Source organism: Dreissena polymorpha, chromosome 11, assembly GCF_020536995.1.
Source record: "Dreissena polymorpha isolate Duluth1 chromosome 11, UMN_Dpol_1.0, whole genome shotgun sequence".
NCBI lineage: Eukaryota > Metazoa > Mollusca > Bivalvia > Myida > Dreissenidae > Dreissena > Dreissena polymorpha.
The window spans coordinates 39,108,343-39,396,700 of record NC_068365.1 but is presented as its reverse complement, the minus strand read 5'-3'; the positions used below and the strand labels follow the sequence as shown (position 1 = coordinate 39,396,700).

General features: G+C 37.3%; 6 protein-coding genes, 4 long non-coding RNA genes and 10 other non-coding genes across 23 annotated transcripts in view; 14 read left to right on the top strand and 6 right to left on the bottom strand.

Annotated features, from left to right (window-relative positions):
- Nucleotides 1-14,418: 14,418 nt before the first annotated feature.
- LOC127851581 (uncharacterized) lies at nucleotides 14,419-30,670 on the top strand. Its single transcript, XR_008035829.1, has 3 exons — nucleotides 14,419-14,748; nucleotides 18,705-18,789; nucleotides 30,039-30,670. It is a non-coding gene; the product is annotated as an uncharacterized LOC127851581 (long non-coding RNA).
- Nucleotides 30,671-63,926: 33,256 nt separating this feature from the next.
- On the bottom strand, nucleotides 63,927-73,626 carry LOC127851294 (mitochondrial import inner membrane translocase subunit Tim13-like). The gene is made up of 3 exons (XM_052384995.1): nucleotides 73,480-73,626; nucleotides 67,702-67,770; nucleotides 63,927-64,086 (listed from the first exon to the last, which is right to left on the bottom strand). The coding sequence occupies exons 1-3, from the start codon at nucleotides 73,588-73,590 to the stop codon at nucleotides 63,991-63,993; spliced, it is 276 nt and encodes a 91-aa protein (XP_052240955.1). The 5' UTR covers nucleotides 73,591-73,626; the 3' UTR covers nucleotides 63,927-63,990.
- Nucleotides 73,627-73,874: 248 nt separating this feature from the next.
- Nucleotides 73,875-185,134, top strand: LOC127850105 (protein dopey-1-like). Its single transcript, XM_052382879.1, has 31 exons — nucleotides 73,875-73,982; nucleotides 82,629-82,813; nucleotides 83,361-83,713; nucleotides 86,622-86,811; nucleotides 87,984-88,159; nucleotides 88,924-89,584; nucleotides 91,302-91,526; nucleotides 98,325-98,871; nucleotides 104,799-104,922; nucleotides 105,889-106,000; nucleotides 107,204-107,356; nucleotides 108,753-108,856; nucleotides 112,938-113,090; nucleotides 113,802-115,595; nucleotides 130,612-130,816; nucleotides 131,113-131,283; nucleotides 132,912-133,040; nucleotides 133,875-134,012; nucleotides 135,158-135,318; nucleotides 135,799-136,010; nucleotides 136,936-137,036; nucleotides 140,177-140,286; nucleotides 143,394-143,605; nucleotides 145,396-145,548; nucleotides 147,037-147,173; nucleotides 164,260-164,315; nucleotides 165,871-165,903; nucleotides 177,671-177,835; nucleotides 181,399-181,657; nucleotides 182,299-183,851; nucleotides 183,948-185,134. Exons 2-30 carry the CDS (start codon nucleotides 82,661-82,663, stop codon nucleotides 182,701-182,703), a joined length of 7,392 nt encoding a protein of 2,463 aa, XP_052238839.1. The 5' UTR covers nucleotides 73,875-73,982; nucleotides 82,629-82,660; the 3' UTR covers nucleotides 182,704-183,851; nucleotides 183,948-185,134.
- On the bottom strand, nucleotides 122,100-123,503 carry LOC127850106 (uncharacterized). Its single transcript, XR_008035059.1, has 2 exons — nucleotides 123,347-123,503; nucleotides 122,100-122,727 (listed from the first exon to the last, which is right to left on the bottom strand). It is a non-coding gene; the product is annotated as an uncharacterized LOC127850106 (long non-coding RNA).
- On the bottom strand, nucleotides 141,305-143,218 carry LOC127850107 (uncharacterized). 4 transcript variants are annotated; one of them, XR_008035060.1, is made up of 5 exons: nucleotides 143,137-143,210; nucleotides 142,528-142,594; nucleotides 141,840-141,973; nucleotides 141,433-141,499; nucleotides 141,305-141,365 (listed from the first exon to the last, which is right to left on the bottom strand). It is a non-coding gene; the product is annotated as an uncharacterized LOC127850107 (long non-coding RNA). The 4 variants fall into 4 exon arrangements; XR_008035062.1 differs by lacking the exon at nucleotides 142,528-142,594 and having other exon boundaries at nucleotides 143,137-143,218; XR_008035063.1 differs by lacking the exon at nucleotides 141,433-141,499.
- LOC127850104 (uncharacterized) lies at nucleotides 155,994-158,772 on the top strand. The gene is made up of 3 exons (XM_052382878.1): nucleotides 155,994-156,189; nucleotides 157,247-157,391; nucleotides 157,850-158,772. The coding sequence occupies exons 1-3, from the start codon at nucleotides 156,072-156,074 to the stop codon at nucleotides 157,995-157,997; spliced, it is 411 nt and encodes a 136-aa protein (XP_052238838.1). The 5' UTR covers nucleotides 155,994-156,071; the 3' UTR covers nucleotides 157,998-158,772.
- A 414-nt stretch (nucleotides 185,135-185,548) lies between the features above and the next one.
- LOC127850533 (uncharacterized) lies at nucleotides 185,549-187,381 on the bottom strand. Its single transcript, XR_008035340.1, has 2 exons — nucleotides 186,932-187,381; nucleotides 185,549-186,586 (listed from the first exon to the last, which is right to left on the bottom strand). It is a non-coding gene; the product is annotated as an uncharacterized LOC127850533 (long non-coding RNA).
- Nucleotides 187,382-188,504: 1,123 nt separating this feature from the next.
- On the top strand, nucleotides 188,505-198,007 carry LOC127850531 (uncharacterized). The gene is made up of 5 exons (XM_052383640.1): nucleotides 188,505-188,793; nucleotides 194,979-195,130; nucleotides 195,903-196,123; nucleotides 196,814-196,925; nucleotides 197,286-198,007. Exons 1-5 carry the CDS (start codon nucleotides 188,606-188,608, stop codon nucleotides 197,501-197,503), a joined length of 891 nt encoding a protein of 296 aa, XP_052239600.1. The 5' UTR covers nucleotides 188,505-188,605; the 3' UTR covers nucleotides 197,504-198,007.
- Nucleotides 198,008-198,138: 131 nt separating this feature from the next.
- On the bottom strand, nucleotides 198,139-224,893 carry LOC127849773 (E3 UFM1-protein ligase 1 homolog). Its single transcript, XM_052382525.1, has 22 exons — nucleotides 224,812-224,893; nucleotides 222,870-223,054; nucleotides 220,558-220,703; nucleotides 218,636-218,762; nucleotides 217,929-218,043; nucleotides 217,234-217,364; nucleotides 216,260-216,318; nucleotides 215,451-215,597; nucleotides 214,931-215,106; nucleotides 214,181-214,351; nucleotides 212,059-212,200; nucleotides 210,173-210,428; nucleotides 209,551-209,711; nucleotides 206,109-206,239; nucleotides 205,799-205,972; nucleotides 205,303-205,476; nucleotides 203,877-204,050; nucleotides 203,261-203,341; nucleotides 202,821-202,912; nucleotides 201,456-201,661; nucleotides 200,624-200,719; nucleotides 198,139-198,938 (listed from the first exon to the last, which is right to left on the bottom strand). The coding sequence occupies exons 2-22, from the start codon at nucleotides 222,998-223,000 to the stop codon at nucleotides 198,778-198,780; spliced, it is 3,051 nt and encodes a 1,016-aa protein (XP_052238485.1). The 5' UTR covers nucleotides 223,001-223,054; nucleotides 224,812-224,893; the 3' UTR covers nucleotides 198,139-198,777.
- Nucleotides 224,894-224,982: 89 nt separating this feature from the next.
- Trnas-cga (transfer RNA serine (anticodon CGA)) lies at nucleotides 224,983-225,064 on the top strand. The gene has a single exon. It is a non-coding gene; the product is annotated as a tRNA-Ser (tRNA).
- A 4,936-nt stretch (nucleotides 225,065-230,000) lies between these two features.
- Nucleotides 230,001-230,084, top strand: Trnal-cag (transfer RNA leucine (anticodon CAG)). Its single transcript has one exon. It is a non-coding gene; the product is annotated as a tRNA-Leu (tRNA).
- Nucleotides 230,085-236,252: 6,168 nt separating this feature from the next.
- Nucleotides 236,253-236,336, top strand: Trnal-cag (transfer RNA leucine (anticodon CAG)). The gene has a single exon. It is a non-coding gene; the product is annotated as a tRNA-Leu (tRNA).
- Nucleotides 236,337-237,897: 1,561 nt separating this feature from the next.
- Nucleotides 237,898-237,979, top strand: Trnas-cga (transfer RNA serine (anticodon CGA)). Its single transcript has one exon. It is a non-coding gene; the product is annotated as a tRNA-Ser (tRNA).
- A 10,770-nt stretch (nucleotides 237,980-248,749) lies between these two features.
- On the top strand, nucleotides 248,750-248,831 carry Trnas-cga (transfer RNA serine (anticodon CGA)). Its single transcript has one exon. It is a non-coding gene; the product is annotated as a tRNA-Ser (tRNA).
- Nucleotides 248,832-253,934: 5,103 nt separating this feature from the next.
- Nucleotides 253,935-254,018, top strand: Trnal-cag (transfer RNA leucine (anticodon CAG)). The gene has a single exon. It is a non-coding gene; the product is annotated as a tRNA-Leu (tRNA).
- Nucleotides 254,019-254,542: 524 nt separating this feature from the next.
- Trnas-cga (transfer RNA serine (anticodon CGA)) lies at nucleotides 254,543-254,624 on the top strand. The gene has a single exon. It is a non-coding gene; the product is annotated as a tRNA-Ser (tRNA).
- A 1,744-nt stretch (nucleotides 254,625-256,368) lies between these two features.
- On the top strand, nucleotides 256,369-256,452 carry Trnal-cag (transfer RNA leucine (anticodon CAG)). Its single transcript has one exon. It is a non-coding gene; the product is annotated as a tRNA-Leu (tRNA).
- Nucleotides 256,453-256,982: 530 nt separating this feature from the next.
- On the top strand, nucleotides 256,983-257,064 carry Trnas-cga (transfer RNA serine (anticodon CGA)). Its single transcript has one exon. It is a non-coding gene; the product is annotated as a tRNA-Ser (tRNA).
- Nucleotides 257,065-257,403: 339 nt separating this feature from the next.
- Trnal-cag (transfer RNA leucine (anticodon CAG)) lies at nucleotides 257,404-257,487 on the top strand. The gene has a single exon. It is a non-coding gene; the product is annotated as a tRNA-Leu (tRNA).
- A 23,114-nt stretch (nucleotides 257,488-280,601) lies between these two features.
- Nucleotides 280,602-288,358, bottom strand: part of LOC127851361 (uncharacterized) — a 12,469-nt gene continuing 4,712 nt past the window's right edge. The window contains exons 4-5 of the mRNA XM_052385095.1: nucleotides 287,607-288,340; nucleotides 280,602-283,204 (exon numbers count right to left, since the gene is read on the bottom strand). Coding sequence (XP_052241055.1) covers nucleotides 282,051-283,148 — 1,098 coding nt within the window. The 5' untranslated portion in view covers nucleotides 283,149-283,204; nucleotides 287,607-288,340 and the 3' untranslated portion in view covers nucleotides 280,602-282,050. The remainder of the gene's footprint in view (nucleotides 283,205-287,606; nucleotides 288,341-288,358) is intronic.

Here is a 288,358-nt window from a genome sequence, read left to right as displayed (position 1 = left end):
CTGATGTCTCAGGTTAATGCAGTGATTTTTCCACCAGATTCTCACCAAGGTGATCCCGGTTGATTTCACCACAATTGAATATATGTCAGTACACAAATAAATTATACAGCAGGTAATGACAATCGATAAATGTCTTAGTTTTGATTTAATTGTTCGCACAAATTTGGACACTCTTTGTGTCTGAGATATGTTGGGTTAAATGACCTTTACAACAAAACATACATCTCTGAATCTGCGATACATTACAGTTAAAGTTTAACACATGTAAAATACCAGTATTCAGATCTGAAAATATCCTTAAAAACTCGTATGGTATGAAATACATATATCTTGTGACGTATTTTCATTTTAAATCTTGAATTTGATGACTACTTGAATTTAATGACGACAAGTCGGACATGCAGTTAAATATTTTAATACGTCTATCGTGTGACATAATTTCATTTAAACTCTAGATTGTAACGACATTAGTCTGACGCGTGCGGCGTTATTTTGTTTAACAGTAAAACAAAAATTAAGTAGACTATCAAAAAAATACAAAAAGTGTACTTGTAAATAAAAACTCCTTCATTCCGTATAAAGATTGTACGTTACAGCAGAGCTCCAGATAACTTTTCTGAGTAATTTGGTTAATACCCACTACTTTTGAGTTCAATTGGGTATTTTCATATTCAATTGGGTACAAAAAAGTCGGTACCCACTACCGGGTACTTTAATTGACAATTGGGTACCTTTGTTTTAAAATTGGGTATGTTCATTGTCTTAAATTCTCACCTGCTTACCTGAATAAGCTGGTTGTAGTTCCACTCTTAATTGATTAGTTTCAGAGATTTTGTGTAATTATGTAGATGTATCCATAATATACAGTCTTGATTTAAAAAAAAAGTTCAACGATTTTTTCCACCAGTTTTCTTACACTGTAAGCACTGACAGCGATTGCCTCCGACATAATATCGTCAAGAATTAGTTTCACTATATTTTCCGCTTCTGATTTTGTGTTGCCTGCGGTTAAATATCTTAAAATTGAGTTTCTTTGTTCCTAGGATACGATGTTTCCATTTTTAAGGCCTCACGGTTTCGACATTTTCACAACAATAACACGTAGTCACAAAGACACTTTTTTCCGTACATATTATTGTGCTGAAGGTTATACTGAAAGCACTTGGACAAAGCGGAAAGAATCCGGGTATTTCTGACCAGGGTATTTCCGGGACAAATTTACTCGTTATGCAAAGGAAAAATATGATATGCGTAATCGGCAATTTCAATTGGGTTTCGGAACGCATGGTTTTATTTTTCTACGCGTAATCGGCAATTTTACATTGGGTATTTACACAAATGCGCACCTTATCTGTAGCTCTGTTACAGTAATCTGTGAAACAAAGTCATTAAAATAAAAACAAAAAAATATGTTTGACCACAACGGTGGCTAATAATGTTTACGAAAAATACAAACAATATAGATTTATCTATTACATAACATGTTAGAATTTTATCATGCATTTATAATCACTCATAAAGAGATTTCAATAAACAGTTGCATGCATAGACAGTTTTTTTAAGCCAGTGTCTTTTGAATTCAGAAAATAATCAAGATAAACCATAAAATTGGGAAAAATAGATAGTAAACCATAAAATTGAGAAAAATGAGGCATTATTAATATGATTATAAATAACAGAATTACAATAATATTGTTTAAAAGTGCATGATTGAGTGCATTTTAAAATTTATATTATAAAATGCTGCTTGAATTTCTTTTTACCTTTCATATGTAAAAAAAGAAATATTATCTGCTAATGCAAAATATGCGTAAGCTGGTTTATGGTCTTTTCGTAGCAAAAGAGAAGAAAATAAGTGCATTAAATAAATGAATTCATATTTTTGTATCTGGAATAGTTGTACTTTAAATAGATCCTCCACCCTTTTATGGCCAAATAAGGGCTAAATTGCTTTCCGACTTGAAATGAAAAGGCATATTGGTTGATTGTGTAGCGTTTATGTGCAAAATTTGAGAGCCAATCGATAAAGCTTGTTGATGCCAAAACAGGTAATAATAATAATTTATTATCAGGTACATGTACACAAGCAAATAAGTATATTTAACCCTTTCAGTGCGGGAACCGAATTTTAAAGGCCTTTGAAAACAGTTTGGATCCAGATGAGACCCAACAGAACGTGGCGTCTCATCAGGATCCAAACTGTTTGCTATTCTGATAGTATACTTTGAAAAAAAAATGAAGAAAATGCTGATTTTAGAAATTCAGCAGACGACATTTTAGCAGACGACAAATTTCCCAGCATGCAAAGGGTTATTAAGATGCTTAAGGTGTGGAAGACTCATAATCAGGTTTGGTGTCCCTCAAACCCTAAGCGTCTTGTAATTCCTTATGCAGTTTGTATAGATAGTGCCGCATCCTGACACGTAGAGCTTGTGCTTTGTTGGCAGCGTTAGTTGGCTGTTAACAGGTTCATTGTGGTTATCTCCAACATCAGTCTGTCCGTCTGTCCTAGCCACTATCTCCTACACCATAAGCACTAGAACCTTGAAACTTAAACACATGGTAGCTATGAGCATTATGTGCGACCCTGCACTATTTGGAATTTTGATCTGACCCCTGGGTCAAAAGTTAAAGGGGATGGGGTGGAGACGGGTCAGAGATTTTCACTCATTTTTAGCTCGACTAATATATATGAAATATATATAATGGAGCTATCCTGATCACGTCGGCTTTACCGTTAGCGTGCACATGTAAAAGTTTGTGTACTACCCCAAATATTTTCTTTGTCCTTTAACAAATTACTTTTATATTTTGCATACATGTACTTCTTTACCAACATGACCCTTATCTATGAACAAGAGCAGACAACTGTATCTAGCATTTTGACAGGATTATTGCCCCTTTTATACTAAGAATATGCATACACTGTCACTCCAATATAACGCGGATGACGGGGTCCAAGCCACGCAACAGCGTTATAAACGGAAAGCGTTATAAGTTTTGAGCTAATTTATTTAAGGGGCTATAAAAACAGGTAAAGTATAGCCTATAATATAGGTCTTGTGTATCTTCATGCTGTGTTGTCAACCGCAAATACATGCATGTAAACCGAATCGAGCGATAACAGTATAACTACCGCTTTTCTAATGTGCACATTTATCCGATAATCCAATATAATTACATCACTTAGGAAAAAATAATGTTTAACATTTATGACAAGAAATATGTTTACGAACTTCGTAAACAAATTCATATGCCTACGCCATTTTTCAGAAAAATTAGTACAGTGCATTATGGGACACAGCTTTCATTGGACGAGCGAATTTAAATTTAGATTGAATGCAATACGATACATGTACAAAGAAATGTTTTATTGCGTCATACGCAGCATGTAAAAAACGTGCTTTCCGTGGACTTTCTGATAACTGGCAAAAATTTAAGTGCATCTCTGTTAACTATTACACTGCGTTAGCATGTAAATAAATCGTTTTTTAACCAGGTTTTCCAAAGGAAAAAAATGGTTATTAGATTGGCGAGTATGGGCGGGCTGGCGGAACAAGCTTGTCCGGGCCATAACTATGTCGTTCATTGTCAGATTTTATAATCATTTGGCACATTTGTTCACCATCATTGGACGGTATGTCGCGCGAAATAATTACGTCGATATCTCCAAGGTCAAGGTCACACTTTGAGTTCAAAGGTCAAAAATGGCCATAAATGAGCTTGTCCTGGCCATAACTATGTCATTCATTGTGAGATTTTAAAATCATTTGGCACATTTGTTCACCATCATGGGACGGTGTGTCGCACGAAAGAATCACGTCAATATCTCCAATGTCAAGGTCGCCACGACTAAAAATAGATTTTTTTAAAAAACAAACTTATAAAGGGGGTTAATTTTGTTTGTTCATTTAAAAAGTTCAGTTTGACTTTTCTCCCTTTATCAGATTTTTTTTTCACAATGAAAACCTGGTTTTGTGACAATTTGTCCCTTGTTAAATGTATTTTTCGTATACGTACTGAAACATTAAACACACACAAAGATAACTTTATTTATCAAGCATGTGTAGCATATAATAAACAATAACACACTTACACAGCCATATTTTATACCAACGAAATACAATACACGATAAATACGGAACATAAACAGGTAATAGTTTTAAATAACTTTAATTTGATAATTATTCCGCTTGCACTTGCCTTATTGAAATTAGCGCATCGAACCGCTCTGATAGGGAATACATGTAATAAACACCGACTCGCTTGTTTTCACACCTTTATTGACATTACACAACAGATTAACACCAATTAGCTGTCGAGTGTCGTTTAACCTCTAATCGATTAAAATCAGTTAAACGGGCGGATAAAGCAATCAAGCTGTGATCGCCAGCTTCTTTGAATTTATGAAAATACATGAAGTTGCATAACATGGATTTGAATCAGAAATGGAAGGTTGGAGAAAAAAAGGGATCCAAGGATCCCCCGCGTTATATTGGACACAGCGTTATAACGGACCGCACTATATTGGAGTTAAAGTGTATTATTGATAAATCTATGTTAAAGTTTGCATACCACCTCAAATATTTTCTATGTCCTTTGACATATTGCTTTCATATTTTGCATACTTCATAACCAACATGATCCCAATCTATAAACAAGAGCAGACAACTGTATCAAGCATTTTGACAGAATTATTGCTCTTTTATACTTAGAATATGCATATTTTTGATAAATCTATGTTAAAGTTTGCATACCACCTCCAATATTTTCTATGTCCTTTGACATATTGCTTTCATATTTTGCATACTTCTTTACCAACATGATCCCAATCTATAAACAAGAGCAGAAAACTGTATCAAGCATTTGACAGAATTATTGCCCCTTTTATACTTAGATAATTGAACATTTTGCTTAAATTTCCATAACTTCTTTATATATGATCACATTTGATTCATACTTTGACAAAACAACACTTACCTGACATACCACAATGCACTGCACCCAAACTATCCCCCATGCCCCACCCAAGAGTTCCCCCCCCCAATTTTATTTTTATAATTATTTTTGAAACTTCATCTTTTAAATTACCACCAACCCACATAAACCACCCCTCTCCATGATGGCTTACATTAACCTGTCAAGCACTCGAAATCTCTTAAGACAATAGTTACGGTCAATCTCAACCATGCATGGCCGCATTACCAAACCTGGGGCGCCCCCTGGGTCAAACATGCGGCGTGGGAATACACGTCGGCCTCTGCCGCACCATTCTTCACTAATTGACTTCAAATTAATACTAAAGATTTCTTATGACAACACAGTGTCTCGACCATCCATGTTCACATTACCCACCCCAGGGCCCCGCCCACTTTGGTGGTAAAGATCCCAAGCTATTTCAGCATAATTAAAATCCAAGCCATTTTTGTGGTCAAGACCCGAGCTTTCTCACCATAATTAAAATCCAAGCCAGTTTGGTGGCAGAGACCCCGAGCTATTTCAGCATAATTAAAATCCAAGTCAGGTTAGTGGTCAAGATCCTGAACTATTTCGGTATAATTAAAATCCAAGCCAGTTTGGTGGTCAATTTTTGTGGTAAAGACCCCGAGCTTTCTAACCATAATTAAAATCCAAGCCAGTTTGGTGGCGGATACCCCGAGCTATTTCAGCATAATAAAAATCCAAGTCAGTTTGGTGGTCAAGATCCTGAACTATTTCGGTATAATTAAAATCCAGGCCAGTTTGGTGGTCAAGACCCCAAGCTCTTTCAGCATAATTAAAATCCTAGCCAGTTTCGTGGGGGAGACCTTGAGCTATTTCAGCATATTTAAAATCCAAGTCAGTTTAGTGGTCAAGATCCTGAACTATTTCGGTAAAATTAAAATCAAGGCCAGTTTGGTGGTCAAGAACCCGAGCTTTTTCACCATAATTAAAATCCTAGCCAGTTTCATGGCCGAGACCTCAAGCTATTTCCGCATATTTAAAATCCAAGCCAGTTTGGTGGTGAAGATCCTGAACTATTTTGGCATAATTAAAATCCAAGCCAGTTTGATGGTCAAGATCCTTAGCTATTTCAGCATAATTAAAATGCAAGCCAGTTTGGTGGTCAAGAACCCGAACTATGAGCATAATTCAAATCCAAGCCAGTTTGGTGGTAAAGATCCCGAGCTTTTTCAGCATAATTAAAATCCCAGCCAGTTTGGTGGTCAAGATCCTGAGCTATTTCAGCATAATTGAATTCTAAGCCAGTTTGGTGGTCATGACCCTGAGTTATTTCAGCATAATTAAAATCCAAGCCGTTTTGGTGGTCAAGACCCCAAGCTATTTTAGCATATATTTTTTCGGCATAATTTTTTCTTACCCAATTGTTTTCGTACACACATTTTTTTGTACCCATTTTTTTCTGTTTTTTGACTGAATAATGCCCCCTTTTATAGTTAGAAAATTGAAAATTTGGTTAAGTTTTGTGTTCAGGTCTACTCTTATCCTATTTGTGTTAAGGTCTACTCTTATCCTAAAGTATCAAAGCTATATCGTCTACTTAATGTTATAAGTCATGTAACTGACATTTTTAAACATTTTATTTCTTTCCCATTTTTGTTTTTTTATTAAGGCGACATACATCAACTGTTTAATAATAATTATTAAGTCTACCTTTTTGGTAAAAATAATGTTTTTTTAACCAAATTTTCAAAATGGACATTACGGACACATGTCATTTGCTGAATGTAAAAAGTAGCATAACTGATATTTAGTTAAATTTTCAGGAGAAGGAAAAAACTGCTTTATTGAAATAAAATAGGGATACTAACAGAGTAAAACAAACACATGGGATATTTTCAGATTTGAATACTGGTATTTTACGCATCTTTAGGCAGTTCTGTGTACCAAGGATAAATACAATACTTAAACATTCATGTACAATGCACAATACTAAAAACCTGAATTATAACTGTAATGTATTTCAGATTCGGAGATGTCTGTGTTGTTTCTAAGGTCATGTGACAAATTAAGTTTATATGTTTATAGGTTTAAAATTGCAAATTGTCCTCTTACTTGCCCTTGTATTTCAAGATAGAATACTTTCCTTCCCAGAGGAAAGAGATCTGGGTTTGAATCCCAGTGGGGGCTTCAGAGGATGATTCATTTTAAGAAAAATAAATATATTTGCTTTACTTTGTCTCTAACTTAACCAAATAACTCTGACAATGCCTTTACAAGTATGCAGTTTTTGATAATTCAATTATGCAAGAAACATGTATAATTTTAGGGTAGACTAAGACAGCAAACTAAGAATGGGCATCCATTTTAGTTTTTTAAGTCAAAACAACAATAAATGCATATAGGAACACATATTTAAATTAAAAATGCAACAATCAGAGGACATAATCAATTAAATAGTAAATGACTACTTTAAATATTTTTGAGCACTGTTTGTTTTTCAGAGATTTGTGAATATGCCGTTTAATGTTCTTCCCATTGAACTAATGCAATATGTGCTATGGAACTGGAATCATATAGTGTTGGAAAGCTGATGTTTCCCGTCCAGAGGGTCCTTGCTTCCTGAAAGCTGAAAATTGTATATGATGTCCCCACTCATTCCATCCCGCGAAACCCTTAAGGTGTCGCAAGTCTAGTATGGAATGAGTGATGTATTGGACGTCATCATTGATGACGTTCAATCGAACGAATGATAAAGGGGGCTAAGTTCCGTTAAGTTGAGGCATATAGTCGCGATTTGAGTCAATTGAAAACTGGCCCAACACGTTTGCTGAAATTTGACATGTATATGAACCAGAATGCGATCTACCTGTTGGCGTTGTCGTCATATCTGGGAAAAAACAACTTTTCGAGTATTTTGTGTTTAAATATTTTGTAATGGAAACCACACGCGCAAAGATAAACATTGTGACGTCACGTCATGAAAGCGCTTAGGCTAGCTTCCATCTTGCTACGAAACAAAGAAACTGACGTTACGCGTTATTAATTCAATATATATACAGTTAGGCGTTAAATCTATAAACAACGACGTAATAATTGTGTTTGAATATCAATACGAAGTACACATACATGTCTTTTGTGTACTCCTATAAATATGAGGTCGATTTACATCGGGGTAGCTTACGTCTAATTATTTGGACTAGTCTTTTGTGCAGATCGTGTGTGGTTGTTTAGATATTCATGACATAAATCTAAGTTATTGTGTGCGACGAGTTGAAGAAAGGTTTACACGGCGAGGCTTTCCGAGACGTGTCGGATAAATGTAAGTACACACTGGTATTAACATGGTTTTCTATTTGTCCGATAATATCTTTAATATACGTGCGTTTTTAATATCCAATGTAATTCAAATTACAAATGCCTGATAACGTTTGGTGAATTCGTTATATCAATATGCATTAACGTCCAAGGGGCATAATTTTATTGGAATGTGCGATTGAATGTGTAATGTTTGGATAATTAGTTGTTAAGCAGTAAAAATGATAAGTAATTAGTTTGCTTTTTTTCATTTTCATTAAAAACATTTTTAACTGTTGTTTTTTTCATTAAAGTAAAACAGTCGAGTCGTCAGTATATCTTGAATTTTACATGTAGATATTGAAATAGAAGTCGGATATTTTATATTTCGGACGTTGCTACGCAAGTTAGTTGTCTACATAATATTATGATTATTTTTTTTCCTGTGCAGTTGTGTCTGCCTGCCCCTGATACTAATAAGTCTTTAACTTAACTAACCCGAGCAATGTCCATGGCCTGTCAAGATAATAAAAATATGTACAGCTGAGCAATATCAATGTCAGACTGATGTCTGGTTAGTGCAGTGATTTGTCAACCAGATTCTCAAATAGGTTATTCCAGTTGATAACACTGCAATTGAATATTTGTCACTACACAAAAAAAATGTATAGCTGGTAATTACAATTGATAAATTTTATTGTTTGAATTAATTTGTTTGCACAGTGATTTTTTTCTGCCCATAAATAGCCTCTTACAGGCCGTTTCACAATGGCAAAAAGTAGCAATTTTTCCCAATCGGACAGTAATTTCCCCCAAAATATGCAAAACTTTTCCAATAAACTTAATATTTGGTTTATTGAGTTTATTATAAAGCAATTTAATTACCCAGCACTTTATTATATAAATTTTAGAAATCATGCATTAATAAATAATTGGTTAACTGTAATTTATAATCATTATCATATTTATAAAGTTTACTTTTTCCCAATTGCAAAAAATGGGTACGAATATTGGGGGTACGAAAAAAATAATGGTATTAAAATTTTGAGTACGAAACAAAATTGGTACGAACAATTTTGCATAATAATTTGTTCAGGGTACTACATCCCCGTACCCCAGTGTGCTTTATGACACGATGTTTGGACAATATCTGATAAAAACGAGATAATCGGATTATGCAGATCGAAGGGGCAATTAAACACCAAAATACAAATTGTTATACGATTTTATGATGCAAACAATCAAATGAAAAATATTGCATTTAATTTCATGTTTATTTAATGTGTGAATGTGTAAGTTTTATCAGACAAATACCGTTATGGTTAAATTTTTTTATATTGTTTATTTGGAATTGATGTTTTTATTGCTTGTTTTCAATCTTATTTGTTTCAGTAAAGTACAACAACGTGTTTGCATGTTAAAAAATAACGTCTAAATATAAACGTTTAAATATAAACAATCACGCTCTATTTCTCCCCATTATGTTTCCTAACCAATAACAATGCAGCAAAACACGCAGATTCGCGTGACGTCACACGTGAACTGGTCTATACCCATTCTATACATAGATGGTGACGTCTCTATGTTATTGTCACCTCTATACTAAGACGCATCACACACCTCCATTTGGAAGCATTTATGACTACCACACAAAGAAGTCAGCGGATGAATGAAGAATTTGATTAAGAAGTAAACATTACTGTTATGATTTAAAATTTAAGTGTTATTTTGTTTAGTCTTATGGTCTTAGGTTAGTATCAATTGAAATTTTCGTCAGGTTTCAACAATTTTGCTCTTTATTCATTTTTGTTTAAACTGTACTTTCACTTTCGCTTGTATAACAACATGGATTGACGAAAGTTTGCATAAAATAGGGTTTTCAAAACCGCTTAAAGAGTTTCAAAAGGAATGTCTGATGCATGTTTTGAATAGACACAATGTCATGGCTATATTGCCGACTGTGTATGGGAAAGTTTGACATTTCAAGTGGCTCCATTTGCATTGAAAGAGAAATTCAAGTTGACTTGTTCAGTTTGTTTAATTTTGACACCCTTAAACAGTATCATGATGGACCAAATGCATTGAGCAAACAAAGAATAAGTGCGTGTTTGCTTGACACGCACTGTCAAAGTGGTCCTCCTCTCTAGACGTTTCACTCCCAGTTTTGGAGTGAACTGTCTACATAATATGAAAATGTATATTTAATATAGAAGATATTTGTAATTATGGGATAAGTAAAGAAATAATTGTACCAACAAATTGCAAGTTGAACTTATTTGGAGCAAATTAACACAAATAATATGCAAGTGGGAAAATATGGATACATGAGTAAAAGCAATAATCTTTGAAGTCCTTTGATGGTTGTTTTTAGGGAAGCCTCGAACAAATTATACCAAATAAATAGATCTAATTATAATTGTTTTTATAAGTGCCTGATAGAAATGTTTATTTCAATAATTGAGATCATTGAAAAATTTAGTAAAAGCACACCTTTAGAAATATAGAAGAAATAATTGAAGGAAAGTACTCATTGGTGTATGCCCAACCAGAAGCAATTCTGAGCACAACAATTGGAAGAGCAATATTGAGTACATTTAAAAGAGATATCATATAACTGTTTCATGCATTGCTGTTGATGAAGCCCACATAATCCTTGAATGGTAACTTTACCAATTTTATACTTATTATACTCTATAATCTAGCTCTTTTGTCATAAAATGGTTTTATTATCCAGCAGGTTTTGTGTTTGAACCTCACAAATTTTCTTAGACCTAAGTCCCATCATATATTCATCATCACAATCATCAGCAGCTGCATCATTGTGTTGTATGAGCAGAATTCAAAACAAATAAAAACACAACCATTACAACTACTACTACTGCTGCTACTACTACTAATTAATTAACTACTACAACAAGAACAACAATAACTACTACTACTACTACTACTACTACTACTACTATTACTTACCACGCATTACCATGTGCAACATAATTTACCTTATTACAAAAAAAAACATGGAATTTGCAAAATGACTGAAGATGCTCTAAAATAAATGCAAATTCGAAACAAAACAACCTAAGCAATACATAATTAGGAGACACTGCATTATTGAAACACTGATACCTAGTTCTGGCTACCATAACTTTAAATGTCGCTTTTTATGATTTTTGACTGGCGCTTCTTTCAAGGCGACTAGTACATGTCTGTCAATACTATATAAACTGTACGCTGAAGTTTCTTTAGCTCAATGTGACACCTTATGTACCAGTCCTTTTATGTACCAAGCCTTTTATGTACCACTTTGAAACTTTATGTACCACCTATATATTATATAGGTGTTATAGTCCATTAATTGGGCTACACAAATTAAAACAATATTAAATGAACATGGTCTGAGTTCAATATGGATTTCTGAGGAAATCATTGACAACTGTTTAACTCTTGTAAGACAAAGGATATATGATCAGTACTTTCAAAAATGGTACTCTGACATAAATAATTCATCCAAACTAACAACTTACGCAAAATTTAAACATACATTTTACCCGTGAAAAATACTTAGATGTAATCAAATAAAATTACCTTAAGCGATCACTGGCTCAATTGCGAACGTCATCACATCAGCTTGCTATAGAAACTGGGCGATATTCAAATACTCCGCAAAGTGAACGGCTTTGCATTTTTTGCAATATGAACGCGATAGAAACGGAATATCACGTTTTGTTAGTTTGCCCAAAATACAAGGATCTCAGAAAAAAATTCTTCAAACCTTATTTTTGCCGATGGCCTACTGTAAATAAATTTACCGCACTTATAAACTCAGAATCAAAAATTGTACTGAATAATTTAGCAAAATTCATATTTTTTGGAAATAAGTCCAGAACACTGCATAGTGATTAAAAAATAAGTATTACAATTGTTAATATCATTTTATACATCATTGTTTGCATATGTACTAACTATGCTCTTGTTAACCATTGTTGTTGATTGTATGTCTTACCCACTGTATATGTGTTCTATATACTGTTTGCTATAAACATTGTATATGTTTTATGCAATAAAGAATATGGTATGGTATGGTATAATTCATAGCAGTACGAATGGGCAATACTTATCTGTGCAAACAACTTTGATGAATTTGACTCGAATGTTGATCTAGTCAAATTTGAGTTAATCAAATATTGTTCCCACTATAACATTGCAAATGCAATTCATTGTACAGTACTGAATCAATTTGTTCTTGCTATCAGAAAAGTTTTAGTAATTTGAAAAAAAAATAAACATGAAAGAAAAGTACCAAACGACTAAGCAAAGCATATTTATTAAATAGTTAAACATACTGTTAATGTATCTTTTTGTTTATACATTTATAAACTATTCTGGTTATGAATACATTTAGTAAATTATATAAAAAATGAGCATAAAAATTTAATGCAAAACATACAATATTATGTTAACAAAAACAAAGCTGTAAAAATCATACCTGTTTTACTTTGAGTTTGATATTGCGATTAGCACATTTAGCATTTTCAGTATCTACTGATCAATAAATATATGAAAGTGCAAAATGCCCATCATGATGATACCATGACGACCTCCTCTAAATGTTCAATCCATCAACTTCCATTTGATTTCATCCCTAAATAATCCTCTCACATATCACATGTATGTTATATTCCTTGCAATGTTCACAGCGTTTATTTTGAATCGATGACGTTCTCAAAATTCAGCAGGACTGCAGGTATTACATTGTAAATATTTATTTATTATTTCGAAGATAACAGTTATTGCAACGTGTTTAGTGAATATTACATCGATAGGCTGGCATGAAAAGTAGCTCCTTTTGAAGCACAAACTGCATCCAAGAATATATCATGGCTGACCCGGTTTGATGAGGCCTGTTTTTGATAATAATTATTAATATTTTTACTTCCGTGTTCATAATGTTTACGGGCGCCATTTATGAATTTGAACAAAATTTCAATTATAATTCTAACTGAGATTTTTTTTTATATTTTGTACATGGAATTTATATTGCTACATTTTTATATTTAACATATAATTTAGCAATATTTTACTTAGTAAGAACTGAGTTACTAAGTTACTGAGTTTTATTTAACTTTTTTTTTTGGTTCTTAACATTACATTATGAATTGCAATAACAGAATACATATAACATATAATTCAACACTTATCTGCTAATGGGCAACACAATAGTGTTTGCTAACACTTCGCCGACAATTGGAATGTGATAGCAATGCTGTAGATCGATCTATTCACACCTATTAAGTAGTTATGTAAAGGCGTAATCAACTATAAAATAATTTCGCCAAACCGGTTTAACAACTACTATTTCTAATCAATTCGCCGAACTGGGGTTTCGCCGAAACCTCCATAATTTGCTGGAAATAGTCCGTTTCCCACAATGCTTAGCGCGCATTTACAGCGTTGACACATTGGGTCTATACCGGGAAAAAGCACGCGCCAGTTTTGGCGCCTGACGTCATCCCGCCGAAATTTTCATTGGCCAATTCATATGTAAACGTCATTGTATTCGCAAAAAAAGCGGTAAACTTTATAAGCCAGACATTGATGGCAAAGCGCGAAAGTAAAATGTCTCGGATATTGGGAAAAAACGCGCGTGTTAGTCAGTTAAATAGTCAATTAGTTAGTTACTTATTTTGTTTAAAGTTCATAAATTTATATTGAAAAGTGTAAGGCAATAATAACTTAAACGGACTAATGTAAGATCTTCCACAAAGTGACCAACGGACTGTCAGATTAGAGGATCTACTAACGGTAAGAAAACATGCAGTTTATTGTCAATATTGACAAAAATCTGCGCAGATTTATTGGCTTTGCGTAATGCCCCTTTTCGCACTGCTTTCAGAAACTTGTGTTTACAATAACACTCGCATATGGAAATATCATGAATATTAGTGACATGAACGCCATCTTCAGTATTTAACATGTTTAATGAACTTTACTCAGGGCAAGAGATAAGGGTCGTTTTTACGATTTGAATTTTACAGAAAACTTTTGAAATGAAAAACACTCGTATAAACAACGATTATGTAAATACAAAACAAATTCTAATCAGTTAATAATCTATCCGCGCGTCCCGCGTCTATCACATATCGAAATATACGCATAGTTTAACAATATTTGTGTCCCAGTGGACGCATTGCTGAAAGGAATCCGTTAACGCATACGTTAATCACGATAGGTACGAACCCTCTTGGTTACGAGTCAAAAGTGTAGTGATGTACGCTAACCGAATAAGGCTTTACAACAAGTCTTTTGATTGGCTCTAGTTGAGCCCGAGCTGTATACGAACCAATTAGAATCAACCTTTTGAATAGAGTGTGTTATGATATTTTCTTGAGTCCCCGGATGATTGCCTGTTTAACTTTTTGTACTTTACAGTCATTAATAATACAGAAATAATGCCCCCGAAAAAGGCCTTGAAGCTAGATCCAAAACAAACAACTGTAAACTTTGATTACGGTAGGTCAACCGCTGGCAGTTCGAATGTTTATTGTTAACAATACGATGCTGTCCGGTAATCTTGCGCAGTTAAGGGTCAATTTGTTTAAAAACATGTTCTTTTATAAATTGACAACATAATATCTAAATTTATTATGGAAATAATAAATTCATGTGCTTATTAACACAAAAATACAGTCAATTGGTGTATAGCGGATTTTAGTGAGTAACGGATAGCTTAAACGTTTTTTGCAAAATACTCTTATTTATGTTAAGATTTATAGTTTTCTATTAATTGAATACAAATAGCCTATCATTGTTAAGTCGATAAATGTTTTTTGTTGATGTGTGTCAATGTTTACAACTGTTTCTTTTTTCGAAAGCAAAACAAGGTCACATTATGTATGCACCGTTTTTGTGACGCCAGAAAAAGTGCAGACGAATGGTTTCTTGAATTTTGCAGATTTTGTTTGGTTAACATAATGTTCATTGCTGTAATATTTTAGTATTATGTGTCCTTTACAAAAGTAAGGATGCTCAGAAACCAAATTGATGCCTACCAGATAAAATGAACATGAAAGCTGCAACTCGGAATTTAGTGAATAACGGACATGTGGTGACCCATATTCAGGAATGTGGGGATTGTCTCAAAATAAATATAAACCCAATTGAAGTTGTCCAATACACATGTAAGCGTGTGACTATGATATTAATAAGTAAAAACATCATTTTTAATGAAAAATAATCAAATTATAACGAAAAATCGATTTTTCTAAAAACATATTTTCCCCAATCAAATCTATATATAGATTCAACTCAAAATGAACCGAATATAGGGTGCATGGCTTTGAACAGCAATTACTTCATCAATTGTGCAGCGATTTCCATTAATTTGGTCTTATTAAACGCAGAAATGAATTTCCTTTCTGGAAATGTACATATATTGCAATTATTTTTAAAAAATGCTGTGTCAAATTTCAAGAAATAACAAGATACACATGTACTAACTCCGATAAAGACCTAAGCGATCCGGTAATGGCTGAATCAGTGTACCATGAAATTCGCGCTGTAAACAAATAATATTTTTTGGAAATTTAAAATCGCTGGCATGTTTCAATAGAAAAGACGTGTGTCTATCTAGGCAGGGCTTAACACTAACTTTTGTTTAAACTAGCCCATTCGGGCTAATGCAGAACCTACTAGCCCTTACCAATCTTTCATGTGCCCTGACCCAAGTATATCAAAACTTTTATATTTATCATTCAACTGGTATTTTCTTGTGCGTAGAGGTGCGCAATTATGATTCAATAATTCTTATTAGCTTGCCTTTCAATTGCTAATGAATTCAATATTCATCTACTTTAGACATCTATTTGTAATCTTCATGCCATTTCGGGAGAAATTTCCTTTTTTTTTCCTCATACTTTCTCTTACTTTCATCCTTCCCTTTTCTTATCTGAAGAAATAACGTGTTACAGTAGTCGTAACAATTGTACAGGGTTAAAGGGGCCTTTTCACAGATTTTGGCATTTTTTAACTTATTCATTAAATGCTTTATATCGATAAATGTCAACATTGGATCGTAAAAGCTCCAGTAAAAAATCAAGAATAAAATTAAAAAAAGGAAAAGAACATTGCCCGGACCAGGTTTCGAACCAGTGACCCCTGGAGTCCTGCCAGAGTCCTGAAGTAAAAACGCTTTAGCCTACTGAGCTATTCCGCCAAGTACACATATCAGACGTATTTTATACCTTATATAAGCAATCTTCGTAGTTTCACAAAATTTAACAACAAAAACAGAACTCTCCAAATTATTCAATCGTTTCGCGTTGCAACGCTTTTTAATTTTTAGGTTTTAAAATCGTCAAAAGATGCATATAATGGCTATATTAGACCATGGTAAATGTTCAGTATTACTGTTTCCTCACAAATATCATAACTATAACGAAAATTTGCAAATCTGAAACAACTTTTTTCAATTTTGTCAATTTACCAAAGCGTGAAAAGATCCCTTTAACTCTCTACTAAAAGCCGGGATCGACCATTAATATTAGTTTTGCTGATTAAATTGCGTAAAAAAAGATTGTCAAAACACTTCTAATCGATCAAACAAATTACAATTATTTTAAATTGATAAATAACTAATAATTTTATAGTAACTTTGTGTTAATGTCAAGTTGCCTTCATCCACCCCGGACGATCCTGGGCGATCCCAGCTTTTAGATTATAACATATTTTTATCGAGAAAACACGTCACTACGAGGAAACCAATCAAAAACCGTATCTAGCGAAATTCCGTTTAAAAATAGGTACTGACGTGTTTTACCAGGAAAACTGCTGGGGATTTTCTAAATTATCGGCCTCTTTTTGATTGCAATCAGGGGGTTCCAAATCTATTTTGAGATACGATCCGTTAGTTGTCTCCGACTTCACTCTGGGATTTAATTGTCATCTGATCGTACTGTATTACATGTAAGATTGTTGCATCTTAGAAAAGCTTATTTAAAATGCAGTTTATTGATATAGAACACATTATTCCTCACAAAATACACACGACCGGTCTGGCATGTTTCTGGGACATTGGCTAGCCCGGACCTAGGTACAGGCAGTGAATGTCGTTCGGACGTGCCTTAGTGTTAAACCCTGCTAGGTTTAATGGTTTAATTACTGAATGCATGGTGTTTACGTTGAAATGAGACTCGAAGTCCTTAGCTATCCGTTATACACCAATCGACTGTATCTGATTAATTCAGTGAAGAACTGTCAGATCTGATTTCAAAACAAACATGACTCAACTCATTTTCAAACTATCACAGTGTCCGGTAATCTTGCGAACTTTCTGTAATGACCTTGTTGCGGCAAAATTGTAGACATATGGTGTCCAATTATTGACACATAAACATTCCAGAAAAAAAAATCAGTTTGTAACACCATTGAAATTAAATGTGGATTTCTAGTGCAGTTTTTGTTCACTACAAATCAACAAATAATATAGTTACTAGTAATAGTGTACAATTAATAAAAAAGTAACGGGTATGCGTGAAATGAATGTTTATGCATAACGAGTTTGATTTTATCCTGATCATGCTTCCATAGTTTAAAGAAAATATCAAAACTAGGCCATTGCGCATGCAGAGATCATACCAAATTGGTTTGACAGAATGGCGGGAAATAACGGACTATGTCGGTTTCATGCCATATATTTTCATGGCCAAAAATACCATAACTGATCGGATATTGTGCAATGGAATGCTAAATTACACATTGGATTTATGAATTCTTAATTTAAAGTATGAAAACGCTAAAGACTGCAGGGAATTAGTGATTCATTTCGAAAGTTTCGTAAGTGGGCCAGTGTTTACGCTGACGCAACCGGTGTTTAAATGTAATGATCAAATTTTATTTTGCTTGGAATACGTACATTTTAAATCCATCTTGCATCACTAAAGAAAACCATTTGTCGTCTGCGAGATTCGCAAATGCAAAGTGCGCAAGATTACCGGACCCGCAAGATTACCGGACTTAACTGTAATAAAGAGTTTGTAAAAACAGTCGGTCCTTCACTCAGTCCTGACTACTCAGTCCTGACTTACACATTTTGTGAAGGACTGACAAAAGATGACAGATTTTCAGTCCGACTGACTGACAAGAAAATCTGATGCAAATGTATCTGTTGTTCATAAATATTCCTTTAAAAGTCATGTACATATGCATCAATATAGCTAAAGATTTAAAAAAAATTCGCTCGCCTCTTCGACTTTTTTTCAAAAAAATCCCTACACCAACAAATCAATTTGGAGTGGCCTAGGTGCAAAGTGAATAAACTCCCTTTTCTTCTTGAGTTTTCAAGTTCTCTTACCTTAAAGTACAAAACATATATTTTCTATAATTCCATATGGTACTATACCTTTGTTTGTGATGAGTGCCATTAAACAGTTCTACATGTAGATATAAACCTATATTTTTTTTCTCAATAGATCCAAAACAATGATGAATAACAACAGAACTGGAAATGCCCGCGGGCGCGGGAGACCAAGAAAACGACAGTTTCACCAGAAAAAGGTAAGAATACTTACCTTAATACTTACTTGACAACAGGGCTTTTTTTCTGATTTGTGTAGCGGCCCTGGCACCCTCACTCTGGAATAAATGAGTTCCTCATTTAAAAAAAGATGTAACCAATTTTTCCTTATTGAAATAAGCAAACACATGTTGTTTTCTGTATGTTATAAGTAGTGTAACTGACATTTCGTTAAATTTTCAGGAGAAGCTCAAATCTGTTTTATTAACAAAATAAATATTTATGAGTGTTTCAATTTTCTTATCAGTGTTATAGTAAAATTTGTAAAACAAAACACAACTACAAATTGAGATAACAAAAACAATACGAAGTTAAGAAAGAAGCAGTTACCATAATTGTATCAATGAAATATTTTGAATGCAAAAAGTAGCATAAGTGCTCTTAATGTATTTCGGAAAATATGCTCTCCTGAAAAATTTACAAAATGTTAGTTACACACAAGTTATTACATTCAGTACACGATATGATTGTCTTCACTTAATATGTAGACTTTTATTCTGAATACTTTAAATATGTGTTGATTGAATTTTTTTTTATGATAATAGAAAATTCAACTATTTTCATTTATTATGCCCCCCTTCGAAGAACAGGGGGTATATTGTTTTGCACATGTCGGTGGGTCCGTCCGTCGGTTCGTCCACCAGATAGTTTCCGGATGATAAATTAAGAACGCTTAGGCCTAGGATCATGAAACTTCAAAGGTAGATTAATCATGACGGGCAGATGACCCCTATTGATTTTCAGATCACTAGGTCAAAGGTCAAGGTCACAGTGACTCTAAAATGGTTTCCGGACGATAACTCAAGAATGCTTAGGCCTAGGATCATGAAACTTCATAGGTACATTGATCATTACCGGCAGATGACCCCTATTGATTTTCAGGTCACTTGGTCAAAGGTCAAGGCCACAGTGAGTGAGTGACTCTAAATAGTAAAACGTTTTCTGGTTGATAACTCAACAATGCTTACGCCTACGATCATGAAACTTCATTGGTACATTGATCATGACTGGCAGATGACCCCTATTGATTTCCAGGTCACTAGGTCAAGGTCACAGTGACTGGACACAGTAAAATGGTTTTCGGACGATAACTCAACAATGCTTATGCCCAGGATCATGAAACTTCATAGGAACATTGATCATGACTGGCAGATGACCCCTGTTAATTTTCAGGTTACTAGTTGTATACCTGCTTTATGTTCCCAAAAAATGCAAGTTTTATCAATCGGTAAAATTTATCTGCACAGAAATAATTACCATATTATGCTACTCACAAGTTTTCCAATTCCATATAACCATACTAGCCGGACTACTTTTAATGAAGTCACTTTGAAAAAAGAAAATTATAAGAGCATTCTTCGTTAATTATGAATGCTTAAACTCATTTTTTATTCCCCCGAAGGAGTGCATAATTATAGTGCACTGTCTGTCGGTCTGCCCTTCCGTCACACTTTTGCGTTTAGATTTTGAAAAATTCTGATAACTTTTATGTCACTTCAGATTTAACATTCACAGTTGGTATGCATGTGTATATGGACAAGGCCTTTCCATACACACACACATTTTGACCTTGACCTTGAACTTAGGGTCTGTGTTTAGCTTTCAAAATCTGGGATAAGGTTTCGAAAAAAAAGTGTTAAATGTTATAAGTCATGTAACCGACATTTTTATACATTTTCACTTTTAAGCTCACCTGATTGCTCAGGTGAGCTTTTGTGATCGGTCTTGATCCGTCGTCCGTCCGTCGTCCATCCACTTTTGATTTTAAACACTAGAGGCCACATTTTTTTGTCCGATCTTCATGAAACTTGGTCACAACATTTGTCCCAATGATGTCTTGATTGAGATAGAAACTGGGTCATGCTGGGTCAAAAACTAGGTCCAGTGATTTTTTTTGCTTTTTTTGTTACAGCCTGTGGCATTTGGATTGGGAAAATTAGCGCAATAAACCATCAAATTGGGGATAATAGCGCGATAAACCATGAAATTGGGAAACATTATAAATATGATTATAAGAACAGAATAAAACTTGCTAAGTTCATGTTTGACAGCATTTTTATATTATAAAGTGTTGCTTTCATGTCTTCTTACGTTTAGTTAATATCCTTCCACATGCATATTAAACTTGCAATAATCTATAGATTCTTCAATATACATGTACCATTATGATTTAATCATAATCTCTTTAAGGGGTGTTGCGGCAGTTTATTTAACCGAGGATATATTTATAGCAACACCGATGCTATTCTCACAACCCAATAGTTTTGTTATCAGAATCATCACAAATTAATGACTGAGTAGGTTCATAATAGGTACTCAGTGGTGCAGTTAACTTTTTTTTCTTTCTTTTATTTCATTCTTGTTTTTTTTTCCTGGAGCTCTTAAGTCCTGTTGTTTACATTAATCAATTAAAAAAAATTTAATCACAAACTTCAAAACATGCCGAAATTTGACAACAAGTCCCTGTTATTGATGATTAAGGTTGAGTTTGATACTGTATGGCAGGGCTCGAATTTAACTTTGTTTCCTACTTGCAAAACATTGCGAGCAGCTTTAATACCAACTCGCAAAAACATTCTCGCAAATTTTGCTGAAAACATAATTTAATTTCAATTTTTTATTCAACAGTTAACTTTGCGTTATCTTTCAGGGGGTTTTTTTACTAAGAAAGTGACGCCGATATTTGGCGTCTTCCCCTACCAGAATTTTTCCCCTCAAAATACAATTTCCCCACCAAAAATATCATTTTTCACCAAAATATAATATTTTCTCTTAAAGAAATGTTTATTTTTCCTTTGGGCATTCGACAATTATCCAAATTGCACCAAGTACAACGACCTCGCTCTCTCTCTCCAGACGAACACAAAAAATCTGGGAATCCCAGTTATTCTAAATATAGCTCTTAAATTACGTCATGTAAACTGGGCAACTAATCGTAATAATAATGTGACTATTTTACTGGATACCGGTCTTGCGCGAGCAGGTTTTTTTTTTAGAAAAATGGGAAGACGCTGGACGCTGGGTAAAAGGGGAAAATCGAGCGCGAAAGAGACATATTTGGGGAAAAAATAAAAACTGTTCATTTCAATGTCTACAACTCGCTTACAGACTTCAGTTTTTTTTTTTAGAAAAAGAGGCATGTCTCTGACCTTTTTGTTCTTAAACACATGAACAAGTATGATATTAAAGTCAAAGTCCTAAATAAAGTTGCAGAGTAGATCTAATAATGGGAAATGTTTTCAACTGGGGCCGGGGAACGATGTCAATATTGTGATTTCAATTTCATGATGAATGGGTTGACGATCTAGATCTGCTACAGTATTGGAAAGGAAAGGTGCGGCAGCTGCCGATTGTCTACTTTCACTTTCACAATAATCCGACAGTATTAATCGATGTTGATTACAGTACCTCCGAATCCTGCTGGGTTTCAACGGTTTTTGATGATTCATTCTTAAAAAATAATTTAACGCAATTAATATTTTCCTAGTCCGAACGTTTTATTTTATTCGTGTATGAACGCCAATTGTGAGAATTTTTTCTGTTTTAACGTTTATATCTTGGCTTTCACATAACCCGGATGAAAATTTGACTGGTTTCCGGTAATTAATTGACGAAACACCCTTCTCGCGCAAGACCGGAATCCAGTAAAATAGTCACATGATTAATACGATTAGTTGCCCAGTTTCCATGACGTAATTTAAGAGCTAAATATACAATCACTGGGATTCCCAGATTTGAGTGTTCGTCGGGAGAGAGAGAGAGAGCGAGATCGTTGTACATGGTACAAATTGGATAAGTGTCGACTTCCCAAAAGAAAAAAACATTTCTTTGAGGGTAAAATATTATATTTTGTTGAAAAATTTTATTTTTGGAGGGGAAATGGTAGTTTTAGGGGAAAAATTCTGATAGGGGAAGACGCCGAATATCGGCGTCACTTTCTTAGTAAAAAAAAACCCTGGCGAGAAGCGTGTTTCGTCAATTAATTACCGGAAACCAGTCGAATTTTCATCCGGGCTATATGCAAGCCAAGATATAAAACGTGAAAACAGAAAAAAATGTCTCACAATTGGCATTCTTACACAAACAAAATAAAACATTCGGACTCGGAAGATACTGAACGCATCGAGGCATTTTTTAAAAGAAAGAATTTATTAAGGGCTTTGACATTAATACGTGTTAAATGTGTTTAAGAACAAAAAAGGACAGAGACAAGCCTCTTTTGATGAGTTATAGACATTGAAATGAACAGTTTTTATTTTTTCCCCTAATATGTCTCTTTCGCACTCTTTTTTCCCCTTTCACCCAGCGTCCAGCGTCTTCCCCTTTCTCTAAAAAAAACCCCAGTCTTTCGTATTGTTATTTCAATCTGTGGGCAAAAAGAAACTTGTTATTTTTCGCTTCCACGCCATGTCTGTTCAAGTTCAATTCATGAACACGTGTGAATTAGTCGACTGTTTAACGTTCTTTGTACCAATACCATCCCGGTATCTGTACTATAAGTATACTATTCTATATATAAGGAGTCTATGTATCGGTACTTGTGTTTCGCCTAATTGCTGTATTGTATGAAATTTGACATAGATGGTAGGGATAGTTGAACAAAAAAATCTCTGTTAAAAGTGCGGTAACCCCCCTTTTTTATTTTTGTTTTATGATAACAATACGTAGATTAACATATTTGAGCAATTTCACAAAAAGTTATTAGATAGAACTTTTTTAAATTCCATTTTTGTGGTTAAAATAGTAAAAAATTGACGTTTTTTGGGGTAACATAAAAATTATAAAATTAAATTTCTTAAAATTTAACTTGTGTTCTCCATCTTTTTGGTAGTTTGTGGTTTAATAAAATGGTATATGATATATCTTAGCTTATATAATGTCTACATGTTGCAAATTTCATAGGTTATTAATCATTTTTATGCAATTAGAGATTTTTCAGTTTTAATGAAAAAGTACATGTTATATAATGGTGAATAAAATCAAAACAAGGCCGGTCACCCTATGTTTTTATTTCATTTTTCATATAATATTAGTATGTATTACTCAAATATAAATTTTCAGCAAAAGTTATTAGATGGAAAAAAATCAGCAAAACTGCAGCAACACCCCTTAAGAGTATGAATTTAATTCAGAATGTTTTTTAAAGTAAAATATGATATGGTGATTATTAACAAATATTAACAAACACGCTTTTGTGTTCTTGCTGTGTTAATGTTGTATTAAATCGAGCTAAAATAAAACATTTCATTTGTTTACCTTTTAATATCTTGCACAATTGACATCCTCACTTCAATGCTATTTCACCAAACTATACAGCGTAACAAACATAATAAAGCAGAATATGCATATGAATCTGAATATACACAGATCCACTAACACATAAATCAAATCATGTTTGTCTCTTTCCATTTTCGAACGGTTCTCGTCTTAAATGCTTTAACTTTGTGAACTCCAATTTCCCAACACAGATTTCGGTGAAGCACATTCACTGTGAACATTTCTAATAAATATTTGTTGTTGTTCATCTAAAACATAGTATTTTGCGTTAATTGACACACACATTAAATTATCTGCTAATAACCATGTGATATCCGCTGTTAATTTTAGTGTTATTTATGATTTTTGCTGCTCGTCGCAAACTTCTCATCTGCTTGCCGCCATTTTGGACGTGTGTAAAAACAGGCGTTAACAATCGGGATACATTGACTATCGTCGGTATCCTTCGCAATATAGAGAGAGATGTGTGGATAGCAACGTAAAATCGTATTCGGCTACATTCGCGAACATTCGTAAGCCAGTTGTCATTCGGCGAAGACTCGACAAGCTCGATCGGCACTCGTTCTACGAAATTAACGCTAGGCCTAAATGACATTGTAATGTTATTGGCTTAATTGGGAAAATTTGGTCATTTTTGGGGAAATTTTGGTCAGATTTTTTGGAAAAAACGCCATTTTTTGCAATTCAGTCCAGAGAATCATGCCACGAAAAGCGCTCATTCAGGCTGGTTAGGGCCAACCATATGTACAGTTAGAGATAATGGCAAGATGCCCTTTACTGTGTGCTGCGGTCAGCATCCCAGTATGATAAGGGTAATTTAGGGGCCATAAAAGTTGATAAAAAGTTGGCTGGTATGCCCAAACTTCACAGAATCTGGGGTACCGTCTGCGTTTCTAGTATTTCACAGCTGCACAGTGTTTTATTTAGTACAAACATAAGAAATTATTATCAGTGCAGATCCAATATCATTTTACTCTGTTGATTTTGAATATTCAAAGAATGTTTTTGATTGCCTCAACACAAATGTGTATTGGATGAAACATTAGCAAACACAGTTTAAACTAATCAAGTACATCCTGTAGGAGCTGTCTGATAAAAGTATACTTATTTTGTAAAAGTTGTTCAAGACGTCATAAGGACTAAATTTGCTAAGTAATATAACTCTTTAAGAGTGTAATTTGTGAGTTGTTTACTTGGCCTGGAAATTATTTCTTAAATAGAATATGCGTAGGATTTATTTTTTTATCAATACATGATAATACCTTTGCATGTGTGTATCACAAAAGATTAACGTAAAGTTGTAGAACCTGAAAAACAATTAAACAGCCGTTCAATGAGCTTTCCGTTGTTCACAAAGTGTTGTATCTTTTGGAGAGTCTAGAACAGATTTAAGCTTAAGCTTAAGTTATAAAAGATTGAGGACAACTTTTACTCTGCTTGCTTGTACATGTTATTGTACTCGTAGTGTTTAGAAATTGTTCAACATGTCACTTAACTTTAAATTTTAAAATTTAATAGATATTAGATTTTATTTTTAAAATCTCGTGCAAACAAAATCAAAGTATCTGCCCTGTGTCGATAATCATCATTTTTGTTCCTTGGCAAAAATTTAGTAAACTCTCATAGATAAGTGTTATTTCAGTGTTATGTTCGAATAAAATATCTTAAAATGTGACATTTTAGTATGGTTAGCGAAACAATGCACACTGTGAGCTTATCACTGCATTGATCTGTGAATAAACTTGTGTGAATTTTTTTTCTTGGATATTTTTTTTTGTTCTGCTTTTATTGGAAACAATACATTTTGAAATTAATAATGTAGCAAAATGTCTCAAATGTCATTACTCTAGTACATATTGTTCTTACATGTACCAATTTTTATGAATTCTAAATTTTGAAATATTCTATGTATTTTAAATATCTTGAAATAATATATTTTACTTATTTTAATCAACTTTTAAATCAGTCTTAACATATATCATGAAAACATACAAAACTGTTTAAAGTTTTATTACAAAAAGAATTATTTCAATACATTGTTAAACAGTTCTTGGAAGCAACTTGAAACCACACCGACACTGTCCAGTTTTATGGCAGTTTTATGGCCCCTAATTACCCTACCATGCTTAGAGACTGACCACAGCAAACATGTGGCGCATTAATAGTAACTGTACATTTGCTTCAGCCAGGCCAGCCTGAATGAGCCCTTTTCGTGGCATCATTCTCTGGACTGAATTGGGAAGCAGCCGAATATCGGCGGTAACTTTGGGCAAAAAAAATCACTGGCCACAAGGTCAAAAAAAGGAAAAACCTTGTAAACACTGTACAAGTCACATTTCATGCCCAATCTTTATGTAACTTTGTCAAAATGTTTGTTTAAATGATATGTTGGTTGAGTCAAAAGTGGTTCTGGTCCTTTGAAAAACATGGCCGCCAGTGGGCGAAGCAGTTTCCCTTATTTGGCTATAGAGAAACCTTGTAAACACTCTAGAAGTCACAATTTTTGCCCAATCATCATGAAAGTTGCTCAAAACATTGGTGTTATTGATATCTCGGAGTTCGAAAATGGTCCAGATCAGTGAAAAAACATGGCCGCCAGTGGGCGGGGAATTTTTATCTTTATGTTTATTGTGAAAACATGTGAACACTCTAGAAGTCACATTTTTGGCCAAATTTTCATGAACTTTGGTCAGAACATTTGTTTCCTTGATACGAGAGTTGAGTGAAAAAAATATTCCGGTCAGTTGAATAACATGGCTGCCGGGGGGGGGGGCAGTTTTCTTATATTTATACAGTAAAAAAACCTTGTGAACACTCTAGAAGTCACATTTTTTGCCCAATCATCATGAAACTTGGTGAAAAGATTGGTTTTATATATATCTCATATGAATTCGCAAATGGTCCCGATCAGTAAAAAAAAAACCTGGCCTCCAGGGGGGGTGGGGCAGTTTTCCTTATGTGACTACAGAGAAACCTTGTGATCGAACACTATAAAAGTCACATATTTCGCCTTATCATCGTTAAATTTAGTCAATACATTGGTTTTATTGATTTGTTGGACAAGTTGGAAAATGTCTCAGATCGGTAAAACACTTTTTAGCTCACCTGATATGGATTGGTCTTTGTCCGCCGTCCGTCCGTCCACATTTGGTTTGTAAACACTCTAGCAGTCACACTTCTCGAGCATTCTTTATGAAAGTTGCTGAAAGATCTCAGTCAAGTTTTATAATGAGCAAAATCACATAATTAATGTTATAATTCAGCGTTTTTTTTCCACCTGTTTGGGAACAGGTCCTGTCCCCTAGAAATTGGGAATTTTTGAGTCGCGAAATCCTTCAAATTGGGAATTTTCGCGTCGTGAAATCTATCAAATTGGGAAATATCAAAAATCATACAAATACATCGACTGAAATCTATTTTATGTAGTAAACAATGCTTTTATACACTATCAATTCTGGGATAGGGTAGATCATAAGTCTGTATAACAAATACCAGTTTATTTAAAAAAAAATTAAGAACTGGTTTTCCAAATAGAATAAATGGGTATTGCCACAATATAAGTGAAAATTGTTTAAAATGGCATAAAGCCCATTTGAAAAATTACTTTGTGTGGCAATATGAGATAACTTGTCTAAATTAAAAGGACCAGCAGATGACCATTGTTATAATGGAAAACAGAAATTGAGGTGCCTAAATTTATGCTTGGCTGATTATCCCCACGCTTTTTGAAAAAAAGGTGGGGATATTGTGGTTATCTCCGCCGTCCGTCCGTCCGTCCGTCTGTCTGTCCGTCCGTCCAGGCCACTATCTCCTTCTACACTAAAAGCACTAGAACCTTGAAACTTACACACATGGTAGCTATGAGCATATGTGCGACCCTGCACTATTTGGAATTTTGATCTGACCCCTGGGTCAAAAGTTATAGCGGTTGGGGTGGGGCCGCGTCAGAAATTATCACTCATTTTTTTAGGTTATTTTACATTTACTTCTTTATTTCTTCACCGATTCACTTCAAATTGATACTGGACCTCTCTTATGACAATATGGTCAATCTCAACCATGCATGGCCCCATTCCCAACCCTGGGGCGTCCCGCCCACATAGGCCACACCCACCAAAAATTTCCATTTACTATAATTTTTTCATTTCTACACGGATTCACTTCAAATTGATACTGAACTTTTGTTATGACATTAGGGTCAATCTCAACTATGCATGGCCCCAATCCCAACCCTGGGGCGCCCGCCCACATAGGCCACACCCACCAAAAAATTCCATTTACAATAATTTTTCATTTCTACACGGATTCACTTCAAATTGATACTGAACTTCTCTTATGACATTAGGGTCAATCTCAACTATGCATGGCCCCATAACCAACCCTGGGGCCCCGCCCACATAGACCACACCCACCCAAAATTGCCTTTACTATAATTTCTTCATTTCTACACCGATTCACTTCAAATTGATATTGAACTTCTCTTATGACAATACAGTCAATCTCAACTATGCATGGCCCCATTACCAACCCTGGGGCGCCCCGCCCACATAGACCACACCCACCCAAAATTGCCTTTTACTATAATTTCTTCATTTCTACACCGATTCACTTCAAATTGATACTGAACCTCTCTTATGACAATACGGTCAATCTCAACTATGCATGGCCCCATTACCAACCCTGGGGCCCCGCCCACATAGACCACACCCACCCAAAATTGCCTTTTACTATAATTTCTTCTTTTCTACACCGATTCACTTCAAATTGATACTGAACTTCTCTTATGACAATACGGTCAATCTCAACTATGCATGGCACAATTACCAACCCTGGGGCGCCCTGCCCACATATGTCACACCCACCCAAAATTGCCTTTTACTATAACTTCTTCATTTCTACACCAATTCACTTCTAATTGATGATGAACTTCTCTTATGACAATACGGTCAATCTCAGCTATAAATGGCCCCATTACCAACCCTGGGGCACACCTAGGTCAAACATTCGGCGTGGGGATACGCGTCGGCCTCTGCCGCGCCATTTCTAGTTTTGTTTTGTTTTTTCTTCAAGTAGTATTTTGAATTGTGACTCATTTCTGGCTATTTATATAAAAACCACGATGCGAGTGTGCAAAATCGTCGGAAGTAGTTGACTTTTTAACCTCGCCGCGAGTATTTGAACAGTAAAACGAGATTTCGGATTTACATATTTGGGTTTGTTTACTACGTAAACACGTCGCTACGAATTAAACCAAAACCCGGAAAAATATTTTGTCAATGTCGGCATTTCGAAATATCTATCATTCTTGTCGGATAAGGGTTTTATTTTGTATATTGAATCTGTATTTAACGACAACGTTCAATAAACAACTGTCACGAACATGTGAAACATTGTTATCGAAGCGTACAAAACAAGGTCAATTTTACTACTATTGCCTTATTTGGTTGACTGTTTCCCCGCCAGCATTCAATAATGCCGCATTATGTATGCCGGCCGGGGAACAGTCAACTTGGTAACTAGGTGGCTCCACCTATCGGAAGTTGCGTCGGCCTCATTCAAAAATGAAAGAGACTTAGTATTAAATGCTGCTAAAATCTGACCTCACGGAGTGCAATTGGAATTATGCATGTGTAACTGTATTTTAACTGTAAAATTATGTATGTGTTCATGAAAATATGTTTGAAATTAACAAAACCAGTTCCATGTATGGCACAATTATTCTTCAACTTCAGTCACACATGTTTGACCTGAAAAAAGTTTTTGATAGCATTTGAAATGTATAGCATTTAATCATTTGTATTATTGAAATGCGTGTAAAAAAAATACTATTAATAAATTATATATCAATAATGCCTAGATCCCAGCATTTTCTTTTGTCCTGAGCTCATCTCTCGTTTGGAGCAGCAAGATAAGAAAATGAAGTCAATAATTTCTGTCATACTTAATATTGCAGGAAGGAAGACCAGATGATGTGATTAAAAAGGATAAGTATATGGTTGCTCAGTCTACCACACAGGAAAGTATAGAAATATCCAATGCTAATACAAATGTTAATGAAACAACAACAAAAATTTTAACTTTAGAAAATTTGCTTTCTCTTGGCCCAATAAATGTTTTGTCTGTCACAACTGAGTTAGGTCTACAGGATTCTGTTGTTGGACCCTGGGAGTATAAAATTGCAAGAAACTGCATCGTAAAGTATACCATTCAAAGCTCAAACATCAGTCAAATAAATCGACTTGATAACTTGTTAACAAGAGGAATACCAACTACTGAAAGATCATCCCTCGCTTTCCGTTGGTATTCATGGATTCGTTTAAAGGCCATTGCAAATCAAAAAAATTTACCAATAAACTCAGTGCTGACGAATGAGGGTCAATTTCTTTCACTTCTACACGAAGTAAATCTTTATTACACTAAATCTTCAAAAGTTTGTAGAGATGAAGGCTTAGAGCCAAATCGTGGACCACAATCCCATGAAGATGCTTGCAATTTAGAGCGCCTTCATTATTATGGAAAGGGCACAATAAAATACTACAGAAAAACAACTTTCTTGCAGCTAGTTGCAAAAAAATATGGAGAAAATGTCAAGGCTGAATATTTGGTAGAACCAACTACACGACTCATAAGTTGCACAGACTATGAGGAAATATTAAAGGACGTTCATTCAGAAATTATCCACAATTATTCAAGACACGAGAAGTTGTTAAAGAACTTTGCTGGGCCTCAATGTAATGAGGATCGTCTTAATAATGAAAGGATCAACTTTGATGTCAAATTTACATCTGCCTCTTCTAAGGCAAAACAGGAACTTAAGACAGACTCGGACTTGCCTTTACAAAAAGTATTAGAACCAACAGAAGCAGACACAAGCGAATTTTACCTTAGAAAATGCCATCTTTGCAGCAAAGTCCGATGGTTAGGAAAGAGAGCAGCTGAAAAGTTTGTCTTGGGCTCATATGTATATGGTAACCTTCATAAACAAGTACAATTCTCCTGCAATCTGCTTCATGGCACTTCATGTGATGAGGAAAATGACATTATTCCTCTTCCATGTTCTGAACAAAGTCCACAACTATGGGTAGCATACAACAGTCTGCACGAGTCAAAACTTACGCCAGTTGCTTTTGTGTTGAAAACAATAAGCGAAGTTAGTGCAGGTGTTGAACATGTTCAGATAATGGCAAAATATGCATGCACGAGTCAAGAATTTGACATAATCAAAGGCAGGGCAGTATACACTCAGTCTCTGCCTTCGGCATGTGTGAAGTTTGTTCAATCTTTGACTACTGGTCGATTTAAGTCTTGTAAAGAAATACCTACTTTCAAAAAAGGAAAGCTTAATATAATGAAACCACGCGAAGCTCTTGTTTGTCAATCATGGTTAGATCATAGCGAGCTGTCATCTGAAGACCCATCTGCTCAGCACACTGTCCTAAATCTAAGTGGAATTCGTGATCTCCATGCAACATATGGTGCCATGAAGATGATCCATTGCTCTCAATGTGGAATGTGTTCACCTGGCTTTGAAGCAGATGCAGCTAATTGTATAAACGTTCCTGAAGCTGGCCAACAGATTCCACTGTCAAACTCTTTTCTTCTGCAAGCTTTAAAGCAGTCTCAGGTCTTAGCAGGGTCTAGTGTCACTCTCGACTCAGCATTTTCAAGTGCTAGAGTTTATAATGATGAAACAGTAACAGGGATATGTACAAATTGTTCAAAATTTTGCAAAATAGATGATGGAATTGTATCATTGCTGCACAAAAAGTCTGCTGCTGAAGAGAGTTCTCAGGGAACCACTGTTGATAGTCAGCAATCTCTTGATGACAAAATTTCAAATATAAACCCTTATGGTCCTGAAAATCTGATGGCTCTTGATGTTTTTCAAGATGAGGCCTCATATCAGCATGCAATTTTCATGGACACTTTATCTCAGGCTGAAAAACTTGTTCTATCACCGATCCATGCTGTAATAGTTATATTGCGTTCTCGCACAAATAATATTCCATTCTCCAGATATGGATCAATATCTTTTGCGATAAAAGAACCAGTCAAAACTAAAGCTCTTCCTTGGCACACTTTTCAAAAGTTGCCATTTGTTATCATGGTCTCTAAGCAAGAAGATGGGAGCATTAATGAAGCTAAAATTAATATGGCAAAGATTGTTCATGCAAAAGAGCTTATGGAGCGTGAAGTGACTTGTCCTGTATATGGTACCAAAAGACCATTTTACAGGTACTGTGATAAGGTTCATACACCTTTTACAGTAGCTGCCATGGAGAATCTAGCAAGTCAGCTATCAAATACAAGCACAGCTGTTTACCCAAATGGTTTGAGAAAAATCAATGTTGAGCTAATCCATGAGCGTGCTTCTAAAAGATTAACTCTTCAGCTGTTCTCTGAATGGATAAACTCTGGTTTTATTATCGGAAGTGGCATAAAAGATGCGATTCTAATTGAAAATCAAAAAGCCACATCCAGCTGCCTTAACATGGAACAAATTGCAAATCTAATATGGAACGATCTAGCAAAGTTCATACTAGAGAATCAAACTAATGACAAACTTAACCATGATAAAAATCCAAATGAAACCATAAAAATAACACTCACTGATGTTGTCTTGTACGGTGTTCAGAGGAAATGGCTCAATCCTAGCACAGATGTTTCAAATGCATCACAAAAATACATTGAACAGGTATTATTACCTGAAGATGAATTGAAAAACCTAACCTACCTATGTTGTGAAGAAGTAGAACTTCTCCTAAGGGAGAGCAGCAATGATGAAGGAGATTCAGGTAGTGTTGCACAGGGTGGAGTTTCTAACTTGTCTGAAAACCCAGAGCAAATTCTCAAGAATGGAATGCAAAACACAGTGTTACAAAGGATCTCAGCACCAGATGTGGACCGCCAGAACCCTGTTGCTGAGGATACACAAGGATACCTACAAATGGCTTTCCCGGATGTCTTCCTCACTGGTGATGCATGTCCACACCAAGAACGTCCTCGTAGCATTAAAAATAAATCAGGCAGCTACAAATTTGCTTACCTGTATTGGGTATGCGCACAAAAACGAGCGATGGTCAATACTGAGCTTCAATTTCTAGTTCATAGCATGATTAAACGAGAACATAGCAAGGGAAAGGCCAAGCTCGCTCTGAAAAGTGATGCCTTTGAAACAACTGGAATACCTGTAAAAGAGGATTTAATGCAAAATGCAGAGCTTCGTGACTGGACCGTATCAGACCTAATGATGTTCAAGTCATCAATACCGGATACAGCTCCATTCTGGAAAAGGTCAAGGGATGATGCAATAGCTGTTCAACGGGATTGGGAAGAAAGTGTTCCTTGGCGAAAAGACAAAATGCCAATGTCAATTATGCTGTTCCAGACTCGTGCTCCACCGTATAACCATCACCCGGCAATTCACAACGTCTGTCCAGGTACAGAGACCCTCTCCATCCAGAGTGACCAAGAATTTTTGGAAGGTCGGCGAAGAAACGTACTACAGTATCCAAGCATCGTATCGTTTATGTGCGCATTGATGGCAGAGCTGGACACAACGTTTTTATCTAGAATTAGATATGATGGTGATGCCTATTTTACACGGTTTGAATGGGGTGCAAATGCCAATCCACATGCTCATAGGCTGTATTTTAGTCGTGAGTTCAGTCAGCACATGGACAGCTTGAAACTAAATATACAAAACTGCCTTCAGAGTGCCAAAGACGAATGTTTAAATACTGGCCAGGATCTCGACAATCCTCTTGTTCAAGACACTATCCGTACTAGGGTACTCGACTGTTGGGATCATGCTAGGAAGGATTACATTGAATATATGCGACCATTCTACACCAACTGGAATGCAGGTTTACTAGCAGATGGTAAAAACAAGACATTTGATTTCATCTATGAAAGGACCTCCGCCATCTGCAGACTGAACATGGCAAGTGTGATAGACAATGCCCTCACAACCGGTGATTTTTCAACATTGGACACAATATATGTGACTGTTGTCAATGGAACATGTCGCCACTTAGGTCATACAGGAATAAACGATCAGCCTTCCAAGACAGATAAATGTGCAGTGGTTAATAAAAAGCAATCGACATGCAAGGAAACAGGGAATAAACAGTCCACAGAGGTTATTACCTGTAAAAGGCGAAAACCGCAACCAATGAATAAAGTACCCACCATTGAGCCTGACAAACACAATAAGAAAATTTTTCAACTTCAGTTTGAATGTAACGACAAATGGTTTAATGGTCATGATCCTTTTGAGATTCTGCATGTTCTTAGCAATGCTGATGACAAAGCTGTTGTGCCAGAGTTTCTCAGAAAACCTCCAGTAATAGAGGTCAGTTGTTGCCAAAATAAAGACAATGGGGTGCAGGACTTAAATCTTGAGTTCTTTTCAGATACTGGTGACTCTGCTACAGAGTATGTTACTAAATATGCCTTTAAAGATGCAATTCCCACTAAAACATCTAACGAAGTGCTCATAACTGCAATGGAGAAGTTGCAAGATGGTGAACCAATAAATCAAGGTGCTGTTAAAAAAATGTACAATAGCCATGCCATTGCTGGAACAACATCTATCTTTCAGGCAACTCACCTCAATCAAAATATCCCACATGTTCTTTCAAATGTTAACATCAAAAGTTGCAGTGTATCTGGTTTGTCTCTGCTGAGAACTGACTATGATAAAAAAGATGGCGAAGACTACATTCTCCCACCTCTCATTAAACAATTTGATGGGCGACATGGCACAACAGCTGTTTTCATCGAATGTGGCAAAGAGTCGCCAAAGCTGAAGGCAGAGATACAATGCAACATGTGTCTACATCAGTTTTGTGACTTGTTTGATGTTAAAGAAATTAAACCCAATGATGGTGCAAGATTCTTACAATTTAAAAGAAGAAGTACTGCAAGAAATGGCAGATTAAATGCATTAAAGCTCATACCTTGCCATGGTATAAGAATGGCAAATCCACGTGGAAAACAATATTGGCACTATTGTAGAACACTCTGCCTTTGGAAGATTCCTTGCCACAAAACTACTGACTTCTCACCAATTGCTGAAGATGCAGAATCTTTAAAGAAAGCTTGGATTGATCTATTCAATCAAACATTTCTTGATGGTAATGGACTTCCACCATGGGCATACAAATTTTGGAAACATCACCATCTTCCTCGAAACAACAACTCTGATTCAGATTCATCCTCAGACGAAGATGTCGAAGAAAACCAGCAAGCTTGTGCAGTAGATGCAACTGATGACACTAATCTTAGCAAAATTAAAAGCAGTGAATACGATTCCGCTTCAAAACCGATAGCACGACCCGGAAATGAACAATTTTATCAAAACCCCGTTGATCGCTTGCGGTCTGCCCCGCAGCAGGGCATAGATTCCAAGCCATGTTTCAGTGATTCTGACGTTTTAGCTAATCCTGAAGGTGTTGATTTTATGCAGAGCTGGCTAGGAGAGAATGTTATACCTTCTACGGCTGAAATACATGCTCATATTTCAAATCTCACAAACACACAAGGAGTTTTGTCAAGTAATTCATTTGAAGCATCTTCATTAAATGATAAACAAAAGATGGCTCATGACATTGTTGTTGATTATGTTAAAATTAGATTAAATTGGGAAAAAAATAAACAAGCACCTCCCCCAAACCCCTTGCGTCTCATTCTAATGGGCAATACAGGTACTGGAAAAATCTGGACACTAAAATGCATCATAAGCAGTGTAATAAGCCTCTTACAATCTAACCCTGATTCAGATGCACAGGTAAGCACTTGGACAGACAGAATCAAACTTGCAGCTCCCACAGGAGCTGCATCAAGTCAGATGTACTTCAAGTCAGAGACTTTGCATCGACTTTTTTGTATACCTGTCCATCTAAATGAAAAAGATTTGCGTCTGGAAGAAACATCTGCCACATATTCCAGACTTTTGCTCAATTTTGACCCCAAAAAATTCTTTCTCCTCATTGTTGATGAGTTTTCCATGCTGTCACGAGAGATGTTTGCCTTTGTAACTGAACGACTGATTCAGTGCAACATTGATCTCGACAATATTGGCATTGTTCTTATTGGGGACCCAGCACAGATTCTTCCGATTGCAGCTGAACCTCTCTGGAGCGCTCGTTCGTACACGCATGAAAACAAAAAATGCAGTTCCCTTTCTATTAATGGTTTGATAAGGTTTAGACAGGTCTTCAAATTTCCACCGTTACAAACAATACCAAACTATGACAAATGGCAATCCTTAACATCGCCTAAAGATCGTCTTTTATCAGATGATATTACTGCTTGTCGGAAAGATCTGATGCTGGGCCAATTTGATGCTGTGTTTTTGACTGAAGTCAAAAGAACAGATGTTGATCCCATTAGTCAATGTTTCACTGGAAAAGTGCTTGTCAATATGAGGTATGGTAAAAAATGCAGGGAAAAAGAAATGCTATTCCTTAGGAAAAACTGTGCAACAGAACGTGATATGAAGATGGACGGGAAGTGGAACAGTGCACATATCATCCATGGGTATCATTTTCATTCAAAAAACCATGAAAATAGGTCAACTGTTGAGTCTGAAAACGCAAAAGCTCTTCTCAGACATCACAAAATAACAGGAAATCCGATAATGCGAATCGACTCAATACATCGTCCAGCAGCAAAAGAAAACAAGCTGAGAGCAATGTCTGCAAAAGAATTTGAAGGTGCCCCACCCAGCTGGCACGCATGCAGGGGAATGAGAGTCATGCTCTTACGTAACATTGCTCCAAGTATAGGTCTCTACAATGGATCATTACATACTTTGGTGGGACCAATATATAACAGGGACAGCATTGTTGCTTCTTTAACTAGTGCAGATTTGAAAACAGGAGAATTACAGGACTGCATTACTACAAAACCAATCGATACATGTGGAAAAGTACAGCAGATTCCCCCAAAGAGTGTATTGCTTTCTGTTGATGATGTTCCTTATTGTAAGGATACTGTTGATGAGTTTCCTTCAGGCGTACACATGACCTGTAAGTTTCAGGGTCCTAGTAACCCACCAGAAATGCCTGATTTTATGGTAATAGAAGCTTCCAATTACTCGGGCCCAAATATTTTAAGATTACCAGGATGCGAAAATTATGTCCCAATTCCTCCTGTTGAAAGTTACAAACAAAAAGCTGGGAAGACAAAGTCAAACATACCCATGATTAGAATCGCCTTGCCACTCGAAGGAGGAGATGCAGCAACAAGTTTTAAAGGACAAGGAGCTAATTTCCCATTGGCTGAAGTTGATCTGGATGGCTGGTTTCATGTGCCTGGCATATTCCTGGTTGCCATTTCTAGGGTTAGAAGTCCCGCCCATCTTCATATACGTACTTTTCCAAATTACATGGACCTTAAAGTACAAAGGCTTAAGGAAAATGTTCTTGATGCACAAGCATTTGAAGAAGCCGTAAAAGTTAAGTCTGAACGCATGTACCGACATGAAAACTGTGGCGACCCATTTTGGACTACTCATTATAATGATTTGGCAGACAGTATCATAGATCAAGCTTTTTCAAAAAGGTTAAGTATCAAAAAGGACAAAGAGGAACTGATTCGCATCGTGCAACTTATGTTTATAGACACCGATACAAATGTTATTATGAGAGTGCTTGAAAAGTTGATCGAAACCCAGGAATATCTGGTAGCTGAAGCAGCACCACACATAAGTCAAGAGGATTATGAAACCTTGACTAATTACCAAAAGAACAAATCTGTTAAACCAAAGGTTTTAAAAAGACAATTTGACGATAAGTTATCTCTCGGAGGCCCATCATGTGACATTAAGAAAAGGAAATTACCAACCCCAAAACAAAAATTGTCACCTCTTGATCTCATACCTAATGAAAATTTGCTGTCCCTAAAAACTCGACCTGATATTTCCAGACAAACATTTAAAGGTTTGCAAAACAGTGGAAATAATGTGTGCTTTTTGAATGCCCCAATTATAGCTCTTTGCCATACCAGAAGTTTTGATGCCTTCTTAAGGGAGTGTCAATACTTGCACCAGCAATGCTCTGGTTACCACCTTCAAAATGAGATTTGTCCTCTTTGTGCACTGAATGAGGTTGTAAATCGTGCCTATCGGCATCACAATTTACCCCTAAGGGATCTCCCTAAAATGCCAATTATAAAACTAACAGAGTCCCTGCTCCCTGGTTGGCGCCTAGGAATAGAACACGATGCGGATGAGTTCCTTGTTAAACTTTTTGACCGTCTTGATCAAACATACGATTGCCAAATTCACAAGGGAACTGTCAAAACTACAAAAACATGTCAAAGTTGCAGTTCCTCAAAAATCAAAGAACAATTCCGATCCCAAAGAATCTTAATCAATCTTGTAGATCTAGAAGAAACACAAATACGTATACAAGAGGGCATTAACAAATGGCTAATGGAACAGAAATTGCTTAATTGTGAACATTGTGGTGAAAAGTTACATGATGTCAAACATGAATTGGTCAGACCGGCCAGTCTCCTGATAATAAATATTCATCGTAGTGCACAAAAGAGAATCTCTCTTGATAATAACATTTTTATTAACAACGAGACCTATGAGTTCAAAGCGTCTGTCAATCATCACCACCAACACTACACTACTGTTGGGTGTGTTGATAATAATCACTATATTTTTTACAGTGATGAGCGTGTTCAATTGTGCCACGGAAATTTAGAGGAAACAGAACAACAAAATTTTTCCATAAATACAGTGAGAACACCACTTGAAGAATGTGCCATTGTTTTAATCTATGAACGACAATTGCATTTATAACTTAAAATTACATCTGGGAAATAAAAGCCATGTCTCTTATGGAACAAATTATATTCAGAAAACATGAGTACATGCATGTATGTAGGCACCTAACATACAACTGCTAGGCACATATAATCAATTTTGTTTACATAAATCTGATATTACAGACAAAATCATGTTCACCATCATATCAGAGATTTACGTATTAAATGCAAAGAGAGCCTGCAACGCAATGGATGAATCATCTTCGTCAAATCTATTTAATCAATAAACAAAAAACAAAATATCTACAAACATGTCAAACAAATGTCCCTCGACATGCGTCATCGGCTTCTTGTCTATTCGCCCTGCTCTGGCTGCATCTGTTGAAAGGCACATAAAATCAACAATTTTTACATAAATCTGAAATTACCATCGTCAAATCTATTTAACAAATAAACAAAAAACAAAATATCTACAAACATGTCAAGCATAAAAAATATAATCCCAATAAAAAGGTTGTCGGAATAAACATAGGAAATTTGTATCAAAACATAAATAGACTACTTGTAACCTGTATCTTGTCGGCCCACTCTGACCCATCAACAATAGCCACGAGAGGTGTCGCCGAGCAGGGCATAGATGACAGGTCCCTCGACATGCGTCATCGGCTTCTTGTCTATTCGCCCTGCTCTGGCTGCATCTGTTGAAAGGCACATAAAATCAACAATTTTTACATAAATCTGATATTACCATTGTCAAATCTATTTAACAAATAAACAAAATACAAAATATCTTCAAACATGTCAAGCAATAACAATCCCAATAAATAGGTTGTCGGAATAAACATAGGAAATTTGTATCAAAACATAAATAAACTACTTATAACCTGTATCTTGTCGGCCCACTCCGACCCATGATTTCAATCTTACTTTACTCTCGATATATGCTGGAAAATGCTGGATAACGGAAAAGCATCTTCATGGGATTGAAGGGTGCTGAGTTACATGAAAGTTTACGTTGTGTGTTATGTAAATATATACATGTTTCATTGGGTTTTTGTGCATGTAAATACTGTAAAATTAATGTTGTTTGTTATGTAAATATACATGATGTTTGATTAGGTTTGTGTTAGCATTGGATATTAATTATTAATATATTATTGCATGTAAAATTGTAAATACTGTTAGATTAATGTTGTTGTGTTTTGTAAATATAATGTTCTTTAGTAATTAGTTTTTATGCTCTCCGAAATAAAATTTCGGCGGAGCATATAGTTGCCAGTTTGTCCCTCCTTCTGTCACACTTTTGTTACAGTTTCTCATAGCACCTTCAAAACTTAACCAATCTCTTTCTTATATTTCCAATATTTCTATGAAAGTTAATAACAAATAATTGTTTTCATCATCAGTATATGTTAATCGAGCGAAACACGAATACATTTATTTATTTTTTCTTATTAATACTTGTAAAACAAATCTTTATTATGTACAACTTCTTTATTAAATTCATGTATGTATGAATATAACAATGTATTATGTGAATTTGGAATAAGACATCAAACTGCAAATGGACATCATTTTGGTGAATTTCTCAAACAAAACTTTTCATTTCATGATCTACATATATTTTTGTAATACATTATCTATAATTTAAGCTGAATTAGAAATTTTCCATGACTTTTTCATTAACAGTGATTGAATTTGTATCATGTAAAGTGTATTTTGAAACCGTGTGCATGCTCGGCATGGACACAGTTTCATTTCATGAGTCTTTTTTTTTAATTAATAAGAAATCCAGTTTTGAAGTAAAATAAATTTTAATGATGCTATTATATATGCAAGTATATGTTTTAATTATAATTTGTAAAACTAGATAAATGCAACATATAACACTGCATATTATGCACTTTTGATAAAACATAATTTATTCCCAAATTGATGTCTTATTCCCAATTCACATAATACAGTGTTATATGATCTTTACGCGATAAATATGATATTTAAATATTCTTATTTGTTCTCACATTGACTTAATGCTTTGTATAACTATTTTGTAAATGACAAAAAACTGTAAAGTTTACGTCAATAAAACAATCGGTGTGTCTGTCTTATTTGGCATGTAGGTACCTTGCATGGACCTCTACCTTATGATGAGGTTTGAGGTCACTGGGGTCAAGGTCACTGAGGCTAATAATAGATTCTAATGTCTCACTTTTGTTACAGTTTCTCATAGCACCTTCAAAACCTAACCGATCTCCTTCATATTTGGCACGTATGTACCTTGCATGGACCTCTACCTTTTGATGAGGTTTGAAGTTACTAGGGTCAAGGTCACTGAGGCTAATAATATATTTTTCTGTCACTCTTTTGTTACAGTTTCTTAACAGATCTCTTTCATATTTGGCATGAAGGTACATTGCATGGACCTCTACCTTATGATGAGGTTTGAGGTCATTGGGGTCAAGGTCATTGAGGCTAATAATAGATTCTTCTGTCACACTTTTGTAACAGTTTCTCATAGCACCTTCAATACTTGACTGATCTCTTTCATATTTGGCATGTAGGTACCTTGCATGGACCTCTACCTTTTGATGAGGTCACTGGGGTCAAGGTCACCAAGGCTAATAATAGTTTTTTTAGGTGGTTATTAACACATAGATTGACAAAGCCCGTCATCGGGGAGCATCCATCAGTTTCACTGATATTCTTGTTTTTAAGGCTTTTGTCAGTTGATTTTCTTAATTTTAAGTAAAATAGCATTTGCAAGCAATATCAGAAATGGAATAATTCTTTGACCGTGAAATAAAATTGTATAACTGAGCAATTGTTAAATTGCTAATAACATTTACAGGGTGCAGCATCAACGGGGTTCAAAATAATGTTGTGGTTACAGTTCCCCAACGGGGCCTATTATTTTGCTGCGACCCTACATCATTATATTCAAAATTAAAAGCCAAAATAAAAAAAATCGCGATAAAATTAAAACTGTACTGGAGGAACGTTTTTTAGCCACGTCAACGTTTTTAACGAAGTGCGATTTTTACGCACGCACCGTAAGCATCATCGGCGAGGCACTTTATGTATTAAATGCATAGAGCGTCTGTGTTGCAATGGAAAAATCATCTTCTTTGTCAATGTTATTTAATGTTTTACGTAAAAAGTAGTGCTGTGCCTCCGAACACAAGTGACACTCGGATTTTTTGTAGTGCTGTGCCTCCGAACACATGTGACACTCGAAAAAAAAATTAAGTGCTGTGCCTCCGAACACACGTGACACTCGGAATTGTTTTATATGTGCTGTGCCTCCGAACACAAGTGACACTCGGATTTTTATAGTGCTGTGTCTCCGAACACAAGTGACACTCGGATTTATAAAATGCTGTGCCTCCGAACACAATTGACACTCGGATTTTTAAACTTTAAATGGCAGGAGAAGCCCGATATAAGCCGAACCTAGCCACAATGAGTCTGGTGGCGCCAGACGATACCCCTGCCACAGAGCAGCTAATACGACTTATAACAAGCTTGGCGAAATTTCCAGTGGGCCGTTCGTGACCGGCAGATTTCCATTTTGTCCAGTAGGTTTAACAAGAATGTCAGTCCTGGCGACCGGCAAAATGTGTAACTAATGCAAACAAATAATATTATTTAAAGTCGAAAATTCGAAGAGCAAACCCCTTACTTCATCATGAAAATGAAATCGCTAATTATTTTGATGTTTGCAATTAGTTTGTTACGTACAATTAGCAAATGCAACTGGTTTCACAACAACTATTTCAAACTCAGTCGCAAAATCGGCAACTGAGTTCTAACAAAACAGATCTTGATAGCTTTGACATATTTTTTAAGTAGATAAGGACATTAAAATATTAATTTCTTTATGAAGGATGGCTTTGAAAACGTTGTTTATTAAATATAAACAATGTTCTAGTGATATCCTTTAGAGCTGTAACGAATACTATAGGTGATAAATACGATACGTATCACGAATACAGGGTGGCGAATACAAATATTTATTCACAAATATGAATTTCAATGAACAAAAGTAATACTGACAACTTGACATGACATTATATAGTATGAAACTCTGAGTCAATTTCATTAATTATCATTGCCGGGATCATTGCATAATGAAAATATGAAATATGACACTTTGAAATAACAAAACACTGACTAGAACTGCTTAAAATTTGAACACAGTTTTGAAAATATAACTTGTACCAATACAATCCTTGAGCAGAACAATTAACAGTCAACAATTGGCCAGCGGGTCTATGATATCATTAGCATTCCTTTTACTCTAGGCTCCATGTTTGTTGATAAGTAGCAAAATCATTGTCGTAAAGATAAACAAAAAAGAAATTCCATCTGCTAATCCTGTTTGTGTATGTTTGAGCATCAAAACACTCGTATTTACCTAAATAAACATTAAACGACCATTCAAACATTTTTCAATTCAATATCGTAAATATTCAACCGGTGCCCGTCATTTTTGTTGCTAATCTCACTGTGTAACATAGTGGGTGGGGTAAACATGATGAAAAACGCTGGAATAAGGCGAAGAACATTTAAATATAGGGGTTTATTGTATGAACATTTATTTGTAAGGTAAGATAAGATGATTTAACTTTCAAACTCGAAACCACATTCTTTGTATTCGTCAAATATTCGTTTCGGGAGGTGGCGGATAACGAATACGATTTGTCCACAGCTGTATTCGAGTAATTCGAATATTGGAATGTATTGTTACAGCCCTAATATCCTTATAACATGCACTTGTCATAGGTCTCCACAAATGTTATCATTTTACATTGTACAAGGTAGTGTCCGTTAACCGCAATTTTATGTTCGATACTTCTTACTTTAGTTTACGTTGTTATAATCCCTAACTTCGAAAGGAGATTGATAAACTGTGTGACACTGAAGAAGATATGGAAATTGAAGAAGATAGTCCGGACTATCAAGACGAATTGATTAACACTGAAAAACTGTTATCTGATTAGGATAAAGCACTGGCAGTGCTTGTTGAGCTAAAATTAAGGGTGTATGTTAATGTACATATTTGTGTTTTTTTTGTCAGTCTGGCTCAATTTTCTCCGGACCGACACATTTTTTGAACCGCTGTCCGGACGACCAGCAGATTTTGTCCAATTTCGCCAAGCCTGTAATGTTATAAGTCGGGGGACTAGGTGCCTGAGCTACTTTCGCTGAGTAAACTTTTTTACCCACATTTTTTTCGTAACCAACATTTTTCCTACCCACTTTTTTTTCGTACCAAAAATGTTTGTATCGTCATTTTTCTTGCCAAAAATTTCTGGTGGAATGAGTGATATATTGGACGTCATCTATTGATGACGTCTAATTGAACAAATGATAATGGCAACTAAAATTCGTTAAGCTCCAGGGTATAGCCGCGATTTGGGTCTCTTGAAAACTGGCCCAACACCTTTGCTGAAATTTGACATGTTTATGTACCAGAACGCGATCTACCTGTTGGCGTATTCGTTATAACTGGGAAAAATCCAGTTTTTGATAAAATGACGAAAAAGTTTTTTTATTGTGCAATCGCTATAAACACGTGGCTTGGCCGGAAGTACATGTAGCGTTAATAGCAACCCCAAGACAATTTACCCCCACGAGAAAATTCACGCGCTAGACAATTCAAAATTGTTTTTCAATAAAAAAAAATTGTACCCAAAATATTTCGTACCCATATTTGGTTCGTACCCATTTTTTTTCGTACCCATTTTGTTTGTTCCCAAATGTTTTTTTAACCCAAATTTGTTCGTAACCATTTTTTTTTTTCGTACCCATTTTTTTCCTACCAAATGTTTTCCGTTCCCTATTTTTGTCATACCCAATTATTTTTTTCGTACACATTTTTTTCTTACCCAAATGTTTTTTGTACCCAAATTTGTTCATACCCAAATTTTTTTCGTACCCAAATTTTTTCGTACACAAAGTTTTTTTCGTACCCATTTTGTTAATACCCAAATTTGTTTAGTACACATATTTTTATTCATACCAATTTGTTCATACCCAAATAGTTTTTCGTACCCTAATTTTTCAGTTCCCTACATTTTTTCGTACTCTTATTTGTTTTCGTAACCAAATTTGTTTTTTTTCCAACCCACATTTTTTTCGTACGCATTTTTTTGTTCGTACACAAATTTGTTCATACCCACATTTTGTTCGTACCCATTTGTTTGTACTCAAATTTTTTTGGTACCCAATTTTTCTTCGTACCTAATTTTTTATTCGTAGCCATTTTTTTCGTAACCAAATAGTTTATCGTACCCTTATTTTGTTCGTACCCTTTTTTTCTTACTCAAATTTGTTTTCGTACCCAAATTTGTTTGTTTTCGTACCTCCATATTTTTTATACGAATTTTTTTTACAAATAACTGTTTTAAATTTGATTGATCTCTCCACTCATTCCATCCCGCGAAACCCTTAAGGTGTCGCAACTCTAGTACCCCAGGAAAAGACCTGTTAGATAAATAACTTGTATGAAATCAGTGTAATATTAAAAACAGCTGTTTGCAAAACATGCATGCCCCCAATACGGGCTGTCAGTTGTAGTGGCAGCCAATGTGTGAATACGTTTTTTGGCACTGTGACCTTGACCTTTGACCTAGTGACCTGAAAATCAAAAGGGGTCATCTGCGAGTCATGATCAATGTACCTATGGAGTTTCATGATCCTAGGCGTAAGCTTTCTTGTGTTATCATCCGGAAACCATTTTACTGTGTCAAGTCACCGTGACCTTTGACCTAGTGACCTGAAAGTCAATAGGGGGTCAACGCGAGCCATGATCAATGTACCTATGAAGTTTCATGATCCTAGGCGTAAGCGTTCTTGAGTTATCATCCGGAAACCATTTTTCTATGTTGAGTCACCTTGACCTTTGACCTAGTGACCTGAAAATCATTAGGGGTCATCTGCGAGTCATGAACTATGCACCTATGAAGTTTCATGATCCTAGGCATAAGCGTTCTTGAGTTATCATCCGGAAACCATTTTACTATTTCGGGTCACCGTGACCTTGACCTTTGACATAGTGACCTGAAAATCAATAGGGGTCATCTGCGAGTCTTGATCAATGTACCTATGAAGTTTCTTGTTCCTAGGCATAAGCGTTCTTGAGTTATCATTCGGAAACCATTTTACTATTCCGGGTCATCGTGACCTTGACCTTTGACCTAGTGACCTGAAATCAATAGGGGTCATCTGCGAGTCATGATCAATGTATCTATGAAGTTTCATGTTCCTAGGCATACGCGTTCTAGAGTTATCATCCGGAAACCATTTTACTATTTCGGGTCACCGTGACATTTGACCTAGTGACCTGAAAATCAATAGGGGTCATCTGCGAGTCATGATCAATGTACCTATGGAGTTTAATGAAGTTTTATGATCGTAGGCATAAACGTTCTTGAGTTATGATCCGGAAACCATTTTACTATTTAGGGTCACCGTGACCTATACCTTTGACCTAGTGACCTCAAAATCAATAGGGGTCATCTGCGAGTCATGATCAATGTAACTATGCTGTTTCATGATCCTAGGCCTAACGTTCTAAAGTTATCATCCGGAAACTATCTGGTGGACGGACGGACCGACATGAGCAAAACAATATACCCCCTCTTTTTCAAAGGGGGGCATAAAAAACACATGTGCTACATAAACATCGTCTCCTAACTCGATGAACCTATTTTAAATATCATGATCGATGCATATGCATGAGACGAAATCTGACAACATGTAAAGGTTTTCTCCCTTTAACAACAAACTATAGAATGAAAATAGTTTAAAGTGTTCGTATATGAGTGAGAAGGCTCAATAACGGAAGATAATGCTGTGACGGGGAAAGTGTCAATGAATTTGGGATTAACAACTTGTAGCCCATGCAAATTACATTTACACCATAGTGCTGTTAATCGCAATGACAAATATGACGTTTAATTAATGAACACATTTGTGTAAGAGGCAATACAATAAAATCAAAATAAATCGAAAACAATACTACAGTTTAAATGTATCGATGTTTTGAGACGTTCCTTTTTAAATTTCGATCTTCAGACCACTCAAGACCGATGGTTAGCATAATTTGTGACAACAGAAACTTCCTGATCGTCAAGAGCAGTTTTTTTATCGCGACGGGGATTTTGGTAAATAATACTTTAGATAGCCGTCTATTAAAGTATGTATGCTTGATGATAAGATGTATCGGCAATTTATATCCTTCTTCAGTAACGAGAAACTTAGATAAAACACCTACGTATTGAATTTTGCGTGCAAGCAGTCACTTGAGATGTTTAAAAAGGTTGGATGGAGGAAGAAAATTAGGTAGTATATTTTCCGTGAAGATGCCTCCTATCAGTCGTTTAATCATGTACATGCTAACAACCTTAGTAAATATTCCAGAAATATCCGCGCGTTTTGCATTCGTTGCAATCACTATGTGACATGTTGCACTATCAAAGAGTACAAATGGGCCCCTTTTTATCCTAAAAGAGAGAACAATCGGTAAATAAAACAGTCTGCATAACAGCAGAAATCATCTTATCTGATAATTTATTAGTAATAAAGTAGCCTGTGTGCATATTTATGTACGTATTACCTTTTTAGTAAATAGAAGCATTCTTATTCGTGTATTGTTAAATGTGGTAGAAATATCGATGTTATAATATTGTCTTATAGATTTTTGTGTACATTGCTGTAATACAAATGTGCTGCTTGATCCTCCAAATATGTAACATAAACACAAAATAAGAATGCATATTATTCCTGTTCCGAAAGTATTGAAATAAATTTTGCATTTTTCAATGTCGTGTTCATGTATTTTACTTCCCTTTACAAACAATACATCTACTAAAGAGGCCGGGCTTGAACGTTTATAAATATTTATTTTGTCATTTACGAAGATTGACAAGATCACATGGTTGTACGTCACAAAATGGTTTTCGAAATAGCCACAAACCGTACCGGTCCTCCTTGAAGAAGTCGTTTGTTCCGTCCCTCAATATAATCGGTGCATGATTTTGACGACCGAGACCGAATTGACATATCCCAAAAGGACCTAGACCGTATTTAATTGCAGCTTTCTTATCTCCGGCTGCGCACTGGGTACCATCTTGAACGAATTTAGAATAGTAAAAGTACCTTTAATAGCTTTGTACTTTCGCGTGCCTGGAACTAAAAAGGTTCTTTGTGGTTTTGTTGTGTTTTAGCTGTCTTTAGTCTAGCGTTTTGGTGAGTTGAAGCCTAAAACTTATCTAAAATGAAAGGGCGCGTAATTCAAAAATGTTAAAGATATTCTTTATTTATATGCTACGAAGCATTTTTGCGTACAAAAATAGTATACATGTTCAGTTTATAACGCATAGAACAAGAAACAAATATTAAATATATTGAATTCAACTTTAATGCTATTGATACAAATGTTTTCAAGTAATGTCACAAATATTGTATCGAAAATTACTTCATGGAGTTTTAGGAGACATCTCAAAATTGTGCTAACCAAAATGTATCCACTAAAATGTTCTTGCATAAATAAAACTATTTCTTCAAATGTCGAATATTTTAGAAATGCAATTAGTGGCAAAACTTTGCTTTAAACCATTTTTTATTTCATGCAACTGATACTTCCCAAAATACAGATTATGTGTTAATTGTGTACTGACCCCTACTCTATCTTGCACAAATACGTCTGCAAGTTACAGGGAACGTGAAGGATTTTATCTTCCGGGTTGCAGCTATGTCCTCGTTTATAATACCCGTAGGTTTATCAAGGTCATAAATGGTCATTTTTATTTTATTTTCTTACGCAGCGAAATGGCAAGTATGAAGAAAAGATGCTGCACACTATTGAATAATCGAAAATGCCGCAACAGAAAGCTGAAACACTAGAATATATGTTTTTAATATATTTATGTTTGAGTCATGAGTCATATTGTATTTGTCGGTTTATATGGACTGTCAAATGAAAATGACGCTCTGGCACTTAACACCTTGAGGCATTCAAAGAGGATCAGATAAATTGAACATCTCATATATGTTCATGTAGTCCTTAATCTTCAGTAGATAGGTTTCTACAGATTTGTAATAAATATTAATGGTTAATCGTGAGACTATATAAATAGTACTTGTTTGTCTGTACCTATGGTTGCATAATAAACACCTATAATGATATCGTGAATATGCTTTATTAATTTAAATGCTCTGTCATTTGATATTATTCAGGTCTGTGCGGTAGCATAAACACGCGCAATGACACAACTTGCTGACACATCCTACTTAGAAGTCAGCGGTTTCTGTTACAGATCAGACCATGACAACCTGATATTTATAGCTCCTGGTTTTTCCCCCATGCAATTATGGAATCAATACTTCGTTGCCCGGAAGCCACTTGCAAGCGATAGCTAGGCGTTGTCTGTTAAAGGCTGAACGTTGTGTTATTCTGATACAGCGTTTTGTTGCGTTTTGTTCGAGTTAAATCCAGTGTTAACTTATTTCTTTGAATACATGTTAACTTCAATCTTTGATTCAATCAAACTGAATAAGACATAGCTTTTATGATTTGATCGTGTTCAATTGTTATCTTTTGTTTAAATGTTCATGTTGTCAGTGAATTTTGTTACATCAGTTGATGATTTTCTATCCTTTTCTATAAACAGTCGGGGATCTTGCCCGATTGGGAAAGTTGGGGAATCCCATTTTGACTTGCCCGATCGGGAAATATTGATTGAAAAATTGCCCGATCAGGCAAGAAAACAACCATTTTGTATATACCTTGGCAAAACGTGTCCGGGCATCACACAACTCATCCAAGGAACAACTTAAATAACTGAATCCAATCTTAAAACAATTATCTTAAATTTGACCGTCACGTTTTTTTTAAATGTCGTTGTATGTCAGATATTCAAGCCCAAAAATGAGCAATTTTTAGCATCTATCAACATTTTACGCACTTGCCTGTTTTGAACACAAACTTGCCAGAAGGAGCAAGTCGTCGAAAATACATTATGTAATCACTTGCCCGTTTTGAATTTGATTTTCCCGAACGAGCAATAGAATGCGCTCCGTTTTCCATGAGGATTGGTGTATAGTGTTCAGGCATGACATAAAACATCCAAGAAACACATTGAACAAATGAATTCAATCTTAAAATAATTATCTTACATTTCACCGTTGCGATTTTCATAAAGCGCCGTTGTTTTTCAGATTTTCAAACTCAAATTTGAACGATTTAAGTATTTATTAACATTGTGTTCACTTTCCCGTTTTGGAATCAAACTTGCCCGAAGGAGCAAGCCATCTAGTATGCACTGTTTGACCAACTTACCCGTTTTGAAATCTACTTTCCTGAACGAGCAAGTTTGTAAGAATATGGCAGAAATCATGGAATATCAAGTGAACATACAAGGTAAGATTTTCTGGTATTTATTATTCATATGTTATAAAATTTTAGCTCAGGGTGTAGTTAACTTGTAGTTGGGTGTGTCCTTTGATATGATCATGGGGGGTGCCTTTCACCGTCATACTCGACCTGAAATTCAGTGACACAGTACTGTTTATAAATTGTTGAATTTCAGATAATGTGACTCTTATAATGTACGTTATATAATGCTTTTATTTACTTATTCGGAATTTCTATTCTATAGCATAGAAAAACTTACGTGTACATTCATTTCTTTGAGAATGTCCTGTTCATCTGACGCTGCGCATATTAGAATATATTTTATTCTATCTGTTAAGCTGGCAGGTGCTGATATCTTGTATTGGACAGGCTGAATGATCCAGGATGTCACCTGTTACAGTTGTAAGTTTGCCGTGCATCTTGGGCGACAACAAATACTCATATTTGCTGAGATGTGTTCTCCAAAGTTTAATTTAATTGTCAAATAATTGGTGGTTCTATCATGCTCATTTGAAGCCTCCAAATGTTCAATAGCTACACCAGTCATCGTTGGAAAAGTGCTTTTTAAGCTGTTGAGTTTGTCAAGGTTTCTGAAAATTTTCAACCATGTATCGAACTTTGGAACTCCGCTTATCCAACTTTTGCTTTGTTTATTTACCACCTCCAGTTTGAAATCAAGATCCTCACCTTTTTGTCCAGTGCCAGAAAAGTCAAAAGCACAATTTGATTCTAAGAGCTCTCTAATTTCTTAAGGTACAAAAAGTAGTCACATGATTCATTAATTGAGATGTATTGGTATTTTGGATGTGGTCTTCCAAAAAAAGAACTGAAAATACCTCTTTGCAGCTCAAAATCAAATCATGACCTTTTGTGCGCAACCCATTTCTATAATTCAATATTGCTTGGCAATAAGTTAAAATCTGTTCATGAGTGTACAAATAATTTTGATTTAAACATCTTTTGCTCCAACTGATATATCCAACAGCTGATGGAACCGTATCATTTTGGATGCATTCTCTGACATACGGTACTTACAACTCCTGCAGTGTTCCGAAGTAAAATATCTTTAACAATTGCCATGTCTTGTGGTTGTCCCTGCATAATTTTGCAGTTTGCAATGCACGTTCACTTTTGAAACCCATCAATTCAGCCAAATTCTTAAGAAGAGGTTCCCAGTTTAATTCAAAGAAACTCTTGACCATATTCATTTCGAAATGCCCTTTACCTATTAAAAGAACAACCCAGTCAAATTCGAATACTACTTGAACACTTTCACTTGCATGTTTCTTAAATTGTGTTCCTTAAATCGTTCATGCCCAATAACAGATTCGCGACACTTCACGCAGAAATAAGTCGCATAAAACAAAGACCCATTTCCGGCTATGTTCTTTGTCTTTTGTTGAATTTATATACCTTTCAACACCTTTTACTACTTTTACTGTGTTTTAATAGTGTAGCCGGTATTGTTTTATTGATTAAGTTCCTTACAGCATTCTTATTTATATCACACATTTTAAGATCATTAATCCTTTAATTAATGCTGCATAATATTATCAATACCTCTTATTTTTTATCAATTTTATGTACATATATATGTTTTGTACAACGCCATTGAATATAATTATATAAATAGACGTTTCATCAAATTAGCAAGTTTCAAGTTTCAACACCTGCTTCTACGCCTACTTTACGTAAGACAAGTTTAACACTATCATACGAATTTGGATTTAATGCCGCTGGGTCTAAGACTCTAAACTGGAAAGTGCTATCGGTTTCATGTGAGACTCGAGAGTCATTTTGTGTTTTTTTCTGAAATAGAAATTCTTTTTCTGTAATGTTTATCTTCTTCTGTGCATGTTCATTTTGAAAAGAAGTGCTTTCCTCTTGTATTGTACGCTTGTTACACTCTCTGATATTCGCATGGCAGTTGTCACATTTAATCTTTGATTTCTTGTACACTGTGGAGCACTTTACACAGGTTATGCTATCTTTGTGTGACATTTCCAACGCAGATTTATCAATGGTATCGGTGAACACTCCATTTTGATATGAAGATTTCTGTTCTGTGTACACGTTTTGTATCACGTCATTCAGTTGTGTTTGAACCGTCATATAATGCAAGTCATACACAGATGAATAAACATCACCTTCGCGATTTCTAATCTCAGCAAGTTTCTCCTTATAATCTGAATACTTAAACCATACCTTTGGGTGCAAACTCTTATCAAATTGAAGTCTGGAATTAAATTCTACAGCACAAAATGATGTGACGATTGACGCATTGACTTTATTATCTGCCTTTATATACCAAGATTTTCCTATTATTTGGTCATTATCAAAGACCACAATACAATTATCTTTAGGAAATGGGAGAGGTATCGAACCATGATTTGTTAGCCAATTGTTGACAGTTTTGTATGCCCCACATGGGTGTACCTTTGAATTCAGGTTTATACACAGTTTACTTTGAGTAGCTTGGTATTGCATCAAATTAAGTACAAACGAATATGGAGTAACCAAATTCGAACACGTCAATTGATAAACATGCTCTATAGCAAGACATTTGTGTAAAGAATTTTGGTTGTTCTTGTCTGACGATATTCCATCCAGAAATGATAGTACCACTTTGTTTCTTTTTCGCAAATAAACATCGGCATTCAAAGAAAGGAGATGGTCTAAATCTCTGTATGAAGATGAAATACAGTTAATGTCATCTGATACAGCTTGTGCCTCGTGTTTTCCCCAATTGAATGCAAGCGTTTCTCTTGCACTGTTCGACATGCCTGTAAAAATAATAGCCCTCTGTAATTAAGATCATTAACAGCTGGGTATTTAAACTTCGAGACATTTATTGGCAGATTATATAATATAATATATAATAATATTATATAATATAATTTTACAAAAATATCATTTGAAACAAAAACCATGTCAATACTTAAACTAGTAAGACAATGGAGCTGGTCCACTCTCTATAGCTGTATAGATACTGGCCATGTGGAAAAATGTTATTGCATGCCTCTTGCGAGGAATGCTACACAATTTTCACGGATCACTAGTAGGAATGCAATAATATTTTCATACATCGCCATTTACTCTCCAGACTGGCGATGTGTGAAAATGTTTTTACATATGCAGTAATATTTTTCCATATCCCCAGTCTAGTATAGAGAGTGTGGCCCAGTGTTTGATTAATAAGGACTTTCCAGAAAACTGTTCCTGACTATGATTACTGTCGCCACTATGTCATAGCAATTGCTGAATTTGTCGCTTATTGATTTCAAAATTAAAACAATTGTGTAACACCAGGACAAACTTGGTAGAAGTTCTATTGATAAACTTTAATTACTTAGTACTAGTAGAAGCAGCCTTACTAATAATACAATTGACATAATGCTACGAATGTCATAATTGTATTGATAAAATATCCATACAGTTGTTAGTAACACTGTTATGACAATTATCCCCGTTTTAACCTATTGGTTTTATACAGAAAATCAACGACGTGACAAAACAACTGCTTCAGTTGCGGTGATAGCTAGCATTCCGGTTATGTTGCTTCAGCAGCCTTTAACCTGATGGGTACAGGTTTGAATCCCACGCGGACCCAAATTCCCTCCCCCCACCCCTATTTCAGGCATAATAGACACGCATTTTTGTAAATTTTGTTGTCATTTCGGTCATAATCTTTCAATCAGAGTAAAACATTAAGTGGCAAATGAAGTTATAAGTTTATATAATCAAATGTTCAACATTCAGAAGTACCCTTGATATTGTTTGAAAGTAATTGACCTCCTTTCAGAAGTAACAAGTGATGTGTTTGTGAAACACTATGTCCCCTTTACAGCGATTTTGACCTATATATTTTACCTTTGACCTTGAAGGATGACCTTGACCTTTCACCACTCAAAATGTGCAGCTCTATGAGATACACTTGCATGCCAAATATCAAGCTGCTATCTTCAATATTGCAAAAGTTATGGCCATTGTTAAAGTTTGTGCAAACCAACAAACCAACAGACAGGGCAAAAACAATATGTCCTTGGACATAAAAAGTAGAAATAACTCAACCTGCTATATCCACACTGCTTTCATTGGATAAATCACTGTCGGTACCACAACATGCATCAACTTGTTAAACTGGTTCATCAGGAGCCCTCTTTCTACCACAATCCGTTCAGGTCTGTTCGACATGCTGTATACATCCCATACAAAACGATGCCTGTATTTTGTTAAGATTTCTATAATGTTTATCACTGTATAATCTGTCCAAAATATCTTAGGATTGAGATTTAATGTGTCGTCTATTTAATACAGCTTCATCACTTTGTAAGTTCCAGTGGTTATGTTGAAATTCAGTTCCACATTTCTTTCTAAATGGTCCCGCCATTTTCCCAGAATGATACAAAAGTTCAATGTCAGTTGCCATAACTTGCTCGTTCAGTAAAGTTATTGTTCAAAAACAGACAAGTCTGATAATTTTATGTATATGAAGACTTGCTCCTTCGGAAAAAAACTGTCGAAAACGGGCAAGTGTAGAAATGTTACAAGTTTCTAAACATGGTTCATTTTTTAGCTATAATATCTGAAAAATAACCATACTTTTAAAAGTAAACAGTTAAATTTCTTATAATTACTAAATAGATTAGATTTAGATATTCAAGATTTTTCTTGAATATGTTTAAGGTGTCAGTTGCCCATAAGCCAAGGCATATGCAAAGGGGGAACATTTTATTGCTCGTTGAGGAAAGTATTTTTGCAAAACGGGAAACTGTCGCAAGTAATAATAGTTTTAATAACACGACTTGCTCCTTCTGGCAAGTTAGTGTCAAAATCGGGAAAGTGTGTAAAATATGAATTAATACTAAAATTTCTCGACTTTGTGTTTGAGTATCTGACAAACAACGGCATATTGAGAGAATCGCAATGGTGAAATGTTAGATAATTGTTCTAAGATTAAATTCATTTATTCAAGTTATTTCTTTGATATGTTCTGTGATGCCCTAAAATCATACGCTAAAGCATAATGAAAAAATGGCGTATTCTCTTGCTCGTTCAGGAAAGTAGATTTCAAAACGGGTAAGTTGGTCAAACAGTGCATACTAGACGGCTTGCTCGTTCGGGAAAGTTTGATTCCAAAACGGGAAAGTGCACAAAATGTTCAAAAATACTTAAATCGTTCAACTTTGAGTTTGAAAATCTGAAAAACAACGGCATTTTAAGAAAATCGCAACGGTGAAATGTAAGATAATCATTTTAAAATTGAATTCATTTGTTCAATGTGTTTCTTGGATGTTTTATGTCATGACTGAACACTATACACCAATCCACATGGAAAACAGAGCGCATTCTATTGCTCGTTCGGGAAATTCAAATTCAAAACGGGCAAGTGATTACAAAATGGAATTATGGAGGTTTCGGCGAAACACCAGTTCGGCGAATTGATTATAAATAGTAGGTGTTAAACCGGTTCGGCGAAATGATTTATAGTTGATCACGCCTTTACATAACTACTTAATAGGTGTGAATAGATCGATGTACGGCATTGCTATCACATCCAAATTGTATATTTTAATTAGCGATATTGTTTCACACTTATTATAAAGAATGCTTGGCTGAAGTGAGGCTGTCAAATTTCAACACCTGAAAACAGCTCACAGTTTGGTATAGATCTAGTGATGAATGTCATATTATGCTGACTTCTATAAATGGTCGACATGGTCACTTATGTTTGTTCTAGCTATCATGGCGAATGAATATCCTTGTATAAAATGCATGAAAAATGTGACTCGGCGTATGCACGCCGTAAGTTATGACGGTTGTGGTCGGTGGCAACATCGTTAATGCGACACCGGTATTACATCTGAGCAGTACCGCTTGATGTCAAGTGGACAACTGACCATGGAGTGGTCTTGTGTGGATTGTAATTTGGACAGTGAGGTTCGTCAATTGTCGTCAACAACAGTGTATGACGAAATACCCCCTGATACAAGTATCCCTAATTCTCCAATCCGGGAACTGTCATAAACACTGTTCGATCTGATGGTGACCCAGACGTAGTAGAACCAGAAGAGGATAGGATGGAAGAAGCGTCAAATAACATAGATGACCGGTCGTTCGATATATCGAACCGAAATATTGAGCGACCACATGTGTCGCTTGATGAATCACTACCCGATCGACCACTTGATGATATCATTCCCAACGCGGTACCAACAACGTACGAAGTAGTGGAAAGTGGCAGTAAGCGTGGTGGTCGACTACTCGTGAGCAGCGACGGCTACACATACAACGCAAGGAAGACACACAGTGGAAGAACGTACTGGACATGAAGTGTGAGAAATAAACAAGTAACATGCTTCGCTGGTGTAAAACAGTTTGGCGACATGTTAACAGCCAGTCTAAATGAACATACACATCCCGCAGATCCAGGGGCATATAAAAAATCTAATATCAGAACAACTGATGCCATCCACGACGAAGATTGTTAAAAGCTATGCTCTCATGTATATTGAATTGTCTGTGTTGTATCATTTGCAAATTGATTGCCTTAGTACATGTGTATGTGTAAATGCATATAAATATTGTGTATTCCAAGTGTTTCGTGTGTTGTCATGTCGTTGCATATATAATGGTGAATTGCATAAGTAAATAAGGTAATTATGACTATTTTTTATGTATAATAACTTGCAAGTAAATTTGTGAATATGAACATGTTGAACAATCGTTAAAAGGTATTTCAATAAAATATTACACTGCACACTGTTTTTCCTTTGTTTTATTCACACTATTTAATACTCATGCATACTGTTTAATTGCTCCTCGTGCGCTGATTTGAGCAATCAACTACAATAGTAATTGATCTGCTGATGGGCAACACAATAGTGTTTGCTAACACTTAGCCGACAATTTGAATGTGATAGCAATGCTGTACATCGATCTATTCACACCTATTAAGTAGTTATGTAAAGGCGTGATCAACCATAAATCAATTCGCCGAACCGGTTTAACACCTACTATTTATAATCAATTCGCCGAACTGGTGTTTCGCCGAAACCTCCAGTAACCACAAAATGTAACCTCGACGACTTTCTCCTTCTGGCAAGTTTTTGTTCAAAACAGGCAAGTGCGTGAAATATTGATAGATGCTAAAAGTTGCTCAACTTTGGGCTTGAATATCTGACGAACAACGACATTTAAAAAAAACGTGACGGTCAAATTTAAGATAATTGTTTTAAGATTGGATTCAGTTATTTGAGTTGTTCCTTGGATGAGTTGTATGATGCCCGGACACGTTTTGCCAAGGTATATACAAAATGGTTGTTTCCTTGCCTGATCGGGCAATTTTTCAATCAATATTTCCCGATCGGACAAGTCAAAAGGGGATTCCCCAACTTTCCCAATCGGGCAAGATCCCCGACTAATAAACATTGGTCAGGTTTTTGCAGCATTTCATTGTTATTTATGTTTTTGCATGGGTTAGTGGTTGTCTATGGTTCAAGTTTTGGCATGTGTTCATGGTTGTCTATGGTTCAAGTTTGAGCGTGAGTTCATGGTTGTTAGTGGTTCAAGTTTCTTGCATGAGTTCATGATTGTTTATGGTTCAAGTTTTGGTATTAGTTCTTGGTTGTCTATGGTTTAAGTTTCTTGCATTAGTTCATGGTTGGCTATGGTTCTTGTTTTGGCAGGAGTTCATGGTTGTCTATGGTTCAAAATTCTTGCAGGAGTTCATGGTTGTCTATGGTTCAAGATTTGGTATGATTTCATAGTTGTTTATGGTTCTTGCAGGAGTTAATGGATGTCTATGGTTCAAGTTTTGGTATAAGTTCATGGTTGTCTATGGTTCAAGTTTTTTGCATCAGTTTATGTTTGTCAATGTTTCCAGTTGTTTGCATGCATGCACAATCAGCTTATGGTTGGTTATTGTTGTCTTAGTGGTTAAAGTTTTTTCACATTAATTATGATTGTACAGTCAAACCTGAATTCAGCGGTCAGTCAAGGGAAATGATCAAAGTGACCGTTGTCCACAGGTGACCGTTGAATTCGAATCACAATTTTATGAAGGTCGGTCAGTTGGTAGTATTACTACGTCGTTACCCCACCCAGTCGTTTGCATACAGTGTAAAACAAATGCTCATTGCATTAACAAAGCATAATAACAGCATTAACTTACGCGTGTACATTGAATAATAGAGAATAATATCTTTAGATTGATTTAATTTCATATTGTTAAATTAAACAATGACTTTATCAACGCTGGTATAATTGTTTACTCATGCATCTCATTCATTCAGTAAATAAAGCTTGTCACGTTCCGTTGACGTCAAGTCCGTAAAAGTCTAAAAAGCAGATTCGGTGTCATAAACAGATAGTACGGTGTAATTGTACCGTTCTAATTCAAAGAAATAGCGGTCATTTAATTTAGCGATAATTACTTTCAACAAGTCATAAACTCTGATATATTTTCTTTTGAAGATTCCCCCACAATTATCCCCGGAAAAGAAATCTCAGCACCTTATAATTTGTTTACTCGCAGCGGGCCGCTTTTATAATATATTAGACAATTACCGCTTTCAGACGCTTTAAACGCAAAATAGACGGACAAATAATGTGCTGTGTTTTTAATTTTCGCGACTCGAGACGACTGACGCGTGACCGTTAATTTCAGGTCAAACATGAATTTCGGAGTGGAATATAGTGGCCGTTGGCCGTTATGGTCAGGTGGCCGTTAAATTCAAGTGTAATATAGTGTTTTTCGTCGGGGGGATTCCAGACTGACCGTTGTCTGCAGGTGACCGGTAAATTCAGGTGGCCGTTAGGTCAGTTTCGACTGTATATGGGTTCAAATTTTTGGCATCAGTTCATGGTTCATTAGTTCATGGTTGACTATAGTTTTTTTGCATTAGTTCACGGTTTACTATGTTTTTTTTAGTTATTGGTTGTTTATGGTTGATGTGTTTTGTGTAATGGTTTACTATTGATTTTTGAAGCATTAGTTGATGATTTTCTCATGTTTTAGGTTTTGTGCAATGGTTGTGATAACTTCTGTTTTAATTAACAATTCTATTGTCTGACCATCAAACTACATAGAATCAGGAATAAACAATAGGAACAAGATGCGTTTGTGAAACAATGTCCCCATATATGACGTTTGACCTTGAAGGATGACCTTGACCTTGACCCTTGACCACTCAAAATGTGCAGCTCCATGAGATACACATGCATTTCAAATATAAAATTGCTAGCTTCAATATTGCAGAAGTGACATTACATGAGCAATTTTGACCCATATATTTGCTCTTGAATGATGACCTTGACCTTGACCTTTCACCACTCAAAATGGGCAGCTCCATGAGATACACATGCATGCCAAATATCAAGTTGCTATCTTCAATATTGCAAAAGTATTCATAAAATAAGCGATTTGGGCCACATATATTTGACCTCTGACCTTTAAGGATGACCTTGACCTTGACCTTTCACCACTCAAATTGTGCAGCTCCATGAGATACACATGCATGCCAAATATCAAGTTGCTATCTTCAATATTTCAAAAGTATTCATAAAATAAGCGATTTTGGCCACATATATTTGACCTCTGACCTTGAAGGATGACCTTGACCTTGACCTTTCACCACTCAAAATGTGCAGCTCCATGAGTTGGCGCAAACCAACCAACCAACAGACCAACCAACAGACAGGGCAAAAAACAATATGTCCCCCACTACTACAGTGGGGGACATAAAAACAATAAAATAACCATTTGATGGTCGTTAAGTATGTATACACAAAGTGTTTATAACTATGTTATTTTAGTAAGTTAAATAATGTAAAGATATGTGGTTAAGATTTGTTGAATAGTTCATAATAATTTAATGTATTCACATTTTTAACTCAGTTTGTCATTGAACAATAAACATAATTATTAGAAAACTTGAAAGCTAACTTTTAATGGATTAGTTGCTAGCGGGAAGTTTAAGTGGTGGTTTACAAATAAGCTCATATAAAACCACAGAATCATTGCCAAATAGTTGCATTATTCAAATAGGAAGTGGTTTTGCTATCAAATACTTCCTAGTCAAATAACATCACTCTGATTTATTATTAAAATCTGGTTAATGAGTAAACATTCATTGAGAATGTATGGGCATGATAAATGAAACGTTGAATCCTCTTTCTTGAAATATTCCTTAAATACATGGAACAAGTATAGCAGCTATATAGTCAACACCAATGAAAACATTTTTAGGATCATGGTTAACCTTCAGCAGATCCCTTCAACATTGACAATTTGACACATGGGAACTTCAAAAGACCTTAAAGAGTGTTCCTTAGACTGAAGGACAGCCAACATCATTGGCTTGGATAATCCAGGAAAATCACGCCCCCATAAAAGATCAGAGATGGTAACAGAACGGTCCCACAACAAGAAACTTAATAGTAGGCACTAGAATCAGGGACATATTGACGAGGATAATAATTTCACAGATATTGAAATCTTAAGAGCAACAGTTGAATTTTGTTGGCTTGAACTTGCTTGGTTAAAATATCTGGTTGGCTTTATTTCTGCTTGAAGGACAAATTTTTTGTTGCTATTTCTCTAATAGATTTCTTTTGTATGGCTCAAATTTGAGAGGGTCATATTTTCTGATGGGTTAAAGTGTTTACTCCGTCCCAGTCAAAATGTTCACACCTCTGTTAGTTTGTTTCACTCCAACTTGCTGTAAGTCGCATGTTGGTATTCATTATCTTTGATTAGTATCACGCCATTATTGATTTCTCAGCTGTGGCAAACTTGTCCTCCACTAAAGTATTGTTAAGTTTTAGTAAAATACAGTAATTTTTTATATAAAAGCTTGTTTTTTTAGAAACAGCATACTCACAATTTGTGCTACAAGGCTATATAAAAACAAGGGCTGTTTGTAAAACATGCATGCCCCCCATTATGGGCTGTCAGTTGTAGTGGCAGCCATTGTGTGAATACTTTTTTTGTCACTGTGACCTTGACCTTATGTAAGTTATCATCCAGAAACCAGAACTATTTCGAGTCACTGTGACCTTGACCTTTGACCTGAAAATCAATAGGCGTCATCTGCCAGTCATGATCAATGTACCTATAAAGTTTCATGATCCTAGGCGTAAGCATTCTTGAGTTATCATCTGGAAACCATTTTACTATTTCGAGTCACTGTGACCTTGACCTTTGACCTTGAGACCTAACAAGAGCTGTCAGAGGACAGCGCGCTCGACTATTCGAGTGCTTGACAGTATAACGTAAGCCATCATGGGTAAATTGTTCATATTTAATAATTTATCAGATGATCTTTCAAAAATAAAAAAAGGAAAACAAAAATTTTTTTGGGGGGGAGGGGGGGTAGGGAAGGTGAGAGGGGTGTGTGGTAGTTTATTAGATGTCTAAAAAAGAAATGGGGGTGGGGGGTAGAGGGGAGTGAGAGGGGGGTAGTATGTGGGGTGTGGTAATTTATTAGATGTTTAAAAAATATAAATATTTTTTTTTTTGGGGGGGGGGGGGTGGTAGGGGGGAGGGGGTGAGAGGGGGGTATAATGTGGGGTGTGGTAATTTATTAGATGTTTAAAAAAATTGGGGGGGGTGGGGTAGGGTAAGGGGGGTAGTGAGAGGGGGGTATAATGTGGGGTGTGGTAATTTATAACTGTTTAAAAAAAAATTGGGGGCAGGGGGGTAGGGGGGTTGGAGGTTGAGAGGGGGGTATAATGTGGGGTGTGGTAATTTATTAGATGTTTAAAAAAAAATTGGGGGGTGAGGTTGGGGGGGGGAGATTCTGGTAGGGGCGTGGGGTATTGTTTGGGTGGAATCCATTGTGGTATTCAGGTAAGTGTTGTTTTGTCAAAGTAATAATAAAATGTGATCATAAATAAAGAAGTTATGGCAATTTAAGCAAAATGTTCAATTATCTAAGTGTAAAAGGGGCCATAATTATTTCAAAATGCTTGATACAGTTGTCTGCTCATGTTTATAGGTTGGGGTCATGTTGGTAAACAAGTATGCAACATATAAAAGCAATATGTCAAAGGATATAGGAAATATTTGGGGTAGTACGCAAACTTTAACATAGATTTATCAAATATATGCATATTTTAAGTATAAAAGGGGCAATAATTATGACATAATGCTTGATAGAGTTGTCTGCTCTTGTTTATAGGTTGGAGTGATGTTAGTAAACAAGTATGCAAAATATAAAAGCAATATGTCAAGGGACAATGAAATAAATAACAAATGATCTCACACTGACATGAACAAATATCCTCTATTTATTAAACATGAAATTTAAACTTATTGCATTTGTTTCCCCTGTATATAAGAAAGATATAATAGTGTATTACCTCCCCTGTCCTGCTTATATTTATATAAATCAACAAAATTAAACATTAACACAATATTTAATATACAAAATATACAAAAAAATCTCATATTCTGATAATATTTTTACTGATCCACTTTATTTTACTCAAATGATGATGTTTCATTTGACTGATAATTATAGATTTAGGATTACAGACCCGTTGCTTCAGTTATATTGTTCAGAGTTTGCCCTGTTGGCCGCATATGCGTTCTTGAGTTATAATCCGAAAACCATTTTACCATTTCGAGTCACCGTGACCTTGACCTTTGACCTAGTGACCTCAAAATCAATAGGGGTCATCTGCTAATCATGATCAATGTTCCTATTAAGTTTCATGATCCTAGGCCCAAGCGTTCTTGAGTTATCATCCGGAAACCACCTGGTGGACGGACCGACCGACATGTGCAAAGCAATATACCCCCTCTTCTTCGAAGAGGGGCATAAAAATACGTAAATGAACATGTTGTTTAATTCACTTAAAAACTTGTTAAAGGCTTTACAAGATTCTTGTCCTTGACATTTATGAAAATTTGTCTTGTTCTCTATCCACTAACTTTTTTGTTCATAATGTTGATGATGATGGTCATCGTAATTATGGTAATGACAACAATGCTGCTGGTGGTGGTAATATTGGTTGTGGTGGTGGTGGCGTTGGTGGTTGTAGCAGTAGTGTAAGCTAATTTGTTTACACAATTATTTAGATATTTCTCGAACAGGCAATGCTAACAGTCGACAAGTTAGAGTAACTGTAATTACACACAATAAGTTTATAATAGAAATGCCATTCAATAATAAAGCAAATACTAGTAACACATTTAGAGACATCACTAGACTATTCATTCAAAACACAAAACAGTCAAATTTAGGCTCTTCCAAATGATGACTGAGTTGCAAGACTTTGTGAAATATTGTTCATGACTTTGAATAAACTTGGGAACATAAACAAATAAACATTTTTGTTGGCTTACTATACTTGTTTTACAAATAAGGGACAGCTTATTCTAATCTTAATACAGCATCAAGTGCAAACATTGCGCTTGTATCTAAAACAAACAAATGGCTTGACTGAAAAATAATAAATCTACCGGTATCTCTCTACAGTATTCTTGTTAAACTTGATTGTCAACCTCATGTCAGATCTGCATAATGCTATTCACTCTGCAAGCAAAGCTGCATTTTGAATGTTTCTTTTGCCTTCCAAGTGTTATCAGTCTATTATTCTATACACCAGTCTCTGTTGCCCTCCCCCCCCCAACCCTAGTTTTAAACAGTCTATGTATACATGTAAGTCTCTGTTCAAGTCTCTATGCCATTCTTTGTTAGACTCCAGCCTCACTCTGCATGCGGGTCAGCAATGAACGCGACACCAGCTCCTCGGCATCAAAGTAGCGATCAGTACAGTTGGCCAGGCATTTCTGAAAAGTAATAATTCATAATGACTTGATACTTAAAGACACATTCTTTAAACAATATCAACGCTATAAATAAAATAAAGATCATTCTTGAATTCTCACCACATACAGTGTTATGTTAAAATATTTACCACAAAATAAATGTCATTGATCTTTAGCCAATATCTCCAAACAATACACAATAAACACAATTCTCCGCCTCATCTATGTTATTGTTTGGTTAGGCACTCTATACACACTCAATACAGATACACGCTTAAGGTAAGTCTTTGACTGGAATGGTTGCAAAATGAGCTACAAACTCAAATTATTATGTTACTTGTATTTAGGTGCAGTGTATAAATATATATGAGCTGTGCTCTGCGAAAAGGGGGTTGAATGCATGTGCGTAAAGTGTCGTCCCTGATTAGCCTGTGCAGTCCGCACAGACAAATCATGGAAGACACTTTCCGCCTAAACTAGATTTCTGCTAAGAATAGACTTTTTCGAAACAAAAATATCATTAAAGCGTAGTGTCGTCCCTGATTAGCCTGTGCGGACTGAACAGGCTAATCTGGTATGACACTTTACGCACATATATTAAACACCGTTTTCACAGAGCACGGCCCATATATATACGAATGCCATTATTTTTATCTCTAATACAAAAACCTGGGAAAGTACTGTGGGAATAGCAATAATCGGAACCTCTAAGTGCTTAAGGGTCATACAAAAAAAATATTTGCAGGTAAATGTCTTTGTCCAAGAAAGTCAACAGCTTTAAAAACATGAAGATTTTGACTTATAAAACAGCTTCGTGTATTTATGAATGAATAACAAGACCCTGAAGACATGCAATGCATGAAGTTTGAAGTGAATGTATGATGTAGTTAAAAACAAGGGACAAAATTGTCACAAAACCAGGTTTTCATTGTGAAAAAAAAATCTGATAAAGGGAGAAAACTCAAACTGAACTTTTGAAATGAACAAACAAAATTAACCCCCTTTGTAAGTTTGTTTTTAAAAAATATATATTTTTAGTCGTAGCGACCTTGACATTGGAGATATTGACGTGATTCTTTCGTGCGACACACCGTCCCATGATGGTGAACAAATGTGCCAAATGATTTAAAAATCTCACAATGAATGACATAGTTATGGCCAGGACAAGCTCATTTATGGCCATTTTTGACCTTTGAACTCAAAGTGTGACCTTTACCTTGGAGATATCGACGTAATTATTTCGCGCGACACACCGTCCAATGATGGTGAACAAATGTGCCAAATGATTTTAAAATCTGACAATGAACGACATAGTTATGGCCCGGACAAGCTTGTTCCGCCCGCCCGCCAGCCAGCCCGCCAGCCAGCCAGCCAGCCCGCCCGCATTCGCCAATCTTATAACCAGTTTTTTCCTTCGGAAAACCTGGTTAATGAATTTGAACCTTAAAGGGGCCGTCCAACAGATTTTGGCATGTATTGAAGCTTGTCATTAAATGCTTTAAATGCTTTATATTTATATATTTAAACATTTGAACTAAAAATCTCCAGTAAAAAAACAAGAATACAATTTAAACATGAGGGCCATGATGGCCCTGAATGGCTCACCTGACTAACCTTGCTACATCAACTTAAATTCTATCAGACACATACATGTATATGCATGAATTGGCGAATCATCGATGTCACCGATATCCACTGTGATCACGGCCAATCGTGGCGAATCACCGCAAAATTGAGGGGAATCAGGGCGAAGATTATCTTGCTCTCGCGCGACGGCGGAGTGACGAATCACTTGAAATCGTGGTGATTTTCCACTCAAAACGCAAACTGTCCGCCTTGACTACGCGAATAAGGCAACAATCAAGGGTCGCGTAGTGTATACAATCCCAAGAAAGATTTCATTAATTAATACATTCTAACAAAATGTCATTAAGATTTCTTGAAAACTGTGACCTCTTGCATCTACACAAGGTTTTACTAGAATTGGCCCGGTGATCTAATTTTTGACCCCAAATTACCCATATACGATCCAAAACAGATATTATCAAGATTAACATTCTGACCATACTTCATTAAGATCAGATGAAAACTATGACCTCTATTGTCTACACAAGGTTTTTCTATGATTTTACCTAGTGACCTAGTTTTTGACCACAGATGACCCAAATACAATCCCAACCCAGATTTTATCAAGATTAATATTCTGGTCAAATTTAATTAAGTTTGGATGAAAACTGTGACCTCTACTGTCTACAAAAGTTTTGTTTTTTTAATTTAACCTAGTGACCTAGTTTTTGACCCTAGATGACCCAAATTCAATCCCAACACAGATTTTAACAAGACAAACATTCTGACAATATTTAATTAAGATCTGATGAAAACTGTGACCTCTAGTTTCTACACAAGGGTTTTCTATGATTTGACCCAGTGACCTAGTTTCTGACCCCAGATGACCCAAATACAATCCCAATCCAGATTTTATCAAGATAAACATTCTGACCAATTTTTTATAAAGATTGGATGAAAACTGTGATCTCTATTGTCTACACAAGTTTGTATTTTATTTGACCTAGTGACCTAGTTTTTAACCCCAGATGACCCATATACAATCCCAACCCAGATTTCATCAAGATAAACATTCTGATCATATTTCATAAAGATTGGGTGAAAACTGTGACCTCTATTGTCTACACAAGGTTTTTTATTATTTGACCTAGTGACCTAGTTTTTGACCCAAGATGACCCAAATACAATCCCAACCCAGATATCATCAAGACAAACATTCTGACCAAATTTCATAAAGATTGGATAAAAAAAATCTGTGACCTCTATTGTCTACACAAGGTTTTTCTATTATTTGACCTAGTGACCTAGTTTTTGACCCCAGATGACCCAAATTCAATCCCAACACAGATTTCATCAATATACATTCTGACCAAATTTCATAAAGATTGGATGAAAACTGTGACCTCTATTGTCTACACAAAGTTTTTCTATTATTTGACCTAGTGACCTAGTTTTTGACCAAGTGACCTAGTTTTTGACCCTAGATGACCCAAATACAATCCCAACCCAGATTTCATCAAGATAAACATTCTGACCAAATTTCATAAAGATTGGATGAAAACTGTGACCTCTATTGTCTACACAAACAAATTGTTGACGGACGCACGCACAAACACACACAACAGACGCCGGACATCACACGGTCACATAAGCTCACCATGTCACTTCGTGACAGGTGAGCTAAAAAAAGGAAAAAAGGTAACCCTCAACAGGGCTCAAACCACTGACCCCTGGATTCCTGGAGTAAAAAGCCTCCCGCCTAGACCACTTGACCATCCACGCTCATATTTAGTGCAGATGTATTCTTTAGCTATATATAAGTAATTCTCGTAGTTTCCCAAACTATCGAATCGCGTCGATACGACGCTTTATCTGTTGGACGGCCCCTTTAACCTGACGTCTGAGCATTTTGCTGCTGCCAACATAAGGTTGAGTTCTTTATTATAGCTCACTGAACAACATAGATGAACAAAAGAAGGATAACTTTCACCACAGCAATGGTCCTTTTTTGTGTGTAACATCATGATGATTTCTGAACAGTTTTGATTATAAATGGAACTGATACAATACCTGTTGGTGGCTGTCTAAGGATGACCCTGGCTTGTTCACACATTTTCTGAAGCATTTGTCTGTTGCCAGCTACAAGGAAAAGAGAACGTAAAAAACTCAGAACAATAATTGAGGAAGACAAATAACCCTGCAATGGTTAAAATCAAGCAGGTGTAAACTGGAGTATTAGTTGTTTGTCCTTAAAACAAATGTGTTTGCTACTTTAATATGATCACATACAATTAAAAAAGGCTTCAAATTGATTCATTCAATCAATAAGTCCAAATAACTCTAAAACTAATAGTGTGACATACAAAAAAAATCTTGCATATTCACAAAGTGTACAAGTATATATGTATCCATTTGCTCAAGTTCAAGGGAACATAACTCTGAAAAGAATATAACGAAGTAATGTAAATAACATCTTTTACTTCAGTATAGCATAAATTACAGATTCATGATGATACACGGATAACTGAGAGACAATTTTACGACCAAATATTGAACATAAACATGATGTTAGTATCCACAATTTTCCCAAGTTCAAGGGCACACAGTCATGCAAAGAATATTGTGACATATATATACAAAATAGTAGCTTACACTTCTACATGTACATAGGGCCAGATAAGATGCGTATTTGCGTAAAATACGCATGAAAAAAAAGAAAATATGCATGACTTAAAATTTTGTTAAGTAAAAACACTCCTGGATTAATTCGGATTACGCATCGTGTGCAATTTCAATGCGTATTAGCGGTTTATAAGTGCATATAAATTCATGTAAACATGACTGGTTCATTTTGTCCACACCGGTAAAAAACGTAGTGACATCACCATTTATGTAAAGAATGTGGTTCCCGCCCTAATTTACTCCTCAGTCAGAATGGTATCATTTCATTTTGGCCCACGATAAAGGCCGATGTTGCAACAACGGGCATCCCCGCTGCATTGTTTGGATTCAAAATACGCCTATGGTAACATTTGACATCACATTCGATAAAACCCAAATCGCCCAACTTCAAGCATATAATTTTTGCTAACAGTTCATCTTTTGTGAAGCATTTTTTTTAAATGGCAGCCGAAATACATGTACACATATAACATACAAGTTTTGTGGGCCAAGCTTAGAAGATTTTGATCATGGCTGTACAGTGTGTGCTAAACAGTAGCTTGACAAATCAAGACAGAAAAAAGAGATTAATGGCTGCTTATAAGCCAAGGCAAAAAAGCAAACAGAAAAACTGTTAAATAAAACAAAAGTGATTGCTTTATTGTGTACAATACTGCTTGTTATAGCGAGTTAACACTACATGTACAATTTATTATTAATTCTGATCCTTTGAACATAAATACTCCTTAAAATTATCGGATTTTGATTTTTACTCATCAATTAAAAATTTCATGAGTGAAATACCCCTTGGCTGAAAAAATTCTCTGGAGCTCTGTACATGTACATAAAAAACAATTATGAAGTTTCATTTTGATAGGCAGAAAACTGAGAGATATTATTACATTGCCACACATTCAAGTACATTATTATTCTAACTGTGCCTCAGTTCAAGGACATAAAACTCTTCAAATAATATCGTAACATACGTAAAAACAAGAGCACCGCATAACGGGTGCCAACACTAGGCTGCGGGTGCAGTTTTTAATAAATGAAAGCTTGTCAGATTATATTTTTTTAGAGGTCACAGTGACCTGGACCTTTGACCTAGTGACCCAAAAATGGGTGTGGCGTGTGGAACTCGTCAAGGTGCATTTATGAAGTTTCAAAGTTGTAGGTGGAAGCACTTTGATTTTAGAGCAAAATGTGCAAGTTTTAGCACGACGCCGGCGGACGACACGATGAGCTGGCTATGACAAAACCTCGGATTTTCTCCGAAAACGCCCAGCTAATAATGTCAAACAATTCTACAGAGAATCAACAAGATATCAATTACGCAGAAAACTGAAAATTTCATGAGTAGGCATTAAGTTCTTCTTGAATGCTCTTAGCTTTTATGAGTATATACGTACAGCTCAGAATTCTTCATAATAAAACCAAATTCCATGTCAAAAAATTAAGTCTCAAGTTTGTATATTAAACCGAATTCAATCAACCTAATATATTGTAACAAACACAATAACTATTCACATCGACATCAATGTGCGTGTTTTTTGTGGATAAATGCTCAAAATAAAAAGTTGATAAAAAAACATAACCAAAATGAAAACCAATGTTTTGAATTGATGATTCAATCAGCTTACAAAGGTTCTGAAGATAGCCTGTGTAGCTTGATTAGCCCTTTGCATGCTGGGAAATTTGTCGTCTGCTAAAATGTCGTCTGCTGAATTTCTCAAATTAGCATTTTCTTAGATTTTTTTTCAAAGAATACTATCAGAATAGCAAACAGTTTGGATCCAGATGAGACGCCACAGAAGTCTGTGGCGTCTCATCTGGATCCAAACTGTTTGCAAAGGCCTTCAAAATTCGGTTCCCGCACTGAAAGAGTTAGACACTAGATCTATTTTGCCAAGGATTCCGGAGATAGCTGATGTATAGATAAGCACATTTTCAAATTCGGAATACTCTGTGTTTTCCATTGCAAAAACGAACACATTATCGTGAACCGTAACTTGGATTAATATCATTATTATACTAGCACACCACATCAAGTACATGTAAGTTGTTTTAATTTAAGATTTATTGAGAAATATATGAGCTGTTTGTGTGTATTTATGGATAAATATTTGAGCTGTTTGTGTGTATTTATGGATAAATATATGAGCTGTTTGTGTGTATTTATGGATAAATATATGAGCTGTTTGTGTGTATTTATGGATAAATATATGAGCTGTTTGTGTGTATTTATGCCACTGTTTGTGTGTATTTATGCCACTGTTTGTGTGTATTTATGCCACTGTTTGTGTGTATTTATGCCACTGTTTGTGTGTATTTATGCCAATGTTGCTCATTTAACCAACTTAAGTGCCAACTGGAATCCAGGTAGCAGAGTTTCCATGAAAAATCATGCTATTGTAGAGTCAATATCTAAGAGATAGACTATTATCCCCCGCCAAAGAGGGAATTGTTTTGGCGTTGTCCGTCCGTCCGTCTTTCCGTCCATCCGGAGCCATATCTTGGAAGTGCTTTGGTGGAATTCATTGAAACTTGGTATGAGTATATATATGGATAAAAGGATGATGCACGCCAAATGGCATAGTACACCATCTGTTAATAACAGAATTATGGCCCTTTGTATCTTGAAAAAATGCTTTTAATGTGTGTCCGGAGCCATATCTTGGAAGTGCTTTGGCTGATTTCATTGAAACTTGATAGGAGTATATAGCCTCTAAAACATATAAGTTTGTGCACCTTAAACTTCAAAGGCATATCTTTCATGAAAAATCATTAGACAATAACTAAACTTGATATGTACTTTATGATTTATCTTTTGTTTAACAAATAACGAGTGAAATATGTTGGTTTTCAGATAATAATACTGGAGTTAAGTACCTTTAAACATTCATGTACATCGTAGTCTGCGTCACACCAAATTACCCTATAAGATCGTGCACTGTTTTTAATGACGTCATACTCATAGCGAGGCCCTGGGATGTGTTTATAATAACCGATAAATGTTTTTGTGAATATGTGTTATAAACTTTATTTGTATTAAATATGTGTTGTTTTAGATGAATTTCATGAATAAATTGTATTGAACAGAATGGTTTAAACAAAACTGGTCTTCATAAAAACGAAATATGAACTGCGACAACTATATTCAGATGTCTAGATAAAGTGTTATTTACTAACAGAAAATAGCTAAATAACATTATATTCACAATGGGGATAAAAAGCTGTCACCCCTTCTAATGATAGTTGTTTTGTGACAAAATCCCAAATGGACACAGTGAGAACATTTATAGAATTAGTCCCAGATCACGATCTTAACGTATAGTCTCGTGTCATCATTTGGAGGTAAACTTTTCCGCATACTTTAATCGTATATATTGTAATGCAAATTACTCATAACAGATACATATACGAGACAGGCCTCCAAGGGAAACTACCCTTACGATCAAAACATTGACAAACATAGCCACGTCTGTCTGGTCAAGGAAATGTGCAGATTTTAAACGTTGTTTAGGCTACTTTTATGGGAACGAGGTCCGAAAAACGGGCAATTTATACCATATTTATTGTTTGTTCCTCATGATTGTTGTCTTATTGGCTGTGGAAATTCTCGGGTTACAAAAGTGAACAGTTTTCGGGCACGTGCGTTCGAATGTTGCTTAGAAGTTTACGTCATAAAAAAGTACATGATCTTATAAGGCTGCACGAAGTTATAGGAATAGAGGATAAATGGATAAGAGGATGAAGCACGCTAAATGGCATTGTACACCATCTGTTCATAACAGAGTTATGGCCCTTTGTATCTTGAAAAAATGCTTTTTTGAGTGTCAAAGATAACACTTTTGTGTCCAGAAGCATATATTGGCAGGGGATATCAATTCAACGAATTTGCTTGTTGGGACAAGAATTAAACCCATTAAAAAATGCCAGATGCGTGTGAAGCTTAACCAAAAGCAAATTCCAAAAGACATACAGTAGATTGGTGTATAACGGATAGCTTAGGACCATGCATTCATTAATTAAACCATTAAACCTAGATAGACACATGTCTTTCCTATTGAAACATATGCCAGCGGTTTTAAATTTCCGAAAAAATATTATTTGTTTACAGCGCGAATTTCATGGTACACTGATTCAGCCATTAACGGATCGCATAGGTCTTTATCGGATTACATGTGCATCGTGTTATGTCTTGAAATTTGACACAGCATTTGTAAAAAAATAATTGCAATATATGTACATATCCAGAAAGGAAATTCATTTCTGCGTTTAATAAGACCAAGTTCATGGAAATCGCTGCACAATTGATGAAGTAATGGCTGTTCAAAGCAATGCACCCTATATTCGGGTCATTTTGAGTTGAATACCGTCTTATATACATGTATATATAGATTTGATAGTGAGAAATATGTTTTCAGAGAAATCGATTTTTCATTATAATTTGATCATTTTTCATTAAAACTGATGTTTTCACAAATATATATCATAGCCACACGCTAACCACATGTGTATTGGACAACTTCAATTGAGTTTATATTTATGGTGAGACAATCCCCACATTCCTGAACATGGATCACCGCATGTCCGTTATTCACTAAATCCCGAGTTGTAGCTTTCATGCTTATTTTATATGGTACGCATCAATTTGGTTTCTGCGTATTCTTACTTTTGTAAAGGACACATAATACTAAAATATAACATCAGTGAACATTATGTTTACCAAACAAAATCTGCAAAATTCAAGAAACCATTCTTCTGCACTTTTCCTGTCGTCACAAAAACGGTGCGTACATAACGTGACCTTGTTTTGCTTTCCAAAAAAGAAACAGTTGTAAACACACGTGAACAATAACATGAATCGACTTAACAATGATAGGCTTTTTGTATTCAATTTATAGAAAACTATAAATCTTAACATAAATAAAATTATTTTGCAAAAAACGTTTAACCTTTCCGTTACTCACTAAAATCCGCTATACACCAATCGACTGTAAATGGTAAACCAGTCTAATAATATAATTCTAAACTTGGTAGAAATTATAAGAATTATAGGTTAGATTATTGCCTTCTTGATAATTCAGAGTTTTGGAAGGTCATAGTAGATTTATTGATTATATATCATACTTCATAGACATAGGGAACAATTATTTTCCAAAAACCCTGATGTTTCCATATTACCTGGAGCTTTTCCATTGCTAACTTCATGTTGATTTCATTCTGCACAGCTCTGAGTTGACTTTCAACGTCTTTATTCTTAAAACCACCTGATGATCCTGATGAAAAGTCCATTTCGACTAACTTGACCTTATCCGTAAACCATGTGAGTTTACACCTGGGGCATGTCTAATATTTTACCGAATTGCATCAGTCGCTGAAAATTGGAACCAAAAAAGACATACTGATTTCTATGTAAATTGCCAGTACATATCGATAAATAAATGAATAAAATCTTAAAATGGAGCAGTTGATTTTATAATAAGCTTGTATGCGCCACTCAATATTTTTATTTTGCTTACAACGATAAATTAATTCGTATATACCGGTGTCGATGTAGTTTTCTACTTGTTATGTGTCAAACTTAAAAATACACATTGCAAAATGTTGTCTAGAAAAATATGTTTTATTGTTTAATTAAATAGTCTATAACATCAAGTGAAATGCGCATATAGTTGCTTCGTCAGGTGACCTTTTTGATTTGTTTGTTCTTGCACTTTAGATCAATTGCAAATATAAATATCACGTCACTGTTTCAGTCAGCTGATTTACTTGATTTTTGTTTTAGTTGTTTTACTTGATTTTTTTCAGTAAGTTTGTGAAACACTTAAAACAGCGATTTTTATTTTTTTAACTTCACTCGTCATTCATAGCAATCATGTGTTATTGTCATATCAATTGGTTTTAGTGCATATTGTTTGTTTTGCTACTTTGTTGGAATGGACATAAGTATTTTGTTTGATAAGGAAGTTTTTTATAGACCAGTTGAGTTGACAAGTGATGTCATGTGCACCTGCAAAGTTTAGACTGTGGCCACTGGTTGGGTATTCATATTAGCGTTCACAATAATTCAATATCATACATTTAATATTATTTTACACATTGATGTCTGCATTAAACATTAGTGTAAAAGAAAAATTCATTTTTAAACTATTATACTGTTGTTGTTAATAGTTTTACTTATAATTAAATACCAACTGAACATGCTGTTTGTTCTCATTATTATGTAGTTTCCAAAAAAAATCTGTACATCTCAGAGGGCCAGATAAGATGGCGTAAAATACGCATGAACAAATGGAAAATACTTATGACTTAAAATTGTGGTAAGTAAAAAAACTCCTGGTTAAGTTCGGATTACGCATTGTGTTCAATTTCAATGCCTATTAGCCATTTATACATGCATATAAATTCATGTAAACATGACTGGTTCCCGTCATTGTGTCCACACTGGTAAAAACGTAGTGACATCACCATCTAAGTATAGAATGTGGTTCCCGACCTGATTTACTCCTCAGTCAGAACGGTATCATTTCATTTTGGCCCACGATAAAGGTCGATGTTGACACAACGGGCCCCCCGCTTCATTGTTGAGAATCGATATACGCTGCTGGTGAAAACATCACATTCAATAAAACCCGAATCGCCCAACTTCAAGCATACATGTATTATGTTTGCTATCAGTTCATCTCTTGTGTTGCACTATGGAAAAACATTTTTCCTTCAAGCACTTTTTAAATGGCAGCCAAAATATACATATAATAAACAAGTTTTACGGATACCACCTGCTTACCATTCAGATTACGTGACTAAGCACATGTTTAACCTGTTTGATATATTGAAATCCGGTTTGCCATCAATGAATCCACTTGAATCATAATCATTACAGAGATGGAACAAGTAGAAAAAAACAAAAGATCCTGGATACATCAATCACCCTTGATAGTGGTGAAGTAATGAGCCTAGGATTCACGCGAGTTGCTCATGAGACTGCAAAAGCCATCAATTAGACTACAAAAAAACACATAAAAGAACTCTCAGAAGTACAGACAGCAGCCGATGCTGATTCTTTTGTGAGGAATTCATTGAACAAACTTGCGTTCAGTATGTCAGATCGTGCAAGCAATGAAAAAGCTGCAGATAGACTTCTTGATGAGTGGCGAGATGAAGTGTTAGAAATGACTACAGAAAGTGACAAAATGAAGGTTAAACATTTCCACTGTATGGCCCATGTTTTGCTTGGGTTTCACAAGTATTCATGTGAAGATGTTAAGAACTTTGAAAACAAAATGGTTGAGTCAGATGGCCCGTTAGGGCGTGACAGTCTGTCCCAGTTCAAGTCATGGAGGAAGACCGGAACAGTCGTCGAGCGTGTGGTCCGCATGGTCTCTGAAACATTTGGACCTGCTGGTGACCACCTTGGCCTGCGTGACAGATGGGAGGCACACTGTAGCAAAAATGGTAATAGGCAGATTTTCTCCCTCTTTTAAGTGTATTTTTTATTTTACCTGAAACAAAAATAAATATTTGAAATACATGAAACAGTGCATTTAATGTATGTCATCAATTAACATTATCTTTACCAATATGGTATAATACTATAAAATATAATGTTGAACATATAATAATTGCAATTTTAAATAATTTACAGATCATTTTAAATGTCAATAAATCTTGTGGAATTTAAATAATTGGAAATTATTCAATAAATTTTTTACTCTTGTTTTGTAAACTTCAGATAAATGTTTATAGGAATGCTTTTATGTTTCAGGCGTGAAGTCTGTGATTGGAAACTACCGTGACAATCGCTTCAACGGACTGTTCCAAACATCCGCAGAAGTTCTGCTACATGCCGACGACATGATATCAGTTTTAAATACTGTGCAGCAGCCTAATAGAAAGCTCATCAGTTAAGGCGGACTTGCAGTGCGAACAAATCAAAACCATGCTTAAGTGTTATGGACTCATTTTTGTCAAGGTGACTGGCCCATACTGGAACCTTGTAACATCAGGGTCAGTACCTTATCTCCTCCTGTACAAGAGTGTTCAGAGCTTGAGGATGTACTTGAGCGACTGCGTCAACAATCCAAAGCTGCTTATAACCGAAAGACAGTGGGCGGCTGAGGATGTCGCCGATATACCTAACGGACACCTCTTCATGAAGAAGTTGTTAAGTGGAGACCTAGAGGACACAGTACTGTTGCTTGATACCATCAGCGTTGTTGCCAGTGGAATGGTTAGGTGTATCGATAAACAGTTGGTTGACTTTTTGCCGGGTGGACAATTTGGTGCCATGCCAAGCGAAGAAGACCTCGACCACACGAAGTTTGCTCACTCTACAAACCTGAGCTGTGAACATCACTTCGGGGACTTGGACAGCTCGCAAAGACGTAGGCCCAATGCGTCCCTGCATCACCATTCATCAGTGCAAATGATCAAACGAAGTCGAGTGAACTTGATGAATTGGTTCGACAAAATGTCCTCAAATGACCGTTCCAGTTTGTTAAAAAATGCTCGGAAAGAAGGGAAGAAACTGCGAGAAGAACACATTTCATGTGAGAAGAATGTTTTAAATGAAATAAATAAAGACATGTCAACTGAAAATCAGAAGAAAGGAAGGAAACGAAAAAACGATATTGCTGAAGAAATTGAAAATGAAGCCGAATTAATCAACATGAATGACGACATTCAATTTGTCAAAAATGAATATGTTGCTGTGGCCTACCAGGACAACTGGAACCTGGGTATAGTTCATCAGGTTTCTGACGATTCAAAAACTCTCACCGTTCACTTTTTAGCGCAAACCAAAAATACAGGACATTACATTTGGCCAACCCGTAAAGATGAACAACAAGTGAACCCTCGGTTCATTTTAAGGCATGGTTTCATGCCAGAATGTAAAAACTCTGGAAGACTTTGGTTTGTTGCAGAACATGCTGACATAACAAAAGCTTACCAAACATTCAGCAAGGTGTTTTTTTAGGTTAGTAAATTGTAGATACATGTATCGCTGGCTGATGTTGCTTTCTTGTAATTAATGTAAATTCTAAATTGTATATAGTTTATATACATATATATATATATATATATAAAGAGAGAGAGAGATAATACAGTTAAAAAGGAATTAACAATTTTCTGTATATTATTCCTGTAAATAACATGTTTTTACTGGTTTTTTATTTGCTACATGTATTTGTTTACTTTGGAATATTGGTATTACTTTGAAATATTGGTAAAATAAAAGTTTTCTGTTCAAATACATGTTTGTTTAATGTCTTTATATATTAACAAGATGTACATGTACACTATCAATGGATTAGGAACCAGTTTGAAAATTACATCAGTCATATGAATAAGTGCTGCAGAGATGCAACGACTGATAATTAAAAAAAAACACGTACATCACACATGGTTTTTTTATGGGAAAAAATAATTTGCACTTAAAGATAGACAAAAATAGACATGAAAAATATAAGGGGCATGTCAATTTACATGTGCATACCAATTTTCATAAAGATATATTGATAAATAATTTTTTTATAACAATTTATATAAAAATATTATCAGCGTCGGTGCTGCGAATTCCTGCAAATTTGGTCTTCTACAGACCAAAAAAGTGGCTAAATTTGGTGAAAATTCCTCAACTTAAAATTCCCATAACTTTGGATCTAGTAGAGATATTTGAAAAATTCAAAGAGTTCTGAGTTTGTTTTAAGGAGCACTTTCATGATGTTATGAATAAACTAACAAATATGGCTTTAAAAAAATCAGCTGGGGATGCTACATAATGTAATGCGTAAACTTGCTGCTTGCTTGTTTTTCATATGACCGTCACGATCTGTTCCGTCCTGACCGGCAGTCTCTGTCCCGAAAGCGCTTTTCTTTTTGTGATGTATTCTGCTGCGTCTGCATGTGTTTGTGTTTTGTTGTCATGTAAATAAAACAAATAGTAATGGCGAGCCAGTTAAAAATGGTCGATTTTTAAAGTCGACAACGTCAGTAGTAACACCAGAAAAAATAGTACGCCCTATTATTGACAGTATATTAACATATGTTATAATAAAATCGGTGCAGATAAAGAAACATGACGGAAATAAGGTCACAGACAACGGCTTTGTACATAAATACTCCTTAAAATTATCGGATTTTGATTTTTACTCATCAATTAAAAATTTCATGAGTGAAATACCCCTCGGCTGAAAAAAATATCTGGAGCTCTGGCACATCTTTAAGACCACACATCTTAGCGACCAGTTTTCTATAACAACAAAAACCATCAAAATTCAAATAACTTCCAGAATAAATTAAAGTTAATGTACCGAAACAAATAAGGATAAAAAATACATTGATTCCATACACACAGCATATAATTTAACTGACTGCTTTAGTAATTGTCTGAGAAAACTAACACTGTAACACATTGAATACATTTTTGTGAGTAATTTAATTGTTTTGATTTGATTGTTTGCATTAATCTTAAATTTGTTTGAGCATTTTTATTCCGGTGTTTAATTGCCTCTTTAATCAGCACAAAGTGATTTGTTTTGATAAGGAAACAATTTGCAAAAATTATAGGTCCCTGTTTTGATCATATTGTCAAAACTAACTAACAACATAGTGTCATAAAACACAGATGGCAAAGTATGGTAACAAACACAATTTATGATACCAACTTTTTTTCTCATTGGGTAGTAGTATTTAGCAAGCATTTAGTTGAGTAATTTCAGGGTTTTTTTTCCATTTTTTGGGAAGATAGCCCATGGCTTTGGAATTGGGAATTTTATTGGCATTTTCATGAAATTGGGAAAATAAATTCATAAGCCTTTTTTTCCACACAAAAAGTCCACTGATTAGGGAAATACTAAATTTGATTTAACTCTTTATAATCATTCAAATTAAAAGAAAAAAAATCATATAATACTTTGTTAGATGTAATTGAGATAAAATACACATAAGACTTCTTTCTAAAAAAAAAAAAAACACTTTTTTTTTTTTTTTTTTTTTTTTGGCAATTGGGAAATTTTTGCCACATTTTGGGAAAAAAGTATACTTTTTGGGATTGGGAACATAGCCGAATTTCGGCTATAAAATGGGGCCAAAAAAAACCCTGAATTTACACCAAAATAATTAACTGTTGCTCAAATAAGGTATGTAACATATTGTAAAAAATAAAAGTCATTTGTCTAAATTAGATGATCAATAACTATACACTGTAAAGATGCTTATCCGTTTAATTCATAAAATTAAAGTATTCAATAATTATGCAATTTACTTCCAAACAGTAACATATTGAGCGGGTACTCGTCAATTAAAACTCTGTTATTACGTGTGAAGTCTATATTACGGCAATGTACAAATGACATCCTAAAAAAAGCACTTAAGTTTGACCCAAGCAGTGATTTTTTTGCCCAAAATTACCACTGATTTTCGGCTTCTTCCCTATCGCAAAATTCCACGTTTTTTTTCCCCAAAATCTGACCAAAACATCCCAAAAAAGCCCAATTTCCAAAAAAAAAAAAATGTTATGCCCCCTTTTCGAAGAAAAGGTGGCATATAGTGATTGGACTGTCCGTCTGTCTTTCCATCACACTTTGCGTTAAGGTTTCAAAAAATGCTCATAACTTCTATGTCCCTAGAGATATAACCTCATATTTGGTATGCATGTGTATATGGACAAGGCCTTTCCATACGCACAAAATTTTTTACCCCTGTGACCTTGACCTTGAACTTAGGGTCCGCATTTAGGTTTCGAAATCTGCGTTTAGGTTTCGAAAAATGCTCATTACTTCTATGTCCCTTGAGATATAACCTTCATATTTGGTATGCATGTGTATATGGACAAGGCCTTTCCATACGCACAAATTTTTTTACCCCTGTTACCTTGAACTTAGGGTCCGCGTTTAGGTTTCGAAATCTGCATTTAGGTTTCGAAAAAATGCTCATAACTTCTATGTCCCTTGAGATATAACCTTCATATTTGGTATGCATGTGTATATGGACAAGGCCTTTCCATACGCACACAATTTTTTACCCCTGTGACCTTGACTTTGAACTTAGGGTCCGCGTTTAGGTTTTGAAATCTGCGTTTAGGTTTCGAAAAATGCTCATAACTTCTATGTCCCTTGAGATATAACCTTCATATTTGGTATGCATGTGTATATGGACAAGGCCTTTCCATGCGCACAAAAATTGTTACCCCTGTGACCTTGACCTTGAAGTTAGGGTCCGCGTTTAGGTTTCGAAATCTGCGTTTAGGTTTCGAAAAATGCTCATAACTTCCATGTCCCTTGAGATATAACCTTCATATTTGGTATGCATGTGTATACGGACAAGGCCTTTCCATATGCGCACAAATTTTGACCCCTGTGACCTTGACCTTGAACTTAAGGTCTGTGTTTAGGTTTCGAAATCTGTGTTTAGGTTTCTAAAAAAAGCTCATAACTTCTATCAAGCGTTTATAGGGGGCATAAGTCATCCTATAGTGACAGCTCTTGTTTTGTTTTGTTTTGTTTTTTTTTAAGGAAGAAGTCTCTTATGACTTAATTATTATTTCTTAACTCTAGATCTCAACTTTATTTTTGAAACATCCTACAAAATATATAACTTTAATTTAGTCCTTTTTGTCATAAATAATTCCCAAATTTGCCACTTTTATCGATAAAAAAATTCCCAATTTGACCAGACTCGTTTTCCCAAAATGGCTAGAAAACACTCTGAACATGCACATAACAATAATATTAATTCTGTTACTTATAATAATATTTATAATGCTTAATTTTTCCCAATTTCATGGTTTATCGCACTATTTTTCCCAATTTCACGGTTTATCGCGCTTATTTTCAAATGGCACAGGCTGTAACAAATAAAAACAAAAAAGATCACTGCCAAGTTTTAACAAAACATAAAAACAATGTCGATTTCTGATACATGTATATAAATGCTATTTATGTATCACTCATACTAACTAGTGAAGAGATTCCAATATACATGTACATGTATACACTATAATTGGCATCAGGCACAGTTTTGTTTTTCAGTTGTACGTATGTTTATATTCATCAATAGTTTCATTTCATGTTACAAAAAATCATCAAATGTAAAAGAAACTGATCATTACATTTAAATACTGTTGTGTAATTTGCTTTTTAATCATTCTTGCTTTTTATAGGGCTCTGTTGTATGGTTGATTGAATACACATTGTACACTTTCAAAACCTCATGAAGAATTAAACACACTAGCAAGTACATATAATTGATCATTATAATTATATAATTTATTATTATCGCCACGCTTTTTGAAAAGCGTGGAGATATTGTGGTTATCTCCGCTGTCCGTCCGTTGGTCCGTCCTGGCCACTATCTCCTACTATACTATAAGCACTACAACCTTGAAACTTACATGTACACACATGGTAGCTATGAGCATATTTGCGACCCTGCACTATTTGGAATTTTGATCTGACCCCTAGGTCAAAAGTTATGGGGGTTGGGGTTGGGCCATGTCAGAGATTTTCACTCATTTTTTATGTTATTTTACATTAACTTTTTCATTTCTACACAGATTTACGTCAAATTGATACTGAACATCACTTATGACAATATGTTGAATCCCAACTATGCATGGCCCCATTACCAACCCTGGGACGCCCCCTGGGTCAAACATGCAGCGTGGGGATACGCGTTGGCATCTGCCGCGCTATTTCAAGTTATTTTTGTAATTTAATTTATTGAAGTCCTTCTTCAAAAAATTTTTACTGCTTATTCATAGCTTTGTTTTGTGAAATTGTCGTTGGGTTTGTCTTCCAAACACCTTTACTCTGATGCCATATATACTAACTCAAATTTTATAAAGATGCAATTAAGTGTATCAATACACAATATTTGTACTAAATATGATATCTTTTCTTAAATATTATTTAGGTGTTATAATGTTTATTTTGTATTTCTTATCGATTTCTTGACTAAACACTTGCCTGTACAATGTTGTACGTTAATGTCACCTGTGCATTTCTAACCAGTCAGTGCGCATCAATTTCAGTTCCACTTTTGCTAAATTTTCAGAGTGCAGTGTATTTACACTTTTCTATGCGTTTACTAATAATTTTCTGTATGATTACACTGGTTTTATTTTGAGTACCTGGAAAGACTATGCGAGGAATTTGGATTGCTTGACAGGCATACTTTCTACACTTTAGATAAAACCACTTCCTGACTATTGACAGGCATACTTTCTACACTTTAGATAGAACCACTTCCTGACCATTGACAGGCATACTTTCTACACTTTAGATAGAACCACTTCCTGACCATTGACAGGCATACTTTTTACACTTTAGATAGTACCACTTCCTCAAGTTCCTGACCAGTCATGAGTGCCCTGTCAATCCTTGCCGAGGAGTGTGAATTACTCAATGACAGCAAGTACCGTTCCTACATCACCCAGGTCGAGAAAGCACTCAAGAGTTTTGACTCGACGAGTGAATGGGCAGATCTGATATCAGCACTTGGAAAACTTAATAAGGTGGGCCCTTTTGTTTGCTAATATACTGTACATTAACATTTACATGGAATATCAGTATTGCTATTTGATACACAGAGTTTAGGTATGACTATTTTCTAATATTTATCATATATTTGTGTAACTTTGATCAGTTGTTTGGCAATCCAGATTAAGAAGTAGCATTGATATAGGGTAAAACGGATAAATTAAAAAATTATATCTACGCAGGCTTTTGTGAAATTGAAATAGGTCTGGTCATTTATTATTTTACAATGAGTATTGTTTCTTAAAATGGTTGTCCATGGACAAAATGTTTGACAACTTCGAGAAATTATTTATTACCTGCTGTAACATCATTTATACCGATTGATAAGCATGTTAAACTCAGAAATGTATTTCTTCATGACAAATAATATGACTGATGTACGGACAAATTGAACTGTAGCTTAATATTTCCATTGGTTATTGCACTTTTTGCTAGCCCATGTGTGGCACTCAGTGATTCCATCGGTTGTTGCAGGTTTTGCTGGTCATGTGTGGTACCCAGTGATTCAATTGTTTACTGCAGGTGTTGCTGGCCCATGTGCGGTACCCTGTGATTCCCAAGCGGGTGACTATAGGCAAGAGACTGGCCCAGTGTCTGCATCCTGCCCTTCCCAGCGGTGTACACATGAAGGCCCTGGAGACGTATGACATCATCTTCAAATGCATAGGCACTGACCGGCTTGCCCAGGACCTGTTCATCTACAGCGCAGGACTGTTCCCGCTGCTCAGTTACTCTGCCATGAATGTGAAGCCGGTGCTGCTCCTGATATATGAGCACCACTTTGTGACGCTGGGGCGCAGGATCAAACCAGGCCTCAATGGACTGCTACTGGGCCTGTTACCAGGTCTCGAGGAAGGCTCAGAGTTCTATGACCAGTAAGTCAAGGTCAAACTATTCCATTTCATTGAACTTTGTTTGACACATTATAATTATGTTATTGATATCATTATGGTGGATTTGAAAAAAAAGAAATCTTATTATGAACATTGTCATGCATTCACCCAGTTATAGTATAAGGCTTAGGGTAAATACTAACATGTGTGAAGGATGAAGTTTTATTTTAAATGTTCTTAGAACATTTATAAGGGAAAGATCTGGGTTTAAAAAATTGTAACAATTCCATAGTATGTTGAACACAAACAAGGGCACTGCATAACGGGTGCCAATGCTCGGCTGCGGGTGCATTTTTAGCTCACCTGATTGCTCAGGTGAGCTTTTGTGACTGGTCTTTGTCCGTAGTATGTCCGTCCGTTCGTTAACATTTGCTCGTAAACACTCTAGAGGCCACATTTCTTGTCCCATCTTCATGAAACTTGGTCAGAAAAAAACTTGGTCAGAAGCTTTGTCCCAATGAAATCTCGGCCTAGTTCAAAACTGGGTTGTGCCGGGTCAAAAACTAGGTCACTAGGTCAAAAAAAAAAGAAAAACCTTGTAAACACTGTAGAAGTCACATTTCATGCTCAATCTTCATGTAACTTTGTCAAAACGTTTGTCTTAATGATATCTTGGTTTAGTTCAAAAGTGGTTCCGATCCGTTGAAAAACATGGCCGCCAGTGGGCGGGACAGTTTTCCTTATTTGGCCATAGAGAAACCTTGAAAACACTCTAGAAGTCACAATTTTTGCCCAATCATCATGAAAGTTAGTCAAAACATTGGTTCATTTGATGTCTCGGACGAGTTCGAAAATGGTCGAGATCGGTGAAAAAACTTGGCCGGCGGGGCATTTTTCTTTATATGTATATAGTGGGAGTTTTCCCCTATGTGGCTACAGAGAAACCTTGTAAACACTCTAGAAGTCACAATGTTTGCCCAATCAACATAAAAATTGGTCAAAACATTGGTTTTATTGATATCTCGGATGAGTGTGAAAATGGTTGGGATGGGTGAAAAAACATGGCCGCCAGTGGGCGGGGCATTTATCTCTATATGTATATAGTGAAAACATGTGAACACAGTAGAAGTCACATTTTTGGCCCAATTTTCATGAAATTTGCTCAGAACATTTGTTTCCTTGATACGAGAGTTGAGTTAAAAAATGGTTCCGGTAAATTGAATAACATGGCTGCTGGGGGGGGGGGCTGTTTTCTCATTATGCCTCCCCCCCCCCCTTTCGAAGAAGAGGGGGTATATTGTTTTGCTCATGTCGGTCCGTCCGCCCACCAGATGGTTTCCGGATGATAACTCAAGAGCGCTTATGCCAAGGATCATGAAACTTCATAGGTACATTGATCATGACTCGCAGATGACCCCTATTGATTTTCAGGTCACTAGGTCAAAGGTCAAGAACATGGTGACCCAAAGCAGTAAAATGGTTTCCGGATGATAACTCAAGAACGCTTATGCCTAGGATCACAAAACTTAATAGAAACATTGGTCATGACTCGCAGATAACCCCTATTGATTTTCAGGTCACTAGGTCAAAGGTCTTGGTCACGATGACCCGAAATAGTAAAATGGTTTCCGGATGATAACTCAAGAACGCTTAGGCTTAGGATCATGAAACTTCAAAGGTACATTGATTATAACTCGTAGATAACCCCTATTGATTTTCAGGTCACTAGGTCAAAGGTCAAGGTTATGATGACCTGAAATAGTAAAATGGTTTCCGGATGATAACTCAAGAACGCTTTGGCCTAGGATCATGAAACTTCCTAGGTACATTGATCATGACTCGTAGATGATCCCTATTGATTTTCAGGTCACTAGGTCAAAGGTCAAGGTCACGGTGACTCGAAATAGTAAAATGGTTTCCAGATGATAACTCAAGAACGCTTATGCCTAGGATCATGAAACTTCATCGGTATATTGATCATGACTCGAAGATGACCCCTATTGATTTTCAGGTCACTAGGTCAAAGGTCAAGGTCACGGTGACCTGAAATAGTAAAATGGTATCTTGATGATAACTCAAGAAAGCTTATGCCTAGGATCATGAAACTTCATAGGTAGAATGATCATGACTCACAGATGACCCCTATAGATTTTTAGGTTACTATGTCAAAGGTCAAGGTCACAGTGACCTGAAATATTAAAATGGTTTCTGGATGATAACTCAAGAACGCTTATGCCTAGATTCATGAAACTTCATAGGTATATTGATCATGACTCGCAGATGACCCCTATTGATTATCGGGTCACTATGTCAAAGGCCAAGGTCACAGTGCCAAAAAACGTATTCACACAATGGCTGTCAAGATCACTGTGACTCAACTTAGAAAAATGGTTTCCGGATGATAACTCAAGAATGCTTACGCCTAGGATCATGAAACTTTGTAGGTACATTGATCATGACTCGCAGATGAAATAATGATGAAACTTGACCAGGATGTTTGTCTGGACAATATCTAGATCAAGTTTGACATTTGGTAAAGATTGAATGAACAGACTCCTCTAAGGTGAGCGAACAAGGGCCATCTTGGCCCTTTTGTATAATAAATGAAAGCTTGTCACAATTTTTTTTTTTTAAGAGGTCACAGTGACCTTGACCTTTGACCTAGTGACCAAAAAATGGGCGTGGCATGTAGAGCTCATCAAGGTGCAGCTACATATGAAGTTTCAAAGTTGAAGGTGGAAGCACTTTGATTTTAGAGCCAATGTTTCAAACCTTGGCACAATGTTAAGGTTTGAGCACGACGCAGACGAAACGACAAGACGACGGACACGACGAGCTGGCTATGACAATACCTCGGGTTTTCTCTGAAAACAGTCGAGCTAATAATTATTTATAAACTAAATCATCAAAAATACCATAAGCATTGTTGAATGATATCTCCTGTTTACAGGACTGATGCCCTGTTGCTAGACTTCTGTGAGTGCACAGATCCCCCATACTTCTACACCTGTCTCTGGGAGTGCGTACACAGCTGTCCGTCCGTCCGTCTGGCGGCCATCACCTTCCTCATGGCCCACTACAACAAGAAGCAGACCATGGAGGACCAGCTGCACATGGTCGGCCTCAACATCAGCCTCATGGTAAGCATCTGAATACTGCTTAAAATATGTATCTTGTTATGAGAAAACTGGGCGTAATGCATGTGCGTAAAGTGTCGCCCCAGATTAGCCTGTACAGTCCGCACAGGCTCATCAGGGACGACACTTTCTGCCTTAATTGGATTTTTGCTAAGAAGAGACTTCATTTTAACGAAAAATGTCAGCAGAAAGTGTCGTCCCTGATTAGCCTGTGTGGAATGCACAGGCTAATCTGGGACCACACTTTACGCACATGCATAATGCCCGGTTTTCTGTCCATAATTGGACAATAAGAAAGTGGAAATTTTGTTCTTGTATGTACAAACTCACACACTATTCATGTAAGAATACAATATTTAATTTTGGTTCTAGTAGCTTTATGCTAGTTTCTTGACTAGTGCTCAATAACTTTATTTTGCCTAGGTTATAACACCATTTTTACTTACAACTATGAAGGTTGTTCTCTTGCTCTGGATTCAACATTTGAGTCAATAAATTACATAACTCAGAGCAATATTTCATTCTGTAAGTTTAAGTGCAAATGTTTTTTATGCCCCCAGTAGGGTGGCATAAAGCAGTTGAACTGTCCGTCCATCAATCTGTCCGTCTGTCTGAAAATTTTAACCTTGCTTATAACTTTTGCAATGTTGAAGATAGCAACTTAATATTTGGCATGCAAGTGTATCTCATGGAGCTGCACATTTGGAGTGTTGAAAGGTCAAGGTCATCCTTAAAGGTAAAAGGTAAAAAAAACAAATCCGAGGGTAGTAACAAGCTTTAAAGGATGATGATTTCTATTTTATATCATTTGGCAGGTACAGATCATTTTCACAAGGGAAGTAAAGGGATATAATAGAAAATAAAAAATTTAAAGCGGCGCAGTAAAGGGCATTGTGTCTCTGACAAACACATCTCTTGTTTTTGTTTGTTATCCATCTTGGAAAGGCAAAGGGATATATAAATTGTAGGCATGATTTCGTTCGTGTGTGCTTTGTTTTTTTTATCAAGCCGGAACTCTGAGTGTTTTTGACAACTTCATGTATTTAGATATTTTAACGCAAGGGCATTACATTATATACAAGCTACCATTGGTTATTATGTCATTAACAAAACGAATACACAAAGAATTATGTAGTTAGATGTGGTTAATACCAAGTATGAATTACCAATTAAAGATTGAGGCGCTGTGCAGTGCAGTACAGGACAGCAGTGTGCTGGTACAGAGAAGTATGCTGGACTTCCTGTTGGTGGCCTTCCCCCTGCACAACCGCCAACTGACCCACGCGGACATGGCGCGTGTTGTCCTGGCCACCATCACTGTACTTCTCAGGAGGGACATGTCCCTCAACAGGTACATGGAGGCTGCATCCTATCTTGATGATGTTTGTTAAACTGAAATGGCATGCTTGTACTACAAAAAATCTTCCTTCTTGATTGAGTGTGTAAAGCAAGAATATTTACAGATTACAAGGTTATGATCTTAGACAAAGAAGTAAATTGTGCAAGACAAAAACAATTTTTTGCAAATGTTCATCATTTTTTTGTTTGGTCATTTGTATACTGAGCTTTGTAGAACATTTCTATTATTCCTGTATGTTTTTGTCTTTATTGAAAATTTGCTAACATGCCATACTCCAAAAATGGGCAATCCCTAAGTAACTGTTACATGAAATCAAGTAAAATTTATTTATTAATTTGTCAATCCATGCTTCATGATGTTATATATTGAGCGTGACAGTTTTATCATACCATTCAAATAAGCTTCCTTATATCCTTCAATTTTGTTTTATAAATACAATATTCAATGGCTGTTCACAACTATCTTTCATTTGTACCCTGTTCTACCAAAACTGGGCTAATGCATGTGGGTAAAGTGATATTCCAGATTAGACTTTGCAGTCCACATAAGCTAATAAGGGACGATGCTTTACGCCTAGACTGGATTTTCATTTAGAAGATACTTCATTTGAAAGAAAAATAATTAATAAAAGTGGAGAGTGTTGTATCTGCTTAGCTGTTGTGGACTGCACAGGCAAATGTAGGACAACACTATGTTCATGTATTTAGCCCAGTTTTCCCATAACGCAGCTCATTTGTTCTGTGTGCATTATTCAGGAGGTTCTATGCCTGGTTGCTGGGCAGCAACACTACGCTGGTGCAAGTTCAGGAAGCAAGATCCAAGGGAGACGTCTCAGAGTCTCCATCAGGCGAGATGACCTACTTTGAGCGGTATTCCCGGGACCTCCTGGTGCAGGCATTGAGACAGCTACTGGTGGAGAAGCCCGGGGGATCTGACACAGTATCTGCTCGCTCAGCCGTCCTAAAACCCTTCAGAATCCTCATCAGCCTGCTGGACAAACCAGAGATCGGTCCAGTAATCCTAGAAAGTGTGCTGCTGTCTATATTCAGATGCTTGTGTAGAGAATATGACATTTCTAAATCAAGCAAAGTCTCTGCTTTTGTAAAACAAGCCTTGAAGAAAGATGACAGCTATTATGAAGAACTCTTGAAAACAGCCAACCTACTGTTTGGAACTTTTGAGCCGTACTTCATCTGGGACTATGCCTCGAGAAAGTTCCAGGAGGCGTGTGCAGGGAGCCATGAGGGGTTTGTGGGGAACCAGGAGGCATGTATAGGGAGCCAGGATGGGTGTGCAGGGAGCCAGAGGTCCCTCAGGAAGATATCCGGTTCCCAGTCCATGTCTGAGCCCCAGGAGTCAGCTGATATAGACGAGCTGTGTACACTGGTGGCCTATCTGCTGGACATCGTATCCCTGGTAACGCATTTTTCTTCAAGTAGATGATGCAAAGCTCTGGCTCTTTAAATTTGTGCAGGTCTTGCATATACTTCTATTGATATGTTAAGGTAATAACAACACACTGCATGTACAAATTGGAATTGTTGAAACCATGTTGAGGGCTTAGCAGTATGATTAGTGACTTTTACTTTGTCTTTGTCTTTTCAGTTCATTTAAGGTTTAAATCTAAAAATTTGATTGTATTTTAAATCTCTCTGATTGACCAATCATATTTGTTAATTGACCTGTTTGCCATGTTGCCATGAGTGAGTGGGTTCACATGTTGTATCCTGTTCTGCCCAGTAACAGTGAGTGGGTTCACATGTTGTATCCTGTTCTGCGCAGTAACAGTAAGTGGGTTCACATGTTGTATCCTGTTCTGCCCAGTAACAGTGAGTGGGTTCACATGTTGTATCCTGTTCTGCCCAGTAACAGTGAGTGGGTTCACATGTTGTATCCTGTTCTGCCCAGTTACAGTGAGTGGGTTCACATGTTGTATCCTGTTCTGCCCAGTTACAGTGAGTGGGTTCACATGCTGTATCCTGTTCTGCCTAGTTACAGTGAGTGGGTTCACATGTTGTATCCTGTTCTGCCCAGTTACAGTGAGTGGGTTCACATGTTGTATCCTGTTCTGCCCAGTTACAGTGAGTCTGTATGAGCCTCATTCTGGGAAAACAGGGCTTAATGCATCTGCATGAAGTGTTGTCCCATATGAGCCTGTGCAGTTAGTGCAGGCAAATCAGGGACAACACTTTCGGTTTTTAAGGAATTTTTGGTTTAAAGAAAAAAATTCAAATCCAGTAAAGGCGGCAAGTGTTGTCCCTGATTAGCATGCTTAGCCTGTATGGACTGCACAGGCTAATCTGTGACGACACTTCAAGCTCATGCATAAAGCCCAGTTTTCCCATAACAATGTCATATGTTTCTCCCACAGGAGACGTTCAGTAAGACCCAGACAGAACACCTGCCCCACCTCCTATGCAGTCTGATCTGTTATATGTCTGTATGTCACTCCCACAGGATGTTATATGTCTGTATGTCTCTCCCACAGGATGTTATATGTCTGCATGTCTCTCACACAGGAGATGTTCAGTGAGACCCAGACAGAACATCTGCCCCACCCCCTGTGCAGTCTGATCTGTTATATGTCTGTATGTCTCTCCCACAGGATGTTATACACATGTATGTCTGTATTTCTCTCCCACAGGATGTTATATGTCTGTATGTCTCTCCCACAGGATGTTATATGCCTGTATGTCTCTCCCACAGGATGTTATATGTCTGTATGTCTCTCCCACAGGATGTTATATGTCTGTATGGCTCTCTCACATGATGTAATATGTCTGTATGTCTCTCCCACAGGAGACGTTCAGTGAGACCCAGACAGTACATCTGTTCCACCTCCTGTATAGTCTGATCTGTTATATGTCTGTATGTCTCTCCCAGGGATGTTATATGTCTGTATGTCTCTCCCACCGGCATGTTATATGTCTGTATGGCTCTCCCACAGGATGTTATATGTCTGTATGTCTCTTCCACAGGATGTTATATGTCTGTATGTCTCTCCCACAGGATGTTATATGTCTGTATGTCTCTTCCACAGGATGTTTTATGTCTGTATGTCTCTCCCACAGGATGTTATATGTCTGTATGGCTCTCCCACAGGATGTTATATGTCTGTATGTCTCTCCCACAGGAGACGTTCAGTGAGACCCAGACAGAGCATCTTCCCCACCTCCTGTGCAGTCTGATCACAAGTCTGACCCGCCACTGCTCCCACCTCCCGGACGCTCACATCCTCCGTATGCTGCGACTCTGCTCTAAGATCCTCTCCAAGGTTCAGCCAACCGTGACGGTGTCAGGGTCACATGACCATTCAGCTGACACGTCATGTGACGCCAGTATGCTAGAGCAGGTGGAGGTACTAACTGTGTAGCTTTATGTGAGCCTCTTTCTATCAAAACTGGGTTTGCACAGGCTAATCAGGGACAACACTTTCCACTAAAACTGGATTTTTGCTATGAAGACACTTTCTTTAAATGCAAAATTACATAAAAGCAAACAGTGTTTTCTCTGATAAGACTGTGCAGACTGCACAGGCTAATCCCAATTTTAAAAGAATGAGGCACATGTTTTCTGTGGCTTGCTTTGTGTTACTTGTTGTGCATTCAGAAAATCAGTGTTAATACTTACAAAGTAATGCAGAGTTTTTAAGAGGGCCTTCATACTGTAAAATCATTGTTATTCTTGGGACTTAAATTGAGTCGTGTTCTGAGAAAACTGGGCATAATACATGTGCATAAAGTATCATCCCAGATTAACCTGTGCAGTCTGCACAGGCAAATTAGGGACGACACTTTCCGCCTAAATTGGATTTTGCAAAGAAGAGACTTCGTATCAACGAAAAATGTCATAAAAGGGGAAAGTGTCGTCCCTGATTAGCCTGTGCGGACTGCACAGGCTAATCTGGGACAACACTTTCCGCAAATGCATTAAGCCCGGTTTTCCCAGAACATGGCCCAATTGTATTTGATTTTCGGGTTGATCAATCTACATTTTTGACACAAACTCATAAAAATAATAACCAATTCAAATTGTATTTTTGCTAAAAAAAATATATAACCATGAATTAACGTGTCCACCAAAGTCTTTTTTTAAATCATTAAATATCATGCCAATGAATAAACATGATTGTACAGTATTTATTTTTATTGATTTTTATGCTGACTCTAGCTCTTTCATTTAAAACAATACTTATCATTATTTAAGTATTTGTAACGTTTTAAAAGATTAGACTTATGATCATATGGTGGAAATTTGTTAAAATTGGAATACTGTTATTAGAAATTAAATACTTCAAATAGACTCAGTTTGTGAACAAACAATAAGCAGATTGTAGCCACTCCATGTCAACTTTGAGTCTGTTTGGTATGTATAATGTGCTCCAATTCATGTGTTATTCAGCTCACATGTGCTTGCCTATCATTATTCTCTGCTTTAATGATTATTCGTATCCATGCAGTGTCGTTTATGTAGCCAGTGTCTGTCTTGAACCAATGTCTGTCTATCAATGTCTGTCTGACTCTTGAATCTGTGTCTGTTTTGATCCAATGCTTGTATTGTGCCAGCGTCTGTAGTCCTGAATGAGTGTCTGTCCTTAACCCATTTATGCCTAGCGTCCTGAAAAAAGGACATTGCAAACAGCGTAGACCCAGATGAGACGCCGCATAATGCGGCGTCTCATCTGGGTCTGCGCTGTTTGCTTGAATGAATTTCTTTGTGGAATATTCTAAATATAGAAATAAATATACTTGACACCCCTAATTTTGGAAATAAATTGATCCAATTTAGAAGGATGGGAGAGTCCACTGGGCATAAATGGGTTAACCAGTATATTGAAAACATTTCATCCCCATAGTGTGTGTCCGTTGTTCTGAACAAATGTCTTTCTGCAGTCTTAAACCACTGTTTGTGTGTAGTCTCAAACCATTGTTTATCCACTGTCGCAAACCAGTGTTTGTGTATACAGTCCAACCCCTCTTAAGCAGCCAGTCAAGGGAAACGACCAAATTGGCTGCTTAAGCGGGGTGGCCTTTTAAGAGGGGGTTGGATCATAGGGAGTCTAGAGTTGATGAGTGCACGGCCAACTGTTCAATTTTTTTATAAACAAAATGGTAAATATGTGTACATGAACTAAACAATGTATAGACTTAAAATAATTTTATTTCTTCCTTTCTAAAGTCAGCTATAAAACAACATTTCCTTTAAAAAAATATTCAATTCGTCTTTCTAATCATCATCAATATCATCCTTATCAGAATCAAGTCAATGAAAAAGAATCATTCTCATGATTCGTTGTTTACAGAATGCGCGTTGTATGGCTCCAATGCACTTAAGATAAGAACAGTTGTGAATCAGTTATGCGTGAATAACTCCAGTGTCACTATAAATCGATAATTTAATTGGTTTATTGCAGTTTTATGTTTTTGTAATACCTACCGCACGAATTGGTCCCGTCAGTGATCTCCTCCACGATAAAATCGTGGCCAGTTACTTAAGAGACTGATAATAGCAACCAGGTGTAATCCTACTGGTAATCGTTTTTTCATGCATAATATTATAAAAACATTTATTTCGCCGAGTAAATGGTTTTATCAAAATTAATATTGAAATCATTGTAAATTTAAAACAAATATAAATGTTTTGTTAAATTCCCAAATGAGAATCATAATTTGTAATCCGAAACACACTCCCGATTGATTTATGTTAACGAGACGTTTACAAATTCTAGCATCAAAAAAGTCCTCATGTATTTCCTTTGTCCCGACAAAAGCGCGAAAATTATGCACCAATGTACAATGTCATGACATACCCATGCGTGCGTGTATTGATTTTTGGATAACAACTTTGTAGCACAGAGAACATGTAGAGCAGTTGATTTCGGTTACAAGTTGCGTTGTTCTTTTTAACTTTTAATTAGCCCATAATTGTCATAAATGCTTGAAATAGTATGATTCAACAGCTACACATAATCAATTATAAATTAAGAATCTCTTTTCCAGTACTAATAGATGATAATCGCATGTGCGGAAACAAAAAGATCAAACGGTCGCATATTGCTTTTAACCCGATAACCCGATAATCTGCTGCTAATTAATTGCAATTTGCAAACTGGCTGTCAAAATGTTTATCACACATCACGCTTCAGTACTGCAGAGCCTAAACAGCAGACTGGAAGTACGTATTGATTTTTTGCGCCGTTGCGTTGGTGCAATTTTGCAAGTGTACATGACTGACTTACTCGCGCGTGACCACTCATGTGGTGGGAATTTAACATTTGGGATGCAAAATTGCTTGCCGCTGGCTTGAGAAACGGGGTTACCGCTAAAAAGGGGTGCATTATATAGTGTTTATCGACGGTCGCGGCACAGACCCGCGGCCTACACAGGGCGACCGGCGATGAGGGGTGACCGGAAGTAGGGGTTGGACTGTAGTCTGAAATGGGGCCCTCTATGCTCTTGATCCAGTGTATGTCTTAAACCTTAAACAAGTCTGTATGTAATGATGCAGTGTCTGTATCTAGTTTTAATGCAGTTTCTGTCTTTGGCCTTAGACCAGTGTTTGTTTATAATCTAACGAGGGTCTGACTCAGTCATAAACAAGTGTCTGCCTGTAGCCTTAAACAAGTGTCTGTCTGTAGCCTTAAACAAGTGTCTGTCTGTAGCCTTTAACAAGTGTCTGTAGCCTTAAACAAGTGTCTGTCTGTAGCCTTAAACAAGTGTCTGTCTGTAGCCTTAAACAAGTGTCTGTAGCCTTAAACAAAAGTCTGTCTGTAGCCTTTAACAAGTGTCTGTAGCCTTAAACAAGTGTCTGTCTGTAGCCTTAAACAAGTGTCTGTCTGTAGCTTTAAACAAGTGTCTGTCTGTAGCCTTAAACATGTGTCTGTCTGTAGCCTTAAACAAGTGTCTGTCTGTAGCCTTAAACAAATGTCTGTCTATAGCCTTAAACATGTGTCTGTCTGTAGCCTTAAACAAGTGTCTGTCTGTAGTCTTAAACAAGTGTCTGTCTGTATTTTTGAACAATTGTCTGTCAGTAGTCTTTATGCAGTGTATGTTTGTTTTCTTTAACAATTGTTTTTGTGTAGTATGTATGCAGTGTCTTTCTGTATTCTTGAAGAATTGTTTTTCTGTAGTTTATGCAGTGTTTTTTTCTGTATTATTGAACAAATATCTGTCTGTAGTATTTATGCAATGTCTGTCTGTAGTTTTTATGCTGTGTCTGTAGTATTTATGCAATGTCTGTCTGTAGTATTTATGCAATGTCTGTCTGTAGTTTTTATGCAATGTCTGTCTGTAGCATTTATGCAATGTCTGTCTGTAGTATTTATGCAATGTCTGTCTGTAGTATTTATGCAATGTCTGTCTGTAGTATTTATGCAATGTCTGTGTCTGTCTGTATTTTTAAGTGTTTCAGTGTAGCCTTTGTTTATACTCTGTAGCTGGTGAACTAGTGTGATAATTGATGTTTGAATATAAGCTGTGTATGTACTATCATTGTATAAATGTTAAGGGATTGATCTACATTTTAATGCCCCCTTTCAAAAAAATGGGGCATATAGTGATTGGACTGTCTGTCCGTCTTTCCTTCACACTTTGCGTTTAGGTTTCGAAAAATGCTCATAACTTCTCATAACTTCTATGTCCCTTGAGATATAACCTTCATATTTGGTATGCATGTGTATATGGACAAGGCCTTTTCATAAGCACAAAAATGTTTACCCCTGTGACCTTGACCTTGAACTTAGGGTCCGCGTTTAGGTTTCAAAACTGCGTTTAGGTTTCAAACAATGCTCATAACTTCTATGTCCCTTGAGATATAACCTTCATATTTGGTATGCATGTGTATATGAACAAGGCCTTTCCATACGCACAAAATTTTTTACCCCTGTGACCTTGACCTTGAACTTACGGTCTGCGTTTAGGTTTCGAAACTGCGTTTAGGTTTCGAAAAATGCTCATAACTTCTATGTCCATTGAGATATAACCTTCATATTTGGTATGCATGTGTATATGGACAAGGCCTTTCCATACGCACAAAAATTTTGACCCCTTTGACCTTGACCTTGAAGTTAGGGTCCACGTTTAGGTTTCGAAATCTGTGTTTAGCTTTTGAAAAATGCTCATAACTTCTATGTCCCTTGAGATATAACCTTCATATTTGATATGCATGTGTATATGGACAAGGCCTTTCCATACGCACACAAATTTTGACCCCTGTGACCTTGACCTTGAACTTAGGGTCCGCGTTTAGGTTTCAAAATCTGCGTTTAGGTTTCGAAAAAAGCTCATAACTTCTATCAAGCGTTTATAGGGGGCATAAGTCATCCTATGGTGACAGCTCTTGTTTTAAATATGGTGTTGTTTTTATCATATTATGTCTACAGTTATGAGTACAACAAAGGAATGTGTTAACATTATACTTTTATGTTAAACAAACATAACACCTTTATTAGTATTGTAAAGTAGTTCTACACCTTAACTCTATATGTAGTATAATACACAACTAAGTCAATCAAAAGGTTGATTTTCTTTAATATAATTTCTATTAATTTTCTATCCAAAGTTATAACAAATGATATTTCAAAGTCTTATACTTATTCTTAAGATTCTACAAAATGATTAAAATTATATAACATAAGAAGCTCATCTAACTTCCTAACACAACTGAACTATCTTGGGGTCAAGCTACGTCTCTATTTAGAAGATACCATCTGTACTGTCCATCTGGCATCTGGCATGGCTCTAAGACATGTATCTGTTCGTCAATAACGTAGCTGAGTTACTTCTATTATTAGAAGGTACACAACGTTCTGGCTATCTAGCCTTTTAGTCTTTCATGTCCAATAATCTCTTAATTGCAATGCTCGGTATTGATTCAACATTGACACCGCTCCAAGGCATTGACTCGTTCATGCATTACGTACAAATTCATACCTCGACGGGTTTTATCATGAAGTTCCATCATGGTATCCACATCTGGATGCCAATCAAAACAACCACCCGCCATCAGTATATTATCTTTCAACTGGATATACTCTCCATGCGCCACGATGTCAGATTTTAATCATAGTGGCCTCATTGTATACTTTTTATGTAAAATATTGCTTATAGTGGGAATTTGTCAATTTCGTGACCCGCTAATAACACTGAATTTTTGTTGTAATAATTTTCCAATGTGTATAATATTTAATATAATAATATTTAATATAATATTTAATTTCTTTTTTTTTGGTAGTTTAATTTGTTATGCATATAATGTTATTTGTTATACATGTACATTTTTATGCCCCCCTTCGAAGAAGAGGGGGTATATTGCTTTGCTCATGTCGGTCGGTCGGTAGGTCGGTCGGTCTGTCCACCAGGTGGTTTTCGGATGATGACTCAAGAACGCTTGGGGCTAGGATCATGAAACTTCATAGGTACATTGATCATGACTCGCAGATGAACCCTATTGATTTTGAGGTCACTAGGTCAAAGGTCAAGGTCACTGTGACCCGAAATAGTAAAATGGTTTTTGAATGATAACTCAAGAACGCATAAGCCTAGGATCATGAAACTGTATGGGTAGATTGATCATGACTCGCAGATGACCCCTATTGGTTTTGAGGTCGATAGGTCAAAGGTCAAGGTCACGGTGACCCGAAATAGTAAAATGATTTTCGGTTGATAACTCAAAAATGCATACGCCTAGGATCATGAAACTTCATGGGTAGATTGATCATGACTCGCAGATGACAACTAGTGATTTAGAGGTCACAAGGTCAAAGGTCAAGGTCACGGTGACCCGAAATAGTAAAATGATTTTCGGTTGATAACCTCAAGAACGCTTTTGCCTAGGATCATGACACTTCATATGTACATTGATTGTGACTCACAGATGACCCCTATTGAAAGGTCAAGGTCACAGTGACAAAAAACGTATTCACACAATGGTTGCCACTACAACGAACAGCCCATATGGGGGGCATGCATGTTTTACAAACAGCCCTTGTTTGTAAAGCGCCTTTGAACACATAATACTGTATTAAAAGGACCCTATATAAATGTGGTATTATTATTATTATTACAGTATATGTCACTTTTACTACAATTTATTGAAAATCAAAGTAATAAAACATATTTCTAACTTGTAATGGTAAAGGCCTTTTGTTTGTTTGTAGTTAAGAGGTTCTCCAGACTCTAAGTGCCCTGTCACAGAGCCTATGTCAGTTGAAGAAGCCTTGAAGCTGAATGAGAAGTTAAAGAAAGAGGAACCCAGACCACCTGACTCCTCTGGCCCAAATGTAGCACAGTCTACACTCATGAAAGAAAGCTTGAAAGCAGGTGAAATAGACTCCACAGAAAGTGAAGATTCTCAAAGCCTTGAACATGAAGCAAGGAATAAGACAGCAGTGACCCGGACACTCTCTAAGCACTTCAGGTCTGTGAACCTCATGCAACAGTGTATAGACTGCTTCCAGGAATTCTTCCACACGCTGGTGAACGTGAAACTGCTTCAGGAGAGGTGCCATGTTCAGTGCTACTTTGCCAGACTGGTTGATGACCCTGACCTAACCCTGACCCCTGATCTCTCCACCTGTGGTCTGATAGCGTTGACAGGGTGTGAGCAGGACCGGGTACAGGCATTCTCCACAGCCTGTCAGCTCTTGGTAGAGTTTGCCAGCTTCCCCATGTACAGCCAGGCTCTGCCTCCAAACTCTGAACCCAGTAAGTGGAAACATTCTATTTTTAAACTCAACTCTGATTAACATTTATAAACTGTGAATTCATTTATATCGGTAAGCATGAAATTTTGTGTTTGTTTTTTAATGGCTATTTCGTTTTTGTTTTTTAATGGCCATTTCGTGTTTGTTTTTATGTCCCCCACTATAGTAGTGGGGGACATATTGTTTTTGCCCTGTCTGTTGGTTCGTCTGTTGGTCTGTTTGCGCCAACTTTAACATTTGCAATAACTTTTGCAATATTGAAGATAGCAACTTGATATTTGGCATGCATATGTATCTCATGGAGCTGCACATTTTGAGTGGTGAAAGGTCAAGGTCATCCTTCAAGGTCAAAGGTCAAATATATGGGTCAAAATCGCTAATTTAATGTACACTTTTGCAGTATTTCAATATTCAAGATAGCAACTTGATATTTGGCATGCATGTGTATCTCATGGAGCTGCACATTTTGAGTGGTGAAAGGTCAAGGTCATCCTTCAAGGTCAGAGGTCAAATATATGTGGCCAAAATTGCTCATTTTATGAGTACTTTTGCAATATTGAAGATAGCAACTTTATATTTGGCATGCATGTGTATCTCATGGAGCTGCACAATTTGGGTGGTGAAAGGTCAAGGTCATTCTTCAAGGTCAGAGGTCAAATATATGTGGCCCAAATCGCTTATTTTATGAATACTTTTTCAATATTGAAGATAGCAACTTGATATTTGGCATGCATGTGTATCTCATGGAGCTGCACATTTTGAGTGGTGAAAGGTCAAGGTCATCCTTCAAGGTCAAATATATGAGTCAAAATTGCTCATGTAATGTCACTTCTGCAATATTGAAGCTAGCAATTTTATATTTGAAATGCATGTGTATCTCATGGAGCTGCACATTTTGAGTGGTGAAAGGTCAAGGTCATCCTTCAAGGTCAAATATATGGGTCAAAATTGCTCATTTAATGTCACTTCTGCAATATTGAAGCTAGCAATTTTATATTTGAAATGCATGTGTATCTCATGGAGCTGCACATTTTGAGTGGTGAAGGGTCAAGGTCATCCTTCAAGGTCAAATGTCATATAGGGAGACATTGTGTTTCACAAACGCATCTTGTTAAATGGCTATTTCGTTTTTGTTTTTAGCTCACCTGAGCACAATGTGGTCATGGTGAGCTTTTGTGATTGCCTTTTGTCTTGTGGATGTCCCGGACGAGTATGAAAATGGTTGTGCTCAGTGAAAAACATGGCCATAAGGGGGTGGGGCAGTTTTCTTTATATGCATTGTAGCGCCTGCCTTGTAATTGTTAACTTTGTTTTTATTCTTACAATAATGATTCTTTAAATTACAATTTTTAATAACTTTTTAATTCATTAGTGATAGTTAATAACTTATAAATTCATTAATGATAGATCAGGTATATTTTCATTGTATGATAATTCTTAAGAAATGGAAACAATGCTTTAAACTCTCTGTAAGTGTGGATGCAGATTGTTTACATCAGTGGTCTGTGCTGCATCTCTTTTGACCAGTGCTTATCTTTACCTAGATACTAAGAATAGCAGTGCTCTCATTTGATTGGATGTTTACTTAGGTTACTAGCAATATATGCCAGCTACACCTCAGAATCAGGGGACTGGCACATTGTTGGCCTTTCCCATAAGAACTCATCACCAGAAACATCTGGGTATACAAGTGAAAGACTAATGTTAGACCCCCTGGCTATAAGTTGAAAGAGTTAGTCCACTAATTGAAATATTGAGGTTAGTGATTGCTAACCTGCCAGACCTGTTAAGTGTAGCAACTGTTAGTTTTATCATGGAGGTGAGTTAAATGTTCTTAGTTGAAATTTCACTAAGTAAAAGTGACTTAGTCTTATTTTTCTCTAAATGAAAATATTGAATTAGTGATTTACTGTGTTTCACTAACTGGGAATGTTAAGTTAGTGGAGTTAGTTTAGTTCTTTTAACTAAGTGTGATTATTAACTAAGTGATAACTAAGGCAAAGTGACTAAGTTTTTTTTTTCTAAGTGAAAATATTGAGTTAGTGATTTAATAAAGAACAGGACTTAGTGAATTTATGCAACAACAAGTTAGTGTTTTTAATAAGTGATGAGTGAACAATGTGAATTTATTAAATGACAAATCTTAGCTAGTCTTTAAATTAAAGTGACTTGGTGTGCTGTGATTAATGCAAGTTATAAGTGATTCATCAAAGCCGAAGAAATGGATTTAAACTGTTTGTTTTCTTTAAGTGTCTTGCATTAGACTTAAGTGAATAATACAAGGAAAGTGAGTTCTTAAGTATTTGTTTAGTGAAAGTGAAGTTTGTGAGTGAATTCAATTATAGTGATCACGGGTGTTTGTTTATCCTAGTGCTTTATACAGGCATTTGCCTCATACTGAACACAAATTGTTGACCAAGTTTAGACATGAAAGTGTATAATTGTTTTTAGAAAACCTTGGTTTAACTATGATTAACTTTTGAAAGATTATGAACTGTATTTCTATATGAATCGTTTGTATTGTTTGCATTATTGCTTAAGTATAAATGATGAATGTTTAGAGAGAATAAAAATAGTTAAGTCACATTGTTGTTGATTTTTCTTGTGCCTCAAGCTAGGCTCAGACGAGCCCCAGTCGCTTTCCTCGTCACAGTATGTGATAAATAAATAATAATTAAAATTATTGACTTCATTTTAATTTGATAGCCAGCATGACGGGTGAAACACTAAAGTATATAGTGAAAACATGTGAACAGTCTTAAAGACACATTTTTTGCCCAATCTTCATGAAATTTTGACACATCTTGGAGCATGAAATTTTGACATATCTTGGAGGAGTTCAAAAATGGTTCAGGTCTGTTAAAAGAACATGATCACCAGGGGGGCCATTTGTTGTTCATTCTTCATGAAACTTGGTTAGAACATTTGGTCCATTGATATCTTGGGCTGCAAAGAACAGGTCATTTCTTTTTATCTCAGGTGAGCTACTTCGGGCCTTTCAGGCACTCTTGTTTAATGGTTATTTTCTTTTTGTTTTTTAATGGCTATTTTGTGTTTGTTTTTTAATGGCTATTTAGTGTTTGTTTTTCTGATTTGGGAAACAAATAAAAAGGAATTTGAGTGGATCATTTTCCGATGTTTTTGTGTTAAATACGTGGATGTGCCAACCAACAAAATCAACAAAAAATAATGCTGCAAGAAAAATCATGATTTTACAGTATAAAGTGAAAGGATCTGATTCATTCAAGATTCAGCTTAATGTGGTTCAACTGAATGTTATATGATTAATTCATTGAGACTTTTGGTTTGAATTCTTTTCCTGAAAGTGAAGATCTTGAACTATCTTGTATTGTATTTTGTATCATGTAACATTGTGTGTTTGTTTGCAATAAGAGAACACAACATATTATAATAGCCAATAACAGCTATTTAATTTGTATCAGCATTCATATCAGCCTTATTCTGGGAAAACTTGTGCATGTGCATAAAGTGTCTTCCCTGATAAGCCTGTGCAGTCCACACAGGCTTATCAGGGACAACAATATCCGCCTCAATTGGATTTTTCCTAAGAAGAGACATCCTTTTAACAAAAAATGCCATAAAAGCGGAAAGTGTTTCCCTGATTAGCTTCTGCAGACTGAACAACAATTTACATACATGTATTAAGCCCCTTTTTCCCAGAGCAAGGCTCATATCTATCACAAGCCCTTGACTTGCCATGTATATTTCAGCCTGTATGCCCAGCTGGGTACCAGACCTGGTTATGTGTGCCTGCCATGTAGAGACTCATATCTATCACAAGCCCTTGACGTGCCATGTATATTTCAGCCTGTATGCCCAGCTGGGTACCAGACCTGGTTATGTGTGCCTGCCATGTAGAGACTCATATCTATCACAAGCCCTTGACGTGCCATGTATATTTCAGCCTGTATGCCCAGCTGGGTACCAGACCTGGTTATGTGTGCCTGCCATGTAGAGACTCATATCTATCACAAGCCCTTGACGTGCCATGTATATTTCAGCCTGTATGCCCAGCTGGGTACAAGACCTGGTTATGTGTACCTGCCATGTAGAGACTCATATCTATCACAAGCCCTTGACTTGCCATGTATATTTCAGCCTGTATGCCCAGCTGGGTACAATATAAAGAAGTGAAACTCCAGCTGCTGGAGCAGTATTGAACTTTCATTTAAAACAATTAGTTGGTCCTTTATTTAAGGCAAGTGACCGATTGCCCAAACAGTACAAAACAGCACAATACAGCACAATACAAACAAACATAAACACAAAATATGAATAAAGCTGGGGTCACCGCCTTGGAACGGTCAATGCAAAGCATTGGGGGTTTAAACCTGGTTATAGAGCGCTCAACCTCACACTTGGCCCAGCAATATTCATAATACATTCAAGTGTAAATAAAACCTGGTTATGTGTACCTGCCATGTAGAGACTCATATCTATCACAAGCCCTTGACTTGCCATGTATTTCAGCCTGTATGCCCAGCTGGGTACAAGACCTGGTTATGTGTACCTGCCATGTAGAGACTCATATCTATCACAAGCCCTTGACTTGCCATGTATTTCAGCCTGTATGCCCAGCTGGGTACAAGACCTGGTATTGTGTGCCTACCATGTAGAGACTCATATCTATCACAAGCCCTTGACTTGCCATGTATATTTCAGCCTGTATGCCCAGCTGGTTACAAGACCTGGTTATGTTTGCCTACCATGTAGAGACTCATATCTATCACAAGCCCTTGACTTGCCATGTATTTCAGCCTGTATGCCCAACTGGGTGCAGGACCTGGTTATGTGTGCCTGCCATGTAGAGACTCATATCTATCACAAGCCCTTGACTTGCCATGTATTTCAGCCTGTATGCCCAGCTGGGTGCAGGACCTGGTTATGTGTGGCTGCCATGTAGAGACTCATATCTATCACAAGCCCTTGACTTGCTATGTATTTCAGCCTGTATGCCCAGCTGGGTACAAGACCTGGTTATGTGTGCCTGCCATGTAGAGACTCATATCTATCACAAGCCCTTGACTTGCCATGTATATTTCAGCCTGTATGCCCAGCTGGTTACAAGACCTGGTTATGTTTGCCTACCATGTAGAGACTCATATCTATCACAAGCCCTTGACTTGCCCTGTATTTCAGCCTGTATGCCCAACTGGGTGCAGGACCTGGTTATGTGTGCCTGCCATGTAGAGACTCATATCTATCACAAGCCCTTGACTTGCCATGTATTTCAGCCTGTATGCCCAGCTGGGTGCAGGACCTGGTTATGTGTGCCTGCCATGTAGAGACTCATATCTATCACAAGCCCTTGACTTGCTATGTATTTCAGCCTGTATGCCCAGCTGGGTACAAGACCTGGTTATGTGTGCCTGCCATGTAGAGACTCATATCTATCACAAGCCCTTGACTTGCCATGTATATTTCAGCCTGTATGCCCAGCTGGGTACAAGACCTGGTTATGTGTACCTGCCATGTAGAGACTCATATCTATCACAAGCCCTTGACTTGCCATGTATATTTCAGCCTGTATGCCCAGCTGGGTACAAGACCTGGTTATGTGTGCCTGCCATGTAGAGACTCATATCTATTACAAGCCCTTGACTTGCCATGTATATTTCAGCTTGTATGCCCAGCTGGGTACAAGACCTGGTTATGTGTGCCTGCCATGTAGAGACTCATATCTATCACAAGCCCTTGACTTGCCATGTATATTTCAGCTTGTATGCCCAGCTGGGTACCAGACCTGGTTATGTGTGCCTGCCATGTAGAGACTCATATCTATCACAAGCCCTTGACTTGCCATGTATTTCAGCCTGTATGCCCAGCTGGGTACAAGACCTGGTTATGTGTGCCTGCCATGTAGAGACTCATCTATCACAAGCCCTTGACTTGCCATGTACATTTCAGCCTGTATGCCCAGCTGGGTGCAGGACCTGGTGGTGTGTGCATGCTATGTGGACAGCTTTCCTGTACAGAGTGCAGCCATCTCCGCACTGCTAGATCTCATCATTCTCAACCAGTCCCTGCAAAGGTATGCTTGTCAGCATGTTCATATACCAAGCCTTGTAATGGGAAAACTGGGCTTATTGCAGTCTGCACAGACTTATCAGACAAAAAACTTTCCGAAACTACCTGTAAACGAAAAATTCCATAAAATTGGAAAGTGACTTCCCTAATAAGCCTGTGTGGACAGCAAATGCTAATCTGGAAAGACACTTTATGCACATGCATAAAGCTTTGTTTTCCTCCAAAAAGGCTGATATTACAACTCCCCTACAGATGAAAGACACACAAATGATCAGGTGCCGGCATATGGCCACCATTCAATGTATTATGGGGTACCAAGGTACTATGATTCAGCTGGCAACATCTTAAGAGCAAACCCCAGTCAAGTATAACGGATTTTAAATAAACCAGTATGTATGCATCATTGACAAACAGTCTGAGAATTTCAATTGACCATTTTGTGATAATATGATTTTGCAGATTAAGCAACATTGTGGGAAAACTGGGCTTAACCCTTTGCATGCTGGGTAATTTGTCGTCTGCTAAAATGTCGTCTGCTGAATTTCTAAAATTAGCATTTTCTTCGATTTTTTTTCAAAGAATACTATCAGAATAGCAAACAGTTTGGATCCAGATGAGACGCCACGTTCTGTGGCGTCTCATCTGGATCCAAACTGTTTGCAAAGGCCTTCACAACTCGGTTCCCGCACTGTAAGGGTTAATGCATGTGCGCAAAATGTTGTCTTAGATTAGCCTGTGACGTCTGCAACAGTCTGATCAGACACAGCACTTTCTCCCTAAACTGGATTTTAAGAAAACATGCAGAAAGACTAGAAGTTTTGTGTCTGATAAGCCTGTGCAAATTGTGTAGGCTAATGTGGGACAACATTTTACGCACATGGCTTAAGCCCAGTTTTCCCAATGCTTCTCAATGTTGTGAACTGTTTGCTGTTTTCATAAACAATGTCATTGTGTGCTTTGTATGCATCAGGCCGCCCTCTAGCTCTGACCTGACCAGGGAGGATGTGATGTCTGTACAGATCCTGCCCACGTTGCACTTCCAGCATCTCACCTTCCTCATTGAGAAAACACACTTCTTCCAGGTATGTATAAAACACACTTCTTCCAGGAAGCTACAAAACACACTTCTTCCAGGTAGGTACAAAACACACTTCTTCCAGGTAGGTACAAAACACACTTCTTCCAGGTAGGTACAAAACACACTTCTTCCAGGTAGGTACAAAACACACTTCTTCCAGGTAGGCACAAAACACACTTCTTTCAACATAATATGCAAAATTATACATTGGCTCTCTTTGTAATTTCATCAAATAATGACTGGGGTCACAACTGTCAACAACTAGGGACTGAAATTATAAATTTCAGCATGTACAGAAAAATAACTTTAAAATATTTTTCTTTAAAAGCTTGAGACGTTTAATTTAAATTTGTGGTATGTAAAATTTTATTGTGGTTCTCTAAAAACTTACTTCACAAAGGGCCCCTGGGGTCAAAACTAGCCGCTCCCAAGTGTACAATTTTTAGCCTGGCTGTTGTCGGAGAAAACCCGAGGTATTGTCATAGCCAGCTCGTTGTCAGCCGTCCGCAGTAGGCGTCGTGCTTAAACCTTAACATTGGCTCTTAAATCAAAGTGCTTCAACCTACAACTTTGAAACTTTATATGTAGATGCACCTTGATGAGTTCTACATGCCACACCCAATTTTGGATCACTAGGTCAAAGGTCATGGTCACTGTGACCTCTAAAAAAATAAAATAAAAAAATTCTGACAAGCTTTCGCAGCCGAGCGTTGGCAACCGTTATGCGGTGCTCTTGTTCATTGTTACAAATTGCTGCATATGACAACAATTTATGGGGGCTATTCATCACTACTGAGAATCAGTTCTAGTATGTGCCTGCATTTCAAATGGTGAAGGGGCATTTCTTTTTTTCCGCTGTCCACATGAGCTTTCCTTATAAAAAATTACATTTCCAGTCCTGATGAGCAGGGACATTGTTGTGCTTGGGACACATTTCTTGATTTATCTCTGAAACTACTTTCATTTTCTCACGTTTTTGAAATTTCCTTGCTGACATTATATACAAATGTTATGCCTCCATTTTGTTATCCGGATCCTGGCATATTTTGGAAAAACCCATCCATTCTCAAGATACAAACAATCATAGTTTTAATGAGATAATTACATTTGATATGTAACAACTTTGTGTGTAGTGTTTTTAGTGTTTTCCACAATCTAGCAAATTCTGGATTATAATGAAAGAACCATAACTATTTTACCATTGCAGACCTCAGCAGAGGTGCTCTGGGGTTACCTAGGTGATGGTACACCTGACTGCCACCAGACTGCAGTGAAACTTCTATACATCCTGCACCAGGTGGCTCCCAGCACATGGGTGTGTGAGGATGTGATTGGGAACCAGCTGTCACACCATGATGAGGTTTGTATGGCTCCCAGCACATGGGTGTGTGAGGATGTAGTAGGGATCCAGCTGTCACACCATGATGAGGTTTGTATGGCTTCCAGCACATGGGTGTGTGAGGATATGATAGGGAACCAGCTGACACACCATGATGAGATTTGTTTGGCTCCCAGCACATTGATGTGTGAGGACATGATAGGTAACCAGCTGTCACATCATGATGAGGTTTGTGGCTAGGTGAACTGAGTTGCGGATGGGAACCAGCATGATGAGGTTTATGTTGATATAATGTACTCTAAATCCTGCTGCAGCTATAACAAGGTCTATCACTGTCTGTCAGTTGCAACATAAAGGTGACTCGGGAAAGGGGGAGGGGTAATTTTAATTATACAACATTCCAAACCAAGTTTTTTTTATATGATACACCATACAGGACTGTTACGTGTGCCTATCAAATCTTAAGCTATTGGTGGTCATTATAAAGGTTTTCAATTATGTTGGAAATCAAGGTAATAAGTTTGAGGTGTGGTTGTGTACAGGCAGGTTGTTGGACGGTTGACAGCCTCTAATTCATAAATATGGTTTGATTGAAAAATGTTGATGACATTTTGAATATTGCAGGCTTGAATGGAGACTTAGCTTTGGATTGTGTTTTTAACAAGTCTGGGGTTAAAGTCAAGGTTACCTTTTATAAAAACAGAAAAATGGTTTTCACTCCATATCTTGGGTTAGGATAGAGGAACAAGTATGGTGCTGACATATATTGTGTAAGTAGTGTTCATGCAGAAATTGAGTGGGTTTGAATTTGGGGCCCATGGGGTCATGGTCTACTTTACACCGCTTGCACTCAATAAATTGAGCGTTTATGGAGGTATTGCACTGAAATTTTAGTTGTTCATAGCCTACATGCAGAGGCAGCATTTGGACTGCAAAATTTAGTCAAGTAAATACATTGGTGAAAGCAAAACCTGGTTTTGTGGCAGAGCCATGTTTCTTGTTCCATATATAATAATTAACCATTTTTCCTGGTTCCCATATATGTAGGTTTCTGAGTCCTTGATGATCAAGTATAAGAAGTTTATCTGTTGTTGAATTATTTTTATTTTCAACAAATGAGCAGTGGTCAGTGAAAACCGGGCCAAATGCATGTACGTAAAGTGTTGGCCCAGATTAGCCCGTGCTGTCTGTCAAGGCTTATCAGGGACAACCCTTTCTGCCTAAACTGGGTTTCACTAATAAAAGACTTACTTTATACAAAAAAAGACAATGAAAGCAGAAAGTTTCGCCCCTACATTTCCTTTATGGACTGCACATGCTAATTTGGGACCACACTTTACGCACATTAATTGTGTAAGTTTTCCCACACCTTTGTTCAAATAATACTGTTTTCTTACTGGATGGTGTCTGTATGTAGGTGGTGCAGATGGAGGCGTTTGGCAGGTTCACCACTCTCTGGCATCTCACCAGGAGCAGCAACACAGATGTGATCCCAGGCAAGCCTCACAGAAACTTTCACAGGTACACAGCTCATATGTGTAGTTCCATGTCAAAGCTTGTGTTTGCAGTTCCATCTTTGTGTTTTTAATCCAGAAATTTGTCTCTAGGTCCATACTCAAGTTATCATGTCTATTATATGGTTATCATGTCTGTGCTAGTGTTATTAGGTTGATACTTGTTTTATCAGGTCCATATTAGTGTTGTCAGGTCCATACTTGTGTTATCAGGTCTATAAGAGTGTTATCAGGTCTATACTTGTGTTATCAGGTCTATACTAGTGTTTTCAGGTCCATACATGTGTTATCAGATCCATACGTGTATTATCAGGTCCATACTAGTGTCAGAAGGTCCATACTTGTGTTATCAGGTCTATATTAGTATTATCAGTTCTATAATAGTGTTATCAGGTCCATACATGTGTTATCAGGTCCATACTTGTGTTATCAGGTCCATGCATGGGTTATCAGGTCCATACTAGTGTTATAAGGTCCAAACTTGTGTTATCAGGTTTATACTAGTGGTATCAGGTCCATATTAGTATTATCAGGTCCATATTAGTGTTATCAGGCCCGTACGAGTGTTATCAATCCCATTCTATTGTTTTCAAGTCAATACTATTATTATCAGATTCTTACAAGTGTTATCAGGCCCTGTCTAGTAATGCCCATTATAATATTATCAGATTCATACTTGTGTTATCATGTTCGTACTAGTGTTATCACATCCATACTAGTGTTAGCAGGTCCATTCTAGTGTTATCAGGTCCATTCTTGTGTTATCATGTTCATACTTAAGTTATCAGGTCCATACTATTGTTATCAAGTCCATACTAGGGTTTTCAGGTCTGTACTAGTGTTATCAGGTCCCTACTTGTGTTATCAAGTCCATACTTGTGTTATCAGATCCATACTTGTGTTATCATGTTCATACTTGTGTTATCAGGTCCATACCAGTGTTAGCAGGTTCATTCTAGTGTTATCAGGTCCATTCTAGTGTTATCATGTTCATACTTGTGTTATCTAGTCCATACTAGTGTTATCAGGTCCATACTAGTGTCATCAAGTCCATACTAGTGTTATCAGGACCCGTGCTCACAAAACAATTTTTGCAATTGAAAATCGATTTTGCTTGTCATTGAAAATGGATTTCCATTGTAATTGATAGACAAAAATGAAAATCGATATCAGTTAAAATCAATTTTCGATTGCAAAAATGTTTTGTGAACATGAGGCCTGGTCTTTATAGTGTTATCAGGTCCATACTAGTATTATCGGGTCCATAAATATATTATCAGGTCCATACTTGTGTTATCAGGTCTGTTCTAGTTTTATCAGGTCCTTGCTAGTGTTATCAGGTCTATACTAGTGTCTTCATGTCCATTCTAGTTTAATAAGGTTCATACATGTACTTGTGTTATCAGGTCCATACTTGTGTTATCAGATCCATACTTGTGTTATCATGTTTATACTAGTGTTATCAGGTCCATACTAGTGTTATCAGGTCTATACTTGTGTTATCAGGTCTGTACTAGTTTATCTGGTCCTTACTAGTGTTATCAGGTCTATATTACTGTATTTAGGTCCATTCTAGTTTAATTAGGTCCATACATGTGTTATCAGGTCTATACCAGGGTTCGACACTTAGGCACGTCCGACAGACATTGTCTGGTAAGATCGGTGGTCGGGCTTGTAAAACTGCGGGCTAGCTTGTCCGACTGGTCGTACATAAATTTAAAAAAAATCTATACTGATTCATATAACTATAAATAACTGCTGTGAAAACCTTTACTTTTAATGTTTAAAATTACTCTTGTATCCGTTATTTACATTAAAACAAAACTAGTATATTTAAATAAACGCGCAGCATTCACATGATTCATCGCTATTTTTAGACGCAAAGGAGAGCTTCCTGCAGAAATTGCTTGTTTCAATTGGTCAAGTTGTCATGAATATTAATGATTTTCTGCAGTGTCGTTAAACTGTAGAGCATGATTTTACGACTTCTATCAAAAATCAGTATCGTCAATGTAAACATTTTTGCGTAGCAGACAAGATAATGTCATTTAAAGAATGGCTTTGTTCAAGTTCGTATTTTTGTCCGACAAATCAGTAAATAAAAAAGAATCCGACGCTTAACTGACACGAAACGTAAATATGAAGAAACACGAAAACGTCAATTTTATCCTAGATGGAAAATCGAGTCAGTTCCCATGGCTTGAATTTGACGAAGAAAAGCAAAAAAGGGTTATTTTATTGTTTTACTCTATGCATAAAAAAATCTGGTGTTCACTGATTATTTACTGATAAATCCTGATTAAACAGTTACATGACACAATTGTGTTTATTTGCTATGTCATTTATGGTCTAGTAGACATCAGGCTCGGGCTAGTACTTTTTAAGAGAAGCTGGTCCGACGGTCTTGCTGTAAAAAAAGTTAATGTCGAACCCTGTATACTAGTGTTATCAGGTCCGTACTTGTGTTATCACGTCCGTACTTGTGTTATCAGGTCCATACTTGTGTTATCAGATCTATACTTGTGTTATCAGGTACATACTAGTGTTATCAGGTCCATACTAGTGTTATCAGGTCTGTACTAGGGTTATTAGGTCTGTACTAGTGTTATCAGGTCCATGTTAGTGTTATCAGGTCTATACAAGTGTTATCAGGTCCATACTAGTGTTATCAGGTCTATACTAGTGTTATCAGGTATATACTAGTGTTATCAGGTCCATACTTGTGTTATCAGGTCTATATTAGCGTTATCAGGTCATATTCGTGATTTGAGGGCCATGATAGTGTTTGGAGGTCAATGTATGTGTTTGCAGGTCCATGTGTGTGTGTGGTAGTCAATATTAGTTTGTTGAAGACTTATGTTTTGTTTCAAGTTAATATTTTAATGTTACAGGTCCATGTTTGTATTACTGGACTGCCTCTCTGATGAGATCAGTGCTCTCTATTACAGGTCCATGTTTGTATTACTTGACTGCCTCTCTGATGAGACCAGTGCTCTCTATTACAGTTCCATGTTTGTATTACTTGACTGCCTCTCTGATGAGACCAGTGCTCTCTATTACAGGTCCATGTTTGTATTACTTGACTGCCTCTCTGATGAGACCAGTGCTCTCTATTACAGGTCCATGTTTGTATTACTTGACTGCCTCTCTGATGAGACCAGTGCTCTCTATTACAGTTCCATGTTTGTATTACTTGACTGCCTCTCTAATGAGACCAGTGCTCTCTATTACAGGTCCATGTTTGTATTACTGGACTGCCTCTCTGATGAGACCAGTGCTCTCTATTACAGGTCCATGTTTGTATTACTTGACTGCCTCTCTGATGAGACCAGTGCTCTCTACTACAGGCCTATGTTTGTATTAATTGACTGCCTCTCTGATGAGACCAGTGCTGTTTATTACAGGCCTATGTTTGTATTACTGGTCTGCCTCTCTGATGAGACCAGTGCTCTCTATTACAGGTCCATGTTTGTATTATTGGACTGCCTCTCTGATGAGACCAGTGCTCTCTATTACAGGCCTATGTTTGTATTACTTGACTGCCTCTCTGATGAGACCAGTGCTCTCTATTACAGGTCCATGTTTGTATTACTGGACTGCCTCTCTGATGAGACCAGTGCTCTCTATTACAGGCCTATGTTTGTATAACTTGACTGCCTCTCTGATGAGACCAGTGCTCTCTATTACAGTTCCATGTTTGTATTACTTGACTGCCTCTCTAATGAGACCAGTGCTCTCTATTACAGGTCCATGTTTGTATGACTTGACTGCCTCTCTGATGAGACCAGTGTTCTCTATTACAGGTCCATGTTTGTATTACTTGACTGCCTCTCTGATGAGACCTGTGCTCTCTATTACAGGTCCATGTTTGTATTACTTGACTGCCTCTCTGATGAGACCAGTGCTCTCTATTACAGGTCTATGTTTGTATTACTTGACTGCCTCTCTGATGAGACCAGTGCTCTCTATTACAGGTCCATGTTTGTATTACTTGACTGCCTCTCTGATGAGACCAGTGCTCTCTATTACAGGTCCATGTTTGTATTACTTGACTGCCTCTCTGATGAGACCAGTGCTCTCTATTACAGGTCCATGTTTGTATTACTTGACTGCCTCTCTGATGAGACCAGTGCTCTCAGGGTGCTGGCCACCACCTGGCTGACCCACGTCATACAGCAGGGCGACCTTGCCCGGGTCATGGAGCCCATCCTGCAGATGTTGCTGCATCCGGACACTTCCAGGTGAGCCATGGGATGTCTTAAAACTGGGCTTAATGCATGCACATACAGTGTCGACCCAGATAAGCCAGACTTAAAACAATACTCATTAAGAAATGAGAATGAAGAGTATCACATTTGGGTGTGTAGACACTGTTTGGATAGACACTGCTTGGATAGACTGGATAGATATTTATAAGAAGCTCAATTTGAGCCTTGTTCTGGAAACACTGAGCTGAATGCATGTGTGTAAAGGGTCATCACAAATAAGCCTGTGCAGTCCACACAGGCTAAACAGAGATGTCACTTTCCCCATACACTGGATTTTCGTTGAGAAGAGATTTTCTTAAAATAAAAAATTCCATAAAAGCAGAAAGTGGCGTCTCTAATTAGCCTGTGTAGACTGCATACCTTATCAGCTCAGAAGCATCGTGAAAATGGCTATATGCAATTAGCATAAAACCTGACCAGGTTGTGAGTACCTCGTATGCTGTTCAGGCTTTATGCTTTTTGCTTCTCATCAGTATCTTAGGGTTGGAAATGAAGCATTTAAAACTTGAATCTAGTAAAATTGGTCTTAAACTAAATATGATTTTTAAGGGACTACAAACGTGTCAACATGGGTATCTGAGAGGTAAAGGGTTAACACATGTTTTGTCTATGATATGGTAAGTGTTGTCATGATTACAGGTTGTCAGTGCAGTATATCAGCATTCACTGTTGTCATGGTTTCAGGGTGTCAGTGCAGCATATCAGCATTCACGAGCCCCGTAGGGTGACCCTGTCAGAGAGCAGGGAGGACGTGGAGGCCAACATCTACGCCATCAGCAACGAGGGGGGCAATGTCATCTACCACGTCAACTCACCAAAACTGTTCACCAAGAAACATCCAGGCACGAGTGGTCACACCCGCTCACACGCCATGACTATCCTTGGAGAGAGAGGAACACTCACTGCATCAGCAAGATCAAAGTCTGAACAGGAGCTTCATTTTGACAAAGTGGATCCCACCAATCTGAGTTTGAGGATCAACCCGTTTGGCTCTGAAAGCTCCATCGACACTGTGGGCTGGGACAGCATGCCTCTGCAGCCTCCATGTGCTGGTGTGCTGAGAGCTAAACGACTGGATAGAGAGACGTGTGTCAAGGAGGGCATACACTTTGTAGGGAATGATGAAGAGACGTCAAATGATGTCAGTGATGGAGAGACAGAGGAATCCAGTGAAAGGTCTGAAAAAGCTGTGGACATTGCTAAAGAAATCATTGAAGACATACTGTTGAATGTAATCAAGCCAGATCCAGTATCTTCATTGTCTGCCAGTGACAAAGGGGAGAGTTCCAGTAAATGGCGACCAGAGCTTAGGAAGGTTTTGCAGAGGGCAGACAGTACTACGTCCAGCAATGTGGGGGATCAGGACCTGCTGAGTCGAGTTCAGAAGCAGAGGGTTGACTCCCCCACCCCCAGTGAAAAGGACATGTCCTTGTACCAGGACATGGAGAGGGACACTACCAACATCCACAGTCTGCATATGCACATGCTGCTGTACACACAGAAATATGACTATGAGCGCACACTGTATGCCCTCTCCACTGTGAAGGCAATGCTGACTGCCTGTCCCCGTCTGATGGTAACCGCCCTGGTCACCACAAACATCAGTTCATTAAAGGCACCTCAACTCGCTAAACTCCAGCTACTGTTGGCCAGGCACCGAAAGTCTGTCTTTGGTAAAGGTTTCTATGGTGACATTCCAGCAGAAGTGATGTTAACCTACAGGAGCAGTATGTTCATTGAAGTGCTGATATCTGTGTGCTTGTTCTTTGTGAGAGGATATTACCCGAACTTAATGGTCAGCAAGTTGACATGTGATGATCTGCTTGGCAATAAACAGGTGCATATCCTTGCCACAGAGACCTTGACCTCCATCTTGTTTCAGGTGGTGATCATCATGAAAGACTCCGGGAAGAACTTTGCCTCCTACATGAGTGACTTGTTTCAGAGATGCAAAGTGCAGAAAGCACTTCTACACTGTGTGTTAGCTGTGATATACAACAGTCGGCAGAAGCAAGATACTGAACAAAATGTGGCTAAATTCACTGAAGACATTGTGCAGTTCAATGAAGAGAATCTGCTCCCAGCTGTGAATGAGACATTCTTGGTCAAGTTACTGGAGCTGCTGTCTGTGATGATATCTCTGGAGGAGCCAATTTATCGTTATCTGGGCCTCAATGATATCAGCCCTTCCAGTTCCGAGTGGGACAGACTGAGGATCAGCTACCAGCCGTCCCTGAAAAACGTCAAGTACACTCTGGGTCAGCCTATCGTCCAGCAGGGCATGTTTGTGTCGGGGGTGTTGAGTGCCCTCAAGCAGGGCCACCTCTGTCACCTGCACCGACACTGGCTCACCATCATCACTGCCTCCCTGCCACACCTGGGCAAGCACCTGCCGGCAATCGTGATCGCTGTTGTCAATCAGCTGTGTCGTAATATTGAGGCACTGGCTGCGTACTACGAGTCTGAAGGACAAGGAAGGTAACCCAACTAGGGGCAGCATTCTTTCTCTTATTGAGCCTTGTTCTGAGAAAACTGGGCTTAATGCATGTGCATAAAGTGTCGTCCTAGATTAGCCTGTGCAGTCCAAACTTTCTGCCTAAACTGCTAAGAAGAGACTTACTTTGAACAAAAAATTCTGTAAAAGCAGAAAGAGTCATCCTTGATTAGCCTTTGCAAACTGCACTGGTTAATCTGGGACAACACTTAACGCACATGTATTATGCCAAGTTTACCTTGAACCATATAAAAGTCATTTAGATATTACAGACACAATCTTTTTATGCTTGTCTTATTTGATTTTATGGTTTCACCATGATATTTTCCTTTTTTCTCTATTAACAAGTCTGTATCATATAACAATATAGCTGGCATTGACTTTGCATCATATGTTGTCAGATCGTGTTAGATTAGGGAGTTCAGGGGGGTAAGGATATTTCATTTATATGTATTTAAGACTGTAATTTTCATGTAGAGCTATTCTAAACTAGCACAACAGTACAAAAATTATGAAAATCGACCAACAACTCTCCGAGTTATGGGATTTTAAGTACGTTGAGGGTACGCATATTTTGGTGACATAAAAAACCTTTTCTTCATTAACACATATGCTTCCATTATGGCACCAACATAGACAAAAACACACATAGTTTATGCTGTATTTGTCCATATTTTACATAAAAACCTATCTAAATATTAAAAAGTTATATACCAAAATGTTTGTCGAGTTCGGCCGCATCAGTTCATTTACCCTAAAATTTAAAAAAAACAAAATGGCGTCCAAGATGGCCGCCAAAATGGCCACCAACGAAAGAATTTTGGTAAAAAAGACGCTATTTGTGCAATCAAATCAATTTTTTTCCTTTAAACAATGATGGATGAACAAGATTTGAATGTTTTAAGTAATGTTTAATGAAATTCAAAGTTTTAAGCAAAAAAAGTCTGAATAGGGAAGATGGCCGCCTTTTTTAAATGGCGGCCATCTTGGATTTTACGAGAATCATGATCTTGTTTGAATATAGCCATGTGACATATCAAATAAAAGGAAATTTTAAAAGGTTTTCAAGTATACTATTCAAAATGACATTGTACCCATAACACTCATTAAAACAGACAGTTTACACACACATTCAACTTTCAACAATATCCCAAAATCACAATGTCGGTATTCTGTACAATATTTTTCAAAGATAAAAATTACAATATATCAAATCACAATAATATTTTTTTTAATCTTTGTCTCATTATATTTTTCTCGCTTTTTTCTCTTTATATTTTTTTATATCAATGGTATTTCATTGTTTTCATGTTTTTTCTTTATATTTTTTTGAATACATTCAGTATTTTTTGTTTACAATTAACACATTCTTTTACATGTATAATCATACTTGTACTGTAGTACAGGAAAATGTTGCTATTAACATCATAATTTTGCATTCATAAACCAAGACTTCCAAATTCTTAAAATAAGTTCACATACTTATGAAATATATAATTTGTCTTAGTAGCAACATTTTACTGTGCTCATTATAGCATAGTATACAACTACTAGTACTACTGCAATATTAGGTCTCCATTTTTTAAATCTACCAACAAGGGAAAAAACCACACTTCCTCATCTGACTCTAAGTATCTAATGTTGTACTCAGTTTTCATAACATCTTCTGTCCTCTCCTTTACTGAATCCACTACACCATCAAACCATTCAGTTCTTGAGGTTACTTTCAGTTTGTGTTTAACTGACTTTCCTACCAGCATATCTGGCTCCTTCAGAAATTTGGAAAGATTATCTTGTGAATTTTTCACAGTAACCTTTTGCCGAGTCTTGGACAATTTTTCAAACACTTCACTTTTCTTCGCATCAATTTCTGTAAGCATATCATTCAAGGGCTTGTACGACAAACCAGACTCTTTTTCAATTTCCTGATCCGCACCAAGGTTAAGTTCTAAAATACACCTGAGATTTTCTTTTAATTCAGTTATTGAATATTTCACTCCTTTGGCGCTTTCCTGAAAAAGCTCTCTTGACCCTCTGCTTTTCAGGACATTCTTGTGAAATTTGATCTGTATCAAGATTGCCTCCTTTACTTTCTTATCCTTTTGATTTTCATTTCTCTCACTTTTTTCAATTTCACTGATTCTTTGGGTCATATTTTCAGCACTCCAAAGTCCACCTGCTTTTGTCAGGTCATTTGTAGCTTTAACTTTTGTGTTGATCTCCTTGGCTTCTTTTGATTCGATTGCTTTCTTCTTATTTTCAAGTTTCTTCTCAATTTCCTGCTGGAGCTTAACTTGTGTTTCCTTGAATTTTTCCTTAACTTTGGGTGCTAGTTCTCTTGCGCCATTTAATATTTCATCTTTTTCATTGTCTGGCAGAGTTGAAATCCACTGAAATGGCCTATTCTTTTGACACATTGTTGTGGTTTCAAGTGTCAGGGCGGACGCAGATGGCTTTGCTCGCAACAGGTTATCTAAAACAGCCATATCCCGCTCGGATATGGTGTTTGTCTTTGGGACATTCTCAGTTGACCTTTTAACCTCTTCAGTGGGGTCCCAATATTTCCCACCGGGTAGCTGTGTTGCACCTTGTCGTTCCAATATGATTAGCATTTCTGCACTGACCAGCTCGACAGCCATCTGAGTCAATGAGTCAAAGACTGAATCCGAAGTTGGTGCAAACAGGGCATCATAGAGCACATCTTTCTTTATTTCCACATTTTGGAAGACTGGTCGTCCCTCCAACACCGCACTCCCATCTTTGGCCCATTGTTCCAATGTTATACGCATTTGGAGCAGATGCTGATTGATATCTAGAATTGAGCCATCCTGTTCAAGGAGTTTCCAAAATGGGCCTGTCACTAGCTTATCTAGCATCCCCATGGCTCTGCATCCTGCTAGATAAACAGGCTCTTGCACATCGAGGTAAACCGACTGTAAGAGCTGGTTTCTGTCCGGCCAGTCTTTCAAGAAGCCTTTGATGTCGTCTTTGTGGTAAAAGACCGCTGCACAGTCATGAAACGCAATGTTAATGCGGTGTCCATGAAAAGTTACAATTTTATTGTTCCTACCGCGGCCCTTCAGATACGTTTCCCAATAACTCGCCACTCCAGCTTTATCGGACCCTCTTCTCGTCAGAGCTTTAGCAGCAGTTCTGGCAAGTCTGTATGTCCCAGAACCACTTTCCTTCTTAAAACTGTAAGGGTTATCACCCTCACAGACGGCTCTCTCCATTAACCCCAACCCCTTTTCAGCCTCAATCCCAAAATTAGCCAACAAATGGAGTCTACATGAAAATTTTCCTGTTCTAAACAATTCTTCCTTTTCCTCTCCTGTCAGGTCCTCAAAGTTCTCCATGACTGCGGGAAATAAGGTGTTTCGCAAAACATCCAAACTATCATTCAATCTTCCATTTGTGGCACACTGGTCAGACATGTAATTCTTGATTGAACAAATGAGTTTAGCTCTCACAGTCTCTGTGGAATTTGGGTCTGTAGTGACGGACTGGACAAGATCATCAACAGTGTCCTGAAACGCATTAAAATAAGTGTCGGCATCTCCTCCACCTACTTGCTTAAGACCTAATGTCATACTGTCCCCAGACTTGAGCGTAACTTGAAAACCTTCATAATGGTTGTGGAACTTGGATGTGGCATCCTGGTGCAGGGTGTGTCCTTTATTGTCAGCGGGATTGAAACCATCTAACATGGCCTGTGCAACATGTCTTGAAGAGACCACCTTTGCCTCTGCACTCAACCAACTGAGCAGGGTCTTTGATGGGAGACGCTGGGGCACTTTACCTGTCAGGGCCCTCATGACTGAAGAAATGACGTCCGGTACTTTGTTTAAACTAACATTTCCCTCATGTATTAACTGCATGCAACACTGGCGGATTTCATTGGTGTACTTCCCATTCTCAAATGTTACTACTTCATTGGAATCACTGATATCAATTATCTGTTGTAGTTCTTTGATCTCCTTCTTGTAATCTGCTATTTCTGTGTCAAAATTGTTTTCTATTGTCTCTTTTTCCATTCGTATTTGATGTTTTTCTGTTTTCAAAGATTCTATCTTTTTACCAAGTCTAGAAATACGTTTCTGTAGGTTAACTTTTTCAAACTTCAACCCTTTCACTTTTTCATTTTCCTCCTCTTCCATCAAAGTATCTTCATGTATTAAAATATGTCCCCACAGACTTTCATTTTCTATCTTAAGACCCTTGTTTTCTTTAGCTAGAAGCTCGTTCTGGGAAGCTAGACTTTCAATTTGACTTGCTTTTCTTTTCAATTTTTTATTAACATTTCGTGGTGTGTACTTAGAAATTTTTTCACGAGCAACAGATAAGTCGTCTGTAAGTTTTAAGATTTGAGCTGTTGCTTCCTCATACTTGTTCTGATATTCAAGTATATGCTTCTCCATTTCAGCTTTACTTTTAACACTGGTGTCAGTCAGTTCTTTATAACCGGTGGCAATACTATTTAAAGAATTAAAAGTTAATTGCAAACGATTGTCTTTGAACTTAATTTCATTTTCTAATTCTGCACGGCTTTCTTCAATTTCAGATATTTTTCTCTTAAGATCCCTATTCTCCCTAACTACTGACTGGGTTGTAGCAATTACTTTTTGCGCAATTTCACCTTGGTCATTATTCAATTCATCAACTTTTAAACTACTCTCTAACTTGCTAACAGGCGGAATAAATTCTTGTTGCAAGAACTCTTCGTGCAATAAGCTAGTTTTAGTTTTGTTTCTTTTTAACATTGCTGATTTCTTAGCCACAAGTCCTATTTTCTTTTTCAGACTTTGGAAATCACAATTGCAGTATGAGGGAAATTCATCAATCAACTTTTTAGCACAAGCTGTATCACTTGATCCCAGTGATGAATGTAGACTAAGTACATGTTTGATAGTTGCTAGTTTACTGGGCCTGGAAACACCTATGTCCATGACTGCATCGTCTGACGGAATACACAGTTCCGCCATAATCGGTAAAATGTAGCCCTGAAAATTGTGAAAAATAAATAAAAAAATTGGGCCTGCATTTGTTCATTTTAATTTAACAATTTCGTTTTAGTTCCAGGTCAAGGTCATCTGAATATTTCCAATGTCATAATGTCAATTTACAGGTTTTGATTTTCGACCCGAAAAACTATATAAAAATTTTTTACATAATAAACACGAACACAATATTTGCTATAGTCTATAGTATTTATATTTATCTATATCAATCAAGTATGGACCCATGACTGCAAAATGTCTGTAATGTCAGAATTAAAATATAATAAAATTCTCTATAAATAATTCTCACCCTGAAAAACTATATCAAATTATTTTACATAATATAATATTGCTTCAAGCCAGATCGGGACTCGAACCCGAGACACTCCCTTGACTCAATAAAAGACATGCCAGAGATGCTCTACCGACTGAGCTATCCGACTTGTATGCAATAGCAATATTATATTTTGTCATTCAGATAAGTTCAATTTCTGACTGAAATTTATTTATAAGAGGTTTTATTTTTTTTAAGTATGACCTTACAAACATATTGTACCTTGACCCAACCAGTACTAAGATTAAATTTTTTTCCGCAAAGAAAGTTTTTGTTTCTATCCAATACGGTTTTATTAAATTGAACACAGGTACCCAGTTTTTCTTTAAAATAAATGGCTTGATGCTTGAAACGGGCCGGTATGATTGATATTTTCTGCAAAATTTAGTCCAGTCCATAAAATGAGAATACATGTATTTACAAACAAACAAAATATTTCTATAGACTAGTTCAACAGGATATGTAACACATGATATTTGTTTTGCTTGAGAAAGTCATGTATTTAATATGCTAAAATAAGATATTTTAAAATAAATGTTAAACAACCCGGGTGTACTTTGTCCAGGGTTTTCCATGGAAATCCATGGAAAATATGAGGCTGGAGTATTCGGACTAAGTTTCCAGCCTTTTCCAGCGTCAATATTTAAAAAAAAAGGGTGGAAAATTGTCCATGGTATGTGGAAATAGCCTGGAATAGTTTCCATGGTTTTCCAGGCTCCCTGGAATAATTACCATGGAACAATTTCCAGGGTTTTCCAGCCAGCATGGAATAAATACCGTCCGAATACTCCATGTAATCTGGAAAACCATGGATTTTTTTCCAGGGTTTTCCAGATTACATGGAGTATTCGGACGGTATTTTTTCCATGCTGGCTGGAAAACCCTGGAAAATGTTCCAGGGTTTTTCTTTGTTTAATATTCCATGGATGCCTGGTATAACATGGAAAATTGTCCAGCGTTTACCATGGTCACTGAATAGAAAAAGAAATTTCTGGTCTAAAAACAGTATTCATGTATTAAATGAATACAATACTCACAGCTTAAATAAATCATAATTTAAGGTTAGATTAAAACAAAACAAAAAATCAACATAATGCCTTAGTTTCTTCGATGTATTATTTTGTTCACAATTCATCAAAATATAACATCAGATTACAAATTGTGTTACATTTATTTAACAAATTATTCAGATCAAACAAGTGTTGTTTAATACATGCTTACAAAGCCTCTAGGTCCATTATCGTAAATCAGGCCCTTACATAACAGAACAGGCGCTACTTTAAAAGTTAAAAAGTATAATGCAACCTTAACAACATGTATTCAAAGTAACAAAATACAAGCAAGTCAAGTAATATACAGTAACAATTCACGAACCCTGTACAAACGATATTCAAGAAACAAAATGAAAAATTTAAGTTATTTTAGCTACTTCATGTTTGTCACAATATATGTAGCTGCCCATGAGCACCAGGATACTATTTTTCTCAGCTACTTTCACTTTAATGCAATTTAGGTGCTCAATTTCATTAAAATACTTTTATATAATTTTATTGTTCAAAGAAATTCAGAACATAATGCATGTACATGTATTACTTTCCAAGTGACAGTTTAAAATATAATTGCAAGTCTAAAACTTGTGAAGGCAGCTTAGTAAATTATAAGTACCCAGGTGGGATAAAATTACAGTTTTTAAAAACTTTTTTGTTAATTAGCTGGGCTTCAGTAGGTCGTGGATCTTTTATAGAACTTGTACTGCTGTTATACTGTACGGCTCCTGCATGATCTCTGAAAGAAAAACAAAGCAAACAATATTACAAGAAAGTCATAAGTTTTTTACATTCATCTGTAAAAGTAAATGTGCAGCAATCATATGATTGAATATCTATACTTCAATGCTCATTCATATTTTAATCTATTTTAGATATTTCATATCACTGCTCAATTCGGTACATCTGGCTTTTTTGTATTTGAGCGAACATTTACGATCCTAAGTAGTTAGCAATTATTTCTTTTCCATTTACTGAAATTTATTCTCTTAAAGTTTGCAAGCGGGCTTTAATCTACTTGCAAACAGGCAACCACACAGGAAAACTGAGACTTTCAAGTGAATAAATTGTTGATTTAACTTATATTTTTATATGACTCTCTTTAATTTTGAAATTTATATTGTTGTTTTCTTAAATGCCCCAAAACGGGGTACACTAGCATGTATCTGGAAACTCAAACATATATAGGAATTTTATATTCAGATATTGCTATATGAAAGATATGCTAATTTGCTAATTCATATAAAAATAACCTGTAATTGAAACTAGACCAAAATATTGGATACCAAAAAGACAAAATACTTTCAGGTGGTTAACACTAAATTACTTATATGAGCCCGGGGCATAACAATATTTACCATGAATTTGTGGTTATGTTAGTCCTCTTGGTAAATGCGCCAAAAGAGCCGCTTTGCTGTCTTGGGTTATTTCCCTGCCAAACTCTGCAGTATCTTCCATCAACTGGTCAGCTACAGTTAAAGCACATAATGAAAATGTATATAGAAAATAATTCAAGTATTGTTTAAAATATTTAGTAAAATTGTCTTTAAATAATAACTTACAATGAAGTTAATACATCACAAAGCATAGCATAACAAAATTTGTAGGTATGATTAGTACAAATTTATTATTGCTATAATTAGAATGATGTGTAATTCTATTGGTATGAAAATGTACAGTGAAACCTAAAAAACAATGCTATTGGTTTAATTAATTTATTTATAAACATTAACAGCATTAATGAGCATTGAGTTCTCATCATGCACAGCACATAACTCCCTTAGCCTCAGTTCCCTAGCCATGCATTATAAACTTCCGATACTACATTCAAGCTTATTAATATCTCCACATAGGACTTCCTTTATCAAGCTGCAAACTGCACTTAGTGAAAATGTGTGTGACAGCTGCTTTTAAACTTTTATATTTGCCATACTTTTACCTAAAATGTCACATAAAAAAGGTCTACAATGATGACATAAGAAGAATAAATTTAAAGGAATATTTAGATATAATGAAAAGCACAAACCTTCAGTTGTTGTTCTATTCCTAGACAGACTTCATCACTTTTTAACAACATTTCATGTCACTTTCCAAATGATATCCATACATTATTATTTTAAGAAATTCTTGTTAATGGAAAAACTCATTAACTCTACTGTTTGTGAACATTACATTAACTTCATTTTAACAACAAGTTTAACCTGCAAGTTTTCTACAATACGCCAGAATTTCAATCTAACAGGTAAACTTTCTGTATTTGAACTCAGCCAATCAGAAAAGGCTGTGATTTTTTTATAACCAATAGATTAGCAGCAGACATATCTGACTCACACACAGGTTTATCAGATAGTTTGTTAATTGCAAACCTGGACTGTAGTTAAATATTGAGCGTGTATACACCTTGAACAGGGTTAAAGAATTTAAACTTGTAGACATTGCTTTGAAAGTTACTACTATTACTTCTACTACTAGTACTACTACTGCTACTACTACTTCTGCAAAACTACTACTACTATTACAACAGCCACAACAACAACAACAACAACAACTACTACTACTACTACTACTACTACTACTACTACTACTACTACTACTACTGCTACTTCTACTTATACTACTACTACTACTACTACTACTTCTACTACTACTACTATTACTACTACTACTACTACTGCTGCTACTACTGCTACTACTTCTACTACAGCTTCAACTACTACTAGTGCTTCAACTACTACTACTACTACTGCTACTGCTGCTGCTGCTACTACTCCTGCTGCTGCTGCTGCTACTACTACTGCTGCTGCTACTACTACTACAACTCCTGCTGCAGCGACTACTACTACTACTACTGCTGCTGCTGCTGCTGCTGTTACTACTACTACTACTACTACTACCACTACTACTACTACTACTACTACTACTACTACTACTACTACTACTAGTACTTCAACTACTATTGCTACTACTACTGCTACTACTACTGCTACTGATGCTGCTGATGCTGCTACTGCTTCTACTGCTGCTGCTGCTACTTCTACTACTTCTACTACTACTACTTCTACTACTACTACTGCTGCTGCTGCTAATGCTACTTCCTTAACTACTACTACTACTGCTGCTACTAGTATTGTTATTATTATTTATACTACTATTGCTACCGTTACTGAGTCTATTCCTGTAAATGCTAAAACAACAACACAATAATAACTGCTACTACTGCTACTGTCACTTAAATTTGCACCAATAGTATAATTATCAGTAGTTTAACTGCTTATACAACTTATACAACAACCACTTTTACTTCTACTCCTACAAAATATTCTACTGCCAGCCTCAGCATTACTACTTCTACCACTACTACTACTACTATAACTACTACTATTTCTGCCCAAACTATGCACATTGTTTTATGTTTTATTCATATGTTGTGTAAATTGTTGAACTCTGATTTACTTTGAATACAAGAGTTCCGCGGTCGGAGATGACCGCATTGAAGCCGGATTTTTGATTTAAATGACAGGAAAGTACCTTTCGTGTTTTTGTCAATGCAATACTTAAATTACTGAAATATTGTTCAAAGGTCAAAATGAAATGTAAGTACTTTTCAAGGCATGAGCAAACCTTGTGTTATGTTTTGAATGCATGCATATACATGAACAACAATAACATTTAAGGTCACAAATATGAACTTGAATTGACAATTAGGAAAGTTTGATCTCAATTTTTTTATTAGCAAATTAGTAACATATTGTTTGAAGTTTCCATCAATTTCATTATCAAATGTAAGAAAATAAACTTAGATGAAATAATACTATTTATTGTTTTGCTTTCACATACCTACACAGAAATCCAGACAGCCTTATGATCACTCCAAAAGGTTTCTATCACACCAGTTCTAGCAGTGACCTTGACCTTAGAATGAATGACCTTGAAATGACCAGTGGTCATCTAAGTGTGCTTGCAAACCTTCATGTCAAGTTTGAAGACTCTATGTCCAAGCATACCAAAGTTATAACAATTTTAACATTTTAACATTTAAGGTCACAGTGACCTTGACCTTCAAATGAATGACATTGAAATGACCAGTGGTCATCTTCTAGTACTGGCCAATCTTTATTTCAAGTTTGAAGACTCTAGGTACAAGCATACCAAAGTTATAACATGAAATAAGAACTTTAACATTTTCACATTCAAGGTCACAGTGACCTTGACCTTCAAATGAATGACCTTGAAATGTCCAGTGGTTACTTACTAGTTCTGGCCAACCTTCATGTCAAGTTTCAAGACTCTAGGTCCAAGCATACCAAAGTTATAACAACTTTAACATTTTTACATTCAAGGTCACAGTGACCTTGACCTTCAAATGAATGACCTTGAAATGTCCAGTGGTTACTTACTAGTTCTGGCCAACCTTCATGTCAAGTTTCAAGACTCTAGGTCCAAGCATACCAAAGTTATAACAACTTTAACATTTTTATATTGAAGGTCACAGTGACCTTCACCTTCAAATGAATGACCTTGAAATGACCAGTGGTCATCTGTTAATCCTGGCCAACCTTCATGTCAAGTTTGAAGACTCTAGGTCCAAGCATACCAAAGTTATACCATGAAATAAGAACTTTAACATTTTTACATTCAAGGTCACAGTGACCTTGACCTTCAAATGAATGACCTTGAAATGACCAGTGGTTACTAACTAGTTATGGCCAACCTTCATGTCAAGTTTCAAGACTCTAGGTCCAAGCATACCAAAGTTATAACAACTTTAACATTTTTTATATTGAAGGTCACAGTGACCTTGACCTTCAAATGAATGACCTTGAAATGACCAGTGGTCATCTGTTAATCCTGGCCAACCTTCATGTCAAGTTTGAAGACTCTAGGTCCAAGCATACCAAAGTTATACCATGAAATAAGAACTTTAACATTTTCGAGCACGCCGCCACCCCGCCCCCCCCGCCCGCCCGACAACATCAATCTATAAGCCGAGATTTTTTCGAAAAAAATCCGGCTAAAAATGTGTTGCATTTTTATAAGTTATTTTCTCCTCTTATAAAGTCTAAGTTTTTTCCAGGGTCAGCTGAAAATGTTAGAGTCTTTTCCATGCTTAAAAAATTCTATGTTCCACTTTCCATGCTATCTGGAAATATTTTCCATGGTTATCCAGCCTAAATCCAGCGTTTTCCATTCCTTTTCCATGCTTTTCCATCCAAGGCTGGAAAATGCTTGGAAAAAAGTCCACGTTTCATGGACATTTCTAGAACAAAACCCTGGAAAACCCTGGAAACTGTTTCAAATTCCAGGGATTTCCATGGAATTCCATGTTATACCATGGATTTCCAGCCTAAGTTCCATGATTACCCTGGACAATGTACACCCGGGAAATAACAAAAACAAATAACAATACTCACCAATATCCAGAATTGTTTACCCATCAGTAACAAGAAAATCGCCGATAAAAAAAAACACGAAAACAACGAACACAACTCTAAATAATTCTGAAACAGATCAGCGTTTCTTTTTGTTGTTGTAGCGTGTCATTAAATTTTTCGAGAGAAGTTTCCGAAAGGGCTTACCTCCGAAATTTGAAATACGATTTACACATGATTATTTTACACCGACATTGTTTTTCAGGACATTTGGATTTTGTTATTTAATTGCAAGTTTTGCTGTTAAATGTTGTTATAATTTAATTTTTCGTTATAAATTGAATGACATCTTTATAAACAACTGGAAAAATTGAATGGTATTAAACCTATCCAGAAAATTTAAGAAAACAACAAAAACACTGTGACTGCTTTCTTACATAACAGTGATTAACACTCACAAATTGGCACAAACTTTATTATCTGAACTCTGCAAATATGTAGCCGCATGCAAAAAATAATTACCCGAAATAAACTTGATGTTAGGATATTAACTTCTTGCCATTTGTTGTACTTGACAACTACATGTTGACTTAGGACAGCTTTTATTTACCTTAAAATAAAAACATCACAAGTCTTGGCCCTCTATATTGCATAATAGTATGTATTTTGTGAAAACATAATATTAATCTTAACAAACTGGCGTGGTATGGCTCATTGTGACAAGTTGAATGCGCTGTCATGATTAAAAATTACCCCACCCATCATTTTTACGTGCTGACAAAACTGTGATCGGTCGATCTGGGATAAATACATGCATGCTGCTAAAAAAATATGTTTGTAAAAACATTATATTTCCTTTTTTAATGATTGCACAGAGCATTGTTGTCGAAGCAATATCTTTCAGCTTCATATCGGCAATAACTTATCAAAATATTTTGCGAGTCGGCAGAGGACGCCATTTTGATTTTTTTTGTCACAACTATCGCAGATTACAGGGTCAAGATAAATCTCGCTCCGGAGCATAATTCAATGCAAATGAATAATCTAAGCATGAAAACAATTTGGACAGGGGTGCCTCTATCGATCTAGACCATGGCCACTCAATAAAACTTACAACTTCGGAAAGTTTGCTTGCAGTTTATTTTTGTTTACTTTATAACTTTTCTATTTTTAATCCGACAAGGTCAGCCAAACAATCGTCTTGAAGCGGTGAATATCCTCTATCGTTCTCATTGGTCAATAATCAGATTTATTTATGTCTAATATGCGGAGAGCTTTTTAAATAGTATGGGTGTCCCCGGCGTGTGCCTAAAATAGCGCGCCGCGGGAAAGTACACTATAACGCATAATCGATTTCACAACAACGACGTCACGTGACTGAACTGCCTAACTTAGATTCAAGGTATTTTTCTTATCATGAGTGTTAATTCTACAAATGTACAACAAGTATGTATTCCGATGTGCATATATTAAATTGCAAAACAAATTAATATCTGCACTTGACAGACTGTAGAAGTGCAGCAAGTTAACTTGTTCTTTTATTCCATTGTGGTTTAAATTTAAATCATATGGATTACAAGTTGTTTATTGCCTTGTATAGGCTGATAATCAACAAAATATTACTACATGATGTCTTACGGAAATGAGAACTATAGTTATGACAGCTGCCCTGGAAGTCTGTTAGTACGTCCAGATACCTATGTCTTGATTTGTTCTATTTCTACTGTGTGGATCCTGCTTTAATGTTTACGGTACATCAAAATGACCATAACCATACACAATCTGATTGCTCAATATACCTATTATTCCTGTTGCAGGCCATCTCTGTCCAATTTCCCCCCACTGACCACATATTATTCCTTTTTGCAGACCATCCCTGTCCGGAATCCACTATGACCACCTATTATTCCTCTTTGAAGGCAATCCCTGTCCATTACCCACCCCCCCCTCTACACCTGTTGATCCTGTTTGCAGACCATCTCTGTCCATTATCCCCTTGACCATTTGTTGTTCCTGTTTGCAGGCCTGTCCTGTCCAGTATCCCCCCCTGACGACTTGTTCATAATTGCAAGCCATCCCTGTTCAGTATCCCCCTTACCACATTTTGTTCATGATTTCAGGACATTCCTGTCCAGTATCCCCCTGACCACCTGTTGGTCATGTTTGCAGTCGAGCCCTGTCCAATATCCCACCTGACCACCTGTTGTTCCTGTTTGCAGGCCATCCTTGTCCATTATTCCCCCTAACGACTTGTTCATGTTTGCAAGCCATTCCTGTCCAGTATCCCCCTGACCACCTATTGTTCATGTTTGCAGTCCAGCGCTGTCCAGTATCCCCTTACCACCTGTTGTTCCTGTTTTCAGGCCATTCCTGTCCAGTATACTCCTGACCACCTGTTGTTCCTGTTTGCAGTCCAGCCCTGTCCAGTATCCCCTTACCACCTGTTGTTCCTGTTTGCAGGCCATTCCTGTCCAGTATCCCCCTGACCACCTGTTGTTCCTGTTTGCAGTCCAGCCCTGTCCAATATCCCCTTACCACCTGTTGTTCCTGTTTGCAGGCCATCCCTGTCCAGTTTCCCCCTGACCACCTGTTGTTCCTGTTTGCAGGCCAGCCCTGTCCAGTACCCCCCCTTACCACCTGTTGATCCTGTTTACAGGCCAGCCCTGTCCAGTATCCCCCTGACCACCTGTTGTTCCTTTTTGCAGGTGATTCTAGTCCAATATCCCCCTGACCACCTGTTGTTCATTTTTTGCAGACCAGCCTTGTCCAGTATCCCCCTGACCACCTGTTGTTCCTGTTTGCAGGTGATTATAGTCTAATATCCCCCTGACCACCTGTTGTTCATTTTTTTGCAGTCCAGCCTTGTCCAGTATCCCCCCTTACCACCTGTTGTTCATGTTTGCAGACCAGCCTTGTCCAGTATCCCCTCGGACCACCTGTTGTTCATGTTTGCAGTCCAGCCTTGTCCAGTATCCCCCAGACCACCTGTTGTTCCTGTTTGCAGGTGATTCTAGTCCAATATCCCACCGACCACCTGATGTTCATTTTTTTGCAGTCCAGCCTTGTCCAGTTTCCCCCCTTACCACCTGTTGTTCATGTTTGCAGTCCAGATTTGTCCAGTATCCCCCTGACCACCTGTTGTTCCTGTTTGCAGGTGATTCTAGTCCAACATCCCCCTGACCACATGTTGTTCATTTTTTGCAGTCCAGCCTTGTCCAGTATCCCCCCTGACCACCTGTTGTTCATGTTTGCAGGCCATCCCTGTCCAGTATCCCCCCTGACCACCTGCTCACCATGATGGAGTCCCTGATGACCCTCTGCCACTACTGCCTACTGGACAATGTGTCGCCTGTCTCCATTGGTCAGCAGGTCCCCAGCTCAACCAATCAGAACGGAGCTACTCCAGGATCTACAAAAATTCTCTCTAACCTCTTCAATGTGTTTAATCCTGTTACAAGAGTAAGTGGGCTAAATGTTGATTGATTTCTTTTCAACTGAATTTTGTCAGTCAAATCTTTAATGTTTCTTGAGATTTAAAATGCATCGGTCATGTTTCTGTACAATTGCAATTCTGTGTTGTTTCTATAAAACTGTGTTTAAATTATGATAGCACTTTAGTTGTATATTCCCTGTTAGTTGACTGATAATATTAAGAATGTTTATAATTTATAATTTTAACACCATTTATTCTCCATAATACCTATATTTATCAATCAAAATCAGGTGATGTACCTGTGTTTTCCTCCATACTTCAGGATACGAGTCCCCAGCGTGACACAGGAGTGGTCTCTCCTGTCCTGGAGGCTCGCAACAACATCCTGTCAGTGATGCCTCGTATCATGGCCTGCCTGATCACTCTGTGGAGGGCTGTCAACATCGTAGATAGACGCGATGAGGCTTCCACTGTGGTACTCGGCGCGCCTAAAGTATGTAGGAGTTTAGTGTTAACAATATGTACATGTTTATGGTCTTATAAATTATATGGAAACAAAATCAGTCGGTTTGTTTGTGGAAGTTCTTGATTTAAATAAAAACATTTCTTGTATGGTATTTGTTTGGAAACCTAATGCATTATTCTTTAGTGGCATGAACATCTGATCAGCAGATTCAGTTTGCAAAAGTTTGTGCTGTGAACTTCTTCATTATCTTCATGCTATATAATTTTAACATAAAATCTTTAATCATCAAGCAGTGTATATGTGACACAATTTTTATACCCCCACAGACGAAGTTTAGGGGGGTATATAGGAGTGAGCTTGTCTGTCTTTCAGTCTGTCGGTCAGTCCGTATTAAGTGTCCGCTCTCTAATTCAAGTAGTTTTCATCCGATCTTCACCAAACTTGGACAGAAGTTGTATCTACATGATGTCTAGGCCAAGATCGAACATGGGCCTTGCCGGGTCAAAAGTTAGGTCACGGGGTCACTTAGTGCGTTTTAAACATTCAGCATGTTGTCCGCATCTAATTCAAGTAGTTTTCATCCGATCTTCACCAAACTTGGTCAGAAAATGTATCTAGATGATCTTAAGGCCAAGTTCAAACATGGGCCTTGCCGGGTCAAAAACTAGGTCACGGGGTCACTTAGTGCGTTTTAAACATTCAGCATGTTGTCCGCTCTCTAATTCAAGTAGATATCATCCGATCTTCACCAAACTTGGTCAGAAGTTGTATCTAGATGATCTTAAGGCCAAGTTTGAACATGGGCCTTGCCAGGTCAAAAACAAGGTCACGGAGTTGCTTAGTGCGTTTTTTAACATTCAGCATGGTGTCCTCTCTCTTATTCAAGTAGTTTTAATTCGAACTTCACCAAACTTGGTCAGAAGTTTTATGGAGATGATCTTAAGGCCAAGTTAGAACATGGGCCTTTCTGGGTCAAAAACTAGGTCAAGGGGTCACTTAGTGGGTTTTAAAAATTGAGCATGGTGTCCGCTGTTTTTTGTGAAGACGACATGCAAAATATTATGTGTCAATGCGGCATGTGGGGGTATTCGTCACGTCTGTGACAAAGCTCTAGTTTTTCATGCCAAATAATAGACACATTCCCAAGTAAGTTGCCCTTTAATAAAGCTGACACATAGGTGAGGGTCTATAAGTCAAGTTTGTGACAAATCTCTTGTTAATAGAGCTGCATTCTGGAAACACTGGGCTTTATGCATACATGTACAAAGTGTTGTGCAAGATTAGTCTGCGGAGTCCACACAGGCTAATCTGGGACCACTTTTTTTGCCTTGACACGATTTTCATTTAGAAAAGTAAAAAAAAAAGCGGAAATAGTTGTCCCTGGTTAGCCTGTGCGGACTTCAAGGCTCTATTATTAAACTTTTTTAATTCCAGCAGCTAAATAAAATAGACCCAGCCCACTTGAATGGTTTGGTGGTAGATGCTACTGCATCCAGGGTTTTAAGTATTTTTAGCGATTAATGTTGTAGGCCCTGTGCCATTATATACATGTGAGGTATGTTGTAGGTTGTGAGCCCACTTGGTGCAAAATGATACCATGTGTCACATGTGAGTTTTTTGCATCAATAGGGCAATATATGTAAGGTATGTTGTAGGTTGTACGCCAGTATATACTGGAGTTTATCAGCCCTATATCGCTGCCACATGGCATACATCTGCTTGGAGCGATTGCTGTAGCATGGAATGACAGACGAAGGAAACCACTTCCAAAGTCCACCAGAAAGGTATTGTGGTTTCCTATGAACTAAGAACAGTAGAATAGCATTTAAATTTGTCACTCTGTAAGTTTCTCCTACAATAATATCAATGTTTATCTCTTGTAACCGAGGTAGAAAAATCCTGTGAGGATTGAACTCAGAACTTCCCAGTTCCAAGGCAGACACTCTACTGTGTCGCTATAAAAGCTAGCTCATACAAGAAGGCAGTATTAGTGCTCCTTATGCGTTAATCTAATTCGCTTTTCGTCCATTTTATATAGCACATTTATTGGTCATATAACTTAATGTTTGTAACTGTTTTAAAGAAGTCTTATGGAATGGAAAACTCTGGTCTCCTGAAAGTCTGATGTAACCAAAATTCCAGACAAATGTTGATTATCTGTAACCAGTAATCTGTCACATTCCATGTTTTTGCTATGTGACTGCATTCTGTTCACATCCCATGGTGTTGCTATGTGACCGCATGTTGCTTCACATGTATCTGTCACATTCCATGTTGTTGCTATGCACCTGCAGGTTGCTACACATGTACATGTATCTGTCACATTCCATGTTGTTGCTATGTGACTACAGGTTGCTACATATGTACATGTATCTGTCACATTCCATGTTGTTGCTATATGACCGCATGTTGCTACAGGTGTATCTGTCACATTACATGTTGTTGCTATGTGACCGCATGTTGCTACAGGTGTATCTGTCACATTACATGTTGTTGCTATGCGCCTGCAGGTTGCTACACATGTACATGCATCTGTCACATTTCATGTTGTTGCTATGTGACTGCAGGTTGCTTCATGTGTATCGGTCACATTCCATGCTGTTTATATGCACCTGCAGGTTGCTGAGGCTCCCAGTGATGACCAGGTGTTGTTGGTGGAGCTGGTGGGGGCCCTGCGTGTGTTGCCGCTGGATACGCTCATACACACAGTCAAAGATGTGCTGGCCAACCCACCAAACAGTGAGCTAAGCAGGAAGGTATGTCATCAAACTTGTGAACAGAGCTTCTATCTGTAAGACCTTGAGGTGCTTTAAATAAGCAGTGCCTTAAAATTACTCTAAAATTGCCTTTAATGTTATATAAAGATATCATCCATTTTTATCAGTTTCACAAAAAAAACATGTGTGAATTTGGGAAGACAACTGCAAGATAGCATTTGAGCTGCACTCTGAAAAATGGGATTAAATGCACCTGCATTAGGTGTCGTTCTGGATTATCCTGTCTAATTAGAGACGAAACTTTCCACTTTAATTTGTTTTTGTTTAAGAAAAGACATTCTTTAAATGAAAAATACCATAAAAGTAAAGAGTGTCGTCCCAGATGAGCCTGTTCGGACTTCACAGGCTTATATGGGACATCACTTTCTGCACATGCATTAAGCCCTGTTTTAGAAGAGCAAGGCTCACCTGTTTCCTGTGCTATATTTCAGAGGAGTGTATCTCTGGAGTTGAACATGCTGCAGTTCTTCTACACGTAGGCTCACCTGTTTCCTGTGCTATATTTCAGAGGAGTGTATCTCTGGAGTTGAACATGCTGCAGTTCTTCTATACGTAGGCTCACCTGTTTCCTGTGCTATATTTCAGAGGAGTGTATCTCTGGAGTTGAACATGCTGCAGTTCTTCTACACATAGGCTCACCTGTTTCCTGTGCTATATTTCAGAGGAGTGTATCTCTGGAGTTGAACATGCTGCAGTTCTTCTACACCTAGGCTCACCTGTTTTCTGTGCTATATTTCAGAGGAGTGTATCTCTGGAGTTGAACATGCTGCAGTCCTTCTACACGTTGGCTCACCTGTTTCCTGTGCTATATTTCAGAGGAGTGTATCCCTGGAAGTGAACATGCTGCAGTTCTTCTACACCTAGGCTCACCTGTTTTCTGTGCTATATTTCAGAGGAGTGTATCTCTGGAAGTGAACATGCTGCAGTTCTTCTACACCTAGGCTCACTTGATTCCTGTGCTATATTTCAGAGGAGTGTATCTCTGGAGTTGAACATGCTGCAGTCCTTCTACACGTTGGCTCACCTGTTTCCTGTGCTATATTTCAGAGGAGTGTATCTCTGGAGTTGAACATGCTGCAGTTCTTCTACACGTAGGCTCACCCGTTTCCTGTACTATATTTCAGAGGAGTGTATCTCTGGAAGTGAACATGCTGCAGTTCTTCTACACGTACGTCCAGCACAGCTCCCCCGGTCATCTGTCTGACTCCTGGTCTGCCCTCTCCACTCTGCTCAGGGATTCCCTACAGATCAATCTGAATGCACCAGGACAGTTCCTGCTTCTTATGTGAGAATTGGAATATTCAAGCTGCTTTCTGGGAACACTTGGCTTAATGCATGTGCAAAAAGTCTCATCCCAGATGAGCCTTTTGCAGGGACGACATTTTCCGCTAACTAAAATCCAAGTTGAAAGTGCTGCACAGGCTAATCTAGGACAACGCTTTACGCACATGCCTTAAGCTTAGTATTCACAGAACATAGCTCAAATAATTATTTCCTGTGTCAACCAGCCTTTACATATTTTACTTGATTTGTTTGTTAAAATAAAATTTAACATATTTATTTAGTATTTATTCTTCTTTATTTTTATGCTAATTATATGGATTGTCTTCCAATATGAAATCATGTTTTTGGCTGTAGTTATTGAATTGGTTCCTCAAAAGAAAATATATCTGTACCAAAACACTAAACTTAATGCTTATATCTTAAATTATTTCAATATTGCTTTGCATTAAGATAGCATATTTATCTCGCATGTTAATTGCAGGATACTGAATGAGTTTGTACAGAAGACGCCAGCGTTCACAGAGAAGCGTTCACAGCGAGAGGTTCAGGAACTTGCACAGCGCCTCCTGGAGGCCGTGTCCAACATTGCAGGCTCCAGTCTGGAGCAGTCTACGTGGCTACGCAAGAATTATGCTGTGAAGCCTGGTCCCCAGCACAGTGCTGACATCGAGGGGGAGGACACTGGTAAGTCTGGTCCCTGGCACAGTGCTGACATCGAGGGGTAGGACACTGGCCTGCAAAACACTTGTAAGTCTGGTCCCCAGCACAGTGTTGATATAGAGAGGGAGGACACTGGCCTGCCAGACACTGGTAAGTCTGGTTCCCAGCACAGTGCTGATATAGAGGGGGAGGACACTGGCCTGCCAGACACTGGTAAGTCTGGTTCCCAGCACAGTGCTGATTTAGAGGGGAAGGACACTGGTCTGCCAGACACTGGTAAGTCTGGTTCCCAGCACAGTGCTGACATAAAGGGGGAGGACACTGGCCTGCCAGCCACTGGTAATTCTGGTCCCCAGCACAGTGCTGACATAGAGGGGATGGACACTAGCCTGCTGGACACTGGTAAGTCTGGTCCCCAGCACAGTGCTGACATAGAGGGGAAGGACACTGGCCTACCAGACACTGGTAAGTCTGGTCCCCAGCACAGTGCTGACATAGAGAGGGAGGACACTGGCCTGCCGGACACTGATAAGTCTGGTCCTCAGCACAATGCTGACATCGAGATGGAGGACACTGACCTGCCAGACACTGATAAGTCTGGTCCTCAGCACAGTGCTGACATAGAGGGGGAGGACACTGGCCTGCAAGACACTGGTAAGTCTGGTTCCCAGCACAGTGCTGACATAGAAGCGAAGGACACTGGCCTGCCAGCCACTGCTAAGTCTGGTCCCCAGCACAATGCTGACATAGAGGGGGAGGACACTGAACTGCCAGACACTGGTAAGTCTGATCCCCAGCACAGTGCTGACATAGAGGGGGAGGGCACTGGCCTGCTGGACACTGGTAAGTCTGGTAGCCAGCACAGTGCTGACATAGAGGGGAGGACACTGGCCTGCCAGACACTGGGAAGTCTGGTCCCCAGCTGTACACTATTCATGCTATCTCTCCTTTCTTGCAGAGCCTGTGGCGGTGCACAAGCGTGTGGCTGACTTGGATCCAGTGAGACTCAACTCTGTTGAGAGCAAGTACAGCGTCCAGGCACTCTCTGTACTGGCAGAGGTAGTACTCACTGACTTTTCTTCCCTTCGCCGTCTTTTCTCCGCAGGAGTAACTCTGAACATCTTTCTCTTCCTGCTCTTCCCTATTTTATTCACTATCCATCTCTAGCCTCCCACTAATGTTGCAAATCTCTTCCCTTTTACCTCCTCTTTCTTTATTCTCAACCTCCCTGCACACTTTCTTAAGCCTCTCTTTTTCTCTCATTGTCTCTATCTTTTTTCTACCATGGTTTTGTTCTCATTTTTTATGCTCATTTGGGGGGGAACATATAGTCGCTGCTTCGTCTGTCCTTGCGTCCGTGTGTTTGTCCGTCCGTGCACAATTTTTGTTCAGGCTATTTCTCAGCAATTAATGACCGGAATTCAATTACACTTTATGGGAAGCTTCACTACCAACAGGAGATGTGCATATTATCAGCCGATTCTGGTCGGATGATTTTTCAAAGAGTAATGGCCCTTTGAAATTTTCCATTATCTGTACATATAGTGCAATTCTTGTCCGGGCTATTTCTCAGCAACTAATGACTGGAATTCAATGAAACTTTATTGGAAGCTTCACTACCAAGAGGACATGTGCATATTATCAGCCGGTTCTTGTCGGATGATTTTTCACAGACTTATGGCCCTTTGAAATTTTCCATTGTACATATAGTGCAATTCTTGTCCGAGCTATTTCTCAGCAACTTATTGCGGGAATTCAATGAAACTTTATGGGAAGCTTCACTACCAACAGGAGATGTGCATATTATCAGCCGGTTATGGTAGGATGATTTTTTACCAGGTTTTCCGAAGGAAAAAACTGGTTATTAGATTGGCGAATGCGGGCGGGCTGGCTGGCTGGCTGGCTGGCGGGCTGAACAAGCTTGTCCGGGCCATAACTTTGTCGTTCATTGTGAGATTTTAAAATCATTTGGCACATTTGTTAACCATCATTAGACGGTGTGTCGCGCGAAAAAATTACGTCAATATCTCCAAGGTCAAGGTCACACTTTGAGTTCAAAGGTAAAAAATAGCCATAAATGAGCTTGTCTGGGCTATAACTATGTCATTCATTATGAGATTTTAAAATCATTTGGCACATTTGTTCACCATCATGGGACGGTGTGTCGCACGAAAGAATCACGTCAATATCTCCAATGTCAAGGTCGCCACGACTAAAAATAGATTTATTTTAAAACAAACTTACAAAGGGGGTTAATTTTGTTTGTTCATTTCAAAAGTTCAGTTTGAGTTGTCTCTCTTTATCAGATTTTTTTTCACAATGAAAACCTGGTTTTGTGACAATTTTGTCCCTTGTTCACAGAGTTATGGCCTTTGAAATTTTCTATAAACTGTACATATAGTGCAATTCTTGTCCAGGCTATTTCTCCCCAACTACTGACTGGAATTCAATGAAGCTTTATGGGAAGCTTAACTACCTTGATAAGATGCGCATGTTATTTGTGGGTTCTGGTTAGATGATTTATTTAGAGAGTAATGGCCCTTTGAAATTTTTAAGTTGCTAAACCATCCATTGTTTTATTTTGTCCAAAGTTATGCCCCTCAAGACGTTTCCTTTTATCTGAATATATAGTGCAATATTGTGACCAAAAAAACCTTTGGGGAGCATCACCCTTTTCCGACTGTTTCTTGTTTAAGTCTGTCATGAAAGTCTGATAAAGTTTTTCTGTACAATTGAAAAGCATAAATGCAATTTGTGCAATATATTCAAAAGAGCATTACTGTTTGTCAGTGTTAAAAGAGCAACACATTCAACACAATTCAACTGATGTGATCTGATGATTGCAGGTATCGCAGAATGTAAGAAAACAAAATGAAATGCTTACAACATTCACATACTGGTTAATATGCAAGTCTATAGATAAGCAAGGTTTTACCTGACCCCCCTGTGTATATTTCAGATCACTGCCCCACTGCTGGATGTCACATTGTATATTTCAGATCACTGCCCCACTGCTGCATGTCACACTGCATATTTCAGATCACTGCCCCACAGTTGGAGGTCACATTGTATATGTCAGATCACTGCCCTACAGTTGGATGTCACACTGTATATGTCAGATCACTGCCTTACAGTTGGATGTCACACTGTATATGTCAGATCACTGCCCCACTGTTGGATGTCACACTGTATATTTCAGATCACTGCCCCACAGTTGGATGTCACACTGTATATGTCAGATCACTGCCTTACTGTTGGATGTCACACTGTATATTTCAGATCACTGCCTTACTGTTGGATGTCACACTCTATATTTCAGATCACTGCCCTACAGTTGGATGTCACACTGTATATGTCAGATCACTGCCCCACTGTTGTATGCCACACTGTATATTTCAGATCACTGTCCCACAGTTGGAGGTCACACTGTATATTTCAGATCACTGCCCCACTGTTGGAGGTCACACTGTATATTTCAGATCACTGCCTTACTGTTGGATGTCACACTGTATATTTCAGATCACTGCCCCACTGTTGGATGCCACACTGTATATTTTAGATTACTACCCCACTGTTGGATGTCACATTGTATATTTCAGATCACTGCCCCACTGTTGGATGTCACACTGTATATTTCAGTTCACTGCCCCACTGTTGGATGTCACACTGTTTATTTCACATCACTGCCCCACTGTTGGATGTCACATTGTATATTTCAGATCACTGCCCAACTGTTGGATGTCACACTGTATATTTCAGATCACTGCCCTACTGTTAGATGTCACACTGTATATTTCAGATCACTGCCTTACTGTTGGATGTCACACTCTATATTTCAGATCACTGCCCCACTGTTGGATGTCACACTGTATATTTCAGATCACTGCCCCACTGTTGGATGTCACACTGTATATTTCAGATCACTGCCCCACAGTTGGATGTCACACTGTATATTTCAGATCACTGCCCAACTGTTGGATGTCACACTGTATATTTCAGATCACTGCCCCACAGTTGAATGTCACACTGTATATTTCAGATCACTGCCCCACTGCTGGATGTCACACTGTATATTTCAGATCACTGCCCCACAGTTGGATGTCACACTGTATATTTCAGATCACTGCCCCACTGTTGGATGTCACACTGTATATTTCAGATCACTGCCCCACTGTTGGATGTCACACTGTATATTTCAGATCACTGCCCCACTGCTGGATGTCACATACAGCAGTGAGGAGAAGGAGAAGGTGGCTCCATTCCTCATCACCCTCCTCTACAACATCTTCCCCTACCTACGAGCTCACAGGTCAGTATGTGAAACTCACTTCTTGATTTCAACTCAATCATTTTATTACGTGTTATTCAACACTTTTTATTACCATTTTACATTGTTTATAAGATTTAAATACAATAGAAATTTGTTTAAAAAAAATATATAAATAAATGGCTACTTCAACCTCTTGACTTTTACCCAGCACATTCTTTTTCAAGCGTTTGATTGTCAAACCATCAACTGAGCAATTGTGAATTTTGGGACTAGATACAAAAAACAGATACTTAGTACAGATTGGACTATGACTATGGTAATAATATCAGTAAAAAAAAAAATTCCCTGTAATGTTCCATATTGTCCTTACAGCACATATAACCTTCCCTGCCTCGACGGTGCTTCTATTACAATGTTATGTTCCATATTGTCCTTACAGCTTGTATAACCTTCCCAGCCTGTGCGGTGCTTCTATTTCTATGTAATGTTCCATATTGTCCTTACAGCTTGTATAACCTTCCCAGCCTGTGCGGTGCTTCTATTTCCATGTAATGTTCCATATTGTCCTTACAGCTTGTATAACCTTCCCAGCCTGTGCGGTGCTTCTATTTCCCTGTGATGTTCCATATTGTCCTTACAGCTTGTATAACCTTCCCAGCCTGTGCGGTGCTTCTATTTCCCTGTGATGTTCCATATTGTTCTTACAGCTTGTATAACCTTCCCAGCCTGTGCGGTGCTTCTATTACAATGTTATGTTCCATATTGTCCTTACAGCTTGTATAACCTTTCCAGCCTCGAGGGTGCTTCTATTACAATTTAATGTTCCATATTGTCCTTACAGCTTGTATAACCTTCCCAGCCTGTGCGGTGCTTTATTTCCCTGTGATGTTCCATATTGTCCTTACAGCTTGTATAACCTTCCCTGCCTGTGCGGTGCTTCTATTTCCCTGTAATGTTCTATAGTGTCCTTACAGCTTGTATGACCTTCCCAGCCTGTGCGGTGCTTCTATTTCTATGTAATGTTCCATATTGTCCTTACAGCTTGTATAACCTTCCCAGCCTGTGCCGTGCTTCTATTTCCCTGTAATGTTCCATATTGTCCTTACAGCTTGTATAACCTTCCCAGCCTGTGCCGTGCTTCTATTTCCATGTAATGTTCCATATTGTCCTTACAGCTTGTATAACCTTCCCAGCCTGTGCGGTGCTTCTATTTCCCTGTAATGTTCCATATTGTCCTTACAGCTTGTATAACCTTCCCAGCCTGTGTGGTGCTTCTATTTCCCTGTAATGTTCCATATTGTCCTTACAGCTTGTATAACCTTCCCAGCCTGTGCGAGCTTCTATTTTCCTGTAATGTTCCATATTGTCCTAACAGCTTGTATAACCTTCCCAGCCTGTGCGGTGCTTCTAGTTCTATGTAATGTTCCATATTGTCCTTACAGCTTGTATAACCTTCCCAGCCTGTGCGGTGCTTCTATTTCTATGTAATGTTCCATATTGTCCTTACAGCTTGTATAACCTTCCCAGCCTGTGCGGTGCTTCTAGTTCTATGTTACTGTAATGTTCCATATTGTCCTTACAACTTGTATAACCTTCTCAGCCTGTGCGGTGCTTCTATTTCCCTGTAATGTTCCATATTGTCCTTACAGCTTGTATAACCTTCCCAGCCTGTGCGGTGCTTCTATTTCCCTGTAATGTTCCATATTGTCCTTACAGCTTGTATAACCTTCCCAGCCTGTGCGGTGCTTCTAGTTCTATGTTACTGTAATGTTCCATATTGTCCTTACAACTTGTATAACCTTCCCAGCCTGTGCGGTGCTTCTAGTTCTATGTTACTGTAATGTTCCATATTGTCCTTACAACTTGTATAACCTTCCCAGCCTGTGCGGTGCTTCTATTTCCATGTAATGTTCCATATTGTCCTTACAGCTTGTATAACCTTCCCAGCCTGTGCGGTGCTTCTATTTCCCTGTAATGTTCCATATTGTCCTTACAACTTGTATAACCTTCCCAGCCTGTGCGGTGCTTCTATTTCTATGTAATGTTCCATATTGTCCTTACAGCTTGTATAACCTTCCCAGCCTGTGCGGTGCTTCTAGTTCTATGTTACTGTAATGTTCCATATTGTCCTTACAACTTGTATGACCTTCCCAGCCTGTGCGGTGCTTCTATTTCCATGTAATGTTCCATATTGTCCTTACAGCTTGTATAACCTTCTCAGCCTGTGCGGTGCTTCTATTTCCCTGTAATGTTCCATATTGTCCTTACAGCTTGTATGACCTTCCCAGCCTGTGCGGTGCTTCTATTTCCCTGTAATGTTCCATATTGTCCTTACAGCTTGTATAACCTTCCCAGCCTGTGCGGTGCTTCTATTTCCATGTAATGTTCCATATTGTCCTTACAGCTTGTATAACCTTCCCAGCCTGTGCGGTGCTTCTATTTCCCTGTAATGTTCCATATTGTCCTTACAACTTGTATAACCTTCCCAGCCTGTGCGGTGCTTCTATTTCCATGTAATGTTCCATATTGTCCTTACAGCTTGTATAACCTTCCCAGCCTGTGCGGTGCTTCTATTTCCCTGTAATGTTCCATATTGTCCTTACAACTTGTATAACCTTCCCAGCCTGTGCGGTGCTTCTATTTCTATGTAATGTTCCATATTGTCCTTACAGCTTGTATAACCTTCCCAGCCTGTGCGGTGCTTCTAGTTCTATGTTACTGTAATGTTCCATATTGTCCTTACAACTTGTATGACCTTCCCAGCCTGTGCGGTGCTTCTATTTCCATGTAATGTTCCATATTGTCCTTACAGCTTGTATAACCTTCTCAGCCTGTGCGGTGCTTCTATTTCCCTGTAATGTTCCATATTGTCCTTACAGCTTGTATGACCTTCCCAGCCTGTGCGGTGCTTCTATTTCCCTGTAATGTTCCATATTGTCCTTACAGCTTGTATAACCTTCCCAGCCTGTGCGGTGCTTCTATTTCCATGTAATGTTCCATATTGTCCTTACAGCTTGTATAACCTTCCCAGCCTGTGCGGTGCTTCTATTTCTATGTAATGTTCCATATAGTCCTTACAGCTTGTATAACCTGCCCAGCCTGGGCGCTGCTTCTATTTCCCTGTAATGTTCCATATTGTCCTACAGCACGTATAACCTGCCCAGCCTGCGTGCCGCCTCCCAGTTTGTGGCATCCATCAGCAGTTACCAGTACACCCGCAAGGCGTGGCGTCGAGAGGCCCTGGAACTCTTGCTGGACCCAGGATTCTTTCAGATGGACTTGGAAAGTATCAAATACTGGACCACCATCGTGGATAACCTCATGACACATGATAAAACAACGTATAAAGATCTCATGGGTAAACATGCTGGCATTTCATGGCCTTTACTTATTGTCCCCTACTGGTTTCACCGGTGGGGACTTATGGTTTGCACTCTGTCAGTCAGTCACACTTTTCTGGATCCTGCAATAACTTTAAAAGTTCTTAATATTTTTTCATAAAACGTCATTTCATTGTGTTCCTATGTCAAAAATTCTGGTTGCTATGGCAACAAATAGACTAGAAATACTGCTGAAAATGGTGGATTTCTGGATCCTGTGATAACTTTAAAAGTTCTTCATATTTTTTCATGAAACTTGAAACATGTATAGATGGCAATATGGACATTATACAAGTCATTTCATTTTGTTCCTACGTCAAAAATTCTGGTTGCTATGGCAACAAATAAAAAATTTATAAAAATCTGACAATGGTGGAATTTCTGACAATGGTGGAGCCGGTAGGGGACATATATTGCTTGGCAATAGTCTTGTTTTAAATTTGCATCATTGTGAGGGTTTTTGTCTTTTCCTTCAAAGGATTCTTATCAATTTGCGTCTAATGAAATGTGATTAAATAATTTTTTCTCAACTCAAGAATTATTTGCCTTATCTATTTCTTGTCCAGCTTTTGTGTACATGGCACAGACTGGTTCTATATCTTTTCTGTTTCTTCTTCAGCTCGCGTCTCCATGGCACAGACTCGTTCTATATCTTATCTGTTTCTTCTTCAGCCCGCGTGTCCATGGCACAGACTGGTTCTATATCTTATCTGTGTCTTCTTCAGCCCGCATGTCCATGGCACAGACTGGTTCTATATCTTATCTGTGTCTTCTTCAGCCCGCATGTCCATGGCACAGACTGGTTCTATATCTTATCTGTGTCTTCTTCAGCCCGCGTGTCCATGGCACAGACTGGTTCCATATCTTATCTGTGTCTTCTTCAGCTCGCGTCTCCATGGCACAGACTGGTTCTATATCTTATCTGTGTCTTCTTCAGCCCGCGTGTCCATGGCACAGACTGGTTCCATATCTTATCTGTGTCTTCTTCAGCTCGCGTCTCCATGGCACAGACTGGTTCTATATCTTATCTGTGTCTTGTCCAGCTTTTGTGTCCATGGCACAGACTGGTTCTATATCTTATCTGTTTCTTGTCCAGCTTTTGTGTCCATGGCACAGACTGGTTCTATATCTTATCTGTGTCTTCTTCAGCTCGCGTCTCCATAGCACAGACTGGTTCTATATCTTATCTGTGTCTTCTTCAGCTCGCGTCTCCATGGCACAGACTGGTTCTATATCTTATCTGTGTCTTCTTCAGCTCGCGTCTCCATGGCACAGACTGGTTCTATATCTTATCTGTGTCTTCTTCAGCCCGCGTGTCCATGGCACAGACTGGTTCTATATCTTATCTGTGTCTTCTTCAGCCCGTGTGTCCATGGCACAGACTGGTTCTATATCTTATCTGTTTCTTCTTCAGCTCGCGTGTCCATGGCACAGACTGGTTCTATATCTTATCTGTGTCTTCTTCAGCTCGTGTGTCCATGGCACAGACTGGTTCTATATCTTTTCTGTTTCTTGTTCAGCTTGCGTGTACATTGAACAGACTTGTTCTATATCTTTTCTGTTTCTTGTTCAGCTCGCGTCTCCATGGCACAGACTCGTTCTATATCTTTTCTGTTTCTTGTTCAGCTTGCGTGTTCTATATCCTATCTGTATCTTCTTCAGCTCGTGTGTCCATGGCACAGACTGGTTCTTTATCTTATCTGTTTCTTGTTCAGCTTGCGTGTACATTGCACTGACTGGTCCTTTATCTTATCTGTTTCTTGTTCAGCTCGCGTGTCCATGGCACAGACTGGTTCCCTGAGTCTGTTCACGAGTAGGGAGCAGGAGATAGACCTGAAGGCTGGTATGCTCAAGAGACTGGCATTCACCATCTTCTGCAGTGAGAGCGACCAGTACCAGAAAAACATTCCTGAAATACAAGGTCAGTATGTGTTCTTAATATTTCTATTGCACTTTGAATTAAGTTTAACCCATTTAGAAAAAAGGCCTTGGCAAACAGAGTAGACCCAGATCTGGGTCTGCGCTGTTTGCTTAAATGAATTTCTGTAAGAAATATTCTATATATAGAAATAAATATTCTAGACATCTCTTATATTGAAAATAAATTGATCCAATTTAGAAGGATGGGAGAGTCCACTAGGCATAAATGGGTTGAATCAGTTCTGTCAGCATAAGGCTTTCAAAACATGGAAGGTAAAAAATAAGTTTTCAAAAACTCATGACAACACAGGTCACTTGTCTCATTTTATGAAATTTTTGGGACACTTTCTTTTCCTTTGAATTTCCATCCAATTGCTAGTTTCCTACAACATTTTAAGACTTTTTATGCCCCCGGATTGAATGATTGGGTATATTGTTAACTTTGGTCATAACTTATGCAATATTAAATAGCAACTTGATGTTTGGCATGCATGTGTATCTCATAGAGCTGCACATTTTGAGTGGTGAAAGGTTAAAGTCATTCTTCCAGGTCAAAGGTCAAATATATGGCTTCAAAGCGGCGCAGTAGGGTGCATTGTGTTTTACACAGCTCTTGTCATTATATCTCATAGAATTTTGAAATTGTAGTAGACTACAGAGAATAAGTAATGGAGCTAAAATATCTTAAATCAGTTTACTAAAAAACTTCCAAAACCGAAATTTTGCAAGCTTAAATACCATTTTCTTTGTAGGTATGGCTTTATAAAATACAGTATGTGGTTAAATTATTCTCTGCTATCAATAATTGATTATTTTGTCTTAAAAATTGCTTTCCTGTCATTATAAGATGTATGTACAAAAATTGGCCTCTTCAAGATTTTTTTTGTAATTTCAGATATTGGAGTTGTTTTTTTCTTTAAGATTGTACAGTTTTAGTTCAATACTCATATATATATAATTTCATAGTATATATTAGCATAACCAGTTTCCAAAATAGCAATCGACTACAACAATTTCTTATTAGCTGGGTAAAGTCCCAAATGGCTTCACAAAATCCTGAAAACATTTTAAACTGCAACAGTTTAATATTTAGATGGAATTTTATTAAAATTACAGTTATACAATTGCTGCAAATTCAAATTTGTCAGTTCAAGCTAAGTTGTTGTATCTTGTTAATTCAAAATATCTTTCTTTGCTATTAATAACAACATTTGTTTTTCCATTACTTATTTTTAATGATACTATGTGTCGTGTTCTATGAAAATTGGGCAAAATGCATGTGCGAAAAGTGTCGTCCCAGATTAGCCTTTGCAGTTCGCACAGGCTAATCAGGGACGACTTTTTTCGCTTGAATGGGTTTTTTTATTAAAAGGAAGTCCCTTTTTACCTAAAATCTAGTTTAAGCGGAAAATGTCGTCCCTGATTAGTCTGTGCGGACTGCACAGGCTAATCTTGGACAACACTGTACGCACATGCATTATGTTCCCAGAGAAGCTGGCAGAAAGCCTACGCGTGCCGGCTGCTCCGTCTGTGATGGCCCAGGTGTTCCTGTGTTTCCGGGTGCTCATGCTGCGTGTCTCGCCACAGCACCTCACCTCCATGTGGCCAACCATCATCACTGAGCTGGTCAGCAGAATAATTGTATTTATAATATTAGAACTATCATAAACATGTTAATCTCTTTGTCACTCACACAAATAACAATAACACACTGGAAAATTGTTGAGTTACCAAAAAAAATTCTGGTTATGATGTTGAGAAGACAGTATAATCAATATTGTTTGAAGTCACCTAGTACTGCCAAACTGCAGATAGTTGCTATGTACCTCATTACTGATAATTTTAAACTATCATTTAAGTTTTACCGGTAGATATAATAATAGCTATTATACTATAAACATTGTATAATATCTTTAATATAATATCTTTTATATATCCTTCAATATAATATTGTATAATATCTTTTATATATCCTTTAATATAATATCTTTTTTTTATCTAAGTCATCGTCAATTGATTTTTAGTAATTATTATTCCCCCACTAAACGAAGTTTAGGGGGGTATATAGGAGTGAGCTTGTCGGTTGGTCAGTCTGTCGGTTGGTCCGTCCGTGTCCGCTCTCAAATTCAAGTAGTTTTCATCCGATCTTCACCAAACTTGGTCAGAAGTTGTATCTAGATGATGCCTAGGCCAAGTTCGAACGTGGGTCTTGCTGGGTCAAAAACTAGGTCACGGGGTCACTTAGTGAGTTTTAAACATTCAGCATGTTGTCCGCTCTCTAATTCAAGTAGTTTTCATCAGAGCTTCACCAAACTTGGTCAGAAGTTGTATTTAGATGATGTCTAGGCCAAGTTCGAAAATAGGTCATGGCAGGTCAAAAACTAGGTCACAGGGTCACTTAGTGCGTTTTAAACATTGAGCATGGTGTCCGCTCTCTAATTCAAGTAGTTTTCATCTGATTTTCACCACACTCTGTTAGAAGTTGTATCTAGATAATGTGTAGGTCAAGTTCGAACATGGGCCATGCAGGGTTAAAAACCAGGCCACGGGGTCACTTAGTGCGTTTTTAACATTGAGCATGTATTCTGTGGGGGTATTCGTCACGTCTGTGACAAAGCTCTAGTTATCTATTGGATTCTAAAGGTTATTCCAATCATATAAGTTGAACTGTGTTTTAATTATCCTGACAATCTTTCATTTAATGATGACATTATCGGGAAATCTCTATTTTCCTTAGATGTTATAGATGATTTTGTATTGCTATTGTTAATAGGAAGAAATTATTATTCATCACAAATGAGGCCACACAAAATCATGTGTAAAGTCAATCATGTAGGAAACTCTTGGCTGTACTGGGTCTTACTATTAAGATTATACAATCAAACTTCAGACACCATTTTATTTTGAAAATCCATGAGCATTCAGAAAGTATTTGGTAGCTACATCGCACTCTTTTAAGGACATGTATTCGACTTGAAAAATACTCTACAATACCATACAATCAATCCAAGTAACTTTATAAACTTTATTAAAATAAATTTACAAACCCATGTTTTCGTGATTGCCCAACATCTTACTTCCATGTGGCCAATCATCATCACTGAGCTGGTCAGCAGAATAATTGTATTTATGCCCCCCTTCGAAGAAGAGGGAGTATATTGTTTTGCACATGTCTGTCAGTCCGTCGGTCGGTCAGTCCGTTCTCACGAATGATACATTGTGCAACTTTTTTTATGCCTAGATATACATTGTGTGTCTTAATTTCATTGTGCGACTAGTCGCACAATACATTTGCCCAAAGTTCGTCAAAATGTGTCTTGTGCAACTTTAAACCTTTCTGGAGAAGTCGCACAACGTTTTTGTCCAAACTGTGTCCAAAGGATGTCCATGTAAAACTGTCTATGCGATGGACGAGACCGTAACTTTTATTTTTGCATGTGTCCGTGAAAGTTTGAGCGTCTATATTTGAGGCAATCAGAAGCCTGTTTATAAAAAAGACGAGCCAATGAACACCAGGCTTTCTAATCGACGCATGCGCGTGCACCTGCGTTCTCCCGCGTGATGGACATGTGGCTTTTGTGTGTAGTGGGACTGTTTTAAACGTTGCAGAAACCAACATAACGGATTTATATTTTATAGAACCATATGTGAGGTAAGTTTCGTATGTTTTCTTTCTATATGTATAATCCATTTAGATGTTTTCTTTTTGTGAATGACTTATGGCACCCAGTTTAAGCAATGAAAATAAATAAGGTCATTTTGAAATGTTTTATTGGCCACACAGTGATCGGGAAATGCAATATTTAATTTGTGTCTCATTTTTTTTACATCCAATATGCCATAAGCACAACTAATTTTAAAAGAGTAAACGCACATTGCTTTCAATAGTTGTTAATAATTTCGCTGTTTTTTCACGCGCACCTGCTCGTCGTTAGCAACGTTAAAAAGACGCCGCCATTTTGCTTGTAAACAACTTTGCTGCAGCAAATTTTTTTTATATGGAAAAAAAGTAAAGCGGCGTTGTGTGGGGCGGCAGCCACCATAATGAGATTTTAATTAGATTAGACAAACTGTAAATGCCGAACTGGTCAAACCCGAATGCCAAAGTGGCATTTAATTACGATGCCGAAGTAACCAGGTGCCGAAGAAACTAGCTATCTGTCAATTGTAACCATTACCAGTGTGTCTTAAAATGTAGCTTTTCCAGGGAAACCATGTGTTGGCTGACTACATGTTTAAGTTTTACATCTTACGAGCAAATAAATGTGTATTGCTCAAGCAAAAACGTTGATCATTACACTGTTTTCAGTGAAACATATTATAGGATTTTCTTATTTTCTTTTAAAGATGCATTGGCGATTATAAAGATTGCATAACATGTGAAGTTGGATATCTTTTATTTGAACAACATTAATTGAACATAAAGCTTAAACAATTTCCCCTTTTTCTTGAAAACAATGTTACATTCCCCTACATGAGGGCCACCGTCCCTTGAAATGTAATTAGGGCCGTGTAATGATAGCTAGGTTAAGTTTAAATCTGGGTATAGTTTGTCACCAGATGAACTATTAAAAAATTATGAGTTTATAAAACAAGAGGAACAGAACTGTTTAGTTTTCTTTGACAGTGTTCATTTTGTTTTTATGTGAGTAGCTGGTGCATTGCTGCTATATAATTTGCAGTTGAAAGTTATTACTTAAATAAATATACATGTAAATATAAATTTTACATTCAATACAAACACACAATGTACTTGCATGCACATTTTGTTTGTAAATAATTCTGAGGTAAATGCAGGGCCTTTTTTCAGCCAAATTTACAGCCTTGATGGTCGACCAATGCAAATACTAGAAGAGAAAATATTATAGTTATTGTGTTTATAAAATGTTTAACTTTTATTGGAATATTCAATGCTGGTCTAAGTTCTGTGCATTTTCACACTATGATCAATGTAACAAATTAAGATGGTGCAAATTGATAAATAAAAGACTGAGTGAACTGTAATTTTTCCTAAGGATATAAAATTATCAGTTGGAAAGTAAAGCAGTCTTGTTGCTTTCTACAAATCAACATGTGTGGATAATACCACAGGATTGCAAATACAAACAATTCTTTCAAACTACTGATATTGAGCTGATTTTTAGCTCGGCTGTTTTTGGAGAAATACCGAGGTATTGTCATAGCCAGCTCTTTGTCCGCCGTCTGCCGTCCGCGTCGTGCTAAAACCTTGACATTTGTCTCTAAAGTCAAAGTGCTTCAACCTACAACTTTGAAACTTCATTTGTAGGTGCACCTTTAGGAGTTCTATACGCAACACCCATTTTTAGGGTCACAAGGTCAGAGGTCAAGGTCACTGTGACCTCTAAAAAAACAATTCTGACAATCTTTTATTCAAAACTGCACCCGCAGCCGAGCGTTGGCACCCGTTATGCGGTGCTCTTGTTTTAATTCCAGTGGTATGGGTAGTTTAACATTCTCTTGAAAAACGCCCTGAAATACTTTTATTGTGGGATTGTTTATTCGTTATGTATTTGGTTTGTGCGTTTGGGTAGAGCCACCAACCTTCAGTAACTTCCCAAATTTTAGGGTAGGAGTGTCCCGCTGAGACTTCCGAAATGTGACCCAACTCTGATAAAGTAGACCCATTTTGATACAAGATTTTTTTTAAAGCAGACCCATTTGTATACGACACTGTTGAGAAAGTGGACCCATTTCAATACAAGAATTTTGATAAACTGGACCCATTTCAGTACTAGAATTTGATAAAGTGGTAACATTTCATTCTAGAATTTTAATCTCTATCATATCAATATTGTATACTTATTGAATTATGCAAATATTTATGTTGTTTTGATATATTGTAAAGAGCGTTCTTACGTATGACTGGAAATTAATTGTTTTCTTAATTTGCTTTCAAAGCCTGTGATAACGATTTCATGATTCCACACATAATCAAAATTTTCTACAAAAAATATATAATTATCCATGATGTCACCATGGTAGAGTATTATTCCGTGTACACATGTAGCATAAAGTCGGTTATTTTGACAGTCGTCAAATTCCAACACAATTTTCATAAATCATTTGCAGTAACTGCACTTTTCCGGCACTTTTAGATTATGTAACGATTTCGTCACTTAATTATGACGTATGTTAATATATGCCGTCACAGTATCATCTTGTTCGATCAAGCAACATATAAAAACAGTCATGTTTCTGCATCTTTCTCGCTACTGATTGATACCCATTTATGTACAAGAATGACATTTATCATTCCCATTTTGATACTGATACTTTCAAATCTATATGCATTTATATACAAGCAAATTTCTGATTTCATTACCCATATCTATACTTAGATGCTCAAAACCATACCCATATTTATAATTTTAGTCGAAAAACACACCCAAAAAAATCAGCACACCCCTGTATACCGTATATAGGAAGTTAACCCCCGGGTCTGGATCGCACCTAATTACGTTCAGAGTTATTCATTATTCAAAGATTGAAGGGAGGTATATAGGAGTTGGCTTTAGATTGTCCGTGTTAAGTTTCGAAATTATAAATTGGCGTCTGATATTATTTTACACTTATACTTTATTTCAACAATAACTCACTTGATGATCAGTACAGTTACACACGTTATGGACATGACAGTTACTAGATTATTAAAATTAAAGTCACACAATTTATGGACATGACAGTCACTTAGGTTATGGACGTTAAAGTCACACGTCACACCTGCGTTATGGACATGACAGTTGGCCAGTTTAATAAAATTAAAGTCACACAATTAATGGACATAATAGTCACTTAGGTTATGGACGTTAAAGTCACACGCGTTATGGACATGGCAGTTTAATAAAATTAAAGTCACACAATTTATAGACATGACAGTCACACAACTTACGGACATTACAGTCACACAACTTACGGACATTACAGTTACTTAGATTATTAACAATAAAGTCACAAAATTTATGGACATTACAGTCACTTAGGTTATGGACGTTAAAGTCATACAAGTTATAGACATAACAGTTACTTAGTTTAATAAAATTTAAGTCACACAATTTATGGACATGACAGTCACTTAGATTATGGACAATTAAGTCACACAACTTATGGACATTACAGCGACACAACTTACGGTCATTACAGTTACTTAAATTATTAACATTAAAGTCACACAATTTATGGACAATTAAGTCACACAACTTACGGACATTACAGTGACACAACTTACGGTCATTACAGTTACTTAGATTATTAACATTAAAGTCACACAATTTATGGACATGACAGTCCCTTAGGTTATGGACAATTAAGTCACACAACTTACGGACATTACAGTGACACAACTTACGGTCATTACAGTTACTTAGATTATTAACATTAAAGTCGCACAATTTATGGACATGACAGTCACTTAGGTTAAGGACGTTAAAGTCACACAAATTATGGACATGCCAGTTACATAGTTTAATAAAATTAAAGTCCCACAATTTATGGTCATGACAGCCACTTAGGTTATGGACAAGTAAGTCACACAACTTACGGACATTACTGTCACACAAGTTAGGGACATATCAGTTACTAAGTTTATTAACATTAAAGTCACACAATTTATGGACATGACAGTCCCTTAGGTTATGGACAATTAAGTCACACAACTTACGGACATTACAGTGACACAACTTACGGTCATTACAGTTACTAAGATTATTAACATTAAAGTCACACAATTTATGGACATGACAGTCACTTAGGTTATGGACGTTAAAGTCACACAAATTATGGACATGCCAGTTACATAGTTTAATAAAATACAAGTCCCACAATTTATGGACATGACAGCCACTTAGGTTATGGACAATTAAGTCACACAACTTACGGACATTACAATCACACAAGTAAGGGACATGTCAGTTACTAAGTTTATTAATATTAAAGTCACACAATTTATTGACATGACAGTCCCTTAGGTTATAGACAATTAAGTCACACAACTTACGGACATTACAGTGACACAACTTACGGTTATTACAGTTACTTAGATTATTAACATTAAAGTCACACAATTTATGGACATGACAGTCACATAGGTTATGGACAATTAAGTCACACAACTTACGGACATTACAGTGACACAACTTACGGTCATTACAGTTACTTAGATTATTAACATTAAAGTCACACAATTTATGGACATGACAGTCACATAGGTTATGGACAATTAAGTCACACAACTAATGGACATTACAGTGACACAACTTACGGTCATTACAGTTACTTAGATTTTTAACATTAAAGTCACACAATTTATGGACATGACAGTCACTTAGGTGATGGACGTTAAAGTCACACAAATTATGGACATGCCAGTTACATAGTTTCATAAAGTTAAAGTCACACAATTTATGGACATGACAGCCACTTAGGTTATGGACAATTTAGTCACACAACTTACGGACATTACAGTCACACAAGTTAGGGACATGTCAGTTACTTAGTTTATTAATATTAAAGTTACACATTTTATGGACACGACAGTCACTTATGTTATGGACGTTAAAGTCACACAAGTTATCGACATGACAGTTTAAAAATTAAAGTCACGCAATTTATGGACATGACAGTCAATTATGTTATGGACAAATAAGTCACACAACTTATGGACATGACAGTCACACAAGTTATGGACTTTCCAGTTAATTAGATTATTAATATTAAAGTCACGCAATTTATGGACATGACAGTCACTTATGTTATGGACAATTAAGTCACAAAACTTACAGACATGACAGTCACACAAGTTATGGACATGACAGTTACTTAGAATATTGACATTAAAGTCTCACAATTTATGGACTTGGCAGTCACTAAGGTTATGGACAGTTAAGTCACACAACTTTTGGACATTATAGTCACACAAGTTATGGACATGACAGTTGCTAGATTGTTATTAAAGACACATTAGCAATAGGGATAAAAATACACTAGTGATGTAGTTCATATACACAAATCATGCCTATTAATGACACAAAAAGTCATATAATCAAATATATAAAAAAATCATTTCAGTGGCTTTACAGAAACAACCAAAGAACTTGGAGGCCTTCTGAAATGATGTTCAGTATTACAAACTGACTAAAATAAATTGAAAATCCACAACATTTACTGCAAAGTAACACGTTTTTCATTTTTCTTTGATTTCAATTCAAAATGTGTGTACAAACATATTAACAATTGTGGCTTTACCTATACGCATAATATTTGTGTATGTGATTATTTTCACCTTTTCTGTGTTTTTGATTTTATAATTCATTAGTCTGCACATCATTGACCAAAACGCTGGCATTTTATTATTTTTTGTTAATAATTTTATCCCTTCAAATCAGAATGTAGGTCAAGATACATCACCCACAGCCAGTAAATAGGTGTGCTCATCATCAGGTCAAGATACATCGCCCACAGCCAGTCAAGAGGTGTGCTCATCAGGAGGTCAAGATTCATCACCCACAGCTAGTCAAGAGGTTCGGTCTTCAGCACGTAAAGAAACATCACCCACAGTCAGTCAAGAGGTTTGGCCATCAGAACGTCAAGATACATTACCCACAGCCAGTCAAGAGGTTTGCTCATCGGCAGGTCAAGATACATCAACCACAGCTAGTCAAGAGGTTTGGCCATCAGCACATAAAGATACATCCCCTACAGCCAGTCAAGAGGTTTGCTCATCAGAACGTCAAGATACATCACACACAGCCAGTCAGGAGGTGAACCTTAGGAAACAACTGCAACATTGAGCCAGGTAAAGATTATATCTTGTACTTTGTGGGTTTGGAACTCATTTAAATTTAACAGTGGATTATTATGCTCGGATCGAAGGATCGGGGGTATATTGTTTTTCGCCTGTCTGTCTGTCATTCTGTTGAAAACTTTAACCTTGGTTAAACTTTTGCAATAATGAATAACTTTTGCAATATTGAAGATAACAACTTGATCAAATATATGGCTTCAAAGCGTCGTTGAAACTTTAACCTTGGTCATATATTTTGAAATATTGAAGATGGCAACTTGATATTTGGCATGCATGTGTATCTCATAGAGCTGCACATTTTGAGTGATGAAAGGTCAAGGTCATCCTTCCAGGTCAAATGTCAAATATATGGCCTCAAAGCGGCGCAATAGGGGTCATTGTGTTTCTGACAAACACATCTTTTGTTTATTTTATTATTTTAAGCACAATACACAATTTCTTAGACTTATGAATGCAGGAACTTTTCTTTTAAGCCAGAATGACTTTTCACCTTCCCATATTAAATGAATTACACAATAGCAAGCCTTCCTATCAGCCCAAAAAGTAATGAGAACCAAAGTGCAGTTCATTAAACAATGATTGATGATTGCAATTTCTGATCATAATATTATTTTCAGGAGATAAACTTGAAACCAAACAAGCTACAATGGCTGTGTAGCCACCTGGGTCATACAACGAGAGTGCGCTTTGACCACTACAGGCAAATGTCTGGCTTCATTGAAAGAGTCAAAATCAGCAAAGTATTGCTGATGCAAGACATGGACCTTACAGAAAAGTTTGTAGGAAAGAGCCTTGATGAAATTGGGAGCATTCCTTTTGAAGGTATTTTTGATGATTTTTAGCTCTGCTGTTTTCGGAGAAAACCCAAGTTATTGTCACAGCCACTCGTTGTTCGGCGTCTGCTGTCTACCGTCCGCCTGGTGCTAAAACCTTGACAATTTGCTCTATTATCAAAGTGCTTCCACCTACAACTTTAAAACTTCATATTTAGATGCACCTTGCTGAGTTTTACATGTCACACCCATTTTTGGGTCACAAGGTCAAAGGTCAAGGTCACTGTGACCTTCAAAAAAATTAAAATCTGACAAGCTTTCATTTATTCAATACTGCATCCGCAGCCGAGCGTTGGCACCCGTTATGCGGTGATCTTGTTTTAATCAATTATAATTAAATTAGATTCAGTGTTCTAATGGTATAAAAATTATAAACTAAAAGCACATTTAACTATTTAATATAATGATTGAATAATAAAAGTTTTGTAAGTACCAGATTTAGCAGTTAAATGCAAAATGTTAATGTTTTTCTAGGACAACACATGTATGTGTATATTTTTCTTTCATAAATGTCTTATATCTAATATATATATATACATTTTCTTAGCACTGATTTTGACTATTTGTTGATGATAAAGTGATTTGATATTGGTCTCAACTGTTATTTTTCCGAGGGCAGTCGTATTAGCCCAAGGCAGAGGGCCAATAAGACTGACCCGAGGACAAATAACAGGGCCAATATCAAACACTTACTTATTAATGATGTTATTTAAATATCTACATGTATGTATAACATTTCACATTTACTTTCTTATTTAATACTAGAATAGATTCAGACTGACTTAAAACAAAATGGCATTTCCCGGAGTTTCTTGCTGAAATCTATATTATTGTTTGGACCTACCTTATCAGCCAATCAAATTATTAAATTTGCAGGCTGTATATCTATATCCCTTTTCAACCCATAGTGGCCCTGCTATAATGTAGACTGTTGTTTTATTGTACATGGCAGATGCTTGATTATGAAATTGATGAAAATCCAATAAATATGTAGGTGCATTTACTGTTAATATTACACATTGTAAACAGTTGATGAATGTTTTCAGACATTTTAACATCTGGTCCAGAGACATGTTGTAATGAAAATAGAGCAGAAAGTCAAGCAGAAGTCGATGCTGAGCACACAAGTCTTGAATGTCAAGCAGAAGTCGATGCTGAGCACACAAGTCTTGATGCCCCAGATGGCTATGGGTAAGTTAAATAAAAAAAAATTGAAACAATGTACTTTAATATCCCCATTGGAGATCAATGTTTTTAAGCTGAGTTGCGCTTTCCAGTGTTTTTACTTTTCTTACTTTTTCGAATGGCTTTCTAAGATCTCAGTACTACTTTTCAGCGCACCTGATTACAAAATGCTCATTGTGAGCATAGAGAAAACTCATTTTCTGATAGAGCAAGAACTAGGGCTTAGATATTTGATGTGAATCTTGTCTATTAGACAATAGGTTGCGTTTTGGTAATGTTATGGAAATTTATGCTGAACAAGCTCATCTGAGAAGACCAAAATAGCAGAATCCTCTGTGTCCTTTTGATTTAATTATCGCCACTGTAGTGTGTGTTGTCAGAAATAAGGACTATACATTTTGTAATAAGTTTTGATTTAGTGTTGCTTGCTTCTATTTGAATAATATTCTTTGTAACTTTTTCAGAAGCATGGACGAAGATGACCACACTATATCAAATGGGGATGAAGAGGAATTTGAGGGAAAGAGAAAAAGGAAGCCCCCCCCCCCAAAAAGGCTGCAAACGTCAGAAATTCACAGAGGTAGAAACGGAGGAAATAAAAACTTACTTTAGTGAATATCTAAAAAGTGGAATTTGTCCGCGGAAACAGCAGGTTGAAGATGCCAAACAGAAAAGTTGTAAGAAAACTGGGCAAATATGGAAAAGGTCAAACGACAAGATAATTAAGAAAATTAGTGCAATGAATCATAAGAAAAAATAAAAACATGTTGTTTACTACCGGTACTCGGATGGAACATTATAAGAATACCTTCGAGGGACATTGAAAAGTTCATGCAACAGTGACTTGGCAAATATGGGTGATGTTTGTATGCAAGTGGTAATTTTTGTGTGTGCATTTTATTTGTTGAATTGAAACTTTACTATGTATATGTCTAAAGGTGGAAAAGAATCTGGTATATTATCAAACGTTAAAAATGCTAATACAAAAGCTTAGATACAATATTTTCCTTTTTGCTTCATCGATGCTTTTGGAATGTACCTTATTTATTTTCTTATGTACCTGATTTCAGTTTACAAATAATTTAAGTAAAGTTTAAGGTATATAATTAAAACACATGTTATGAACATAAGGTCACAAATGAATTTTAGAAGCAAGCTCTATTTGTAACTACTTAGGAAGAAACATTTTTCCAAATAGATTCTTTTTTCTCCTGTGGTTTTTCTTAGATTCACAACTTTTGTTATTAAAAAAAAAAGAGATTGTGTGTCCTTTCCAAAAGTTGCTTATAATATGTAACTTAAGCTGCCATATGTATGGTCCAAACTTGAAGAAAATGTTTTGGCAAGACCAATATGGAATCTGGGCCATGTGGGTCCAAAAGCTAGAATGTGTACACAAATTTACAAAAATAATTGTAAATATGCTTGAAGACACATTTTTGATCCATTTTTTTTCAAGATAATATCAAGTTTGACAAATCTTGAGGAAACTTTGTAAGAGTTGTCTAGACATTTTTAGTTTGAAATTGTTAGTTCAAAATACATTTGCACACACCCTAAGCATGTTTTTTTGCTATACAGTTACTGGTTTGTAATATTTTAAAAGGACGAGGCAGTTGAATAAAACACTGACAATTAGTTTTTTCTGATGCGAATGTTTACCAGTATGATTGGAATAATTTTTGTCATGCCGCTGGGATTGAGCTCGATATAGTTGCCACAATTGCACTTGCGTGTCTGTATATACGTTGGTTTAGGTTTTGGGTCAGGATTGCTTGTCCAGAATGTATCGCCCTTATGCATTGACACTTTGTTTTTAAATAACTTGGCATAATTGTTAAACACCATGAGCCGGTGTGCAACACGAAAGATCCAGGTCTCTAGCTCAAAGGTCAAGGTCACACTTCAAATATCGTCAAATATAGATCCGTTGTATGGATTCTGCGAGTTTGACAGTCCCACTACACAAAAAAAAACACATGTCCAACACACGGGTGTACGTTAATGCGGCGATTAGAAAGCCTGGTTTTCATTGGCTCGTCGTTTTCATAAACAGGCTTCTGATTGCCTCAGATATAGTCGCTCAAGTCGATATAAGAGTTCAAAGGTCAAAAATTAGCATTATACACCTTGTCCGGTCTGTATCTCCCTTATGCATTGACACTTTTTTAAAAGTAACTTGGCATAATTGTTCAACACCATGAGCCGGTGTGCAACACGAAAGATCCAGGTCTCTAGCTCAAAGGTCAAGGTCACACTTCAAATATCGTCAAATATAAATCTGTTGTATGGGTTCTGCGAGTTTGAAAGTCCCACTACACAAAACGCCACATGTCCAACACGCGGGTGTACGCACATGCGTCGATTAGAAAGCTTGGTGTTCATTGGCTCGTCGTTTTCATAAACAGGCTTCTGATTGCCTTAGAGATAGTCGCTCAAGTCGATATAAGAGTTCAAAGGTCAAAAATTAACATTATACACCTTGTCCGGTCTGTATCTCCCTTATGCACTGACACTTTTTTAAAAATAACTTTGCATAATTGTTAAAACACCATGAGCCGGTGTGCATCACGAAAGATCCAGGTCTCTAGCTCAAAGGTCAAGGTCACACTTCAAATATTGTCAAATATAAATCCGTTGCATGGGTTCTGCGAGTTTGACAGTCCCACTACACAAAAAAGTCACATGGTCCAACACACGGGTGTACGCGCATGTGTCTGTTAGAAAGCCTGGTGTTCATTGGCTCGTTGTTTTCATAAACAGGCTTCTGATTGCCTCAGATATAGTCGCTCAAGTCGATATAAGAGTTCAAAGGTCAAAAATTAGCATTATACACCTTGTCCGGTCTGTATCTCCCTTATGCATTGACACTGTTTTAAAACAAATATTTCTTGTTGGTTTTTGTCAGGTTTTTTTAATTATTAATTGTGTCTGTGTGCAAACAGGATACCAACTTTGCTTTATTGACACTGTGCTCGACAGGCATCTAGTTCTAAAGTTCATGTCATGTGTGTGTAAAGGTAAATGGAGATATATTTTATACGTATTAACTGTCTATACATGTTGTAAATAGGATTTATACCGAGTCTGTAGAAGAAATACGACATTCAATTTCAATATTTGTTTGACTGTCCCTAGGTGTTGTTTAGCTCAACTTTTCAAAGAAAATGTGAGCTATTGTACCCACCACGGAATTTGTTGTGGTCAAATTTTTATAAATCACAAATAACTTTGGGAAAATGTTATTTGTATTTGTCAATGTTAGTTTTTCATTACAAAAGCTTAAATTACAAAACTTCAATGTACTGAAAAGTAAGTGTAATCTGAGATTATACTCTGCAATAACTTGAACATATTGAAAATTAACATGTGATCTGAGCAAATATGTGACAAGTATTCAGAAAAGTTGACCAGCGCTGTCCTCTGGCAGCCCTCGTTTTTAATTGTTTTATTTTGTTCCATTTTGTTCTACTGCAGTAAAATCCATTTGCAAACATTGTTAAATCTGATATTTACTAATCTTTACACTCTTCCTACAGAGACGGATATTTTAGTTTAAGAATAAGGTCATTTTTTTTTTTCAGTAACAATTTCATTATATCTTCCTTTGATGACCCAATATAATTGATATTAGGTTCATATTAGTGACATCCCACAACCATTTTGTTAATCTTATGCTATTAAAGTTTGTCCAGTATGCCTGCATTTTGTCATTTACTGGTTTGCAACATTGTTTTGAATAGACCAATGATGCACATTACTTTTGAGCATTTATCTTGCAGGCAAAATATCCACTATATGTCTTTACATACACGTCTAAAAATAAAAAATGTGTAGTTTTAAGTCATGTTGTGTAAATGTACCTGAATGTATGTTGAATTGGTGGGTAACCATGGTCTTGGTGTGTGATGCTTTACCGGGTATGTGGTTTTGTATGGCTGAAGTGAGAAAGAGAAGAAATTACATTATAAAATGTTGCCATTTTTAATGTGTGAATCCAGTTAGTTGTGGTTAAGCGCAATTTGATGCACAATACGGATCATTTCATTTATAATATTTTTGAACATGATAAAGGAAATTTATGTCAATATTCCTTTTGCTTAAGTTTTGGGGAAAGTGATTACAATGGTTGAAATTTTCTACATTCAAAGAATAGGTGTTGTATTGCTTCTTTAGAGCACTAGCATAGATTGCAAATACTTGATTGTATTAGTTTACATTTATAAAAGTAGGCATTCGTGACAGTTATTTGATACGATATGTTTTTATTAAACATTTCTAACATATGTGTCATTTGTTGGTACATGTATTTGTGTTAAATACATAGTTTTCCAGTGGAGTTGTAACTCTTTATTTGACATAATATGATCCCGCAATTTATTTGGGTGAAAAGACACGCAGTGATATAGACACAGAAGTCTGAAAAACACACAATGTATCATTCGTTAGAAACAAAAATGAAAAGACCCACAATACGATTTTGATAGTCCCACAAATTATTAGACACACAATGTATCATTCGTGAGCCCGTCCGTCGGTCCGTCCACCAGATGGTTTCCGAACACTTAGGCCTAGGATCATGAAACTTCATAGGTACATTGATCATGACTGGTAGATGACCCCTATTGATTTTCAGGTCACTAGGTCAAAGGTCAAGGTCACAGTGACTCGAAATAGTAAAATGGTTTCCGGATGATAACTCAAGAATGCTTAGGCCTAGGATCATGAAATTTCATAGGTACATGGATCATGACTGGCAGATGACCCCTATTGATTTTCAGGTCACTAGGTCAAAGGTTAAGGTCACAGTGACTCGAAACAGTAAAATGGTTTCCGAATGATAACTCAGAAAGTTTACGCCTAGGATCATGAAACTTCATAGATAAATTGATCATGACTGGCAGATGACCCCTATTGATTTTCAGGTCACTAGGTCAAAGGTCAAGGTCACAGTGACTCAAAACAGTAAAATGGTTCATGGATGATAACTCAAGAATGCTTACGCCTAGTTATAATATTAGAACTATCCTGAAAGTTTTAGGCTCATCACTCAAAGAAGTATGCATGGTTTTGAGTGAACTGTTAATGGTCCTTGATATGTTGTTGAGAATAGTAGAGTAGACAGTGGAATTATTATTATGTTGGGTCACGTAATACTGCCAAACTAACATTGGCTGCAATTTTTCTTCTTACTGTTTTCATAACCAGTGTAAAACAGCCTCATCATCTGCATGTACCAGGATTAATGTGTTTGTCACCTGATGCTTGTCCTTATATATATAAAAAACACACAAACAAAGATTATCCGCTATGGCATAAAAGGAATTTTTAACCAGGTTTTCCGAAGGAAAAAACTGGTTATTAGATTGGCGAATGCGGGCGGGCTGGCTGGCTGGCTGGCGGGCTGGCGGGCGGGCGGGCGGAACAAGCTTGTCCGGGCCATAACTATGTCGTTCATTGTCAGATTTTAAAATCATTTGGCACATTTGTTCACCATCATTGGACGGTGTGTCGCGCGAAATAATTACGTCGATATCTCCAAGGTCAAGGTCACACTTTGAGTTCAAAGGTAAAAAATGGCCATAAATGAGCTTGTCCGAGCCATAACTATGTCGTTCATTGTCAGATTTTAAAATCATTTGGCACATTTGTTCACCATCATTGGACGGTGTGTCGCGTGAAATAATTACGTCGATATCTCCAAGGTCAAGGTCACACTTTGAGTTCAAAGGTCAAAAATGGCCATAAATGTCCCTTGAGATATAACCTTCATATTTGGTATGCATGTGTATATGGACAACGCCTTTCCATAGGCACACAAATTTTGACCGTCCGTCCGTCCGTGTGTCCATCCGAAAACTTTAACGTTGCTCATAACTTTTGCAATATTGAAGATAGCAACTTGATATTTGCCATGCATGTGTATCTTACGAAGCTGCAAATTTTTAGTGGTGAAAGGTCAAGGTCATCCTTCATGGTCAAAGGTCAAAAAAAAAAAATTCATGTGCATATCTCCAATGTCAAGGTCGCCACGACTAAAAATAGATTTATTTTAAAACAAACTTACAAAGGGGGTTAATTTTCTTTGTTCATTTCAAAAGTTCAGTTTGAGTTGTCTCCCTTTATCAGATTTTTTTTCACAATGAAAACCTGGTTTTGTGACAATTTTGTCCCTTGTTTAAACCTAAACTAATCTTAGTTGTGATATTATTATGGTGAATTGGTGAAAAGTTTTACAAAACTCCAAATTTCAAGATGTTGCTCCTAGCTCTAATACCTAAATCCAGGTGTTATGAAGACGTAATCGGAATCCCTGTTTTCCTCAGAATTTATCATTGATTTTATATCACTAACATTAATCGGAAATACTCAATTCGCATCACAAATGAGGCCACAAAAAATCATGTTTAAAGTCTAACCTTATAGGTAAACTCCTAACAGTCCTTGCTATTTAAATAAAATAATCAAACTTGAAACACAATTTTGTATTGAAAATCAATTTGACAGTATCAATAGGACGCTACTAGGATATGTTGTTTAAAGAAAGCAATTCATCACATTAAGCTCTATTTTAGGACAGGTATTTCACACAAAAAAGACTCTTCTACAATAAGGTACAATCATTACAAGTAACTTAAAAACCTTATAGAATTCAATCTACAAAAGCCTTTTTTCAAAATTACCCAATGTCTGACTAATCATGGATTCAATGCTTAATCAATATTTCCTGGTATATCAGTGGTAATATTTGATGGCTATATTTTAATAAACTGCTCTAATTGACATTGTTACATCTAGAAATTGCTGTACCTATTAAGTAAATCAGTCCCACTGCCCTTGCCGGGACCTCATTGTTATGTGTTACTGCTTTCAGATCCACGTGTTTCTGCAGATAGAACAGGAGCTTTCCACTGAGACAGAGGAGTTTGTGTAAGTGTTAGGGTGCCTGAGACCTCCCCCTCCTTGAGGAATTATAATTTGAGCCTTGTCCTGAGAAAACTGGGCTTAATACATGTGCGTAAAGTGTCCGCACAGGCTAATCGGGGAAGATACTTTCCGCCTAAACTTGATTTTCAGTAAGGAGGGACTTCCTTGAAACTAAAAATACCATAAAAGCGGAAAGTGTCGTCCCTGATTACTGCACAGGCTTATCGGGGACAACGCTTTACGCACATGCATTAAGCCCAGTTTTCTCAGAACGCTGCTCATTTAAACCATGTGTTGCTTGAGCTTTCTCATTTTCCGCATAGTACTGATTTAGATCAGAATATTATTTATATATTTGTTGCAAATTTATCCATCCCTATATATACATTGGTAAGACAGATGTTTTGTTGGCAGTCTGTTATTTTTGTCCCCTACCGTTGAAACCAGAGGGGACTTATGGTTTGCGCTCTGTGTGTCTGTCTGTGAGTCTGTCACATTTTTCTGGATCCTGCGATAACTTGAAAAGTTCTTCATATTTTTCATAAAACTTGAAACATGGACAGATGGCAATATGGAGATTATGCAGGTCATTTCATTTTGTTCCTACTTCAAGAATTCTGGTTGCTATGGCAACAAATAGACTAGAAATATTGCTGAAAACGGTGGATCCTGCGATAACTTTAAAAGTTCTTCATATTTTTTCATGAAACTTGAAACATGGATAGATGGCAATATGGAGATTATGCACGTCATTTCATTTTGTTCCTATGCCAAGAATTCTGGTTGCTATGGCAACAAATAGACTAGAAATATTGCTGAAAATGTGGAGTTTCACCGGTAGGGGACCATATTGCTTGACAATAGATTTGTTTAATAAGTTGTTTGTTTAAGTTGTTGGCCTCTACTCCTAAGGCATATTCATATGGGGTATTGAACATAAGGTAACATCGCTGTATGGGGTATTGAATATAAGGTTACATCACTGTATGGGGTATTGAATATAAGGTAACATCGCTGTATAGGGTATTGAATATAAGGGAACATCGCTGCATGGGGTATTGAATATAAGGTAACATCGCTGTATGGGGTATTGAATATAAGGTAACATTTCTGTATGGGGTATTGAATATAAGGTAACATCGCTGTATGGGGTATTAAATATAAGGTGACATCGCTGAACTGGTAATGCCATGGCACTCATGTCCACTTTCAAGTTTAACCATTTACCACTTAGATATGTATTTGTACGCATTTGCTGTCCCTTAGAAAGTTAAATTTAATTTAAGACCTTTCTTACTAAATTCAAGTTTTAAAGCCTTCATTTCCAACCCTTATATATATATATATAGTATATATAATATAGTATCTAATACTGATGAGCAGCAAACAGCATAAAACCTGAACAGACTGCGAGTTACTGGCAGGCTGTTCTGGTTTTATGCTGTTTGCACATAGCCATTTTCAGTTTGCTTCTGAGTGGGAAAGGGTTTAATTGTGTCATATTGAAACTAAAGCACTTGTTTTGCACTCTTATTTATTGTGTATATCCTCTTTACAGGCAGCATATGTCCACTGTTTCAAGGTACTTGAAGTAAGCCGTGTCCTGTTGTACTTGTTAACTGTTGTCATCTTCATATTGACCTTGAGTTTGAACTTTTAGTGTCTACATAATATTCATAGATATTTTTCCTTTATACACTGTAAATAGTGAAGGATAATTCTTTCTAATTCTTTAATCTTTAACTGTGAAGAAACCTGAAATGTTACTGTGGTTTTGATTTGAATTCCTTTTTCCTTCCTCATGTCAAATGAGTAGCAACTAATAATCCTCCACTTACACATATTTTCTTTTAGTTTATACACCAGTTTATTAGCCTCAACAAATTGTGTTTAAGGTGGTACCAAACATAAAGTATAGGAATAAAATTGATTTAAGCATTCAATTGATCATGACTTACCTGGGTTAAATAATCTTGTAATTCAGTGTTTTGCTGGGTCGTCTAAGGGCACCTCAGAAACTGCGTCATCATTCCAGACTAAAAACTGACTTATTGATTATTGGGGTCAACATCATAAATGACATCGTTGCTAGCTGTATAGTTTCCATTTTTTTATGTTGATGTTCTAGGGGATGAGTTAAATAAAAGATTTGGTCAAATATTCACGGAAACTAATCGGTTTGAAAGCGTTGATGTTGTCCATTACATTGTAGCATGATGTTGACCGGGTGCGACGATGAGTGAGTAGATTGTAGCTTCAAACTCCAGAATTCCTTTGTATGATTGGTGGCTTGGTGCTGCTCTTTTCTGCGTATCATGCCTCCTGATGGCAAATCCCTGTGTATATGTTCTAAACAACCTCTTGTTCATTTAAGATCTCAAAATGCATCATCATGTCATGGGTGCCTTTAAACTGCAGCAGTTGGTCTAAGGCTTTGAAAAACTAATGGCCACAGGGGTATGGTTGCTAGTTCTGTAAGGTTTCCCTTGTACACATATAAATGTTGCCACACTGCTGAGTTTAAGTTAGCCTTCTCAACAGTTTTTTCTCCTGAATACCAATTGACGCTGCCAACTATCCAACCATCACACTTCCCTCTTATCCAACCATCACACTTCCCTTTTATCCAACCATCACACTTTCCACCTATCCAACCATCACATTTTCCACCTATCCATCCATCACACTTTTTTTTTTTTTTTTTTATTCTATATAAAACATATAATGTAAACATGTGCATAAGCAAGAACAAATTATAACATGCAGCAATGATAATGTTAAACATATTATACAATATATGCTAATATTTATAATGTTTTTACCTATATGTAATAATTAAACTATATATGAGTTGCATAAAGTGGGGTAGATAAACAACTTGACTAGGTTATGAAAGTTTAATGTGTTTCCATTTTTGTTCAAAAATGTTAAGTGTATCGTTGTTGAGGGCTATTTCCTTTTCAATTTGGATCTTTAGTTTTAAATAATTTATAAAACAGTTAAAAGTAGGTTTTTGTTTTTTATATTTCATGCTGAATATAAAATATTTCATTAATATAATAATGTGGTTAACAGCGTTATTAATTTCTGGTATTTTACAAGTATTTACACCGAAACTGATATTTGAGAGAGACAGTTTTATTATTAATTGTTGTTTCTCTAGAAAAGTTGTCAATTGATTCCATAGAGATTGAATATGTTTACACTCCCAGAAAAGGTGTTCTATTGTTTCAATATGTTCACTACACATATCACATAGATTTGTGTTGGATAGTTTGCACTTAAAAAGATATTTATTTGTAGCTATGATTCTCTGGATGTATTTATATTGAAAATTTCTCAGTAGTTGATTTATATGGCATGACATATATTTGTTTCCAATTAAAATCTTTTTCTCCAAGAAGGTTTTGCCATTTAGTTTGAGCTTTGGGGATTTCGGCAGGGTTTTTAATTTGAAGAGTGTAAAATATTTTGTTCGTTTTGTTTTGTTTTGCAATTATGTTTTCCACGAATGTTTTTTTAGTACATGGTGTGTTATTTGTATTGGTAGCAGCTTTAATATGTATGGGTATACTTTTGATCAATGTGTAGTACATCAGGAAATTACTTGTAGGTATTCCGTATATGTAGCATAAGTTTTCAAAAGAATAGAAGTCGTTGATTCTGTTGTCGTATAATTGATCTACATATTTAATGTTTTGTTCAAACCAATGTCTATAGAACAACGTTTTATTGTTGGTAGTTATATCTTTATTGTTCCATAAAATGACTTTACTGTTTATTTTGGTTTCTAAATTTTGAGTAACTTTACACCATGCTGAAAGAACATTCGATAGAAATATGTTTTTGGTTGAAATTTCATCTAAGATGTTATTGTCGATATTACATTCAAAAAGTAGGGAGTCACCATATGTTTTTAAAATTTTCTGGTAGAATAATTTCCATTTACTCGTATTGGTGTTATCTAAATATCTTTTAACCCAACTGCATTTGATTGCATTCAGGAATGAATCTATGTCCGTTAGTCTGATACCTCCATGCTCTACAGGTTGAATTAATTGAGTTCTCTTAATTTTATCACGTTTACCGTCCCATATGAAATTAAATATTTCTGATTTTATATCTTCAATAATATCATGGGTGGGTTTGGGAGAACTGTAAGTGTGTAAATTAATTTAGGGAGCGCAAACGTTTTCAACACGGTGTTTTTTCCGATTAGTGTTAGTTTACGATGCTGCCATTATTTTAAACAATTTTTAAATTTTTGTAATTTAGGCAATATGTTTTTTAGAATTGTTTCATTTTCATTGTTTGTAAAGGTTATTCCTAACGTTGTTAATTTGCTTCATCTGAAGTCCAGTTGAATTTCATTTCTTTTTTAAGATGAATATTACTTTGTTTAAATTTACCTACACGTAGCACAGTGCATTTACTTTTGTTTAGTTTAAGACCCGATGTCAATCCAAAAAGGGTTAGCGATTCTATAAGATTATTGAATGAGTCGCTACTGTCATTTAAAAAAAAAGTTGCATCGTCAGCAAATAGGGACTGTTTAATTTCTTCGTCAGGTTCTAGCGATATTCCCTTTATATGTTCATTTGATTGGATATAGTGTGATAGATACTCGATGCATATAATAAATAGTGAGGATGAAAGTGGACATCCTTGTCTTACCCCTCGTTCGATGTTAAAACTGTTTGAAAAGAAGCCATTGTTAATAATTATGCTGTTTATATCGGTATAAAATAATTTAACCCATTTTATTAGACTTTCACCGAAATTCATATTTTCTAAGCAAGAGAACATAAAAGAATGGTCTAGTGAGTCGAAAGCCTTTTCGAAGTCTGCAAAGAAAATGAGGCCAGAATTGTTTGGCTGGTTGAAATAATTTATGCATTCTTGTATCAGACGTACATTTTCACCAATGTAACGTCCTTTAATGAAGCCAGATTGAGATCTTGAGATGATTGATGGTAATACTTTTTTAATTCTGTTTGATATACTTTTAGTTGCAATTTTATAATCATTGTTTAGTAAACTAATCGGGCGCCAGTTTGATAAGGATTCTAAGTTTTTTCCAGGTTTTGGAATGAGTGATATTATACCTTGTTTTTGAAGCGTAGTTAAGTTTTTGTTGTTAAATGAATAGTTAAGTGAATTAATTAAATGTGTTTTAATATCATTCCAGAATATTTTATAAAATTCGATTGTGATGCCATCAGATCCTGGACTTTTGTTATTTTGCATTTCTTTTAGTGCTAGTCCACATTCATATTCATTAAGTAATCCGTCACACAATAACTTTTCATCTTGATTTAAAGCATGATGTGTATTTTTAAAAGTGTTGTTATTTTCAACATGTTTTCGTTTATAGAGGGTTTCGAAGAATAAACGTTGTTCTTCTAGTATTTGAGTTCTGTTTGTTATATCTTTGCCATTAACTACTAATTTGTGTACAGTTTTTTGTTCACTTCTACGTTTTTCAATGTTTGCGAAGTATTTTGTATTTTTTTCATTGTGTTCAATATGTTGTGCACGTGCTCGTAGTATTATTCCATTGAGTTGTGTATGATAGATTCCTTCTAATACTTGTTTGTTTGATGTGATTTCATTTTCAATGGCAGTGGTATCATTTGTGTTTGTTTCATTCAATTGTTTTTCAAGTGTTTCAATGGTTTTGATGGTTTCAGTTTCAAGTTTGTGTGTTTCTTTTTGTTTAAATGATGTGTATCTTATTGTTGTGTTACGTATATTTCCTTTAATTACTTCCCATAAGGTGTTTGGGTTTGCATCTTTATTATTTTGAACTGTGTTTAATATTTCCTGTTTTATTTGTGTTTGATATTGTGTGTCTAACAAGATGCTGTTATTGATTTTAAAGTATCCTGGGCCTCTTTCAGGTTGTATGTTGTGCAGTTTAAGTTCAACTAGAGAGTGGTCTGTCATAAATCCTGGTTTAATGTTACATGTGTCAATAATGTTGCAAAAGGACTCGGATATTAAAAAATAGTCTAATCTACAAAATATTGTTGGTTTTGTGTTTGAGTGCCAGGTGAATTTTCTTTCGTTTGGATTTACTGTACGCCAGATGTCTATCATATTGTAGTTTTCAATTATGTTATTCAAAATGTTTCTATTTTTAGGGTGAGTATAAAGGTGTCCATTCTTTTTATCTCTTGATGGGTTCAGGACAGTATTGAAATCACCACCGATTATAATATTTTTATCTTGGTTATTAATTATGAAGGATTGTAATGTTTCGTAAAATGTGGAATCATCTATGTTAGGACCGTAGACGTTTATCAATGTTAATTGTGTTTCGTGTATTTTGATATCTATACTTGCTAATCTGCCAGTTATTATTTCGTTGAAGTTATCGACTGTGATCCCTGTATTGTTTTTAATCAAAAAAGCAATGCCTTGTTTATTTGTATGTTGTCCACTAAGATAGATGTCTCCGTCCCATTCATCCTTTAAGGTTTGTGCTAAAGAATGTGTCAAGTGACTTTCTTGTAGTAGGCATAAAGTATATTTTTTTTTGTCTAACCATTTGAAGATTTTATTCGTTTGTCTTTATAGTTTAGCCCTTTTACATTTAAAGTACATATTTTAATCATTAAAAAAAGTTGGAGGGTGATGTGAGTGATAATTTGTGTGTGCTTGTCTAGTTGGTTTCGTTTTAAAAAATATAGAAGAGCTATTCATCCTAAACAATATGTTAAGTGTAATTGAGATATGGGTCGTATGAGTACACTGTATGCGAAAATTCATGATCCAAGTTCCAGTAATGAATGTATCATAAACAATACATTGTATTTTGCTTGACAATATCATTTGTGAGAACGTATTTTTCTCTCTATGCAACCATATAAAGATTAAAAAGAAAAAAAAAAAAAAAATATATAAACAAAAAAGGATTAATAGTAACATATAAATAATGAGAGATAGATTGGAACAAAGACCCATTCGGGTCAAACTATAAATTTCCATGGAGCAATATAAAAACAGTTAATATGTACTGTAAGGTATATAAACAGTGAGACATAAGGAGTCGCCAAAACAATAATACATGCACATGCATGTTGAATAATAATTCTCAATAAAAAAACAAAAGCATAGCTGAAAAAATAATGAAAATTGAAATTAAGACAAAACAAAACATACAAAGACCTGTTTTGTATTATAAGCTCAATAACATTGACCCAGTACTTGTGAACTAGATTAGTATTTAATATTTTACGCAAAATAACTCCCTCAATTCACAGTCTGTTTTATTCGTGCACGTTTTGCACGAGTTTTTTGTGGCAATAAAAGTATACTTAGTGAAGATAGCCACACATGATTTAAAATTGTTTCTAGTTCACTTCGTAAATAAATTTGACACTTCGTAACGGCATTTTATATATTAATATAGTAAGGTCACTGGCAGATTTATCTATAATGCAACAATAAAATTACATTATACATGTACTATAAACTATTTGTAAAGTGCGACAGAAAAACTCACCAAAAACATTTCAAAATGCATGAACATCTTTAATGCAACAATAAAATAACGTTAAACATACTATAAACTATTTGTAAGGTGCGGCAGAATAACTCACCAAAAAAACATTTCAAAATATATGCACATGTCCATTGAATGATATTTATCGGTATACAAATGAATACCGTTGTAATATATTTGACAATATGATATTTCGAACTATATAGCATACGAAAACACTGTGGATAAAAAAAAACACTGACAACTAACAGTGCACAATGACAATTGTTCGTATAGCTCGTAAAACTTAATCTGGCATTCGTGAACTCCATTTGTATTTTGCTTTTCACGCAATAACTGATCCCTATATTTAAAAATATGTTTATTCGTGCACGTTTTGCACGAGATGCACGTTACAATAACAGTACGCTTAGCGAGAAAACGCATCAATTGATAGCATTGCTTCTAGTTCGCAACTTTATTTGAACTTCTAAACGTTAATATATTTATACATTTAGATCAGTACCAGATTTATATTAGCGAGCAATGGGCCACAGTATTAATTTAGTTTGCAGGTAAGTATGGATGTACTCAGGATTGGGGGGTTATATATCCTGCCAGGTCGATGATTATGTAAGTGCGTATGAAATAATGAATTAAAGATATGTTGGCAGGTAAGTATGGATGTACTCGGGGGGGGGGGGGGGGGTGGGGGGGGGGGGGGGGGGGGGGGGTGGGGGGGGGGGGGGGAGCCGGAAGGTGGGTGCGAAAGAACATTGACAGGTAGGAACATAAAATTACACAGTAAGTTAGGTGCTTGCACAAATAACATAGGCATATCCGGAGACGTACAAGAAGGTTAGCATTCTAAACTAAATGAAAATTATCGTTAAAATAACTCCGATTTGCGTATATTAAATTTAGTTATGAGTACATGTAGTGGGAAATATTTTATATATGTGTCTGTTAACACAACAACATGAAAGATTAAAATGTAGTTAATAATTAACAGATATTTATTTTTATCTATGAGTTCATGCAAACCTGGTATGACTTGAAACCACATACAAAGTTGTCACACGTTACACATCGGTATTATGAATTCTTGCCTGGCGATCGGAGGTTTGCACCAGATGAGGCTTTCTTTGCGTATGTGGTGGATTCTTTCTTTGGCCATGGTTTGCTCAGCCAGTTTTTATATTGGTCAAAAAGCACTTTTTCACTGCGTTCACTGCCCCTATATTTCACAAATAGTTTGCCTTCACGCGACCAAGCTCTTTCAACACGACCCGGGTCTTTGAGACGTAGGGACGCAAGCACCTCTGCGTTTGTTTTTGTTAGGTCGTCATTGACGTAAATGTTTGTGCCCTTCAATCGATTTGCTCGTTGCATGACATCGATTTTGGTTTGACGTCGAACAAATTTCACAATCACCGGACGATTCTTGTTCGGTACGTATTTTCCGAGCCTGTGAGCAACATCTATGTCTTTGGATATAAGCTGGATATCAAGATGATGGTTTATCATTCTCGCTGTTTGTTCTGCCACTGCCATAGATGATTGGTTTTCCGCGTCACACGAGAGGCCCGATATACGAACGCTGTTCCGACGCCCGTATTGTTCGAGGTCATTTATGCTAGCTTCGAAGGTTTGTATTGTGGACTGGTTGTTTTGTTTAATAGCGTCAATTTCTTTTTCTTTTGAATTTAGCTGCTCTTTAAGCGTCGATATTTCTTTTTGTTGGTCGAACATATTACTTTCGATAATTTCTAATTGTTTAATTACGGATGCAAGCAATTTCTCTTTTATTTCTTCGAGTGTTTCTTTTATAATGTTTTTGATAATATCAGTGTCGCTCTTTGTGAGTACATTCGAAAGTTTTGAGTTTATTTCGTCAAGTCTTTTTGTAATACATGATGTTTCTGAGTTAGATGATGTGGATGATTTGGTTTCATTTTGTTTGTTGATTACGAATTCCGTCATACTTTTTTGGCCTGATGTATCGTCATCTGTCTTCTTCTTTTTGTTACGTTTTTTATTTTGTTTTGGAGCCTTGGGTGAATCTTGAAGTGAAGTGTCCAGTAGGCTGATGTCAGTAGGCGCCCCTTCACTTGCTGTAGATGAATAGGCCCTTTTGTTCATTTTTACGGTCACAGTACACTGCACTTTGTGTTAAGCATGGAAACAGTAAGCCGTAAACAATCACTATAACTGCGTCATAATCACCTACGTAGTGTAGTCAAACGGAGTTAATTGGATATGCTTCGCCGCATTTGATGGTTGTCTGTTGCCTTTGAATTGGTTTTGTCATGCGTGACGAAGTAACTGTTAACTAAGATGATGGAGTAAACTGGTTTTTGATGATACAAATAAAATATATTCAAAAAATGAATCCAATCCCCACCCAGTGAAAAGTGTAGATGCAAAAACTGTTTTTGTTTAGTAAATAACTTTCAGTTGTATTTTCACCAAAATATCATACTTGCTCGTTTTCATGAAGTCCACACATAATTTATATCCATGAAATTTATAGTTTGAACACCGAAAAACTAGGATTTATTCCATTTTTATTTCCATTCACATTTTCGTGTCCTTCCCGAAGGGGAGATAACTCTTTCGCCATCCATCACACTTTCCAACTGTCCAACCATCACACTTTCCACCTATCCAACCATTGCACTTCCCTCTTGTCCAACCATTACACTGTCCAACTGTCCAACCATCACACCTTTCACCTATCCAACCATCACACTTCCCTCCTGTCCAACCATCACACTTTCCACCTATCCAACCATCACACTTTCCATCTATCCAACCATCACACTTTACACCTATCCAACCATCACACTTTCCACCTATCCAACCATCACACTTCCATCTATCCAACCATCTTAATTCCCTCATATCCAACCATCTAACTTCCCTCTTATCCAACCATCACACTTTCCACCTATCCAACCATCACACTTCTACTTATCCAACCATCACACTTTCCACCAATCCAACCATCACACTCTCTACATATCCAATCATCACACGTTCCACCTATCCAACCATCACACTTTCCATCTATCCAACCATCACACTTTTCACCTATTCAACCATCACACTTCTACATATCCAACCATCACACTTTCCACCTATCCAACCATCACACTTTCTACCTATCCAACCATCACACTTTCCACCTATCCAACCATCACACTTTCTATCGATTCAATAATCACACTTTCCACTTAAACAACCACCACACTTTCCACCTATCCAACCATCACACTTTCCACCTATCCAACCATCACACTTTCCACCTATCCAACCATCACACTTCCATATTTCATGTTTAAACTCGTCCATACACCCAAACATGTCTATATATGAAGTTTTTTTGCTCAGGATTACACATTTTGGTGTTCATGATTTTTACAATAGTTTGATGGTTGTGAAGTTCACCCTCCAAAATGAAGTTTAAAGGAATAAATACAGAAATTACCAGAGATTTATCTGATGGCCATCATAGACAAAAGTTTGCCATCAAAATACTTCTTGATTTTGTGTTCAATTTTTGTGAAACTTCTCATGTTTCATACTCAGATTAGGAGTTGTTTGACACATACTTTTTTGTACAGGTTTAGGATGACAATTTTTTGTATTTGTGTTTTGCAAACTTTCCTGAAACTGAATTCACTTGATGAATATTATTTATGTTTGTTTAATCTTTGAAAAAACAAATGATGGCAATATGGTGGCCATCTTGGATTTTTTTAAGCAGTCTTCTTGCCATGAAGGATTTGTAAGATTTGGTGAAGCGTAACATGTTCATGATACTTCATACCGTTTGTAAATAATATATTGTGTTGTAGTATTTTACTTGTTCAATATTTTGTCAACCAAACCTCTTCAAAAATGTTATCAGATTTTCATTAAACTTTATGCATTTAATAAATTTTGTGAGCAATAATGTTTTATTTTTGTTTTTGATAATAGATTTTGAGTTAATTAGGCACACATGTTGACCTTTATGGGAAGATTAGTAACTTGCACAAAACCTTCAAGGTCAGGGTCATACCTTCAAGGTCAGGGTCATACCTTGAGTCTGAAGATCAAAATACAGCAGCTCTTGTTTTATGGATGTCATTGATGTCAAAGTGATATGTGAAGAATAAATCACCTTCAGTAATATCTCTAGTAATATATGGGGGAGTTAATCACCTTCAGTGATAGATCTATTTATATGTGTGGGTAATTAACCATCTCCAGTGATAGCTATTGTGATATATGGAGTAATTTATCACCAGTGAAAGATCTAGTGACATTTAGGGGAATTATTGATGAAGCTTAACTTATTTCTAAAGATGGTATTTGTTGTTTTTTCTTGTTTGTTTTCTAGTATATTTGTGGTTTCTTTACTTGCTTGTTCAACAAGTGTTAATGAAAATCAATTTGTGCCATCCTTAGAAATCTATTGTTTGGGATAACCCGATCCATGACATGGCAGGTTGGTTGGTATGAAGGTATTTTGTTGTTGTTGTTTTTTATACGCATACTTTTGATTTATACTAATTATGAATCAATTTTAAAATACCTGTAATAAATCTTAATGAAAAACACTTAAATTGTTTATGAGACATACAACCAAGATAATACTGCTATATTGCGCAAATGTGTGTTGTGTACTGCGTAACGTCCTTGTTTTACTTCAAATATGCACCATTTGTATGGATAACGTATGCATTCAGACCATATGCTTAACTATTACTTGGCGTGCATCTGCACAACTTGCATAAGGAATCTTTTAGCTGTCAAATATGACTAAAGTGTCATAAACAAATTCTGTAATATAGATGTATTAATAAAGGTCTAAATTGACCAACAATTATTGAGTAAGTAATATGTTCAACACTTGTAAAACACTAACAAAAACTATCACAGTGACACAGTTTCAGTATGTGTATTTCCTGCGACTTAAAGCACCTTAATATTTGGGAACCATCAGAACGGTTGGTTTGAACACAGCATCCTTGCGAAGTAATGCACATTGTGATAAATTTGTATTGTCTTGCTTGTGAATTTGGTCAAAAAGTTATTCTATGCCTAAAAAAAGCTTTTGGGTCAGCGAAAGTTGGGGTGAGTTGATCGGGTTATCCTAAACTAAGAATATTTAAAAGATGCCCTTGACCTTGTCTGCTGCTTTGTTTCTTATTCAATAATAATCCAATATATGTTTCTTGAAAACAAAACTGAAGCATAAAGCAATAGTAGATAATACAATTCTGAGTACAGTACTACTTATGTTAGAATGCATTGATGTTTTGATAACAAATAGATGATGAAAGCAATTATATGAGCCTCATTCTAGGAAAATGGGGCTTAATGCATGTGTTATAAATGTTGTCTAGATTAACCTGAGCTTTCCTTTATACGAAAAATACACCCAAATTTCAAAGTGTAATCCCTAATTAAACTGGTTCCCCGTTGAATATAACCGTTGACTATAATATACAACATAGAGAGTGTAACGATAGATAAGGGGAGGTAACCAATCTAATCCCTAATGCAGACTGACCAGGCTAATCTAAGCAACACTTTATGTAAGTTAACCCTTTGCATGCTGGGTAATTTGTCTTCTGCTAAAATGTCGTCTGCTGAATTTCTAAAATAAGCATTTTCTTCATTTTTTTTCAAAGAATACTATCAGAATAGCAAACAGTTTGGATCCAGATGAGACGCCACGTTCTGTGGCGTCTCATCTGGATCCAAACTGTTTGCAAAGGCCTTTAAAATTCGGCTCCAGCGCTTTAAGGGTTAAGTCCGGTTTACCCAGAGTGAATCTCATATACAGTAATTCTTACCTGTTGTTGTTGTTGTTGTTCAGGATGCAGGTGCAGCGTATTGCGGCGCTGGACTCGAGCTGGGCCCACCTTGGTAACGGTCTCAACGCACACAACCACCCAGCCTGGCTGCAGTTATACCTGAGCGCCTGCAAGCTGCTGGACCTCTGTCTGGCCCTCCCTGCTGACTCTGTACCACAGTTCCAGCTGTAAGTGTACCCTCTGTCTGGCCCTCCCTGCTAACTCTGTACCACAGTTCAAGTTGTAAGTGGACCCTCTGTCTGACCCTCCCTGCTGACTCTGTACCACAGTTCCAGTTGTAAGTGTACCCTCTGTCTGGCCCTCCCTGCTGACTCTGTACCACAGTTCCAGTTGTAAGTGTACCCTCTGTCTGACCCTCCCTGCTGACTCTGTACCACAGTTCCAGTTGTAAGTGTACCCTCTGTCTGGCCCTCCCTGCTGACTCTGTACTACAGTTCCAGTTGTAAGTGTACCCTCTGTCTGGCCCTCCCTGCTGACTCTGTACCACAGTTCCAGTTGTAAGTGTACCCTCTGTCTGACCCTCCCTGCTGACTCTGTACCACAGTTCCAGTTGTAAGTGTACCCTCTGTCTGGCCCTCCCTGCTGACTCTGTACCACAGTTCCAGTTGTAAGTGTACCCTCTGTCTGACCCTCCCTGCTGACTCTGTACCACAGTTCCAGCTGTAAGTGTACCCTCTGTCTGGCCCTCCCTGCTGACTCTGTACCACAGTTCCAGCTGTAAGTGTACCCTCTGTCTGACCCTCCCTGCTGACTCTCTACCACAGTTCCAGCTGTAAGTGTACCCTCTGTCTGGCCCTCCCTGCTGACTCTCTACCACAGTTCCAGCTGTAAATGTACCCTCTGTCTGGCCCTCCCTGCTGACTCTGTACTACAGTTCCAGCTGTAAGTGTACCCTCTGTCTGGCCCTCCCTGCTGACACTGTACCACAGTTTCAGCTGTAAGTGTACCCTCTGTCTGGCCCTCCCTGCTGACTCTGTACCACAGTTCCAGTTGTAAGTGTACCCTCTGTCTGACCCTCCCTGCTGACTCTGTACCACAGTTCCAGTTGTAAGTGGTCACATCAACACTGGATCATATATTTTAATAACTATTCAAAATGAAAGAGATTTATCATTTGATCTCACTTCTTTTATTAATGTTTCGGTATTGCATCTTTGGAATTATGTTAACAATTCTTTTAATACGTTAAAAAATTACTGTGAAACCATTATTATTTGTCAGGCATTAGTTTTTCGTCTATTTCCTCAGTGTATAGAGTGACGAATTTAAGATCCTAACGAATAATTATGTCCAATATTTAAACAAAATTTAGAATGAATTAAGGGTTATTTTGCCCGATTTTTGTAGCCAAATTTCGGCTATATTCCCTATGCAAAAAGTATACTTTTTCCCAAAATTTGCTAAAAATTTCCCAATTGGGAAAAAAATTGCTAATGACATCGGCTGTTTAGCTTTTTAACAAATCATAGTCTGATTTGGTTTTGTACGGGTTTTGACTATACCTCGATTTGGATAACATCAGCATTATTTGTGTGCAGCATATTCTGCGTGTTGTTTAGGCGCTTATTATATTTGCGATGAAATTCAAGTGTTTTGTGATTCGGCTGAATGGAAAGCAAAGATGCGCAATTCAAAATATTACATGAAAAAGATTCCAAAGCAAAAATCTGGCGGCAAAAGGAAAACTGTTGATTTTGTAAGCTGTATTGAATGTACTGACTTCGTTTAGGTAGAATAGTAATGATTAGCGCTAATAGTTAACAACTTTATGTGTGTATTTCAAGGGTGTTGACTAATCGGCAATTGGCTTCGTTGTTTCAAACACCTGTTAACAGTTATTAAGTCCCGCTACTCCTCTAACCATACAGCTGGGTTCCCACTGCCGATCAGATCAACTCGATCAAGCCCGACCAAGAGGTCGCGTACTGGTCTGGTTAGGTCGGCATGAGCGGTGGGGCGGTCGGGTAGGTCGGCATTGGTCTGGCTTCCTACTCGATATATTTTGACATGTCAAAAACTATCAAGTAGCGGTCAAGTAGGAAATGGATCGAGAAGCGCTCGGGAAGTGGTCCTGTATTAGTCGTGTAGAACATCGAGTTGATTGTGAAGCAATCGTGTGGCAATCGGATTGACATCTTTTACACCATCTGTACCCGATCCGCTTGACCTCTACCCAAGTTATTATAGATCGCAACACAATCCACTCGACCTCTATTCGATTTGTTGTACAGATTTACTAGACTGCTACCCGACAGCTACTCAACCGTACACGATCACTTTCCGATTGCTATTTTACAATGCAAGAGCTCTGTAACCGATCTGCTCGACCTCTACCCGAGTTATTTTAGATCGCTTTGTACGACTGTATTACGACCATCACGATCTGGTCATGTGAAGATCTGGTGGCAAGCTGAGGTCCACTTGGTCGAGCTGAGATCGTATAGGGCTCGCTTATAGGTCGAGATGATCGAGGGGAAATGGGAAAGATGGTTGAGTGGACGTCGTGAATGAGTCGTGTGGAGGTTGTGTGTTATCGACAAGAGGTCGAGAAGTTGTCGTGTATACCCTTTTTAGTTGAGCTTGGTCGGGAAATTTCGGTGATCGGGATGATCGAGTTGATCGGATCGGCAGTGGGAACCCATCTTAACAATGGACTTGTCAATGGCATTCCATAATAAGGGCCCATTACTATCACCTGATAACAAAAAACTATTTAATTGGCATGTGACAAACCGTACCCGCAAGTGTCCTCCCTTTTCCCCACCACGATTTGTTTCAATTAATCCTGGACATGTACTACAAACAAATCGGATATTGCCTTAGGCATTTTTTTTCAAAATCAGAAATTGGCAAATTTAAGTGCTGACGAAATAGTCATTTCTTTTAAATGACTTAATTGTGTGCAGACGAAAATAAATGGTTTCTCAGCAGGGTTCCCAGCCAACCTGGAAATCAGGGAACACCTGGAAAAATATTTTCACTTTTTCCAGTCAGGGAAAAGTCAGGAAATTTGGGAAAAGTTTCTGAAATCAGGGAAAAATCAGGGAATTTTGTTTGGTCAGACTTTCCCAACTTGTGTCGAGAAGTCCATACGATTAAAACAGCAAATCGATGCCTCTGCATGCCTATGGTGGCTTTGTAGTATACATGTAGCTTAGTTATGTCTGCAACTGCTGTTTATTGAGGGTGTCTAAAACAAGAAATAGGTCGAAATTATGATCCTGGAATTTTTATTTTTCTTCAGGGAAAAATCAGGGAATTTTGTTCATACAAAAAGCTGGGAACCCTGCTCAGTATTTAACACAACCTATCAAGTAATAAAGTCAGTGTTTTTAAACATCAAATGTAATGTATACAATGCTGGACCAGAATTTTAAATAAAATAATATCTAAGATATAATTCATGGCCAAATACTATACTCACAAACCTCAATATTATATACTGATTCACCTTCCTTTGTTTTGAGTTTGATGTACTTTCACTGTCTAACCACAGAAAATCCATCTCTATTTCTCCTCTGACTGACTGACCCTGTGTGTTTTCTGCAGGTAGCGCTGGGCCTCCACACAAGGACACTTTCCACTAAGACTGGATTCTTTTAGACGAAACTTCCTTTTATCGAAAAATTCCATAAAAGAGGAAAGGGTCATCCTTGATTAGTCTGTGCAGATGACACTTTTTTGCTATGCATTAAGCCTAATTTTCCCAGAGCGTGGTTTTTGTCTTCAGGTATCGCTGGGCCTTCATAGGAGGTGCTGCAGCAGGGGAGGGAGACGAGGGGCTGGACCCAGAGGCAGCTGACAGGCCTGCAGTCGGGGAGGGCAAAACTGATAGGCCTGCAGGCGGGGCGGGCACAACTGATAGGCCTGCAGGCGGGGCTGGGAAAGCTGAAAGGCCTGCAGGTGGGGCAGGAAAAGCGAAAGCAAAAAGGAAAGAGGCGAGGTTCAATCCTCACATCATCCGCTTGGCGCGACTCCTCAATGCCAAGGTATGAGACTAATATCAGCCTCGTTCAGGGAAAACTGTGTTTATTTCATGTGCGTAAAGTGCCTTCCCTATTTAGGCCTTGTTATCCCCATGCAATAGGCCGAGGAATATTGTTTTGGCGTTGTCCATCAGTCCTTCCGTCCGTCTTTCCGTCCGTCCGTCTGGAGCCATATCTTGGAAGTGCTTTGGCGGATTTCATTGAAACTTGGTATGAGTATATATATATAGGGATAATAGGATGATGCACACCAAATGGCATTGTACACCATCTGATAATAACAGAGTTATGGCCCTTTGTATCTTGAAAAAATGCTTTTTTGTGTGTCCAGAGCCATATCTTGGAAGTGCTTTGTCGGATTTCATTGAAACTTGGTATGAGTGTCCAGAAGCATATTTGCGGGGGATATCAATTCAAGGAATTTGCTTGTTTTCCTAGTAAGCCCAGTTTTCCCAGAACAAAGCTTACATGTACATGCTTCCTGCATCCAATGATACAGTTATATCTGGCATGCTCATTGTAGAAGACTTTTTTTACTGATGCTTGAAGGTTTTCCATTTCTAGACACAAAATATTGTGTTTTGGTAAAATGTTTTTTTGGACACATGCAATTACATCTGCCATATGGTATCTATTTATTGTAGTTAAAAGGGGATGTTCCATTGAAAAAAGTGACTCCTGGTCGACCCCTGATAACCTTCACACACTTACGGTCCCTTCAAGAGCTGCAACCGTTTTTCAACACACTGTGCCTGGCAAACCAGTCGGACAACCTGCTGCTGGCGGCCCGCCAGTTGGGAGCAAACTTGTCCTTGAAACAGTCAGCCGTCATCACCAATGGCCACGGAGGTCAGAATCTTGGACCCATGTCCACCAGTCAGTCAGACACCAGTGGGCGGGGCGCAGGTGGGCGATGGTTACCAAAGTCCCAATCGGCGCCCAGCTTTGCTGTACCCCAGCCAATGAGTGAGCAGGGAGCTGATGTTACATCAAACAAGCAGTTTATTGAGGACAACCTGCTGAGGGATTTCCTCGAGATGGTCTCATGATCTGGACACATACTTATACTTATGAGCCTAGCTCTGGGTTAACGTGGTTAAATGCATGGGGGCAAAGTGTTGTCAAAGATTAGCCTGTGCAGACTGCACTTTCCACTTTAATGGAATATTTCGTTCATATGAAGACTCTTCTTAACAAAACTCCAGTGTAGGCGGAAAGTCCCACTTGCATTAAGCCTTACAGTGCTGGAACCGAAATTTGAAGGCCTTTGCAAACAGTTTGGATCCAGATGAGACGCCACAGAACGTGGCGTCTCATCTGGATCCAAACTGTTTGCTATTCTGATAGTAATCTTTGAAAAAAATCGAAGAAAATGCTAATTTTAGAAATTCAGGAGACGACATTTTAGCAGATGACAAATTACCCAGCATGCAAAGGGTTAAGCCTCATTTTTGTAGAGCCAGGCTCATTTACTTGGGCTATTATTAAAAGTTTTCAGAAATACCGGGATATATTTCTATGCTCATGACATACATTAAATATTATACAACTTTAAAGTACAGTTAAACACCGCTATTTGGAAGTACTTTGTATGGTCATAAATAGTTCAAAATAAAAAAGTGTGAAGTAGATATGTTTTTGTTAAACTAATACGTTTTTTGCAATAGAAGATACATATCGCTATATCACACAACGTTGACTTGATGCGGTTCTCTTGTCGTATACATGGCTTCTTTCTGAAGTCCATACATATACTTTATTATGTGCAAATCTGTTACATGGGTAGATTTTATATGCTATATTATAAATTATTCCATAAATGGCATGCTTTGTTTCTATTGGCTCTTTCATTAAAAATATATATGGCAACATTGTGTCGTGATGGTATATCGTAAGTACATTACTATTTTCTTGCTTGTGTAAAATGTATATGGCAGCCTTTATACATGTACAATATGCTTGTCTTTCATGTTTCCTTTCTTAACTCAAATAATTATTCTTGTACACATACAGAAACCAGAGACGTAGATAACATAGATGTTATCTACGTCTCTGCAGAAACATTCCATAAAACAATCATGTCAATCGATGTTTTGAGTGTTATGGCTTTTTGTACGTGTTTAGTGTTTATTTGTTGCTTTGTTTAGATGTTTTAGCTGATTGCTGGTATGAGGTTTTAGCTGATTGCTGGTATGAGGTTTTAGCTGATTGCTGGTATGATGTTTTAGCTGATTGCTGGTATGATGTTTTAGCTGATTGCTGGTATCAGGTTTTAGCTGATTGCTGGTATCAGGTTTTAGCTGATTGCTGGTATGAGGTTTTAGCTGATTGCTGGTATGAGGTTTTAGCTGATTGCTGGTATGAGGTTTTAGCTGATTGCTGGTATGAGGTTTTAGCTGATTGCTGGTATGAGGTTTTAGCTGATTGCTGGTATGAGGTTTTAGCTGATTGCTGGTATGAGGTTTTAGCTGATTGCTGGTATGAGGTTTTAGCTGATTGCTGGTATGAGGTTTTAGCTGATTGCTGGTATGTTCCTAATGTTTATAAAGAGGATGTGAGGACTATTGGTTAAAATTAATAGTATTGTTCCAGTAATGTACTGTCAAAGCGCCGAAAAATTTAAGTTGCCATGGAAATTGAAAATATCAGATTTATGTACCGGTATATTGGTTGCTTCATATGTATTTTTCTCTTAAAACTATTCGAAAACAACTGCATAAATGATTGAGGAGATACATTCACAGAAATGCTTCCAATAATATATAAATTTAGTTTTCGTTGCAAGCTTTTTATTCTGAGGGATATTTGAAAAGCTTTACCTTCATGCTATTGCACTTGTTTACTTACAATCAATATTTTGGCCATGTTGCAAACACATTCCTTGAACTTTCTATATTTTACCAATTAATCTTAATTTTAACCGATGGAAAGTGCAAGTCAAGTCAACAGCCTTTATTGGTATAATGTATTGTAATTTTAACTACTGTATTTCATCTCTCTTTTGCAATCTATCTGTCACCAGGTCAATCATAAACTTTGCCCAATATTTGCTCATGCTTGTGTTTGTGTTTCGTTTTCAACGAAGTTGTCTTGAATTTACATAGCATTGATTAATCTTTTAATAAATAATTTAAATAAATTTCTTTACATTTTATTGACATCATTATTTTCTACCTTTTACGTTTGTATATACCTTTGGATTCATTAATCAGCTACCTGTATTGTAGGTCCGCCTATTTACTATTAGATTTAGAACACTGAGTGGATGCATAACTCTTATTGCATATGTGTAAGTTCAAGGTCTTGTGATTTGAATGTGATTGCCTGCTTAGAACAATGCATGTACGACTTGAATTGTGTTGCGATGGGCGGCAAAAATTACGAATGTATCAATGTTGTTAATTCTGATCATGTTACGTTTAATATATTGATTGCCAAAAAAATATATTACGGTTATTTAAAATAAACACAATAAAGAAATGCATTTTGTTTTTTCTGATATGTCTGAATGTTGAATTCACTATTTCATTTGAACTCTATGGAAATATTATACATGTAACAAGTGTTACATTTGAGAATAAGTTGCATATTTGTAAGGGAACTAAAAATTATCAATGTATATAATTACTTTCATGCACAACAGAATAAAACTCTCAGTAAAATGTTTCATTTGGCGCTGTTTAAGAGTGCGTGCTAGAGTAACAGAAATATTGACCCAGCAAAAATAATGCGGACAATAATTGGGACGATAATAAAGTGTGAACACTGAGAGCCATAATAATCATGACCTCCAATCGCAGCCACTAGAATACATAATTAGCGTTACGTAAAGTAACTGTATCCACTTATTTACATTGCGAAATCTTGTCGGTATAATAATACTGACCACAAGTATTCACTGAATATTTAATGTTATTGTTTAAGCGTTAAAGGTAAACAGTCATGAATAATTAACAACGAAGGTCACAAAGACCTTAATTGGACAAACTCGATCAGAGTTGATATTTCTGTAAAATGGTCGTACTGGACTGACCTTTTGTTTTCATTTCGTTTATCCAAGAAGCATCATCGGCCAATGTGTGTTGCGGACAGTGTTCAAACATCATCGGCCAATGTGTGTTGCGGACAGTGTTCAAACATCATCGGCCAATGTGTGTTGCGGACAGTGTTCAAACATCATCGGCCAATGTGTGTTGCGGACAGTGTTCAAACATCATCGGCCAATGTGTGTTGCGGACAGTGTTCAAACATCATCGGCCAATGTGTGTTGCGGACAGTGTTCAAACATCATCGGCCAATGTGTGTTGCGGACAGTGTTCAAACATCATCGGCCAATGTGTGTTGCGGACAGTGTTCAAACATCATCGGCCAATGTGTGTTGCGGACAGTGTTCAAACATCATCGGCCAATGTGTGTTGCGGACAGTGTTCAAACATCATCGGCCAATGTGTGTTGCGGACAGTGTTCAAACATCATCGGCCAATGTGTGTTGCGGACAGTGTTCAAACATCATCGGCCAATGTGTGTTGCGGACAGTGTTCAAACATCATCGGCCAATGTGTGTTGCGGACAGTGTTCAAACATCATCGGCCAATGTGTGTTGCGGACAGTGTTCAAACATCATCGGCCAATGTGTGTTGCGGACAGTGTTCAAACATCATCGGCCAATGTGTGTTGCGGACAGTGTTCAAACATCATCGGCCAATGTGTGTTGCGGACAGTGTTCAAACACTATATTTAAATAATATACATGGACATGGAATTATAAAACACAAAGAGGTGTAATCATGGCGTTCTGTACGAAATTATTGAAGTCCGCTGAAGTAGCCCTCTAGGAAGTCAGGAGCTAGGAGCGGTCGGCCATGTGGTCCCACGAGTCATACCGGAAGTCAGATTGGCTCATCCTCGCGGCCTGTCTGCTCTGCACGTGCTCTGGAGAAAACCATTGGATAGACCCAACAGGTATAATTTGAATGTAATAAACAATATAAGCATGTGTACTATTTAAGTATTTGTCAGGAAAAATGTTTGTGTTCCTGTATTGCAAGACGATGATATGAATAACGAACAAGATGATGCTAGGTACCGTCATTACTCTTAGAAACTATATTTTTACTCTATATTTTTGTTTCCGTGTCCGAAAATGTAGATACGAATACTTTTCAAAAATTAAAGGCGTCCGAAAAGTTAGTGACATCAATTAAAGTGTCCGAAAATAAAAATTATATTGATATAAAAGAAATAAATCGGTGTACACTAATTTTTATTTTGATTTACCTTTCTTTTCTGCTTTAAAGAAACTTCACAACTTTGCTAACTCTCGCCTGAAATGAAATAGAACGAAATAGTAAAAACAAATAACATTTAACCTCCTCAATAGGACGAAACTGTTTCAAATGCTGTTGGGTGAATCCAATTATTTCTACCGGTATAAATGGTTATTTACCAAATTACACGAATGTAATGGTCTGTAGTCATCAGGCATGCTTCTGTCAGGTTTTAATATCTGTATCCCGTTGTAAATATCAATTATCGAAGTGTCGCAAGATAAGCGAAAAAACAGGGCTGAAGTCTGTAGAATAGCAATGACAAATATACTGTCCGAAAATTAAGAGACATTAATTATGCACGAAAACCCGTATGTCCGAAAATTAAGTTACGAAAAAAAATGCTAAAAAAGGGTGTCCGAAAACTTAAAGTAACAACGGTATCTAAAGCTTTCTTATCCTAGACGATATGTATTTCATAATCGTTTCGGTTAAATGTAATCGTTTCTTTTTGCTTTATGAACTTACTTGATCGCTGTCACTAAAAACGACACTGTAGAAAGAGCAACACGTCCGAAAAGTCTTTATACAAACCACATCCTGGATGGTTTGACAATCTATGTTGTCCTGTTAGGGCAGTTGATGGTATATGTGCGTCTCTCCTCGTTGACCCAGGTTAAATTCCCACTCCTGGAGCATGTGACCTTGGTTGGTGGTCGCTATATTGGTCAGGAGGAGTTTCCTAAGGGTACTCCGGTTTTGCCCTCATCACAAAACCACACAAAAAATCAATTAACTTTAAGTAAAAATATTAAATAAATTGCAGCTATAATTCAAAATGCGTTCCAACTGTCGTGAGTCTGGTACTTAAATTATGTAGTAGTGATTTGATATTCTTCAGGTCTTCACTACACACAATGCAGCCTAAGACGCGGAAAGACCTCGAAATTCACACACATTATTAAAAAACTTAAAGATATAAGAAATGGTAGTTTTCGGAATCGGATTGTTTTAAGATTTTAAAGGAAAAAATAAAAACACATTCACAGTGGATTTATAAACCATCTCCTAAAGCAAAGTGTTTAAAATGCAGATCGTACGTGTAACGTGTACTGATAACTAATCTTTACAACATATGGCCCCTGTTCCAGTGGACCTGTGGTCATGCCTGCAGGGGACCATCCAGTTCCGGATCTCGGACTGCGAGGCGGGCGGCCTCGTCTACATTCTCAATAGGGGCTTTGTTTACAACGTACAGCCGTCACAGAACGGCACCATGATCTACACGTGCTCGTTCGATGACTGCTCAGTTTACTGGGTGACACACCAGCAAATGCTTATCTCCAAATGAGCCGTGCTCTGTCAACAGAGGGCTTGATGCATCTCCGTTAATTGTCGTCCCAGATTAGCATGTGCAGCCTGGTCAGGGACGACACTTTCCGCCGGAACTGGATTTTTTCTAAGAAGAGAAATATCATTAAAGCGAAAAATGTCGTCGATGTTTAGCATGTGCGGACTGCACGTGCTAATCTGTGACGACACTTTCCGCACATGCATTAAAACCCCTTTTCACAAAGCACGGCCCCAATGTATTTATAAAAAGTATTGAATAGGTTATGACCTTTATATCTTTAAATGAGATAACAGTTTAGACTCTATTCGTTTGTAATTATTTTCAAGTGGTATGCACGCAATCGAGATCATTCATACCGTATTCGTCCATATATTTAAAAGCGGCTCATTTCAGAACGAGCAGTTTACGTTCGTCCTGCAGAGGACGCAGCTGGTGCAGACGAGTTATGACGTCAGACGAAAGTTCGTCTGCCTCGCAGATCAGGCGAGTCTCGTCACGTGGGACACGAAAGCCAACAGGTATGACGTCACATAGGCGGCACTTAGCTGACTAGAACCTTATACAAGTCCACCACAGTTGTACTAATTTATTAAAAATAAACTGTGTATGTTATTGGTTGTTGCTCGGTGATAATGCAATAAACCTGATGCATGACATTTTCGTTTCGATGGTTATATAGTTCCAAAGACATCTAATCGTGATATAAGTATTTATTAAATTTTTGCTAAACGCTGTGACGTATTCATTTGTTTTTTAATTATTTTACTCATATTTAATTAATGAACGGTAGCGAGTATGATTGCTTTAGTAATTAACCTGGGGAATCTAATAAGATTAGTCGATAATAGAAGGTAAACTGTTTACTCTGTCATTTAGTAATTTGCTCCTAGCGCATGCAAGTAGACCGGACTGTTGTTAACAGGTCATAGTATTCATATAATATAGGTTCATAACAGAAAATAACATAATATATTTGAGACGCTTTTGCGTACTGTTCTTTAGTATTGCAGTCATGTCGTTTTCATGAGTAGGTATTTACTATTTAAGGGAACGTTATAATTATCTTTTAATTGGTTATGATAATTATCGTTTATGTTAAATTAAATACCATCATCGAAAATAACTGATGTCGAAAAGCAACACCGACCCATCTACATTGTGTGAAACGAACAAGATGACAAGATGAATAAGAATTCAACATTGAGCCTATAGGCATACCGTCACGAGCGACTCTCAAAGGAAAACGCATTGTTCTCGTTGCAGGAAGATTTGTCGATATTTTAAAAGGGTATGAATGGCACTCATTATGGACATTATATCTACGACATTAAATACTATTGGGTTTGAAAGGGTGATTCAATTCAGTCGTGTTCTGAAAAAAATGGGCATAATGCATGTGCGTAAAGTGTCGTCCCGGATTAGCCTGTGCAGTCCGTTTTTATGGTATTTTTCGTTTAAAGGAAGCCCCTTTTTACCGAAAATCTAGTTTAAGCGTAAAGTGTCGTCCCTGATAAGCCTGTGCGGACTGCACAGGCTAATCTGGGACGACACTTTACGCGCATGCATTATGCCCAGTTTTCTGAGAACAAGACACAAATGTGTTTCTTCAGCACGTAATTTTTATCATGGTACACTGCCATATGCGGGATAAGACGGAATACGGATCGTTGTTACCCATGTCAATGCGCAGGGGAAAGCCCGTCGACATACCTCCTTAACATCAATACTCGCTTTCAGCTTAAATAGTATTTATCGTTTAAAAGAAGTCTCTTCTTTACGAAAATCCAGTTAAGGCGAACCGTTTCGTCCCTGATTAGCATGTGACAGCATTACAAACCGTTTCGTCCCTGATTAACATGTTACAGCATTACGAACCGTTTCGTCCCTGATTAACATGTGACAGCATTACGAACCGTTTCGTCCCTGATTAACATGTGACAGCATTACGAACCGTTTCGTCCCTGATTAACATGTGACAGCAGCACGAACCGTTTCGTCCCTGATTAACATGTGACAGCATTACAAACCGTTTCGTCCCTGATTAACATGTGACAGCATTACGAACCGTTTTCCCAGAGCGAGGCTGATATACAAATGTTTCCGTCCTAAAATCTACTCACAATCCAAAATGTATTGTGAAACAGGTGCGCCAACAAAACAAGGTGCCTGTACCACGTGACTTTTTCGGCTATGTGTGGGACAATCGGATGTCAACAAACCATCGCTTCAGGTAACGTTTTTGATAATTTCTTCATTAATTCAAAACCATTTTCAAAAAAACAAAGACGAGAGCCCGGTCATTGTCAAAATACACAACTGTGTTAAGTTTGCGCAAAATTAATTTAGTATTTTTTCCAAAAAGTGCAACCGCGCGTTTGAAAAGACACGAAGTGAAATGCTATGTGTGGTATATTTTTTATTCAATCAACAAAAACGTTCATTATAATATTGTCGAAGGTTTAAAAAATAGGGCCGACATTGTAATTCTTCATAGAGAAGCTACATACAAAGTATGTTTGCACAAATACTTCTGATTCGGAGTGTGTGCTTAAAAATGCAATAATGCTATGTGTGGGACACGTTTTTGAAATACTATGTGTGGGACACGTTTTTGAAATGCTATGTGTGATATACAAACTAAACTAGAGAATCGAAAGATTGACATAAACATCAATAATATTTTAAGTCTGTCTAAATAACAAAAGTTGGTCAATAAAACATTGTTGGTACTGTTTTGCGTGCTTAAAATATGATAATCACGACGTTCATGTAACTCAAAATTATCATAATTGTCGATAATTAATATGCATATTTTTTTTACTTGTAGAATGCCATTTGTTTGGGAACAGTATGGTAGAGAGAGGTCAAAACACAGTCGGGAATCTCCAAACACAAAGCCACCCACGCACGGGAAGGAAAATATTTCTGTTGCGGCAAACCTTTTCTTGTGAGTTTCTATAAAATTGATTGTTACAAAATGTTAAATTTTCAGTGAATTGTTACTTCAAACTAAGGCACGTGTTTAATACACAAAATCGTAAGGATTGTTTGTGCAAGGTGTCATGTGAATATAATTGTAACAAAATTACAAAAAGTGTTATTGAACTTATGGTTGTGTGCTTTTTATCAGGAATGTGTAAACATATTAGACCGTAACGGGAGTTATTAAATAAGCATAAAGAGATAATACAGCATTATTTAAACAAAAAGACAAAAGGATCGATAACTTATTTTTCTGTAAAATCATGTATTCGTACCTAAATCCTATTGAGCTATCTTATATATGACGCATGACAATTATTTATTTATTTTTTTAAGTTTTACAGTTTATTTCATGTGTATTTTGTTCTTTTCAGGGTGATTAAAGTATTTTTGGAAGCACCTTCAAGAGACGTACTGATATCTTGATCAATGAAAAGTTGTCATATATAGTTAATGTTCAAAAGTTTAAAAGACTGTTTGTTTTGTAACCAGATGGTGCAAGTATTGCAGTGAAAGAAAACAATCAAAGTAAACATTAAACACAAATTTGACAATTCAACAAATTGAACAACATGTATTGTTTATTACTTGGTGCGGTGGTAACAAGATCTTGCAGCCCCTTTCATGACTGGGTCGAATGAGCATTTCCATTAAACATCTTACACTATTTTCAGTTATTCAGATTTCATTTGAAATTGAGTTCATGAAGTATTCTAACACGGCACGCGACTTGTTTTCTATAGACAAAGAAGGAAATCAAGCGTGGGTTATTCTGCAATAACTTATGGGCGGAGCTTAATGTTTAAGAAATAATATTTTTCTATGATGGTTTGTTGTCGAATAACCCACAGTAAGGAGTATAGATGCGTAGGAATTAAATCACGAGTGCAAAGCACGAGTGATTTGATAACACGCATCTATACAACTTACTGTGGGTTATTCGACAACAAACCATCATAGAAAAATATTATTTCGATTCTAACACGATTCTGATTGATTTGGTCAAGCTTTAGGACGTGAACTATATTTTTCAATACTCCGCCCTTCTTAGTACAAAGTTCACTATTTAGTGACGTCATTGAATTGTACAAACATATGACGTCGTTTTCATTCATAAATATTTTGCAAATTACGTCACTTTCATTGAAAACAACAATCGTAATGACGTCACGTTTATTGATGCTACTGAAAAGCTGACATGCTATATAGATTCTAAATGTTTTCTGTATTACGCTTCCTAACCAATAACATTCTTTGTAGGTGTGATTATGCCACTTATCACCAAATATACAATTTATTGTTTCATTACGTTTATATACATGCTACATTTATTACACTTCTTTAAGGGCGGGTTTTAGCACGTGCATTTTACTGCAATATTTTCTTTATTTATTCGGAACTATTTTCGAAACATTAAGCTCCGCCCATAAGTTATTGCAGAATAACCCACACTTGATTTCCTTCTTTGTCTATAGAAAACAAGTCGCGTGCCGTGTTAGAATTCGAAAATAGTTCCGAATAAATAAAGAAAATATTGCAGTAAAATGCACGTGCTAAAACCCGCTCTGAAAGAAATGTAATAAATGTAGCATGTATATAAATGTAATGAAACAATAAATTGTATATTTGGTGATAAGTGGCATAACCACGTCTACAAACAATGTTATTTGTTAGGAAACGTAATTCAGAAAACATTTATAGCATGTCAGCTTTTCAGTAGCATCAATAAACGTGACGACATTAAGTTTTTACTAGTGTTGTTTTCAATGAAAGTGACGTCATTTGCAAAATATTTATGAATGAAAATGACGTCATATGTTTGTACAATTCAATGACGTCACTAAATAGTGAACTAAGTACTAAGAAGGGCGGAGTATTGAAAAATATAGTTAACGTCCTAAAGCTTGAACCAAATAAATCAAAATCGTGTTAGAATCGAAATTATATTTTTTTATGATGGTTTGTTGTCGAATAACCCACAGTAAGTTGTATAGATGCGTGTTATCAAATCACTCGTGCTTCGCACTCGTGATTTAATTCCTACGCATCTATACTCCTTACTGTGGGTTATTCGACAACAAACCATGATAGAAAAATATTACTGTATTTCTTAATTAATACAATTAAATATGTTTGTTGGTATAATAAACCCCCCAAAGCCAAGACTTTTTGCGATGATCATTTGTCACGTGTTAATTAGATCATTTATTTGTTTGTAAAGCAAGATTTGTTACTTTGCGAATACTGATGTACTTCTTTATGTACTTGGTGCTTTAATTTGTATTGTAACATGTGCATGCTGGTTATAAAGCAATGTTATTATTAATGAAGTGTTTATTTTGATATACTTAAGATATTCATATGGAGATGATATTGGAAACTAAATGAACTTAATAGACCACAAACAATCATCATTGGATTTATATTGTTATTTGTTATTAAACAATTGTTTTATTAACATATATACTCAGATTTTATATTCATCTAATCAATTTCATTAATAACATAGATACAAAACACATAAATACTAGTATACACAAATATCAATACATACACTTTGTTTTGATTATGCCAAAATACATATTAAATGGTATGTTTGCATGGTTAGTTGAAATAGCTTTCCGTAAACATCACAGAATGAAGCTGGGTCCGTCTCTGTCACTGTGGTTTTGATAATTAACTTGCCGCATAACACCTTCCGTGTGGTTTGATGGTGTTCATCTAATTCTAACACAGCTTCGCGCCTTAAAGCGTTACAAATCCTTCGACTAATCCTTGTCAAGTCTGAAAAACAACAGAAGTAAAACCCATTTTAAAGCAAGTGCTTTTACTTTTTTTGTCATTCATTTATAAAAAAGAACCGAATTTAATAATCAGGCAGAAATATCAATCATGATATTTATTTAAAGACAATAAGTCAAAAAAAGAAAATATTATAGTTCAACATAACGTGTTTGTTAAAAAAGACCATTGGTTGGATAACAATTACGCAGTGTATTTTATTTAAAATTTATGTTCAATTAAACATAAATTGTTTAAACATTACACAATGACTTCAGTATTCCATCATGTAACATTTGGTTAATTTGATATATTTGCAGTACAGACTGAAGTATATGTTTTAGATTCTTACATAACTGTGATCAGATTAAATGCAGAACTGACGGGAAAATTCTTGCATACCACACATAGCATTTCAAAAATGTGTCCCACACATAGCATTATTGCATTTTTATACACAGACTCCGAATCAGATGTATATGCGCAAACATACAATATATGTAGCTTCTCTATGAAGAATTACAATGTCCGCCCTATTTTTTAAACCTTCTACAATATTATAATGAACGTTTTTGTTGATTGAATAACAAATATACCACACATAGCATTTCACTTTGTGTGTTTTCAAAAACGCGGTTGCACTTTTTGGAAAAAATACTTAATTAATTTTGCGCAAACTTAACACAGTTGTGTATTTTGACAATGATCGGGCTCTCGTCTTTTTTTTGAAAATGGTTTTGAATTAATGAAGAAATTATTAGAAACGTACCTGAAGCGATGGTTTATTGACATCCGATTGTCCCACACATAGCCGAAAAAGTCACGTGGTACAGGCACCTTGAAAATATCGATACTGGAGTCGTAAGAGAGAGATATCAATATGTTTGTTTTACAAGTTCATATCAGAATTTTGTTCTTTCACCGATGATAATGATTTTAGAGACAACAACGAAGACCTCCGTAAGTTTGTGTTTAAAGCGGAGGCGGTCATGACATTTTACGACCCGGGCTTACGGAAGTTGAAAACCGGAAGTTACGTGCAGCTGGGAACACAAATCGGAGCGGTTATCGAACTCACGAACAACATCGACGGTAAGTTGCGGAAGTGAATTGATGCGTTTGTACATGTTTTTTGGTGTTTTTTTTACAGTGACTTTGGTACTGCGTCGTTAGCTTTCAGTAGAGGTAATTACGCTTAAAGCGTGCATTTACTTTCTAGAATTTGTTAACGAGGAACGATGGCTACTTCACATTCGACTGGACAAATGTGTGTCATTAACGTAACTTCCTGTAGGTCATGCATTCGGCGGACTCCCCTAAACAAGCCTTATTGTAATACAATCAAAGACGGTATGGTGTAGTCAGTCGGTTTGTGGCAAAAGCATGCGATGTTATTTTGAAAAGTGACGATTTCTAGAAGTGCAGTTAGATGTTGAAATATGTTGTCGCTTGCTTATTATTAATTGTTTTTATCCCATTCAAAACATTTACGAGATTATCATACAATGTACACACGCATAAATTGTGTTAACACATTAAGATTGCACCCAACTTCTTTTAATTGCCATAACTTAAATTTTTATTATACATTGTAATGAAATACGATGTTATTTATTATCATACAATTTGTCATGCATAAGAGTAAAATAAGCTGTTTCTTTTTTTTACCGTGATATAAGGTTAAATATGTTTTTGGGTTTTACGTAAATTATTTTTCGTACTTTAACGCATCAATATACATGTAGGTCAATTGCAACTTTATGCTCCGTGAGACACACACACACATATATATTTTTCTTCCCTAATAAAAAATCTCTACGCTAAAACGCAACTTAGTCACTTAGTTACCATGAACACTTTCCAGGCCTGTTTGACATCAACATCCGGTCATGTGACGCGTCTGGCATCTCGCTGATCGAGGCGCGGAGCCCGGTAGATGGCGCGCTGTTTCGCGGGTTCAACAAGACGTCACGCGGAGTGGTGGTGAACAGCTTCGCGATGTTCCGAACGACTTCTATGCGCCGGGAGCCAGTGAGCATGATGTTTTCCTGCGTGCTCGAGGTCTGCTATGCACCCTGCGTCGAGGTGAGATCTATAGGTAGAGTTGCAAATAATATCGGACAATTAATACCAATCTCCATGCAGAGTTGTCGTTCCATGCTCTCACATAATGATACATTGACCATCTGCCTGTCTCTCCGTCTGTCTTTCTGTATGTCCGTCCGTCCGTTTGTCTGGGTTAACTTCTCGCTTGAACATATATTATGCATTAAAACAAAGCCTTTTTCTCAGCGGTTACTTCATTCAGACATACGATTTATTAATCTTTACTTCTGTGACATTTTTTTTAAATACCACACGTCATACATTTATGTGCGTTAATATTATTCATGTCCTTTTGGGTAAGAGCATTGTTACAGTGGACTCCTAAACGCACCAGACACTAGGTGAACAAAAATGCTTTGAATGCCATAGATTAATCGTCTTTGACTACGCTTCTGATTTATATTTAATCTAAAATGTACACCCGCTGTAAGTAAGTAAGTAAGTAAATTGTTTAATTATCGTGATATGTGCAATATAACAAAACATCATAATAATATATATTCAAATGTGTTTTGCACCCGACCCGATGGGCCTATAAGTCACCAAAACATAATATCTCAAATTATGTACAATTGCACCACATACACTTATACATGTGAATATTATATTATGAGTATGAATATGAAAAAAAAGATGTACAGGAATTCATGGAGGCAGTCCTATTTCCAGTACATCTGTGATGGCACGGAGGCTGTAGCCATGGTGCCGAGATGGCGTCGCACGGCAGGAGGCGTGGCTAGGGAAGTCTCCCTGACAACCATATTCAGTGTCGGAATGGAAGGTAAGAAAGTTGTACATCAAATCCGTACACACCGATATCCATTCGTTTGTGACAACTTTCTGGTACAATTTAGGCAATTTACCAAAGAGCCATATTTTTTCAACAAAAGTGACGTGTGTGTAGGTAGTATTTTCAGTTGTTCTGTTAAAGTAGCTTCAAGTACGTGTGTAGGTAGTATTTTCAGTTGTTCTGTTAAAGTAGCTTCAAGTTGTACTAAGACTAAAATTCGGTTTATCGAGGGAAATTAACTTATATTTTGCTAAATTTGCTCCCTTCTTTTTGTGTTAAAATTGCTGTAACCAAATAAACCTCAACACAAGCGTCTTGTATTTATGACATGGTTATTTTCTCCACTTGCAGCTCTCCCGACCTCGGTTGTCTTGCCATGTGAAGGGATCAGTAGAGTCATTGCTGTATCAGTACTGGCGGCTGTCTCCGCCCTGTGGCTTAGCAGCATCTCAGTCGCCACCTACTATCTACGGGAATGGAGGAGCATTACTCACAAGCATGGAGGTGACAGCGGGCAACGCGACCATGAACAGAGCACAAACAGAGAAACGATCCAGGGGCATATTTAGATCACTTGACAGTAGGAATATGAGCCGCGTTGTGGGGAAACTGATCTTAATGCATGTGCGTTAAGTGTCGTCATGGATTAGCCTGTGCAGTCAGCACATGCTAATCAGGGGCAACACTTAACTCTTTTATAGATTTTTTTGTTAAAAGGAAGTTTCTTAATCCCTGATTAGTCTGTGCCGACTGTACAGGCTTATCTGGGACGACACTATGCAAATGCATTAAGCCCTGTTTTCTCAGACCGCCACTTATAATGCGGGATCATTGCAAGCCAAAGAAAAGGTTGATGTGAATCAACAGCCTGTACGAGGTATCAACATTATCCAGGATTGGGTTAGAAGTGGACTTGCTCTGTCAATGCATGTCCGACACAAGATGACAATGAAACAGCTGATGCGTAACATGACAGAGGAAAGTTTGAGGACACTTTCCTATGGTTTATGACGTTTTATCAGTGATTCAACATTCCCTGTTTCAAACAGTGAAAAACAACAATGAAAATGTTCAATACTTGTTTTTTTTCCCTGGCTCACGAATTTATTAAGTTAATCAAACCAACTTTCAGAGCTCCGGGAAGATTTGTTCATTCTCAAAATTCATATTACTGAAAGAGTCATGACAATACATAAAACAGAGATGAATGTTAACAATTTATTCCCCACCTTAAAAACATTGTTTTGCTGTACAAATGTTTATAAATAATAATTACATACAATTCAAAAATAAATGTAAAACCATTTAATAAACTTGTTTTATTTACTGAAAAACAAATAAATCATAATAGAAGCTTTTAATCGAGAGTGTCAGTGTGGTTTTGCAGCACATTCTTTAACCCTTTCAGTGCGGGAACCGAATTTTAATGGCCTTTGCAAACAGTTTGGATCCAGATGAGACGCCACAGAACGTGGCGTCTCATCTGGATCCAAACTGCTTGCTATTATGATAGTATTCTTTGAAAAAAAAATCGAAGAAAATGCTATTTTAGAAATTCTGCAGACGACATTTTAGCAGACAACAAATTTCCCAGCATGCAAAGGGTTAAGATTATTATGAGCATTTTTTTAAATTCACACATGCCATTTTGTTGTTAATATTCAATAATGGTTTAGTTATGAAGTCAGTAACATATATGAACATGTTTGTACCTTAAAAATAAAAAACTTAAAAAATTATCAAAACTCTGAAGGTGTTTTAATCACTATTTTAATAACCCATGTTGATTTAGTACATCACTGTTTGGTAGGTCTATTAGGAAGTTTTGGTTTCCCACAATGCCTCAGTCCTCCTCAGCTGTCACTCCCTCCATGGCTGCTCCCTTGCTTATAGACTTCTTTGTTTCCACAGCAATGACCTTGACTTTCTGAATGCTGTCTTCAAGGTCACCTGAGTCCCCCTCCCCAGCAGCCTGCTTGCTTTGTAATCGGGCTATGACTAGGTCTGCAAACAAGTATATCAAGTTTATTCCTTTATTGCATATACCGATGGAAAGAATCTGCCTTTGAAAAATAAACAAGAAACCGTTGGAGACAAGTGATGCTCCCCAAAGTTTGTTTTTTTTGTCACAATACTGCACTATATATTCAGATAAAAGGAAACGTCTTGAGGGCACAGTAGTTGGGGGGACAAGAATTTTTTTATATAAAATTTCAAAGGGCCATCACTCTGTGAAAAATCATCCAACCAGAGCCCGCTGATAATATGCACATCTCCTCTTAGTAGTGAAGCTTCCCATAAAGTTTCATTGAATTCCGGTCATTAGTTGCTGAGAAATAGCCCGGACAAGAATTGCACTATATGTACAGTTAATGGAAAATTTCAAAGGGCCATAACTCTGTGAAAAATCATCCGACCAGAACCCGCTGATAATATGCACATCTCCTCTTGAGGGAAGCTTCCCATAAAGTTTCATTGAATTCCGGTCGTTTGTTGCTGAGAAATAGCCCGGACAAAAATTGTGCACGGACAGACAGACGTACAGACGAAGCGGCGACTATATGCTCCCCCCAAAATTTGTTGGGGGAGCATAAAAAAGTTTGTGCATATAGTACAGGCATGAGGTATACTATTGCTTCTTTTTCAAGGTTTACAGAAAGTCAGCTTACAATTAAGGCAAGTTTAATTTTCGATCTTGATCTATATACACATTTAATTTATCATTTAACAAATGCAGAAAAGGACATACACTTTTATCAATGCTGCATATCACAAAAATACATAAATTGTCAAAAAGCTGAAGTTGTGCAACATGGGTTTCTGCCAGTGTGAGGGTGTAATATGACCTACTGCAGGGCTTGACTTATATCTGTGCAATATCTTCGGTGTATAAACCGATCTGTACAGTACATACACAAACAATAGGGGAGATGTTCTCAGACCCTGTACTGATTGAGGATGTATGTGATACTACACGGTGCTTATACAGCCATACTGAGGGACAGTTGTGCATTCAAAGTTATGGGACATACACAGAGCTGTGCATGTCAGGAGATGGTCAAAGATCTTGTTCTGGGCCAATTAGGCATAGATAAGACTACACAGATATATTAAGAGCTCTGCATGTCAGGAGATGGTCAAAGATCTTGTTCTGGGCCAATTAGGCATAGATAAGACTACACAGATATATTAAGAGCTCTGCATGTCGGGAGATGGTCAAAGATCTTGTTCTGGGCCAATTAGGCATAGATAAGACTACACAGATATATTAATAGATAAGACTACACAGATAGATTAAGAGCTCTGCATGTCAGGAGATGGTCAAAGATCTTGTTCTGGGCCAATTAGGCATAGATAAGACTACACAGATAGATTAAGAGCCTCGTTTTGGAAAAAATTGGCTCAATAAATGTGTGTAAAGTGTGGTCTCAGGTTAGCCTGTGCAGTTGGCACAGACTAATCGGGGACAACACTTCACGCCTAAACTGGATTTTGTTAAGAAGAGGCATCCTTTAAACGAAAAGTTCCATTAAAGCGGAAAGTGTCATCCCTGATTAGCCTGCACTGACTGCACCAGCTAATCTGGAACAACACTTTATGCACATGCATCATCCAAGTTTTCCCAGAATGAGTCTCATGTACGGGGCGTACTCAGGGAGGTGTGCATACATAGGTGGCTGCCTACAGACCTCGTAGAGACCCCACAGAGGCATATCTGCCCTCCAGTAGAGCCGTCAGCAGGTCTCCTGTCTCCCCCTCCGACTCCCAGCCCAACATTACATGCACTACAAGCCAGCATGTGATTTAAACAACTTTAGCTTTGTCACAAATGTGACTTAAAAATACCAACAAAAACCCCACACTGATTTGTTACAGGCATAGATGCCATGCCAATTCCTATGCTCAAGAAACATTAATCAGAAATAAATGCAAGTGAAATTTGTGTCTTGCAAATCTACACTTCATGGACAATACATATTTGAAATTTCAACTGCTTGAGAAATGTGGAAGAAGTTCCTTCCACAAACTTAGTATACTTATAAGGAGAAACAAACAGACAAACCGAACCACAAACTACTAGTAAACAACCGAAAGATGACTCAATTATACCTATTGTCAAACTTTAAAAAAATTATAACTTTAAAGAGATGATTTTATGTTGTGGAAAAAAAAGCAGTAAATGAGACTTTACAATTTAACAAAAGGCACATAAATATATAAACAGACCATAAAATCATTTCAAATAAAACCATTGTGAAAGCTGCCATAATTTAATATACATTCTTAATAATCTTCACATGCTATGTACATTAGAACAGCCCTTTAGAAAAAACAGGGCTTAACGCATGTTCGAAAAGTGTTGTCCCACAGGCTAATCCGGGATGACCCTTTCTGCCTGGAGAGAATTTTTGTTTTAAAGAGATTTTCTTTAAATGAGAACTTCCATATTAACAACACGTTACACATGTGCATTAAGCCCTGTTTTCCCAGAGTGCAACTCATTGTAATAATGATACATACCTTGCAGATTGATTAATTCCTGAAACTTCTCTGGCTCCAAGTGGTTCTTGAGGAATGTGAGTACCAGGGGTACACAGCGACCTGGCAGGTGCAGGATTGCCTGTGTGACCTTGTGGAAGAGGATCACACAGGTTAGGTGCAGGGTCATGGCAGGGTCTGTCTCAGTGTGCAGCTGCTCCAGCAGGGTCTGACGATGGGTGCAAGGTCACCTGTCTGTGTGCGAGAGTTTATGTTTATAACCCATTTATTTAACCCTTTGCATGCTGGGAAATTTGTCGTCTGCTAAAATTTTGTCTGCTGAATTTCTAAAATTAGCATTTTCTTTGATTTTTTTTTCAAAGAATACTATCAGAATAGCAAACAGTTTGGATCCTGATGAGACGCCACGCTCTGTGGCGTCTCATCTGGATCCAAACTGTTTGCAAAGGCCTTCAAAATTCAGTTCCAGCACTGAAAGAGTTAAGCTTCATTGCATCAAAATTTTAAGGCTTATTGAAAAGATCTCGAGTTATTTTCCAGGATAGAACCAATACTTGGTATCATTAGAGGAGATCTTACAAACGCTCCAACATTGTGGATTGAACGTTGCAAGGCGAACACCACACCTAATATGCCATGGCAACCATTGAGTGTAAAAGTGGGAGAACAAACAGAGAGGAAGAAGACTAGGACTGTACAAAACAACATTGCAAAGGAGTTTGTGACAGAACATACATTATAAAAGGGGGTGGATTTCTTTTTTATGAGAATACTTGATAACTGGAGACATTTGATATCTATTGAGCATTTCTGACATACTGCAATCTCCAGTTAAAGAAGTTTACTTGTGAGACGTTTACTGTGAGAAGATAAATTGAGCAACGTTTTGGGAAATCCTGGATTATGCAGTGTGCATAAAATGTCATCCCAGATTAGCCTGTGCAGTCCAAACAGACTAATCTGAGACAACACTTTCCGCTTGTATGGCAATTTTAGTTTGAAGAAAGTCTCTTTTGAGCGAAAATTTAATTAAGACCCAAAGTGACATTCCTAATACACCTGTGCAGACTGCACATTCTGATCTGGGACCACACTGTATGCATATGCATTAACCCTTTCAGTGCGGGAACCGAATTTTGAAGGCCTTTGCAAACAGTTTGGATCCAGATGAGACGCCACAGAACGTGGCGTCTCATCAGGATCCAAACTGTTTGCTATTCTGATAGTATTTTTTGAAAAAAATTGAAGAAAATGCTTTTTTTAGAAATTCAGCAGACGACATTTTAGCAGAAGACAAATTTCCCAGCATGCAAAGGGTTAAGTCCAGTTTGTCCAGAAAAAGTGAAATTGTAAAATCAGTTTTAGTGTACAGACAACCCTGCTTACTTCTCCTTCTTCTTGTCTGGTTTTCTCAACAGTATACCCAGATGTGCGGGTCCACACAGCAAGTCCAGATGGCCAAAAAACTCATCAAGGCTCTGAAATCAGAAACATGCCATCTCACACAATCTAGTTTGCATACGATAAAAGGTTGCGCTTGCAAATTTATCGTTTGTAATTTAATATTGTTCTAAAGTAAATCAAACAAGACTTTTGTTAACCTTGACATGAAACAATCACTTCGATTTTCAAAGACAATCAGTGGACTATTCAGTTTTTCTATGCCAGTCTGTACTAACCTTCCCATTCAGTGAGCTATTCAGTTTTTCTATGCCAGTCTGTACTAACCTTCCCATTCAGTGAGCTATTCAGTTTTCCCATGACAGTCTGTACTTACCTTCCCATTCAGTGAGCTATTCAGTTTTCCCATGACAGTCTGTACTTACCTTCCCATTCAGTGAGCTATTCAGTTTTCCCATGATAGTCTGTAATGGCTCTGGCAGCTTTGGGATCAGTTTAAGTCGACTCTGTAAAACAGAAATATTTAATATTAAAATGATAAACAATTGAGACAAATTTACATAAAGCAAAACTAGTGCTTCAATTACAACAATTACGTCCAGTGATAGATGTTCACAATTAAAATTAAAAGTACATGGTAAGTGAGTTAGATTATTTGAGAGTGCACATACAGTATTCATTATTTTTAAATTTAGTTTTTCCAGACCTTGTAAGCTACATTTTAGCTAATAAGAACATACCTCAGTGGGTCTCGTCCACCACAGAATGCATGTGATCTGTTGCTATGAACATACCTCAGTTGTGAAGTGGGTCTCGTCTCCACAGAATACATGTAATCTGTTGCTATGAACATAACTCAGTTGTGAAGTGGGTCTCGTCCTCCACAGAATGCATGTGATCTGTTGCTATGAACATACCTCAGTTGTGAAGTGGGTCTCGTCCTCCACAGAATGCATGTGATCTGTTGCTATGAACATACCTCAGTTGACAAGTGGGTCTTGTCCTCCACAGAATGCATGTGATCTGTTGCTATGAACATACCTCAGTTGTGAAGTGGGTCTCGTCCTCCACAGAATTCATGTGATCTGTTGCTATGGACATACCTCGGTGGTGAAGTGGGTCTCGTCCTCCACAGAATGCATGTGATCTGTTGCTATGAACATACCTCGGTTGTGAAGTGGGTCTCGTCCTCCACAGAATGCATGTGATCTGTTGCTATGAACATAACTCAGTTGTGAAGTGGGTCTCATCCTCCACAGAATGAATGTAATCTGTTGCTATGAACATATCTCAGTTGTGAAGTGGGTCTCGTCCTCCACAGAATGCATGTAATCTGTTGCGATGAACATACCTCAGTTGTGAAGTGGGTCTTGTCCTCCACAGAATGCATGTGATCTGTTGCTATGAACATACCTCAGTTGTGAAGTGGGTCTCGTCCTCCACAGAATGCATATAATCTGTTGCTATGAACATACATCGGTTGTGAAGTGGGTCTCGTTCTCCACAGAATGAATGCAATCTGTTGCTATGAACATAACTCAGTTGTGAAGTGGGTCTCGTCCTCCACAGAATGCATGTAATCAGTTGCTATGAACATACCTCAGTTGTGAAGTGGGTCTCGTCCTCCACAGAATGCATGTGATCTGTTGCTATGAACATACATCGGTTGTAAAGAGGGTCTCGTCCACCACAGAATTAATGTAATCTGTTGCTATGAACATAACTCAGTTGTGAAGTGGGTCTCGTCCTCCACAGAATGCATGTAATCTGTTGCTATGAACATATCTCAGTTGTGAAGTGGGTCTCGTCCTACACAGAATGCATATAATCTGTTGCTATGAACATACCTCAGTTGTGAAGCGGGTCTCGTCCTCCACAGAATGCATGTATACTGTTGCTATGGACATACCTCGGTGGTGAAGTGTGTCTTGTCCTCCACAGAATGAATGTAATCTGTTGCTATGAACATAACTCAGTTGTGAAGTGGGTCTTGTCCCCCACAGAATGCATGTAATCTGTTGCTATGAACATATCTCAGTTGTGAAGTGGGTCTCGTCCTCCACAGAATGCATGTGATCTGTTGCTATGGACATACCTCGGTGGTGAAGCGGGTCTCGTCCTCCACAGAATGCATGTGTACTGTTGCTATGGACATACCTCGGTGGTGAAGTGTGTCTTGTCCTCCACAGAATGAATGTAATCTGTTGCTATGAACATAACTCAGTTGTGAAGTGGGTCTTGTCCCCCACAGAATGCATGTAATCTGTTGCTATGAACATATCTCAGTTGTGAAGTGGGTCTCGTCCTCCACAGAATGCATGTGATCTGTTGCTATGGACATACCTCGGTGGTGAAGTGGGTCTCGTCCTCCACAGAATGCATGTGATCTGTTGCTATGAACATACCTCAGTTGTGATGTGGGTCTTGTCCTCCACAGAATGCATGTAATCTGTTGCTATGAACATACCTCAGTTGTGAAGTGTGTCTTGTCCTCCACAGAATGCATGTGATCTGTTGCTATGAACATACCTCGGTTGTGAAGTCGGTCTTGTCCTCCACAGAATGCATGTGATCTGTTGCTATGAACATAACTCAGTTGTGAAGTGGGTCTTGTCCTCCACAGGATGCATGTGATCTGTTGCTATGAACATACCTCAGTTGTGAATTGGGTCTCGTCCTCCACAGAATGCATGTGATCTGTTGCTATGGACATACTTCAGTTGTGAAGTGGGTCTTGTCCTCCACAGAATGCATGTGATCTGTTGCTATGAACATACATCCGTTGTGAGGTGGGTCTCGTCCTCCACAGAATGCATGTGATCTGTTGCTATGAACATAACTCAGTTGTAAAGTGGGTCTCGTCCTCCACAGGATGCATGTAATCTGTTGCTATGAACATACCTCAGTTGTGAAATGGGTCTCGTCCTCCACAGAATGCATGTGATCTGTTGCTATGGACATACCTCACTGGTGAAGTGGGTCTCGTCCTCCACAGAATGCATGTGATCTGTTGCTATGAACATACCTTGGTTGTGAAGTGGGTCTTGTCCTCCACAGAATGAATGTAATCTGTTGCTATGAACATAATTCAGTCGTGAAGTGGGTCTCGTCCTCCACAGAATGCATGTAATCTGTTGCTATGAACATACCTAAGTTGTGAAGTGGGTCTTGTCCTCCACAGAATGCATGTGATCTGTTGCTATGGACATACCTCGGTGGTGAAGTGGGTCTCGTCCTCCACAAAATGCATGTTATCTGTTGCTATGAACATACCTCGGTTGTGAAGAGGGTCTCGTCCTCAACGGAATGCATGTGATCTGTTGCCACGGCGTTCAGGACCAGGTTGGTGATGTCTGTGCACACAGTCCTCAGCAGGTGTCTCACTAGCTGCTCCTGAACGTCCTCTGCAACGGGGAGAAAGACATATTTTTATTTAAGCTCAATTAAATTAAAATCCAAAAGCTTATAGAATCGCTCTTAAGTCCATTTCATGGGTAGAACCAATACTCAGAGTCTAAAATGGAGATCACTTTCACAGTGGGGACCTCATGGTCGCTTGGAGGACACGATATCCACTATGCCACAGCAATGATTAAAATGTATATTGTTGAAGTATCTCATGATATATCAGTTAAAGATTGTACAATTAGTCTTCAAACTTGCAGTTCAGGATATCATATTCAAAACTGAGGTTGCCCATATACAAAAGATGACCTACACAATTCATAAAAATATCATTTACCATAATTACTCTTTTGGACACTTATTTTCAGACTCCCTCTTTTTTATACCAAAATACCAGTATTTTGTGACTTATTTTTCTGACAATCAGAATTTCACCTGTTATTAATGACTCTAAAATGTTGGACTCAATACTGTCAATGGAAACACCAAAGGCTAGAAAACTGACTGTTATACCAGAAGGAGCACAATACCTGGCATGAGTTTGAGTCCCTTCTCAAAGAGTCGAAAATACCTGGCATGAGTTTGAGCCCCTTCTCAAAGAGTCTACAATACCTGGCATGAGTTTGAGCCCCTTCTCAAAGAGTCTACAGTACCTAGCAGGAGTTTGAGTCCCTTCTCAAAGAGTCTACAATACCTGGCATGAGTTTGAGCCCCTTCTCAAAGAGTCTACAATACCTGGCATGAGTTTGAGCCCCTTTTCAAAGTCTACAATACCTGGCAGGAGTTTGAGTCCCTTCTCAAAGCGTCGACAATACCTGGCAGGAGTTTGAGCCCCTTCTCAAAGAGTCTACAATACCTGGCAGGAGTTTGAGCCCCTTCTCAAAGAGTCTACAGTACCTGGCATGAGTTTGAGTCCCTTCTAATAGAGTCTACAATACCTGGCATGAGTTTGAGTCCCTTCTCAGAGTCTACAATACCTGACATGAGTACGAGTCCCTTCTCAAAGAGTCTATAATACCTGGCATGAGTTTGAGTCCCTTCTCAAAGAGTCTACAATACCTGGCAGGAGTTCGAGTCCCTTCTCAAAGAGTCTACAATACTTGGCAGGAAATTGAGTCCCTTCTCAAAGAGTCTACAATACCTGGCATGAGTTTGAGTCCCTTCTCAAAGAGTCTACAGTACCTGGCATGAGTTTGAGTCCCTTCTCAAAGAGTCTACAATACCTGGCATGAGTTTGAGCCCTTTCTCAAAGAGTCTACAATGCCTGGCATGAGTTTTAGCCCCTTCTCAAAGAGTCTACAATACCTGGCATGAGTTTGAGTCCCTCCTCAAAGAGTCTACAATACCTGGCATGAGTTTGAGCCCCTTCTCAAAGAGTCCACAATACCTGGCATGAGTTTGAGTCCCTTCTCAAAGAGTCTACAATACCTGGCAGGAGTTCAAGTCCCTTCTCAAAGAGTCTACAATACCTGGCATGAGTTTGAGCCCCTTCTCAAAGAGTCCACAATACCTGGCATGAGTTTGAGCCCTTTCTCAAAGAGTCTACAATACCTGGTGTGAGTTTGAGTCCCTTCTCAAAGAGTCTATAATACCTGGCATGAGTTTGAGTCCCTTCTCAAAGAGTCCACAATACTTGGCATGAGTTTGAGTCCGTTCTCAAAGAGTCTACAATACCTGGCAGGAGTTTGAGTCCCTTCTCTAAGCATCTACAATACCTGGCATGAGTTTGAGTCCCTTCTCAAAGAGTCTGCAATACCTGGCAGGAGTTGGAGTCCCTTCTAAAAGAGTCTACAATACCTGGCATGAGTTTGAGCCCCTTCTCAAAGAGTCTACAATACCTGGCATGAGTTTGAGCCCCTACTCAAAGAGTCTACAATACCTGGCATGAGTTTGAGTCCCTTCTCAAAGAGTCTACAATACCTGGCATGAGTTCGAGTCCCTTCTAAAAGAGTCTACAATACCTGGCATGAGTTTGAGCCCCTTCTCAAAGAGTCTACAGTACCTGGCATGAGTTTGAGCCCTTTCTTAAAGAGTCTACAATACATGGCAGGAGTTTGAGTCCCTTCTCAAAGAGTCTACAATACCTGGCATGAGTTTGAGCCCCTTCTCAAAGAGTCTTCAATACCTGGCATGAGTTTGAGCCCCTTCTCAAAGAGTCTACAGTACCTGGCATGAGTTTGAGCCCCTTCTCAAAGAGTCTACAGTACCTGGCATGCGTTTGAGTCCCTTCTCAAAGAGTCTACAGTACCTGGCATGAGTTTGAGCCCCTTCTCAAAGAGTCTACAGTACCTGGCATGAGTTTGAGCCCCTTCTCAAAGAGTCTACAATACCTGGCATGAGTTTGAGCCCCTTCTCAAAGAGTCTACAGTACCTGGCATGAGTTTGAGCCCCTTCTCAAAGAGTCTACAATACCTGGCAGGAGTTTGAGCCCCTTCTCAAAGAGTCTACAATACCTGGCATGAGTTTGGGCCCCTTCTCAAAGAGTCTACAGTACCTGGCATGAGTTTGAGCCCCTTCTCAAAGAGTCTACAGTACCTGGCACGAGTTTGAGCCCCTTCTCAGAGTCTACAATACCTGGCATGAGTTTGAGTCCCTTCTCAAAGAGTCTACAGTACCTGGCATGAGTTTGAGCCCCTTCTCAAAGAGTCTACAATACCTGGCAGGAGTTTGAGTCCCTTCTCAAAGAGTCTACAGTACCTGGCATGAGTTTGAGTCCCTTCTCAGAGTCTACAATACCTGGCAGGAGTTTGAGTCCCTTCTCAAAGAGTCTACAGTACCTGGCATGAGTTTGAGCCCCTTCTCAAAGAGTCTACAATACCTGGCATGAGTTTGAGCCCCTTCTCAAAGAGTCTACAGTACCTGGCATGAGTTTGAGTCCCTTCTCAAAGAGTCTACAATACCTGGCATGAGTTTGAGCCCCTTCTCAAAGAGTCTACAAAACCTGGCATGAGTTTGAGTCCCTTCTCAAAGAGTCTACAATACCTGGTGTGAGTTTGAGTCCCTTCTCAAAGAGTCTACAGTACCTAACATGAGTTTGAGTCCCTTCTCAAAGAGTCTACAGTACCTGGCATGAGTTTGAGTCCCTTCTCAAAGAGTCTACAATACCTGGCATGAGTTTGAGTCCCTTCTCAAAGAGTATACAGTACCTGGCATGAGTTTGAGTCCCTTCTCAAAGAGTATACAATACCTGGCATGAGTTTGAGTCCCTTCTCAAAGAGTCTACAGTACCTGGCATGAGTTTGAGTCCCTTCTCAAAGAGTCTACAGTACCTGGCAGGAGTTTGAGTCCCTTCTCAAAGAGTCTAAAATACCTGGCATGAGTTTGAGTCCCTTCTCAAAGAGTCTAGCGTTGGTCCAGAGAGCCGTGAGTCTGTCCTGTAGCTGTCCGTGAGTCTTCTTGCGTGAGGCAGCCGTGCCTGTAGACTGCAGGAACACGGAGTGGGCCACCTCCTGGTACTGCTTTGTCAGCGGCCTTAAGGAAACACAGGGGAGAGAGGGGTTTATAGGTGAATTCAGGGGGGGAGGAGGGTTGTTACAATGTGTTAGAAAAAAACTCGCTTCCAAATCAGGCAGACACTCAACTGCGTCGCTATAAAAGCTTGCTTATATAGCAAGGCAGTATAAGTTCTCCTTATACCAAACCCTGCTACATACACCCCCTCCAATTGCAAAATCCTTCCATGAATTTCCTACTGCCACGACTTCTAAGGGACGTCTGACACACGACCACAGTGGCGATCGAATCCAGGACCTCCGGGTTCCAAATCAGGCAGACACTCTTCCACATCGCTATAAAAGCTAGCCAATATAGCATGTAATTTTATAAATTTCTCAGGAGGGATTATGTCAAAGTATGCAAACATGCGAAATATCTTCTGAGAGCTTTAATTACCCAGGCTGGGATTATCAGGCCTTGCTGAGCATTAGACCAACCTGAGCAGCTGCTGAGCTATTTCTGCCACAAGTTCCTCGGGGCATTCCTTCAGTGACTCCTCCTTCCTGAGTACACCCTCAATCTCCTCCAAGGTCATGAACTCTATCTCCTGTGACCTTGACTTGGGCTTAGAGGTCGTCACCTCCTCGTCTGACCCCAGGTCATCGCGACTCTTGTGACCCTTCTTCTTCAAGGACTTGGTCTTGATTTCACGACCCTGGGTCCCAGTCAATGTCTTAGTGCTGCCACTGCCGGCTGCAAATACACTTCACATAGCCCTTAAAATGTCAATTACACCCCAAATAGCCCTTATTAATGTCAACCACACATCACATAGGCCCTATAAATATCAAATAAATATCACATAGCCCTTCTCAATGTAAAATCATGTCACATGGCCCTCATAAATGTCAAAAACATATCACATAGCCCTTCTAAATGTCAAATACATGTCACATGGCCTTCATAAATATCAAATACATACATGTATAGCCCTTATAAATGTCAAAAACATGCCACATGGCCCTTTATGAATGTCAAAAAACACATCATATAGCCCTTATAAATGTCAAATACACATCACATAGACCTTATATGTGTCCAATACACATCACATAGCCGTTAAAATGTCATATACACATCACATAGCCCTTATAATGCCAAATACACATCACATAGCCCTTATAAATGTAAGGCACACGTCACATTGCCCTTATAAATGTCAAATACATGTAACATAGCCCTTATAAATATCATATACATGTCACATAAGCCTTATAAATGTCAAAGACACGTTACATAGCCCTTATAAATGTCAAACACACCTTACATAGCCCTAATAAATGTCAAATACATGTCACAAAGCCCTTATAAATGTCAAATACACGTCACATAGCCCTTATAAATGTAAAACACACATTACATAGACCTTATAAATGTAAAAGACACGTTACATACACCTTATAAATGTCAAATACATGTCACATAGCCCTAATAAATGTCAAATACATGTCACATAGCCCTTATAAATGTCAAATATACGTCACATAGCCCTTATTAATGTTAAACACACATTACATAGACGTTATAAATGTCAAATACACGTCACATAGCCCTTACGTCAAACACACGTTACATAGACCTTATAAAAGTCAAATACACGTCACATAGCCCTTATAAATGTTAAACACACGTTACATAGACCTTAAAAATGAGCCTAGCTGTGGGAAAATGCAGGCCTCACAGAGCAGGACTCAAATGTTTGAGTCACTTTAACATTCAAAAGACGGACAGATGGACACCACAGGGTGAAGGATGACAAAATAACCAACGTAACCAATAACAATTTTTTTTTACAGGTCAGATTTGGAATCTCTGCTGTAAAATGAGATTTTAAATGAATTAAAGGGTGGCAAATGCTGTAATAAAAAGAACATGCATAAACTGTAGTTGTTTCCCTTGTTTGAACCATGCTAAATCCTTAAAATGTCTATTTCCAGTAACTGTGACCTTCACCTGTGACCTTGACCTTTGACCTAGTGACCTCAAAATCAATAGGGGTCATCTGCGAGTCATGATCAATGTACCTATGAAGTTTCATGATCCTAGCCCCAAGCGTTCTTGAGTTATCATCCGGAAACCACCTGGTGGACGGACCGACCGACCGACCTACCGACCGACATGAGCAAAGCAATATACCCCCTCTTCTTCGAAGGGGGGCATAAATATATTCAAATCTTTTTCAGTTATTGTGGTTATTAGTTTTTAAGAGGATGAAACGCTGGACGGAGTCCACATCTATAGGCCCATCAGGGGAAACAAGGCTAGGGGATTAAACCTGATTTTGTTTCTGTTGACAAATGACCCCGAGTGCACATGTACTCACCAACAGCCTTCTGTCTGCGCTGGTCCTTCCTGTCATCTTTGGTCTGGCCAGATTTACCTCCCCCGGTGTCCTTGGTTTCCTTTGAGCGAGTCTCGCCACCACCGTCAGCACCGATCTTGAACACAGGGTGGCTCTTGGCGTCCTGTACACAAACCAGCAGCCTCATAACAGCTATCAACAACAATCTTATATTGATCTGGTCTAAATTATAATGGAACTAAACCTATTCTTAACATCATGGCATTGTTTTTTTTCTCTCCATAATTTGTATCTACATTTTCACTGCAGAGGATAATAACCAAATTATTTTTAAATCTGATTATTTTATGTCTCCAAGCAATTTGAGAGTAAATGCTGAACAGCACAATTTTTAAATTAACATTCACAAACAGTAGTATACATAAATTTTATTTTCAAAATGCTTCATAAAGAAAAAGTTGATACAAATTAAAAGTAATGTCATGGTCTGTGCTCAGATCTCATGTGATAAGTCTGTTTGTGAATACCAGCAAATGTAAAATCCGAGCCTATGATATGTTAAACCTTCCTTTTCAGTATTGGCCGAAATTTTAAAGTTAATACGAGTCTCAGTCTTGGAAAACTATACTTAACCCTTTGCATGCTGGGAAATTTGTCGTCTGCTAAAATGTGGTCTGCTGAATTTCTAAAATTAGCATTTTCTTCGATTTTTTTCAAAGAATATTATCAGAATAGCAAACAGTTTGGATCCTGATGAGACGCCACGTTCTGTGGCGTCTCATCTGGATCCAAACTGTTTGCAAAGGCCTTCAAAATTCGGTTCCCGCACTGAAAGGGTTAATGCATGTGCATAAAGTGTCGTCCCAGAAAAGCCTGTGCAGTTTGCAGTAACTACATTTTCCTTTCTTCTGGATTCTTGTTAAGACTTTGTTTCAACGAAATATTTCAAGCTGATATGAGCCTCCCTCTTGTAAAATGAGGCGTAATGCATATGTGTAAAGTGTCGTCCCAGATAAAACAGCGCAGTCTGCACGGGCTAATCAGGGACAACACTTTCTGCCTAAAAGGGATTTTCACTATGAAGAGACTTTCTTCATGGAGAAAAAATCCATACAACATAAAGTGTCTTCCCCCTGATTAGTAGGGCTGCAATGGATATCCGAAATATCCGAGATTCGCGGATCCAAACGAGGATTCGCGGATCTTACCGTGGTTGGTAAAATCGGTTTCGAATCCGGATCTTATTTGAGTTTAACCTTTCCTTTGTGGTAATTGTTTATTTCGCCCTAATACCTTCGTTAAATTGTTTCTTTCTGTTTGAAAGGCTGACAGGTACGTATTTTGTCACAATTATCACTACTTTTTCGACAAAACCATGGTACAACACAGTCTACTTTCGTTTTCGATGGTGCAAAATGGTGCAGAAGAAAATTCACGATGCACCTAAACAATTAAAATCCTTGGTGTGGAAAGCATTTCCGGTTTTATCAGCATACTAATTCTGGCTTATAAGTGGTCGTTACGAAGTATTTTATTGATTCTTATTGCAGATTGCGTGTGACGCGTTTATTCCTTGTTAAAATACAGCATTATTCATATTATATCTGGCTGACATAGATGTGTTTAATATGAGACATTATTATTAATGCTTGTCGTTAAAATGCTGACACTTTTCGTGTATGTGCGATTTTTATAGTTTTTGAGAAATTTGCGGAATCTGGACTCAGGTATAAAAGTTTGTTTGAACAACGGAAGTCCAATTTTTTTGCATCTACTTAGTATTTGTTTTTGTTTTTGATGTCGTTATTTCTGCTTCCACTACTGCTGTTGCGGCTGCAGCTACTAATGCTGCTAAAGTAGTATAAATATTAGTAGCTGTAAAGTATATAATAATAATTATTTCTTTTTTTTCATAAAAAATATATATAGATTATAATTTATTTTGCGTATTTTTACTTTCAAATTAGGATTTGAACAGATATTCGATATCCGAGCTTTTGGATTCGAATTCGGATGCGATTGAAATTTTGGATTCGCTGCAGCACTATCAGCATGTTTGGACGGCACAGGCTAATCCGGGGGGACCCTTTACGAGCATGCATAAGGACCGTTTTACCATAGCGCCTTTCACAGAATTGCATACCTTCTCTGCCTTCTGGGCCATGAGGTCTGGGAAGGGTTTGGAGCATTGGGAGATGAGTTTCTCACTGGCCACGATGGTATCACAGCAGACCAGCGCCCCAGGGTGCTTCCTCAGGCAACCTGTCAGGAGTGAGCTGGCATCTTGGGCAGACAGAATGGACGGCAGGATTGGCTGAAAGGAAACAGAAGAAAATATATGTTTGCTCTACCAGACCCTAAATAGCTATTGTCTACTTAAATGTTCACCTTCTATAATATTGCAGAAACTGGGACACAAGTCACCATATAAAATGTAAACTTATTTTCATGACTTGAACCATTCAATTTAAAAAAGGCTTTGAATACTTGAACATGAAAATGTGTGCACCTTTTAATGAAAATGTTTCTTAATACAACATATCTGAAAAGTTGCTGACATACAATCAATCATCACTAACACAGATCTCTAGGCCCCAAAACATGTGAATGTTTTGATAATACTGATATTATATAAGTGTCATTCTCGGAAAAGTGGGCTGAATGCATGTGCACAGGAGAATCTGGGACGACACTTTCCACTTTCATTGAATTTTCCGTTTAAAAACAGTCTCTTTTTAATGAAAATTCAATTAAGAGGGAAAGTTTCGTTCCAGATAAGCCTGAGCCGACTGCAGGGTTCTGGTTAGGGTTAGGTGACACTTTACACACACGCAATAAGCCCAGTTTTCCCAGAACAAAGCTCATATTTACAACTCCCAGTACATTCACAGACCTTGATATCGACCCAGGTGCCGGTCTCCAGGGCCTCCTCCACTGCGGTCTCCACCCCGTCCTGTATACCACGCCCCACACAACACGTGCTCAAGTACACAATAGGCTCACCCGGGAAACGCTTGCGAATGAAGTCCTTCGGATCGGATATTCCTTGTCGCTTCATAGCATCATATTCTGCAAACAATCAAGAACTTATATCAGAGACACAAAAAGCTTACAAAATTGGAAGGAATGAATGCAAAAACTCAATAACAAAAGTTACTTTTAATTTTTATTTTTATAAACATACAAATCTCTTTGTATTCAAGCATACACATGAACACAGATATTATCAAATTCTTCTATCTAATATTCTTTCCATGGTACCATATATGTTGACCAGAAAAGATCCAATGTCAATGGTGGAAACCCCAAGAAGAGCTGAAACACACTATCATTAACAGAACATGGAAAATCCAATACATTACGAAGGAATCAAGAGGACATGGTATATCAAACACACGGTAGCAGGGGTATACCTAGATATCCATTCTGCTTGTAGAAGCTATCTACCCAGTTGTTCTGTGACTTGGTGTAGATGTGGGGTATATACGTGGCCTTGTCTTGCCGGCCCCCTGACAGACTGCCCGCTAGTCTACCTGCCTTCACCAGGTCCTCAACTATCGCTGAAACATTAGTTTTTAGTTGAAACCCATTTATCATAGCTTGATAGCATCAAAAGCCTGAGGCTTCTTGAGACGTTCTTGAGTCTGTTTCCTGAATAGAACCAGTATTTGGTGTCTTTGGGGGAGATCTAAAGACTGCTTCCACAGTGGGGATCGAACCCATGACCTCACTGTCACTAGACGGACATGACATCCACTATGCAACATTGACACTAAAGCATTTCATACAAAATACTCAGTACAGGCCATATTAAAACTTGCTTTGATAAAATTGGGATGAAAAATGTACACGAAAATAAAAATTGGTTGGCTAGATTATGTCAAATATATTTTCATTAAAACATGACAAAGTTAAGAAATTAAGTATAACATGCAAAACTTATTACTATAACAAGCAAATTCGTTGAATTGATATCCCCCGCCAATATGCTTCTTTACACAAAAGTGTTATATATGACACTCAAAAAAGCAATTTTTCAAGATCCATATATATACTCATACCAAGTTTCAATGAAATCCGCCAAAGCACTTCCAAGATATGGCTCCGGACGGACGGAAAGGCGGAGGGACGGACAACGCCGAAACAATATCCCTCCGCCTTTGGCGGGGGATAATAATTTTGCTGTAAAACTAGGTTATGTAAAAAGTAAAAAGTGACTTACAATAAAACATTCTCTCCTGAAATCTGTACTGATGCAGCAGGGTTCCTATCTGAATTGGTCTGCAAAATATTAGAACAGTAATATGATATGTTAGCTGAAAGATTAAAGAATGAAATGATCAAACATGGAAAGTAAGACACATTATTTGTATACATGGATTGTGTTTTAAACTGCCTGACTTCATGTGCATAATAATATTAGTTACACAGCTTTGTACTGCTTGTGATACAGAATCAGTGACTTAACCCTTTACCAATTAGATATGTATTTTCACGCATTTGTAGTCACTTAGAAAGTTAATTTTAATTACAGGCCTTTCTTACTACTTGTATATTCAAGTTTTTTTAGGCTTCATTGAAAATCTTAGATACTGATGAACAGCAAACAGCATAAAACCTGAACATACTGCGAGTAACTCACAGGCTGTTCTGGTTTTATGCTGTTTGCACTTAGCCATTTTCACTTTGCTTGAGAGTGGGAAAGGGTTAATATTGGAAGAAAGCACAGTTGGAGTCCAATATAAACTAACCACCCTGTTTCACACTGCACGCATGAGTAAGAAGCAGTGTAACGATTGTATTTTTATCCAGTTCCTCAAATATCAGCATAAAAAAGCTTGAGAAAAGTTAGCTATAATGTATTTAATGATGTCATCTTGTTTGTTTTTTTAGTGGCATCTTTTAACGTTTATGACGGATTATGAGCATAATTGATCTAATATGGAAAAATAAACAGCCAGTGACCACACTTAGCCGATGAAAAAAGAGCGTTTGTATGAAATAAGATAAATGGACACTTCCTAACAAAAATCAATTTGGGCAAAGTTTTTTTATAAGTTTCTTTACAAAAATTGTGTGTAATTGTATTCTTAAAAGGATTCCAAAGACTTTGTTTAAACATTTGATTGGTTGGGTTTTCCAAAGTCTTGCACATCCTGGACAGGTCTTTTCACAAACAACAGCAGTATGTGTTACCTGGTGATGGCACTGAAGGCCCCTCGTATCTGTGCTCTCATGCGGGCTATGAAGGCGTCAGTAAAGATCACGTTCTTGTCATAGCTGTCTACCTGTCCCTTTACAATAGTTCCCAGCCGGGACAGCAGGTTCTGAGAATACAAAGACTCTATGGTTAATAGATAAAACCCTCCAATGGTTATGGTTAATAGATAATATCTCATCTCTTACAAGAGTGACCTAATCTGATTGGCTTAGAGCGGTCACGTGCCCATGAAGTATTTTCCATACACCCCAAGTTTCCATACTACCTGAGTGATGGAGTAGTCGGTTGAGATATAAGCGTTACACTCTCGTATGGTATAAAATTACTGAGGGTGTATATCCCATACACCAACAGTTCCTAACGGGGTAACTAATAATACCCTGAAATGGTTATGGTTTTGCACAGAGAAATGTTCATGCAGGATACCACACAATTTCTTTTATTAGTAAAATATTGGCCCCTTTAAAATTGTTTGTTTCATATATTGGTGCAATCGGTCATAACCATCATTAAAAACAGCGCTAATTAATTCCTAATATTTCAAACACCTTTAAGGTTACCATACTTATATGGTAAGCAGGCTTGCCAGTTACATAACTTAGCATAATCAGACTCGTTCTGCCAAACAGTTGGCATTGTTGTCTGAGAGACCGGTGGTAAGCATGGTTACCTTGGCAATGAACTCGGCAGGCAGGTCATACTGCTTGGTGAGGTCAGGGATGGTCACATGACCTTTGTCCTGCAGCGTGTCATTTACCTCCTCGGCTAACCGGTCCAAGTAGCTCCTGCAGACAGGCAGGACTGTGTGGGTATGAGTCGTGTTCTGAGAAAACTGGGCATAATGCATGTGCGTAAAGTGTCGTCCCAGATTAGCCTGTGCACTGCGCACAGGCTAATCAGGGACGACACTTTCCGCTTTTATGACACTTTTCGTTTAAATGAAGTCTCTTCTTAGCAAAATTCCAATTAAGGCGGAAAGTGTCGTCCCTGATTAGCCTGTGTGGACTGCACAGGCTAACCTGGGACGACTCTTTACGCACATGCATTATGCCCAGTTTTTTCAGAACACGACTCGTATTACCAAAATAATTCAATAAATCAGGACTGCTTTAAGAAGTTCACAAGACACATAGATTGTCTGAACTGTTCTTTAGCGATAGAATAGTTCCTTTTATATCCCTCCCAACAAATCTATGGAGATCAGGTGCAACACAATTCACTTTTATTGTATTTTGTGTGTAAAGGACGTCTATACTTAGGAAAAATGCAGTCTAGGCGGAAAGTTTCGGCCCTGATAAGCCTTTGCAGACTGCATCTGGGATGACACTTTACACACATGCAGATCAATTAAACCAACCCACTTATAAGAGCACCGACCTGTGTATGAGCTGCCCCAGTACCAGAGAGAGGCTGCTGTCCTGGTAGACTACCTCCGTGGCCTTGCCCTCAACATGGCTGAAGTCAACATTCAACACCTGCGACAACTCCACCAGGTTGATACGGCCTGAAAACATGCACAGCTGTCAGTAAGGTAGGAATTTACTAATGGATGATTATTGAACTTTAATGGAAGCCTAGACCTTCACCTTCAAAAAATGTGGTGAACATATGTGGCAATAAAAATAGCCACAATATGTATTATCATTGGCATTAATTATCTGAAGCAGTATTAAAACAACAAACCATCGGAGACGGGTGATGCTCCCCAAAGGTTTTTTGTCACAATATTGCACTATATATTCAAATAAAAGGAAACGTCTTGAGGGGCATTACTTTGGACAAAATATGCGCATCTCCTCAAGGTAGTTAAGCTTCCCATAAAGCTTCATTGAATTCTAGTCAGTAGTTGGAGAGAAATAGCCCGGACAAGAATTGAACTATATGTACAGTTAATGGAAATTTCAAAGGGCCATAAGTCTGTGAAAAATCATCCGACCATAGCCAGCCGATAATATGCACATCTCCTGTTGGTAGTGAAGCTTCCCATAAAGTTTCATTGAATACCCGTGATAAGTTGCTGAGAAATAGCTCGGACAAGAATTGCACTACATTTGTTTATGTACAATGGAAAATTTCAAAGGGCCATAACTTTGTAAAAAATCATCTGACCATAACCGGCTGATAATATGCACATCTCCTGTTGGTAGTGAAGCTTCCCATTAAGTTTCATTGAATTCCCATTATAAGTTGCTGAGAAATAGCCCGGACAAGAATTGCACTATATGTACAATGGACCATTTCAAAGGGCCATAACTCTGGAAAAAAATCATCCGACCAGAAGCCCCTGATACTGGCTGATAATATGCACATCTCCTCTTGGTAGTGAAGCTTCCAATAAAGTTTCATTGAATTCCGGTCATTAGTTGCTGAGAAATAGCCTGGACAAGAATTGCACTATATGTACAGTTAATGGAAAATTTCAAAGGGCCATAACTCTGTGAAAAATCATCCGACCAGAAGCCCCTGATAATATGCACATCTCCTCTTGGTAGTGAAGCTTCCCATAAAGTTTCATTGAATTCCGGTCATTTGTTGCTGAGAAATAGCCCAGACAAGAATTGAACTTTATGTACAGTTCATGGAAATTTCAAAGGGCCATAACTCTGTGAAAAATCATCCGACCAGAACCGGCTGATAAAATGCACATCTCCTCTTGGTAGTGAAGCTTCCCATAAAGTTTAATTGAATTCCGGTTATTAGTTGCTGAGAAATAGCCTGGACTAAAAATTGTGCACGGACGGACGGACAGACAGACGGAGCGGCAACTATATGCTCCCCCCCCCCAATTTTTTTTGGGGGAGCATAATAAATTCAGACATTAAAAGTTAATATAAGTAGAAACAAAATCTGGACAGATTATAAAATACTTCCCAAACATTGATGTATAGTTTCACTACATCTGCCAATATTTTGCAGCATTATAATTATTGTAATACTCAATTTTTGCATTTCCCATGGTGTGGGCTTCTATTAAATGGATTCAATGGACTCACCAAAGCTGAAATAACAAAATACTTTTCTAGCACTTGCCAACTCCAAGACCGTACCGTACTTCACCATGTATCACAGGCAACCATGTATAATGCACACCAAAATTTTTGAATGCCAAACATGGTGTCTTTTAGTATTATGGATATTTAGGAAGCCATGATATTTTTTTGGCAAATCAGCACTTTATCATTGTATAACGCACACCAACTTATTAAATTGAAATTTGGGGGCTTAAAACTGTGCATAATACATGAAAAAGTACAGTAAAAGCAGCCTTTTTCTATGACTGTGCAGAAATGAGTAGTTACCTCCATGAACGAGCAGTTCTTCCTTGATCTCCTTCTTGAGCTCCTGTGGTGTGATGTACTCCTTCCCGTCTACTGTGTAGATCACTTCCAGCAAGCCTCGCTCTATCAGCCCTGCCACTATCTCTATCACGTTCCTCTCAGACAGTCTGCAAATATGTCAGATAGTGTTTTCCTCTATACAAAGTTCATATAATAACACAGTTAACTTACGCAATCTGATTTTTTTACCTTATTCACCAATTTCCTTAACTGATAAAAACAACATAAAAAGAACCTTACAAGATTTACAATGTGCTTCATTTTATACAAGCGTCCACATAAATTCCAATCTATTAGTGATAATCGCAAGGGGTAGATACTGCTTTTGGTGGAATTGTTATAGATAGGTTTCAACAAAATTGATTGTTTCTTATTTACATTGTGTGCAAGAATGGAAACCAGCTTAATTGTACGTGTTTTCGTTTGTGTCAACAGACTTGGAAAATCATAATACTTATATACAAAATATCTGGGTTATAAACTTACTAATGATTAAGATCTTAGTGTTTATGGTCTACACATGCAAACATTTATATCTGATGAAAGTTGTGGATTAAAACTGAACTAAAACATATCTAAGTCGTAAATTTCAAGCTTTCCTGACCTTAATTTAAGAACAAGAACAAATGAAACAAGTTGTTTTAAGTTAGTGGTTTGAAATCCTCTAGACAGCTTTAACAAAATGTGATAAAATTCCCACTTTGGCGGGAAACCAATCGTCCCAGTGTGACCAGTATGTGTACAAAAGAGGTGAGGAAAGAGCAACTTGATTATCTTGTTATTTTTGTTTTTAAAATTGTTTTTCAGTTTCAGTTACACTCTGAGATTAGACCTGTACAGTCAAAAACACAAGTTACAGCATAATTTTTATCTGCTTTCTGTTTTTGAAAGCATCACACAGCTCCTTCAATGTTTTGTCATTCAGGTCTACACCTTAAATGCAGGTAAGCATCAGGTGAGTAAGTTTAGTTTGTGTGAATGTGCTGCGTAATTGGGAGCACAGCAGGTTCATGGTACTGAATCCTCGCTAAACCACAGCAGTGCTTGTTGGTATAATACACATCAGCTGGACGAGTTGCAAAATTAACGGTTTGGGATCGGGTCCGTTTGCTTTGGGACAGTGCTGAAAAACCCCTGCACGCTATTGACCCTCCGGGTCGCTGGGAGTTACAACTGGTTATAAGATTTTTCATGGAAACTCTGCCGTCCGATTCCAGGTGGCACTTAAAATGGGCAACATAAACTATTTTCTGGCATTAATAAACACAACAGATCATAAATGTATCCTTAATGCGAAAATTAAAACAATTTACCTTATGTGATGTGCTTGCAGAATAATTATATTAATCCAAGTTTCAAACAAGTCAATGGTTCATGAAAATGTTTTTTGCAATTGAAAACGCCGAGTATTCTAAACTTGAAAATATATATGTATACATCGACTATGTCCAGAATCCACAGCTAGATAGATCTCGTTTTTAATCAACAAATCGTGCTACATCGACTCTCTCCGGATACTCGGTAAGAAAGATTTATTAGTCAATTCAATAACTTTGGTTTGGGTTTGATTACGCCTATGGTTTTTATCAACTTTTTGTTTTGAACATTTATCTTTAAAGTACCTCTTCTTGAACCTCACCTCTTTCCGAACCCTTTATTTGTTTACATTTCATACGCATGCGCGCACACGCACTGCGTCACCGTTTTTTGTGTATTAGTAATTTGTTTAAGCAGACGCGCACATAGCGGCAAATCAACGAAAATGCGTCAAAAACCTGTATAATAAGTAGATAGATCATAAAACACGTAAAAATCATAGTATTCCTTAATGCTTTTTACATATGTAATGATTTTCATTAAAAAAACTAATAAAAACATGGTCTTATTTTCGTTCTCAAATTTGATTGACAATTTACACTAATCAGCTGCTGTAATAAGTCACGTGACAATGGTCAAATTATGGGGCGAATTAATTTTTAATGGCGTACACTGAAGGGTTCAAACGCAGGTACTCATTGTTTGGGCGGCATTGAAAGTTTTACATGATATGGTGGTGCTGGAAACTTGCAAAAAATCTGTTATCAAAAGAGGATTAACATAAAAATATTTGGTAGCCCATAAAATTTACCTACAAAATGATAAGAGGCAAGTTTTCATCTTTATTTTATTTCTTCATTTACATATACATAATATGTATACATACAGATACATAATACAGCAAGTAGTCTGATGTACACAGTCAATATCATAAATTAATGTAACAGTACAGGCACCTTGTACTTAAACAAAAACGCCGGTCCGCAGTGTTCACTTTTCCAGTTGGGTGACGTTTCGAGGGGACGGACACGCTACTGACCACCGTGTTCGGCGAACACCCGAAATCGCCGCGATTGCACGCTATCATTAATTGGAACACCCGTGATCACCGCAATGCTGGGCTGCCACCGTAAACACCTGTCTGCAAGTCATTCACGCGTTTTAAATGTAAATGTACAAAAGAAAATCATATACTACACGTAGATATTACATGTATGTGCACATGAATGCTTACTTAAATTCAGACAGTACATAAAGTTGAAAACGTAAACGATCAATACTATTGACTCTTATGGTGTTAATCAATGCAATTGCCCTTTTTAACAACAAATACCAAGTTTCAAAGAAATCAAGAGAGTATTAAATCATTTATTTACTTGTGTCCAACTTTAAGTACAGTCCGAATTTATGTATTGCATCCGTATGTTACGACACTTGTGTGCAGTCAGTATACAATACAATAATTGTTTCAATAATGAAGGAACTGATACAGCGTAACAGTAACGATACAGCGTGTTTACATTATATTTTATTAACAGGAAATGTCAATGCCAAATAATTCGCGAGATACCCCGGTACTTTAGTTAAAATTCACAACGAAACTTTTAATGGAAATTAAATGATATCAATGTTGTACCCGCTACGAAATTCTTATTTACAAATATATACACCCACGCCAATGTTCGCGCACTTTTTATCTGGACAAAGAAATTCATTTATTTAATGTAGAATTTATAACCTAAAAAAGCTGTACACAACGCGTGCAAACCGTGTCAGGTGATTTACGCATGTTGCAATACAACGGTCTGGATTGGGAACTTGTTTCATCATATCTTTAAATAGAACCATAATGCCGAAATGCATTTGACACTTTCGAAAAATTTCAAACATTTGTGTTTATGACTCTTATCGTCTATATTACCCACCCATAATTTGGTTTTAAAAATATAAATCGAGCATATATGGGATTATTGATTAACAGTTGCTCCTTTAATAAAATCATTAATTGACACTGTAAACTAATTAGCAGGTGTTAACCGCGTTCACACGGTTGTAATTAATATTCATTTTCGGTTTTGTTACCGTTTTGAAGAATCCGCTATTGTTTTGATTTATTTAATGTTCGGCGTCCTTGGATATTTAACGACATCAACAACGTTGTCGCTATTACTGATTGTTGCGGTTAACAAAGATTTCCAAATTGCGAAATGACGTTGCATCATGTGCGCAAACTATCCAACCGGCTCTCATTATATTATTAGCAGACGACAAATGTTGATTCTGATTGGATGATTAAAATACACTGTTACTGTTTATAATTGACATTACCGCAAGTGATCGGTGACTGATTAGATAATTGATTGCACTTTGTTATCGGCTTATAAGCAATATACAGTGTACAAACACATGGTCAGCCTGTGTATTCTACGTATGTCTATCAATAAACCGGGCTACCGCTCTTATAGATTTATAGTAGCCCGGCGGGCGTGAGCTGGAAAATCTCAGTAGCCCGATGAAAAATTTTGGTAGCCCCCGGGCTCCGGGCAATGAATTTGTCGGACACTGATACCTATGCATAAAAGCTCAGAGCATTCAAAAAGAACACAATTTCACATCTTGCAAGCTGCATCAAGTGCATGGGGAGAGGACTTTAAATGGCGGTCAAATAGGCATTGAAGCGCAATTTTATTCAGAAGAAGGCGTATATATTAAAATAAAAGTTGAAGTCACTTCGTAACAGAGGCAATTGGTAGTCTATTTCGGACGAAAATTTCGGATGACTGAATACGTGGATATGTATTGTATATAAAAACATTAAAACAGTCAATAAAGTGTGAAAGGTTATGTCTTTTTACGATAAACATGCGTTAAGAAACTATATTTTTGTATTCAACATACTTAAGTTTTGTCGTCGATTCATGTGCTTGCTTCAAATCTGCTTGCAACTTCAAAATGTCATCCCAAGTCGCCATGTTGGTATTGCTCAACGGAAACACGTAAAGTATCCCGAATGAAGCTAATAGGACAAACAAGCTATATTTACTATATTTACAGCACTTACATGCATCAGTCGTGGTGGCCGAGTGGTTAAGGCGTTTGACTCGAAATCAAATGGGCTCTGCCCGCACAGGTTCGAATCCTGTCCACGACGTAGTTTTTTAATTTTACATTTTTATTATCATCAATGCACTTTGATGAACCCACAGCATTTATGCTCTATATTCCTTACGTATTAAATTTAATACCTTACGTATTAAATTTAATAGAAAACGTATATTTCCTTTCTTGTGTGCCTACGTCGATCTTGCTGATCCCATACGAACGACTAATGTTATTACCAATGATCACAAATCGAATGCGATGACATGTTAGGAGCCCCCACCCCCAATATGAGCATATCGCCTAACAGAACGCATTCACGGCTGGGTATTCGCAGTGACACTAGACACAGGGGCACTAATGGCTGCACGAGATGACAGGTTCGCAGTTGACCAAGTAAAGCTCGATTGGTCATTGTCGGCTCGGGTGCTACTTAAATGTACCCCGGGTACGGAAAATATACGGAAACGTGGTCGTCGTCGACTAATTTTTTCAAATTAATTATGTTCACATTGATGTCAATATTCGATAAAAATGACCTCTGTATTATCGAAACTCCTTCTCAAAAAGTATGTTAAGGTAGGTTTTGTTAAAATAGAATTTTGTTTCGTATTCCGTAGCGCGTTTTACGACATCGGTTTTTGGGCGGAAAAAAACTTCGGTACAGTTTTTTGGCCGGGTACGTGTTAGTATATTTTCTGTGAGAACGGGACTTTATGCATGTGTGTATAGTGTCGTCCAAGATTAACCTGTGCATTCCGCACAGGCTAATCAGGGCCGACCCGATCCGCAAATACTGGTTTTTCGTTTAAAAGAGACTTCTTTCAAAACGAAAAATTCCATACAAGTGGAAAGTGTCGTCCCTTATTAGCCTGTGCGGACTGTCCGTTTTCCCAGAGCGCAGCTCAAGCATTATTTGCATTGGACGACAAGTATTACCGGTCACGTATCACGCATTCAAACACCGCATTCCTAATGATGCGCCCAATCGCAACTATCAGATGTGTTATATCGTTGAATTTCTGCACAACAAACTAATGATCATAAAACTTGTTAAAGACAAAGACCTATAGATAACATGTTATCTATAGGTCTTTGTTATAGAACCCATGCATTTATGTTTGGCTTAATCTAATTAACAAAGATCTGAAAATACTTAGATATATTTCATATGAATAAGTAATATATCAAATAATGAAAATCCAGAAACTCTTTCCGGAGTAACTATTTTTTCTTATCTACCACATTAATGATAGAAAACCAGCTATAAACATACAATTATAAAAACTGGGATATAAACTCAAACTAGTAAAACGGTATTGGTGAGTTTGGAATGAAGGACAACAGCTCACTCTGACATTCGTTCATCCGTTGATTTATCGAGGCGGACAAAAGCTCTGCCTCCCAAGAGTTTACCATCCCGAAAAAAGTTATCCCGCGATTTAATCACATCGGGCAGAAACTCATCCGTCTATTTCCAGATTCGAACTCACGCTCATCCAGACATTAGCTCATCCGGAAATAAGCTCACACAAACAATGGCTTACCCGGGCATTAGCTCATCCGCATATGAAGTCACTAGGACAATAGCTCGCCAAGGACAATGGCCCATCCGGAAATAAGCTCATCCGGAAATAGCTCAACCAGTAATTAGCTCAACCGGATATAAGCTCACATTAACATGAGTTAACCCGGACATGGGCTAATCCGGACAAAAGCTCACCCGGGCATTAGTATAAAAGAATATTAGCTCATCAGGACACAAGTTCACAAGAACATTACCTCACAGGGACATGAGCTAACCCGGATATAAGTTCACCCGAACATTAGCTAGTCCGGGCATAAGTTCACAAGACTATTAGTTCATCCGGACATTAATTCACACGAACATAAGCTCATCCGGACATAAGCTTATCCGTACATTAGCTCATAAGGAAATTAGTCCACAAGAACATTAGCTCAACCGGACATAAGCTCGCCCGAACATTAGCTCATCCGGTCATAAGCTCACCCGGACATAAGCTCACCCGGTCATAAGCTCACCGGACATATTCTCACGGGACATATGCTCACCGGATATATGCTCATCGGACATAAGCTCACCGGACATATGCCCACCGGACATAAGCTCACCGGTCATAAGCTCACCGAAAATATGCTCACACGGATATTTGCCCACCCGACCATATGCTCAATGTACATAAGCTCACCCGGATATTACTCACCCGGTCATTAGCTCATGAGGACATAAGCTCACCCGGATATTAGCTCACCCGGTCATAAGCTCACCCGGATATTACTCACCCGTTCATTAGCTCATGGAAACTTTAGCTCACCGGACATTAGCTGATCCGGATATTAGCTCACCCGGTCATAAGCTCGCCGGACATATGCTCACCCGGATATTACTCACCCGTTCATTAGCTCATGGAAACTTTAGCTGACCGGACATTAGCTGATCCGGATATTAGCTCACCCGGTCAAAAGCTCACCGAACATATGCTCACCCGGATATTACTCACCCGGTCATAAGCTCATGAGGACATTAGCTCACCGGACATATGCTCACCCGGATATTACTCACCCGATCATAAGCTCACCGGACATATGCTCACCCGGATATTAGCTCATCCGACATAAGCTCATCGGACATATGATCACCCGGTTAATACTCACCCGGTCATTAGCCCATTCGGTCATAAGCTCATCGGACATATGCTCACCCGGTAATTAGCTCACCGGACATAAGCGCACCCGGATATAAGCTCATTCGGTCATAAGCTCATCGGACATATGCTCGCCCGGATATTACTCACCCGGTCATTAGCTCACCGGACATATGCTAACCCGGATATTACTCATCCGGTCATAAGCTCATCAGACATAAGCTCACCGGACATATGCTCACTCGGATATTACTCACCCGGTCATAAGCTCGCCCGGATTTTACTTACCCGGTTATTAGCTCATGAGGATATTAGCTCATCAGGACATAAGCTCAACCGGACACAAGTTCACAAGAACATTAGCTCATGAGGACATATGCTCACCCGGATATTACTCACCCGGTCAGGAGCTCATGAGGACATTAGCTCACCGGATATGACTCACCCGGTCATTAGCTCATGAGGACATTAGCTCACCGGATATATGTTCACCCGGATATGACTCACCCGGTCATTAGCTCACCGGACATAAGCTCACCCGGATATAAGCTCATTCGGTCGTAAGCTCACCGGACATAAGCTCACCCGGTCATTAGCTCATGAGGACATTAGTTTACCGGACATATGCTCACCTGGATATTACTCACCCGGTCATATGCTCACCCGGAAATTACTCACACTGCCGTAAGCTCACCAGACATAAGCTCACCGGACATATTCTCACCCGGATATTACTAACCCGGTCAAAAGATCATCGGACATATGCTCACCCGGAAATTACTCACCCGATCATAAGCTCACCTGACATAAGCTCATCCGGATATTAGCTCATCGGACATAAGCTCACCGGACATAAACTCACTCGGATATAAGCTCATTCGGTCATAAGCTCACCGGACATAAGCTCACTCGGACATAAGCTCACTCGGATATAAGCTCATTCGGTCATAAGCTCACCGGACATATGCTCACCCGGAAATTACCCACCCTGCGATAAGCTCAACGGTCATAAGCTCACCGGACATATTCTCACCCGGATATTACTCACCCGGTCATTAGCTCACCGGACATAAGCTCACCCGTATATAAGCTCATTCAATCATAAGCTCACCGGACATATGCTCACCCGGATATTACTCATCCGTCCTTAGCTCATGAGGACATTAGCTCATCGGACATATGCTCACCCGGACATTTGCTCACCAGGACATAAGCTCATCCGGACATAAGTTCACAACAACATTAGCTCATGAGGACATATGCTCAACCGGATATTACTCACCCGGTCATTAGCTTATGGGGACATTAGCCTACCTGGATATTAGCTCATTCGGTCATAAGCTCACAGGACATAAGCTCACCCGGTCATAAGCTCACCGGATATATGTTCACCCGGATATTACTCACCCGTTCATTAGCTCTCCGGACATAAGCTCACCCGGATATTAGCTCATTCTGTCATAAGCTCACCGGACATAAGCTCAACCGGATATTAGTTTACCCGCACATTAGCTCACCCTTTGTTCGCCGCAATCAAATTTGTATGTGGGAGTAATTGTCGGGGTGACCTTTTCTGAACTTAGTCCTGATTTTGGAAATCGAAAGCTGAGCGGGGTAGTGAATTAACGGGAATGCTTTTTCCCGGGGCAGAAAAACACTTGATAGCTTTTGAGCGCTCCATTCAAATTGACATGTATATCGATTATACCGGTTTAGCTTTTGACATTATCCAATTATGTTTCCTGAAAGATATTTGTATTAATAATCGGCTCGCGTAGCATTCAATAAGCTTTATTACTAGTATTAAGTGCAAGATATATAGTCCGCACGTCACTCTGAACATACGTATTCCTTTTAATGATATTAATGCACGTTTCGAAAATCGACACTTAATAACTATGCTTTTCTTAACTAAACAAACATATGTAAAACTTATATACTGTAATACAAAACGTGTGTTCGTCGTAAATCAATGTGCACGCATTGCAAGCCATGATTACACGTTTCAAACGTATGATTGAATATATTATAACAATCAAGTTTCATGTACATTGAAGACACTTAAACATAAATGATTGTATTGTAAACAGAAAACAAGTACGATGGATATCTTTAATAGGATACTTAACATGCCTAGATATAGACATTTATAAGACGATTATTGAGTTGACTTCAAATCTGACTTGTAAATACAGAAACTTTATCTTATACGAGCATTGTAAAGCTGTGATAAAACGGAGCGGATATCTACCAGTGTGAACATAGTTTGTTATCATAATATACCCGTGTTGTAATATTACGATTCATTAGTTAAGATTGCAAGTCAGGATGGCCGAGCGGTCCAAGGCGCTGCGTTCAGGTCGCAGTCTGGTTCTCCAGGCGTGGGTTCAAATCCCACTCCTGACAAAACGTTTTATTCACGGAATTAATATTCTTTGACTTAAATTATTATCAATAAACTATATTTGTTTTGCTCTTCAACGTAAAACATATTGGGTATATCCTATTGAAGCTACCACCCGTACAATGCTTGAGTACTCTATTGGAAGTATGTTTAGACATGTACATTGTCTTCAAAAGAGAATGGAGGAACCCTGTGTGTCCTTCTCGCCTGAGGCTGTATTAAATGTGAACATGTTCCAACACTCTTATCTAATTAGCTTACTATAGGTTGAAAAAAGTTCGAACACATTTTAAAACATACTTGAAGCTTTATTTTCAAGCTTTCTCTGAAAGATGTTTGATTCTTGAGTGGTCTTGTGAATGGAGGTTGGGGCGAAGTACTCTTAGGAAACCCCAACTGCATGGTATCGTGACAACCAAGCAAACATATATGCTTCCGGCGTTTGACTTGAAATCAAATGGGCTATGCCCGCACAGGTTCGAATCCTGTCCAGTGTCGACGACGATTTTTTTTTGAAGCAAATATTTTAAAAGTAATCATCATTAAACCCTTGCTGATGCCAATATTTCTTACGCTTTAAATTTGAATAGGAAACGTTTTTACGTTCTTATGGAATCTCACATACAATCTACTTTAAAATGTAACATAAATAATGATTATTTTATTCCATTTACATATAAAGGTTTGCTTATTATGCATTTGAATATCCAGCATTTATTGCCTAAACTGGATGAAATTCGTGTTTACTTACACGAAAATAGTTCTTTAGATATAGTAGGCTTTTGTGAAACATTTTTAAATGATAAAACGGAGATTAATACAATATCCATTTCCGGTTACAGCATTGTAAGACATGATAGGGCTATTTCTGCTGGAGGCGGTATAATAGTTTATATAAAAGATAGCATCTCTTTTGTACGTAGACATGATTTAGAAAGTGACGATATTGAATCTATTTGGCTACAAATCAACATTGTAAAGTACAAATCATATCTAATTAACTTTGTTTATCGCCCACCAAATAGCCCTCAATCTTGGATTGACTCATTTGAATTACAGATAAATAAGGCAGACATGGAAGATTGTAATATGTATTCAACCGGGGATTTTAATTTTCACTGTTTAAGCCAAAACATATTTAACAATAAAAAAATGGGAAAAACTTATCACTGAATTTAATTTAAAACAACACGTGTCTTTTCCAACAAGGGTTACGGAACGTTCATCATCAATATTAGACCATTTGTATTCAAAATATGACAACATTTCTGAGGTAATCATACCAAAAATAGGCATAAGTGACCATTACCCAGTAGTTTTTACATTAAGCGTCAAAGGTAAAATTGTTAAAACAGATGATCATAAAATTATTAAGTACAGATGTTTTAACAAATTTAATGAAGTCAATTTTCAAAATGACTTAGCAAATGCTAATTTTGATATGGTTGAATCAATAGAGGATGCTAATGAGGCATTTGAAGTATTTTATAACATATTAAACCCAGTCCTTAATAAGAATGCCCCTATCAAATATAAAAAAAGTGAAGAGATTACAACAACCTGGTTGGTACAACGAAACCGTAAAACAAGCAAGGTCTTTAAGGGATAAATATAAACGTGAATCTAATTGGCCACAATATAAGTTGTGGCGTAATAAATGTAACAGTGCAATCAAAATGGCTAAAAAAGAATATTTTTCAAATGCGGTACAAAACAAAACAAGTGCGAACTCGCTCTGGAAAACTATTAAATTAGCATCAAATGAACACACAGAATCCTCTATTTTGCCAAATGTAATAAGGAAGGATGATCCGATAATATCTGGTAAAACAAATGTAGCTAATGCACTTAATGACCACTTTGTTGACATCTCGAAACTTATTAAAAAGACTAAATTTGCTGAACACGATTTCCACTCACTGAAAACATATCTAGATGCTAAGCTAGAATCTAAGCATTTCTCTGTTCAGTTTATTACTACATCAGAAGTTAGTACTTTAATTAATAAACTTCATTCAAACAAATCTGCTGGGGCTGATGGTATAGGGCCCAGCATTATTAAACTTTGCAAAGAATTCATTATACAACCAATCACTGCTCTTATAAATAACTGTATATCACATGGAACCTTTCCCGACATGCTTAAAATTGCAAACGTAATACCTTTATACAAGGGTGGATCGGTAGAAGATCCCAATAATTATAGACCAATATCACTTTAACCTACTAAATCTAAAATATTTGAAAAGCATATAGCTAAACAATTGCATATATATCTAGAATCTACAGGTCTATTAAACAAAACTCAGTCGGGTTTTCGCAAATATCATTCTTGTCAAACCGCATTGATTAATATAGTTGATTCATGGCTTAAACAAATTGATAATGGAAATCTGGTAGGTACAATTTTCTTGGATTTTAAAAAAGCATTTGATCTTGTGGACCATAGGGTTCTTTTACACAAATTAAAACTTTATCATTTTAATGATAGGTCATGCGACCTATTTTCTTCATATCTCCGCAATCGATTTCAGTTTATCAAAGCAGAAAACACTACCTCTACTTGTAAAAGCATCAATGCTGGTGTTCCCCAAGGATCTATTTTAGGACCTCTTCTATTTCTTATTTACGTTAATGATCTTTCGCTAGATCTTACATGTGATTCTGCAATGTATGCTGATGATACAACATTGCACACTGTGGGAACAAATATTCAAACACTTCAAAATAAGCTACAAACAAATCTTTTAATTGTTAATGATTGGTGCCAAAATAATAACATGCTTATTAATCCACTAAAAACTACTTGTATGGTATTAGGGTCAAAACGGAAAGCTCAAAACATAACAGATCTAAAACTTAAAATTTCAGATACGGTGATCAAAACAGTAAATTGTCAAAAACTTCTTGGCCTTTATATTGACAATACTCTATCTTGGAAACTACATATTAACAGCGTTTGTTCAAAAATGTCATCACGAATGTTTCTTTTGCAAAAAATAAAACCATATTTAACCCTTGAAATGCGTAAGCTCTTCTATAATGGTTATATCTCACCTATATCCGACTACGCATGCGTTACCTGGAGTTCAGCGGCCAAAGCGGAAATTAATAGAATAGTCAAAATACAAAAGCTTTGTGGTGCACATATTTTAAATAAAAAGTACAACACTAATTCAAAAACACTATTTAAAGATCTAAAATGGTTGACTTTCGAACAGCGTAATCACTATTTCACGTCAGTTATTGTATTTAAAGCATTTCACAATGAAACCCCAACATACATACGTGACCTTTTGACACCTTTACAAAATAATCACTATACTTGCGATCTTGCGAAAAGGGTGATTTAAAGCTAGTGCGAATACCCAAAACAAACTATTTCAAACAATCGTTTGAATTTTCTAGCAAAACAATTTGGAATTCGTTACCCCAATCTATACGTCAAACAAACAATTTAATTACATTTAAGAAAAAAATAAAAGCTTATCTTTCTTCCACACTTTATGAAATAAACTGAACATGCTTCATGTTCTTTTAGTAAATAACATAAGTTTAATGTTTAAATACTGTTCTTGCATAAATGGTTATTGTAGTTTTATGTCTGTCATTTGTTTTTAATAATTATATATATCATTATATGTGCATGCATATATGATTCTTTATGTTTTGTTCTTATTGCTCAAGATGAAGTATGATGTATTTGTTGTAAATTGTATCTTGTTAGAAGACCTTGTTGAAAATAAGAAATGTATTATATAAATTGCATGTTAATGTTATTTCATCTGATGTATTTCTTAACAAGTCTATCTTCTTTAAATAAAGATTTTATTATTATTATTATTATTATGTTAATTTATTATTATGTTTATTTGTTAAATGTTAAATTATAGCTTCATTTTCCAGATATTTCTAAAAGATGTTTAATTATGGTGTGGTCTTGTGTGTATATGGGGGGGGGGCGGAGTACACTGAGGAAACCCCACCTGCATTGTAAGGTGACAACCAAGAAAACTCACATGCTTCCGGAAAAGGAACAGGCAAGAATTCAGTGTACCGCCCACTTGGCTTGCCGGAAAGCCACCAACGGAGACAGTCGTTCGTGTTGACCGAGTGGTTAAGGCGTTTTACACGAAGTCAAATGGGCTCTGCCCGCAGAGTTTCGAATCCTGTCCACGACAAGTTTTTGTATGTCGCAAAATATTTTTAAGTACTCATCAATACACCCTCGCTGATCTTTCTGACGTTTTATAAATATTTAAAAAACGAAACGTATATTTTACGAACATGCTCTTTGCCTTTTTATGCTCCCCTAAAATAAATTTTGGGGGGAACATATAGTCGCCGCTTCGTCTGTCCGTGTGTGCGTCTTTCTGTCTGTCCGTCCGTCCGTGCACAATTTTTGTCCGGGCTATTTCTCAGCAACTTATGACCGGAATTCAATGAAACTTTATGGGTAGCTTCTATACCAAGAGCAGATGTGCATATTAGCAGCGGGTTCTGTTCGGATGATTTTTCACAGAGTTATGGCCCTTTGAAATTTTTGAAATTTTCCATTAACTGTACATATGGTGCAATTCTTGTCCGGGCTTTTTCTCAGCAACTAATGACCGGAATTTAATGAAACTTTATGGGAATCTTCACTACCAAGAGGAGATGTGCATATTATTAGCAGGTTCTGGTCGCATGATTTTTACCGAGTTATGGCCCTTTGAAATTTCCTATAAAAATTATTGTCCCCCCAACTGTGCCCTCAAGACGTTTCCTTTTATCTGAATATATAGTGCAATATTGTGACCAAAAAAAACTTTGAGGAGCATTACCCGTCTCCAACGGTTTCTTGTTTTTATCAATTTTGCTTATGGCATACGAACGCCTTAAGAAGTGTGGGGGGAGGGGGGTGACGTGTGTGTAGACAATTATTAGACAGTGATTGACTTAACTTAAAATCCGATTTGTAAATAGAGAAATTTTATCTTATACGCGCATTGTAAAGCCGTGATTAAACGGAGCGGATATCTTAGTGTGAACATAGTTTGTTATCATTATATATCCGTGTTGTAATATTACAATTTTATTAGCAGAGATTGCAAGTCAGGATGGCGGAGTGGTCCAAGGCGCTGCGTTCAGGTCGCAGTCTGGTTCTGCAGGCGTGAGTTCAAATCCCACTCCTGACAAACGTTTTATTCACGGAATACATATTCTTTGACTAAAATTATTGTCAATTCACAATTGTTGTTTTGCTCTTCAACGAAATACATATTGGGATTATTGGAGAGGAGCTACCACCCGTATAATGCTTGGCTTGAGAAAATTTTGAAAGTCCTATTTTAAATGTTTAGACCTGAACATGGCCTTCTTTAGGAATGGCGGAATCGTGTGTGTATTTCGAAATTTACGAGGTCCTTCTTAAATTGAGATTGAATTAAACGTGAACCTGGAATGTGTTCCAGCACTCGGATTTAATGAGTTTACTAGGCTCACGAAAGTTTGGACAAATTGTGAATTAAAGCTGCATTTTCCAGCTCTTTTTGAAAGATGTTTAATTCTGGTGTGGTCTTGTATTGGGGATGGTGGTTGGGCGGAGTACCCTGAGAAAACCCCACATGCACTTTATGATGTCAACCAAGCAAACTCACATGCTTTCGGGAAAGAAATAGGCAAGAAGAGAGTGTACAACCCACTTGGCTAACCGGACAGCCACCAACGGAGACAGTCGGTCGTGGTTGCCGAGTGCTTAAGGTGTTTGACTCGAAATCAAATGGGCTCTGTACGCACAGGTTTGAATCCTGTCCACAACTTGCTTTGTATTAATGTAGCAAATATTTTTAAAGTAATCATCAATACACCCTTTCTGATTTCAATATTTCTTACGTTTTAATTTTGAAAATAAAACGTATATGTTATTCATATGCTCTTTGCCTTTTTTGTTATCAATATTGCTAAAGGAATACGAACGCCTTAGGAGTGAGGGGTGGCATGTGTGTATAGACAATAATAAGACAATTCTTGAGTTAACTTCAAAGTTGACTTGTGAATACTGAACATGTTATATGCATATTTTGATAACGGTAATAACACAGAGCGGATATCTACCAGATTGATTATTATTTCTTGATTATCATTATTAACCGTGCTGTAATAGTACGATTCATTAGTTAAGATTGCAAGTCAGGATGGCCGAGCGGTCTAAGGCGCTGCGTTCAGGTCGCAGTCTGGTTCTCCAGGCGTGGGTTCAAATCCCACTCCTGACAAAAAAGTTTTATTCACAGAATTAATATTATTTGACTAAAATAATTATCAATACACAATATGTGTCTTGCTCTTCAACGTAATACATATTGAAATACCCTGTCGGAGGTACCATCATTATAATGCTAAGTAAAATATTGGAAGTGCTATTTTCAATGTTTAGACCTGTACAGGGTCTTCTTAAGGGGTGTTGCTGCAGTTTTGATGATTTTTTTTCCATCTAATAACTTTTTCTCAAAATTTTTATTCAAGTACTGCATACAAATACTAAATGAAAAATGCAATAAAAACATAGGGTCACCGTCTTTGTTTGGATTTTATTCACCATCATATAATATGTACTTTTTTATTAAAACTGAAAAATCTCTAATTGCATAATAATGATTAATAACCTATGAAATTGGAAACATGTAGAGATTATATAAGCATATATATATCATATACCATTTAAGTAAACCACAAACAACCAAAAAAATGGAGAACACAAGTTAACTTTTAAGAAATTTAATTTTTATAAATTTTATGTCACCCAAAAAACGTCATTTTTTTTACTATTTTTTACCACAAAAATGAAATTTAAAAAAGTTCTATCTAATAACTTTTTGCGAAACTTCTCAAATATGTTCATCTATGTATTGTTATCATGAAACAAAAATAAAAAGGGGGTCACCGCACTTTTAACAGAGATTTTTTGTTTTAATTATCCCTACCGTCTAGACGTCAAATTTCATTAAAAAACAGCAATAAGTACCGGTACATAGATTGTGAGAAATATGCATAAACATTAGAAATTGTTTACAATCTTAACTGGGATCACAACACAAAAGAAATTAATAAAAACAATATTTAATCACAAACATAATACCATACCAGAGACGTAGATAACTACGTCTCTGACCATACAATATCAAACTCGGCCTTAATCATTAATAACTTACATGTTCACAGATTTCGGCATGTTTTGAAGTTTGTGTTTAAATGCTTAAAATTGATAAATGTAAACAACAGGACTAAAGAGCTCCAGTATAAAACAAGTATGAAATTAAAGAAAGAAAAAAAAGTAAAAAAAAGAGTTAACCCCGCCTGGAATCGAACCACTGACAATTGTATTATGAACCAACTCGGTCATTTCTGATGATACTGATAACAAAAATATTGAGTCGTGATAATAGCATCATCGGTGTTGCTATAAATATATCCTCGGTTAAATAAACTGCCGCAACACCCCTTAAGAAATGGAGGATCTGTGTGCGTATTTCGTTGTTTACGAGGTCCTTCTCGCATACGGCTGCATGCAATTTGGAAATGGAATGTGTCGCAGCACTCCTATGTAATTAGCTTATTATGCTCACGAAAGTTGGGAGGGCTTTTTCTGACAGATGTTTGATTCTGGTGTAGTCTTGTGTTGGGGGAGGGGGGGGGGGGTGGGCGGAGTAGTAAGCAACCCCACATAAATGGTATGTTGACAACCAAGCACACTCACATGCTTCCAGGAAATGACTAGGCGAGAATCGAGTATATCGCCAACTGCGCTTACCGAACAGCCACCTACGGAGACAATTAGTCGTGGTTGCCGGGTGGTTAAGGCGTTTGACTCGAAATCTAATTGGCTCAGCCCGCACAGGTTCAAATCCTGTCTACGACGAGTTTTTTCATGCAGCAAATATTTTTTAAAGTTATCTTCAATGCACCCTTGCTGATCCCAATATTTCTTTAAATTTAAAATGTAAATAGAAAAAGTTTTTTTTTTTCATATGCAAGTCAGGATGGCCGAGCGGTCCAAGGCGCTGCGTTCACCGTGCATGCAAAACAAATAGTGTGCTGTGTACCAAAGGTTCTCATTGGATCCATTATCATTGCCAAAAGCTTAAAAAAGAAGAAATTGAACAATTGGATTCGTCTCACGACGAGTCGTTTTGCTGTAGATTTTGTAAAACTTCTGACACAAGTACACCGTCTAAAACGTTAAATGAATGCGAACAAACTGGTGTTAGCCTTGATGAGCAAACGTCATTAAAAACATACTGTGTTGCATCGCATATTGACAAAAAGAACCAACCTAAACTTATGTCAAAATCTAAATCAGACTCTAATTTGCGCTTACAAATTCCAAAGGTAACCAAGGCAACAGAGAGCACGGTGGCTCTCGATATCTTACACGATGAAATGGACAGTGGTCAGTTACAAGAGTCAGAGATAATCACTACTGTTAGTGCTGCAAGTGTCGAGTCGCGCAAAAGTAGTAACGATACCTCCAGGCAGAAGCTAGTGCAGAGTGTTGAAGTTAGCAGCGCAGAATGTTCTTGTTTAACTAAGTTGAGTGATATACGAGAACGTGAATTGAAAGTAAAGAAAAAGGAAGAAGAGGTTAAGATACTCCAGCTTAAAAACCAAGAAAAACTTAAAGACCTTAATAAATTAGAATCCTATTGTAAACGTTTAGAAGCCCGTAATGAAGAATTACAAATTACACTGCAAACGGTTGCTAAGAGACTTGAACGTCTTGAGGCGGGAGAATGTGGTAATGATAAGCGGCATGATGCCGATCCAATTCCTAACGAGTCTTCGCGAGAAAAAGTGCAGACTGGCTTTAATAGCACGATACAGGCTAGATTGACTAAATTACAAGACAGACTAACTAACTTTGTTTTTGACAAAATAGAAAATGAACTTGAGCAGTTTATATTTAAAGACAATTTTTTGCATGATACTGAGTGCGAGAATATCCCTGTTCGGCACAATAAGAGCCATATTGTTTCAAGCAATCGTGTACTAGAAGCCGCGAGTGATATAGGTGTGCATACAGCCGGCGTCAGTGTTTGTGCTAAGCCGGTCCTTACGAACATTCACAGCGTTCCCCCTGTAACCCTGTCAACGACTAGTGTGGTCTCGACAGCCGCCGCCAGAGTTTGTGCTACGCCGGACCTTACGATCATTAGCAGCGTTCCCCCTGTAACTCGGTCAACGACTAGTGTGGTTTCGACAGCCGCCAGCGTTTGTGATATGCTGGACCTAACGAACATTAACAGCGTTCCCCCTGTAACAAGGTCATCGACTAGTGTGGTTTCGACAGCCGCCGCCAGTGTTTGTGCTACGCCGGTCCTTACGAACATTAACAGCTGTCCCCCTGTTACGTTGTCAACGACAAGTGTGGTTTCTACAGCAATGCACTACAGCGACAGAGTAGAGAGTGTACCGAACCGCAACAGTATAGACAGTGATAGCGAACGTGTGTCAGTAGTGCCTGGACATGTCCATGGTCAACCGTTGATGTATCTACCGGCGGGCACTAGTGTAAGGAGCTTTCCTGATCAGCATCCTTTTTTGTACCACGTCAAACATCGGAACATTCCCAGATAGCGCAACGGTCGGAATCGAGTGTTAGTTTTGAACCTAGTAGCGAGTCTCCAAAAACGTTAGGGATAGCTTCTTTTAATTGTAAGAACATTGTGACTAGTACACTCGCCATAGCGGACATTTTTAAGTGTAACGATATTATACTTGTGCAAGAACATTGGCTATTTCAGTCTCAAACTGATCTCTTAAGTGAAGTTCACGAAAACATAAACTCTGTTGGAAAAGGTACAGATTACAATGACCCATTATTGCCTACACAGCTTCCGCGAGGTTTTGGCGGGGTAGGTGTTTTATGGAAGAAAGAACTTGATCCAAAAGTGACCGTGCTTGACGACGGAGGAAACAGAATTCAATGCCTGCAACTTTCTAACTTCAAGGACAATAAGGGATTAGTCATAGTGTCCGTATACATGCCCTGTCGAGGGTTGAGCGGTAATGTGACCGAGTTTTGCGATTGTGTGGACCAGATAAGGGAAATCATTTTAAAATATAACACTGACAATTATATCCTTTTGGGCGGCGACTTTAACGAAAATCTTGGAGGGGCTCATGGATCTAGAAGACTTAATTACTTGAAAGAACTGGTAAATGACTTTGATCTTAAATTTGAGAATTCCGGGGAAACATACCTTGACCCTCGAGGCAATGAGTGCACCGAGATAGACTTTTTTCTGTACAACGTGCCATCAGTGCTAATCACTTCAAGAAAGGTCGTACTTAATGACCTGCGGACAAATACATCGGATCACTATCCTATAAAGGTTGAACTTTTGTGTAATTTTACTTTAAATATAAAGCCAGAAGAGAGCGTAATAAGCACTAGGGTGAACTGGAGAACTATTGATAAACACGTATATTCCATTAGGGTCAAGGACGGTCTCGCAACCCTAGAAACTGAAATTGATGATGATAATGTCGAGGAGGTTGTTAAAGATTTCTGTGAGCTTATGAGTGAATCTGCGTCAAATCTTGCCAGTAGAAGGAAACCGTTTAATTCTAAACCTAAGTTAAAGGTGTGGAACCCAGAAATTAGAGACAATGTCATGAACATGAAAAATGCATACAAAGCTTGGAAGCGGGCGGGTAGACCGCGTGGAGAGAGTAGTTTATTAACTGAAAAGAACTTGGCTAAGAGGGCACTACGATCCAGTGTTAGGCAGGCAATTGCGAAAAAAGACTATGAACTAAAACAGAAGATAATTGAAAGCAGGAAATATGACTCTAGAACATTTCATAAGCTAGTGAATAGCCAACGTAACAAGCAGGGCAGGTTTATTACTGATTTATACGTAGGTAACCAACGGTACCAAGAAGATAAAATTTTATGTGGTTTTCATGATCATTTTGAAGCTCTTGGGCAACAGGCTGCCAATGAACTTTTCGACAATGTATATGATGAAATCGTCAATATTGAATACGAACTGACTGTGAATATGAACCGCAATCAATACGTCCAACCTGTAACTAAAATTGAACTTGAAAAAGCAGTTAAAAGTCTGAATACTGGTAAAGCGCCTGATGTTTACAACATGTCAGTCGAACATTTATTGAACTGTGAAGACAGCACCTTTGAGTATCTTTTAAAGGTTGTATCCCATGTATTTGCTAGTGGACTGTTTCCTGCGGCTTTGAAGAGAGGTGTGGTGACTCCCATTTTCAAAAACAAAGGTGAACCCAATGTTTCAGGGAACTATAGAGGCATAACAATTCTACCGGTGATTGGCAAGGTCATTGAAGCAATACTGCGCGATAGGATAGCACCAAACATAAAGAGCAGCCAGAATATATTCCAACGGAGCTTTACTAAGAACTCTTCACCACTAAATTCAGCTTTTATAGTAGAAGAACTGTATCGTGAATGTCATGACAATAGATCCGAAATGCACTTGATCTTTCTGGACGCGAGATCTGCGTTTGATGTAGTAGACCACAAACACCTTATGCGACGACTGGGTCACATTGGAGTATACGACAAACATTGGTCCCTAATCGATAGCTTCCATAGGGACTCCACTAGTGCAGTTAAGTGGAAGGGGCGTGTCTCGGCTGAGTTCAGTGTTCAGCAGGGCGTTAGGCAGGGTGGAGTACTGAGCACCGACCTATACAAGGTCTACGTTAACCCGCTGCTTGATCGCCTACAAGAAGCCAGGGTGGGATCCACTATTGGTGACGTCAACTGTTCGGCCAGTGCTTGTGCGGACGATATATGCTTATGTGCCGAAACGGCCAATGAAGCGCAGGAACTGTTAAACATTTCAGCAGAATTCGCCAATATGGAGCGATACCTGTTACAGCCTACCAAGAGCGTGCATATCCATGTTAGTCACCAACGTAAAAAGGGCGTGTCTACTCCCCTCTTCATGAACAATGACGAAATTCCATCTGTGCAAAGAGCTATACATCTCGGTATTATACGAACTGACTCTATGCTGAACAACCAAAAAGCTAATGTGGATGAAAATTTAAAAAAAGCAAGAAGGAAAGCATATAGTATATTCGGTAGTGGTTACAAAGAGCAAGCGGGACTAAATGTACTGTCCATTATTCATCTTTACAAATCTTATGTTCTTCCCGTGCTTTTATATGGATTGGAACTGTTATTACCTCCTGAACGCATTATAAACTGTCTCGAAGCATTCCAAAGAAAGTTTGTTAAAGAAATTCTTAGACTACCAGACAACACAGCCAATGCGGCAGTATATCTTCTATCCGGACTTTTACCGATCGAAGCACAAATTCACATACAGGCACTGACCTTCTTACATACTATATGCTCGCAAGATAGAAACAGTATTGAGTGGGCGCTTCTTGAACGTCAGATTAGCTTTAAATCAGTTGACAGCTCATCCTGGTTCATACAAGTTCAGCATATAATGTGGAAGTACGAGTTGGGGACTGTTGCTGACTTAGCTGACAACACACCCAAGAAGGGAAAATGGAAGACACGTGTACTCAAGGCGGTTCATAGCTACTGGAGTGATCAAATAGACAGTTTAACACCCTTATATTCTACATTGTTTTTCCTGAGACAAGATAAGTATGTGCCTGGTAAGATTCTCCCTTTGCTCTCATTGGAATATACGGCCAGAGAGTCAGAACGGTTAAAAACAAAGGTACGGTTACTCACAGGGACTTACATGCTCCAAACAAAACGTAAGAACTTTAACCAGTATGACATAAACCCAACATGTCAGATGTGTGGTGAAGAGAACGAAACCGCAGAACATTTTGTGCTCAAGTGTAGTGCCCTACATAGTGTTAGACAGTCAATTATGGTAGACATAGAACGACAGTGGGGGGCGATAACAGAGACTTCATTTAATACTTTACCCGTAGACGAACAGCTCTACATACTCATCAACAGTTGGCCAACTTTAAGACTTTCCTGAAAACCCATTTGTCTTCAGAATTTCACGAGTTTGAGAAGCATTGTGGACGGTTGTTGTACGGTCTGGACAGGACACGTCAGTTGCTCTTGGTGACCAATGCAAGCCAGCGACCACCCCGTACTAAACACACACAAAAAACAAACTAAAGAAGGGCATAATTCTTAATTAAACTGGCAATAGTGTTTATTGGGTATTTTTATTCAAGGCAATACAATTCTAATGTATGTACAGAAGCACTCTCCGGCCCTCCGTAAATTCATTTAATGATTTATTTTTATTTTTATCTCATTTAATATTTTAACAACTAATGAAAAATCGCGCGTACAGTTCTAAGTCGCATATATTCGCGATTAGTGGATAGACTTATATTCTAGTGAAAGGTGTGTGATTTAAGGAGTGAATAGTGTGAACGTGTAATATAGTGTTTATATTCGGTGGAGGATTATTCACTGTCTACAAACGATTGTTTGGTTCCTCTACAAAGGGGGTTCAAGAAGAACACAGAACATGGCTACAAACCTACCAAATTTCCCAACATTCGTCATACAGTCTGACGGTGGGCAAACAGAGAACACTGCTGGTGTTCGATGGAAGAAATGGATGGACAAATTTGACAATATGTTACGTGCACTGGACATAAAAGATGACAAACGTAAGAAAGCCATGTTACTGCATTACTGTGGGGAGGAGGTCTACGACATTTTTGATTCCTTCTCGGACACAGACAAGGGCATTGGTGCCACTAGGGACGAAATTAGCGGCGAAGGAACCGTGAAAGTTCCAGATGAGTATAACAAACTTTGCGAATCGCTTAAGAACTATTTCACACCTAAGCGTAATCTCAGTTTTGAGGTGTACAAATTCAGACAGGCCAAGCAGGAAGCTGGGGAAAGTATTGATTCGTTCTACACCAGGCTTAGGACTCTTGCAAACACATGTGAGTTTCACAACAAGGATAATGAAATATTATCGCAAATAATCCAGGGCTGCACATCGTCGAGGACGAGAAGAAGAGCTCTTAGGGACAATTATACGCTAAACAAACTCATCGAAGAAGCAAGAGCTTTGGAAATTTCGGAGTCACGAGCGGCAGTTATGGAGCACACCAGATCAGTAAACGTTGTTCAGCACGCTCGTATGAACAATTCGCATAGTCACAACACATCTTATAGCAGTACGAAATCTGGTGGATCTCGAGGGCATGGCGTTTTCCGTGGTCGTGGCGCTTGTCGTGGTCGTGGGGCTAGTCGTGGTCGTGGCACATCTGGACGCTCCAGTGGAAATCATGGTCATAGCAGGAGTGAACTATGCCGAAACTGTGGACGAGACAGCAGACACAAAGTGTTTCCTGCACATGGACAGACATGCAGATTTTGTAAAAAACTCAATCACTATGAAAAAGTGTGTAGGTCTAAACCTCAGCAGGCAAACTTTATAGATGTGAAACAGGGTGAACATTATCAATCGAATTTTAGTGACAATTCGTCCGACGAATCTGTGTTTCATATTACCAGTAAAAACTTTCATGGTGATATTCCATCTGTACATGTTAAAGTTTTCAATACTGATGTTAAATTTTTGATTGACACAGGCGCAAGCGTAAACATTATTAATGAATCAAATTATGAGAAATTAGATAAAAAACCTGTATTGAAACAACCAGTACCATTGATTTTTGCATATGGTTCTACTACACCGTTGCCCTGTAAAGGTTATTTTACAGGCAAAATATCATACAAGGGTAAATCTATAAATACTGAGATGTATGTTATTACAAATACTGACTCGAGGCATTCCGGTTGTCTCCTTGGCGCGAAAGCGGCTCAGTCACTGAATTTGATTCAGTTTGCTTTCTCCTCTGTCTCCCCCTCTAGTTCCATTTTAGATCAGTACCCCTCACTGTTCGATGGGAAGATGGGGAAGATCAAAGATGTAGTGGTGAAGCTTCACATCAACTGTGATGTCCCTCCAGTCTCACAGCGTCATAGACGCATCCCCTTCCATGTACGCAAAGATGTTGAAAATGAGCTCAAGCGTCTTGAAGACCTTGATATCATAGAGCCCGTAAGTGGTCCTACACCCTGGGTAAGTCCTGTGGTTATAGTTCCCAAAAGGTCTGCTGGTGTTCGTGTCTGTATCGACATGCGAGAGGCCAATAAGGCGATTTCCCGAGAGAAACACCCCATGCCGACTGTTGAAGACCTTATGGCTGATTTGAACTCTTCCACTGTCTTTAGCAAGTTAGATCTTTCTAATGCTTACCATCAGTTGGAGCTTGAAGAGTCCAGTCGTTATATTACCACTTTCACAACTCATGTTGGGTTGAGACGATACAAGCGTCTTTTGTTTGGTGTCAATGCTGCCTCTGAAATTTTTCAGAAAATTGTTGCTGACCTATTAGCCGGTATTCCAGGGGCTAGGAATCTTTCTGATGCCATCATTGTTCATGGCAAGACCCAGGCGGACCATGATCATGCACTCAAACTCACATTGGACAGACTTAGCAGTTCTGGTGCTAAACTCAACAAAGATAAATGTATCTTTTCTGTTACCAAAATCTGTTTCTTTGGCCATGTTTTCAGCAATATGGGTGTGTCAGCCGATCCGGAGAAGATAAAATCTATCGTTGGCCATTCTGAGCCAAAGAACCCAGGTGAGGTACGCTCATTTCTTGGTATGACCCAATACGTCTCTCGATACATACCTCACCATGCCACCATGACAGAGCCTCTAAGGCGACTCACCAGACAAAATGAACCCTGGTCGTGGTCTGAAGAAGCACAGTCTTCCTTTGATAGCCTCAAATCTGCTCTTTCTAGCACTCAAGTAATGGTTTACTTTGATCAAAAGAAGTCCACAGAGATTCTTGTTGATGCGTCCCCTGTTGGTGTAGCAGCCATGCTAATGCAGGAAGGAAAGGTCGTATGCTATGCGAGTCGTGCCTTGACCGATGTAGAGCAACGATACAATCAACTAGATAGAGAGATGCTTGCGGTTGTCTTTGGGGTAGAACATTTCCATTTGTATATTTTCGCTTCTGAATTCAAGGTGTTCACGGACCATAAGCCGCTTTTGGGCATTGTTCATAGCTGCAAACCTGCGTCTGCTCGAATGGAGAGATGGCGTCTGCGACTGATGCCTTATCAGTTCACACTTGAATACAGACCTGGTAAAGACGAGCTGAACCCTGCTGATTTCATGAGTAGGCATCCTCATGAAAAGCCCACAAGAGATAATGCTGCTGAAGCATATGTTGCTTTTGTAAGCCAGCACGCCGTGCCAAAATCGATGTCTCTGGATGAAGTGCGTGAGTCAACAAGCGGTAGCAAAATCTTACAGAAGGTAATGATTGCAATCCAGACGGGTAGATGGTGGAGTGACCCAGATCTCAATGAGTTTGTACGTTTCAGGAATGAGTACTCTATTTATGACGGTGTAATCCTCAGAGACCATCGCCTTGTCATCCCAGAACCTTTGCATGACAGGGTGGTTGATATAGCTCACCACACTCATCAGGGTATTGTCAAAACAAAACAACTCATTAGGGAAAAGGTTTGGTTCCCAGGCATTGATAAAATGGTGGAGGAGGCAGTAAGGGCGTGTATTCCATGTCAAGCGTCAAATCCCGGTCCTAACAAACGGGAACCCATTTGTCCAACCCCTCTTCCCCCCGGGCCATGGTCTCAAATAAGCCTAGATTTCGCCGGACCTTTCCCATCGGGGCAATATCTTCTCGTTGCAATGGATGAATATTCTCGTTTCCCAGAGGTAGAGATTATCTGTTCTACTTCTGCCAAGACTGTTATCCCACGTCTTAGGTCTATCTTTGCTCGCCATGGTTATCCTACTGTGGTCAAAACAGATAACGGTCCCCCGTTTCAGGGTCAAAACTTTGCTGATTTTGCTGAAATCTGTGGTTTCAAGCACAGACGAATAACTCCTTTATGGCCTGAAGCCAATGGATGTGTTGAAAGGTTCATGGGTACTTTGAACAAGTTTATCAGAGCATCTGTTGCAGGCAACCGTGATTGGAAAGCTGAACTTCATAGTTTTCTGATGTACTACAGAGCTACACCTCATTCCTCAACTCAGGTTTCTCCATTTGAATCTCTCACAGGCCGTAAGATGAATGTTGGATTTCCTGATATCCCAAAATCCGAGCAACCCATACCTGTTTCAGCTCGTATGTCTGAGAATGACAGTGCTAGCAAAAACAACATGAAGGCCTATGCAGACAAAAGGAGACATACAGCTATGTCCCCTCTCAAACCTGGCAGTCATGTGTTGGTTAAACAGCCAAAGCTGAACAAGCTTACCCCTCCTTATGATCCCGAACCATATATTGTAGTTCAAAAGCGTGGTAGTATGATCACAGCCGAGCGCGACGGTCATTTCCTAACACGCAACTCTTCGTTTTTCAGACCAGTGAAAGGCGTAGTCCTACCCGATGAAGAGGAACAAAGTAAGACGGATGTGGTAACTGAACCACAAATCCCTATCCCGTTGTCTAGTCTTCGCCCGATACCTAAGCCAATGGCTAGATCACATGAAATCCAAACACCCCCACTTTCATGTGATCCCCCACCTATCTCTGAGCCATTTCCGCAAACCATTAGTCAGAGCCCGGCGGTCCCTTCAACCCCTAGAAGAAACCCTTCTCGCTCTGTCGGAATGCCTCAGAAATTCAAAGACTATGTTTTGAAGTAAAATACAGGAATGTGTGTTTTTGTTTAAGGTAGTTTCAGTATTGTTCTAAGTATCGGTAATCTAGTCCTAAATTGTTGAAATTGTCATACTAGTCTTTTGATAGATATTTTTGAAAACTTAATCATTCTAGTCATTAGTTAATGGCATATCCTTCGAAGCATTATTTTAAATTGTTGTAAATTAGCCTCAACATTAGTCATTTTGTTTATCATGTTTTTTTCATTTTATGATAATAATTGAACCTACTCTGGCATTAAGTTGTAACAACCTCATTTCACATTATCTTACACTTGTTTATGTCTTGTTTATTTGTAAGTCTGAAATGATGCATATTTTTTACATTTCATTTAAGAATCTCTTAAACATTTGATTAAGAAAAATAGTTCTTTGTAGGTTAAGAAGATTTTAATTCAAGGTAGGGAGGAATGTAGTGTCTAAGCAACCTCATAAAACAGTGTCATACTATTAGTGGTTTTATACCTATTTGCAAGTCTCATGATTGGAATTCTTTAGAGTACCGTTTTTGGAAAACACGTTTTTCTTTGTTCTTTTGTAAACATCAATAAAATACATACACACGAGCTGTGTTTAATTGTTCAATGATTTAACAATGACTAAATAATACGTGTGTGTATTTCGAGGTCCTTCTCACCTGAGGCTGCATTAAATGTGGACCTGGAATGAGTCCCAGTATTCCTATTTAATTAGCTTACTAGGTTTACGAAAGTTGGGACAGCATTTTATATCAGCCTCTTCCAGCTATTTTGCTGAAAGATGTTTAATTCTGTTGTGGTCTTGTGTTGGGATGGGTGGAGGGGGGGGGGGCGGAGTACCCGTAAGAAACCCCACCGGAATGGTATGATGACAACCAAGCTAACTCACATGCTTCCAGGAAAGGACTAGGCGAGAATTGAGTGTACCGCCCACTGGGTTTAACGAACAGCCACCTACGGGTACATTCGGTCGCGGTTGCCGAGTGGTTAAGGCGTTCGACTCGAAATCAAATGGGCTCTACCCGCACAGGTTCAAATCCTGTCCACGACGATTTATTTTTCGTAGCAACTATTTTTAAAGTAATCAACATTGCACCCTTGCTAATTACAATATTTATTACGTTTTAAATTTTAATAGAAAACGTATATTTTCTTCATATTCTTTTTGCCTTTTTATTATCAATATTGCTTATGGAATACGAACGCCTAAAGAGGGGGGAGGTTGGCACTTGCGCATTTAGCTGATCTCAATCGCATACGATGACACGTTTGGTTCCACTATACTATGATCATATCGCGTAATACTAGGCATTCTCGGCTGAATATTGTTGACACTAGACGCAGAAGCATTTGGAGCAGCATGAGATACAGGTTTGAAGTTGACCGAATATATCTTTATTGCACATTCATCAAGCCGCTAAAGAAATGACGTAGTGGGACATTGAAGGCACTATTAACATAATTCCATGCGCAATAAAGTAATGATCATAAAACTTATTATAGACCCATGTTTTTCACATTGACTTAAGCTATGAATAGCTATAATGATGAAACCCCAGAGACTCTATCAGAAGTTAAAATTGTATTCTTATCCACATCATTTGTGATAGAAAAACAAACAAAACTATAAACATACAATTATAAAACTTGCATCTTAATTAAAACACGTTAAACGAATAGTTATGAGTTTGAAGACAACAGCTCACCCTGACATTCGCTCACTCGGACATAAGCACACCCGGACTTAAGCTCACCCGGACATTAGCTCACCCTGACGAAAGCTCGATCGGGTATTCGCTCACTCGGGTATAAGATAACCTAGACATAAGCTCGCGCGGGCATGAGCTCACTGGACCCGGATATGTGTTCACCCGCATATAATCTCACCCGGACATTAGCTCACCCGGATATAAGCTCACCCAAACTTTAGTTCACTCGGATATAAGCTCAACGGGAAATAAGTTCACCCGGATATAAGCTCACTCTGACCAAGTTCATACGGATATAAACTCACTTGGACAAAAGCTCACCCGGACATAAGTTGACATGGACATAAGCTCACCCGGATTTTAGCTCACAAAAAATAAGACAACATCTCATCCGGATATTAGCTCACATAAGCTCACCCGGATATTAATTATTTTGCTTACACATCAACGATGGTGTCAATTATGTATTTTCTATATGTAACTTCCCTGGGCAAGACAATCATGCACATGATTCATGAACGTGTAAATATATAATTTGTAAATTGCATAACTCTGTTCAATTCTAGCTAGTGCCGGTCTTAATAAAACACATTATGTGTTAATATTGATTGAGGTGATGCGTTTCAAAGTTATAATAGGGAACTACAGACCGTTCAATAATGGGTGTAAGTATATGCTTGGTCAGCTCATACAGCACGTTCAACAGTAGCATTCCCGTCGAATCGCTTTATACTTCTCTTGGTCTGATTGTGAGTGACGGAAGCCTGCGCATGCGAGTAAGGCAATCTGTCAAGGGTCTTCTTAAGGAATAGAGGAACTGTGGGTTTTTTCTCGAAGATTACGAGGTATTTCCGCGCCTGATGCTGCATTATGTGTGAACTCCAAAGGTGTCACAAAACTCGTTCTATTTCTTAAAGATTTTTCTATTTTTTGTGTGGTCTTGTGTTGGGGAATCCGGACCAAACCAGCCTGTCAGGTGTGATGACCATCAAGCAAACTCACACGCTTCCGAAAACGGTCTACACGCAAATATACATTTACAGTACAGCCAAAGCGGAACAAACGTATTTCGCGATCCGCGGCGGCAAGGCGAAACGAGTCGATGCCGCGTCAGTCGTTGAAGCCGCGTCAGTATGCGGCGGCAAGTCGCATTTCGCCGCGAAACTTCGCATCTGTCCGCCGAGGCATGCTGCTATCCGCGACATGATGCCGAGTCGATGCGCATCATGAAATAAAAAATCTTTGTAAAATTATTAGTTACATGTAGTTAACAAATTTTTATAGAACAATTATAATAATACTTAAAATCATAATAAATTTATTGTGCGCGGATTGTATTAGCATATACATGTAAGCACAGTTAATGTGTCTGGCCAATTTATTTTGTTTCCCGCCCGTAGTGTATGTATTTCACACATAAACAAGGTCACGTAATTATGTTTTCGCACATACAAGTGGTCAAGGCTCCAGCATATGGTGGATTTATAAATTAATTGCATGTTGATTTTGCTATTAAATTTAAGCTGAGAAAATTAGCAGTTTGAAGCCACATCAATAATCAAGACAGTGACGACGTATTTGTTGTTTTGTTAATTATCAGCTTATTATAACTATTGTTTGAATATGCGTTTATAAACACATTTTATTTTGTTCATATTATACAGTTAATATCGCTACTAATTACCCGATAATCCCGTATATTCCAGTTTTAAAGCAAATGCTGGTAAATATTTACGATACACAAACATTCTCGATATTTCCTTAAGTATCAAATACATTTTGGCATTTGTTACTATTTATAGAGATGATGAAATAACGTCTAATCGGGGCGGGTTTTTTTCCACTGAACACGCGATTTACGCCTGACGTGATGTTAATGTATTTATACACAACAAAATACACCCAAACTTTCCAAACGACGTTCTACATGTCTGCATAATTTTCGCGCGCTTTTTATGAAACAAAGGATATTATAGCACTGTTTATTTGACGCTAGAATTTGTCAAAGGTCGCGTTAGCATTAAAATTCGGAAGTGTGTTTCGGATTACAAATTTAATAATGATAATCGAACGAAACATTAACAGTTGCGCGTAATTAATTTTATGCTATACATACATGTATGTACATGTAGGTGATTATCTTTTCACTCGATCCGCCGCGTACGTGTGCGGCGGATTTACTCCGCGAAAGTACGTGAGGTTAACACAGACTCGGCGTCGTTGCGCGGATCGATGCCGAGTGCCACGGCGATACGCCGCGTGAACACACCATTCGGCCGCCGCGTACTAATAATCTGGCCGTGGCGTAGCCGCGGATTATGTTTGTGCCGCGTTAGCTGTACTGTATTAGGTTTTGAATGCTCACACAGACATTAGCTCACCAGGACATTAACTCACCAGGACATTAGCTCACCCGGACATTAGCTCACCCGGACATACTCACCGGACATAAGCTCACCTGGATATTAGCTCATTCAGTCATAAGCTCAATGGACATAACCTCAACCGGATTTTTGTCCACACGCACATAAGCTCACCCTTTGTCCGCCGCAATCAAATTTGTATGGGGGAGTAATTGTCGGGGTGACCTTTTCTGAACTTAGTCCTGATTTGGAAATCGAAAGCTGAGCGGTGTAGTGAATTAACGGGAAAGCTTTTTCCCGGGGCAGAATAAATAGAGAATACATGGTTGGTGCCGTGATGGAGAAAGTTTATTCGTTGAGGCTTAGAAAAAGAAAATAGGGCGAGCTTTAGCGAGCCTTATTTTTCTTTTTCGGGCCGAACATGATAAACTTTCTCCATCTCGGAACCAACCATGTATTCGATTTATTCTGCCTCATGCCGTTGACACATTTTATCAAAGACAAATGATTAATTGATATAACAATTCTTGTCGGGCCTCCTACATTCCTGACGACCGAATAACTACCGATTGTCATGTAAAAAAATGTTCCACATTAAACTGTTCCTTTTTATACTTTCCTATTGAAAATATGAGAAGAAATAAAAAACGAATCGAGAATGTGATATTTTTCTTGGTACAAAAATGAAAACAAAATGCAGCAGCAAAACAATAACTAAATTTTATTCACCTTAATGACAACTTTAATCCATTGCTTATAACAAAACATTAACAACGATATACACATCCATTTTCTGTTCTTCCATCCCTTTGTCGAAATCCATTTCTGTTTTTACATTTGTATCGAAATGTATTTTAAACTACACTATTTTTTGATAGCGTTTGTATCGAATGCTTACCATTCTGACCCGAATTATGATTTACGAAATCGTAATCCTGTCGTAGCGAATTATTTTATTCCTATCGAAGTTAACACCTATGAATGACAAACACACAATCCGGAATACGTTTATGATTCGTTCGATGCTTTAAATTCTTTGAAAAAATACTGTTAAAACCGCCACGTCAAAATTGTTGTCCCTAAGTATGTTTTGTCTGAGAAATGACGTCACACTAGATACGTCATAAATTGCGTCATCAAGTAAATGAAAATGATAAATACGGAGAGCTGGTTCGGTTATATGTTTTAAAGAAGAAAAAAGGATGATATATAATATAACGATAACATTCATGATACGTCCCAATAAATTTCAAAGGTCAAATATTAGAACACGTTAACATGTTAATCGGCGCGTAGGAATACATACTTACGGTTAGATCACGGTCACGTGATGTACTGCCGGATGTCAACTAGTTTATCCGACCCTGCTTTATTTGGTCAATTTTTGCAACAGAGGCGGGATAATTCTTGATAGCTTTTGAGTGCCCCATTCAAATTGACATGTATATCGATTATACCGGTTTTGCTTTTGACATTACATGTATACAATTATGTTTCCTGAAAGATATTTGTATTAATAATCGGCTCGCGGACAGAATTCAATGAGCTATATAACTAGTATTAAGTGCAAGATATAAAGTCCGCACGGCACTCTGAACATAACGTATTCCTTTATACGATATTAATGCAGGTGTCGAAAATCGACACTTAATAACTTTGCTTTTCTTAACTAAACAAACATATGTAAAACTTATATACTGTAATACATAATGTGTGTTCGTCGTAAATCAATTTGCACGCATTGCAAGTCACGATTACACTTTTCAAACGTATGCTTGAATATATTATAACAATCAAGTTTCATGTACATTGCAGACACTTTAACATAAATGATTGTATTGTAAACAGAAAACAAGTACGATGGATATCTTTAATAGGATACTTTAAATGCCTAGATATAGCCAAATATAAGACGATTATTGAGTTAACTTCAAATCTGACTTGTGAAGAAACAGAAACTTTATCTTATACGAGCATTGTAAAGCCGTGATAAAACGGAGCGGATATCTACCAGTGTGAACATAGTTTGTTATCATTATATACCCGTGTTGTAATATTACGATTCATAAGTTAAGATGGCAAGTCAGGATGACCGAGCGGTCCAAGGCGCTGCGTTCAGGTCGCAGTCTGGTTCTCCAGGTGTGGGTTCAAATCCCACTCCTGACAAAACGCATTATTCACGGAATTAATATTCTTTGACTTAAATTATTATCAATACACTATATTTGTTTTGCTCTTCAACGTAAAACATATTGGGTATATCATATTGAAGCTACCACCCGTACAATGCTTAAGTACTCTATTGGAAGTATGTTTAGACATGTACATTGTCTTCAAAAGAGAATGGAGGAACCTTGTGTGTATATCGAAGTTTACGATGTCCTTCTCGCCTGAGGCTGTATTAAATGTGAACCTGTTCCAGCACTCTTATCTAATGAAATTACTAGGTTCAAAAAAGTTTGGACTGATTTTAAAATATACTTGAAGCTTTATTTTCAAGCTTTCTCTGAAAGATGTTTAATTCTTGAATGGTCTTGTAAATGGGGGTGAGGGCGAAGTACTCTTAGGAAACCCCACCTGTATGGTATCGTGACAACCAAGCAAACATACATGCTTCCGGGAAATGAATCGGCGAGAGTCGAGTGTACCGCAAACTTGGTTTACGGGACAGCCACCAACATAGTCGGTCGGTCGTGGTGGCCGAGTGGTTAAGGCGTTTGACTCGAAATCAAATGGGCTCTGCCCGCAAAGGTTCGAATCCTGTCCACGACGAGTTTTTTTGTAGCAAATATTTTAAAAGTAATCATCAATAAACCCTTGCTGATGCCAATATTTCTTACGCTTTAAATTTGAATAGGAAACGTTTATTTGTTAAATGTTAAATTATAGCTTCATTTTCCAGATATTTCTGAAAGATGTTTAATTATGGTATGGTCTTGTGTGTATATGGGGGGGGGGGAGGAGTTCACTGAGGAAACCCCACCTGCATTGTTAGGTGACAACCAAGAAAACTCACATGCTTCCGGAAAAGGAACAGGCAAGAGTCGACTGTACCGCCCACTTGGCTTGCCGGAAAGCCACCAACGGAGACAGTCGTTCGTGTTGACCGAGTGGTTAAGGCGTTTTACTCGAAATCAAATGGGCTCTGCCCACAGAGTTTCAAATCCTGTCGACGACAAGTGTTTGTATGTCGCAAAATATTTTTAAGTAATCATCAATAAACCCTCGCTGATCTTTCTGACGTTTTATGAATATTTGAAAAACGAAACGCATATTTTATTAACATGCTCTTTGCCTTTTTGTTATCAATTTTGCTTATGGAATACGAACGCTTTAAGAGGTGTGTGAGGGGGGAGGGGGGCGGCGTGTGTGTAGACAGTTATTAGACAATTATTGACTTAACTTAAAATCTGATTTGTGAATAAAGAAAATTTATCTTATACATGCATATAAATAACAGTCATAAAACGGAATGATATCTACTAGTTTGCACTTTGTTTATCATGAATATATACCCGTGTAGTGATAATACGATTTATTAGGTAAGACTCCAAGTTAGGATGACAGAGCGGTTCAAGGCGCTGCGTTCAGGTCGCAGTCTGATTCTCCAGGCGTGGGTTCACATTTCTGACATTACGTTTTATTCACGGAATTACTTTTCTTTGACTTAATTATTATAAATTAAAATTATTTGTTTTGCTCTTCAACGTAATACATATTGGGTATATCCCAGTGGAGCTCCCACCCTTATAATGCTTGAGTACAATAATGGAAGTCCTATTGTCAATGCTTAGACCTGTACAGGGCCTTCTAAAGAGAATGGAGGTCGCGTTTGTGTATTTCGAAGTTTAAGAGGTCCTTCTCGTCTGAGGCTGCTTTAAATGTGGACCTAGAATGGGTTCCAGCATTCCTATCTAATTAGCTTACTTAGCTCAAAAAAGTTCGGACACATTTTAAAATATAGCATCACGTTCAAGCTATTTCTTAAAGATGTTTAAATCTGGTGTGGTCTTGTGTTGGGGTGGGGGGGGGGTGGGGCGCAGTACCCTTAGGAAACCCAACATGCATGGTAGGGTGACAGCCAAGCAAACTCACATGCTTCCGGGAAAGGATTAGGCGAGAGTCGAGTGTACCACTTGGCTAACCGGACAGCCACCAACGAGGACAGTTTTTGTATGTAGCAAATATGTTTAAAGTAATCATCAATACACCCTTGCTGATCGCAATTTGTTGTACGCTTTAAATTTGAAAAGAAAGCTTATATTTTATTCATATGCTATTTGCCTTTTTTGTTATCAATTTTGCTTATGGAATACAAACGCCTTAAGAGGGGTGGGATTGCACGTGTGTGTACACAATTATTAGACGATTATTGGGTTAACGTCAAATCTGACTTGTAAATAAAGAAAATGCGCATTTTTATAACGGTAATAAAACGGAGCGGATATATACAAGTTTGAACATTGTTTATCTATACCCGTGTTGTAATATTACGATTTATTATTTAAGATTGCAAGTCAGGATGGCCGAGCGGTCCAAGGCGCTGCGTTCAGGTCGCAGTCTGGTTCTCCAGGCGTGGGTTCAAATCCCACTTCTGACAAAACGTTTTATTAACGGAATTAATATTATTTGACTACAATTATTATAAATACACACTATTTGTTTCTCTCTTTAACGTTATACATGTTATGTATATCCTGTTGGAGCTACCAGCCGTATAATGCTATATTGGAAGTCCTGTTATCAATGTTTAGACCTGTACAGTGTCTTCCAAAGCAATTGAAGAACTGCGTGTGTGTGCATTTCGAAGTTTACGAGGTCCTTCTCGTCTGATGCTGCATTAAATGTTGATCTGGAATGTGTCCCAGCATTTCTATCTTATTAGCCTACGAAGCCTTAAAAAAGTTGGGACACATTTTAAATTATGGCTGCATTTTCCAGGTATTTCTGAAAGTTGTTTAATTCTGGTGTGGTTTTAAGTTAGGGGAGGGGGCGGAGTACCCGGAATAAACCCCACGTGTCGGGTATGGTTACAACCCAGTTAACCCACGTGTTTTCGGGAAAGGACTAAGCGAGAATCGAGTGTACCGCCCACTGGTCTAAACGAATAGCCACGTACAGAGACATACGGTCGTGGTGGCCGAGTGGTTAAGGCGTTTGACTCGAAATCAAATGGGCTCTGCCCGCATATGTTCGAATCCTGTCCACGACGTGATTTTTATGTAGCAAAAATTGTTTAAGCAATCATCAATTCACTCTTGCTGATCCCAATATTTCTTATGTTTTAAATTTTGACAGAAAACGTATAGTTTTATTCATTTGCATTGTGCTTTTTTGTTATCATTTTTGCTTATGCTAAATAAACGCCTTAAGAAGGGGGCCGAGTGTGTAAACAACTATTGAGCTAACTTCAAATCTGTCTTGTGAATACAGAAACGTGATCTTATACGCGCATTATAAAGAAGTTAATAAACGGAGCAGGTATCTACCAGTGTGAACAATTTTAGTTATCATTATAAACCGTTAATAAATTTTTTTGATGAGATTGCAAGTCAGGATGGCCGAGCGGTCTAAGGCGCTGCGTTCAGGTCGCAGTCTGGTTCTCCAGGCGTGGGTTCAAATCCCACTTCTGACAAATAGTTTTATTTACGGAATAAATATTCTTTGACTACAATTATTATCAATACACAATAATGGTTTTGCTTTTCTGCGTAATCCTATTTATACTTTTAAACTGTTAAGTGAATAAATTATATTATTCGAGTGTGTTAATTTCACGTATTTAAAGTGTAATGTTAATATTACTCACGTCTCAATGCTAAATATTTTTATAATTAAAATAGTGACTAGTCCTATGCACATCTTAAAAGGAAACTTTACACTTGCCTTTAATCAGACAATTTTTAATGAAAAGTAGCATGTAGCTTGTAAAAACAGTTCACTAATCTTGTACGTACATTTTTAAGCAATCAAAATAATATCTGACAATTTGAACAGTGTTTGATCAACATTAATGTATACTCGTATTGTGAAATCGCGATTAGTCAGCTGAACTTTGAAGTCAGGAGGGCAAAGCGGTCCAAGGTTATTCAATCTGATTCTTCAAGCGTAGGTTCAAGTTCATCTTCTGATAATTATGTTTTCAGTAGAACACACATCAGACTAACTATTCACGTAATGATGCCCTTAAATATTATATTTCAAACGTTGGAAAGATCATAAACATTGTAGAACTTACAATCCTCACATAGTGCAGCCTTAGGTACAGAGGAACCGTTCACGCCGAATTAACTGATATTAAAAATAACTTTATTGTGCATACATGTATATTATATTTGATCTCAGTGCGCTAACCAGTAATCGTATAGTGGTTAGTACTGCTCGTTGTGGCCATGACAACTAAGGTTCTAATCCTGGTCACGGCACTGTCTGTGGCAGTTGCTGTCTCTGCACTGCTTAGTTTCTTTTTCTATGCTTTTTATAATCACTAATTATATATATAGTATGATCATTTTTATGATCGGATGATCTTTTTAATACATGGTTTAATAAAAGTACTTAAAAGTTGTCTATATTCTCGCATTTTGTGGTAAATAGCTTTATGTTTTAACAAGCAATATTTTAGGAATGTATATGCTTTAAGTTAAATTAAGTACAAATTATATATACTATCCCTTAAAGTTGTATTCTTAAATAATTTAAAATGTATTGCAAGTCCTGATTTAACTTTGTAAACGTATAAGTGTATATATTTTATCATACTAGTATTATGTAAAATGGATTGACTAATGATAAACACCAATCGTACGTAAGCAAGCAGACACGTGCGATTCACATCTACATAGAAAACTTTAAACTTGCCTAGTAGCAAAATAGTATTGAGGAAGCTTCAAATATGTGAATACAGAAGAGTAATCTTATACGAAACTTTTTCCAATATCGGTAATGAAACGGGCCTGTCACTTTGCAAATGTTTGTTAATTATAATTATATACCCGTATGGACACGTTTTGTGATTTAAAACAAGAAATATCTTTAAAAAAGATATACGGCGTTGATTGTGGTTGGAGTTGGTGAAAGGTAAAGAGTTCAATGAATGAGATCAAGGATAGCGAATGTCTTTTTCTGTGCAGTTCTTAGCTGCATCACACGCAGTACGGGGTGTTACGCGGAGTTTTCGCGGCTTATTTTTCATTATTACATATTGCTGGTCATAAACCTATAGATACAAAACAAAAAACGAAAGAAGAATGGAAGTGAAATTAAAACATATGAGTCAACCGGCCACACGCGAAGTATCCGTACATATTTTAAATATTTATAGGCGCGTTCTTCGAACAAACCTGTTTTAGTGGTTTGTCGGACTTTGCTATTTGATTCGATTATTAACAGTATCGAGAATCATCGCGCTCATGCTTAATACATTAGTCAATATGGTGGAATAATTCTTGTTAAATTAGTCAAAAATAATATTTATCATGGTATTGTTGAAAACACATTAAGAATCTATTATTGACATACCATAAGTATATCGCTGAATATCTTCATTTAACATATTTCTGGTCTAAAGAAAATTCCAGGTCACCTAGTTCACGGATAGCGTCTATATTATATAACGATTATTTTACTGGCCGCGAACTCAGGTAAGCACATAAGGTAGTCGTGAAGACGCAGCGATGACCTGTAAATAAACTCTGACATTCACACACACTGGCCGCGATCTGACCCTGATACAAAACAAATTATATTTTCTGCTTTAATGAGGGTGGGGGAATTCATTAGGGAAATGACCCAGAGTAAAGAGCACTGTGATGAATTCTCCTCTAGTCTTAGCCCCCAAATGGACATCTTATCGACGAAATCACCAGCAAAACATTACGGCTTTGCAACTAAAAAATGATTGTCACTTCGTAAGACACTGTCAAGCCTTTAATCGGAACATAACATGATTGGATTTGTAAAGTCAATATAAGGCTAAGTAAGTAAGTAAAAACTATCTCTCTTTCGTCACGGCCCCATGAGGCGCCTGGGTAATCCGAGTCTGTGTTTATTTCACGTAAATACAGTTTAATGAAAATAGTACTTACTTCTAAATGCTAAAAATTAATTTAAATAGTAAACGAGTCCCATGTAAATCTTGCTGTTTCAACAGTACTTAAGCCAGAAACTAGACATGAACTGACCACCTTCCTGTCTAAATGAAGGTTACTAGAAAGGGGCTGTTAATAATTTGAAGATTGCTACTCAACATCTTGCCAAAGTAAGTAGACATTCATATCAACAACATCCACTATTTTAACAGACTTACAGATTTTAGTTTACCGAGCTCAAATCATGAATGTTTGTATTCTATATACCATTGTTTTATTTGTAAGTCGTTTATTGTCAGAAATTTATTTCAAATAATTCAATCTGTAAAATTATGGGATAAAAGTGGAAAAAAAACACAAAACAACAATTGGGAATATTTGTAATCAAAGTACTGACAGTACTGGTGTGACGATGCTTTTGAAGAGGATTGATATAAAAACATCTATTTAAGTTTATCTACATCACCATAATTGTGTATGTGGGTACGAAATTTTTGGGTAGGAAAAAAATGGGTACGACAATTTTGGGTACAAATTGATGCCAAAAAATTGGTACGAAAAAATATTTGGTTACGAAAAAATTTTGGGTAGGAATAAAAATTGGGTAGGAAAAAACATTTGGGTACGAGCAAAAATTTGGGTACGAAAAAAATGTGGTACGAAAAAAATTGGGTACGAAAAATGTAGGGTACGAACAAAAAATTGGGGATACGGGGAAGTAGTACCCGTCGGGAACTTGATCAATTCAGCGAAACTGGGAGGCGAGTTACATTCTCGATCAAATATAACAAGGAATATCTTTAAAAAGATATTCGACGTGTATTTTCTGTACCACTTATCTTTAAAAAAAACGTTCTGTTAAAGAAAAACGTTTGTGGGTAATAACATTACGTTTCAGCATATAAATTCAAAACTTAACATGCTCTTTAATTACACCATGCTCCTTAATTTCAGATGTATATCATACCAAACTTTATATTTCGTTGTTTCCTTTTCTAAGTTAATGATGCTATGTGTACGGACGTGATTTCACATGCCCATGTGCATGAACATATAATTTTTCTCTTTTGATTTTTGTTTTTTTTTCTCTTATCCAATAAGCTTAGGCATGTTCGTTCGTTAAGTACGGCAATAATTTCATGATGATTTCCGAAAGTAGGTATGAGCACATAGTCGTAAGAGCACTTGAATACGTGAGTTCGCCCATGAACACATGGTAAGGTTAACTAAATCTCCGCGATATGACATAATATGTGTTTAAAACAGCAATCAATATCCAACAAACGAATGAATTATCAAACATAGTATGTGCACTGATGAGGCTTTGCAATTTCTGTTTGAAAAGTTTATTAAATATGCAAAATGAGAAAGCACGCATAAGAGCGAGTTTCACAGATATCATATGGCTATTATGCTGTTTATATACCATAGTCGCTACAACGTTTACAAATGGCAGGTTCGAAATAATTCGTTTTCTTTACACTCATGATCGCGTTGAAAGTTAATTATACACGTTTTAATTCGCAGTTTATTTACTGAATCACGACAAATGTCAAATACAATACAGAAAATGCATAGCTGTTTCATTGATCTATAAACATATAATGGATTGAATATAACTGATTTAAAATTAACGTTTTCAAACTATTATTAAATCTTTTCCCCAGAATATGCTGTCATATTTATAGCTGAGCTTCCTATACCTTTATCAATGATAATCAGCGAGGTATGTCGATTAGAATAATCGAGCTACCTCAATCGGACTGGCTCGGTCTCTTACATAGGTCGCCATTGTGAAGAATTTTTAATGGTATGATAACTTAGACGAGCTGCTTCGCAGCATCGTCAAAAAGCGTTTAAATTATTTTGACAGTTAAACTAAAAAAGAGCAACAATTTTCAAATTAGCTTTTTTTCAATAACCTGTCCATAACATAACATAGGTTGTATCACAAAGGCTCTTGCTATTGCAGACTGTAATATTTACACTAGTCAATTAGGACCATTGTACTGAAATGACTACGTTTAAAATATCAGTTTGAAATAATGTATAACAAAACGAGCTGGTAATTGTAAGAAAATGTGTTGATTTTAAACATTTACATTATTGTCATTATAAATACATAAGCATACATTTCCTATTTTATTTAAAAGAGCATTTAAGTATGAATAATAACCTTGTTTAAACATTTTCCTTTTACCCACATATCTGCTTTGGCGCAATTAAAAGTAATCAATACTCACGTGACCCAATAGAAAAAAGACAGCATACGTAGTTACACTGTTTACTCCTTATATACAATTGAATGCCATTGAACGTTAAGTTTGGTTCTGTTCAATACAAAATTCCTTTCTTCTTGATTGCGTTTTATCGCATTAAGTGTGTGTTTTCTGTGATCTTTATTATAGGAAACATACTTTAACTGTAATATTTCATTTGAATTTCGGATGTAAAGCTGTGTTTATAGCAGTGTATTATCGAAATGGCGACGTCTTTACCTTATATAGTGTTCGAGAATTCTGATGCGGTTAAATATTATTGTTGCACAATCTGCGAAGAACGATCTGTACAAATAAATGCAGATTTTTACTGTAAAACATGTCTTAAATACTTTTGTAAAACATGTATTCACTCCCATATACAGCATGGTTGGTTGTTTTATAAAAAATCTCCTTATGGAAAGGGAAAAATACTGAAGTGGCCACTTTCGAAGAAGATGGAACATGTAACATACACAAGGATGAAAAAATACTCTAAATGTGCTGAGCTTAGTCACAGGTAAGTGATTATTACTGAGTTTGTACCAGTACAAATAATATTAATTTTTGTCCACTCAGAAATAAAAATATAAAAAAGTAAATGGTCATTCATATTAACTTTCGTATTGTGTTTAATAAATGTATGTATGCAAACGTCGTTGTCCTATATGTTTTTATATGAAAATTAAACAATGATAATAATAAAATTCTGAGGATTTACTAAAATATGGTGTGTATGTTTCAGCCTGTGTTTTCAAGTCATTACAATAACTGAGGCTACCAGAAAGAAGACAACCGACTTCAATAATCTGTCTGTCAGAACGCAAAGTACTCTTTCACAAATTAAACAGTTTCAGACCTACCAAGACGACAGAATAAAGTCTCTAAAGGTTTCATACAATGAACATGAGAAGCTAATGGTAGATGGCATGCGTCTGAATATAACATCATTTTTACTCGAATATGAAAACGGCACAGTGCATAAAACACATAAACATTTGCAAAACGCACCCAATGAAATGCGTGAAAAAAATCAAGATTTTATTAGCCAGTTTTGAGAAAAGCACTGTTAAAGAAGAGAAAGAAGAGCTGACACTCAAGCTAGCTCCTCTCACGAGTATGAGAAACATCAGCATCAGGCTTCACGATGAATTGGTACAACTCCATGTATCCATACAGCAAGCACTGGGTAAACCGGAACTGTATTTTATAGCCTGCAAACAATGTGAGGAAACAATACAACAGTCTGAACCATATTTGAACCACAACTTTACAAACCAGGTATTCACAGTAAAAAAGAAGTTTGAGTACAATATGCAATTGCCAAATGATTCACACGCATGCAGGATCAAAGCCATATGTGCTCTACAGGATGGACAGGTCCTGATTGCAGACTTCAGCAATAACAAAGTTAAGCTGCTGAACCAAAAGTACCAGTTGGTGAGTCACTGGAATGCGAATGCTTGTCCACACAGCATATGTCAGATCACATCCAGTGAGGTTGCAGTGGCTGTGTACGGTTGTAGGAACACACATGAGGCCCTCTTTATCGAAGTCTGCCAGAACCAGCTGATGCCAGATAGAAAGTTTCAGGTTCAACATACATGTATAGACATTGCCCACCAACAGGGTGACCTGTACATTTCCTCTGGCACTGCACTGAACAGGTACTCACTTAGTGGGAAACTAGCCAACAAAGTATACGAGAATACAGAAAATGAATATACGGGTAAGAATCATGGTAAATTCATTCTGATGGCATTGGTACTATGTATTATAAAGTCATTGTAAATCTACTTATGTGTTGAATGACACATGAGCAATCCTCTATATTGGCTGTGATTACATGACATATCTATAACTAGAAACTGAGTAACGATGAAAGATACATTTCCTGTCCTGTTCTTCATAGTTGGTTATTGTCAGAAACATGTCCAGTAGGTGTTATAATTAATATTGTTGAAAAGCACTGTATGGTTTTATACTCTTGAATTTTAAGAAATTGTAAGCTTTATTTTCAAACACTAATTATCATTGCAACCACTTGGTGTTTTTACCCGGAGAAGAAGAACTAGATAGAAAAGTTTCAATAATGGTTTATTTGAACAAGTATTTTCTTAGTATAAACACATAACAAACACATCTACATATTAAAAGACATGTACATTTATGTAACGTGTCTGCCTTAATTTTGAATTGTATGTCAATGCATTGTAATTATGTATAAGTGTATAGGCTTACTGAGAAACTCTCACGTAGTATAACGAAAGCTTCGGCATATCGAAACACGTATACGTGTATAGGAAATCTATTATTGCTGCATATTGTTACATCAGTTTACACCCTGACAGATACCTATTATTTTTATTGTGTATTTATTTCCATCCGTGTGATTGTGCTACACTTCATTTCTAACTAATCAACGCATATCAACATGTCAAATTTTACACAATAAAACTGATACAGAACCTTAATGTCAAACTAAACTATTTATTATACTGGCTTAAATGCATATATTTCACATGTGTAAATGCTTATTTATAACATCACAAATATAATACAATATGAATTCATTCTGGTTATTAGGATTATTTAATATTTACAGGAATTTAATATCTTGATGTTACTCCGTTTTGCAGTATACAGTTGTGCTGTGAGTCCCACAGGAGACAAGCGGAACATAACAAGCTACTTCCAGCACACGCTTCTCAACCTTGCCAGGGATGGAATACTCCTGGCTACATTTACAGACCCAGAACTACTACACCCACGCGGAATCCATGTGACTCCTGCAGGCCAGGCGCTGGTCTGTGGAACCTATTCCAGCACTATACTTCAGGTGAAAAGTAAGGGGCATAGGAAGCTGGCCACTCTGGTTACAGAGAAGCGGGATGGAGTTAGGGAACCTTGGTCAGTCTGCTACAGCAGCACCACATCTTCCATAATTGTGGGGAAGCGGTGGGACAGCATCCTGGTGTTAAGAGTGGAAAAGTTTGTACATGTATATAATAATGTAAATAAGTGACTGGTATTTAAATGACAATGTGTTGCTATACAATACAACATTGTGTTTGTACTTTCAGACACAAATAATTTGTCTACACATTGTTATAAGCTTATACAATTTTGTCTAAGATATTATGTGTGATGTTGTTATAACAATTATTTCAGTATTGTCTTTTAATGAAAACATTGTCATAAGCTGTGTATAAAATGACAGGACTATTTTGGAGTGTGTACATAGATAGAACAATTTTAATGTGTACATAGATATACATCTACATGACGCTTACGCTATTTTTTGTCTTTCATTGCTTCATACATGTAAGATATGCATAGTGAACAATGACTTTAAAATATGACAATTTATTTAAAGTATGAAGTAGTTTTAGTTTATTTCATTGGAAAAAATATTGATCTTTTTAATACTGTTTACACTATTTGTAGAAAATTAAAATATGGACGGCCTGCTAGGACTGATGTGACCAGCGCACCGAAGGAAGAATCGAGCAGGAAAAATAAAAAGGACCGTCGCAGGAAGCTCTATCAGCTCCAGTCGCAGACCACGTCTCTTACGGGGTCATTTCAATCTGATGTGTGAACGCATAATGGTCAGATGGCTTGTCTGTTTATGGATTTACCGGCTGGTTATTTCAATCTGATGTGTGAACGCATACAAGTCAGATTGCTTGTTTGTTTAGGGATTTACCGGCTAGTCATTTCAATCTGATGTGTGAACGCATAAAGGTCAGCTGTTAATGGACTTACCGGCTGTTTTGCACATATTATGCAAGTTTTTAAGTGCTTGATGTGTTTATGTTGATCATTGTGCTGAATACAATACATTGTAACTTATAAACTAATTTTACCAGGTGTACGTTGTAAATACAAAAGTTGTTATGGTTACTTCATGATGTTTATCCGGCAATTGATAGGTTTATATATATTTTCCCAGGTAGAGGTAATCGACACTTCAGTCGTAAAAAATGGCAATTCATCACGCAGACAGAATCCCGCCCCGCAGGCCAGACCCGGACAAAACCGACAGGAGAAACCACAGATCACGTTCAGCAAACACCATCATCATGGCAACGAGAGGGAATGGACAACGGACAACAAGGAGAGCAATACGCTCCTGAAGTTGCTAATGAGTTAGGACTAGGATGCTGAGGATGACGGCGGCAGAACGATATGAATTTGCAGAACGTATTATATTGTAACTTCTCTTATCTTGTGCATATAATGTACATTCGGCACTTTGAAAGCACAATTAGCATGAGCGTTTTTTATACACATTATCAACCATTATACATGTTTGTCATTATTGAATGTATACATCTGATCGTAACACAAACTTATTAAAACCTATATTAAAACACGATTGTTTTAACAACAGCTCAAGTGTAATAATTACACGTTTTTGTGGTTATGGGTGGCCCTTATTGGCTCCATTATGATTGTCAGGTGCTTGACAAACCACGCGAGGCGTCTTATCTTCAAAAAAGGTCTATTATTAAGTTGATTCACCTGTTAATACCTCGCATGTTTAATTCAGTCTAAACGGACACTTGTTTTATCATGAACATGTAATGCATTGTTAAAAACTGTTTATACGAATTAGGGTAACAATAAATTACTATTAAAAACAATTTCAAAATTTGCTTTGTTGCTACACAAAATAAATATTTTATGCTAAAATAGGGATATTAATAAGGATGTATCATTTTGACAACTTCCTGCTAACTGTGTGTCAAAGTCGAGAAGCAATGATACCAAAACAGTTTATTGTACACACGTAACCTCTGTAGCTTTGCCAATCTCTTATAACATTTCTACCAAAATGCACTGAACACCATTTGGCCTAACATCACGTTTTGCGCGTGTCATCGTTCTTTGTCTGACAATATTGAATGGGATTTAAATTAATAAATCCCTGTACATAACAAAACAATTAATGTTAAATAATAATGTTAATGATAAAAATAATGATAATACAATTAGTATTAATAATCATAATAATAATAATAATAATAACAAGAGCACCACATAACAGGGGCCAATGCTCTGCTGAGGGTGCAGTTTTTAATAAATTAAAGCTTGTCAAATCATTTTTTTAGAGGTCACAGTGACCTTGACCTTTGACCTAGTGACCAAAAAATGGGAGTGGCGTGTAGAACTCATCAAGTTGCATCTGCATATGAAGTTTCAAAGTTGTAGGTGGAAGCACTTTAATTTTAGAGCAAAATGTCAAGGTTTTAGCACGACGGACGGCGAACGACGAGCTGGCTGTGACAATACCTCGGGTTTTCTCCGAAAACAGCCGACCTAATAATAATAATAATAATAATAATAATAATAATAATAATAATAATATTAATATACGACATACAAGACAAAGCAATGGCGGTATGATGAGCGCGAAATTTCTGAAAATTAAAAAAAAAACATATTTGAAATACAATGAAACATTCAATCTCGAATGGTTTACAAAGACAGTTGTAAAATTATTGTATTTACCTGTATGTTTACACTCTTAGCCTAAAAATGGATATTATTTTAGTGCAACAATAAACGTCGATCTTGCATGTTCGATTTCTTTGTGCATTGTGTCGTTACGCGGCTCGTGCAACAAGGCGGGAAGATTCAAGGAAGGGTAGATTCAACTTCAAGCACATTTACGCTCGAATAAATTACCTAAATTACTTTTTCTACTTCTATACTATCTATCTAGTTGAAAACGTTATTTACACCCTTTGACATATATTATGATTATTTTTATGAATAGATGATCTTTTTAATACACGGTTTTATATTTATTTAAATGTTTTTACATGTTATTATTATGTTACCAGTTGAACTTTTAGTGTATTGCAACCTGAATCGTACCGAAAATATGTTGAGGTGTGAGAATAGCATTTTTCGGCGGAAGTCGGTTAGCTTGTAGAAGAATGCATTTGTTTTAGTTTGAGAATTTTCATCTTGAAATATCCGTGTCATTAATGGACATAAAACTCATATATACTTTGAATTAGGAATATGGATATCTAAGGTATGTTGTCAGATTGTTAGTTGTGTTGCTAATGTTGGAAACTCGGATGAATTTGCTATTGATTTTATGCCGGTGTTGAATTGAAACCAAGCGCCATTTTTAAATCTTAGAATATTAATGTAAAACAGGCTGTCACAATACAAATGATTATATACACGTTTCGCATGCTAACAACATCATATTACAGCAGTCACTACACATAACAAAGGAGAGAAAAGTTGGAAGGATTCAGTGCGAACGAGTCGAGAGTACCACATACTCTGTAAGTAATGAACTGTCCTTTTCATGTTCTTTATTATTGTTTTAAAGGTATTTTAATATTGTTTATATGTGTTTCTTGACCTTTTTGAAAACCATTTCTTTTATGCTAAAATAATGGGTTTGGCATACAAGGTCATATTGATGATACAAGCCAAGGTCATCTTGATGATGGAAGGTCATTATGATTGTTTTTCATATATTGACATACATATATGTGCTCTTTTTGAATATATAATTTATATATATTTATATATCTCAGGAAATACGTGGTATTTATATTATTATTAAAATGTATATTGGTTTGTTATTTTTTTACGAGTAAAGACTGGAACCAGGAATCTAACTGTGTATGTGATATTATGAATGAACACTGGTTTCATAATGATTAAACGAAAGTAAACGTGAACTCATGACTTGATTGTCAATTATTTTCATAAGTCGGTAACACCCAAAGAGTTACAATGGAGACCCCAGTGATATATTATAGACTTGTCATTTAAATAACAGCAACAGTGACTTGTGAAAACCAGTGAGTTACCAGATAGATTAGTATTTGGAATCAGTATGCAGTTGATTTTTTAAGTACATGTAAACAGTTTCAGTAATCTGGACAATATTTTTATCAATATATATTTATAGTCAGTGAAACTGAAATAGGCAGTGAATTGTAATTATCACAGATACTGTTCACAGCAGTGACTGTATTGTGTTTAAACCTGTGAATTTCTTGTACTTTGTGTACATGTAAGTGCTATTTTGAAAGGAACTCTTGTTTTTAACTTAATATTAATAAAGTTTACGGATGAGACTTTTATCAATAAATCAGTGATGTGTAACCAGTTCAGTGGTATCAGACACAATCCACTTCAAGATCATCGCAACAAACGTGTTGGAGACTTCAAGAGAATCAAACGTTCACACTTTTCTCTTTCTTCTAGAGTGAACGTTAAATACTTCCATCTTCAAGATTGAACATTAAACTCAAACATTCACACTTATTTATTCATAGTGCAGGGCTAGGTATGAAGTCCCGTTTGCAAAATTGTGTTGGGACATTTTCTCGCTTGATATGATTTAATTAGTCCTTATACATGATAAATCACCGAATTGCTTGTCCGTCACCCTGCCAGGAGCCTCAAATACCAAAATCCAATATGGCCGCCGACGGCCATGTTGAAAAAGAAAAAATATTGCCTTTTGGAGTAAAATCAAATGGTTTACCTCCGAATTATGTATTTTTTGGTAAGAACTCAGGTATGAGAGGTCTTGTTAGATATGTAGGGTTAAGGGTAATTTACCCGGAAAGGCCAATTAAAAGGTCATATGATACATGAACGACCTTGAGTTGACCTTGGACAGTAAAAGCCAGTTTATTAACTTTTATGTGACAATTTTTACGTATCAATTCAATAACAATATTGTTGTGCACGTTTACGTAATATTGGCACATTTAGATAATTAACGCATGTTGTACTCATAGACGAGTGACTAGTAAATTGAAAATTTTTACATTCGTTGGAAAAATACTACTTTGAGCGGGATCTCAAACCCACATGCAGATGGTATGAGATAGTCCAATGTTTCCGCAGTTGTCGTCGATCTGGTCCCTGCCCAGTCGCGTACCAGATGCTTTTCTGCGAATGTTTCGTCCTGCTTTGACAAGGTATCTCCAAAATTCATTAAAAATGTACCGGGTCAGAGGTCACAGCTGTATGCTTGGTTCCCACTTTACTCATGCAGTCGTCGTCTGTCAATATGTGAGCCTTTATCATTGTCTATGCCAGCGGTGTCCCAAGCCGAGAAATTGCCCGATTCAACGGAAGCATTCGACGCTTCTCACCAGTACCATACTGCTGCCATATTTCTTTCATACCGAGTGTCTGAAAATATGGAGTGAAGTGAAGCAATTATACAAAGCTGTCAGTGTCGTTTGACATCACAACAACTCTTTGACACTGTTTGATATAAGCAGACCACTCAACATGAGCCACTACCCTGGCATCGACCTCCTCAATCCAGTTTAACAGTTCAGGAATGACTTCGTTACCAAACTTAATTGCTGGAAGATCTTCATTGTCAGAGACAACTGAACTTGCAATGCAAGGTTTGGTACATACATCATTGCGCATTATATCCCTAACCAATAGTTGAAGATTACGCTTATTTCCTCGGATGCCCAGAATGTATTAAGTTTTTGTGGGATTGGTGTGTCTCTGCTCATGCCAATTATTGCAATACTTGTTGCTTTGTCTCCGCGCCGCAACCGTTCACCTTCCTTTAAAGACATTTTAACGTATGAGTCTAGTACAAGATGAATGTACTCTGGCCCCTCACATATACTTGACGCTGGGTTGATGACAGCATTGATTGCAATACCCAGAGTGGAAAATTGTGCAAGTGGCATCTGTCCATCTAAGACATGAAGTCCATAATGACATGAGTGGAAGAAGAGATTCCCGACTACATTTATTGATGTCCAGTCTAGATTCAATCTCCCCAATAAGTTTTGACTTATTATCATGGGATTGGAGGTCACCATCAAATAATGGAGATGGAGAAATCAAATCATGCGATATTATCTGCTTGAGGGACATGCCTCGTTCCTTTGCAATGTCCATGCTCCTCTTTGCATCTGCCATATCTTTGGATGACGGTGCTTTCCGTTCTTTAAAAATAGCTTTTGATATCAATACTTACTGTTTAAGATGGTTAGTGAACTTGGGAAGCTTTCTTTTTGAAATGGTGGAACTGATTTTTTTGGCTTTCTCAACTATTCTCTCCTGCCTGTATGCGCGGTTAACACCTTCACCATTTTCAATACATTTGAGAAGCCGTACAGCAACCTCTTTGTCAACAGCCAGTTTTGTCAGTTAATTGTGTAGTGGAACGGGACCATTGACCGTCACTGTGTATATGTTCTAACGTTCCAGCACATTGTCCAACAACATATCTACATTGTGGTTTAACGAGTGACGACGAGTGGCGTTCGGCGAATGCTGAAGATGACATTCTGTGTGATCCATCGGCTTGTTGGTGGTAAGATGATTGAGGAGGCTGGTGATGGACCCTATCTCATGGAACAAAAGCTCAAATTGTGCTACTGCACCAGCATTGCATGTCTCTCCTACAACATAGTGGCCTGGACTCTTTGATACTCTCTGAATAGTCTGCTCAACCTTCATATCACCTGCAACACTGCAAAACTAGCCTGGGCGGTCCCGAACAACTCATTGACTAATGGAAAAGCGCCGATAAAGCTCAGGATGTGTGAACTCCATTACCTTTATTTGTGCAAGGTACTATGAACCGTAACGCAAGTAGTTAAGAAAGTCATATTCAGCAAATATTTGCATTGAATCTTCAATGGTAGCTACATGCGGATTCCAGTTTCCTTCTCTGTCAGAGACTACTGCATTTTTGAAGATGGACACTTACTGCAACCAAACACCAAAACATTTGCAAAGCTCAGACTTAGCCTCACATTCTTTCTGAAACATACGAAGGTCTTTGCAATAATTCCATCTGCCCCTAAATTACCTCAAACTGCTCTGGACAGCGTTCATTGGCAACAAGCATGTTTTGCAATTCCTTCATCTGCTCCAGGACTGGTTATGTAGCCTTGTCCTGATGTGTCCAAAAAGCTTGCCATTCCAGTTTATGAATTAAGTCCTCCACCATCAGCATACCAGTGAGGGCCCGTACATAATGGCTGCCGTTGAACACTGGCTCTATCTCACCTGATCCAAACAACCAATATTCTATCAATGCGTCATTTAGGCCAGAGCCTCGCAGACGTTTGCCCTGACATCTAAGCAGAACACGTATCCAATGGAAAGGGCCCATACAAACAAAGAGGTCGCTAAACTTTTCGTTTCATGTAGGTAAATGTCTGCTGCAAGAGCAAACAAACCCTCATCGCACAATATTGCCAGCGAATCCTGATTTAATTGTATTTGCACACTCTAAAAATAAGTGAGGCAATGTCTGACTGTAGCACGCTCAATGATGGGTCTTGGTATAACAGGTAGGAAGCCAACACTCATCATCGGCACCACATAGAAGAAACAAGCATAGAAAAGGCGGCCCAGATATGAGGATTTTCTATTTCTGAACCATTGCGCAAAACACTTATTGTGAATTCACACTTTGTGGCTACATTCCCGGCAGTTTGTGTATTAAGCAACGTAGCCTGCTTAGTTTCAGGATGCAGCAACATATGTTGTGATAAGGCTGGTCTAACTATTGGCTTGATATGGGGAGGTACCTTTTGACATGGTAGCTTTGTCTTCAGAATTGGATGTGCACGACTTATTCCTGTAGTGGAAACTGGGGTTGGAAAGGGGCCTATTCACTATGGCATCTTGAAATCCACTAGGGGAGCATAATGTGAACCATCTGTACCAGGTATTAATGATTTGTCAGCAAAGTCCGAATTGTCCATTCCAGCCATAATGTAGTCCTATTTGGTGAAAGTACTGGGTATTGGGGTTTCTCCATGTTTTGGGCAGTTTACGGCATAGCTAGCAAGAAGAATGTGGGCAGATCTGATGGTTTGATAAATTGAACATGCACCAATTCTGTTGAAAGCAGTGAGAAGGCTCCTGCTGCGATCTCTTTCATAAATTGTGTGGCCAAGCATCATATGCAATGGTGTTTGCGTCAATCCACTATGACTGATGAAGACAATCATCTGGAATAGGCAACGTAGGTGTGTACTCTTATGGTCTCTTAACCAGGTTTCTGTTTCTTCTTGTAGGCCACAATCAACGTCCTTGAGAACTTTTCTTTACTGGGCACCATCTTCCTGCATAATGTCCTAATTCTTCAGTTTGATCACTATGTCAGGAGCGCTTATATCAGATGAACAATGATGTCAGATTCGTTGACCCTACTTTTGGGCGATATTGTGACCAAATGTCCATAATGACTGATAATCAGCTGCTTCATATCACGGTTAAGGAATGTACTTGTAAGCACTTCACCTTCTTCTAACAAACTTAATGCAAACTCTACAATATCACTCATAGTGCAACATTCACCCTTTTCCAGAAGACTGTCAATATAAGGAAGGGTGCGATTGAAGAGTACACGCTTGATGTTGTTAATATCCGGTTTGACATGATCAGTAAATTTAAGGTTACGGTCAAATTTTCGTAGGTAGATCTGACATGCGGCAGTATAGGTCTGCAGAGATGACTGACTTTATACATTCCTCTTGGTTGTTGCTCAGACGATCAGCCACTCTTGTGAAAACTTCATCCTGTAAGTGTATTGCAGCGTTGACAAATTTCTCAGCACTACCATACTCGCAGATTCTGTATTTGTCCCGGTTCCTTTTTTGTTCTACATTACCACATATTATACAAATCAAAGTTCTGGGATCTTTTGGACAGCTAAGGGATGGACAAGTCAAAATGCTACGGCGAAGGGATATTCTGAAACCAACTCTTGTAGACGAACCTATTGTCTGTCTCACACTCCATTGGTTCTTCCGATATTTTTTCCTTAATAGCATTCAGCTTGCCGGAATGTGTGGACGAATTATAACACTTTATGGTATTGTGGTAAAAGTGCACTTTAAGCATAAACATAAATGATTATCTATAAAGAAGAATGGTTCTATTGCATATTTTATATATTTTTATACAAATACCATATGCAATTAAACATTTGACAATTTAAAACTGCATAAATAAGCATTACATTTTAGTAAAATTGAAGCTGTCATTCAGCAAATCAACGAATAAAGGAATCAAAGGACTGAGCGGTATAAATGACAAAATGACCTTGTACATGCGGTTTCAATGTCATTTTGACTTTGAAAAGATACATTGATAACACAATTTTATCCTGCACACTATTTTTAGCCAGTATATATATTTATTATAAATGTATATTGTAGTTACCGTAAATAAAAGTAAAACTTGTATTATGTCAATGGCGGCCATCTTTGAATCGATAATAGGTTAAACGTGTCATGATGCCAGACAAGCACCTCTTTTTTTTGCATGTCTACAAACCCATATACTCAATTCCACTGAGTAAAGCCCCCAACCACATTTAGCAAAAGGGTCCACATACCAAGTGCAGGACTAATCAGGGAAAACGGGGCTTTATGCATGTCAAATAAGATTAACCTGTGCACACTGATTAGCGTGTACAATGCGCTCAAGCTAATCAAGGACAACACTTTTCTGATTGCATGATATTTTTCGTTTATAGAGAGCCTCTGGTACTGGTATGACAATTAATGCATATGCATTAAACCCTGTTTTCCCTTGTGGCATTTTTAGTAAACATCTAAAAGGGACCTTTTCACAGTTTGTTATTAAATGCTTAATATTGATAAATGTAGACATTGGATCTCAAAAGCTCCATTAAAAAAAAAAAAAAGAAAAGAAAAAAGTTATCCTCAACTGGACTCAAACCACTGACCCCTTGAATAAAAGTTTATCGTTTAGACCACTCGGCCATCCTTGCTCATACAATGACAGATTTATTTTATATGTATAAGCAATCATCGTAGTATGAAAAAATATAACGGCAACAACAGAACTCTCCAAAATATTGTCAATTTACCAAAACGTGAAAAGGTCCCTTTAATGTCTTCAGACTTGAAAATTGAATGAGTTCAATACACTGTCAGATCTTACACCATTAATAACTCACAGGTTTAGTGGTTGCCTGTTAGCCTGGGGCCAGAAGATTTAATCCCAGGAAACTCAATTTCAAAAGTTGATTACAGTTGTTCCAAAAGCAGGGCAACTAGCTTTTTCAAAGCTTGAACAACTCAATCCAATTAAACATAGAATACAAATTGGCGACTGTGGATCAATTAGGCCTAGGAAATAATTCGATTCCGGCTCACAACAAGACATGATGCATTAAAAGTCTGTCATGTCGGCAAACGTGTTGATCAATAATTTAAAGAAAATAGATAAAGTATTAGATACACATAACACAACATTTACATGATTCTAGGCTTGTTGTTCTTTAGCAAGGCAATCAGAGTTCTAAAGATTGTTGCCAGTGCAGCAACCAATTGCGAAAAAAAGGAGACATATTGTTGTTATTTTGTCTTAATTATCTCTATAACATAAATATGGTGATTAACAGTGCACACACATCTCGACCTGTGCTTGAAGACACACTCTTTATAAATTTGAATGGGTTGTGTTCATTTCAAACTTGCGATATAAAAAGCTATAACATAATTTTGAAAACTGAGTTGCGTCTAAAATTATGCAATAGCGAGCAACTTCAGCGCTTTAATTAACTTAAGTTGTGTTCTTGCTGCTCTAAAATGCACGTGTGGTAAGTTGCATTATGTTAAAAGGGCCTTTTCACAGATTTTGGCATGTTTTGAAGTTTGTCATTTAATGCTTTATATTGATAAATGTACACATTGGATATAAAAAGCTCAAGTAAAAAATCAAGAATAAAATTAAAACACGAAAACAAAGTTAACCCTCAGCAGGGCTCGAACCACTGACCCCTGGATTCTGGAGTAAAAAGTCTACCGCTAAGACCACTCGGCCATCCTTCCGGATACAATGACAGATGTATTTTATACTTTATATAAACAATTCTCGTAGTTTCACAAAATATAACGAAAACAACAGAACTCTCCAAATTATAAATTCGTTTCGCGTTGCGACGCTTTATAATTTTCCGGTTTTTAAATCGTCAAAAGATGCATATAATGGCTATTTTAGAGCATAGTAAATGTTCAGAATTACTGTTTCCTCACAAGTATCATAACTACAAAGAAAATGTGCGAATCTGAAACAACTTTTTTCAAATTTGTCAATTATCCAAACATGAAAAGGCCCCTTTAATAAATTTTATTGTTTCAGTAAATACCGTTGATGATCAATGCGCACGTATTCTACACAAGCAACAAACTTTTTTTTAACGCAGTACTCGTTTAGCTAACTATTTCTTATGACCCTCGTTCTAAGAAAACTAGGCACAATTTATGTGCGTAATGAGGTATCCCAGATTAACCTGTGCAGTCCCACAGGCTAATCAGGGACGACACTTTCCGCCTACACTGGATCGTTTAGAAAACATGTATTCCAATTCTGTTCAGATTATGTTTTGTTTAGGAAGATAATACTATTGATATGCAAGAGCTTGGCTCCTGTCTTTTCGAAATATTACGCCTATAACATTATTACTTGAACTTTATTAACTAATGAGTAAAAAAAATAAAGATCATAAAAAACGGCAGGCTCAGAAAATATCTTGTTGACAGCCAATATCGTGAAACTGTCCCTTATGCACCGAGAAATTTATTGTGCATATTTAATAATAATTATGTTTCAAAGAGAACAATAAATATATTAGAGTCTCCATCGCGCATATTGTATTCGGATATGGATTACGTGGGACCGGCTCGGAATAACTAATATTACATAGCCTGTGCCATATAGTCGCATGTGCCATATAGTTGCGTGTGCTATATGTCGCGTGTGCAACATAGCCTTAAAACAAAAATATATTATATATTGGTATATGACTTAAGGTCAGATGTGAGGAAGGTTGCTTATTGCCCACCATTGAAAAAAAAAACGTTCCAATACGATCCGTTGTGCTTTTTACCTTGTCGCTATAGCCATGTGGTCAGATCTATATTATGCTTGTATCCTGCAGAACGGTTTACACATTGCTTGTGATGACATTGATAATGGGGTTTGACATTCTCTAACTGCACAACGACACATTCCGCATGAACAGATGAACAACTGCCAGAACAGATTACCTATAACAACAAGAATGTTATATATATATTTCTAAGAAGTCTCATCTCAACGAAAATCCTGTTAAGGCGGAAAGCGTCTTCCCTGATAGGTTGTGCGAAGTGCACAGGCTAAAGTCTGGGACGATGCCTTTCGCGAAAGGATTAATTCACCTTTTCCAAGAGCGAGACACATATATTAAACATAATTCTTTGAGCTGATAGATAATTATGTTTACCTTGGATATTTTTGTTTGAAGTAAGTATTCAAGTTCTGTTTTCGTCATATTAATGCACGTGCGCTATAGATAACACTACAACATTATTGTAGCATTCCTCTGAAAATCGGTTTTGTTTTTCTAGACGAGGGATCACTTCCACTTGTATATGATATATGTTTTGATTGCATATAGGTGTCATTACAAATTCGTCAATATAGTATTGTTTCAATTTTCCTATTATTATTCGTTAACAATAGGGAATTTGCATCGACTATATTTAAGCGAAGAACTGTATAGTTGCCTCTTTATGACTTGCTGGTAATGCGATCGTTCAGCGTAAAGTTATCAGCATATAATTTGTGTTTGTTTTCACTCCGAAGTAAGGAGTCCACTCATCCTATCTACGTCTCCGCATGTTGAACACGAAAGGTACCAAGCAATCACTTGTTAAGCCCGAATAATTGTATCCATTAACTGTTACGATGTAACGAAAAAGTCTATAAAACCAAAACACAACAATTTTTAGTAAGCAACATGCGCTTATTATTTTTGTTTGTTAATAGTTAAGGCCTTTACCATCACTATAAAGCATGTATACATTACTTTATTGGGTCTTTAAATAACGACGCTTTTTGGGGAGAAACATTCACAGTACTTTCGGCTAAAAGCCGCCACATACAAGTGCTTGAAGAACATGGGAAACAACTTAATTAAGATGGAATGAATATGAGTGAAGAGTTATCTCCTATGCTGTTAACATACCTATTCTAAGCTGATGTATTTAAAGAAAGAAGATTGTTTCAGTTAATAAATAAATAAAACAACGCATACCACGTTTCTGTACTTTATTATACCTCTGGTAATAGGTATTATAATGAGATTCATTGGGCTGTTTCAAACGTAAGCGTGACAAAAGCAAGTTTACATCCGATAATTAATCCAGAGCAGCAGAAGATGCAACAGATCATTAAGTAATTATTGTATCGCTCTTACAAATTCTCATTCGTTAAAGGAACATGTGCATAGTTAGAGGCCGGCAAAAAAACTTGTCAACAATTATATTACATGAAGTCGTAAAATATATCGCACATGGGGTCATAAAACTATCCTTGCGAAATATGAATTATCACGCTATAGTTACGCTTGAGTCTGAATACTAACATGGATGTCTTCTTGAGCTCTAGTTTTAGTTTTTCTAAAACGCAGCTTTCCGTTATCGGATAAACTTAACACAAATAATGTGCTTTCCATACCTTATAATGTGAGCAAATCTGTTATAGTACAGATTATTTTCAGGTTTAAAAATAATTTACCACGAAAACAGTGGAACTTTCCATATTTGAAATCAGTGTGTTCAGTCTTACACAAAATATAGGTATACTCCTTTGAATATTCAGTTTAAAAGTTTGATAATATAAAACAGCACTACGAACGTTGAAATTCGCAAACTTGCGAAAACAAGAATTTTAGAGAATGCGTTGAAAACGATTTTTTAAATAAGTATATGACAACAAAAGTAAATAATATAGGTCTTCGTGGCGTAGTTGGTATGGTGTCCGTCTAGCGGTCGGTAGGTCATGGGTGCTACCAACACTGTAGATCTTCTTTAGATCTCTCCCAAAGACACCAATTACTGGTTCTACCCAGAAAACGGACTCGCGAGCATCTAAATAAGCCTTAGGCTTTGATGCAATCGATGTTGTTAGGTTTGCAAAATACAAGTGGTTTCCAAATGAGATTCTATTTTGTATTGTCTTGCTTAACAAGTCTTAAATTAAAAGTCTGAATACTAATTTTGCGATGAATAAAAATTTTGCACACTCGGAAAAATATAATTATAGATGTCCGTGCAATAAAATTGGTATTGTTGAATTTACTTTCACTAAGTAAAGAATACGAATCGAAATATGTCTTAATGAAAATATCTGCCTGTTACGCATTTAAATTTATCATATCTGTTTTTCTTCAAATGTTGCAAAAGTCGGTGTAAGTGTTTCAGTTTCAGTTTAACAATAAACTACATATGAATAAAAATCGTTATGTGGTATATTGCAACCTTAATATGATTGTAAAGCTGGAAGTGTATGACCCACAATAGTACAATTCTTGTTTATTGTTGCATATTTCTCGGTAGAAGCACTAATGTTACTAAGGTACTCAGCAACAATTGAATTATAACGCAATTATAACGCAGAACTCACTGTGCACAATATATCTAATCTGATTTGACATGACGATACCGTAAAACGGCATTGGCGAAATTAAATACGTCACCATGAATCATTACACAAACCATGTGAACCGCAAATCCCATGTATGATGCTTATTTGGAAGCAGATTAAACACAAACATTAAACACAAAAGAGACGTTTAAACGGTTATATGTGGAAACAGTTAATTTAAAATAAACCATCGGTACAATCTCACACAATAGCCTGTCTTTTAAGTGATATCCTAAACGCGTAGCGATTACCAAGCGCATTTAATGAACATTAAACGTGAGGGTGAATACGTGCAAATGTAACTAATGACATACTAACAAAATCTAACTCATATTTACTCTCTTTGAGTTTGTAATTTCTGAGACAATTCTTTTTAAACATATTAGAGTTATAAGTACCTCCAAGTATATGTGCATTACGACACATGATTACACATATGATCAGATAAACATGTCCTTAACATATAATAGAAGTTTATAATTAATATATATTGAATATACTGCAAAAAAACAGCACAAGCTATTGTCACATGGAATATGTTACTTAAAGACTTGAAAACAGAATGTATACAACATACTTGTAGTGACATATGTCTGTAGCGTATAAAAACTCTCGAAGGAAGAGTTAAATAGAATGTATCCGTGTTCCTAGAGATACAAACCACACAGGGCCAAACACGAACTCGTAAACAATAATCTATTCACTCGTTTTTGAATTAGTATGTACATTATAAAGTTGTAAGAAATCTGATAATAATTGCAAAGTAAAGTGAAAGCTCATTATTTAATATGAAAGGGTAGTGTTTACTGTTTGTGCATCTTTTAAAGCTTGAGTCTATCATTTAATAATGAATATAAGCGAATTGTGCGTCGGCACAATATTTAAAGCACAAAAATAAAAGAACAAGCCCAAATGATTGTATTTATTTTTTTCGCTTTTATAGCTCTTTGTATTTTTTTTTATCAATTTCGAATTATGAATCGAATTTTAATTTTCATTTTGTCTCTTTCCTTAGTGTTATGATGTCGCTCTCTGATTGTTCTTTTCGTCTTGAATCTGTGACAACTGGTTGATTATTGTCACTTTGATAAAATATTGCTCCATGAAATAGAGATTTCATCGTAAGGCTGAAATTCGCCTTTCGCTTCGAATTCACATTGCGTAATACAAATACCATCCTGCTGCAGCATCCAGTTACAAATATCCGTCTCATTGGCAGATATGCTACACTTGAACAATTTGCAATACACACATGCGTCCCGTGACTTTGACCATTCCACCATCGACTTTACATCTTGAGCGGAAAAACTAACGAATATATCAACGACATTTCGGATCGATTCAGAAAGGTGGTACAGATGTTTAACCGCAAGTGGTGTTTGTTCGAATATAAGCTTGTGTAGACTGGTCAGGTGTGGAAGAGTTGAACAGAGAAGGTCACTTGATTTAACACTACCCACCTCTAGACGTCTAATGTTTTTACCAGTGACAGACATCGCTTGTAAGATGCGCTCCTCTGCTAATGTTGTTAGATACGATATCTTACACGCACGCATAAAGATGCAGTCTAAATTACTTATATCGGTATATCCAGAAAAAAAGTTACATGATAAGTACTTGAGTTTTAGACCCTGTAGGTGTACTTGACCCATGTTTGAAAGCCGCAGATACGACAATGTTTCTCTTGATTGTGAAATAATATCCTGTATGCGATATGAATACTGATGAGGTACTGAAGGAATTGTGCATATATGCTAATAATGTTTGATATGTTCATATCTATTAACGTATTTAAAGCATCTTTGTACTTCTCATTCTTCTGATAAAAAATGTCAAAGACTATATGTCTGATTGTCAGTTGTAAGCATGACTGCTCATTCGCTGCCCCTTCAATAAAGCCATCCAATATAATGTTTTGTGCTGCATTAATTGATCGAACAAGTACTGCCTCCGGGTCTGAACTTGAATGTAACATTCTTTCTATGTCGCATGTTATGACATCCATGATGTGCATTGACATTCTGTTAGCTGCTTGAGCACACATTCCACACGTGAAGATAAATAACTGACCGATGTCCAGAAGTGACTTACTATCACAATACACAGACTGTATGGCGTTCAGGATGTCTTCAATGTCCGTCTGATTCATTGCAATAAACAACGATGCTAGAAACTCATGAATTGTTTTGTGTACGAACATGTATGGAATATTCTTTTGCGAGCTTAGCGCCAAAGATTTTTTCTTTGTTAAAATCCCTGTCTGAAGTAAGTAATCAAGTTTTGTTTTCGACATGTGGTTTGTGATTGTGTTTTCTGCAAAGATAAGCGACGATTCTTTACAAGAGTTTGTTAGTGTTTTAAACGCAAGCGCACTTTGCAGATCGAACCAGCGTCCAATGAGCCCGCAGATACTCGGTTGTTTCTGTACCAATTATTGGGGTTATATCTGTAACACAAATTTCTTCAGTGTCAAATTCTTCAATTTGCAGTTTTTGCAATCCCTTGGCTATGTGCATATCTAGCATATTAATGTATATAGCACACAGTGAACCTTCGATTAAACGCCAAACGTAAAACTGATGAACTAACTGCACACAAACGGCTGGAACTGTGATGAGATTCTGCAATCTTTCTGTCTTTATTTTGTCAAAAAAATCAATACAATTGCATTTTTGATCATTTTTAGAAATACCGTCCTTCTCAGCTAAGACAGTTATGACATTCTCCGCCAAGGTTTTGTAGTTTATAACGCCGGAAATTTCGAACATACGCGTCAAAGTATCGCTCATGCTTAGATTTGCAAGTTTCCATGGTCTTGCGGTTATAATGTTGGTAATGTTTGTTCGCTGTAAATACAGCGGCATACTTCGGTCTTTACGGCACTTGCACGTAGATTCACATGGCGGAGGAAAGGGTATATCGGGGTGGTGCCATTCGTCTGCAGCGTCTGTCAGAATAATACATTTATGTTTCCAGACACTATCATCCCAAGGTAGTTTGTTGCGTTTTATGGCATCCTCGACCATCTGACTGACGTTACACATGGATCCGCTGTAATCACGTAATGACACAAAGAACAGAAATGTGTAGTCTCTCAAAGTGTCAAGATCGCTGAAATATGTTGGGTTTGACTTCATACTTCTGGTAGTGGCTTTACTGGTGAGCTTTTCCAAAGTGCTTGCACCATTTTCAGAATGGGCTGTACACCAATCTAGAACTAGCTTTGATAAAAACGTCGTTTTCCCGCAACCCGGATCGCCTTCGATATAAATTTTATTAACCGGATTCCCATGATAATGCAGCAGCTCTCTGTAGAAACTGACATCTGTTTTCACCCTTGAAGTCGTGTCTATCTCACTCCGGCCATGTCTGTCTTTCTGGCCTCTTTTAAGTTCCTGGATGGAGGGGGGAACATAGAGCCGTTCTAAAGGTACATCTATATCAGGATCCAGCATCGACACCGGCACAACACACCTTTCTCGGTAATGTTCGATTAACCACGTCTGGATTTCTGCAAATGAAATAGTTGTGAATTAAAACTATTTAAAGAAACCTACTAGTGTTCAAAGTGGGGACATGATGATGCTGTTGGTGATGACTATTGCGAGGATTAGGAAAATTATCAAGATGATGATGATGCTGATGATGATTTTTTGAGTTGCAGCACACTGTCTTTCTCATTAAACTTGTCAAGAATAATTAACTTTAATACTTTAAAGCGAGATTTTACGATTTTGTCAAATATTTATTAATTTACATAAAATGTGTAAAAAAACTTATTAAGCATATATTTTAATATAAATTAAAATAAAAGTTAAGAAGAACATGTGTCAAAAAATGCGAAATAAGCCAGATATTTAATTCTGAAATCGAAAAAGGATTTACAGTCGAATTCGCCAGCATGTAAATCATGCATTTACGATGTGAATCTAAATATAGTTTAACGGTACATTTTAAATTCCTGCACCGATATATATTCCAACGACACACGAAAACTAACTAAAAAGACGAATGCTTCGGTTATTGTAGGAAAATATGTACAAAATATCTTCGTCACAATCGGCTCGGGGCGCTAATTTGTCTTTGCTGCATTTTATGAAATTCGTCTTCAATTTATAATTTTGCTTGCCTATTTGGTGTAAGTGTAACATATTTGATCAATATATTACACTTTTACAAAATCGTATAATCTCGCTTTAACATGGTATATACTTTTTCAGACATATCATAGCATTCCTAGATATACTAGTAATTGTGCACTCACGTTTAACCTACCGATTCCGATAAATGAACACAAAATAGAAACAGACTCAATAGAGTGCGCAAACAAACTCACATATTAAATTTGATTTAAACAATTTAAACATTTACGATATACTTATTTCGTTTTAAGATTGTACACCCGTGTATTTATAACACGTCTCAAACGAAATAGTTTACCCTCGGTCTTTTCCGTTTCAAAACATGTATTTTCGTACACATATACAATGTTTTAATACACATTTAATGAAAAGTATAAATAAACAAAATTAATATGTTAACATGCATCAGTAAACAAAATTAACAAGCAACAAATGAAAATAAAGACATACACAAAACGGGTAATGCTGTTTTGTTGCTGCTGTAATCGTGTTTTATTTTATCACGATGCCAGTTATGATGAGGATTGGATGAGGCAGGGAGTAAAGACAAGATATCAGGCTTGAAGTATTTTACATAAATCCCCCTTCAAATTATAGCTTATAATAGCTGATAAAGACAAGGCGCTCGACTTTTCTTTCGCTGTTATAGTACAATGTACGTTTCCTGATATTGACCAGTAAGTCATTATTGATGCTGACTATCTGTAGTAGTTATAAAATACATGTAATATTGAAGCTCTATATGTATACATTTAAATGTGAACTTCCTACGCAAAGACTACACCCATTCCGACTCAATACTTTCATTCAAATTCAAAGAAACGAAAACCATTTTTTATTTGTTTGTAAACTGACATTGAATCAACTAGCAACGAAAGCAATTCTACTCTAGGTCTGAATGGAAACTACATAAGAACAAATGCAAGAACAAAATGCAGTTGTTGAAGGTGAATTCTTTTTATATTGTATTACTAATGACATTTAACCCTCTGGTCCTAGATGCAAGATACTCCTGCAACGAACATATACAGTCCCCGCACAATAGCTCAATTTCAACTGAAGTTATATAAAATTATTTTATCATTTTTATCAACAGGGGCCTTGACCCTTTTAGTCCAAAATGCAACCCAATGCAGGTCTGAGGTATGGGCCTTGGTTTGAGACCAATCATGATGATCCTGAATACATGTATGATATTTAAATGAATATCTTATGTAATTACAGAGATATTTATATGTTGCATGCAAATTGTAACCTTGCTTTCCACTTGCGCACATACCTTAACCTAAGTCATGAATTTAACAAGAGGGCCAGAGACACACGGTCACTCGCCTGATACTTCAGGGAACCTAAATGCTCTCATCAACTTTGAGATATTTTGAAACCATTTTCAATCTTGGCTAAATATCAACTAGAGAGTTAACACGGTTTACTTATAGCCATATAAGAAAAAATGCCCTGGTCCCTGGCGGGCATATTTTCGATGAACCATAACCTTTTACGAGCTATCTTGTCTGACCTAGTTTCATTAAGATTGGACCATAAATGTGACTTCTAGAGAGATAATAAGGTTTTACTATAGCCATATAAGAAAAAATGCCAAGCCTCATGGCGGCCATATTTGCGACGAACCATTACCATTTTTGAACTCAGCTTAGCTATTATTAAAAAAATGTTTGGAGCAAGTTTCATAAAGATTTGAATATAAATGTGACTTCTAGGGAGTTAAAACAGTTTTACAGTAGCTATATAAGGAAAAATGTCTCGTCCCATGGCTACCATGTTTTTAAACAGACCGTGACTGTTACACATCTAAAATATCACAAGAACAAATGTTCCGGAAAAGTATAATGAATATTTGAAATACATTTGACTTTTAGTCTGTTAACAATGTTTTACTACAGCCATATAAGGAAAAATACGGCGCCCCTGGTTGCAATATTTTGCAGACCGAAACCATGTTGAAAGGAATCCAAGATATCATATAACAATGTTCTGGCAAAGTTTCTCGGACAATGAATGTGACTTTTAGATTGTTAACAAGGCTTTAATATTCATATATGACACAATGTCCCGCACTCTTGTGGCCATGTTTTCAACAGTACGGAAATATTTTCTAACTCATCCAATATATTATTAGAACAATTGTTTTGACCAAGTTTCACGACGATTGGACAATAAATGTGACCTGTAGAGTATTAATAAGGTTTTACTATAGCCATATAAGGAAATATGCCATGCCCCATGGTGCCATGTTATTCAACCAACCGGAAGCATTTTCGAACTCGTCCAAGATATCATTGGGACATTTTTTCTGACCAAGTTGAATGAACATCGAACAATAAATGTGGACTATGGAGTGTTAACGAGGCACATAAATAACTGACTAAAGGCGATCACAAAACCTCACCATGCCTTAAATGCTTTGAATGTTCATAAAGATACAGACTTCACATGACAATTCTTATTTTAATATCTGTAATTAATGTACAGATATGGAGTTGTTGCAAAAAAGTATAAAAAGGGCATAATTCTGTTAAATTGCAAGTCGGAGTTATGGAACTTGTTCTCCCACAATAACCATAAGCTCATGCTATTCAAATGAATACCTGTAGTAGAAACAGTTATATAAAAAAGGTTTCTTTAATCTACTTTAATTTAATTAACCACATTTTTAACCTCACAAAATGACCCCAAACACATCTGCATAGTTTCAATTGAATACCTTTAGTGAGAGTGATATGGAGAAGTTGCAATTTTACCTTAACCAAAATTCAAAATAGGACAATTCTATCGAATTGCATGTTAAAAGCACTTTACTCTAATGCTTGCTTATTATAGTTGCTTAATATATTTCTAAACAAAATCCGCTTTCATTTACGCGTACTGCTCGAACCAAAAGTCCTCTTATTTTTCACATCAATTTAGTAAATTTTCTTTGTGAAAGGTACAAATTCGTTGACAAATTCTTGAATCAGTGTAGTCTTTGTTTTAATTCAGAAAATACAGTATCACCTGTTCGAAAATGTGATTGCACCACGACTGCATTTAAGTTGGCAAGTTTGCATACTAGAGAGCGAGTGTGTGTGTTGAATTTGAATGAGTTATGCATTGATACGTGTTGCTGTGTTCTCGGATGAATTAAGTTTGTAAAAGTTGAAATAACAGTGTCAGGATAACTTGCCTCAAATATAAACGATGAGAATTATCCTGTCGTTCACACATTGAATTAATAAAAATTATGTGGTTATTATCTTTATAGATATGTAACATATTGATACGATCATTTAATCAATGACTTATGAGTTAATGTTTTTGTCATATAAACTGCATCTTTGATAAAATCTTTGATCAAATAAATATATTCTCACGGAATAGCCCAATGGCATTAAGTGTTTTGGAATTGTAAGGAGAGAACATATCTACTAGACATTATAATTCAGTCGCGACGTTAAAATTGTTGGAAACGTCGGTTAAGAAGAGGTGCTTAAAATATAATGATGTGTTCGTCTGTTACCGGCGCGTACCAATACACCTCTAATAGGTTAAAACATGCCACATTTTGTTGACTGGAGATAAGACCGTAGCTCTGGTCAGCAATTTTGAATTCATTTTTGCATGAAACAATAGAAAAAAAGTGCGGCAACAACATGGTGAAAGTGATTCTGGTATAGATAAGGCATTTTTTGTTCTAAACGCTGGACCAAAATAAGAATAAGTTATATTTAAATTGCTCAAATGTAATTGTTAATAAACATACATAGTGCCTACCTGTTAATGAACTGTTCTTTGTTGAATTGTCTTTATTATTCAGCACTTCATCTTTTTGCCTTCGTATTGTTTCAAGAACATCATCTCTTTTCCTGCCTATCGTTTCAAGTACATCATCTCTTTTCCCGTCGATCGTTTCAATTACATCATCTCTTTTCCCGTCAATAGTTTCAAGTACATCATCTCTTTTCCCGTCTATCGTTTTAATTGCATCATGTCTTTTTCCGTCTACAGTTTCAAGAACATCATCTATTTTTCCGTCTATAGTTTTAAGTACATCATCTCTTTTCCCGTCTATCGTTTCTATTACGTCATCTCTTTTCCCGTCTTTAGTTTCAAGTACATCATCTCTTTTTCCGTCTATAGTTTCAAGTACATCATCTCTTTTCCAGTCTATCGTTTCAATTACATCATCTCTTTTTCCGTCTATTGTCTCAATTACATCATCTTTTTTTCCGTTTAACCGTTTCAATCACATCATCTCTTTTCTCGTCTATCGTATCAAGTACATTATCTCTTTTCCGTTTAACCGTTTTAAGTAGGTCGTTTTCTTTCCTTTGTATTGTTTCAATAACTTTACTGAGCCTTTTATTAAAGGCATCGACCATTTCTTTAACAAGTGTATCCTTTTCTTTTTCAAGAGCTTCTTTTATTTTTGCAATCAAATTTTCCTTCAAGAGCTCAAAGGTTGTATCAACATCTTCAGTAGTAATTGCTAGCGTTCCGTTCTTCAGCTGTTAAATAGGAAGTGT

What these genes read in the sequence shown, in the direction of transcription:
- LOC127851294 (XM_052384995.1), bottom strand. Translation starts at nt 73,590, where the DNA reads ATGGACTTTTCATCAGGATCATCAGGTGGTTTTAAGAATAAAGACGTT. An exon ending in TAGCAATGGAAAAGCTCCAG is followed by an intron (nt 67,771 to 73,479) that starts GTAATATGGAAA and finishes TTTTCCTTGTAG; the next exon opens with CTGGCAACAGACAAATGCTT. An exon ending in CCTTAGACAGCCACCAACAG is followed by an intron (nt 64,087 to 67,701) that starts GTATTGTATCAG and finishes ATTACTTTTCAG; the next exon opens with AAATGCCTGGCCAACTGTAC.
- LOC127850105 (XM_052382879.1), top strand. Translation starts at nt 82,661, where the DNA reads ATGAGTGCCCTGTCAATCCTTGCCGAGGAGTGTGAATTACTCAATGAC. An exon ending in AGCTGTCACACCATGATGAG is followed by an intron (nt 107,357 to 108,752) that starts GTTTGTATGGCT and finishes GTCTGTATGTAG; the next exon opens with GTGGTGCAGATGGAGGCGTT. An exon ending in TTCCAAAGTCCACCAGAAAG is followed by an intron (nt 133,041 to 133,874) that starts GTATTGTGGTTT and finishes ATGCACCTGCAG; the next exon opens with GTTGCTGAGGCTCCCAGTGA.
- LOC127850104 (XM_052382878.1), top strand. Translation starts at nt 156,072, where the DNA reads ATGTCTGGCTTCATTGAAAGAGTCAAAATCAGCAAAGTATTGCTGATG. An exon ending in TGGGAGCATTCCTTTTGAAG is followed by an intron (nt 156,190 to 157,246) that starts GTATTTTTGATG and finishes GAATGTTTTCAG; the next exon opens with ACATTTTAACATCTGGTCCA. An exon ending in GATGCCCCAGATGGCTATGG is followed by an intron (nt 157,392 to 157,849) that starts GTAAGTTAAATA and finishes TAACTTTTTCAG; the next exon opens with AAGCATGGACGAAGATGACC.
- LOC127850531 (XM_052383640.1), top strand. Translation starts at nt 188,606, where the DNA reads ATGCACGCAATCGAGATCATTCATACCGTATTCGTCCATATATTTAAA. An exon ending in TGGGACACGAAAGCCAACAG is followed by an intron (nt 188,794 to 194,978) that starts GTATGACGTCAC and finishes TAATGATTTTAG; the next exon opens with AGACAACAACGAAGACCTCC. An exon ending in ATTCAGTGTCGGAATGGAAG is followed by an intron (nt 196,926 to 197,285) that starts GTAAGAAAGTTG and finishes CTCCACTTGCAG; the next exon opens with CTCTCCCGACCTCGGTTGTC.
- LOC127849773 (XM_052382525.1), bottom strand. Translation starts at nt 223,000, where the DNA reads ATGATAGCGTGCAATCGCGGCGATTTCGGGTGTTCGCCGAACACGGTG. An exon ending in GGGACTCAAACTCATGCCAG is followed by an intron (nt 206,240 to 209,550) that starts GTATTTTAGACT and finishes TCCCCGTTGCAG; the next exon opens with AGGACGTTCAGGAGCAGCTA. An exon ending in CCAGACAAGAAGAAGGAGAA is followed by an intron (nt 201,662 to 202,820) that starts GTAAGCAGGGTT and finishes CACAGACAGGTG; the next exon opens with ACCTTGCACCCATCGTCAGA.